We start from the raw sequence: 288,358 nt of genomic DNA on the forward strand, positions 1-288,358 counted from the left end.
CAGTCCTAAAAAGGCTGAATGACGTCGTGGTTCGGATTCGTAAGTCTTCGAACTCTAAATCTAAAGTCGTTCATTACGACAGGTTAGCTCATTACTATGGCCATAGTACGTAATGTAAATAATTGTAAATAGTATCAGACCATGGTCCTTTTTGTTTATAAATGTGTATTTGATTTGATTTGTATTTAGTATTTGATTTGCATTTAGTATTTGATTTGTATTTAGTATTTGATTTGTATTTAGTATTTGTCTTGTATTTAGTATTTGATAGCATTTGATTTGTTTAAGTTAGTTATTGCATTTATTGTTTTTATTGTTTGATATTGTAATGTAATGTTTATGCCTCAGTTGCATTTATGCCACAGTTGTAAGTTTAGCTTCCTGTCCAGGGATTGTACTGCCCGGGACGTGCAGTCCTTGGGAAGGGGGCAGTGTTACGAATTTGGTATTTAAAAAGCTAATGTTAGTTCAATTATAAATTAAATGGTTTTATTTCTCGCGCAGTGCAGCGCGTGACGAATATTAAAAGAAAGCTAAGCCGGAAAAATTAAAAATACAAGAGCGCGTTAATAAATAAATAAATATCTCTTTTTGATTTCGAGAAAGTGCTGGAAAATTCTAGCGCGTGATTTTAAAATCTTATAAAAGGAGGAAAACATCTCAGTTTGTAGTAGTTGCTTAGTTTGTTGTTGTTTAGAAAACTGCTCTTGTTGATTGTAGCGAATTCGCAGATTAGCGTTCTTTAGCTGTTTTGAATTACGTTCTATTGGATATTTGAGTAGTTAAAAGATAACTACTGTGAGATATTGTAATACTGCATGATAATTTGAGAAAATTTAAGCATTTTTGTTGTGATAATAATAAATTTTTGTTCATTTTTCATCGGACTTGTGCATTCATTTCATAACGAACCCGTACGCACGCAACAATAGTTTAGAAATTATCATTGGCTTTAACAGTAAGAAGTACTGGAAGAAGAATTATGATGTAGACATGTGCATTCCTCTTTGAAACCGTAATTTTTAGTTTATTGTAACAAGTTATTATTTTAAAATGGAATTCAAAATAATCAGGAAAAAAACTTAATTTGTTAAATAATTCCAAATTCTGTCGCGGTAGCATTACATAGCGCAGGTGCTGTGCATATTGCATTTAATGTACATATATTTTATCTCAGTATTTCAAGCCTAGGGCTATGAATGTACGATACAAGCTGTTGTTTTAATATTCCAGAAATACCCAAAGTATCTTCCCAGTGCCCAGATTTAAACTCTGTGGAACATATCTGAAAAGAAGTGGAACTCAAATTCGAAAGGAAATATTTCTTTAAGCAGCAATTTAATACAGTATGAGTGGAGAAAAATAAATTAGAAATAAAGGCAAAAATATTGAAGTTTGGTTTTGAAAGTTAATAGCAATGTAACAAATTATCAAAAAACGTTTAAGACATCGTTTTTGTGGAAGGAGAGATTTGATAAAGATTCCGATCTTATTTATGATATTCGTTTTCCACTCAAGAGAGAGAATATTAGTTTTTAAATTTAATACTTTATTCAGAAAACATTTAAAATAAAAAAACAGTGAGTCAATTTCACTGTTTTTTTATTCTAAATGTTCCTACTTCGCAGGAAATCATATTTTATAGTTTCGGTTTAACACATATTAATTTCAGCATTATTTTGAGAAATCGAGTCTTCGATCATTTATGTGTATATAAATGATCGATTTTTGTTTTATGTGCATACAAATGATCGAAGACCGAACTTTCAACGGAACAACTTTTAAGCCTGAATAAACTTTTCCTTTTCTTAGTAAGGTAAGTGGAATTTTGAATAAATGATTCCAACTGCGAAAAAATTATTAATTTTTTGTTATTTGAAACTTCTGTAAACCCCTTATTCAATGAACACGTTATCAACAATAGTATCATACATTTTCTCAAGAGATTGTTTAGATTTTAGCTAACGAGCATCATCTTTATACTTTTCTAAGTTTCATAAATATCTTGAATCAAAGACACAAAAGTATTAAAAACTCTTTATTAATTTATATTATGCTGAAATTTGTTACAGGCAGCACTTCATTTAATACATACGAAAGCTCAGAGAATCATAGCTCTTACAAACAAAGAACAACTTTTAATCATGAGCACACATTAAGTTTTCATAGTTTTAAATGATATCTTAATTGAATTTTTTAAAGATATTATGAAATAGTTATTAATTTTTGTTACATGAAAATCTGTAAAAAATAGATTTTATTTAATTAATACCAATTCACAGAATATAGCAGAATCTTCCAGCAAGCAAGCATCCTGAATGCAACGTAGAGTTATGTTTTCAAGAACTGCAAATGATAGCTTAGTCAAGACTTCAGCAGTAATAAAAGCATCTTTACTGATATTTTACTTGAAAAACTGTAAATAAAAGCATTTTACTTAATTAATACCAACACACAGAATACTGTAGAACTTTTTAACAAACAAACAATAACTTTTAATACTAAACGCGACACATTTTTATCTTCTCAGAACTTTCAAATGACAGTTTAAGTAGTGTTTTCTGTAATATTAAAATAAAATGTTATTAATTTGTGTTATCTAGATAGTATGACAGAACATAACAAATTTAAATTCTGAGTACGAAACTATAGTTTCAGAATTACATTTCGAATGAAAAGGTCGGAATAATTAAGAAACAACAAGAGAATTATATTTTTTCATTAATTTCTATAATGTCTAATCTTAAGAAAAAGCTTTCCATACTTGAGTGAAGAATATTGTCAAGTTTCCAACTTTATTGCACAGTATTATCATGATTTCACAGTTTATAAATAATATCTTGATTATATGACGCGAAAATTATTAAAATAACTTTATTTATTATTGTAGTATGAAAATACCATTGAATTAATATGAGCCCATAGAATATCGTAGAACTTTTCAACAAGCAAGAACTTTCATTTTTGAGCTCAATATGCTGTTACGTTTTCAGAGGAAAGTGACAGCTTAAATGAATGGTTTCATTATTAACAAATATATTTTTGATTTCCGTTGTGTGAAAACCTGTGAGTAAAATGACTTCACTTAATTTATACAAATACAGATAATGTAGAACGTTGCAACAGACTACAGTTTTAAATTCTGAGTATAATATACTACTCCTTCAGGGAATCCAGTTGATACTTTGAATGCAGAACCTTAACAATATTAAAAATAAATTTTATAAAGTTCTATTATGTGAAAAGAAAAAAAACTTCATTTAATTAATAAAACAAATATTCTAACATTCAGATACTCAATAACTTTTGTGTCTGAACGCATTAACGCAACACGTTGTTGTATTTTAAAGTTTGTGAGACCATCATAAAGGAAAGCCTTCAGTAGTATTCAAAAGATTTTTATTAAACTTTGTCGTATGTACATGAAAGATCATGAAATACACGAGTACATGTAAGATCATGAAATTTTCTGATAAACTCACAATGATTTTTAATCACAATAGCAAAACGTTTATACAGTTTGTAAGTGGTAGCTTGAATAAATGACTTTAATGATACGAAAAAGTTATGTAGAAATTTTTATTGTTTAAAAATACTTCAGAAAAATCACGTCATTCAATGAATATAAGTACACAAAATGTGATGGAACTTTCGACGAAGCTCGGAATTCTAAGCATATTTCGTATTCTAAGCAACGAACTCTAATTGAATGTAGCATATTGTTTCGTTTTCAAGTTTGTAAATGATATACACAAGGGACAGTCATATACACCAATGCTGTGCAATTGTTTAGCGAGACATTCATGTCCGGTCTCCAAATGAAAAGCCGCAGCTGCGATAGATCTTGGAGAGTTTGAGATATTACAAATCTAATCCTGTCAAGTTTTACTTCAGTCAAGTAATTTAGCTTCAAAATGTTTTCTTAGGATATTTTTTTACTATTCGTTTTATTTGTGTAAATGGTACCCCACTATTATTTGACTGCAAAATTTTAGTTTCTTTTTTAGCTAGTTTATCAGACCATTCATTACCAGTAATTCCAACATGAGCCAGGATTCAAACCTGGAGTAAATTGTCTCCGCAGCAGCTTTTAGTTCACTATCAATTGATGATAACTTTTTTAGCATACATCAAATAACATTAAATTCTAACAGATTCTAGGTGGGTTGCTTTTAATAGTTCTGTGAAAACATCCAGGAATGAGAAGTCTGAAGTTGAAGGTAAAATGTAAGCTTAAGAAGAACCGCCGTAAAAAGTAAAAAAATATATTTTTTGCTTCTTAAACTAACAATGCAGGTTATGATTAAAGATAAATGTACATTTTATAGAGTTAATATAACATATCTTAATGCGGTTTTAATATAATGTGCAAGTAAAAAGCATATAGTTAGGTTATGCTTCTTAATGCAATAAGCATTTATTATTGTAAATCATGGATATTAAAATATACATAATTATTATATTATATACTATTTTATCTAAATATGTTAATAATGAAGTAAACGTTGAGTTGTACTTCAGTATTTTAAAAAAGTTTCTTTCCCCGTTCTAAAGATTTAGTTTTATGGGAAAGTAGTATTGTGATATTTCAGCATAAAATGACTAATTATTATCTAACAACTAATCAGCCTTTATTTAATAAAAGTGTTAAAGTTTCGAACCTGAAATTATAAATCAAAAAACGATTACGTAGATTTTAAACAAAATAAACACAGCTTAAAAATAGTAGTTGGATAATTACGAGTTCATGCAGACGATCTTGCAGCGTATTCTTTTAACCCTGACGTTCCGTAATTTAGCAGCCATTTTTAAAGTGAAGCGTATCTTTCATAAAAAATATTAGATTTTTAAATTAAGAATTTCTGTGTAACGCACTTTTTTGCATTTAGAATGAATTGTAGAATGGAAAATAAAACTTACCAATAATATTAATAAATAAACTTACCAATATTTGTAATGAATAACCTTACCAATAATTGCAGAATAGAAAATAAATAACTTTAATTATCAAACATTCCAAGTAAATAATAATATTTAAGAATAACATGTAAAATAGCTATAATTTTATATAATTCTAAAAGAGAAAGCGAGATTTAAACGCAGAGCTCTGTATAAGATCTTAAACTTACATAAACCATCTCTTGTGAAAGATTCACGATTTCTTCAACGTGAATTCTAGTGTGTCTTTGCCTTTTAAATTAGAATAGAAAGTCGCTCTTTATGGAAATGGTTTTAATAGTTAATTTTTATGCATAAATGGAGTATTTCTTGCTGCGATTTCCTTCTATATGGTAACTTTGATTCTTTGTTATAGCTTTAGTTCTAATTTTCCGTAAAAATTAACTTTTTCTTAGCACTATCTATTTTTATTATAGTCACTAAATATACCCATGCCTCATCGAGCGTTGGCACAAGCTTTCATTTATCGGCATATACAGTGTCTCACAAAAGTGATGGGACACTTGTGCTTAACAAAAAGGAAAAGGTAATAAAATAAGTTAAAAGAACATGTAAACATTTTTTGTGGAAGTGTTTCATACTTAAATTTAATAACAATTATTACATAACATACATTTTCTCATAATATTAAAATATTAATTTAATAAAAATACAATTGTTTAGAACGGAGCAAAAAATGGCTCACATAAGTGATGGAACACCATTAGATACTACTACGTACTACAATAAAAATATTTTGGGGGTTTTTTATTTTTACTCAAAAGCAATTGGCTATAATTTATAAAATCGTCTGCAGTATTTCGCTCCAGTTTGTTTTGAAATTTTTCTGTTTTTTAGCTCTGTGTAGCCATGAATGCTAAACGAAAAAAAACTTTGCTCGAAATTCGAAAATTTTAATTAATTTAATAAAATTCGAAAATATTAATTTGCATATTGAACGGGGAAAATCTATTATAAAAACTGCTGAAACAGTTCACTTGAGTCATTCAACAGTTTGCAATATCATTAAACGATATAAAAAGAATCATATGATTCAGGATAAAAGAAGACCTGGCCGACCATCAAAACTATCCAATGGAGTAAAGCGAATTATCGTTCGAAATATTTAAAAAAATCCAAGAAGGAGTGCTCCTAAAGTTGCTGCTGATTTACAAGCATTATATGGAGTAATTGTTAATCCTGAGACTATTAGAAGAGTAATTCGATCTACTGGATATCACGGTAGAGCAGCCAGGAACAAATTCTTCGTAAGTGAAAAGAATAGAAAACTCAGACTGGCTTTCGCAAAATTCAACATAAATAAGAATTCTGATTACTGGAATGAAGTTATATTTGCTGATGAGAGTAAATTTAATATATTTGGTTCTGACGGTAGAATCTTGGTGTGGAGAAAACCCAGGTAAGAATTTCGCAAACAGAACTTGGAGCCAACAGTAAAGCATGGTGGAGGAGGAGTTATGGTATGGGGGTGTATGTCGTCCGCTGGAGTTGGTAATCTTGTTTTTATTGACACTATAATGGATCAGTACAAGTATATTGACATTTTAAATCAAAATTTGAAATCTTCAGCACGAAAATTGAGCCTTCATAACGATTTTAAATTCTACCAGGACAATGACCCCAACCACACTGCTTTGAACGTTAGACTCTAGCTGCTGTATAACTATCCTGAAATAATAAAAACACCACCACAATCTCCAGACTTAAATCTCATAGAGAATATTTGGCAAGAATTGGAATCAAGATTTCGCAAACACACCATTTCTTCAAAACAACAATTAAAATCGGAGCTTCAAGAAGAATGGGGTAAAAATCACTCCAGAAATCATAAAAAAATTTGTCGAAACCATCCCAAGAAGATTAAATCATGTTTTAAAAGTAAAAGGATATCCAACAAAATATTGAAACCTTTTAAAAAGTAAAATTTTTGGATAAATATTTGATGGAAAAGTAAGTGTCCCATCACTTGTGAGCCATTTTTTGTTCCGTTCTAAACAATTGTATTTTTATTAAATTATTATTTTAATATTTTGAGAAAATGTATATTAGGTAATAATTGTTACTAAATTTAAGTATGAAACACACCCACAAAAAATTTTACATGTTTTTTTAATTTATTTTACTACAGTTTCCTTTTGTAAAGCACAGGTGTCCCTCCCATCACTTTTGTGAGACACTGTAGATGTTTTCATATAAATTTCTACAAAGTAAGAAAATAAAATAACCTTTAAAGATTAGCTTTTTATAAGAAATCCTTGTAATTATTTATATAATTGAAATTTTGGAAAGTGTCCAACTAATCAAATTTTAACGATAAGCTAAGAAGTTCAAATGTTGCAAAACATTTTGGAATATGTTATGCATTTTTCAAAGAATGTTTCCATTGAATTCGGAATTTTAACTACTGAAAGCTTTATTCTGCAGCCCACGTTGTGACGTACTGATGAAAGCCTGTTTAAAGATAAAAGTTTCTTAAAGAAGAGTTCTTTTTAGAGCATCGATGCCGATTAGTAATTGAATGAACTGGAACGAATTCTAAATTTTCTCAAATTCGAATTCAAAATGGTTTCAAATCTTTAAAAATCTCAAACCTCTCGAGTTCTTCATTCAAGAATAATACAAAAAGAAGAAAAATTATGTCTTCTATTTAACGCTAAAGATTTTTAATTATTAATTCGAAATTTTGATTTATAATGAAAGACACGTTTAAAACCTCAATTTTCAAAATTCTCTCTCTCTTTTTATTCAAGAGATACAAATAAACTTAATAAAAGAAATACGTAATAAAACTCTTTAATTAGATGAAATTCCTTTTTTTCAGTATAATTTGACAAGATGTATTTAAATATCACTTCAGAATTTTGATTTTTCAGAATTTTCTTAACTTTTAGCAAGTTTAGAGGTAAGGAAGACCATTTTAAAAGATTAACATAAATAAATACTGAACACGGAATACTAGAGCTCTCCAGAAACAAAGAATGGACACTCAGGGCTGCAATTAGATGACATTGAGTAGGGTTCTAGTTATAATATGAACTTGAAGTCCTTCAGACCCTATTAGACTGATAAACAACAGAAGGCACCGTTTGTGCATACCGTCAAACCTCCGTCATATGCGGATAGTAAAGTAATATAAAGTTGAATTTATAAATTAAAAGTATTGCAGCCGAAGACTATGGAGGTAGGAAGCAAAGCTGCAAGCGTCGCTGCTATAAAGTCTACATCTAAAATAATCAAAAACTTAGCAATAAAAATATTCTTCAATCTCATTTGCATCCTGATAAGAGTTAACGGAAGGAGTAAATATCAAAATAATAAAAATTGGTTAATTAAGATAAAATATCTTATAACTGGTGATCTAGTTGAACTAAAACTGTAACAAAAGTAATTTTACATAAAAGCTTTTTATTGAGCGTTAATAAGTACATTTCTCGAAGGTTTTGCTGAAATGTCTTAATATGTTTTTAAGTTAGGATTCGAAAGATTCTAATGATGAAAATTCACGGTTTCGAGTTTTCAAATATCGAATTGTTTTTTTAATTCATAGTATTCATGGACTCGAATTTTTTAAAATTCACGAATATTAGTCATTTTGTTCGTGCTTTATTCATAGAAGATTGACCTAACTATAAAGCCATTTTTTTTGACATTTTATATCTGGACAACGTTAATACGAACCAATTACCTTAGCAGACTCCCTGGAGAGGAATTCTTCCTTAAAAGAAGTAGCGCCCGTGTTTGCTTCGGTCAAAACAAGTATGACAGGCATATATTGCCTATTTCTGCTGTTTACAGAATATAACTGATTTATTTTTAATAATACATTAAATTTGTTGAATTATTAAAAAATTAAATTTTACCTCACTAATTTAATCATCCATTAAATGCTAATCAATCTGTAAATATTGCAGTGAAAAGATATATTTTTCATAAGAAGTATGGACTGCAGTTGCAATTAAAGCTTTTTCATAGCAATTCCCTGAAGAATAGAGGATTTCAAATGTTTGGTCTTCGATTTCTTTTCTTCCTTCTTTCCGTTTAACATTGAGTTATATTCATTCGGAAAATTCGTGTTTTGAATAAGATTAAATAAGGATTATGATCTTATATTACAGCAGTATCTCATTTGGATTTCAAGAAAGATATATGAGTATGCCTCATCTTTCAGTGATGTTTTATAATGGATAATTTCGCTTATTCATTGCATTTCATATGCTTGAAACTTTATGAGTTTTATGTTTTAATTTTCATACTTTAATATATCATGTATATTTGTTAAAATTGAATCTTAAATTATTTTTCTCAAGCTAGAATTAATCGTTTATTTGCATGTTCTTTTGTTTATCTTATATAGCTTTAATTTTAGAGAAATGCGCAGATAATTTCTTTAAAATTAAATCAAATTTGAACTTTATAATTTTAAAATTTATATTTGCATTCATTCTTTGCATATATCAAACTACATCGTACAACTACATTTTTTTTATCTTAACATCTATTTAAAAAAAAAAAAAAAAAAATTACGAGAGCCAAAAGTTGATGCAATTGTTCTGTTTCCATGAAAATATCTAGAGAGACCAGAGCTTAAATTGAGCTTACCGAAACCTGTACCAGTATTTCTCAACATATGAATAAAATCGTATTTCTATTCAGAGCACACCGAAGCCCCAAATAAGACAAATAACGATGTTTTTGTACAAATGAAATCGTAATATGTTACTAATGGAATAGTACCTGCATGTCTGTGTCATTAGAGTGGCTACATTACTACTTGTGGCTTCATGGCATTAGATTACCGATTTTTTTCTTGCATCAATCTTTTTCAAAAGAATGGTTTTCTTTGTCACCCCCTTTATTTTTTCTAAAATATATAGCATACACGTAATCATAATACAAATAATTATATATATATAAAACTTATCAACCAGTTAAAAAATGGTTTATTAGATTTACATTTTATTACTTTTTGTGTTATTGTTATTATTTTTCATTTTTCAAAATTTCAGAAACATAGATTTTTAATTGCACAAAATTAAAAGTTCGGTTTTAATTACTGCGATGGTTACGCTAGATAGCCTGATGGAATTTTTTTTCAACATTTGATATAAATTGCCTGCTTGTATTGGTAAGAAGAGGAAAAAGTTAATAATGTTAAGAAAAAGTTAATAAAGTTAAATCGGTTTATAACAACTTTTACTTTATAACAACTTTTACTGGGCTATTTGACTTGAATGACTTTTAAATTCCCAAACGCAACTGAACCATGTGTTTTGAATAGAACCTTGCGCTGGAACATCCTCCTTCAATACAATGAAATATTCTTGTCTCATGATGTCAAAAAGACATTAAATCGCAATTGAGTGGTTTTATAGATAAGTTGAGTGGATAAATTAAAAATTTCAGTGTCTCGGAATAGAATATTAAAGTCTTTAAATTTAACAAGTAGCTTCTATATGTAACAATATATTTTCGGAAGATACTTAATCCTTTTCAGCATCGGACACTAGTTTCAAGTTATCAAAGTAATATGGAATTCATTTTGATTCTGTTTCGATATAAGCAAGTCAGTTTTAGAACGAAAACCGAAAATAAGCATTCTACCGTTAATAAGATTCAAACCACTTCTTTGCGGTTTGTTTCGTGTGGCGTTGAACAATGAATATTTATTAGCCAAGTAGAATGTATTCTTTCTGAATTTTATTAATTGTGTCGTCATAAGCTTGTCAACTTCAAGAAAAAATTTCCATCATGGTATTAAAAGCGTCTATAAAATGCTGCGAAGAGGGATCTTGTATATGCTGATCAATTACTAGTGTCTATTCGGCTATCGAGCCGTTGATTATCACTGACCCCCTTTAAAATTTCTTCTTTCTCCAGATGATCAATGCCGAGCTGTTGGGAACCCTCGTTTTAGCCTTAAACAGCGAAACTACTGTAAAATTAACTAAAATTTTCTAGATGCATGTCTGGTCCTCAAAGTCTAAAATAGCTCAAAAGTTGTTCTTTTATGTACATACGACAGTGCTTGTTAGTGTGCATTGTACTAATGGGTTTATTTGCAGATTAGATTAACCACCATAAAAATTTAATTACAAATATGCGCATCGAGTTTCATCAATTGCAAGGGGAAAGAATGGAAATAATTTGTTGTTAGGAAAGTTTTATCTAAATTAGGAAAGATTTAAAAAAATTTCTGCATGCAATTAAGAAAAGAATTTCTAAAGAGCAATTTAATATTCAATAAGAAGTTTGTAATAAAAATTTATTAGAATGTATTCTATAATGATAGTTTTGACGCATGGTGTTATAGTGAGACATATAATTTAAATCTTAGAAAAATATCGTATCAGAGTAAAATCACTGAACTTAAATCCAAATTTAAAAAATGAAATTGAAAAATAGAATAATACGAAGAATGAAAAAGAAATGTGTAATTTCCTGTAAAAATTCTTAAATTCATGAATTCCGAGACAGGTTTTTAATGTTGAAAACTTTATTTCTTTCATTAGTCAAATTAGTATTTATTTGGCATAAGAGAACTATTATTTAAATTTATTTTCTATTCAGGTGAGTTCTAAGAATTAATTTTCATAAGAAAAGGTTTAAATGTAGCGCAGCTGTATAAGCTAATCATAACGAGAAAGTTAATCGGAATTAAAAAAATACTATCTCTAGAAAACTAAATTGGGAATAAAGCGCAAAAATAAAAAGAAATATTTATTAAAAATTAACGCCTTATAAATTGCAAGTTTGGTTAAGGTTATTTGTGAACTAAAAGGAAAAATATCATCTAATTTCTTTGATAATATTCATTAGTGTATTTCTTGGGGCATAAAATAATTATCTGTTATATAAAACTTTCTCAGACGCATTAAAAATTATTGCAAACAAAATGTCGAATAGATGAAAGTCAACAGAAATAGCAAAGCCTTAAACATACAGAAAAGCAAGCAAAAACTGATAATGTACAATTATGTAAAAGTAATAGTAAAAAGTACTTTATGGAAAAAAGTCGTGGTGATGACGTTTGCTACCTCTGTATAATTCTGATGGATTAATTACATAATTATAGTCATTTTAATTTATCTATTGCGTTATTTCCCATATATTTACCAAAAGAAATTTTAGACGGCCCGAAAAATTTAATTCAACAAATTTGCTTCAGTTAATACGAGAATTTTCAAAGAAATTTTACTTTCATTTAATCGAAATTACTTTGAAAATAAAATGAAGCATACTAGTTACTAAAGGCAAATAGCAAGTTCTATAATTGAGCTACCTAAAGCATGGTATTATAGACATCTTATATTAGTTACACCAGTAGTAATTTAAACATTTATAAAAAATAATAGTTAGCTATGTTAAAAATTACACTGGTCAGCACGGTTTTCGATGTTTCTACATTTTACATTGTTTCTAGAAATAATTTTTATGCTGCTTTCAGGAATATAAATATTTCCCCCTATCATATAAGGTTTTATTTTTATTGAATGATTTATATGGAAAATATGCGTCTGCGGTTAATTTTCTTTCCATTATATGGCAGCACTTTATTTAGAATAGTTTAATCAGGTAACTATTTTAAAGCATCACTTTTTTCGTAGCCTTAAATTAATCGTTTGCTAAGTTTCAAGTAGTTATTTTCAGTGCTTTCAATTAGCATTTTATGAAGTATGGCTTCCCGTAAATGTGTGAATGTGTCCAATATATTCTGTTATATCTGTGGAAACTATGCACCAGTAAAACAAAGGCAAAATATCACACACTTTGTTAAAAATGCATACTTTGCGTATTTTGGAATTAAATTAGGCGATCAAGACAAGCCAGGGATCCACATAAAGTGTGTCGAACTTGTGTTGAAGCTTTGAGCCTTTGGAGTAAAAGTAAGAAAATTTCAATGCCTTTTGCGATTCCAATGCTATAAAGAGAACAAAAGAATCATTATGATGATTGTTATTTTGTGTAACAAATGTTACTGGTGATAATGCAAAAAGTAAAGGAGGTACTGTATATCCAAACTTACCTATCCTATCCTAATTTACCTACTGGTATAATGCAAAGCTTCTTGTTCCTAATATATAAGCTAATATAGAAAATATAAATGATAGAAATTTATTCAGATTTGCGAGTAGTTGAAGAAGAGGAGGACCTATATATATATATATATATATATGAAACAAATGAAACTATATGAATAATCTTTAATCAAACTGAGCTTAATAATTTAGTATTCTTGGTTCACATCTTAAAGGTAAAAATTGACTACTACCACAAATACACTTTTCATGGTATAGATACCGTAAAAAGGAGAAGGCTTATTTGTGTTCTTGCAATGATGTCAATGCAATAATGAATTTCTTTGGTATTAATCACAATTATTCTGACTGGACGCTATTTATAAATTCCACAAAAAGGAGTTTGAATTATGAAATCAATATGCATCAATTCCAGTGGCACACTCTGTTTATTTAAAAGGAACATATAAATATCGCATTTTTATTACACAAGGCGAATTATAACAAACATCAATGGCTTTTATGTGCTGACTTGAAGGTAATTGGAATGTTACTTGAACATCAATCTATTTACACTTAATTTCCATGTTTTCTATGCGCTTGGGAGTGTCGGGAAAAGAATCACTGGAAAAAGCGATTGGTATTCTCGAGAGTGTTTATTTACATGGTTTTAAAAATATTTTTCACAAACCACTAGTTGAATCCAAAAATATTTTGCTTCCCCCACTTTATATTAAATTAGGTATTTTGAAACAGTTTGTGAAAGCTTTAAATAAATAAAATGATAGCTTTAATATATTTGCGACAAATTTCTTTTTATTACTGATGCTAAACTTACGGAGGGAATTTTTATTGGACAGAAATTCGAAAAACTTATTTAAATTCCAAATTTGAAGCAACGATGAAGAATTGTGAAAAAGAAGCAGGTTGAGTTTTAAACAGGTGAATGAAAACTTTTTAGGGAACAGGAAACATTCAAATTGCAAAATTATTATAAAAGACATGCTACCAAATTTAAGATTACGCGGATACAACATGAGTATTAAATTACATTTTTTACCTGCACACATAGATTACTTTCCAGAGAATCTAGGAAAAGTCAGTGAAGAACAAGGTGAACGATTTCATCAGAAAAGACAAGGAAATACAGTAATAATTAATTTTTTATATTTTATTTTAATAGCTTATATTTATAAAGACAAGGAAATACACCAAGGGAAGTGGAATAAAAACATGACGGCAGACTATTGCTGGATGTTGAAAAGAGATGTATACCTAGGGAAGAAAGTACAAGCAGGCGAAAATCAATCAAAAGGGAAAATTCTTGCCTTGAAGCTATTGCTTAGCTTTGATTAAGCATTAAACACATTCAGCTAATTTTATAACATGCATTGTATAAGAGCAATATATGGAAGCATAATTTTATGTTCTTTCCATTCAATTATATGCTTTATATAATGTACTAAATCTACTAATATATTTATAAATCTATTTATATACTTTATAAAGGATATTAAATATATTTTTGTTATTACGCAATTTATTTATAACTTGTATCACTAAAATAAATGTATTAATATAAGGTAAAATAGAAGTATTTGTGAAAATATAAAAGCTCTCAGTTTTAAAAAATTCCTGACTTGATACAGAAATTCTTATTCCATTTTTGAAATCAACACTAAGAAAATATATGAAATTACCTATTAGATTTAAAACATCAAATTTTGTTTTTGAAATGAAGACCAGTGTTATATCAAATATAAAAGTTATTAAAATAAAATTTAAAAATTAATTATTAAAAGATATTAATAGTAAGTACATATACATTGCTTTTAAATCGCTCAGTAGATAAAGCTGATAAGCTTTATCTACTGAGCTTTATCTACTTCTAATTTGAAACTAATCTAAATTTTTATATTTGTTTTTCTAATAAGCTTTATCTACTTCTAATTTGAAACTAATTTTAATTATTACCCACTATAATTTGAAAAATAAATTAAAAAAATCTTCTGTGTCAAGATTGGCAACATGTCTTGCAACTGGACATATACAAGACCGCGTAACTGATTAATGACATGTTAACATAACATAATTTAATGTGAAGCGGAAAGTAGAGGTACTTAAGTACAGTCGTTTCTAATTTCGAAACCCTCACAACTGTCTATCTGCTGCTCTTGTCTGTTAAAGAAATTAGTGGACTAGTCATCTAGATAGACTATACGCTAATACAAAGCGTACAAGTAACAAGTTCCTCGGGAAGGCTTTACTTCCAGAGGACATTTCTAACTCATCTTCTTGTTGGAAACAAAAGCGAAAAGAATTAAAGATTAGAAAAGGAAATACATTACCAAGTCAGAGAAACGTCTAGAAAAGTTCAGGAATCCGTACTTCTGAAGAATCTGAAAAGATGGGAACGTGGCGCCTTAACACCTGGATATGTTCAAGCATTAGGTTGATGATTCACCAGCAAAAGTTCGTTTGCAGGATCTTATTAATATTCATAAAGAAACTGCATTCTGGTGTTGATCAAAGCAGGTGAATACTCCGTGTTTCATAAATCATTTGCATTTATGTCTCAAAAACAAGTTTTATGACTTCTAGAAGGAAAAACCATCCATCCATATTACCATATTTTATCATGGAATTCGTGAAATACAAAATCGATCATTCTGGAATCTATGAATAATAAAATACATGAATCTGGACAGAATTTCCCCCAAAATTTGCAGTACCAGTTATTGAGAGTGAAGATGATAATGTATAATTCACAAAAAGTATCCTAAATTTAGTACAGCATTGTTGCATAAATAAATACAAACTCTCTTTCAACGCAAAATTTAGGAATAAATAGTTGACAGATAAAGACAGATTAAAAGAAGAAGCTTTCAATCATTTTCAATATATTCAAAGTTTGTGGTTAGAAAGGCTTTTGTATATTTATTATTATAATGGGGCGCTCATGATCATGTATTGCAGAAAAGTGTTATATTAAATTGATTTAAAATTTATAAGAATACATAAACGTTAGAAGAAATTATTATATTTTCCGTGTCTTCTGTTTTCGGAAAAAAAGGGGAATTGTAATACTGTCATATTTATTTCAGTTTTTCTGCTTGCTTAATTCATTGATATAAAAATATACTAGAAAAAAATTAAGTATATATTAAATAAAAACGAAAATTTTGCATATAATGGTATTCAGAACAAAAGAAAATTTCGCATTTCTAGGAATTTATGTTATGGAAACCATTTCAAAAATACATCTTTTTCTTTTTTAAATAAAAAAACTCGTTCCCTCCCTTGAGCTTACAAAGCATTTAACATTGAGAATCCTATTGAGAATCTATTTTCTAGATCCATTTCACATTCAAAAAAATCTTTCTGTTCTAGTTAACGATCCTAATTCCAATCCATCTTTGCTTTCGGCCTTTAAAGAAATTATGTTTTAGTTCTGGTTTCATCAACAGATGGCGCCACTAGCTTATTTTCTGTCCAGGCTTTCTTATCTTATCTGATCATTATATCCTATCGTTCATTTGCGCTTTTGCAGCTGACGATGGTGGTTCGGTAAAACCATCGAAACTAGTCCTGTGAAAATATAACGCTGATTTTTGTTGTTTGACTTCTGAATTAGCATAAACAATAATTCCAATAGTAACTTAAAACAATTCAAATACTATCAAATACGCATTTAGAAACAAAAAGGACCATGGTCTTACACTATTTACAATTATATACACTACGTAATATGACCATAGTAATGAGCTAACCTGTTGTAATGAACGACTTTAGATTTAGAGTTCGATGACTTACAGATCCGAACCACGACGCCGTTCAGTCTGTTTAGAACTGTATAAGGACCATCCCAAGGTGACTGTAGTTTCGGGCAAAGTCCTTTTCGTCGAATCGAGTTCCACAACCACACCTTGTCTCCTTCGTGAAACTGTTGTCCCCGAAGTCCTTGTGTGTCTCCTGTATCCTTGTGTCGTATTGGGTCTTCACCTTTTCCGTCGACAAGTTGATTCGCTCTTGCATCACTTCAAACATTGCCTGGAGATCTTGGAGGTATTCTTCAGGCGAAAAAGGTGCATCCGGAGGGTGATCAAACAAGACATCACATGGAAGACGAGGGTCACGACCGATGAGCTTCTGGCTTGGAGAATAGCCAGTAGTCTGGTTTTTCTCATCTGTAATATCCGTGTGACAGTGGGCGGCACTTCCAAACGTGATGTTAACGTTTAACGTCCCATCTGTGGCGATTTTATCACCAGACGCATTCTGGAGGATAACACAGGATGCCTTCCAAATGAGTTCATCTTTAAATTGTTTAGCTAAATCTCTCCGAATGATGGTAACATTAGCTCCTGTGTCAATGATCATATTGCAAGCAACCCCACCGATATACCCATATATATCCATTGATGGACAGTCCGTTACTGTTGCCACTCACCGCAGAAATCTTGAGCGCTTTAAAACAGGGTATTTTGTATTCATTCAAACCCCGCTCTACGATATAATCATTAATTTGTTTCTTGCCTCGTTGCTGAGAAATGGTTTTAATTTCTCTGCTCTGATGTGTTCTGCAGTTTTTTCGTACGCGGTCTGCAGCTCCTAAGTTCCAGCACTTTTGTTTCCGGTCACTCTTCTGTCGTCTCAAGCCATTTAATTCTCTGTGCAATTCGTCTATCTTATTCTGGATGCTCTGGGGTGTTCTGCAGTTCCTTCGTATGTGGCCTTCAACACCGCAGTTCCAGCACTTTAGGACTGGTATCTTTTCACTCTTATTCCATCTCAAGGCACTGACTGGTCTTGTAAAATCATCTGTTTTATTTTCCATACCCTGGAGCGTTCGGCAATGCCGTCGTATGTGGTCTTCAGTACCACATTTGCAACACTTAAGAGCCAGTTTCTTCCCATTACTTTCCCGTATCAATGCATCGACTTGTCTTGTCAAATCATCTAAACGAGCCATGAATTGATCCACTGGGTCGTGGACTCGCACAGCTCTGATTGGGTAGTGATCTCTACGAGTTGCAGAGTTGCTTGCTGGGCTGCCTCGAATTTCATGGCGTACAGTAAAGCGCTTTTCAAATAGTTAACATCCCCATTCGTAGAACTTTCTGTATTTCAGAATCCCGGATGGCGTTGATAAAGTATTGTAGGGACAGAAGTTTTCTTGTTCCTGTCGGGCACTCCGAGAAGGCGAGATGGGACAGCCTTTCAACATCCGTGGCGAGTTCCTGGAGTGTTTCGGTTGACTTTTGTTGACAGGATTTTAATTGAAACATGCTGTAGTTTTTTTAACAGTTTTTCCCCAAAGCGCAGCACCAATTCGCCGGGCAGAGCTTAGAAATCTAGTCTTTGGTTTTCGGGAAGAGTCTGAAGAAGCGGCGAGATGACAGGCCATAGTTTGGGAATCCTATCCATTCGCATCCGCGACTATAGAAAACTATGTTTTATATACTTGCCAGGAGGTCTTACCATCGTATGTGGACAGCTTCAGAAAGGTACGAGTAGGCATGGGTAGAAATTTAAAGCCTTCGAATTGCTCCCTGCTGTCGCTACGAATTTCTTTAAATTATAACTTCTTTGGCATCTGCAGAAACACTGTCATCAATCTGTTGTTCGATATGTTCTTGGATGACAGATACTCTTCAATTTGTTGTTCGATTCGCTGTTGGACGGCCGAAACTCTTCCTTCGAATCGTTGCTCCACAGTAGAAACTCTCTCTTCTACTGTGGAGCTTCTACTCTTCTTCTTTCACAGAAGAAACTCTTTCTTGAATTTCTCCAACTTTATTTTCAACAGCGTCTATTCTGCCTTCCATAGAATCAAATTTGTTTTCTATTGTGCAGGTAATCTATTTTTTTTAACGGTTTTCATCTGCTCTTTAACTGATTCTTGATCGGCTTCCCTATTTCCTTGACCAGCTTGAACGGCTTTCATCACTTTTTAATGGATTCTTGACTAGCTTACATCTATGCTTGAAATGCAGCAAATGCAGTCATCAACTGCCTGATCTGTTCTTTCATCGCTCTTGTAATTGGCATTCAAAATCCCACTTCTGACACCAAAAATTGTTGCGTGTGTACGGGTTTGTAGTAAACTGCATAAGTCCGATGAAAAGTGAATAAGATTTATTATTATCACAGCAAATAAAACACAATTCTTAAATTTCCTCAGATATTCGTACAGTGTTGCAATATCTCACAGCAGTTATCTTTTAAACTACTCAAACATTCAACAGAACTTAATTCAAAACAAGGAAAAATAATCCGATTTCACCGCGAATTCGGTACAGGACAAGACAGGAAAAAGTGCAGGGGGCACCACAACATCGTCAAACAAAAATGGTATTGCGCCCCTGCACTAACCTTTTCTGGTATTTATTATAAAGACAAAGGATTACATATCAGATCATTACATTATCGGGTCATTACATTACACTTACTTACATTACACTGTTACATATCAGGTCATTACATTACTCTGTTGACATAATAAATTACGTTAAAGTAACAAGTAATTTAGATAAGAGCACACATACAGATAAATTGGGGTGCAGATACTTGAGGTATAGATATAACGGTATACAGGGTTCAAGGTGAAGATAACAATTAATTAGGTTATAAGGTATTTCTCCCACCTTTTTGGCGTGCCTTCGTGGTGTGGTGGTCTGCACACTGGGCCGATATTCCAGAGGTCGGCGGTTCGATTCCGGCGAAGGCGTTGCTAATTTTTCATCTCTCCGGCCTCCAAAAAATACCTAAGGTCTCTACAAGGTGTTGTTTCAGTTTTATTATTTATGAGTGGCATAGTTCTCTACCTTGTTGCTGTAGTTTGCCTATGAATAGTTTGCTTTTGTAGGTGTGTTGATGGTTAATTAGGAATCTTTTGAATTCTGTTCCCACTTGAGTAGGGTGTTTGACTTGTAGGTTGGCAGCAAGTGGGCATGAAAGATATAATGGTAAGGGTCGCCTGTTTCCCCACATACGCGAATTCGCTAGAGTAAACAGCAACCACTGAATTGAGAGGTTTTTCTTCCTTTTTATAAGCTTTTTAAATCAAGCACGAGCATGTTCTGACATTTTCTCGAAAAGCAAAAGCGTGCAATTACGAGATTTCTATTTATTAAAAGCGCGTGCTCCTGTATTTTTAATTTTTCTGGTTTAGCTTTCTCTTCAAATAAGTCGCGTGCAGCATTGCACGGGGAAATGAAACAATTTAATAACAATTCTATTAAAAATAGCAAACTAAAATAAATGAATACAAAAACCGTAACAATACAGCTGTCCGGAAGTTCTCATAACCTTCCATATTCTTACCATATGTATATACTGAGTTGAAAAAAAATCAAGTAAACATGATATTCTTCGAAACTTCTATTCAAGAAAAATTCTTATGGAGGAATGCAATATTCTTACTCGAAATAATTAGCTAAATTCATGCCAAAGTGCATGAAAAGTGTAAGTTCAGCTAAAGGTATCTGATGAAGTTTCACATTTTTATTAAATGCAAACTGTTTTTAAAATGTGGGAATATTGACGTGGGTTAATTTTCAGATCTTTTCGAATAAACCTTTTTTTTAAAAACAAAAAAAAGCTTCGAATAACATTTTAAAAATGTGACTAATAGTATATGTGAAAGAAAAAGTCATTTTGCTAGTATGTAGTAACTGATATTTACAAATAAAACTGAAGAGCACAAGTGAAGAAAGTTAGGCACTGTAAAACAGCCTTATCTAATAACAGAGAGCTAAGTACTTGCATATCTGGTTTTCCAAGTTAATAAATTTCGTCAGATTATGATTCGACTCTGAATAGCTTATCAGCAATTCTACGTAAAATACAAAAGTAATTTCATATCAAACACAAACTTACATTTCTGTTATTAAATAATGTAGAGTCTGTATGTAGGAATCTGTATGTTTCCTAGTAGTTCCCGCACTGTGGACAATTGGGGGTGCCTAGAGTCATCCAATTTTAATTAGGCATGGTCCTCAACCCGTACATGTGTGTCTGGAAGGCCGAAATTTGAAGCTCGCTATTCGAAATGTAACGTTTTCATCTCCTATGTGACAGACTGTTGCCGTTAGAAAAAGGGAAAGATATTTATCTTTTGCTTTTAAGCCACAAATTCGACGATTTTAATGCTATGTGTTTCTACTGTCTTAAATAAAATACGTTTATCTTCGCCTCACCAACGTGTTGTTATTCCACAGAACGTAATATCCTTAACTTTCGAATTTAATCTTAATTGTTACTGATTATCGATTCAAGCGATTTAAAAGCAATAAAACGCAGTTCCTAATTTTATTTTTCAGTTTTCAACCTGTTTGATTTAATTAACAATGCATTTAAATCGCGAGATATCTAATTAGAAATATTAAATAAAAATATATTTCTGATTAGATACCCAGCTAGTATTACTAGAAAATTTATTTTCACCTTTTTTTTTTTAATTAAAAAAACAATTCAGTTATTTAGCCATACATCAAAATGTATCCATGGTATTACGAAATTATCCATGTATATGGTCATTACCTAGCATTATTAAATTTTTCATAATAAGAAGCCTTCCATACCTAACATATTTATAAAATTAAGTCAAGAAATCATCTTATATTATAGGTGGAAAAGAAACGTACATTGCATTCAAAAAATATAAAGAAAAAAATTGTAGATAGTAAAAACGTTTCTAACTTATTGTTTAGTTACACTTTTCTTTCTTGTCCTTTCCGATTTTTAGAATAAAAAATGAAAAAATGTATGATACGTAAAAGAGAGAGAAAGGCTTAGAGATAGTTAGGTACATAAAATAGATAAATACATATAAATAAAATAAATTAAACATAAATAGTTGGTGAGACGGGTAAGTCATAGTTTCTACTTTCATTTAGAGGAAAATTTTTATATATTAATATGTAACATAATTGATTCAGAAGTCAAACAACAAAAATCAGCGTTGTTGTTTGACTTCTGAATCAGTATTTATTCGGCGTGTTATTGTGTCTTAATGTAACATAATGTTCAGAAAACTATTATTTGATCCAAAGCGATAGTGCGTAATTTTTAGTGTTTCAAATATATGTGTTGAATACACTTTTAAATTGTGGCTCAATTCAGCTGAATATATAGTACCACAATTTTGTTATTAAAAATATAACTATTTAAGGTATTTTCGAGCAGTATGCTACTGAAAATTGATCAGTATAGACAAAAGGTAAGAAATTTAGAACCCACTTTACACAAAGACACCAAAAAAAGTGAAATTCGATACCAATAATTTTCAAAATATCCTATAAATATACAAAATAAGAATAGCGAAATGTGAAACTAAGACCTAAATATTAAAAAAGAGTAAAAGATTTTTATCTTCATATTTCTATAAGGAGTTTGAATCTTCTAAACCGACAATGTTAAATTGCCCATTCTCGATGTATTTTTTCTCAAAATCTGATGCAGTTACACATTTGAAATTTATTTGTGTAATTAAACTACACCTATCTGATCATACTGAAATGAGTATTCGAAACATTTTGAGTTTTAGAATAATTTATAGAATATAGCATTAGGCATAGTAAAGTTCAGCTATTTTCTCCCCCCAAAAAATTTGGAAATTTTTTTTCCTTAGTTTACCACAAAAAGCTCATTCCAGTAAATATTAGAAAACATAATTAAACCATAAAAATTTACATACTTAAAAAAATTACATACCTGTGAATAGTAGTTCCTGAGAAAAGGTGCAATAAGTATAAAAAAATATATTTGGGGTTGAAACGCATATTTATGTAAAAATCCTCATTTATCAAGGCATTCGATTAAAACTAGAGTTTTTACAGTTCTAATTATCATAGAGATTAAAGTATGTTATTTTTAAAAAGCTAAAAGTATAGAGAATTTGAAACTGCAAAAATCCCAAATCACAATTTTTTGAAGATTTTTGGCTTCTTAATTCTTATTTTTTGTATATTTATGGGATAATTTGAAATTTATTGACATTGAATTTCCCTTTTCTTGGCTCTTTGTTCAAAAAATAGGTTCATTTTTTTTTTTTACTTTCTGCCTGCTTCTTTGTATATATATACGTAAGAACTTTTTGAATCTTCCGAGTTTGAGTAAAATTCGAAATTAAGCGATAGATACTTGAAAACTGGGACCTCAACTATTTTTCTTATCTCAGAGAAACGTGATCTTCCTTACGCACGGTAAGCACGGTAAGCAGGTGATCATGAATCATACCTATGTTTCGTCGCATCTGACGCAAACAAGTCGCAAAAAAATGCGTGATGAAATTGTTGAATTAGCTGCGCTGGGTCACGAATTTTCACGACCATCCCGATTTTTTAGAGTATAAAAGGACATTCTTTTGCTCCTCACAGCACACATTCGAAGAGCTGCAAGCGATATTCAATCATGCAGTGGTCAACTCGAATAGCGTTTTTTGTCGCAGTTTCCTGCGCTCATTTTCTTACGGTTTTCGGAGCTGGTGAAGCAATATGGGGAAATCCTGCAATTGCTGAAAGCCTTCTGCAATCATTTACTCTGTCCATAGCTCGTTCTGGAGCTTTTACATATGACCAAATGGATGACATATCGTCCATAAGTGACACAATTATGGACGCAATGGACAGAATGGCTCGATCCAAAAAAAGTTCCAAATCGAAACTCCAAGCTCTAAATATGGCTTTCGCATCGTCCGTTGCTGAAATAGCCGTCTCATCAGATGGAGGCCAACCACTGGGTGTTAAAACCAATGCAATAATGGATGCATTAGCTGATGCTTTCATGCAAACAACAGGAACAGTAGATCAGGTATTCCTGAGAGAGATGGGTGAGTTAATAACTATGTTTGCTCAAGCCAGCATAAATGAAATAGCCGGATCATCCGCAGGAGCAGCAGCCTCGTCAGGAGGAGGAATAGGTACAGGACAAGGTTACGGTCCCAGCGCAGTATCCGTAACAGCTACAGCCGCAGGTTTGTCCAGTCAAGGCTACGGTCAAGGTCCATTTACTGGAGCATCTGCAGCAAGTACAACTGCAACAGAAACAGGAGACATATCAACCCAAACTACATACTACACAACCGAAGAATACATCACGAGATCAAGTGCAGCTCAAGCTTCAGCAGCTGCTGCAGGAGCAGGAGGCTATGGTCAAGACCAGCAAGGATATGATAAAGGCGCCGCTGCTGGGGCAGCAACAGGAGCTGGTGGTGCTAGGGGACAAGGTTACGGAGTCCGACAAGGTGCAGGAGCAGCCTCAGCAGCCAGTGCTGCAGGAGCTGGAGGCTATGATCAAGGCCTGAGAGGATACGGTCTAGGTGCCGGAGCTGGTGCTGGAGCCTCTGCTGCAGCTGGCGCTGGAGGACGTGGAGGTTTTGGACAAGGCCAACAAGGATATGGTCAAGGAGTCGGTGCTGGGGCAGCGGCTGCTGCTGGTGCTGAAAGAGGTCGAGGCTACGATCAAGATGCAGGTGCTGGAGCAGCCGCAGCAGCTAGTGCTGCAGGTCTTGGCGGAAGAGACCAACAAGGATACGGTCAAGGTACAGGAGCTGGAGCAGCAGCCGCTACAGCAGCAGGAGCTGGTGGTGCTCGGGGACAAGGTTACGGAGCCGGACAAGGCGCAGGAGCAGACGCAGCAGCCAGTGCTGCAGGAGTTGGTGGCTATGATCAAGGCATGAGAGGATACGGTCAAGGTGCCGGAGCTGGTGCTGGAGCAGCTGCTGCAGCTGGAGCTGGAGGACGTGGAGGTTTTGGACAAGGCGAACAAGGATATGGTCAAGGAGCCGGTGCTGGGGCAGCTGCTGCAGCTGGTGCTGGAAGAGGTCGAGGCTACGATCAAGGTGCAGGTGCTGGAGCAGCCGCAGCAGCTAGTGCTGCAGGTCTTGGCGGAAGAGACCAACAAGGATACGGTCAAGGTGCAGGAGCTGCAGCAGCAGGAGCTGGTGGTGCTAGGGGACCAGGTTACGGAGCCGGACAAGGCGCAGGAGCAGCCGCAGCAGCCAGTGCTGCAGGAGCTGGAGGCTATGATCAAGGCATGAGAGGATACGGTCAAGGTGCCGCAGCTGGTGCTGGAGCAGCTGCTGCAGCTGGTGCTGGAGGACGTGGAGGTTTTGGAGAAGGCCAACAAGGATATGGTCAAGGAGCCGGTGCTGGGGCAGCTGCTGCTGCTGGTGCTGGAAGAGGTCGAGGCTACAATCAAGGTGCAGGTGCAGGAGCAGCCGCAGCAGCCAGTGCTGCAGGAGCTGGAGGCTATGATCAAGGCATGATAGGATACGGTCAAGGTGCCGGAGCTGGTGCTGGAGCAGCTGCTGCAGCTGGTGCTGGAGGACGTGGAGGTTTTGGAGAAGGCCAACAAGGATATGGTCAAGGAGCCGGTGCTGGGGCAGCTGCTGCAGCTGGTGCTGGAAGAGGTCGAGGCTACGATCAAGGTGCAGGTGCTGGAGCAGCCGCAGCAGCTAGTGCTGCAGGTCTTGGCGGAAGAGACCAACAAGGATACGGTCAAGGTGCAGGAGCTGGAGCAGCAGCCGCTGCAGCAGCAGGAGCTGGTGATGCTAGGGGACCAGGTTACGGAGCCGGACAAGGCGCAGGAGCAGCCGCAGCAGCCGGTGCTGCAGGAGCTGGAGGCTATGATCAAGGCATGAGAGGATACGGTCAAGGTGCCGGAGCTGGTGCTGGAGCAGCTGCTGCAGCTGGATCTGGAGGACGTGGAGGTTTTGGACAAGGCCAACAAGGATATGGTCAAGGAGCCGGTGCTGGGGCAGCTGCAGCTGCTGGTGCTGGAAGAGGTCGAGGCTACGATCAAGGTGCAGGTGCTGGAGCAGCCGCAGCAGCTAGTGCTGCAAGTCTTGGCGGAAGAGACCAACAAGGATACGGTCAAGTTGCAGGAGCTGGAGCAGCAGCCGCTTCAGCAGCAGGAGCTGGTGGTGCTCGGGGACCAGGTTACGGAGCCGGACAAGGCGCAGGAGCAGCCGCAGCAGCCAGTGCTGCAGGAGCTGGTGGCTATGATCAAAGCATGAGAGGATACGGTCAAGTTGCCGGAGCTGGTGCTGTAGCAGCTGCTGCAGCTGGAGCTAGAGGACGTGGAGGTTTTGGACAAGGCCAACAAGGATATGATCAAGGAGCCGGTGCTGGGGCAGCTGCTGCTGCTGGTGCTGGAAGAGGTCGAGGCTACGATCAAGGTGCAGGTGCTGGAGCAGCCGCAGCAGCCAGTGCTGCAGGAGCTGGAGGCTATGATCAAGGCATGAGAGGATACGGTCAAGGTGCCGGAGCTGGTGCTGGAGCAGCTGCTGCAGCTGGTGCTGGAGGACGTGAAGGTTTTGGACAACGCCAACAAGGATATGGTCAAGGAGCCGGTGCTGGGGCAGCTGCTGCTGCTGGTGCTGGAAGAGGTCGAGGCTACGATCAAGGTGCAGGTGCTGGAGCAGCCGCAGCAGCTAGTGCTGAAAGTCTTGGCGGAAGAGACCAACAAGGATACGGTCAAGGTGCAGGAGCTGGAGCAACAGCCGCTGCAGCAGCAGGAGCTGGTGGTGTTAGGGGACCAGGTTACGGAGCCGGACAAGGCGCAGGAGCAGCCGCAGCAGCCAGTGCTGCAGGAGCTGGAGGCTATGATCAAGGCATGATAGGATACGGTCAAGGTGCCGGAGCTGGTGCTGGAGCAGCTGCTGCAGCTGGATCTGGAGGACGTGGAGGTTTTGGAGAAGGCCAACAAGGATATGGTCAAGGAGCCGGTGCTGGGGCAGCTGCTGCTGCTGGTGCTGGAAGAGGTCGAGGCTACGATCAAGGTGCAGGTGCTGGAGCAGCCGCAGCAGCCAGTGCTGCAGGAGCTGGAGGCTATGATCAAGGCATGAGAGGATACGGTCAAGGTGCCGGAGCTGGTGCTGGAGCAGCTGGTGCTGGAGGACGTGGAGGTTTTGGAGAAGGCCAACAAGGCTATGGTCAAGGAGCCGGTGCTGGGGCAGCTGCTGCTGCTGGAAGAGGTCGAGGCTACAATCAAGGTGCAGGTGCAGGAGCAGCCGCAGCAGCCAGTGCTGCAGGAGCTGGAGGCTATGATCAAGGCATGAGAGGATACGGTCAAGGTGCCGGAGCTGGTGCTGGAGCAGCTGCTGCAGCTGGAGCTGGAGGACGTGGAGGTTTTGGACAAGGCGAACAAGGATATGGTCAAGGAGCCGGTGCTGGGGCAGCTGCTGCAGCTGGTGCTGGAAGAGGTCGAGGCTACGATCAAGGTGCAGGTGCTGGAGCAGCCGCAGCAGCTAGTGCTGCAGGTCTTGGCGGAAGAGACCAACAAGGATACGGTCAAGGTGCAGGAGCTGGAGCAGCAGCCGTTGCAGCAGCAGGAGCTGGTGGTGCTAGGGGACCAGGTTACGGAGCCGGACAAGGCGCAGGAGCAGCCGCAGCAGCCAGTGCTGCAGGAGCTGGAGGCTATGATCAAGGCATGACAGGATACGGTCAAGGTGCCGGAGCTGGTGCTGGAGCAGCTGCTGGAGCAGCTGCTGCAGCTGGATCTGGACGACGTGGAGGTTTTGGACAAGGCCAACAAGGATATGGTCAAGGAGCCGGTGCTGGGGCAGCTGCTGCTGCTGGTGCTGGAAGAGGTCGAGACTACGATCAAGGTGCAGGTGCTGGAGCAGCCGCAGCAGCCAGTGCTGCAGGAGCTGGAGGCTATGATCAAGGCATGAGAGGATACGGTCAAGGTGCCGGAGCTGGTGCTGGAGCAGCTGCTGCAGCTGGTGCTGGAGGACTTGGAGGTTTTGGAGAAGGTCAACAAGGATATGGTCAAGGAGCCGGTGCTGGGGCAGCTGCTGCTGCTGGTGCTGGAAGAGGTCGAGGCTACAGTCAAGGTGCAGGTGCAGGAGCAGCCGCAGCAGCCAGTGCTGCAGGAGCTGGAGGCTATGATCAAGGCATGAGAGGATACGGTCAAGGTGCCGGAGCTGGTGCTGGAGCAGCTGCTGCAGCTGGAGCTGGAGGACGTGGAGGTTTTGGACAAGACGAACAAGGATATGGTCAAGGAGCCGGTGCTGGGGCAGCTGCTGCAGCTGGTGCTGGAAGAGGTCGAGGCTACGATCAAGGTGCAGGTGCTGGAGCAGCCGCAGCAGCTAGTGCTGCAGGTCTTGGCGGAAGAGACCAACAAGGATACGGTCAAGGTGCAGGAGCTGGAGCAGCAGCCGCTGCAGCAGCAGGAGCTGGTGGTGCTAGGGGACCAGGTTACGGAGCCGGACAAGGCGCAGGAGCAGCCGCAGCAGCCAGTGCTGCAGGAGCTGGAGGGTATGATCAAGGCATGAGAGGATACGGTCAAGGTGCCGGAGCTGGTGCTGGAGCAGCTGCTGCAGCTGGTGCTGGAGGACGTGGAGGTTTTGGACAAGACGAACAAGGATATGGTCAAGGAGCCGGTGCTGGGGCAGCTGCTGCAGCTGGTGCTGGAAGAGGTCGAGGCTACGATCAAGGTGCAGGTGCTGGAGCAGCCGCAGCAGCTAGTGCTGCAGGTCTTGGCGGAAGAGACCAACAAGGATACGGTCAAGGTGCAGGAGCTGGAGCAGCAGCCGCTGCAGCAGCAGGAGCTGGTGGTGCTAGGGGACCAGGTTACGGAGCCGGACAAGGCGCAGGAGCAGCCGCAGCAGCCAGTGCTGCAGGAGCTGGAGGGTATGATCAAGGCATGAGAGGATACGGTCAAGGTGCCGGAGCTGGTGCTGGAGCAGCTGCTGCAGCTGGTGCTGGAGGACGTGGAGGTTTTGGAGAAGGCCAACAAGGATATGATCAAGGAGCCGGTGCTGGGGCAGCTGCTGCAGCTGGTGCTGGAAGAGGTCGAGGCTACGATCAAGGTGCAGGTGCTGGAGCAGCCGCAGCAGCTAGTGCTGCAGGTCTTGGCGGAAGAGACCAACAAGGATACGGTCAAGGTGCAGGAGCTGGAGCAGCAGCCGCTGCAGCAGCAGGAGCTGGTGGTGCTAGGGGACCAGGTTACGGAGCCGGACAAGGCGCAGGAGCAGCCGCAGCAGCCGGTGCTGTAGGAGCTGGAGGCTATGATCAAGGCATGAGAGGATACGGTCAAGGTGCCGGAGCTGGTGCTGGAGCAGCTGCTGCAGCTGGATCTGGAGGACGTGGAGGTTTTGGACAAGGCCAACAAGGATATGGTCAAGGAGCCGGTGCTGGGGCAGCTGCTGCTGCTGGTGCTGGAAGAGGTCGAGACTACGATCAAGGTGCAGGTGCTGGAGCAGCCGCAGCAGCTAGTGCTGCAGGAGCTGGAGGCTATGATCAAGGCGTGAGAGGTTACGCTCAAGGTGCCGGAGCTGGTGCTGGAGCAGCTGCTGCAGGTGGATCTGGAGGACGTGGAGGTTTTGGACAGGGCCAACAAGGATATGGTGAAGGAGCCGGTGCTGGGGCAGCTGCTGCTGCTGGTGCTGGAAGAGGTCGAGGCTACGATCAAGGTGCAGGTGCTGGAGCAGCTGCAGCAGCTAGTGCTGCAGGTCTTGGCGGCAGAGACCAACAAGGATACGGTCAAGGTGTAGGAGCTGGAGCAGCAGCCGCTGCAGCAGCAGGAGCTGGTGGTGCTGGGGGACCACGTTACGGAGCCGGGCAAGGCGCAGGAGCAGCCGCAGCAGCCAGTGCTTCAGGAGCTGGAGGTTATGATCAAGGCCTGAGAGGATACGATCAAGGTGCTGGAGCTGGTGCTGGAGCAGTTGCTGGAGCAGCTGCTGCAGCTGGTGCTGGAGGACGTAGAGGTTTTGGAGAAGGCCAACAAGGATATGGTCAAGGAGCCGGTGCTGGGGCAGCTAGTGCCGCTGGTGCTGGAAGAGGTCGAGGCTACGATCAAGGTGCAGGTGCTGGAGCAGCCGCAGCAGCTAGTGCTGCAGGTCTTGGCGGAAGAGACCAACAAGGATACGGTCAAGGTGCAGGAGCTGGAGCAGCAGCCGCTGCAGCAGCAGGAGCTGGTGGTGCTAGGGGACCAGGTTACGGAGCCGGACAAGGCGCAGGAGCAGCCGCAGCAGCCAGTGCTGCAGGAGCTGGAGGCTATGATCAAGGCATGAGAGGATACGGTCAAGGTGTCGGAGCTGGTGCTGGAGCAGCTGCTGCTGCTGGATCTGGAGGACGTGGAGGTTTTGGACAAGGCCAACAAGGATATGGTCAAGGAGCCGGTGCTGGGGCAGCTGTTGCTGGAAGATCTGGAGGCGACGATCAAGGTGCTGTAGCAGGTGGTGCATTTGCTAGCTCTAGTGCTGCCAGTGGTGTCGATGTTTCTACAATATATTCCACTACGTCACGCTTGTCATCTGCTTCTTCGTCTTCACGAATATCTTCTGCTGCATCTGCTTTAACTGATGGTGGATATGTAAATACATATGCTTTACCTTCAATTATTTCTGATTTGTCTTCTCAAGTTCGTGCTTCCTCAACAGATTTATCTGGCTGTGAAGTTCTCGTGCAAGTTCTATTGGAAATTGTATCCGCTCTTGTACATGTTCTCAACTATGCGAATATCGGAGAAATTGACTTTAATTCTCTAGGATCCACAGCTAATCTAGTTGGTCTGTCAGTGCAAGCTTTAGTGTAGTAATTGATATTTTTTAAATGCTTTCTTCTTGTTTCTTAAGTATTGCAGTCGTTGAGAAATAAATAAATTTAAAATGAGTTTTATTGTTTTGAATTTTATCTAGTATATTTGAGCCTCTTTCTGATATATCATTTGTGATTTTTATGACTTTTTTAAATCCCTTTTCTTGTAAACGTGTGTACGAAATTTTAGTAAGCTTTGATTTTATTTCGCATTGAGTGGTACTAGAAAAGCTGAAGTTCTTAATGCTTGGTTTGTACAAATAATTGACATAGGTCTTATAAATAAATTATTTTCTCGTTAGAATTTATCGAACTAATAACTTTTAAAAGAGACAAAGAAAAGCAGTTATTTTGATTTCTTTAAAAAATGAATTGCTTTGTTTTAATAAACAACGTATTTCGTTATTGTTTTTCATTATTATTATACATAAATTTAATTTAAAAACACATATAATATAGAATTTTTTAAAATTCTGAAATATATAGTCTTTTACCATTTGAACGAATGAAACATTATTTGAAGCAATGGAAATATTAAAGCAGGTATTATAAGAACAAAGTTTTGTTTAATTTTTCTGAAAGAAGATTAAGCAGTCTGTATAGTAGGAATTTTACTGTAATGCATAACATGTAGATACATGCATCAGTACATACATGTAAGAAAACCTTTGACAGGAATGATGTAGAAATTTCGCATGAAAGACATACTTAAAGTAATTATTATTTAATTTAGGTGGGTGTTTATTATTTAGATCTTCACTATAGCTTCTGATTTCTTATTTTTCTCAACAGAATGTAAAGGAGTTAGGTAGTATTAACCCGAGGTTTATGAATTTTACGCCAGAGTATGTTTTCTGGCTGCGCGCCCACTCTACGTTTAGTTCTTACTAGCTTTGCTATTTTTAAATTTTCAGTTCTGCATTAGTTGCTGTCGAAAAATTGATTTTGGCGCTGTGGTTAACATTATTGAGCCAGCTTAGAGTAAAACTGAATCGTATAGTCTGTGACTACTGTTCCAGGTTTAACTTAAATTTGAAGGTTTTTGTCTTTTTGCCTCACCACGCGTTGAGGCTGGTATTGAGAGGAAGAAAGTGGAACTACGTTGTAATTTCTGATGTGTACACCACATGACTTCCTTGTACGGAATATTAAATTGTACGCATTTTTTCTTACATTTCATTTAAACTTATTGGATTGAATTAAATCTACTTTGTAGATAGCGCATTAACCACAACAGAATAAATGCACTCTTTAAAATTCACTATATTTGTTTACCATAGCGACACTTTGGCGCTAGTTTCACTTAATAGCGTTATATTTCGTTCATATTGTAACTCAGAATGCAAAAAATTTATAGCATTTGAAGACTTATCTAATCGTTGCCACATGCTTTATTCAAATACTATAATAAATCTAGAACGATGTATTAAAGAAATTAAGCAAACAGAACAAAAAAGAAACAGTTTTTCACCGACGATTTAGTATTTCTTACTCAATGAATTTAGATCTCACTTCGCAAAAAGGCAAAAATATATAAAAACTCAAAATATCTGTATTAAAAATTACGAAGTAAATCTTAAACTCTTATTTCCTCGAAAAAATTCTAAAAAGGATTAAGCATGATTTAATTCGCAATAATAAATGTAGGCGCTATCTTTGTTGTTGCGAAGCTTAGTCTTCTCTCTATATTGCCAACAAATCTACTATTCTGCTGTTTAAAATGTAAACAAAGCATATCCGTCATGTTATTTAAAAATTACGCTTAACCGCACTTAAACAGCTTTTAAATTGTTGATAATTCTAAAAATATTGCTTGCAAATTTACTAAAGACATAAAAACGTTAACCGGAAGATAAGAACAACATAATTCAATCATTTCTAAAGTAAAAAATGCACAATTTACAAGCATAGTGGAAATATATTTATATATACGTTTGATGCGGCCGATTGCAACCAAAATACGAGGTGCACATCTACATGTTATAGCAGGCCCATATACACAATTTCAACGTTCCCAGGCTGCTTTTTGAGTTATGCGAGATACATACGTACATCGTACACCACGAAAAATTCTCTTCAGAATTCATTTTAAAGCAGTTTTATAATTTTTTTGGAGGAAAATAGTCTTTTATTCTGTCCAACAAATCCACTAGTCTGCTGTTTCAAGTGCAAACAAGCAATGGCCGCCATCAAAAAAATTATTAGGCATACCGGCACTTAAACAGCTTTAAAATTGTTGATAATTCTAAAAATATTGCATACAGATTTACTAAAGGCATAAAAACCTTAACCGGAAGATAAGAACAACATAATTCAATCATTTTTAAAGCAAAAAATACACAATTTACAAACATATGAGAGTAAAGAAACTGAGATCACTGAGCCGGGTAACAGACTGGATTATATAATAAATATATTTATATACGTTTGTTGCGGCCGATTGCAATCAAAATACAAGGTGCACATCTACATGTTATAGCAGTCTGATATATAAAATTTCAACGTTCTGAGACTACTCGTTTTTGAGTTATGCGAGATACGTACGTACATAAGTTCGTTCAGACGCCACGAAAAATTCTCTTCAGAATTCATTTTAAAGAAGTTTTATAATTTTTTTTTTTTTTTTTTTTTTGAGGAAAAGAGTCTTTTATTTTGTATTTACGTACAGATATCAAGCAAAAACATCGTTAAATTGCATTCGATAGCGGTCAAAATGGATATTTTCTTTGAAATATGTTCCCTGAAACTTTTCGCGATTACAATACTTCCTTTTTACTTCGTACAAGGAAGTAAAAAAGGTAATTAAACCTTTGCATGACGGTGTAGTTCATCCAGACGCAGCGATAATCCGCTTTACGTCTGTTAGGGTTATTGGACTAATTACCATTTCCTGATCAAGTAAGACCTGATAACGTCATAACCAATTTAATACTTCTTTTATTCTTGAATCTTATAGATGCAGATAACCTGGCACAAGACATATGCTGGATCTTCAGCAATCAATTTGCATTTTTCATATTTAAAATATATTTGAAGTAAAAAAGGGGAGCTGTGAGAAAGCATGCCAGCAGGGGTGAGATGCTGAGAAGTAATACTTAAATTGTAATATGAAATTTAGGTTAAGAGTAAGGCGATTACAGTTTTACTTTATTACTATTGGCCAATTAAAGTTTTAGCTCGTAAATATTAATGTTGTTATTGGTTTAAAGACCTTTTTTTTGTTATGTAAATACTAGCTGCTACGCGACCAGCCTTCGTCTGGCTTTTAAATGTACCGGAAAAATGCCTAAATAGGACACCAAACATTAAATTTAAAAACTGCACAGAAATTTTCTCTACAGAACAACTTTATATATATATATATATAAGTAACTATATTTTTCATGTTATAATAATTTGGTAATTATTTCTTATTTATTTCTGTCTTAGTTTCCTGATAATGTTTTAAAATTTTTGCATTTTTTAAAATTCTTGCGCTTTATTCTAAATTTTAGCTTACAACATCTGTTTTTAATACAAAACTTCTCTTAAAAAGTTTCTTTTAAGAAATCTAAATAGATTTTAGTGAATTAAACTAGCAATACCATTTAGATTCTCAGTTTTTTAAAGTTTCCTGTCCAAAAATTGAGTTAAGAATTTTTACTTTAAAAATTCACTGTATTGTAGGTTAGCTTCCTCTTTACTTTTACAATGGCTCGTTTCACTCACATACGAGAATATTAAAATTTCATGAATGTAAAATGAATTCATGAATTAAAATTTCATGAATGTTAAATTAGCAATACCATTTAGATTCTCAGTTTTTTAAAGTTTCCTGTCCAAAAATTGAGTTAAGAATTTTTACTTTAAAAATTCACTGTATTGTAGGTTAGCTTCCTCTTTACTTTTACAATGGCTCGTTTCAATCACATACGAGAATATTAAAATTTCATGAATGTAATTCATGAAATTTTACATCTCGTAAGATTTCATGAATGTCATTCTAGCAGATGACTTTCTTGTAAAGTTAACACAGCCACAGAATAACTACCCTTTTGAAAAACATATAATTGCATATGTCTTATACCATGTAGCACTGGCAACCTTAAATATTTAGGACAAACCCTGTAGGGTTTATATTTATTTTAACTAACATTTACTTTAAGTTTAAACTATCTTTCCTGTGAAGCCTTACTTTCCCCTGGAACTGCCAATGCTAGAGTATGTAAATTTTAGTAGAACGCGCAAGGATTCAAATTATCAGCGGAAGTATTCTGAGTTAAATAGAATGGCAACGAGTTCGAGATGTGCTGTTCTTACTTCACGAGCGCGGAGGTAGTTAGCCAGAAATTGAAGAACCCCGCGTTTCGGCCTGTGTGCTTGCCTCGGAGAATTGTTAATCGTTCAACGTGATATTCAAAGTTTGCTGAATTAGCAGCGGTATTGTAAAACGCGGTGAGGTTAGTTACGTTTAGAGAGCCTCGTAGTTAGAGTCTTGTTATTATTTCTTTTCAGGTTCTTATTTTTATTTTACCGCCGGGTCGGCGTAGTTTGTGAGCGTCAAGAGCACGCAATTGTAATTTCTTCAGTTGAATAAAAAGGGACTTAAACCTTTAGCAAGACTGTTTATTTTCCAGTTTCAACAGTCACCTCTTGGTTGCGTGCAGGTTGGAGGCGCGCAACTCTACAACCCAAAATAGCCTTAATATTAGAATTAACAAGCAGAGAGCACATATTAAAAATTTCGCTACCGCTAGTTTTGTCACACATAATACAGCAGCATTAGAATGTTTTCATGTACATGATTTCAGCAAGATTAGTATTCAAATTTCGGACATAGTTTCTGAATACAAATAAAGATTTTTTTTCAAGCGTCACTAAACACTTTACCCATGTGGAATTATGAAATTGCAACGTACAGCCATGTTAAATTATTCAGTAAAACATTTTTACGAGGAACTAGAGCAGTAAATAAACAGAAAAATAAATTAAATACCACAATAGATACTGCAGTGTTAAACGATAATATTAATTTCTTTCTAACCGCAAATTTCACCAATAATACCATTACTTGGTTGCATACTTGTAAGCAGAAATTCTTAATGAAACTTATTAATTTAGTTAAATTGCAATTTAAGGGACACAATATAATCGAAGACCTAATTTTTGATTTTTTTTTACAAATTTAAATTCTCTAACACTAAGAAGTGCAACAAATATTACTGCAAAATCAAAGTGTGACGTGCTTTCGTCACACCAGCTTTCAAGTATCAAAAACCTCTTGGGAAATTTCTTATTAACCGACATGATCTAGCTTCTACTACCCATTGATACTGCAAAGAACCTTAATATAAAGATTACATAGACGAGGATCATAAACATATTATTATTGCTGCCAATTTAACAATCGTTTAAGACCAGCAATTTAAGAAATTTAATGAAAAAGGGCACAAAATTTAGACCAATAGGGAAAATTGGCAAAAAACACAGTTTCACAATTTTCGAAAAAAATCCCTTCGAGTTCATAGTTAAAGCTAATTACAAATTAAATATTCCGAATTCTGCCTTTATGGCTTGGAAAGTTCAAATATAGAAAAAATTAAGCAAAAAATTTAATGGATTGAATTTAACAGCAATTTACCATGGGATTTTCTCAATCCTCTCATGCAAAATTTTAAACCAAAATTCGCAATCACTAAAATTGACAAAGCCAGTAATAATTTCAGCATTATTTTAAAAATTTCTATGTCTCACTAACTGAAACTGAACTGAATAATACCATTACTTACAAACATACTAAAACACAAGAATATATCATAGCAAAAAAGGTTAAAGCATTTCATAAGAAACTACAAATTACTCAACCATCTAACTACAATAGATTACCAAATCCTTATGCTTTTCCTAAATTCTATAAATCACCGCTCAAATTTAGATTCATTGCCAATGGTACAATTAATTATAAAAGTAATACAGATTACATCTTTGCAAATAAACAAAATCTGTAATTTAATTCATCAACTAGTTAACAAGCAGCACAACTGTTGTTAGATTATTTTATAACTGTCCATTCTCAATAAATTTAAAAGTTTAAAAACAAGAATATTAATTGATGACTTCGAAAACCTTTATACTTCTCTTTCATTTGATTAAATTTTCACTACTTTAATGCAACTACCACAACGTTTTCCTGACATGCTAAGCATCCTCTGAATTGACAGATGGAAAACATACTTGCATTGTGCATTATTTAATAACTACATTAATTTCATTAATAAGATCTTTCAGCATGTTAAAGGAATTCCAATGAGAGCAAACAGTTCTACACAGATATGTAATCTATTTCTTTTTGCTAAAGAATACAAATTCCAACTAGGTTTGAATAAAAATGAATTAAAGTTATTTGAAAATACTTTTAGATACATTGATGATATTATAACTTTCAACAATGATTCTGCTGTTGAACAATTCAAAATTACCCAGATTGTTTAACACTTAATAGTATTAACACGAATTAATATTTTATTGAATACCTTGACCTTCTAATAATTAAACACAGCAAAATTAAATTACATGCTAAAAGGAGGGATTTCCAATTTGAGACTATCAAACTAATTAATTGAAACTCTAATATTTATAAAAACGTAATAGGTAACACTTTTTATAGCCAAATCATTAGAATGAAAAATTTACGTACTGAAATAGAAGATTTGAAAGAAGAAATAATGAAATTAATTGATGTTCAAGTAAATAACCACGTCCCAACGCAATTTATTCATTTCTATACTAAAAAGACAGGCATTAGCTTTTCTATTTAATTTTTGACTCTTTATGGTATGATAACATTACCTCCTTAAACCTTAACTGGAGGATAAAGGGGGATAAGGAAGAACTAATGGATTAATTCTTGTAAATATGCATATTTTTCTGAATCAATACTGGACTCTTTCTCTTTATTAAATAAGGATGAGCTCTTTGCAAAAGTATCAATTGTAGCTCGAATTGCGTGAAAATTTTTATCTTTTTCAAATTTTCCTTACCTTTGACTAGTATTTAGTTAAAGTTTTAGTTTAACTATATTTTAATTATAGTTTAAATTCAGTTTTAATAAATTTAGATAATTAAAAAAAATCTTCGAAAATATTTAAAAAAAATTTTTAAATTTATTTAGTCTTTTCGAACTTTAATTCAAAATTTGGAAACATTTACTGGAACATTAAAATGTTTTACATATCTAAAAACTTTCACTCATTACTTACATATCTACAATTTTGCAGTTAGAAACAACTTTTTTTTTACTTCAAATAGAGCATACATTTTACATTACATTAGTTTGCAGCAGTATTTTCACAATAGGTAACACAAGTAGCAGCTTTACATAGTACATTTACATGCTAAACATAGTCATTTACATTTTAGCTATTTCCACAGTTAGCAGCAACAAACAACTCAACCTCACATTGTTTAGCAACTGCTTCACCACTTCTTCGCGTACAAAAATATATAGTTATAAGGTAAGTTAAATTGAAGCTTACTATTTACTTGCCTTTTTTATATTATTTTATAGATTGTATTTATTATATTTCATATTATTTTCCAATTTTTATAATGTTTAGATAGTTTATTTTTGTCTAATTCGTGTCGGGGAAGTACCAGAATAGGCTAGGGTTTCTAAATTACTTTGAATTTATACTCTTAATTACATTAGCAATGTACTTTTTTATTAATAATTTGTTTTATAAGTGGATTAATATTTACTAAATTTCTCGATATTCTTTTAAAGTTAAACTTCTCAATTAGGCAATTCACTACTTATGGTTTTACTTTTGGTTTTGTTTAATTCTTTACCCATGCCTATATGGTTGACGAAACACGAATTGAATAATTTAAGAGTTAGATTTGGAAAGATCTGTCATCTGCCTGCTCAACAATTATTCACTTTATGCAACATAATTTAGTTAAAAAAAATTCTTTAAAGTTTTTAGGATTAGTTTACGGATTATTAAATATTTCTTACATACATAAAGATGCTTGCACTTAATTTACTTATGCTTTCTGAATCTGAATGATATTGCAAATTAGTTCGCAGCAATAATTAATCTTTTATTTGTATTTGTTTACACTTGAGTTTTCATAATTTAAAATTTTAATTAGCTTTATCTGAATGAGATAATGACTTAGTATTCGTTATATATATTTAAAATGTTACGAGAAGGATTGCGCAGTTTTAATATTAAAAAAAAAATCTGAAAACTTTCAGATTTTACATTATGGCCCAAGAGGCATTTTTTTAACGTTTTGTGTGTTGCCTTTATTTATTAAATATCTTCTTCGCACTTAAACCATAAAATTCAATTCACCAGCAATATCGCAAAATAATTTCAAAATGAGCGTATCTCTAGAATTTCGGATACACAGTCTCGCGCGCTGGAGATAATTCCCCCCCCCCCTACAGTGTTGCCATTGCTCGCTTTGAAATAGTTGAGTTTGTTAATAAAAAAATTCGTTAAAGATTTACAAAATATAAACTAGATAATGAAACAAATTCTGCTTGCAGATGCCCTTATTCGGGAGGAAACGTATGTTATTCAAACGTTGATGGATCTAAATACCGTTGTTTTATCACAATGCGAGAAACATACATATATTTACGAAGATTTTTCATTATTTAATTTCTTTTAAATATAATGCAGGGATCTACTAATATTTGGTGACAATAATTTGAAAATGAGCTGACATTTATAGTGAACCAACGCAAAATGCGAAAACGAAATTAACAGTCCTTCTGAGCAAATTGCCCCCTTTGGACTAAAAAAAAAAAAAAAAAAAAACCTCACAAATTTCAGTAAAAATTTATTACATAAAAAGAAAATTACAATGAACTAAGCAATATTCCTTAATACAAATATTAATTGTCCTAGTAAATAAATTAACCAACTTCCCGTTGCCTTCTCTCGACAAACGTCCAGTATCCAAGAGAAACATTAAATTAAAAAAGCGCGCAGAATTATCGCCCTCATTTTTCCGAGTGGCAACAGTGCTCATATTAGAAAAATGGTAACGGTGATATATCAGCAACGATGGCTGCGTGCCATTGTTGCTGATATAATGAAAATTATCGATCTGAGGCGATTTCATAAAAAAACATAAAATAATAACAACAAAAAAATCATTCCAATTTTGAAAAAAAAAAAAAAAATCGCTTCGAGGTGCACTGGCTCTTATCTAGATGCACCCCGTATGCACCAAATTTCGTATCCCTGGGTCTATTAGCTTGCGTGGAGCACGAACCAAAGATACACACAAGAATTGCCTAGAAGGACTATTAATTTCGTTTTGGCATTCTGCGTCGATTGACTATAAGCGATTTTTCACTTTTCAAATGGTTGCTACCAAATATTATCTCCCTGTATTATATTTAAAGAAATTAAATAATGAAGACACTGCATAAATGTATGTATGTTTCTCGCATTGTGATGAAACAACGGTACCTAGAGCTATCCAATTTTGAACAAGGGTAATCGTCCTCCGAATATGGGCATCTGGAAGCCCAAATTTGAAATTTGGAATATGTTTTATTATCGATTTCATATTTTGTAAAACTTGTAAAACGAATTTTTGATTAACAAGCTCAAGGATTTCAAAGCCAACAATGGCAACTTTGTTTCGAAAAAACATTTTTATCTCCAGCGCGCGAGTCTCGGTATCAGAAATTCTAAACATATGTTCATTTTAAAGTTATTTCGCGACATTGCTCTTGAACTTAATTTTATGGTTTAAATGAGAAGAACATGATATTTAATAAATAAAGGTAACATAAATAATGTTAAAAAAACGCCCCTTTGGACGTAATTTAAAATCTGAAACCTTTCAGTTTTTTAAAAAAACATTTTCACTTTTAAAATTTCAATTCTACTTTAAAAATGTACATTGTACGTAGAAATCATTAACTCATCGTGTAATGATATAGTTACAACTCTTGTATAAATTATAGTATCTCTTATTTTTACCTCGTTGTACATAATTTTACATAAACTTTCTAAAGTTTTAACCTCTTTCTAAATTCAAAAATAAAAAGTATGATGTGGACAATACACGACTTCCTCGTATGGCATAATAAATTACACACATTTTTTGCTACACTGCATTTAAACTTATTTCCTCGAATTTCATTAGAGATATATTTCTCATTCAATTAATTGAGTTCTTACTTTTTAGAGACATTAAGATTTTTTTTTGGGAAGCCAGAGAGATGAAAAATTAGCAACCGCCTTCGCCGGGAATCGAACCACGGACCTCTGGAATACCGGCCAGCCACTACACCACGAAGGACGCTAGGAAAGTGGAAGAAATACCTTATATGCTTCCCTTTCTAAAGGACGACTAGGGTTTTAGGGGACCTAGTTGCCAAATCCTGGGTGCGGAGAATCATCATCCACAACCCTTTTAGTTCGGGCGCCACTTGTAGAGTCATTAGGTTTTTTGGAAGCAGAAAAGTTGAAAAATATGCAACCGCCTTCGCCGGGAATCGAACCACGGACCTCTGGAACACCGGCCCAGCGTGCAGAACCACTACACCACGAAGGACGCTAGGAAAGTGGGAGAAATACCTTACAACTTCACCTCAAAGCAAAGATACAGAAAATCTCAAAACATCTTCATTAAAAATTGTAAAATACAGAAAACATAAAACACCAAATACAATTAAAAGAGCTAAAAATAGTTTTTACAATTAAAATTAAACTTTCTACGCAAACACAAGCATTTCGGCCAGCGGGCAAGAAGGCAGATTTTTCGGTGCACAAAACTGAACGTTTACGTTTCGTCCCATTCGGCAAAAACACATGAAACTGACTCACTGTTCTGCCGAGTTTCAAATGTAAATGTTAACCACTTTTAAATTGTTGATAATTCCAGGACTATTGAATGCAGATTAAGTAAAGGCATAAAAAACCACATAATTCAATCACTTTTAAAACAAAAAATGCACAATTTAGCAGCATATAAGAATAAAAATCTGATGTGTGCGTAAATAGCATATAATGTGTAAACTTTGTATAAGCGTTGTGTAATTAATAGTGTCGTTAATTTATAATATGGTCTTTACCAGTATAATTTATAATATGGTCTTTACCAGTATAATTTATAATATAGTCCGTAGTAGTTCCTATTATACGCCTTAGTATATTAGTGGTATAGTCCTTAGTATAATGTAGTGCAATATATTGTTTATAGCATATTAGTTGTATAATCTTAGTGTAATTTGCAATATATTGTATAATATTATCCATATATAGTCCTTCATGTAATGAAATAGCAGCAATATCAACAATATAGTTTTTGGTATATCAGTTGAGTAATTCATAGAAAGTCTTTAGTTTTATGAATTTAATTATCTTATTTAGTCCATCATATAATATATTATGGAATATGGCTCGTCCATAGTATAGTGCAGTTCAAGTGCAAAATACTGGTCAAGTGCATAACATACGGTGGAGCTAAATTTACATACCTTTTACATTTACGCGTCGTTTCATCTTGGTTCCCATTCTGTCTTATCTATTTTAATAGTAAAATATTTTTTTATGCGTCGCATAACTTCAGTTATACGTCGCTTTTGTTTGATATACTGCATTGGTTTTAAATTTCGCAATCCTACCGTTCAAATATTTTCCGCAGAAATGGAGATAAGAAAAGGAAACAAAAGGCATGAGACATCACAGTTTGGTACAGAAAGCTGAAAATCAGTTCATGACTAGAGAGGATACTTGGAAGGAAAAATAGATACCTTTTTTTTCCCTCTTAACAGGATAGTGTTAAGTAAACTAAGTAGAGCAGAATTTCAAACATGTCAAACAAAAACAACATGAGCAGGATTACAGGCATATGTCACGAAAGCGAAAGGCACTCTCATTAAAATATAAAATTTTAAAAGAATTTGATGATAATACTGGTTTGACGAAAGTTGAGGTAGCAAAGAAACCGGATATTCCTGTGACAACACTAAAAAACTGTCATACATGATAGGAAAAAAGTTGAAGAAAGAGGAGAAATTTGTTGACAGTCCGCTGCAAAGAAGTTATGTGTTCAAGATGGAAATTGTCCCGAGGGCGAAACAATTTTGCTAAAATTTTTCATTCAGTATCGTGCATCCAAATCTCCAGTGAATGATTCCATGTTAATCGAGAAGTCAAAAGCATTAACACTTGGATTGAATCCGAAGAAAGCTTGATTTTCAACCGGACAATTGCATACATTTAAACTGCTTCATGGAATCTCGTCACATAAATTGAGAATAAAACGCGTTCCTGCTGAGTAGGCTGGAGAGTAGTTCAAGAATATATCCACCAAAACAGATGGATAGGCATTAAAATACATTTTTAATATCAATGGAACTTTTTTTTTCTTTAAATTTTTGCCTTTAAGAACACTAGCTTTCAAACGTGATCAGTGTAGTGAAGCTAAGCAAAATAAAGAACGTCTCAATTATACGTCAAAATAAATGATGGTACGGAAACAAATAACTTTTTTAGTTATAAACAAAGTCACAAAAATGAAGTTGCGTCACACATTTTAAAACTATGCCATTAGATTATAAAATAACTAAGAAAGCGTGGATGAATGCAGACATTTTTACAGAATGGCTCAAGAAAATAGAAAAAACTTCGAAGAAACAAAAAACCGCAAAATTTTTCTTTTTATGGATCAGTATACAGCCCATCCTGAAATTACAGATTTCTTGCAAAATGTGAAAGGTGTTTTCTTCCTGGAAAATTGAATTAGTGTAATAGTATTTCTTTCGAAAGAATACTTTATCACCTAATATTCATCACGATGCTTTTGAAAACTACGTTCTGCAATGAAAGAGAAAATACCCAAAGCACAGTTAATGCGTCTTTTTATACGTCCGTTCAGAAAAGATTTATAAATGAGAAAGTTATACTGTCTATACCTTAATTTAATGTGATATGCAAACAAATAATTAGTCATTGTTTTTTCAGTGTGCAATGGCTTTGCACACGTTTATCATCCAACATTTAGTTTGTTATCGATATATCCGAATAAGTTCAAATTTTTAAAGCGTAAAAATGAAATAGCATAACATAAAAAAGACTAAATTTTAAGCAAATAAATAAATAAAAATGTTTTTCTTTCTGAATGCCTTAAATTTTCCTTCTTAGTGGCTTATTGTCTCATGAGAACAATGCGTTAATAATAATTTTCTTGAGGCGTTTTTACAGATATATCTGCAATCATCTTCCCGTTTTTGGGCTATAAACCCTACTTACTTTTGTAACAGCTTATTTGCTGCGACTTTCTTATGAGTAAACGTGCCGCTTTCCGTTTCATCAGATATTGCTAATAGTAAAATAGCGAAGTGATTCCGTGTATAATACTAACGTCCTTAGAGGGGTGTTCGTCGAAAACATCGCGGAGAAAACAACGCAAGGCGAAAACTTCGTAATACGAAACATCGTGGGAGAAAAGAAAGAAAAGAGAAAACGTCGCAGTTCTAAAACAGCGTGGTACAAAATATCGTTGTCGAAAATAAAGCGGTTAAAAAACTTCGCAGTTTAAAAACATCGTCGTTGAAAGTACAGTTGTAAAAAATAAAGTACCTACAAATCATCGCATGACGATAACATCGCACATATGCGTTTTCAGGTTTTAAAAGTTGTAAACGCATGTTTGGTATAATGATTTGTGAGCACAAAAAGGAAAGAGGTATTCTTTTTACTTCTATATTTCATATTTTTGAAGGAACTAATAAATTTTTGCTGGAAAAATAAGAAAGAAATTTAAGCATTTAAAAATTGAAAATTAGTAGAAACCTAATGCAACTGACAGAACTTAATAGAATTTTAAATTCAAATGGTTAATTAACAATGGTCATTAATAAATTAACCTTTTTAATAAAGTTTTATTGATAATTTTTTATGAAATATACAGTATAAAATTTCTTAAAAAAAGGAAGATAAATAACTGCATGAGGTTATTTCTAAAAAATTTGCTTAGTTAATGATCAAATTATTTTCCTTCACATTTGTTAATTTGATATTGTTTTAGTGACAGTTATATGCTATTTTTTTCCCGTTTATTCTTAAATTGTCGTTAACATTTTCACGTATAGCGTGCGATCAGTTTTTTGGATGTCGATTTGTTAGTTATGACGAAAGTCAGTTACATAATATGTCAGTATAGGATTTCAAAAACGCATGTGTGCGATGATTAGTAGGTATTTTATTTTTAACACGATATTTTCGACTGCGATGTTTTTTAAATTGCGAAGTTTTAGAATAGCTTTATTTTCGATCACGATATTTTGTACCACGATGTTTTAGAACTGCGATGCTTTCTCTTTGCGATGTTTTCTCCCACGATGTTTTGCACCACAACATTTTTGCCTTGCATTGTTCCTTCAGCGACGTTTCGTCCGCGATATTTTTGCCGCGATGTTTATTGTTGTAACCCTTTAGAGATGTTTGTTTTCGGCTGTAATCCCTTAGAGGCTAGGCAATTTGAAGGCCTGAAATGACAGAAAAGACCAGTTTTATCAATAGGAAAAACGTGTTTAGATGATATCCACGCAGTGTTTTTGGACGCATTCGAGAATTCGGCTGAGACATCTTTAAATTTTTCAATTTAAAATATGACATGTCGTTAACTGGTCGAATTGAAATTTATACAGCTTGTCAGTGAAAAAAACAGTTGTACTTCGCTAGGTTATTACTCGTGTCTTTTTCGCTGGAATATACCCTGCAGGAATGAATATTTGACGCACTACACTGAGAAAAGATCTCAACAAAATTTGATTTAAATTCCCAAATATTTCTCTTTGAACACGCAGTTCATCTGAAGCAGTTTTCTGGAAACTGATGTTCTTTCTTCTAATTTCCTTCTGTCAGAAACATTTTTTTTTAGTGTTAATACAAGTTTTTTCGACAATCCTTAAATAAGCATGTGGTATGAAGTTTGGAAGTTACTGGATAAACAGTGTGTTAAAAATGATCACCATGGCAAATGTTTTCAAGTAAAAAATACGAGACACGTCAGCAGCCACTACAGTATTATAAGATGTTTATTTACAAGGTGACTATTATTCATTTATAACAGCAATATGTATTACATTTGTTTTTTTTTTTTATGTATGAAAGCCAAACCAAGTTTATTATTGGTGCCTTTAGTACAAGGTCACGCAAAAATAAACTTGATTTAGCAAATTATCTGTTTGTAGAAGTGACGAAATTAGTATGTAAAATTCAGAATTTTCCTTTCAGTCATTAAAAGTTGAGAGAAAAATTGCATATATTTTCACATTATTTAAATTTTCATATCTGAGATTTATGGCCCTTTATTATATGAATGCATACTGACTTGATATACAAAGCATTATCAATTCAAAAGAACAGTCTACCAAAGGGTTTGCTCATATATTCACATTGGCTGTTCTGTTTGTTCACCTATGTTCTGCTTGTGCACAATTTGACTGTTGCGTAAGGCAAGTCTCAAATTGACAGCGCACGGATCGCATGAGGCCCCCGAAGTAATTTTATGCTCCCCACAAAGGCATTTCAATTATGTATTTGTTGAAAATGTATCAAGATCTTAATTATTTAGAGTTTATTTTGATTTCCACTAAAATATAAAACACATGGAAAATCTATAAATGATGTTAATTAATTTACAATGTGATATAACTCTTATTCAAAGATTTGAAGGTACGGTGTTTATTAACTTTTATTCGTACTTGTGAAAAAATAAATAAGCTTAGTTACGAAATTTTGCACTTGTTTTATTTACGAATATGTGAACAGCACCTTTTTGTTTTTCAGAGTTGAAAACTGACAACAAAAGAAGCCGACTGATTAATGAGAATCTACAATCCGTGATGAAGATAATTTCTAGCAATTTTTCTTCAAAACTACAAAGTTTATCAAAAAGCCGCTAAGTGTGCAATTAGAATATGAAGTAAAGAAACTTATAATTATTTATATACAAACCTATGTATTTTTATTTATTCACCAAAGAAATATTTCTTAAACAAGAGAAAGGAACTTGTTGTCATTATTTACTCTCAAGTTTTGTCCCACTTGGGAAAGTTTCTCTGAAACTCAAGAAGTTGTCATAATTTGTTTATTTTTACTTTAAATTAAATTAAATTGTTGAATGATTGATTAAGCATGTTAGAATTATTTGAAAGAAACGTCAATCTAACAATTTAATGTTTAATAATTTCCAATACACTTAAATTACGAAGTGTAATTTATAAAAGTGTCTTCAGTTTCCGAACTTTAGATCTCAGACAGAAAATAAATATAAATTTGAGTTCCTTTCCTTTGTGATACTCTTATTTTTGTTTATGCTGTGTTTTGATAAATGTTTATTATGCGAAATTTACAATTTATTCTAAGTATTTTTTTACTTTGCTAATAAATTTTTTATAAAAAATATTCCGGCCCGTCAGTTGGTTTCAGATAGTGCACGAGCTTCGCATGCAATTTGAATCTGACGTAAGGCACTGCTAACAATAATTGCAAGCTTTCTGAACAGAGGTGTTTGATTACACAAATCTTTATCACTGTCAACCAAATACTGTACATCAAATGTGGCACTGGCAATTTTGCTTGATACTTTCGGATTATCTGCGCCACCAGGCTTTATCATTCAGTAGGCTGTCCTGTTTCTTGCTCATTTTTTGCATACACGAGACAACGGCCAACCTATGCATGTGCTACAGTATAGGCATTTTAAGTACATGTGGATTTTCACTCTTTATATTTAACCGTAAGTTTGCTGTGTGTCTAATACTTGAAAAGCGGTAACAACCGGGTTCAAGAAAAAAAGACATGTGAATTATAGAAAATAATTTGTAGAAGAATTGGGATGTGCTATGGGAAAACTCTATAAAAAGATAAGATTTTCTGCATAATTTAAAAATTACAGGTAATATAAAACCTTTCTCAAACATAGACGTTAATCAAATTATAAGCGACCAAGGAAGATTTCCCTATTATTTTAATAGGTTTGGGCTTCAAGGTGATAATGATAAATGCTTGTTATGCTATGTGATTGGAGATGCTAGTTATATTGGTGAAGAGTGTGCTCTTACTAGAGATATAGAACGAGCATTCAAGGACTTTAAAAACATTGATTTAAAATAGTGTAGAGTATAAGTAGTAAAAAGATTGCAAAGAAAATTATGGCAAGAATAGGAAAAGACAGAGAGAAAATATGCATATGTTAGCCTGTATGTAGACGTGTGTTTGTATTAGTGTTTTGAGTGTTTTAATTTTATATTAATTTGTTTCTCACTTTTTTTTTAAAGTTTTTTTTTCTTTTCTTGCTTTCTGTGATCAGTGCAGGAAATACACAGAAACCACAAGTGTATATGATAGTACTTTCTGGTTGTATTTCATGATTTCTCTTTTGTTATGCTTTACTAACCTTTTGCGTCGGGCCTGTTGGTCATGCATTCAGCCAGCATGCATTTGAGTCTGAAACCACTCATCTTCTGTTACCTTAAACATTTCTCTTTCTTTTTGTAGACAATTTTGTTTTATGTTGAAGGCTTGTGAGAGTAATTTTTCCAACGCCAAAGCAAACAAACTTGATCCACAACCCGGGTAATCGTCCCCGGTTAAATAAACAATGAAATCTAAACATTGCAAATTTGAATTTTATTTAACTAAGAAATAATGATTTTCTTTTCTTTTTGATGAAATGCGCTCTTATCAGAATTTGAAAACAAAGAAAATATTTTGTGGTTAATATTTGCATTAGTCATATGCTGTTTTTGGGAGAAAATTACATTTGTTCAAATTGCATAAACATAATATAGCTTAATAAAATACATAATAAAATTCAGAAATTCGTTTGTTGTAGAAATAAAACATTTACACGTGTGCTTGCAAATAAGAATTTCAGTTAGAATTTGTGCATTTAAATAAGTGAAAAAAGTTAATTAAATACAATTCAATGTTTTTGTTTTTATTTACTTGCCAGCAAACATTCATTTATACTTTCTAATAGACGTTTAAGAATGTTTTTGTTTCTATTTGAATATCGAATGCTAAAGGCTAGGTTCAGATATTTAGAGCTTGAAATATCATAAATTTATATTTTAATACTGCAGTGAAAAAGAAAATTTTCTAAGAGTAAACATGATATTAAGTAAATTTAATAACAGCAATCCGTATAATCATCCGCAGTGAAAATGGGCGGTATCCAGATTGTACTACTTAACATTCAATAAAAATAGATATTCTTGAAGTTGATCTTTGTTTGTTAAATTATTCATAAATAGTTTCAAACTAGTTTTCTAAATGGTCAGGAAATGGAAATCGCATATATGTAAAATATTTTGATATTAATACAATCATTTATTTATCTTAACAATAAAGTTTTTCACATTCACGTACATTTTCTTATTATACCAATAAAATACTTTACATTTACATGCACATTAACATTCAAATTACCGTTGTTATGAGAAAAAGTACTTATCTGTAAAGAAGAAAGTTTGTCCTCTAATAACTCAATCACTAATATAACTATCGTCGCCAAACTTTCTACGATTCTTTTCCGGGTCTTGAAAAAAAATTCAAAGTCCAATAATAATAATAATAATAATAATAATAATAATAATAATAATAAAAAAAAAAAAAAAAAAAATTTAAAACTCTTGAAAACGAAAATTTTTTACCTCATTTTCCCCAGTGGCAACAGTCTCGCAAGCTGGAGATGAAAATTCCCTCCCCCCACCCGAAAGTTGTTGCCACTACTCGCTTTCAAATCGTAGAGTTTGTTAATAAAAAAATTGTAAGTTTTACAAAATCTATATATATAAGGAAGAATATCTGTTTGTGTGTTTCTTTGCTTGTTCGAGTTATTGATTTTTGATTAATTTATCGAAATGTTTTATGTGGTTCCATATCGCATCAGACTGAAAAATGCATGACTATGAATCGTATTTTTTGCATCGTTATTAGTGAAGAATTACAGCGGTATCGTTTTCTCTGTTGTTAGATGCATTATTCTCAATCTAAATGTAATTGCCATCGGATACTTCTACTAGTATTAAATACTTGAGCAGTGAAATTTGGTTCATAATTCATAATTTTTCTAAAAGTAAAGCAAAATTTTAGTTAACCGAATTTTGGGAGATATTTAACATATACTAAAAATGAGAGGCAGAGGAGTTTTCGTAGCCGATAGAGAAGTATTACGAAAGGTTTCAGTTTTTGAAGCAATCAGTTTTAAAACTTATCATATTAAATAGGAAAGTGAATTTAAACCAAATTCCTTGAACTATATAATTAATAAATCATTTTTAATCGGCAGTAAGCTTAAGATAGCTTGAGGTGTTTTTTGTAAAGCAGATGCTTTTAAATTTGATTGTAATTTATTTGTCCAGCACATGTATAGAGTTATTATAGTCTTAATTTTTCATAAAATGTTACTGCTATTAACAATTGTTTTCATAAGGAAATGAGTGATAACAGCCCCTCTTTATATTCTGTGGCAAAATTTTTAAATACTTCCACATCTATCTATTAAATTTATTCTATCATCTATCCATTAGATTCATCTATCTATTAAATTCTACTAAACTAAAACTTTCTATAGAGAAAAACCGAATCAGAACTTTAGAAGTAGGAATGAATTCCAAATTTTCTGCGTTGGGTATCCTAAAAGATTGTTAAATGATTTAAGTTAACGAGGAAACGGAGAAAAAGAAAAAGAAATCTTTGTTTAGTATTAAACGCTTTTAATTAAGTAAAATTTCAGGTAGGTATAAGGAAAAATAGATTTAATATCGCACCTTTTAAAAGTATAGGACAGGACAGGAAACCACGATATAAATAGCTACACCGTCATGAAGACTTATCAGCTCAATTGCTTATTACGTGGGGCCATCCACTATCTGCTATTTATTATAAATTTTTCAATATTTACATAAATAAGGACAGTATTGCATAATTTAGTTGCATAATAATATCAATAACATAATAATATCAGTAATATATGAATAACGTAGCAATTGCATATAAGTAACATAAAAGTTGTTTTTGGTAACATTCTGGTAATATAACAATTAATTTTGATCAAGTAAATACATAATAATATTTTATTACATAATTATATGATAAAGTAATAGCATTTATGCTGCCTTCAAATTGTCGCAGTTTTTTATTGATAAATAGTTTATTAGATTTTGGAGCTTTAGTATAAGGATGTTACTTTTTAGTAGTTGTTTGAATCACAGTTTGGCCTTTTCTGATGTATATGGCTGAAAATGTAAATCTTTGGTTATATCACATTCAAACATATAATGATCGATTGTTCCCATAGTTCCGAATATGCATTTATCTGTGTGTGCAAACTAAAACGATGTAGATATGATGCAAAAGGATCATGGACTGCTAAAAAGAATTTTATGGCGCGGGTAGTTGAGATAAGGTGTTTTGTTAGGGAAGATATGAATTTGAAGGTTCTTCTACCCGTTTCTTCTTGCGCCCATTTTGCATTCCAGACGTTTTAAAAGTACAACTATATTTATCAATATCATAACAGTGAAATTTACTAGTATATAAAGTATAATATTAAATATATTTAAACTTTAGTTCATTTCCATCGCCCAGACGGTACAGAGGTTAGTTGAGCCCACTGTCGTACCGAAGGGCCTGGATTCGAATCCCGGAGAAGGCATGGATGTTTGTAAATGTATAATGTTTTTGCGGCATGGAGGCACTCTAAATATATTGTGAGCCGAAAGTCCTCTTGTGTGGATTGGTGGTAAGGGAGAGTGATGGGAGACCCTCAGATTCGTCCCCCACGGAGTGCTTGCTCTCTATCAAAATTGGAAGCTATCAAATTGTGGGTATAACTGAACTAAAAAAATGTGATGTGTACAGTGACTTCCTTGTACGGAATATTAAATTATACGCATTTTTTCTTGCATTTTATTTAAACTTATTAGATTGAATTAAACCTACTTCGCCGACAGCGCATAAACCATAATAGAATAAATGCATTCTTTAAAATTCACTTTTTGTTTACCATAGCGACACTCTGGCGCTAGGTTTACTTAACAGTATTATATTTCATTCATATTATAACTTAAAATGCACAAAATGTACATCATTTAAAGAATTATCTAATCGTTGCCACATGTTCTATTCAAATACTATAATAAAGCTAGAACTATGTATGTATAAAATAAATTAAGCAAACAAAACAAAAAAGACACAGTTTTTCACAGACGATTGAGTATTTCTCATTTAATTAATTCAGTTCTCACTTCGCGAGAAGGCAAAAATACATAAAAACTCAAAATATCTATATTAAAAATTACGAAGTAAATCTCAAACGCTTATTTCCTCGAAAAAATTCCAGAAAGAATTAAGCATGATTTAATTGGCAATAATAAATGAATGCGTTATCTTTGTTGTTGCGAAGCTAAGTTTCTCTAGATTGGCAACAAATCCACTAGTCACCTGTTTCAAATGTAAACATCAATGGCCGCCATTAAAAACAGGCTTAGCGGCATTTAAACAACTTTAAAATTGCTGATAATTCTAAAACTATTGCACACAGATTTACTAAAGGCATAAAATCCTTAACCGGAAGATAGAAACAATATAATTCAATCATTTTAAAGGAAAAAATGTACAATTTACAAACATATAAGAGTAAAGAAACTGAGATCACTGAGCCGGGTAATAGAGTGGATATATATATAAATATATTTATATACGTTTGGTGCGGCCGATTGCAACCAAAATAAGAGGTGCACATCTACATGTTATAGCAGTCCTATATACAAAATTTCAACGTTCTGATGCTACTCGTTTTCGAGTTATGCGAGATACGTACGTACGCACGTACGTACATACGTTCGTACAGACGCCACGAAAAATTCTCTTCAGAATTAATTTTAAAGCAGTTTTATAATTTTTTTTGAAGGAAAAGAGTATTTTATTCTGTCCTTACGTACAGATATCACGCAAAAACATCGTTAAATTGCATTTGATAGCGGTCAAAATGGATATTTTCGTTGAAATATGCTGCCTGAAACTTTTCCCGATTACAATACTTACTTTTTACTTCGTACAAGGAAGTAAAAAGTAGGTAGGAAATGTATCATTAAAAACAGTTTGGGGACCACAGCTAACGTTGCGGTTATTTAAAGGAAACTCTAAAGGAAGAAAAAAAATACTAAGATTCTTTTTTGAATATTACTACAAGACAAAATAAATATTCACCTACAGTTTTATTTCTTAAAATTTAGTAAGGAGGGTTTTATATTCGGGAAGAGTCTTATTTTCGAGCACATATGGAAGTCATAAGGAGGACGATGTCACTTCATAAATGCGCAAGATATGTTTGGAAAGAAATTATCTCTGTAATATTTTTATTTTCTCATCTAAAAAACCTCACTGAAAGAACAAAGCTTTCGCTTTTACTTTTGAGATTAGGTGGCACATCTAACAAGTACAAATGAAAGTTAAAAAAAAATTTTCATACTTTCATTTAAGTTTTACATTAGCCGCTAAAAATACTAGTCATCATGAAAGAGGGAAAATAAGTTATGATTTTAATAAGGCCAGTTAATGTAATTTAAAAATATTTAATATTTCTAATTAGCCATCTCAGGATTTAAATGTATTTTAGTCAATCAAATAAAAAAGTAGGAAAAGTATTATTTACTGCATTTTCTGCTTTTAAATTGCTTAGTTTGTTGCTCAGTAGCAGGTAAATTAAATTTGAAAGCTAAATATCTGATGCTTCAATGAATGGCAACTGGTAGCTTGTGTAATATAAAAAGTATTTTATCTCAGGTAGTGGCAATGCATTACCTTTAAATAGATGAGTTTGTTGATTAAATCCGTAGAATAAATGTCTTACATTCTGCCGAATGCCAATATTCGTACGAGTTGAAGATGAAATCTTTTTATTTTGAACGATGTTGCCACGCATTTAAATCGCCGAGTTTGTTAATAAAAAATTCATGTAAAATTTATTCAAAATATGAAATTAAAAAAAAATCTGAAATGTTTCAGATTTTAAATTACGTCCAAAGGGGCGTTTTTTAACATTTTGTGTGTTACCTTTCTTTATTAAATATCATGTTCCTCGCACTTAAACCATAAGATCCAGTGCAACAGCAATATCGCAAAATAGTTTTTAAACGAGCATATCTTTAGAATTTCCGATACAGAGACTCACGCGCTGGAGATAAAAATGTTTTTTCTGCACAACGTTGCCATTGCTCGCTTTGAAATCCTTGAGTTTGTTAATCAAAAATTCGTCAAAGTTTTAAAAAATAGGAAATCGATCATAAAACAAATTTCAAATTTCAAATTTGGTCTTCCACATGCTCATATTCGTTGGAGGATTACGTTATTCAAAATTCGATGACTCTATGTACCGTTGTTTTATCACAATACGAGAAATATACATACATTTATGCAGATTTTTCATTATTTAATTTCTTCAAATATAATGCAGGACTCTAACATTTTGTGGCAACAGTTTGAAAAGTGAACCGACATTTATGAGTCCGACGCAAAATGCCAAAACGAAACTAATAGTCCTTCGGGATTCAAATCCCTTTGGACTAAAAAAAAAAAGGGGGGAGGGGAAGAAAGAAAGAAAGAAAAAGAAAAAAAAAATCCGAAAGCTTTTAAATTTTACATTACTCCCAAAGGAGCGTTTTTTTTAACGTTTTGTGTGTTACCTTTATTTATTAAATATCACGTTCTTCGCACTTAAATCGTAAAATTCAGTTCAACGGCAATATCACAAAATGGTTTTAAAATGAGCATATCTTTAGAATTTCCGATACACAGTCTTGGGCGCCGAAAATAAAAATTTTTTATTTTCCGTACCAGTATTGCCATCCTCGTTTTGAAATCGCTGAATTTCTTAATAAAAAAACTCTAATGTCTGACAATGTCTGAAATAGCTAATAAATAGCTAATAACATATTCCAAATTAGGGCTTCCAGATACCCATATTCGCTGGAGGATTACGTTACTCAAAATTTGATAGCTCTATGTACCGTTGTTTTATCACAATGGGAGAAACATGCATGCATTTATGTAGATTCTTCGTTATTTAATTTCTTTGAATATAATACAGGGCTTTAATAGTTAGTGGCAACAGTTTGAAAAGTCAAAAGAAAGAAAGTGAAAAGTCAAAAGAAAGTGAATCGACGCAAAATGCCACAACGAAATTAATAGCCCTTCTGGACTAACGACCTTTGGGCTAGTAAAAAACATATCTGAAATCTAAAATCGGGTTTCGAGGTACATTTGTTTAGCTATATGTATTCAAAATGTGTTGGCCCTAGGTTCCGTCATTTTCCCCCAATGCAAGGAACGTACATGCATTGATTTGCAAAGAAGCAGGCAAGAGGAAAAGTGAGATAACGCCTTCACCGGGAATCGCACCACGGACCTCTGGAATACCGGCCCAGCTTACAAAACCACTACACCACGAAGACACGCTAGGAAAGCGAAAAAAGTACTTTATACATGAACAATTCATAGACATATTAATTTATTATCTGGAATTGAGCTTAAATCTCACCAAAAGAATCGTAATATAATAACTCCATTTCTAATGTGATGTACACGAAAAAGCAAAGCACATATATTAAAAATATCATCTGATGAAATTCTTCTTACTTTGAAATCCTTTCTTCACCTTTTAGTCTTCTACAGTGATAAACTTAATTCTCTCTGCAAACAGGATTTGCTGATAAGTAAGTTATATCTCTAACCAAACAGACTTTGTTTGCATATTCTTGGTGTAATCTATTGTAGAATAAACTTAAACATTTCAGTGGAAGATGTGTATAAAGAATACTGAAACATGTATTTTATAGATTTGTTTTATTATAGAATACTACCCAACGCGTAGCGTTAATTTAAGCTTTCATTTGTAATATGTAATTGCTTAAACCACCAATATTTATTTTATTTTTTAACTTTTAACCGAAAAATAAAAAATTTCAATAGAATGCTAAAACTTTTGTACATATTAAAGTGAGAGATATTGAATTAATAAAAAATTGAAAACTCTTTAGAGTTTGTAACTAAGCAAATTGAAGTATTTAATACATAACAATTTAAAATTAATTTTACTTCCATAAATTACGTCTCAGCCAGCTCACAGTTTGAAGCAATAGTTATTTATTAATAACTACTGAATTTTGGGTTTCCTACTGGTACGAATACAATTAGTTACTTACTTTTGTCAAAATATTTTGTCTTTTACGCATCATCTTTGCTTACATTAAAGTAATTTAGACTTAAATAGCTTATTTATTTATGACGAAGCTTAAAGTATCTGCTGAAAACTCTCATTATTCTTCATAAAATAATTTTAAGATTAGGAAATAACATAAAACAACAAGGGATTAAACATAAAACAAATTAGATTTGGTAAAGTTCTCAAAATTTGGCGATATTAATCTAAACAAAACTCAACTGTGTTCTACTGACAAATAAATGAAAAACTGAGTACAAAATTTCTATTTCAAATTTAAGTAAGGATCAAGTTCAAAATTAAGTAAGGATCGAGTTCAAAATTAAGTAAGGATCTTAATTGTGTAATAATAACTAAAATGTTCTTCAGACCCAATTCGATTAACAACCTAGTTAACGCTCAATCTAATGTAAATACGATAAAGTTCTTTGAATGCTTTAAATAAACCTTTTTATTAAATTTGAATTTCAACTGAAAATATCACTCGTGCGTATAAACAAAGCTTCGCTGATTGCGGTTAATAAAATAACATAAAGTTGAATTTAAAACTTGAAAAGTATCGTGACCGGAGACTACACAAATTTGACTTAACTAAGCTACTAAGCTGGCTCACCTTTAATGGAATGATTTAAAGTCGTCTGGTCAATGACCAATGCCGGAAGATTAACTGGCAGAGCTTGGCGATAGTAAGTAAGTTGCGGACAAAAGTTGCATATCTAAAACACTGAAAACCCTTTCCTTAAATACTCTATAATGTTCTAGCTGTAATAAATTTCTTTAATTGCCAGGACTTAGTAGTACTGAGCAGCGACTATTTGTCAAGTTTTTGTTGCGTAAGTAACAACTCCGAAGAAGTTGTTACTTACGCAACAAGAAGTATTTTATTTGAACTCAGGTGGATTCTCTTTGGCTTACAAGAAGCCAACACTTTTGGCTTAAATTATAAAATGCAAAATTAAACTAAAGTTGAGTAGACTAAACAGCCTAAGCTGCACAGAATTGTGACTGCGTTAGTTGGCTCTTATCTAAATCTCACCGGCGTAGACTAACAGGCACGTAATAAGCCTCGCCGTAAACTAGCAAATTTTACTTCGTAGCAACAACGTGGCTGAAAGGCAGAACTCGCTTTCTGTCTTTCCCTCTTACTGAAGTACCTCATACTTCACCTTAAATAGTAAGAGGAGAATTTTTAGCTTGAAACTAAAAAGCTCTCCTCTGTAGGAAAATAAGAACGTATAGGAAAGGCTGTCTTAAAATAAAAATAACTATTAGAAAAATATAGTAAACCCTTACAATTCTTTAACCTATATGCATCCTGGTGAGGGATTATTGAAACGAGAAGTTATAGTAAATATCCAATTCATAAAATTTGGTTAATTAATATTAAAAAAATTTTAAAAATATTCTATTCATATAAAAGTTACTGCATTTGTCTTTTTATTACTTCCTTGTATGAAGGAAAAAGGAAGTATTGTAATCGCGAAAAGTTTCAGGCAGCATATTTCAACGAAAATATTCATTTTGACCGCTATCGATTGCAATTTAACGATGTTTTTGCGTGATATCTGTACGTAACGACAGAATAAAAGACTCTTTTCCTAAAAAAAAAAAAAAAAAAAAAAAAAAAAAAAACTGAAATGTTTCAGATTTTAAATTACGTCCAAAGGGGCGTTTATGTGTTACCTTTCTTTATTAAATATCATGTTCCTCGCACTTAAACCATAAGATCCAGTGCAACAGCAATATCGCAAAATAGTTTTAAAACGAGCATATCTTTAGAATTTCCGATACAGAGACTCACGCGCTGGAGATAAAAATGTTTTTTCTGCACAACGTTGCCATTGCTCGCTTTGAAATCCTTGAGTTTGTTAATCAAAAATTCGTCAAAGTTTTAAAAAATAGGAAATCGATCATAAAACAAATTTCAAATTTCAAATTTGGTCTTCCACATGCTCATATTCGTTGGAGGATTACGTTATTCAAAATTCGATGACTCTATGTACCGTTATTTTTATGACAATGTGAGAAATATACATACATTTACGCAGATTTTCATTATTTAATTTCTTCAAATATAATGCAGGACTCTAACATTTTATGGCAACAGTATGAAAAGTGAACCGACATTTATCCGTCCGACGCAAAATGCCAAAACGAAAGTAATAGTCCTTCCGGACTCAAGTCCCTTTGGACTGAAAATTATAAAACTGCTTTAAAATGAATTCTGAAGAAAATTTTTCGTGGCGTCTAATATATGTACGTGCGTATCTCGCATAACTCAAAAACGAGTAGCCTCAGAACGTTGAAATTTTATATGTAGGACTGCTATAACATGTAAATGTGCACCTTGTATTTTGATTGCAATCGGCCGCAACAAACGTATATAAATATATTTATATATATATCCAGTCTGTTACCCGGCTCAGCGATCTCAGTTTCTTTACTCTTATATGTTTGTAAATTGTGTATTTTTTGCTTTAAAAATGATTGAATTATGTTGTTCTTTTCTTCCGGTTAAGGTTTTTATGGCTTTAGTAAATCTGTATGCAATATTTTTAGAATTATCAACAATTTTAAAGTTGTTTAAATGCCGCTAAGCCTTTTTTTTTTTTTTTTTTTTTTGATAGCGGCCATTGATTGTTTACATCGTAAACAGCAGACTAGTGGATTTGTTGCCAATCTAGAGAAACTTCGCTTCGCAACAACAAAGATAACGCCTTCATTTATTATTGAATATTAAATCATGCTTAATCCTTTCTGGAATTTTTTCGAGGAAATAAGTGTTTAATTTTTACTTCGCAATTTTTAATATAGATATTTTGAGTTTTTATGTATTTTTGCCTTCTCGCGAAGTGAGAACTGAATTAATTGAATGAGAAATACTCAATCGTCTGTGAAAAACTGTTTCTTTTTTGTTTTGTTTGCTTAATTTCTTTTATACGTCATTCTAGCTTTATTACAGTATTTGAATAGAACATGTGGCAACGATAAGATAATTCTATTCTTTAAATGATATAAATGTTGTGCATTCTGAGTTACAATATGAACGAAATATAATACTGTTAAGTGAATCTAGCGCCAGAGTGTCGCTATGGTAAACAAATACTGGAGTGAATTTTAAAGAATGCATTTATTCTATTGTGATTTATGCGCTGTCGGCGAAGTAGTTTTAATTCAATCCAATAAGTTTAAATGAAATGCAAGAAAAAATGCGTATAATTTAATATTCCGTACAAGGAAGTCATGTGGTGTACACATCAGATTTTTTATATTTATATTTATTTGTGCATAATATTATGTTTCCTTAAGTGAAATCTTAACTAATATTTCGTCAAAGAATTAATCATTTTATGTGCAACTCAAAAAAACAATGCTTTTTTAAAAGCTGTTAAAAAAGGCGTATGAAATATGTAATAGCACATATATTTAGAATTTATACCTCTGATTATACAGAGCAAAGTTAAGTATGTAATGCTAGTATCAATGAGAAAATTCTATTGCTTAGAGGTAAAAATTCTAAATCATATAACGTTTTGAAGTGTCACATGTAAATGTTTCCAAAAGCTTCATAAAATTTAACAGTTTTGCTACTTTAAACGAAGGAAATATCAAAATATGATTTTCGACTAAGATCTAAACTCAGATTTACAAAAAATTCCATCTTCTTTATTGAGATATTCTACAAAATTCGTACTTGTGAAGAAAACGTAAATGAAAATTGTAGCTTGTATTTTTGAAGGAAATAAACGAAAATTGTATCTTTGCATTTCCAAAATGAAAATGAATTACGATTCATGTTATTGGAAATGATACGATTAGATTAAAAAAAATCTGATTTTAAATTACGCCCGAAGAAGCGTTTTTTTAACGTTTTGTCTGTTACTTTTATTTATTAAATATCATGTTCTTTGAACTTAAATCATAAAATTCAGTTCAACAGCAATGTCGCAAAATAGTTTTAAAACGAGCATATCTTTAGAATTTCCGATACACAGTCTCTCGCGCTAGAGATAAAAATGTTTTTTCTGTACAACGTTGCCATTGCTAGCTTTGAAATCCTTGAGCTTGTTAATCAAAAATTCGTTTTACAAAATATGAAATTGATAAGAAAACATATTCCAAATTTCAAATTTGGGCTTCCAGACGCTCATATTCGCAGTAGGATTACGTCATTAAAAATTGGATGGCTCTAGGTACCGTTGTTTTATCACAATGCGAGGAACATACGTACTTTTATGCAGATTCTTCATTAATTAATTTCTTCAAATATAATGCAGGACTCTTAATTTGGTGCAACAATTTGAAAAGTGATACGCCGTCTATAGTGATTCGACGCAAGATCGCAAAACAAAAATAATAGTCCTTCAGGGACATTGGACTAAAAAGAAAGAAGGAGCAGTACATATTTTAAAAGATTTTTGAGTAAGTTACATTCTTTTTCTTAAGTAATGGAATCATCGAAGTCAGGGGTCTCCAAACGTTTTAGCCCGTGGCCATATTGCCTTTTTGTCGAAGCTTCGAGAGCCAAGAACTATTTAGTTCATCATACTATAGTGATATAATTATGATGAATAGAATGTACATGTTTATAAACAAGGCAGAAAGACTTTTGTAATTAGATCCATACTGGCTATGATAACTCGAAAAGACTTTTCTTAGACCTTCACGCACTTTCGCTTAACATAAATTTCTTAAAAAAATGTTTAAATATTTGCAAAAAATATTGTCCAAGTATATCAGAGATTTCTTCGATTTGCAATGTAGCTTTATTTTTAACTGGATTTACCTCCCTTTTGTAATAATTTATCAGTGCATTTTGTTTACATTTTGATTAGGGCCAAATTTTCATTCATAGGTATTTTATATTCTGGGAAAGTATTTTGTGTTGGGGAGGCAGGAATCTTAATTAAGAGTAATTAGGACATATACAGAACAAAATCACTGTCGAAAATTTCTATAAACAACCTGTAATCTTACTATTACTTACTTAATCTCTAATAGGTAAAGATAACACACGAAAGCTTTATTCTTGTTGTTAATTCCTATAACAAGAATAAGGTTTCTTCCTATAAAATAAACCTTTATTCTAAATTATTAATAGAGTGTTACTGAATTTCACTCCTTGTTAATTTAGAAACGGTTGTATAATTTTTAATATGCTTATATATTATGGTTTATAATATGCTTTATTAAGAATGTGCATGACAGGCAATGTATCTATAGATTGCCTGTTACATAATATAGTTAATATATATGTTACCTTGCTCATTTTAAATTTTATAAAATTATTTAAAAACCTTTGGCGGGCCGGATTGTTGCGGCTTGAGGGCCAGATTCCGTACGCGGGTCGTAGATTGGAGACAGCTAATCTAAGTTTTTGATTTTGTTTAAATCTAAGACTGGTTACGAAAGAAATAAATACCAGATTATTCAACAACATTATCAGAAATAAAAGTTATTTAATTTGCTGAGTATAATTTAACGATCGACTATAAAATAGAAAATCACAGTTTATTGCTTTGTTTGAAAAACATATAGGGAAAACCATAGTTATATATATTTTAGAATGATTATTTATTGGGATGGGTTATTGATATGTGCATTATAAAATCGTATTTAAAAACTAGTATTTCTGCTTAAATTATAACCATTTTGTACGCCTTCCTAATCAGAAGAAATTTCAAAGAACACGATGAACTTTCCATTCATAAGCAGAAAATAATAAAAGAAATTAATTATCTACCAGTGCTCAAATAATTTCATCACTGACACTTTTTTTTTTTTTTTTTTTTTTTTTTTTTTTTTTTTTTAACTTAGAACAAAATATCATAGAACTAAGAAGTTAAATTTCTTAATGTTCATGAAAAAAAGGAAATAGGGAAAAATATAATTCTCGAAAAGCAAGAAACAAAAATTCAAGAAGAACCATCAGTTGGACATTTGTGGCAGATCTTATAAAAGACTTTAGAATAAATTACATTTTATAAATGAATCAGACTTTTTATTTTGTATAGTTAAAAATTTATTGTTTAAGTTTAACACTATATTCAGTTCTGTTGATTTCTCGTTTTATTATTTATTCAAATGTGTTAATGTCAATGTAATACCTAAAACAAAACTTCAATATACGCAAAATGTCAGTAAAAATATTTGCAAATATTGTAGAATTAAATTCTGTAATATTCAATTCAAAATACCATAGAATTAAATTCTGTTATATTCATTTCAAAATATTGTAGAATTAAATTCTCAAAGACGATAAATTTCAAGTAAATCATGAAAGAAATAAAATTCGAAGATAAGAATTATAAAAGGTAGTCTGAAAGCAGAAGTACAAAATTGTGATTACTTTTAAGGTACAATAAATTATACAAAGTATTCGAAGCATTAAAGCCAAACGATATTATACATTTATTTATGTACTCAGAAATACAGTTCGCCTATGCAACGTAAAAATGTATAGCACGCAAATTACATAATTTTGAATTGAGAGGTTATCCATTATATAGTATTTGCTAATCGTGTGTTTTAAAAATCTCTGACATGGAACTGTGCCAAGAAAGCACAAATTTCCCAAAACTGCCGTGAGAAAAAAGCATATATACTTTTAAATGAATTTGATGCCAAAATGAGCTTGGTAACAGAGTGTTTTAATTAACTGGCCATTCTAGAATCAAAAAAGAGATTTTAAACCTTTTACTCCCTTGTACGAAGTAAATGAAGTATTGTAATTCCGAAACATTTCAGGTGTCATATTTCAACGAAGATATCCATTTCAACCACCCACGAAACCATTTGAACGGTAGTTTTGTGTGACATGTGTTCATACGGACAGAATAAAGGTCTGTTTTTGCCAAAATGGATTTAAAATTGATTCAGAAGAGATTTTTCTTGACATCTGTACTTACGTACCTATATATATCGCATAACTCAAGAGCGAGTAGCCGTAGAACGTTGAAATTTTGTTTATGGGACTGCTGTAGCATGTAGTTATGCATTTCCCTTTTTTGTTGATATCGACTGCACCAAATCGTATATATTCCCACTCTGTTATCTATCTCGCTTGCATTTTTGCTCTTATATGCTGCTAATTGTGCATTTTTTGTTTTAAAAAAACTGAATTATGTGGTTCCTATGTTCCGATTAAGGTTTTTATGCCCTTATGTAATCTGTATACAATAGTTGTAGGATTATCAACAATTTAAAATGGCGAGTTCAGCCTAACGAACCGCCATTTGTTTACATTTGAAACTCAGTAGAATAGTGAATTAAGCAAGTTTCTGCACCTTGAATATCTTTTTGCCGAGTGTGGCGAAAAGTAAACGTTCAATTTAGTGCACTGAGAAATCTGCCTTCTTGCCTGCTGGTCGAATTGCTTCCTTTTTCGTGAAAACTCTAATTTTAATTATAAAAATTGTTTTTTTAATTATTTTAACTGTATTTGGTATTTTATATTTTTCTGTATTTTACAATTTTTAATGAAAATGTTATGTATTTTTGCTTTGCCATGAAGTGAGAACTAAATTAATTAAAGGAGAAACATATTTCTAATGAAATTCCAGGAAATACGCTGAAATGAAATGCAGCAAAAAATGTGTATAATTTAATAGGCCATACGAGAAAGTCACGTGGTGTCCGCATCAGATTTTTTGTTTTTCTGAGTGTGTAAGTGACAAAGGGACGTACAACCTACAAAATATAGGTTACAGACAATAGCACTTTCTTATGAAGACTGGGTAATTTTTATAAATCTTTAATATTCTAATAAAGTGAGATCTAGTGTTTCTTCCTTTCGAGTAATTGCAATAATAATAATATGGAGGAGAAGCATATACTTAAGGATAACAATAAAATTCGAGAAAGTTGCAGCTAAGGAAAGGAACGAAGCTACTTATGCTACTTTTCCTTTCCCTAGCTCGAACTTTATCGAATGTTCTATTGCCATCCCGTGAGCCCTTGCCTCTCCTTCGTCATTTTCACTTCTGCAGCTGAAGATAAAATATTCATAAAGCATGTATGTAAAGTGCATTAGTGAAGCATAATAAAGTGAAATATTTGTAAAGCAAAATTTTGCTTCCTTCATACGATAGCAGGAACTGAGAAAATATTTCTCGCAATGACCATGAATAAGAATAAAATAAGAAGTTCTTTACAAATTCCCTTGAAGAATGAATACTGTTGACAGAGGAAAAATTCAAACATTCATCAGCGGCAATTTTAATATTTTATTAAAAGCTAATTTTAGCAAACTCTGCTAAGATTTGATGACTAAATATTTCCAGTGGTTTTCTTGAACTGGTATATACATTTAATACGTTAAATAACTAAAATATCTATATGTAAAAAGGAGCATTCAATAAATAAATATGTAAGTTTTGAAGATGGCTACTAGGAGATGAATTTTGACTTTGTTTCCTTTTCCTTTTCATATTCATAAGACATATGTTAATTTGTTCAACAATCAGGGCCTGATTACAGCCTAGCCAGATGTCTACTAGGCATTAGGTCCAGGGCTTAGAATCCATCTTTTAAGGGCCGCCTAAATCGTCTCGTGTCTCCTGATAACTCAGATTTCTAAAATAAAAACTACCAAAAACGTGTGAGCATTAGGAGTTCCAGAGAGAAAGTTCTCAGACTACTTATAGTGTCTCAATATCTGAATAAGGTTTTGAACAAAATAATATCGTAAAATGATCTGTGTTTCTTATTGTTTTTTTAACTAAAAAAAAAAAAGTTTCAGATTTTAAATGAAGTCCAAAGGGGCGTTTTTTTAACGTTTTGTGTGTTATCTTTTATTAAATACCATGCTTGCACTTAAACCATAAAATTCAGTTCAATAGCAATGTCACAAAATAATTTTAAAATGAGCATATTTTTAGAATTTCCGATATACAGTTCCGCGCGCTGGAGATAAAAAAGTCCCCATCTCCGTAAAATGTTGCCATTGCTCGCTTTTAAATCGTTGAGTTTGTTACTCAAAAATTCATTAAAGTTTTACAAAATATGAAATTGATCACAAAACAAATTCCGAATTTCAAATTTGGTCTTCCACATGCCCATATTCGTAGGAGGATTACGTCATTCAAAATTCGATGGCTCTATGTACCGTTGTTTTATCACACTGCGAGAAATAGACATACATTTATGCAGGATTTTCATTATTTAATTTCTTCAAATATAATCCAGGACTCTTAACATTTAGTGGCAACAGTTTGAAAAGTGAAACGGACATTTATATGGATTCAACGCAAAATCGCAAAACGAAAACAATAGTCCTTCAGGGACAAAGCCCCTTTGGAATAAAAAGTGTGTACATGCTTCAAGTATTTCATTAATAAATAATACAATAAGCTGTTGTCTATGTTAAGTAAAGAGTGAAATAGTTCCTGAAATATGGATGTGTCACTTACACACAATCTTCCTAGATTCCTATCAAAGGTTACTCAGTCTGCAAATGAATTTAAGAAGCAGAAAAAGTCAATATCAGAATTACACTAAATTAATAATGTGAGGAAATGTTAAAATGAGTAAAGGAATTTTTGAATTTGGATTTTTGTTTTAAATTGATTAAGATACTTTAAGTTTTGGTACACAGTACGACACATTGCTACTACTCTAAGGATTATAAGGCTTTTATGAAATCTTTCTCGTATCACTCAAAGTGATGGAAAAAAATCAACTACAAAGTGTTTTAATTTTTTCTCTAATACGTTTGATAATAACTGACATATTAGAATAATAAATGAAATCATAAAAGGAAGTAATAATTACATATTTACTAACATATAATATTACACTCTCATAGTTTTTCATGACTAATATTTTATTAGTGAATTAATATTTTCCAAATATTCAATTCCACATTATGTCTGTGGTTATATTATGTACAGCATGAACTTCATGCATAATATGAAAAAAAGGCTTTTTTTATCATCAATATTTTCTTGTCAGGGATGGTTGATGCTTTTGTTAATTTCGACCTAAAATTTTCAGTTTTTGCATAAATTTAGCAAAATAATGAATTTTAATCAATTAATTAATGATTATAAGCAAAATTGATCCGAAAATCAGAAAAGACATCAGAAAATCACGTAAGAAATAAAAGAACATAAGAAACATTTTGAGAAACGCCATTCGAAAGAAGTTGCTCGTTTGCTACGAGGAATTTCGTGGGCTCGGGTCAGACAAGTGAGCATTAGTAACAACAACAATTCATTTCCTCAAAATAATTATACAAATAAAAAAAAACTGAATAATACTCTGCATAATACTCCCACAAAAGCTCTGCAAGATTAATGACGCTATTCTTCAAGTTCGGAAATCTCGAAATATCGATTATTTTAATTGCTTTTACAGTTTTTGGTTATGTTTTACAGAGATCTTTTTCTTATCTTCCATGTTTTCATTTTGCTATAACCAAAATACTTTAAGTTAAGAGTTTCTTGCACCTTTCCAATACATTTCGCTTTTTTGGTTGCAGTATAAGGTATTTCTATCGCCTTCTTAACATGCCTTCGTAGTGTAGTGGTCAGCAAGCTGGGCGCGTATTCCAGAGATCCGTGGCTCGATACCCAGCGAGGGCGTTGCTCGTTTTTCACTTCTTGCTGTTTCAAAAGTAACCTAATGACTCTACAGCAGATTAAGAATAAATTTACGAGTCCCTTATACTTTTTTGAATAAGCCATCATAAGAAAAATGTGAAACAATGCAAAATTCTGAGAAAAATTTAGCAGTGTCCGGGAATTTTTGCGATATGGCTCTCTTGTTCTAAAGAACAGATGTTAATTTTAATGTTTGCTTGATCAATATTTTATTTTTGGAAAAGCATAATATAAAAAATACTGCTAGGTAAATGCAAATTAGAAGTGGTAAGTGACATTTGTTTTATTTGTTAAAGAACTTTCGTGGTAATATGCGTTTTACTTTAATTCACGTTTAAATATTACTACAGCAGTTTGCTAAGTAGAAAATGAAGTCATAGATCAGTACATTTCTATGAATTAAGCATTAAGCAAAGCATTTGCAATCGTTATATCGCCAGCACCTGAACTAACTATTAAAAAAAAATGAATTCTTACTCTTTGTTAGCTTCTCTTCAAGAAACCTGAAAAACAAATTCCACGTGCTGCACACGCCCAAGTATTGGGGGCATGATTCAGCAAGTGGCGTGATCTTATTACATATTCAAAAACTGATTTTACTGAAGCAGCTGAATCCCACTTCTTTACACGAATTTTTGGTGCATTTGCATTTGCATTTTATTGAGATCTCGCATGTTTCTTGTCCAGCTATCCAAATGAAAGTTCGATGACTATCGATGCAGGTGAATCATTTGTGACCACGAACCTGTGGCACATTTGCATTCCATTCGCGCCTCAAATGTGTCCACGTCCAGCTATTCAAATGAAAGTCGCATCCACGGGTATTTGACGAAAATAAGACAGGTTTCGTCACCAAACACAGGAGCAGAGAAATAAACATCCAAAGTCAAAAAAGTACGAAAGAAAATTCTGGTAATCCTACTAAATCCTAATTTATTCAAAATACTGAGCGATTGCGTTTTGCGCCAAATATTAATGCCAAGTTATCACAGATAAGTTACCATGTCCTTTAAGTTGAAATTTTATTAAAAATTATACTTAAAAGTAAGTTCATTTGCCACGGGATGCAGCAAAGAGAAGATCATTTCAATAATAAAGGCCTTTTTGATGTTGGTCCCAGATTTTGATTTTTTGGGTATGATAAAGCACATGAGTGCTATCTGCTTAAGAAAAGAGATGGCTTCATGGATAAAATTTTAAAGGAAACTGACTCATATCCACGTTACACATGGGTAAAATCGCAAAAACGTTCATGCAGCCAGCTCGTTTGCCTGGAATCGAAATCTTGTCGCGCTTGGCCACTGGTGAGCGAACATAGAATAGAAAATTCGCCATTTAACTTTTTCCCGGGGGTTGGGACATATATGTCCCGCACGTTGACTACTTTAAATGTGTCTCAAGAAATTTCAGTAAACTATGGAGATTTAAAATTTACTCCTTAATATGGATTAGAAAGTGCAATACTCTGTCGATTTGTTTTTCTGTTCCTTTCAGTTAAAATAGTGATTAAATGGCCAAAATAGGTTTCTGTTCCTTTCAGTTAAAATAGTGACTAAATGGCCAAAATAGATTCGAAATTGGACCCTATAGTCCACGGGAAAAGGTTACTCAGCTATAACAGAACGTATATTAGCTATCTGCCTAAAACTTTCATTAAACGTTTTCTGAAGGGAAATAACTTTAAAGCATGCGTTGCTAACCGTAGAGTACATTTTAGAATTTTTAATATCTTAGAATCATATCCAGAACTTCTTTGTGCTCAAACTTACAAGGACTGTTAAAAGGGTGATGATGTTTGTATTTTCCCTTTAGGAATTTCTGCATGGCCATATTAATAATTGATTAATAATATAATTGATCAGTTTTAAATAGCTACTAGTAAAAAAATAATCACATGTGAAATGTAGTTGTGTTTCTGATTGGCGCTGCAGTATAAAGTATAGCTATTGTTGTATGTTCTAGCAATAGGTAGAAGATGGTTTTAAAATGATTATGAAAGAAATTCGGAGAATTAAGAATATAATTGCGTAAAGATATCGATGATCTCAAGGAGGAAGTGTAACATCTTGATAAACAGAATATTGGATTAAAAGTTAGTGAAAATCTGAATAAGAGTAGTATAAAGCAGTGAAATTATTCTGAAACCGGAGTTTCCAGGTGTAGATGATTATGATCAAATTAAGAATAATCTTAATTCTGGCAATCTGGGTGTTTAGGTGGTACCCCGTTCTCCAAGAAATACGGTATATAATTGACAGATTAAAGGTTAAAAATGAAGCATGAATTTTGAAACGAGCAGTTTTGTAGGAAGAAAAGTTAAAAACTAGTACTAAAACCAAGAAACGCACATTTATCATACCGAAAACTATTATATATAATGTTGTAAATGTTATCCCAGACTCAGAAATTATTGAAAAGCTAAAAGAAGATTGTGCGTGTAATGAAGACTGTGTGAACCCACTTTTCCGTATGATAGCTAGTGAGCGTGAGGTCGTCTATCGTATTTTCTCAAATTCATCTGGGTGTCTAAGTATTATTTTGGAAGAAGAAAGACTGGCAATAGCGAGGAAATCTTTATCCAGACAAATTGTATTTGACACCTAAGAGGTGTATCAAATGTCGTAAATTTGGTCACACTTCGAAATTTCGTCAGTTTGAGTTAAAATATGGAAAATGTTCTTTCCAGCGCGAATGAAAAGATTTTAAAAGTGAGAAGTTTCAATGTTGTTATTGTATTGATATAAATAAACGATACAAATTGGGTTATGATGAATCTCATGATGCTTTTTCTCGGGACTGTCCATCTTGCATAGTTAAATTCAGTTTATTCGAGAGCATCTTAATATATAATAATTGTATATTTTATATGATCTACACTATAGTTGGGACTGTAACTTTTATTTTGTATTGATTTCTCGTAAATTTCTGGTTTTAGAAATTCATAAACTTTGATATTATATACTAAACTTTGAACTATTGTCTCTGCTTTATAGTGGAACTTTAACTGATTTTGCTTATATTGGATTTTAATTATAAATTGCCTTTACGATTAACACTTAGATTTTATTAGATTGGATTTTAGATTTTAACTTTGACGTTCTTAATGAAGATTTTATACATTAACAAAAATCACTATACGGTCGAGGCATGCCGGCTCTCTGCTATTGAAAATATTGCTAGTGACATTGACATCATAACAGTGTAGGAGCCGTATAATAATCCAAAAGAATGTTGCCTACGTCAATACAAAATGGAGAATGATAAATTCCGAATCGGGAAGAACGACGATATATATCATTAATGATAATCTGAATTTTATGGTGGACTTTGTAACAAATACTATTGTAGTCATCACGATGGAAGTTAATGGAAAGAGTATTGGGGGTCATTTCAGTCTACTTCTTACCGGCAGAAGACTTGAATGTGGATAGAATGGAACTAAAAGAGGTTTCTAAAAATTATACATATTTTTATATTTTAGGAGATTTCAATTCAAGGCATTTTAACTCGGGCGCAGGAAACATAGATGCCAAAGGACAATTAACTTATGATTTTATAGTACACAATCGTTTTATTTTGGTTAATGAAGAGGATTCCTTTGTGACATTCTCGTCACCGGGGGGAGGGGCGGACTAGACAGGTCTCGTGCTGGGCTCTCACTGACTTGATCTTGGAAATTTAAAGATGTAAATACTCAAGGAAGAGAGTGTCAGTGATCATAAATATATCCTGATGGCCACTGATTATGTTCAGAACGTAAAGTAAGATAAAATTACTTTTGCGAAAAATAAATACAGAATTCAAAATTTCTGTATAAAAGCGCGTAGGAATATCATAAAGATTAAGGACGAACTCAGTGTTACAAATCATGGTGAAAAATTAGATGAGATAATTGGTGGGAATCCGTTACACTCAGCCGACAACCACTTAACCGACACCAGTTAGCCGACAGGACATTTAGCCGACATGTACACTTAGCCGACGGGGATACCTATCTGACAGGTCATTTAGCCGACAGGTCATTTAGCCGACAAGGACACTTAGCCGAAATGGCATTTAGCCGACACACACAGTTAGCCGACAGGGCATTTAGCCAACAGGGACACTTAGCCGACAGGGCATTTAGCCGCCACAGAAAGTTAGCCATCAGGACATTTAGCTATGGGACATTTAACTGTCAAGACATTTAGTCAACAGGACATTAAGCCGACAGTGACTTTTAGCGGACACGTACCCAATAATTATTTAAACTTACTTTGAATTGCAAAATTTCTGAACTTCTCCATAAGTTCTATATTTAAGTCTTTTTTCCACCTATCAGTAAAATTCATTTTTCAATTCTTAAAGACCCAATATGTGCTTTTAATTCTTGTGTAATTTATCAAAAAGTGTTGAAAGTTCTCCTCAAGGAATATGAATTAATCTTCGAAAGGAAAAAGTAATTTTTTAGCTAAGTACGACGGTCACTTAGTTACATTTTAATATGGAATCTGCAAAAATTGTCCATAAAGCTTCTTTATTTAATCGACTGGGTTCCTTTGGACACTTTCACATCATTAATACTGTTTCTTCACATCATTAATGATATTAATTTTCCAATCTTCCTCGTCCTAATGCATTCAAATTTCTTATTTTCATTCATTCATTTTTCTTATTCTCTTCTAGCAGCGCATTTTAAAGGTCTAGTCTGGAAAAGCAATTTTCATTGGAAGCTACTGGTTATATATTAAGTAAAACGGTCACTCTATTTCTGTTAGTCCGAGCGGTAAAGTCGCTGAGCACTGGTAGTTCGATCGGAATTTCGAATCCCGCGAACGGACTGGCTGCATGGGTGGTTTTGTGGTTTTCCCCATGTGTAACGTGTATACGAGCCAGTTTTCCTCAGAACGTCTTCCACGAAGGTATCCTTCCCCTTAGCCATCTGGTTTTGCCGTAATTACATAAACCAAACGAAACCAAACCTACTTCTGTTAGGTGGTCGCAGACCACGCGGCACGAATTCCTGGGGCGGACCCCTATCCCAGATTAATAAATCTAGGATGCCTAACGTGTAAATAGCATTCTCAGGGTGTAATTAACGTTTTAGAAAAAAAAGGAGTTCCAGTATGGCGAGGAGTAGGGCGAATCACTCTACTTCCTGACAGGGAAAGGAAATTTCATTAGTGGGAGGAGCGAAACAACTTTATACGAGAATGAATATAGCATGGTGTGTTGAGCAAAGTAGTAATGAAGCGTGAAAGTATTAGAAATCTGAAAGCATTGTGAAGAGCGAGACTCATGGTCGGCTTAATGTCCAGTCGGCTAACTATTCGCTTTGGAAAAGTTATCAAATTATAAATACTGATGATGGTACGAGACATAACAGAAAGATTAGGTATAAGTGGGAACTCGCTGTTTGAAAAATAGAAGAGATCGAAAAACGAAAGCCAAATAGAAAGATTTTTAGCATCGTTGAGCATTACGACAGGAATCATCGGATGGCTACCAATAAGAGAAAGGAAAAGTTTCTTCTAGAGAAAACATTTGGGGAGAAGATATTTCAATGATAGGTAGTATAACATAGTAACTGATGAAATTTTAGGAACGGATGATATTACAGAACTACAAATTGATTTTAAAAAGGGTTAAAAATATGAGAAACACTTTTAATTATGAGGAAATATCGATGGTTATCAACAATATGAGAAGTGGAAATGCTCCCGGCCCGGACGGAATTGCAGTTGCTATTATCAAGAAATTGCTTCAACTATACCCGTCTCTCATTACGATATATTATATAATAAGTGCCTTGTTGTGATTAGTTTTCCGAAACCATGGAAAATAGACTCATTTTAATCCAAAGGATAATGGCTAATTAAGACTTATTAGTCTGTTGAAAATTTTTGGGAAAATTTTAAACACATTATTGATGAATGTGTTATAGCATCATTTATATAAGAATAAATATATTTCGAAACGGCAATATGCTTTTGTGAGAGTCTGGTGAACAGGCTTCATATGAGGTTAGGCACTTTATCAGACACAGGAAAAAATATTTTATGTTACTATGCTATTACAAAGGAGATGCCTCCAGCTTCCCCCGGCCGATGATTCAGCGACAAAGCTCTTAGACGCCAGCCCGACAAAACAAAAACGAACTGGAAAAAAGAAGAACAAACAGTTTAACATGCAATAAAGCGAAACATAAAGAAAAGAAATTAAATACGCATCATTCACGTATACTCCAGCCTAAGTATCTCTATGCTTTGATAATATTCGCTGGAATACAGTAGCATTATACTATAATCCTTAAGATCTCTTGGAAATTCTATTTTACTTTTATCTCTAATACTAGCAGTCAAGCCACAGGTTTCAACGAAGTGAACATTATCACCACTTACTCAACATAGCCGACAAAGATTGTTTTCCTACACGGCAAATATATTCAAGTACATGAGAAAACGTCTATGTCCCATTAAAACCTGAGTCAGATCTGTATCAATTTAGCACTTTCTTCCTTTATAAATCTGTATAGTACACATATAATATTTCGTTTATTTCCGCGGAATCCAATTGTTTTCCCACTTTTCACATATATACTATTGTTGCGGCCAGCGAACTATTAAAAATAACATTACCCTTTTTGTGAATGGCATCGCTTACGTTTTTGTATTCATAAATGTCTTTTGCTTGTTCTATACTTCATGTTTATGTTAGGAAATAAATAAGTATAAAATACGATCTCCTAATATCTGGTGCCGAAAAAAACCATTTACGGAACAGGACTTTGAACATATACTTCCTACTGTTGGATTATTCTTGCTGAATTATTTTACTTCCGACATTAAAACTTAGTTTTGTTTTTGTTCTTTTCTACTACTCGGGCAGCATATTTCACAAGTGCACATCTGTGTAGCCACCGAGGGAGTGGCTTCTAGGATGGACCAATGAGCATCCTGTGATATTTCTGTCATGTCACATGACCTTTCGCGTGCTTTAAGATTAAGCACGATGGTTGAAAATTTTCTGTCGCGCAATTTTCTGTACAAAACAATTAAAGCATCGTCGATTGCTTCTGAAACTTTTCATTGCGAAGTTAGTTCAAATATAGGCAATTATGAAGATTTCACTACATGGTTGAAATAAATACAAACACATGTTGGATACTTCGCAAAAAATATCGATGTGAAATATTACTTAAGTGGTAAATAAGATGAAGAAAGAAATATGTGATAAACATCTGAGCCCAAATGCAACTTTTACATAAAACTATGCGTATGAGAAAAATACTTATACCAGTTATATATGTAAATAGAAGTCAGCACTTTTTATTGCAGTCTATATGAAAAAGATGTTCTATAATAATAAGCAATGCAGAATTTTATTCAAAGTGAACTTTACTCATTTGCATTCATATACATTTAGTGTGTTAAATTTCTCATTTAATAACTGGCTCTTAAATGTACTGTCTACACAAGAAATAATACTCATCAAAGAGTGAATTTATCTTACTCACAACGAATATATTCAATTTATTTACATATGATTTTTAATGTTAGCAATGGATATAATCAGATTATATGTATTCTGAATCTTACACTTTAAAAATCAAAAGAATGCAAGCACTGAAACACTAAATTCATTGCAACCCTTTCAGTCATTCTCAGCTCAATTAAAAAATATACACTTGAATTCTCTTAACCCACATAATATGCAGTGAACATCAGTCCAAATATTAATGCGTGATAAAAATTGCGAAAGTGATAAAAATCGCGATTAATCAAACTCAGAAAACGAAAGCACTACGAGATTTTCTACTATTACGCCATATATTTATAACTGCGAAACAAATGCAAATTAAAACGTAAACAATATATGCTCACATGCACGAAGATTTAGCATCACAAGAGCAATAGCAGCTCATTGGTCCATTTTCGAAACTCCTCCCTCAGTAGCTACGCTGATGTGCACTTGTGAAATATGCACTCGGTCAATGGCGCCGACCGGTGAAGCTGTAGACAAAATGACTGAAACGAAAGCGGAAAGCCGTGCGAAGTAATGTTTCTCGCTTTTCTACTGAAATTGATACTTTGAACGATGATTTCTCAATTGAGAAAGTTGAATATATTTGTAATCGCTTAACAACTGCTTTAAATGATATGAAACTAATAGATAACGAAATTCACAACTTCCTTTCTGACGACGAATATAAAAGTGATATTTTCCAGTGTGAAAACTACATAGATACTGGTGAATCCGCGAATTTCAAAGCACGAAAAATTATTCAAAATAAATTATCGCCAACTGCAAATAATTTTACTGCTTCGAATATGGATACCAATGATTTAGCGATGACATTTGGCGACCCTTCTACTACAGCGCCTGTGACTCAATCATATGCAGTTAAATTGCCAACAATTAAACTACATTCATTTACAGGAGAAATTGAACAGTGGCAATGTTTTTGGGAACAGTTTAAATCTTCTATAGATGCCAATCCACATCTTTCTGTTATTGATAAACATGTTTTCCTCAGAGGTTATTTAGATGGTGAAGCTAAACGCCTTGTTGATGGAATTAGTGTAATAGGAGACACCTATGAAACAACAAAAAAATTGTTGGAGGAAAGATATGGAAATAAAGATCGAATTATCCAATCACACTTAGATTACTTAGAATATTTAAATATTATTCAAGACTCATCTCCTACGCATCTAAATTATCTTTACATAGAATGTAACAGAAGAATTCACGCTTTAACTGCTCTGGGTGAAAATATTGAAGCATACGGTAGAATCCTAGTGCCAAAAATTATTCGTGCATTCCCCAATTATATTTGTTGCCACTGGATTATCTATGCCCAAGCGTAAAAAAGTAAACGAAGGTAATATTACTAGATTGATGCAGTTCTTGCAGAAGAAGTGGAAGGCTTAGTTGCAGCACAAAGAGTTAAATTTACGTCTTTTTCTGATCACACCGTAAAGTGCACTGTATAAAATTTTAATATCAATTCCAAAACAGTAAACAAACGTAAGAAAATTTCACCATTTTGTTCATTTTGTGATACTAAAGGACATTGGCCTCAATATTGTGAAACTGTTACAGACAATGATACTCGTGTTCAGAAACTTAAAACTTCAAATCGCTGCTTTGGTCATAGAGTTTCAAACTGCCCAAGAAAAAACACTGCACGGTGCACTAAATCCAAGAAAAGGCATCATGTTTCTATTTGTCCTCCTGTTGAAAACAATCAACTTCGGATAACTAACAGTGCTGTAAATCACATAACCTTTCCTAAAACAATTTTCACACATTTGCAAACTGCTCGTGTGTATGTTACTGGCCCCACAGGCATTACTAAATTAACACGCTTCATTTTAGATGGTGGTAGCCAAGCAAGTTTTGTTCACACAAACCTCATTGAAAACCTTAAGCTTATAACGTTGCGCGCCTCTAACTAGCACGCAACCAAGAGGTGACTGTGAAAGCTTGTATAAACCACAGAGTCTTATAAAGGGTTTAAGTCCCTTTTTATTCAACGTACTAATTTACAATTGCGTTCTCTTGACGCTTACAAACGGTGCCAACTCGGCAGTCAAAATAAAAATAAAAACCTGAAAAGAAATTAAAGACAATATTCTAACTACGAGGCTCTCTCAAATAACTAACTCACCGCGTTTTACAATACGGCTGCTAATTCAGCAGACTTGAAGCTCACTGGAACAATTGCAACTACTTCCCGCCAAGCACATAGGCCGCAACGCGGGGTTTTTCAAATCTCTATAACTACCTCCGCGCTCGCTAAGTAAGAATAACTCTCTCTCACCGAACTTGTTTCCTTCTATTTAAATCATACTACTTCCGCTGATAATTTGAATGCTTGCGCGTTCTACTCAAATTTACATATTCTGGCATTGGCAGTTCCAGGGGAAAGTAAGGATTGACAGGAAAGATAGTTTAAACTTAAAATAAATGTTAGTTAAAATAAATATAAACCCTACATTTGCCGCTGCCAGAATTTGGAAAACTTGGAAGCAGGTCCTACAAACGACCTGTTGTAAGTTTATCTAATTCTGAACTAACTGGCGAAAGCCTCGTTTACACAAAAATAATCTTATGTAACAATTAAAATTCTGTTACTCTTTACAAAGGTTTCTTCTTACAGCAACTTTTCCTGGACTTCATCAATCAATCTTGGTCTTTCCTTCCAGCATCTGGAAGGAATAAGTATCAGTATCTTTCTACATACATTATAATTTACACTTTCTTGACACAATAAATTTTTGTTTTTAACGTTTCGTTTTTCTTAGTTATTGCTTACTTCACATTCATTCAATTTTTCAAGCATTAATTTAACTTTACCCTGGCTCTCCACCGTGTGTGGTGTCAAACGGGAATATTCGTGTTTTAGTCTTACAACACTTCCCCTAACCACCATGATTTGTTAGAATTCAACAACCAAATAGACACACCTTACTCGACGTTCTACAACTCAATGAGCTACTTTAATATTCTTAAAAATTCAAATGTAGGTGGAGAACCCTACAAAACACATTCATTCTAACTTCCCCCTCATTCATCTTTTAAACATGCAGGCTTTTGCTCTAAAGCATGACTTTACAGTTTAATACTTAAATTTTGACTTCATTGCTTTTAAGCATTCACTTTTAGCATCTACAATTTTATGCTTCTAGACTAAATTCTACTTTTACATAACATGCAAGTATTTACATACATTTACAAAAGTTTAATACATATGCTTTTTACAATTTACCATAAAATGAATAAGAGAAAATAAATTTTTACTTTACTCATCCTTCGCCAAGCTGGCGGCACTGAAACTAAAATTCTTATTAGTACATACAAGAATACGAAGTTATTTTTATCTCCGGCCAAATTTTGGCTTTAACATAACAGAATTAGTCTTCCGACCAACAGAAAATGCTTGTTTTTAGCTTTTACACTTAAAGAAAATAATACTTTTGCCTTAGCTAAATAAAGTAAAACAAAACTAAGTCTCAACCGAGACATATTGACTTTCGTCAAAACATAGAACTTCGTACTTATGCATAACATTTCGGAACAAAAGAGAAAAATATTTATAGAAGGTTTTAACTTATCTTTGAGCTTTCGATGCTTGAAACTCCGTCATCCGTTTTTGACAAAATTGATCCCAAGTTAGAGGTGTCATGGATGTCAATCTTCTCCTTGTTGATCTCCAATTGTCGTCCCCGTTGATCTTTCTTTTGCGTCCTCTACATGCTGGCCTCTTGACGGAGTAATCGTCTGGTTGTTGGCTTTTGCGTTTCTGCCTGGGACGGCTGGTCTTGACATCCTCCGGTCTGGAGTCCTTGAATTTCTTCTGTTCCTCGTACTTCTGTGCTTCCTGTTGGCGTTTCAGTTTCCGGAACGGCGGCCTTGCTGGCACCTGACTCTGTGGCCGTGTGCGCGTTCTTCTTGATGTGTAATTCCTCCTGCCATCCTTTGTAGGTGGTGTTTTTCTTTTTACCACGGTTTCTTTACCCGGTTCATCTGTACTTTTGTTTTTCTTAAACGCCGGAGTTTGATAATCATTTTTTCTTTTTGATACCGACGTCCGGGTTGTAGAAGTGCTAGGTCTCTCTTCAGTTCTCCGTTTCTTGGGTGGTGGAATAGTTGTTGCAGTCTCTGGCCCTTCTATTTCGTTTAGAGTTGAGTCCTGCAAGAAACTTTTAAGGATTTCAAAATCATTGGGATTATAGTATTTTTTCACCTGGTCGGGACTTGCTTTACAGATTTCCCCTCTCTCGTTTTTAAGATATAAAACTACTCCTTTGATTTCCTGAATTACATAGGGGCTTTCAAACTTTGGAGCTAGCTTTGCCATAAAATTGTCTGGGGCACTTGATAAAGAAAATTTCCGTTTCAATACTTTATCACAAACTTTAAAATCTGCTTCACGGCGTTTTTTATCGTAATAAATTTTCTGCCTATTTCTTGCCGTATCCGAGGTTTTAAGCGCCTGATCAATTAGTTTTTGCACGTCCTTTTGTTTGAATTCCTGCTCTCTTTGTTGCACAAAGAATAATTTATCTAAAGGCGTAATTAACTTTCTGCCTAAAAATAATTCTGCTGGAGTTTTTCCCGTAGTATCATGATGTGCCGTTCTTAAAGCATAAGCTAATTCATTTATGTAGCCATCCCAGCGCTTGTGATGTGTGCTAACGTAACTGCGAATTATTTTTACAATATTTTTATTAACTCTTTCTGCTATGTTAGCCTGTGGTCTATACGGAACCATTTTGATATGGCGTATATCAAGTCCATTGCATATGTTTTCAAATATTTGACTAATGAATTGTTTTCCGTTATCGCTAATGACTTTTATCGGTGCACCGTATTTTAAAATGTATCTGTGTAAGAATGCATCTGCGACTGTTTTGGCTGACGCGCGTTTAAGTGGAACAATTTCTATCCATTTTGAAAAATGATCTACTATTACTAAAAGAAAACGATTTTTATTTAACTCGCTCTGGGGGAAGGGACCAAGGAGATCTATGCCTAAAATTTCATTCGGAAATGTAGCGCGAATGCTATTTAAGTACCCGGCCGGGCTGTAATTAATATCATTTATTAACTGACATTGATTGCAGGACCTGACATACGCCGTTACTATTTTGTATAATTGCGGGAAATATACCGCCTCGCGTACCCTTTTTAAAGTCTTTCTGACCCCGAGGTGGCCCGCTGTTTTTTTTTCGTGCAACTCCCTCAAAATGCTTAATCGAAGCGAGGCTGGGATGACTGGCTTATACTCAAGATTTTTGTTCGTTGTTTTCGTATAGAATAATAAATTATCTATTATTTCATAGTTTTTTGCTCTATTTCTTATCGCATCGATATCTGTATGCTCAAAGCCTTCGGGGTCTTTCAAATAAGCATAGATATTTCCAAATTCAGGATCAGCTTTCAGTTCAGTAATAACCGTATCTCTAGAATCTAAAATTTTTGAAGTCAACACAGCGCATTTAAGTTCATTACCTTCCTCGTCCAGTTTTATACGAGAAAGTGCGTCAGCTACGTTGTTTTCCTTACCCGGTTTATATTTTATTGTGATATTATATTCTTGGAGTTTTAAAGCCCATCTTATTAACCTGGGCGTTAGGTTTTTTCCCGAGTAAAGTCTACCAACAGCCGCATGATCCGAAAAGACAGTTACTGGCGATTTGCCGAAATAAACTCGAAATTTGTGTACAGCCATTAATACGGCTAATGTTTCTCTTTCTGTAGCTGTATAATTCCTTTGTGTTTGATTCAATGTTTTACTAAAAAATGCCAGCGGATGGTTATTTTGCATAAGAACCGCACCCACCGCATAGTCTGATGCATCTGCCGCAATTTCCAGGTTTTCGTCCCCCTCAGGGAATTTTAAAACGGGGGCATTAATAAGCGCTTCTTTTAATCTTTCAAAAGCCGTGTTAGCTTCCGCTGTCTACGTAAATTTACTCTTTTTTCTTTTGATTACCAAGAGTGGTTCAACAATATTAGCGAAATCTTTTATGAAAGATCGATAGTAAGAACATAGTCCAAGGAAAGACGAAAGTTTCTTGGCGGTGTTGGGCGGTGGGAAATTCTTAATAGCTTTTATTTTTGAATCTTGCGTTTCTATACCCTTTTGCGAAATTTTATAACCGAGATATTTAAGTTCTTTAGTTGCGAACTTGCATTTTGAGGCGTTAATTGTAAGACCGGCCTCTTTTAATAATTTAAAAACTTGTTCGAGATCACTAATGTGTTGTTCCAACGTACTACTCGTTATAATTATATCATCTAGATAAATTAAAGTTGATTTTCCTAGGACAGGCTTTAGAACAATGTCCATAGCTCTCTGGAATGTTGACGGGGCCCCACACAACCCAAAAGGCATGCGTAAAAATGCATAAGTGCCCGATTTTGTTATAAACGCGGTTTTATGTATATCTTCGGGTCTCATAGCTATTTGATAGTAGCCAGACGTTAAGTCCAAAGTAGACATATATCTCGTCGATTTGATCTGTCTAATGATCTCGTCTATAACCGGTAAAGGGTAAACTGGGAATTTAGTTATGCTATTTAGTTTTCTATAATCGATAGCAAACCTCCAAGCCCTTTTATCCGAAGGAGGAAACTCGTTCTTTTTCCTACATAGTACGACTGGACTCGCGTATTCACTATTTATGGGCGTTATTATTTTATTCTTTAACATCTCCTGAATATGTTCTTCGATGATTACGTCTTTTTGTTTGTCATAGCGGTAAGGTTTAGTCCTACAAGGTTTTTCGGCATTTAATTGAATCTTGTGAGTTACAATCTGACAGTTTCCCGGCTTTTCTGAAAACAAATGAGAAAAATTACTCACCACTTGCTGTATTGCTTTACTTTCCTGGTCATTCAAATGGCTAAGGTCCAATTCAGGTGTCTCCACCGGTTCCACCACCCTCTGGTCCATCTCCAGCACCACGGAACTATCTTGAAAATTTAATTTGGCCCTCGCGGCCCTTAAAAAGTCCATACCTAAAATAAGAGAGTGTTGGAGGTGTTTCACCACAAAAATTAATACTTTGAGATTTTCCTCTTTTACCTGTACGTTTAATGCTACTTTCCCGATGCAGTGACATGTTTTTCCTTGCGCCGCTATAATTTCCGTATTTCTGGTTTTAAAGAGTCGTATCCTATAAAAATTCTTTTTGAAGAACTTTTCACTCATGAAATTGCCTTCTGCCCCTGTATCGATGAGGGCTTCTACTGGTACATCGCCAACCAGGACTTGTATAATTGGTAGCTGTGAGTTTTTTACGATGACTGTATTTAGATGTCTATTTGAGGGTTTTTCTAAAACTTCCGGGGTCTGGACCCTCCCTTTCACAGGCCCCTCTAGTCGTTTAAAGCTTTCCTTTCAATCTGTGTCTTCTGGGTACGCGGATGCTTATTTTCAAATTTTCTTTTTGGGCCTTGCCCTTCAAGTTTCGATGCGTTAGCTTGATAGTTCTTTCCCCCATATGAGCGATTTCCATTTCTTGTTTCCTCCTTCCTTCTGGTACTTTGAGAATATGTTTCCCCTCTCGCTCTTTCCGCGATTCTGCGATTTTGAAACTTCACCGCCAATTCGAAAAGTTCCTGCAATGTGGTTGGGTTTCTAATTTCAAAGTAGTCTTGGACAGCGGGTAACAATCTTGGTAATATTATTTCAATAATCTCCGCATCGGGTTTTTTCCCATACAACATATCCGTTAGCTTGATTTTTCGTAAAATAAAGTCCGTCAATTGTGCTGTATCCCGTTGATAGAAACTATATAGCTCGGCTTCCAGCCGTGCGCGATCTTTCACTATGGGGAAGGCCTTTACTAACGATTTTTTGAAATTTTCAAAAGTATACGTCGGGCTTCCAAATTCACCTAGAAGAAATTTGCCTATATTTTTCCACCATAGCGCGGCCTGTCCTCTTAGTGCTGATGTGGCGATAGCAACTTTTTGTCTTTCGGGCACAGGATAGAGCTGAAAGTGGTTTTCTATACCTTCTAAAAATACGGACACCGAATTTTTTCCGTCGAAATAGACGTTTGGCTTGATTGATGCTCTCAAAGTCTGGACCAGGTATCCAAATCCTTCTAACTGCGTTGTCATTTCTTGGTGTTGTCCAGCGGCTTCCATCCAGTTTTCGGCCATTTCAGTTCGATAAGTGTTCGGGCGCCAATATAACGTTGTGCGCCTCTAACTAGCACGCAACCAAGAGGTGACTGTGAAAGCTTGTATAAACCACAGAGTCTTATAAAGGGTTTAAGTCCCTTTTTATTCAACGTACTAATTTACAATTGCGTTCTCTTGACGCTTACAAACGGTGCCAACTCGGCAGTCAAAATAAAAATAAAAACCTGAAAAGAAATTAAAGACAATATTCTAACTACGAGGCTCTCTCAAATAACTAACTCACCGCGTTTTACAATACGGCTGCTAATTCAGCAGACTTGAAGCTCACTGGAACAATTGCAACTACTTCCCGCCAAGCACATAGGCCGCAACGCGGGGTTTTTCAAATCTCTATAACTACCTCCGCGCTCGCTAAGTAAGAATAACTCTCTCTCACCGAACTTGTTTCCTTCTATTTAAATCATACTACTTCCGCTGATAATTTGAATGCTTGCGCGTTCTACTCAAATTTACATATTCTGGCATTGGCAGTTCCAGGGGAAAGTAAGGATTGACAGGAAAGATAGTTTAAACTTAAAATAAATGTTAGTTAAAATAAATATAAACCCTACAAGCTTAAGGTTGTCAGTTCTGCCTCACTTTCAGTTCAAGCATTTGAATCTTTTACTTCACAAGAACAACGTATATGTGTTCAACTGTCACTTTCAAGTTTGTGGAGCAACCAAGCATTTTTGATCTACGCATTTGAAAGCTCCAATTCCTATATTACACATCCTACTGCTCCACCAGAAATAGTTCCCTTTGCTCAGAAGAAAAGATTGGGAATTGCTGATCCTCCTGATGATGCTTCACTGCTCATAGAAATACTTATTGGTGGTGATCATTATTGGCAAATTGTTTCCGCAGAAGCTCCAATCAAGCTTTCAGAATCTTTTGTTATGGTACCGTCAGTGTTTGGATGGGTTCTTAGTGGAACAAGAACACATACTACAATCGCTGAGAAGACTTCTGTCCATCAAGTTTGTGTGCAAGTTAAAACTGATTGTTTAAATGATCAGGTACGTCGCTTCTGGGAATAAGACTCCATAGGGATACAAGATGCGCAGAAACGAAGAATGACTACTCGAGATGAAGAAATTTTATCAGAATTTCACAAAACTTGCAGCACTGAAGACAATCGAAGAATTGTGTCTCTGCCTAGAAAACCATTGGTCACACCTTTGCCTACAAACAAAATTATAGCGGAAAACAGATTTCATTCTCTTCAAAAAAGACTTGCATCTAGTGATGTGTTAAAGACACAATATGACAAACGCATGCTGAATTACATTGAACAAAACCATGTTGAAGTTTGTTCCATAGATGAATGCAATGAGAAGCCAGTGTATTACCTTCCTCATCATGCTGTAAGAAAGAAAACACAATCTAAAACCAAGTGGAGAATTGTATTTGACGCTTCCTCGCATGCTCCAGGAATGATTTCACTGAACGATACCTTGGAAGCTGGCCCGAATCTTCTTCCTGAATCTATTGGTTGTCTACTAAGATTTCGATTGCATGAATTCGCTGTTACATATGATGGTAAGCAAGCTTTTTTACAGTTGTCACTACATAAAGAAGATAGGGACGTCACAAAATTTTTCTGGTACAAATTAAAATCTGATTCATCTCAACCTACTACTTTTACAGATGAAATAACTGTTTACAGATTTACTCGTTTACCATTTGGCCTTACTTGCAGTCCGTTTTTGCTCTGTGCTGCGACACGAGAATTGGCTGCAAAATATATCGCAGAATTTCCAGTTGCTTCACCAATGATAGATAAACATCTCTATATGGATGACTTTCTTGCTAGTATGGAAACTGAATCACGCATTATAATGCTATATCACGAGATCAAGAATTTAATGGCTCTAATAAAATTGCCTATGGAAAAATGGGCTACAAACTCTTTGAAACTCAAAGATGTACTACAAACACATGAAGAATCTCACAAAACGGAAACAACTGTCTTAGGTATTGGCTGGAATACAACTTCTGATATAGACTAGAAGAGAAACACGCTAATGTGACAATCAAAATCATAAAAACAACCTTGTATTTAGCGTAAGTATATTGAAACACTCAATTGATTTCGAGGGCAGCTAAAGGTCCCTCCTCATCAGGAGAAAGAAATACATAGTAAGAAGAAAAATAAAGGGGAAGGAGTCTCAGAAACACGTGGTCCTTATCAGCACTGCACGTGGTTATAACCGGATTTTTAATCAGAGTTACACTGGCCGCCTACTTTTACTGAGCCAGGCTATCTGATCAAACATGTGACACAAAGGACAAGAAAAATTAGCGAAGTTAAAAATAGGGAGCGAGGGGCAACTGAACCTTCACGCTCAAAATCTGTCGAAGTTCAGATTATAACCACGTGCAGTGCTGATAAGGACCACGTGTTTCTGAGACTCCTTCCCCTTTATTTTTCTTCTTACTATGTATTTCTTGCTTCTGATGAGGAGGGACCTTTAGCTGCCCTCGAAATCGATTGAGTGTTTCAATATACTTACTCTAAATACAAGGTTGTTTTTACGATTTTGACAACTTCTGATACTTTGAAGCATGCATTCAAGACTTGCCTCTGTGTTTCTACAGACAAACCACTTACAATGAGATGGTTACTCCGCTGCATTGCTAGTTTTTATGATCCGTTAGGCCTTTTTTCACCGTTTACTATTCTTGGGAAAATCTTATTCCAAGATACATGGATTCTTGGTATCAAGTGGGATGAATTACTACCTGCTAATTTATCAATTTTATGGTATGCAGCTGTGAAAGATCTTGATGACATTTGCTCCCTTCAAATTTCTCGATGCCATAGGCATTTCATCACATGTTCCTTTTGCTATCCATGTGTTTTGTGACACATCTGAACGTGCCTATGGTTCAGTTTTGTACATTGTTACCTTTAAAAGTGACCAATCGAATTTGAATTTAGTGTGTAGTCGCAACAAACTAGCTCCTATAAAGAAAGTTACCTTACCTCGTTTGGAGCTCTTGTCGGCCCTGATGGGAGCACGATTGTTGCAATATTTCTGTGCTGCAACAAACATCTGTTCGTCAAATGCAATATTGTGGAGTGATTCTCAAGTTGTCTTAGGGTGGATACGCAATGACCCCAACAAATGGAAAACTTTTGTTAGCAACAGAGTTACAGAAATTATTTCCTATATCAATCCTTCACAATGGAGACATTGCCCTGGCAAAGACAATCCAGCTGACAAATTTTCTCGAGGTGTTTCACCATCAACACTAAAAAACCTGGAAATTTGGTGGAACGGTTCTCCATGGTTAATCAAATCTCTAGAATATTAGCCTCATTCTGTTACTATTTCTAAAGATTACAGTCATAACTTCGAGGCAAAGAAAGAAAGAGTTCAGACCCTTCACATCGTATCTACTCAACCAATCATAAAGGATGGAAACTACAGTTCTTACGTTCGATTGTTACGTGTAACATCTTGGATTCTTCGCTTTATTCACAACTGTAGGAAACAAGAAAAGTTAGTGGGTGAATTACACGCCACAGAACTGAATCAAGCTCGTAGTTATTGGATACAGACCGTTCAGAAAGAATCCTTTCCTTCAGAATATGAAGCTCTGTTGACAAGAAAATCACTCCCTAAGAAATCAAGGATAAAACAACTTAACCCTTCAAGAACAATATTATACTTCTTGGTGGTCGACTAAAATTTTCTGATTTATCTTATGCTGAAAAACATCCCATATTATTGGAAGGTTCTCATCATTTTACAAGTCTACTGATACGCCAAACACATTTACGAATGCATCATCTTGGTGTTCGGATTGTACTTTCTCAGCTTCGTTCAGAATATTGGATATTAAGAGCAAAACAAGCCATTAAAAAGGTGATAAAGACTTGCCTTCCATGTAAAGTACTGAAACAAAAGAGAAGTGAACAGAGAAGCTCCATTACCAGCTGAGCGAATTCAAAAATCATTTCTTTCGAAACTAAAGGAATTGATTTTGTTGGACCACTCTACGTAAAAAATAATAACTCCGTTGCAAAAGCTTACATTGTCATCTTCACATGTGCTACAACTCGATCACTTAGAATTAGTTTCCGATCTGCGTACTGACGTCTTCCTACTTGCATTACAACGTTTTGTCTCTAGACGTTCACTTCCTCATACAGTGTACACTGATAATGCCACAACTTTCTGTGTTGCGGACAAAGAGCTGAAGTTATTGTGGGATACTATATCCTCTGCCAAGGCACAACAGTTTTATGCCCACCACAACATCAAATGGAAATTCATCGCCCCCAAAGCGGCTTGGTGGGGAGGATGGTCGGAAAGAATGATAGGCTCAATTAAGCGATGCCTTCGGAAAACATTAGGTAAGGCTCTTTTGGATGACGCTGGTTTGATCACTGTGTTATGTGATATTGAAGCCGCTCTTAACAGTAGACCGATTGTCCACGAATACGGAATAAAAGATGGCTCTGTGGAAGCTTTAACACCCTCGCACTTCCTCATAGGAAAGAAATTAACTACTATTCCTTCCAGCCCCACAAATCTTGAAACAAATTTAAATCGTATGTGGAAGAATCGTCAACATTTGATGGACTCCTTTTGGAAAAGATGGCAAAAGGAATATTTGATGGACTTGCGTACATTTCATCAAGTGCGGAATCCATCTGAAACAAATAAAATACGGAAAGGGGACATTGTCCTACTACAAGAAGATGTTAGACCTCGCCCCACCTGGAAAAGGGCCCGTGTTGAGGAGCTAATCCTTGGCCGCGACAAGAAAGTCCGTACTTGTGTTCTACGCACCAATGGACATACCATTACTAACACCTTCTTAAACAGAAGCCCAACTACGAGATCGTGACGTCACAAACTGGCGGCTGACAATCGCCGTTGGTCACCTACTATCTGCCTTTAAAGTATATATGTTTTTAAAGCTTTAGTAACAGGAGGGTATTTTCTAATGATGTAGATACATATTATTTTTCGTTTTTTATTTTATATATATTGAAAATATATATTTTCAATTCATTCGCGGATATGATATTGGAAACATTTTCCTATTTTTCTATGATATTATATTGTATGTTTACAGTTAAAATGGTGCTTTAAGGTACTGGTTGACGTTTGGTAAGTAACAGTAAGGTAATGTTGGAATCTCCCTCCATACTAATAATATTCAAGTCACTTAACTGCATAAAAATATATATAAGAAGGATGTGTGGAAAATATTTTTAAGGATATTAGAAGTTTTTAAATTTTAGCAGGGTAGATTATAAGCACACATATTACACGAAAAACCTAAATTTTCTAAATCTTTTATTATTTTCACAATTTATCCATGCAAAAATTGCGCTGATAATGATTTTACTGGGACAATACTTATAACATCCTTATATGAAGATCTAATACTCTGCAGCATAAAAACACAAGCAGAATTAGCAGCGTTTTCACAATTATATTTTGCTACATTCCTATTATATTTTCACCTTTGAAATCTAAGAATGGCTTAATGTGAATTTCATCAACCATTAAAGTGACATATTATCGTTTTCGTCTAAAAAGCGGATTTTTTCCTTAGCATAATTCAGAAAATTTTCAGGAGTTTGCTCCACTTTAGGATACACATTATATTCAGAACACAATCGTTTCAATGTAGAAGGATGTGGCAAAGTAACATATGCACTATTTCTTAAAAATTTGTAGCAATGTGGAGAAATTGAAAACATCAAACTTGATAATATTAACAGATCAGAACTATATCTATTATTATTTTTATGCAAAAAGAGTAATGTCAGCTGCTTAAATATAAACTGAACTACTTTCTTTTTATGTGCAGGGGCATTTTTTTTCTAATTCCCGAAGGCCTTGAGTTACGAATAATAAAATTTTAAAGCTGATTTCATTATTATCACCTTTAATTTTTGCAACTTCTTTAAGCAATGAACAGAGATTATACACATTATTAATTTTTAAAGGGAATTCATGGTTACTAATTTTTGTTAATGGAATATCTCTAAAATATGCTTCCACAGGCAGATCATTATGGATAACGACTGATACAGATATAAAAGGAGCAAATTCTGTGCTTATCTGGAGAAAAAATAGACTATTTTCTTTAATCACAACTGTTAAATCATCAGGTATCCTAACATTTTTTAGACATGATGAAAGCTCACTCAGATTACTGTAATTACCTAATTACTAATTTTAAAGTAATAAAAGTAGGATTTCTAGTAATTCAATTTATATTTTAACAAAACAGGTAATAGCATATATGTGTTTGTCTCCCACTCGAGAAGAAGGGGGAAAGGATTCTTAGTGACATAAGTTTTAATAATATTTGAATTTTCATGCATTAGAAATTTAAATTATTTCTTGTTTTACGCAAAACTGTGCGCTTTATATTACAATTTAAAAAACCATAAGCATATTTATTGCCTTCACAGTTTCTTTAGAAAAACTTTTAAAACCAAAATATATTAAATATTAAGCTAAATAATTTCATTTGCTGCCATATACGTATGAAGTTAAAAGTTCCAAGTTATAAAATTAATCAAAAAGTAAAAAATTGGACATTTTAAAAAGTAAGGGAATATTTAGCATGCAATTCGATACATAATTATTAACCATACAATTCGATACATAATTATACTAATCGATACGTAATTACGCAATATTATACACAATGTATTCTATAAAAATGAAATTCCTTAATATTAACGTATCCATTCTTTTAAATGTAGAAAGAAGCAAATACCTTAATAAATTTAAATTTCAAGTTACGCTTAACTTACCCGAAAATGCTTCGAAATGGTAAAATTTTCTCGCGGTATCGATTTTAATCATCTAGGTAATACATCTTGTTACTTAGGAAATCTATATACTCATACTTTACAACCGTCACAATAATTTTGTCGGAATAACGGCACACAGCACTTTAAAGGCATGATTGAAATCGAAAAAAATATATCAATATCAAATTAAGGCGACATGGTTCACGCGCCTTCTCACGACCAAGGACGAATTTCCCCTAACTTGCTAATGCCATTTAGATGGCCTTGGTTTAAGCAAAGAATGTACAATTCTTTGGTTTAGGGGCAATTTTTCGCACCCCATTGAGAAGGCCAACAGTTTGTAACGTCACTAAACTACGAGCTTTCAGTAGGGAGGCTTGTGTTTAAGAAGGTGTTTCCATTACCCGACCTGTGCAGCTGGTCATCCTTCTGGAAATTGACCAGGGTGGGGAGGATGTTGCGGCAAAGCCAGCGAACTATTAAAAATAACATTACCCTTTTTGTGAATGGCATCACTTACGTTTTTGTATTCATAAATGTCTTTTGCTTGTTCTATACTTCATATTTATGTTAGGAAATAAATAAGTATAAAATACTATCTCCTAATAACTATTGTATAAAATTCCAATAATCTTTCTTCTAGAGCCCTGTAGTTTAATTTCTTTACAGTTGCAAAGTGTGGCTTCTTTTGCCAGTGCGTCAGCCCTCTCATTACCATGGAAACCTAATGTATTTTAATATTATGTATTTTAATATTATAATCCAATGTATTTTAATATTAATAATGTATTAATCCAATGTATTTTAATATTATATTTAATCCAATGTATTTTAATATTATATTTAATCCAATGTATTTTAATATTATATTTTGTACGTAGATTTTCTATATTTCATTTTAATATCCACAGTAAGTTTATTATCTAACCCAAGTGTAGAAAGGGGTTGCAAGGCCGACAGTGCATCAGAAAATATGTGAACACATTAACCACCCTTATTTATTTTCGATCCAGGTCAAAGCTTCTAGTATTGCATATTATTCAGCCTAGTACACTGTATTCGTGAAATTTAATAAGAATGTTTGGTGATCAATCTCACTTCCGTAATAATATACTATAAATGCGCAACCAGTATTCCCTCCTAGCCCCGAACCATCAGTATAAATATCATATTCATTTACAGTACATAATAATCTCTACATATAATAAAACAAAGAGTTTGTCTGTGTGTGTGTGTCTTTCGTTCGCGCTGCGCGTAAGCTAATAGACCCACGGCTACGAAACGTGGTACATAGGTGCATCTAGACAAGAGCCAGTGCACCTCTAAGCCATTTTTTTGAAATTCGAATTCGAAATTTTTTTATTTTATGTTTTGTGACGAAATCGCGTCATTTTGAGACATAATGAACTATAGGAAAGCGAGATTTTACTCTACGCACTCCATTTTCACATCGTCATGAAATGTAGGCACTTAGCTATTTTACGAACTTAAAATAAATTTCGTGTTTCAATAAATCGATTAAATATGAATTTATTTAACAAAGTGAGCTTAACATCTTTTCAACGGGATTTTTTCTAAAAACGTTTATGTTTAAAAATGTACAGTTTATTTATTTATTTATTTTTTGATTTTTGGACACGTTAACCTTTCATCCTTGCGACTGCTTATACAAAAAGAATTTTGGAAAAATGATAATATTTTGTATTTTAAATTTTTTTTTTTTAAATGAAGCTTCCGAGTACACTTCTCACATCTCACATCTTTACAAATGTGATTTTGGCAACAATTTTCCTTTCTTATTGTAGTTGATAGATTTTTGATGAAATCCCATCATTTTTAATAGTTTCATTCTTTTAGAAATATGGGTTTGGCAACAATTTTCCATCGTATTTCTTATGTCACTGTTTTTAAGAGATTGGCATATTTCATTGCCATTTATATATATATATATATAATACATTTTTATTGATGATTTTTATAAAGTTGTTCTGCAGAGTGAAATTCTGCGCGGAATTTTTTGTTTTTTGAGTTTCTTTCATGTTATTTTTTGCTTATTTCACTGTTTGTAAGATATTGAAAAGTTTTGCACGATTTTTTACCTTCAACGGAAAGTTTTTTTTTTTAAAATTAGGATAATTAATATTTGTATTAAGGGATATAGCTTATTTCATTGTAATTTTGGTAGACGGATTTTGGTAATTTTTCTTTTGGCGAGTAATACGACTTATGGTAAACCCATTGCCGGATAAGTTATTTATGGTAACCGATATTTTGTTCTCATTTTATTTTAAAAATAATGCGTTTTATTATGCATAAATTACGTGTTTTAAATATTATTCTAAATATTAAACATCAATTTAATTTTGCATTTTTATTTGAAATAAAAATATCTATAAATTTAATCTAAATGTTTTAAACATTATTTATGGCTGTTATAAATATTAAAATACAATTTAATTTTTCATTTGTTTTAAAAATGATTTTATTATGAAAGAATATTTAAATAATTTTAATTCTATGCGTAATGTAATCAGCTCCCTTATTGGTTACTGAATATTTGTGCATTACCGCGCCATTTTAAAATTTTATTATTCATCTCTTCGAATTCCTCAGATTTCTAATGGAATGGATACGTCCGTTTCGAAGATGAATGTTGTTATTGGTAATTACCAAGAATTTTTGGTATCGGAATAAAAAAATTGGCCTTTGAGACCTTATTTTGGCCAACCTGGCTTTCCTAATAAAAGATATTTATAAATTGTTAATAGCGTCAGAGGAAATTTATTTTAAATTTTTGGAGAAAACCTCGCTAATTGCTTCTCCAATGAAGTGCAAAAATGTAAGTACATAATTTTCTTTTACTTTATAATTCTATACTTCAACTTTTATTAAAAAATTAATACAATGTTTTCCTGAGATATTTATTGCCACATTCCTGAGATATTTATTGCCACATATGTTTTAATGTTAAATAATTAAATCCTATAAAACTTATTTTAAAGTATTTAAGTAATATTTTAATTCTTTTAAACGTTGGTATGATGTTTTTAATTCGATACTCAATTTAAGCAATATTTTAATCCAATTAAATGTTGGCGCAATGTTTTTATAGCGGTGTTTTCATTCTATTATATGAAAGTAATAATTTAACCTTACTTTAGAATTTTATACTCTTAGTAAATGTATTTATTTACATTTGCCAGCCATCTTAAAAAACAACGTTTTCAACAAAAAAATTAATTCATTGTTTTTAAAGATATTTATTTTTTTAAAGTTTCTAATACTATATGCGTAAAATACGTAAAAACAGCCTTTTTCACGATGGCTGATGACTATAAAAACTGCGCCAACAATTGCGCCAATGTAAATCGCCAAAAATCCGTGCAACTGTCTACCAAAGTAGCAGCATCTAATTTTTTTTCTCTTGAAAATATAAGATAAAATATCATTAATTATACTTTGCTTTTCAGAATTTTTTTTGTATTCTTTTATGTTATTTATTGCTCATTTCACTGTTTTTAAGATATTGAAAAGTTTTGAGTGATTTTTTAGGAAACAAAGTTCTTAACCTCCTTTATACCATTTGAGTTCTTAAGATTTTGAAAAGGGAAGTTGGTTAATTTATTTATTAGGATAATTAACATTTGTATTAAGAGATATTGCTTATTTCATTGTAATTTTGTTATACGTAATAACTTTTTTTTATGAAGTTGTTCTGCAGAGTAAAATTCTATGCAGTTTTTAAATTTAACGTTTGGTGTTCCCTTTAGCCATTTTTCCGGTACATTTAAAAGCCAGACGAAGGCTTAGTCGATCATAATTTAGTCCTAATTTATCTGCAGGGTGAATCAATTCAAGGCATTCTTCAAAGGCATCACTTTTTAATTCTGTGTCAGAGATTTCCAATGATGTAATATATTTATTTTTCATTAAAAATGTTCTATAGAAAAAGCCATATTGATATGAGAGGGGGATATACCGGCAAGCACACAAGCCACCTCCGTTGAAACGGCCCGGAAAGCACGCGTAATCATTCGAAAAGAACAATGGCTACGTGAGAAATATTGAGATAATTCAGAAGTTGAGAATATGCAATAGTATGACGTAAATCAGATTTTTACTGGCCACAGACAATTCCCGGCTTATTTATTTAGATTTAAACTTCAAGAACATAAAAACTATAACATTTGTAATTAAAGACAATAATATCTAGTTCGTCGAGACCTTCGTAGCAACTAAGAATATTTTGTGGAATTACTAGTTCGACCTGGAAACTGATTTTAAAAACGGTGCAAAATTAAAGACAATGGCAGAGAAATTTATTAGGGGAATAAATAACAGTAAGATTGAATTTGCAATTTTAGTTTCAGTTTATTATTTTCGTTCTTTTTTGTGGATGTTAGATCTGATGAGTTTATATTCATCAGTCATCTGTAAACGTTTGTTCCGTTTCCTTTTAAATATTTTAAGTTTCGCTGTGGCTGTTGGCTGGGCAAGCTCATTTGAGGCTTAGGCTGAATGTAGTTTCGGCTAGGTGGTCTGGGGGATGTACCCGTTTCAGTTGGTGATTACCGGTTTATTATGCTAACCTATAATTTCAAACTACATTTTTTAAAACTTTTTAAGTATATTCGTTGTATAACGTGTACCCAATTCTTCACGAAGAAACTTAAATGGTACATGTGCAATGCTGTTATCTTTTGAGGTCAGTTATTCGAAAATTTGTCCTAGCCTTTCGAACAATGGTATACTGAATTGACAAGCCATAAGGGGAACAGTGTATATGTGGGTTATATGCTTGAGAGAGTAAAATTACTGCAAGGAGGAAGGATTGCATTCAATGCAGCTGTCCGAAAGAATGCTATTGCAGGGTTTCGAGAAAACAGGGATATAATTTGGAGTAAGAATGCACTTCCAACCTGAATGAAATAGTGGAATTAGGAGTTAGATGATTTCTCTTTCTATGTCGCGATTTTGAAATAAAAATCAAAGGCTTCAGTAAATCTCATTTACTTTAGCTGAAATGCAGTTTATATAGTGTTCTTTTAGTAGTAAATATGGCTCCCATGAAAATAAGCAAACAGAGGGCTGATTTCAAATTCAAAGTCATTCATTTTGCGAAAGAAAATGGAAATCTTGCTACAACAAGGATGTTTGGTGTTGGTGAAATCTCTATGCGTGAGGGGAAGAAAAATGTTACAGTAATTAACATGCCAAAGAATAAAAGAAGAGTCATTAGAACACATAGATACAGTGAGCGATGAGCAAGAAGAAAATACTTCATCACTAAGAAAACAATGAAAGCACGCCTTACGCTCGCAAAATCCATGATAAACAAAGATTTACCATACTGAAATATTTTAATTACATTTGAAAATGTCATAATTTAATACATTTCGGTCCGATGAGCGAACAGTTGCGAGGCGAAACCCAAATTTTAATAGCGATTTTAATTTAAATAACCAAGAGTGTAATTTCATCTAATGGTATCTGATAAAGTTTCAAATTTTTATTAAATATAAAGTCTTTTTTTAAAATGTACGAATATTTGCGAAAGTTCATTTTCAGAACTTTTTGACTAACCATTAAAAACGGGGAGGGGTCGAATAACTTTCTCAATAAAGAGTTGGTTTCAAAAATTGTATTGAATTGTATACCTGAAAGTCATTTCGTTAGTATTTAGTAACTGATATTTGCAAATAAAACTAATGAGTACAAGTTTCCGAAAAGAAATGTTAGCCACTGTAAAATAGCCTTACTTAATAACACAGCTGAGTACTTGCATATCTTTATTCTCCATTTAATATTTTTTTTTTTCATTAAAAAGATTATCACCTTGTCAGGTTCAGTGTTCCTCCGTACTTGCTTCGGAAACATTTACTATCCTGACTCGGAACAGGGAGCTTACTAAAGCTGTGTTCAATAAATTTGGGAAGTAGACAATACACACAAGAAGGGTATACGAAACCCTTTATTTTTCTCTCTTTACAATGATTTCCGGACTTCGGGATACAGAGACCAACCACTTGTGGTCTGAACGTAAGAATATAAAAATATTAACTAAACTCTAACTAAACTAACTTTGGATTAATCAAACAAGTGCCTAACTCCAAGATTGGCCGTAAATTAACAAGAAGCCGTATGTAGTACAGAGAACTGCTAAAACTACGATACGTTTAAAGTTATCAAGAGGATTAAACCTCTGGCCTTGAAGGCAACCAGCAACCGAGTAAAACTGCTATGGCAAGCGGCCTGCTTCTAATAGCTCCTTCCTCTCTCTTGCTTGGCAAAAAGCCACAACTTAAGTACTTGGCGTTCGCAAGACAAATTTGCATAAATAAGTTAAAACTTTTAATTCTGGCCGGAAGTAAAAAATAAGAAGTGATAGTAAAGATTTAAAATAAAATAAACGTTAGTAAAACTTAGGATCCTTACAACCTGAGGTTTATTAAATCCAGATTCGCCTGTGAACAATTAATCAGCAATTATGTGAAATACAAAAATAGTTTCACATGAACATAAACTTACTTTTCTATAATTAAATAACAAAGAATCTGCATGTAGGTATGTATATTTCTCACACTGTGGAAAATCAGGGTGCCCAATTTTGAACAGGCATTGTCCTCCACCTGTACATGTGTATCTCGAAGCTATAAATTTTAATTTCGATATTCGAAATGAAACCTTTCTATCGCATATGTGACATAACATTGCCATTTGGCAAAACGCAATGTGTTTCCACTGCGTAAAATTAAATACATTTATCTTCTCCTCGCCAACGTGCTATCATTCCACAGAATGTAATATCCTTAACGCCTAAATTTTATCTGTCTTTTACTGATTACCAAACCAAGTGATTTAAAAGCAATTAAGTGCAGTACATACGATTATATTTCCTAGCTTTCAATCTGTTTGATTTAAATAAAAGTACATTTAAATCTGAGATATCTAAATAGGAATATTAAATACCCAGCTAGTATTACTACAAACAATTCGCTCGACTTTCACTGAAAAGTGTTTTTATCCATTTTTTTTAATTTCAAATCAGTTATTTAGACATACATCAAATTGAAAATTAACGCAATATTATTAACGTTTTCATAATATGAAGCCCTCCTTACCTAAACTATTTATAAAATTAAGTCTGGAAATCATCTTGTATTATAGCTAGTCACGAAACGTATATTGCGTTCGAATAATAGTCCGGAAAATAATTGTAAACAGTAAAACGTTCTTACTTATTGCTAAATTATACGTTTCTCTTTTCACTATTTTTAGGTTAACAAGTGCAGTTTTACATGTAACTATGTTGCATAATGTTGAGAAAATTTTTATTTGATCCAAAGCAAATTTGCATTTAATATAGTGTTTCAAAAGCATGTGTTGAAAATGCATTTTAAATTCTGCCTGAATTCAGAAGAACATATATATTTGTAAACACTATATAGATATTAGTTTTTAGGAAGTTCTACATTTCAGTAAAATACGAAATTAAGCGATAGATATTTGAAAATTGGGACCTCACCTACTTTGTTTATCTGGAAGAGAAGTTACTTTCCTCACGCACGAAAAGCAGGTGGATATGAATCATACTTAAGTTACGTCGCTTCTGACGCAGAGAAGTTGCAAAAACGTACATGACGAAATTGTTGAACTAGCTGCACTGGGTCACGAATTTCCACGAGCAAACCGATTTTTTAGAGTATAAAAGGGCATTCTTTTGCTCCTCACAGCACACATTCGAAGACCTGCAAGCGATATTCAATTATGCAGTGGTCAACTCGAATAGCGTTTTTCGTCGCAGTTTCTTGCGCTCATTTTCTTACGGTTTTTGGAGCTGGTGAAGCAATATGGGGAAATCCTGCAATTGCTGAAAGCCTTCTGCAATCATTTACTCAGTCCATAGCTCGTTCTGGAGCTTTTACATATGACCAAATGGATGACATATCGTCCATAAGTGACACAATTATGGACGCAATGGACAGAATGGCTAGATCCAAAAAAAGTTCCAAATCGAAACTCCAAGCTCTAAATATGGCTTTCGCATCGTCCGTTGCTGAAATAGCCGTCTCATCAGATGGAGGCCAACCACTGGGTGTTAAAACCAATGCAATAATGGATGCATTAGCTGATGCTTTCATGCAAACAACAGGAACAGTAGATCAGGTATTCCTGAGAGAGATGGGTGAGTTAATAACTATGTTTGCTCAAGCCAGCATAAATGAAATAGCCGAATCATCCGCAGGAGCAGCAGCCTCGTCAGGAGGATTAGGTACAGGACAAAGTTACGGTCCCAGCGCAGTATCCGCAACAGCTACAGCCGCAGGTTTGTCCGGGAGAGGTTACGGTCAAGGTCCAATTACTGGAGCATCTGCAGCAAGTACAACTGCAACAGAAACAGGAGACATATCAACCCAAACTACATACTACACAACCGAAGAATACATCACGAGATCAAGTGCAGCTCAAGCTTCAGCAGCTGCTGCAACAGCAGGAGGCTATGGTCAAGATCAGCAAGGATATGGTCAAGGCGCAGGTGCTGGGGCAGCTGCTTCTGCAGCAACAGGAGTTGGTGGTCCTAGGGGACCAGGTTACGGAGTCGGACAAGGTACAGGAGCAGCCGCAGCAGCCACTGCTGCAGGAGCTGTAGGCTATGATCAAGGCCTGAGAGGATACGGTCAAGGTGCCGGGGCTGGCGCTGGAGCAGCTGCTGCAGCTGGTGCTGGAGGACGTGGGGGTTTTGGACAAGGCCAACAAGGATATGGTCAAGGCGCCGGTGCTGGGGCAGCTGCTGCAGCTGGTGCTGGAAGAGGTCGAGGCTACGATCAAGGTGCAGGTGTTGGAGCAGCCGCAGCAGGGGGTGCTGGCGGTCTTGGCGGCAGAGACCAACAAGGATACGGTCAAGGTGCAGGAGCTGGAGCAGCAGCCGCTGGAGCTGGTGGTGCTAGGGGACCAGGTTACGGAGCCGGACAAGGCGCAGCAGCCAGTGCTGCAGGAGCTGGAGGCTATGATAAGGGCCTGAGAGGATACGGTCAAGGTGCCGTAGCTGGTGCAGGAGCAGCCGCAGCAGCTAGTGCTGCAGGACTTGGCGGTCTCGGCAGAGGCCAGCAAGAATATGGACAAGGTCCAGGTGCCTCGGTAGCAGCCACTGCAGCAGCAGGAGCTGGTGGAGCACGGGGACAAGATTACGGAGCCGGACGTGGTGCAGGAGCAGGAGCAGCCGCAGCAGCCAGTGCAGCGGGAGCTGGAGGCTATGACCAAGGCCTGAGAGGATATGGCCAAGGTGGCGGAACTGGTGCTGGAGCAGCTGCTGCAGCTAGTGCTGGAGGACGTGGAGGTTTTGGACAAGGCCAACAAGGATATGGTCAAGGAGCCGGTGCTGGGGCAGCTGCTGCAGCTGGTGCTGGAAGAGGTCGAGGCTACGATCAAGGTGCAGGTGCTGGAGCAGCAGCAGCAGCTAGTGCTTTAGGTCTTGGCGGCAGAGACCAACAAGGATATGGACAAGGTGCAGGTGGCGGGGCAGATGCCGCTGCAGCAGCAGGAGCTGGTGGAGCACGGGGACAAGATTACGGAGCCGGACGTGGTGCAGGAGCAGGAGCAGCCGCAGCAGCCAGTGCAGCGGGAGCTGGAGGCTATGACCAAGGCCTGAGAGGATATGGCCAAGGTGCGGGAGCTGGTGCTGGAGCAGCTGCTGCAGCTGGATCTGGAGGACGTGGAGGTTTTGGACAAGGCCAACAAGGATATGGTCAAGGAGCCGGCGCTGGGGCAGCTGCTGCAGCTGGTGCTGGAAGAGGTCGAGGCTACGATCAAGGTGCAGGTGCTGGAGCAGTAGCAGCAGCTAGTGCTTCAGGTCTTGGCGGCAGAGACCAACAAGGATATGGACAAGGTGCAGGTGGCGGGGCAGCTGCCGCTGCAGCAGCAGGAGCTGGTGGAGCACGGGGACAAGATTACGGAGCCGGACGTGGTGCAGGAGCAGGAGCAGCCGCAGCAAGCAGTGCAGCGGGAGCTGGAGGCTATGACCAAGGCCTGAGAGGATATGGCCAAGGTGGCGGAGCTGGTGCTGGAGCAGCTGCTGCAGCTAGTGCTGGAGGACGTGGAGGTTTTGGACAAGGCCAACAAGGATATGGTCAAGGAGCCGGTGCTGGGGCAGCTGCTGCAGCTGGTGCTGGAAGAGGTCGAGGCTACGATCAAGGTGCAGGTGCTGGAGCAGCAGCAGCAGCTAGTACGTCAGGTCTTGGCGGCAGAGACCAACAAGGATATGGACAAGGTGCAGGTGCCGGGGCAGCAGCAGGAGCTGGTGGTGCTAGTGGACCAGGTTACGGAGCCGGACAAGGCGCAGGAGCAGCCGCAGCAGCCAGTGCTGCAGGAGCTGGTGGCTATGATCAAGGCTTGAGAGGATACGGTCAAGGTGCCGGAGCAGGTGCTGGAGCAGCTGCTGCAGCTGGATCTGGAGGACGTGGAGGTTTTGGAGAAGGCCAACAAGGATATGGTCAAGGAGCCGGTGCTGGGGCAGCTGCTGCAGCTGGTGCTGGAAGAGGTCGAGGCTACGATCAAGGTGCAGGTGCTGGAGCAGCAGCAGCAGCTATTGCTTCAGGTCTTGGCGGCAGAGACCAACAAGGATATGGACAAGGTGCAGGTGGTGGGGCAGCTGCCGCTGCAGCAGCAGGAGCTGGTGGAGCACGGGGACAAGATTACGGGGCCGGACGTGGTGCAGGAGCAGGGGCAGCCGCAGCAGCCAGTGCAGCGGGAGCTGGAGGCTATGACCAAGGACTGAGAGGATATGGTCAAGGTGCCGGAGCTAGTGCTGGAGCAGCTGCTGCAGCTAGTGCTGGAGGGCGTGGAGGTTTTGGACAAGGCCAACAAGGATATGGTCAAGGAGCCGGTGCTGGGGCAGCTGCTGCAGCTGGTGCTGGAAGAGGTCGAGGCTACGATCAAGGTGCAGGTGCTGGAGCAGCAGCAGCGGCTAGTGCTTCAGGTCTTGGCGGTAGAGACCAACAAGGATATGGACAAGGTACAGGTGCAGGTGCCGGGGCAGCTTCCGCTGCAGCAGCAGGAGCTGGTGGAGCACGGGGACAAGATTACCGAGCCGGACGTGGTGCAGGAGCAGGAGCAGCCGCAGCAGGCAGTGCAGCGGGAGCTGGAGTCTATGACCAAGGACTGAGAGGATATGGTCAAGGTGCCGGAGCTGGTGCTGGAGGACTTGGAGGTTATGGACAAGGCCAACAAGGATATGGTCAAGGAGCCGGTGCTGGGGCAGCTGGTGCTGGAAGAGGTCGAGGCTACGATCAAGGTGCAGGTGCTGGAGCAGCAGCAGCGGCTAGTGCTTCAGGTCTTGGCGGCAGAGACCAACAAGGATATGGACAAGGTACAGGTGCAGGTGCCGGGGCAGCTTCCGCTGCAGTAGCAGGAGCTGGTGAAGCACGGGGACAAGATTACCGAGCCGGACGTGGTGCAGGAGCAGGAGCAGCCGCAGCAGGCAGTGCAGCGGGAGCTGGAGTCTATGACCAAGGACTGAGAGGATATGGTCAAGGTGCCGGAGCTGGTGCTGGAGCAGCTGCTGCAGCTAGTGCCGGAGGACTTGGAGGTTATGGACAAGGACAACAAGGATATGGTCAAGGAGCCGGTGCTGGGGCAGCTGCTGCAGCTGGTGCTGGAGGAGGTCGAGGCTACGATCAAGGTGTAGGTGCTGGAGCAGCCGCAGCAGCTAGTGCTTCAGGTCTTGGCGGCAGAGACCAACAAGGATATGGACAAGGTGCAGGTGCCGGGACAGCTGCCGCTGCAGCAGCAGGATCAGCCGCAGCAGCCAGTGCAGCGGGAACTGGAGGTTATGACCAAGGACTGAGAGGATATGGTCAAGGTGCCGGAGCTGGTGCTGGAGCGGCTGCTGCAGATAGTGCTGGAGGACTTGGAGGTTATGAACAAGGCCAACAAGGATATGGTCAAGGAGCCGGTGCTGGGGCAGCTGCTGCAGCTGGTGCTGGAAGAGGTCGAGGCTACTATCAAGGTGCAGGTGCTGGAGCAGCAGTAGCAGCTAGTGCTTCAGGTCTTGGCGGCAGAGACCAACAAGGATATGGACAAGGTGCAGGTGCCGGCGCAGCTGCAGCAGCAGGAGCTGGTGGAGCACGGGGACAAGATTACGGAGCCGGACGTGGTGCAGGAGCAGGAGCAGCTGCAGCAGCCAGTGCAGCGGGAGCTGGAGGTTATGACCAAGGACTGAGAGGATATGGTCAAGGTGCCGGAGCTGGTGCTGGAGCAGCTGCTGCAGCTAGTGCTGGAGGACGTGCAGGTTTTGGACAAGGCCAACAAGGTTATGGTCAAGGAGCCGGTGCTGGAGCAGCTGCTGCAGCTGGTGCTGGAAGAGGTCGAGGCTACGATCAAGGTGCAGGTGCTGGAGCAGCAGCAGCAGCTAGTGCTTCAGGTGTTGGCGGCAGAGACCAACAATTATATGGACAAGGTGCAGGTGCCGGGGCAGCTGCCGCTGCTGTAGCAGGAGCTGGTGGAGCACGGGGACAAGATTACGGAGCCGGACGTGGTGCAGGAGCAGCAGCCAGTGCAGCGGGAGCTGGAGGCTATGACCAAGGACAGAGAGGATATGGTCAAGGTGCCGGAGCTGGTGCTGGAGGACGTGGAGGTTTTGGACAAGACCAACAAGGATATGGTCAAGGAGCCGGTGCTGGGGCAGCTGCTGCAGCTGGTGCTGGAAGAGGTCGAGGCTACGATCAAGGTGCAGGTGCTGGAGCAGCAGTAGCAGCTAGTGCTTCAGGTCTTGGCGGCAGAGACCAACAAGGATATGGACAAGGTGCAGGTGCCGGCGCAGCTGCAGCTGCAGCAGCAGGAGCTGGTGGAGCACGGGGACAAGATTACGGAGCCGGACGTGGTGCAGGAGCAGGAGCAGCCGCAGCAGCCAGTGCAGCGGGAGCTGGAGGCTATGACCAAGGACTGAGAGGATATGGTCAAGGTGCCGGAGTTGGTGCTGCAGCAGCAGCGGGAGCTGGTGCTGGAGGACGTGGAGGTTCTGGACAAAGCCAACAAGGATATGGTCAAGGAGCTGGTGCTGGGGCAGCTGTTGCTGGAAGAGCTGGAGGCTACGATCAAGGTGCTGCGGGAGGCGCCGCATTCGCTAGCTCTAGTGCTGCCAGTGGTGTCGATGTTTCTACAATATATTCCACTACGTCACGCTTGTCGTCTGCTTCTTCGTCTTCGCGAATATCTTCTGCTGCATCAGCTTTAACTGATGGTGGATATGTAAATACATATGCTTTACCTTCAATTATTTCTGATTTGTCTTCTCAAGTTCGTGCTTCTTCAGCAGATTTATCTGGCTGTGAAGTTCTCGTGCAAGTTCTATTGGAAATTGTATCCGCTCTTGTACATGTTCTAAACTATGCGGATATCGGGGAGATTGACTTTAATTCTCTAGGATCCACATCTAATCTGGTTGGTCAGTCGATTCAAGCTTTAGTGTAGTAACTGAAACTGTGAAATGCCTTCTTTGTATTTCTTATGTAATGCAGCTGTAGAGAAATAAATATGTTTAAAATTAGTTTTATTGCATTTAATTTTCTCACATGGTATATTTTAACCTCTTTCTGATATATAATTTATTTTCGTCAGGACTTTTCATGCCATTTGTTAAACGTGCGTAGGAAATTTCATTTACCTTTCATTTTATTTTGCATTGAGTGGTAATAGATATGCGAAAGTTGTTTATGCTTAATTTCTTCAAATAATTTAGGTAAGTCCTATAAATAAATTTTCTCGTAATAATTCATGGAAGTAATAACATTTAAAAGAAAAATAGGAAAGAATTATTTTTATTTGGCTAAAAAATAGATTCCTTATTTCTCTTAACGAATTTGCTTATTATTATATTGATATATAATACCAAACTAGTTAAAAATATAGAGAGAGATAAATAGATAGATAGATAAACAGATAGATAGATTACACATATGTATAATATACATTTTTTAAATTCAGAAATTTATAATTTTTACCATTTGAAGCAATGAAACGTTCTTTGAAGCAATGTAAATATTAAAGCACATATTATCGTAACAAAGTTTTGCTTAATATTCCTGAAAAAAGAACAGTCAATTTGTATAGTTGGAATCTATTGTAATGTACGGTATATTTAGATACAGGCACACGTACAGCACCACCCTTAGAGATATTTATTTAAATGTTATTAGGCCAAAGATTTTATATGGTATTGGCAGGTGTTGCTACCGGGCAGAGTAACTGATTAGATTGAGAACTAAACTGAATTCATTGCAAAGGAGCTGGCTGCTTGCAATCACAAGAGCTTTCCGTACTGTTTCTACAGAAGTTATTTGCTTACTTGCTGGTATTCCGCCACTCTCAATTTTTTATAACTTTCATTATGAAAAATGTTTACTCAGATATGGTTCAAAAAACATTTTGGCATGTAAAATGGTGATGTTTTAAATGGTAACGCCTTGACAGGAAAAGATTCTATTAATTTACATCCAAAATATTTTAAAGGTATACCGTACGATAAAGATTATATGAATACTAGCATGATTGATATATACACTGATGGCTCCGGATATGAAGGTGGAACTGGTTGCGCTTTTGTTATTTTTTATTACGGAGTCGAAATTTTTACTAGAAAAATACGATTAGAAGGAAATAAATCAGTGTATCAAGCTGAAGCGGTTGCAATTAGAGAGGCACTGCGGTGGCGTTATAAAAACTTAAAACAATATTTTACAATACATATTTATTCTGATGCTCTCTCGGCCTTACAAGGCTTGGCAAATCCGGAACCAAGCAATAGACTTCTTTTGGATATAAAAAACATTTATAACAAAATAAGAGAGGAAAATGCTATATATTTTCATTGGGTTAAGGCACATATTGGTGTTATCGGGAATGAAAGGGCGGATATGCTAGCTAAAGAGGCTGCCCTGGGAGAGGGTGATATATATTTTGGCTATTAATGATTCCAGAAGAATTACCTTGAGAAAAATGAAAGCAAGTATAATTGAGAAATGGGCTCGGGAATGGAATGGTTCAAATAAAAATAAGGGTTACTTGAGGATTTTGACCATAAAAAGAAAAATGGATCTATTTAATAATATAGATACTATTCAAATTATCACGAATCATGGTAGATTCCCGGCCTATTTAAAACGATTTAATCTCCAGGGCAATGATCAATGCTTGGCTTGTGGGAAGTACGGAAATGCAGATCATTTTATAGAAGAATGTAAACTGACGAGACTGTGAGGACGAGATTTGGAAAAATAAATGAACAGAATATAATTGAAAAAAAAAGGAAATTATTGAATAGCTATGCAACAGAAATTATGAGGCTTGTGAATGAAAACAAGACTTTCATAGGAATAGGACGTTAAATATTTTAGTTTTTCTTTCGTTTACGAGTTTTTATGTTTCTAACCGATTATGCTTATGATTTTGCTTATTTTGTATTGTGTGAGTGTATTTTTATAGATGCACAATCTGTGTTAATATGTTTAATCTGTATTTTAAAATTTGTTTTTATCTTTTAACTGTATTATTGTTTGTCTGAGTCGCGTGTACTGCGTTAATCATAAGTCCGATTATTATCGGCCAGGAGGGTTGCAGCATACTCGTAAACTAAACTAAACTAAACAGGCACACGTACATATATGTACCGAAAACTTGACATGAATGATGAGGAACTGGCGCATGAACACGTACTTAAAGTTGTATGGTTATTATTATTTAAATATTAAGCAGTTTTTTATGAGTTGGGTCTTTTACTAAAATGTTGGTTTTCCGTCTTTCTCTCTAGAATTTAAAGGAATTATGTAGTATTTAAACTGAGGGTTCCCGATTTATCGACAAAGCTCATTTCTGGCTGCGTGTGCACGCTACATTTAGTTCCTACTATCTTTCTTATTTTTAACTTTTCAGTTTTGCGTTGTTCTCTGTCGAGGAATTGATCTTGACGCTGTAGTTAACATCATTGAGCCAGTGTCCGCCGAAAACATCGCATAGGAAAGTGGGGGAGAATAAAACGCAAGGCGAAACCGTAAAGGTACATTGCATTTTGGGAGAAAAGAAAGCAAGGAGAAAACATCGTGGTACGAAATATCATCATCGAAAATACAGTTGTTCAATAACTTCCCAGTTTAAAAGCATCGTCGCCGAAAATATTATGGAAAAAAAATGAAGCTCTTATCATCGCATGATCATAATATCGCAGACGTGCGTTTTCCAGGCTTTAAAATTTGTAAATGCATATTCGCATAATGATTTGTGAGCGCAAGAAGGAAACAGGAATATATTAATTTTTATAATTCACAATTTTGAGTTAACTAATACATTTTTGCTTAAAAGGTGAGAAGGAAACCTGAGCACTTAACCACTGAAAATGAGTAGAAAATTAATGCAAATTTATAGCACTTAACAGAACTTTTAAAATTACATAATTAAGTATTAAATGTCATAAATAAATAAATCCTTTCTATAAAATTTTCTGATAATTTTACAATTTAAACACTTAATGAAAAGTTTATAAGGTATTTCTCCCGCTTTTCTAGCGTGCCTTCGTGGTGTAGTGGTTCTGCACATTGGGCCGGTTTTCCAGAGGTCCGTCGTTCGATTCCCGGCGAAGGCATTTTTCAATTCTCCTGCTTCCAAAAAAATGCCTAATGTCTCTACATATTACGAAAATCCCGAGAATCTCCTGCAGCCAGCTCGTTCACCGTGTCAAAGTACCACTGTTCCGCAACTCGACCGCTCGGGCACTTGTGCCAGTTCAGCAGGGAAATATAAACGGAAACTTGTTCTTTTTAGATCAGTCATTGAAAGATTCAAATTAAAAATTATACTCAGAAAATTTTAACGCAGATTATTATTATTATTAGAAATAATATGCTGAACCGTGATTACTTATTTAATTGTAATTTATATATATATATATATATATATATAATACATTTTTATTGATTTTTTTATAAAGTTTTTCTGCGGAGTAAAATTCTGTGCAATTTTTAAATTTAATGTTTCTTTTGGATACTGAACGTTTGTCGAGAGAAAAGTGATAAAATTGCACTAATTATTATTTAAGTTTTCAGATTTTTTTCTAGAAGATTCTTGAAAATATGCTTCAGCCACCAAGAAAAAAGAAATGTTTGCGTGCAAGACGAGCAAGTGATAGAGAACGTGGAGAATCATCCCGGGCAAATGAAACATCCGAAAAAAGAGAATCGAGACGAGAGAGGGATAGGTTTTTTAGAACAGCAGCAAGGGTAAGGGAAAGGCCTGAAGAAAGAAACATAAGGCAAGAAAATAATAGGAGGGCTGCCAGCAGCAGCAAGGTCAAAGGAAACGTCCGAAGAAAGAAGCATAAGGTAAAAAAATAATAGGAGTGCTACAGCAGCAGCGAGGGCAAGGGAAATGCCCGAAGAAGAGAAAGAAGACAAGAAAATAATAGGAATACTACAGCAGCAGCAAGGACAAGGGAAACATCTGAAGAAAGAGAAGGAAAACTAGAACAGGGTCGGTTTGCTACTGCTTTTGCTCGGTTACAGAAATAGAGAGAAAAAGAAAATACCTAGCAGTTGATTATGCTTCTGATTCAGCATGTGGCATTGGATCAATGTCAAAAAGATGCCAATACTGTGCGGCCATGAAGTGGGAAAGTAAAACTCAAGATATATGTTGCAATGCTGCAAAAGTTCATCTGCCTTTATTAATGGATCCTCTAGATATATTATGTAGGTTGCTGACCAAAGACTCCAGAGAAGCCAAACATTTTCAAGACAACATCGGACATTACAATTCCTGCTTGCAATAGAAATGTTCCACAAGCAAGAAGGGAACTAGCACTCCAACTACAAGAAATGCTGCATCTGGAAAATACTCATATCACGAGTTTCAAAACGGCTGTAGAAAAGATTATACCTGATTTAAAGTTGGTAACTGTGGCAGACAGAACCCCACCTGGTGAACAGCAGAGGAGATACAATTCTCTAGCAACGTCAAAAGTTGCAATTATCATGGCAGGGGAACAGCACGGAGTGAGAGATATAGTTTTCGAATTTCGAAACAGTAATGTTGTGAGAATTTCAGCTACAGACAGATCTTATGATACTCTACAGAACCCTTTAATATTTTAACAGGGAGCGGATGGATACCATTTCGAGCTCTATCAAATTAACCCAACTACTAGATTAGAATCACGAAAAAGGATGTCTGCGATGGAATTTTATGCTTTCAGGATTATGGTGCGGTCTTCAAATTTCAATATAATATTGCGATGCAAAACCCTTTTCCAACAATTTATAGTTGATATATATGCAAAACTAGAGTCGGAGAGGTTAAGATACATACGACTGAAAAAACGGCACTGAGAGTGGACCAGTATGTTCATCTTAGAGATGCTGTGATTACTGATGAAAACGTCACTGATATCGGTAAACTTATCATGTTGCCATCCACCTTCACTGGAAGTCCAAGATATATGCATAAAAGAACTCAAGATGCGTATTTATGGTCGACTTGATCTCTTTATTACCTCAACATGTAATCCATCTTGGGATGAAATCAAGAATGAACTCTTTCCAGGTCAAAAGCCACAAGACAGCCATGATTTACTTGCAAGGGGTTTTCACCAAACGCTAAAGACCATAATGAATCTCAATGTCAAGGCAAATATTTTTGGCAGCGTTCAGTGTCACATGTACACAATTGAATGGGGGAAACGAGGGCTTCCTCATGCCCACATTCTGGTATGGCTCAAAGAAAAAATGCATATTCAGAGAGTCGATTAATTCATTAGTGCAGAAATACTGAATCCAGATGAAGATACACATCTGTTTAAACGTATAACTTCATAGACGTTTCATGGCCCGTGTGGACTCATCAACACTCATTTTCCATGCATGACGGATGGAAAATTTACTAAAAAATACCCACGTAATTTTCTGAGAGAAACACAGACAGGACAAGATGGATATCCACTTTATCGTCGGAGACATCCAGAAGACAGAGGGTTTACATCAAACATCAATGTTCGAAGGTGTGAAGTGTTGGTGGACAATAGATGGCTTGTTCCCTACTGTCCTCTTCTCTCAAAAATTTGCAATGCTCATGTAAACGTCGAATACTGTAATTCTTTGAAATCCATAAAGTATGTCTCTAAATATGTAAATAAAGAATATGACAGGGCTGTTTTTGACATAATGACTTCTGGAAAATAAATGAATAATGAAGTTCACCAATATGAAATAAGAAGCTATATCAGTAGCAATGAGGCTGTGTGGAGAATTCTGAACTTTCCGATTCACGTTATCCTACTGTTATTCATTTAAGTGTCCACCTTCAGAATGGACAACGAGTATATTTCAGTTCTGCTAATGTAATTGAATGGTTACAGCTCCTTAAACAACTTTAACCTCTTTCTTTCGCCTTTGTATTGAAGATGAGTTTGCACGTACATTACTGTATTATCAAGTGCCAAAGTATTACACATGGAGCAATGCAAACAAGAAATGGAACAGGCGTAAAATTGGAACCAATGTACCTGATCATCCTGGAATCGAGTGGTGCCCTCGTTGAGTGTGTGCCGTACATCCAAACAACTCGGAATGTTTTCACCTGAGATTGTTGTTGCACGAAGTTCAAGGCCTTAAGTCATTTCAAGAATTGCGAACAATGGAAGGAAGAATATGCAAAACTTTTAAAGAAGCTTGTCAAATTAGAGGACTTTTGGAAAATGATGAACACTGGAATGCAACATTGGAAGAAGCTGCTGTGACCTTGCTCCCCAAGAATGCTACGAAATCTGTTTTTTGTTATGTTACAGACATGTGTCATGTCAAATCCTCATCAATAGTGGTCAAATCATAAGGAAAGCCTTTCTGAAGACTTACTGCATCAATTAAGACTTCAGCAGAATAATATGAATATCGCTTATAATGAAGACATCTTTAACAGAGCTCTTATCATGATTTTTTTTTCTTATTACGTGCTTCGCCCTTAGGCAGTACACGGAAAGTGAGGGATGCCTTGTGGAGGTCTTTTTAAGGAAAACTGGCTTATATCCATGTTATAAATGGGGAAACCACGAAAACGCCCATGCAGCCAGCACGTTCGCTGTAACTCGAACCCCTGACCGAACTACCAGTGTTCAGCGGCTTTTACCACTCGGCCGCTGGTGGGTCCTCTTATCATGATTGAGGACAAAATTCGCTTCTTAGGTGGACAAAACTTGCAGTCATTCGGTTTACCTGAACCAACAGGAAATGTTCAATCGGCAATGCACAGTGAACTTTCTCATGAAATGAGTTGCAATTTGCAAGAACTTACAACATACTTAGAACATGAAAAGAAACTGGTTCCAGATCAACAGGAAGCATTTGAAACAATTATGATTGCAGTTTCGAATCAAGTTGGTGGTACTTTTTTATTGATGCACTAGGTGGTACTTGGAAACCGTTCCTCATTAATCTTATACTGTCAAAAATACGAGCTAGGAAACACGTTGCGCTGGCTGTTGCATCATCCGGAATTGCTGCTACATTGCTAAAGGGAGGAAGAACTAATTTAAATTACCACTAAATTTGGAAAGTACAGAAACACCATCATTTAATATTTCTAGAAGTTCTGTCAAAGTTCTTGTAGAAGTTCTACAAGAGTGCAAGTTAATTGTGTTGGGATGAATGCACAATGTCTTACAAAGCTGAGTTCAAAGCCTTTGGTGTTACTCTGCAAGACCTGACATATAACAACAGAAGAATGGGAGACTTTGTGTTGGTACTTGCCAGAGATTTTCGACAGACACTACTCGTTGTTCTACGGAGTGACACAAGCTGACCAAATGCATGTATTCTTAAAATCATCATATATTTGGAATGAAAATCAGAGTCTTCATCTTAGAACTAATATGAGAGTTCATATTTATGAAGATACTACAGCTGAAGAATTTTCTGAAACTCGGAAATGGATTCTTCACACCAGATAAACAAGATGGATGTATCTCACTGGATCGTATCGGAAATATTGTGGAAAGCCACCAAGACCTCTTGCAGTATTTCTCAACTTAAGACAGCACTTTACCGATCGCAGCTCGCTATGGGAAAGATCCATTCTTGCACCAAAAAATGATACAGTGAGAGCCCCTAATAAACAACTTTTAGCACAGTTGGGCCTAGCAGTGTTCAAATTTACAAGTCAGTTGATACTAGTGTTCTACGGATGAGGCTGTAAATTATCTAACTGAATTTTTGAATTCTTTGGAACTGCCTGGAGTACCTTCGCATAATCTGGAGTTTAAAGTTGGTGCACCTATAGTGCTGTTAAGAAATTTAGATCCCCCTTCACTCTGCAGTGGTACAAAATTATCTGTCAAGAAGCTCATGAAAAATGTTATTGAAGCAGCTAGTTTGACTGATCATGAAAAAAAGGAAAAGATATATTCATCCCAAGAATTCCCATTATAACATCTGATGTACCATTTCATTTTAAACGGCTTTAATTCTCAATATCTTAAAGTTTTGCAATAAATATCAACAAGGCACAAAGACAGTCTTTAAAGGTTGTTGGACTTGACCTACAAAGTCCATGTTTTTCACACGGCCAGTTATATGTTGGTTGCTCTAGAGTAGGAAAAAAGGATAATCTTTACATCTTTTGTTCCCAATGGGAAACATTTAATATTGTGTATCCAGAACTCTTTCAAAAATAGCAATAAATTAACTAACTGTAACACTTTGCATGCTTAAAATCATCCTATGTGTGAAACGAAGCTCAAAGTTACAAGTTTGCAAATTACAAGCTGTGATATGACTGCAAGTTAAATGACTGTGATATGACTGCTGACACATTTTCTCAGAAGATTACCTAAAGTGTTATAACATTTTTAACTCATCGTCATATATTGGGCGTTATTAAAACGTAATGCTTTTTCTGTATATTTTTTTTTCATAATTCTAATTTGTAAAACTCAAAATTTCAGAAAAAGAATCATTCAAACTATCGAGTAAGAAAATGTTAAAAAAATTTGACTCATCAGAAATGGCATGGAGTTACTTATTTTATTGTAAAATTTTCATATAATTTTTATGTAGTTATGGTGGTGGTTAAGAAGGGTGAAATAAATTGTGTCTTAACAAATGTTTAATACACATCTCATGCAATCAATTTGCTAAAATTTCAAGATATATATGTTTTTCTGGTTTTCTTTATACATCAAGGAAGTATACAAGGGGGTTTGGAATCTTAACAAAGAAAAAAAGTTGGAAGAACTTACGGCACCATCGGTCCCAGGTGTTTCCTTTAGGCATTTTTCCGGTACATTTAAAAGCCAGATAAAGGCTGGCCGCATAGCGGCTAGTCTTCTCTACATATAATAAAGGAAGAGTCTGTCTGTGTGCGTGCCTTTCATTCGTGCTGCGAGTAAGCTAATAGACCCAGAGCTACAACATTTGGTACATAGGTGCACCTAGACAAGAGCCAGTGTACCTCGAAGCGATTTTTTCAAAATTAGAGTGAGTTTTTTTATTTTATGTTTTTTGATGAAATCGCGTCAAATTGATAATTCTCTCTCAGTATAGCATCAACAATGGCAAGCAGCCATTGTTGCTGCTATAACACTGTTGCCATTGTTGCTGATATGTCACTGTTGCCAATATCAGCACTGTTGCCACTCGGAAAAATGAGGGCGATAGTTCTGTGCAGTTTTTTAATTTAATCTTTCTCTTGGATTACTGGACGTTTTTCGAGAGTACTTGAATACGACGTTTGTCGAATTTGTCGAGAGAACGTTTTTTTTTTTTTTTTTTTTTTCCCCGTTGCATTGAAAAGCCAGACGAAGGCTCGCCGCGTAGCGGCTAGTAATATTATAAAATATCGCGAGGTCAGATGAAATTTACTACATTGTTAGCGAAACGAAGCGTTAACTCAGATGAGCTATTAGTTTCGAAACGGCATTTTGCGTCGAAAGACTTTTCAAATTGTTGCCACCATATATTATTGCCCTGTATTGCATTTAAAGAAATTAAATAATGAAGAATCTGCATGAATGGATGTATGTTTCTCGCATTGTGATTACCCTGTTTCTCGCATTGTGATTCCCCTTATTTTTCTAGGAGAGCATCCTCCACAAAATTCGTAACAACATTTACTAATAATATGGGATTTCTTTAATTACTAATAATGAGTAATATATTACAGTTTCGAAATGAGAATATTTTCATAAAGGCTGCTTATTTAAGCAAAGTAAATCAATGAGTTTCCAGTAATGGGTGAAACATTTGGCTACGATTAACATTTGGCTTCTACATTTCTTTTTCGCGTTTTCCTGCCCTTTTTACCATCCAAATTTCGTTACGTCTGTTATAAAAATCAAGTGGGGCGTCATATCCAACTAGGTAATATTTAGTTTTGATCACTGTATTATCGTTTTTAAGACTATCAGCTAATTTTCGGGCTTCTTCTTTCCAAGCTCCTTTCCTCCATACGTATCCAGGGAAAGACCTGAAAATGATCAAAATATGTATAATTAAATTCTGCAAAAACTGTATTAGATTTATATTTGGTTACATTTATACTGTAGCAAAAATTTTACTACAAGTTAATGATATCACTTTTACATTTATTTCAATTTTACTACAAGTCTTGTTATAAAGTTATTCAAGAGAAAAAGGGGAAATCGGCTTCAACGAGCAACGATATCTGAGTAGACTATGGAAGAAATTCAGCAGTTGTAAGGCTTCTATCGACTGTTCTTTTTAAATGTTTTACTAAGGCAGATGAAACACAAATGCTTTGATTCAGTTCATCACAGTCAGTTTGGATTATATTAGGATTAAGTCTCTAGGCTTTTAACCTAAACAAGAAAACGGAAATGTAAATAGACTAGCTTAAAAATTGAAATTAAACGTAGCGTATTTTAAGATCACGATGATCGTATTTTCTGCGCATAAACAAAGAATTTTTAACAAAATATCATTATAAATAATTTTATGTATAATATCATCTTCTGTTTCATCTGTATTGATAAGTAGAAGTGATACATTTTAATTTAAAAATCTCGAAGAATATGCATTTTTTTTTTGTTTTGTTTTTGTTTATTTATTTATGCATCTTCTGTGTATAGCGGAAAAAGGGAATCTACTGATTGCTTGAGATTATTTACTAAAATTTAGAACCAAATACAATTTGTCACTCTAATGCCAAAGCGCCACATGAGAGTCTTTCAGTCTTTTAGTTTCTTCAGTCAGAGATATCTTTAAATTTGAAGAATTGAGGAAGAGGAGCAATTGACGCCGAAATTGTTATATCATTCTTTAGTCCTTTCATTCTTATATTTCTAATGGAAGCTGAAGATAAACTGACACTCACTTTTAGCTGGTCTGATAAGTCTAGCTAAGTTAGACTATCAATTATTCGAACTTTTGGTGATATACTGTACCGCTGGATTTTAAGAGCGATTTTAAATTTAGTTTATATACGGGTTTCTAGGTATCGCTGATTTGGTTTGGTTTATTTAATTATGGCAAAGCCCGCAAGGGCTACCTGCCTAACTGAAGGGATGTCTTCGTAGCATTTCCTAGGGGAAACTGTTTCGTATACACGTTACACATGGGTAAAATCACGAAAACGCGCATACAACCAGTTGGTTGACGAACCCATTCAGTTTTGGCTGAATTTTTGGAGCAATATCTAATCTCTTGGCTTATGTACAAAGCAGCTTAAAAATATACAGTAATATTAGCAATTTATTTCCTTAAATTCCGAGATGAACAATCACAGTATTATTCATAGCATTTTATTTAATTTCGTACTCTCTGTACTACGATATTATGGATTTTTTGATAAGGCATGTATACTCTGTCGTTAAAAATGAGGATCACAGTAGTTACGATATTAACTGAATTAGGATTTAAATTTTATGCTAGTCTTTAAATTCTTTTTCTGATTCATAATACAACCAAAGCCATAAGATTTTAGGTTGTGTCTCTGATTTTTTAGCAAACAAATTAGACATCCTGGGGAATTTTTAAAACTAAGAGGAAAAAAGGATTCTTATTCAAGTAGACTCTCTTATTATTACTATTAGTGTCTTAATAAATATTCTGATTTTTCTAGCATCATTGCTGTACTTCCAGTGAGTCAAGAAAGCATTGGGGTAGAACAGGTATTCAGACATTTCTTGAAAAAATAATTAAATATTTCATTTAAACGAAATACTGTTATTACATGTGCCCTGGCTTAGAGCTGAACGAAATCGAAAAACCCTTAAAATTAATTAAAAGTAAAATGAAATAAATATTAAATTTCGCACTTGTCGAGTATAAACGAGAAATCAATGGTCAGAACTTTGTAGAGTCCAGTAGATAAACTTCTGTAATAAAACCTGGAGTAGCAGGAAACTACGTAAGAGAAGGCTTAAAGTACCCTTTATTAAATCTGTGAAAATTTACAATGCGTCAACTCGACTGTAACAAACTTCGCCTCTGCTTGGGCGGTAACTAAAAATCAAGTAACGAAACTAAAATTTAAAGATATTAACAAACGATAGAACTAGACTACAGCAAGATCCCCTAACTTAAACCCTCTTTGAAGCTAGTGGCAGCAAATAAATGCAATTTAAGCCACGTTGAACTAGCAATAAGCAAACGTATCTACGGCAGAGGTGGCGGCTAGAGCCTAACTCTCTCCTTTCTTCTACCGAAACTCGGCTTTAAATACTTCCTACAAGTAAACGATTGCATTCCTTCACGCGCGCTACAAAATTTAACTATTCTGGCACTGACAATTAGGGAATGAAGGCTTATAGGAAAGTTTTTTAAATTAAACTTGTTAGTTAAAATAAATATAAATCCCTACAACTTTTGGAGCGCACATACGTATATTAGAAACAAAATTCTACAAAAATTGCTCTAATAATGTACTGAGCCTCCTCTCTTTCCTTGAATTTACTTCGTCATCTAGGCAAGGATTTAATAAGATTTTCATTGAGATTTATTTCTACTTTTCCCGACTTCATGGTGAGATTTTTCGAAGTACATTTCTATTGGAAATTCTGACTTTATTAATTTTGCCATGCTAATGATATCAAGTATGCATGGGGATAGGTATATAAAGTCCACAGTTTGCAAGTATGAGTATTATGCTTCCGATTATCCTCTATATCTCTTGAAGCGACAATATGCCAGTTTTTCTCTAGTTTAGGATACCGCAAGCGCTCAAGATCATCTAGCTACTTCCACCACTAAGCTTTTCAGTATTTGGTCTTTCAGTCTTTCAGTAAGAAGTTCAGTATTTGGGTTCCACCACATCATTTGCTTTTAGTCTCTCCAAGAATATTAAACTTCTTTTCGTCTACAAATGTAGCCAAATCCCCAAAATCTTCAGGCCTTTTAATGCAAATCTTAGTGAACTGTAATCATGCCATTCAACTCGCTTTACTGTGAAATGTTTTTCTTCTAGCTATTCGACCGTAAAAGTTATATTTTCTGAAACTATTTTTAACAGTTTCTGCTTTACTAGATTTGCTAAATATTAAAATCAATCTGACTGTACTGGTTTAAGAGTTATAAATAATATTTCCAAAGATCCACTTCTTTTCGCCTTCAGTGAATCTTCTTGGATGCCTTGTTCATGGTATGTTTTCAAGCAAATTTGTTTTACAGTATTTCAAAATACAAACAGTTATTAATATATGTGTATAGAGTATGGAAAACCCCTAAGTAGTTGCTGAAGAATGTAGTAGTCAAAACAAGGAGATTCAAAATAGAAACCAACTTTACTTCACAACATAAAGAGCAGGTTCATTTCTAGCAACAGTAATTCCTGTGTCGTTAGGAACTGGAGGATTAATAGCATAGATAGATGGAACCATGAAGCTCATCTCGACCGTGCAGTGGAATTTATACTCTGTAGCTTGCACCCTCACTGGCACTGTCATGTTCATCGTCATTCCTAAGAACAAAAATATAAATAAGAACAAAATAAAAATCTTAGGAATTCTGTTTGCGAATAAACGCAACAAGTTAAAAATCGATATTCAATAAAATAACATATATTAGTCTCTCTCTCTCTCTCTCTTTTTTTTTCTTTGGTTTTAATAACAAAGAGTTTGAAACCTTTCAAAATTGGTTTGGCTTAGCTGTTTGTGGCAAAGCACACTAGGGCTATCTGCTTAAGAGGAGGAATTTCTAAGAACAACTGACTTGTATACACATAAAGAAAACCACACCCATGCAACCAACCTGTTCGCTTGGAATCCCACCCAGCTCGAAACTAACACCGTTCAGACATTTTATCGCTCGGCCGCTGGTGGGCACTTCCAAGGGTTTTGTTTTCCAAGAAAAGTTACGAGCAGCAAATACTATTTTATGCCGCCCTAGCTCGTACGTCATTCTGGGTGTTATTTTCAGGCGTCTAATGTCCATTCTTTGGGTGAATTCTATGTTTAATAATGTGAGGGCAACAGCATATACTTGAAAAAGAAAGTCTGTTAAACGTTTTGCATTACAATCTGTGTAAATTTGTTAGAAGCAGTAAGGAAATTTGAGGAGAACATATCGTATTATATTCTAGGTAAGGAGTTTCTTCATTTACTCAAGAGAATAATATTTCAATTTAAATTTTCAATTAAAATTTTCCAATTGCTTCAATTCCAGTTTTAAAATGATTTAATATGAACCTCCTTATTGTTCCTTTTTATAGAAAACTAAATAATGGAACTTCATTCCATCGTCTTTATGTTGAACTATTTGATACCCACCAGTAAATTTATTTAAAACAGACCCGCATTTTCTAACAAATTGCAGACTAATCTAAAATTGTAGGTTAACTGTAACGCGTTTGACAGACATTATTAAAATTCTGCCTTAAATATTGTTATTTAATACCATTTATGAATTTAGTTTCTTATTTTTAATATTATTCTTTCCTTATTTACAGTCTGTTCTTTTGGTTTCTGAATGCGTTATTATTTACGTAATCAAATGACATTATTCTCATTCGAAACTGCAGGTAAATTATTAGCAGTATTTTTCTTTCAATTATAATATGACATATTACTCTTTTATTTTTGATTTCTTTCGTAAAGTTAAACGCGGCCGTCGTTACCGGCACTACCATGGCACATAGAGAGTTGATAATATATATTAAGTTAAATTTTTTCATTAAAAAATTAGATATATTACGTAGTATTATTAGGATGTTAATTATAAAATAAAATTTTAAAAAGAATTCACCTTTCAGAGCACGGAAATTGAGCTATGTGTGTATTTTTATCTTGGAAAAACATCCAAGAACCTTTCCGTTTTCAAGAAATGGAAACGTTAATTTTAAATCAAAATTAATAACATATTCAAAACATGCTAAAATGCTTACTCGCCTTTATCGTTTTCGCCACTTATATATCTCAAAAGACGTTCGAAAGCTTTAATTTGAGCAATTCTGACAAGCATGCTTTCTTCTACAACAGTTGCCCAAGTCATCGCTTTATATGATCGAACTTCGTAATCCTGTAAAAATTATTATAATAAAAGCAAAAATGTCTTTTTTTTTTTTTTTTTTTTTTTTTCAGTTTCTGACAAAATTCATAAGCAGTCGCTAAAGGATTCTTTAGAATTATTTAAATTTAATTTTTTGATATCAATAATCATTAGTGATAAATATTTCAATACTTTATCTCTGATTAGACTAGTTTTCAAAAAGATAATAGTATCTCGAAATCTCAGAAAACGCAGTGTGACTGAGGAGCTAAAAAAAAATTAAGGTCTAGGTAATTACGTAAATGGATTTGTACCTAAATGTTATCTACATGTTAAAAAAGAGGAACAAGTTGAGCCTAATATATAAAGAATTATCACATTCCACTGCGCGCGCTCTCGTGATGCAAGTGATTAGCACTTGCAAATCTTCAAATCCAGCAAGCATTTGGAAATCCTCAATTCAAATTATCCCAGCGAAAGCAAACCGGTTTTTCATGTTTCCTGCCCTGAAAAATCTTAAAAAGTAGTCTTTACAAATATTTAATTACATGCTATTTTATTAAAAAGTAGTCTTTACAGATATTTAATTACGTAGTACGTATATTTTATTAAAAACAGTCATTACAAATATTTAATTACATGCTATTTTCTAGCAGAAAATCCTCCAATGCTTCTACATAATAAATTTGCCGCTCATATTTGTTGAGGTTAATAATGTTGAGGTTAATAATGTTGAAGTTCCTATAATGTTATTAAAAATAGTAAGAAAGTATTTTAAACAAATTCTTTCATGTTAAGTCTGCAAATGATTAAATTTTCAAGGCTAATGAATGTTAAGCCAAAGCGCGAGGTCATAGCACGTGTTTCTGCTGGGCAGTTATCAACTTGTTAAACAGGTAACAATTGCCGAAGTCTATCTTTTCTAGTTTTTAGCGTTGCAGTTCCCCGGAGATACAACTAATAATGCAGTTACGACGTTGTCGAAGACTTAATAAACAGTTGGATGACTTTGAACGTGGTCTCATAGTAAGGATGCGTGAAGCGGGCTGTTCGTACCAAGCAATAGGCTACCATCTGCACCATATGGACACGGCTGTGCAAAGGTGCTGGCAACAGTGGTTGCTGCAAGGAAATCATCGGAGGAATCAAGCCTCTGGAAGGCGAAGGTGCACCAATGCAAGGCAAGATTGGATGATTGTACATCAGGCCCAAATTGCCCCAATGACAACATTGCTCGCTATCCATACATGCTACAGCCCTTTCCATACGACGCTTAGTTCCTTCAACTATTTATGGCTGTTGGCTGAATCGGGGTTGCGCTCACAGCGGCCTTTAACACGTCTGTCTTTAAACCCACAACATAGACCGAGTTATCTGGAATGGTGTCGTAGACGATCATCATGGCTCCCAGTTGACCGGCACCGCAGAGTGTTCAGACACGAATTCCAGTTAAGTCCTCAGAGTAGATGACCACTCGACTTGTGTGTGGAGAGGCCAGGGCCAGCGATACCAATCAACCTTTATTTTACGGAGGCACACAACCATTACTCCTGGTGTGATGGTTGGGGGGGCAATCTCGTACGACAGCAGGTCGACCTTTGTCATTCTGCATGCAACTTTGATAGTTTAGCGATATATATTGTCTTTTTATGGATTGCGCCAGGGCAAGACAGAAATAATAATAGCAAACAGCCAACACGAAAGAATAATAAAAGAGGAATCATAAAATACAACCAGAAGGACCTCTGGTTTTTATATTTCACTCATTAAAAAAAGCGTTAGAAACTAAACTAAAATTAAAGAAAAACACTCAAAATACTAACAGAAACACGCACCCACATGTAATCTAACAGATGCCTATTTTTCTCTGTCCTAACCTACTCTTGCCATAATTTTCTCTACAATTATTTTCACTGCTACAGTTTTGTAATTCAATATTTTAAAGTCCTTGTCTGCTTCTTCTATATCTTTAGTGACAGAACGCTCTTCAGCAAAATAACGAGCATCTCTAGTCACATTGCATAACTTGCATTTATTATCTTGAAGCCAACATCTATTAAAATATTAGGTAAATCTTCTATGCCCGCTTATAATTTGATTAACGTCTGTGTTTCAGAAAGGTTTTGTATTTCTTGTATGCAGAAACAAGAAAGATTTTCAAAAGTATGCAGAAAATCTTTACTTTTTATAGAGTCTTCCCATAGCGCATCCTAGTTCTTCTATAAATTATTTACCATAATCCGGATGGCCTTTATTCATGAATCTGGTGTTTCAGCTTTTCAAATATTAAGCACTAAAGCCGCTTCTTTAGCAAGGGCATCCGCCCTCTCAATTGCCTAAATACACAACATGCGTTTTGGTTCAGCAAAATAAGGCTTAAATATAAAAAGTGCAAATCCACATCTACTTAAAATGCTTATACGGTAGCACATGCATAGGTTGGCTGTTGCCAGCTAACATGCACGCCACCTCTGTTGGAGCATTTCAAAATATCTTGTGATGGCCAGTAGACAGCTCTTTTTTTCTATTCCGCTACACCTTCGATGCACGAGTTCCTCAAGCACCAGTACCGTAGACTATAAATTGTAAAATCACAAAATCTCCTTATTAAAGAGCTTTTGTAATGTGGTACTGTTGTGAGCCAGAATCTCACCTGAGAAGCTCGTCTTATAAAGCTTCAGAATCAAATCATTTTACTATGCACGTAGTTATTAGAGTGTTCCAGAAAAGTCAGTGAATTATCCAAAAATACCCTAAAAATTTCAAATCCTTAATTAGTTAAATTTTGCTTTCATTATAAAAAAAGATGATGTTTCCTTACGTTTCTCCCCCTCTACTTTTGAAAAATAGACCCTTAATCTTCTCAAAATTGAGCTCTAATCTATTTTCTCCAACTGTCAATTATATTTATAGCATCTTTAAATTTTAAAGATATGTTGAAAGACCTCTTGCGTTACCTTTCATGGCACGCCATCCTTGAATCCTTTTCCAGCAGGATAGTGCTAGACCCCATTTTGTTCGCATATCTCTGAACTATCTCCGAGTTATTGTATTCTTTCTTGGCCAGCAAGGTCACCATTCGAATATGTATGGCATATGATAGGCCGCTAGCTTCAGGCATCCGTAAATGTCACAGATCTGAAGCAACAATTGAAGAATGCCTGGTAGAACGTATCGCAGGAGGAAATATGGAATCTTTATCATTCTTTACCTCAAACAAGCATGCATTGCCGTTAGGAGGGTTTCACCAGTTACTTATTTGAACATTGATTGTTCAGTTGTTAGCCACTGATGGGCTCTATAGCCTTGAATTTTTAATATTTTCATTACTTGTGAACTTTAGGCAAATATTTTCTATAAAAATAATGGTATCTTCATGGTGTTGTAAGATCGTACCTTTAAAACTATCATAATGTTGAAATGATGTTACGAGATAACCTGGCGACTTCTCGCGCAGGTGTAAAAAAATACTAGCTCAGAAGAAGGGTTAAAATAACCCTTTATTATTCTTCAAACTCTTAACATAAAACGAAATACCGATGATTTGTGGTGGAACTTCTTAAGAATATTTCGCAATAAATTCCAAGATAAGATTAGTACTGCACTAACAATTTAATTTAAGGCTAACGAGGCTGACTCAGCAACCTACCCGGCGATGTACTTATATTTAATAAATATTATTGTCCATAAGGCGTATCAGAAACTCTGCGTAACAGCAAGGATAAACTAGTAACGTACCCTGGCTAGAGAAATCACGCTCTGAATAAACTACAAGATTCGTCCGTTTAAATATCCGCTTAATATTAATTTGCATCCTGGCGAGGAAATGCGAGGGGAAGTTGAGGAGTTCAGAAAATATAACAAAAATTTGAATAATTGGTTAACTGAACTAAGGGAAACCCTACAGTGTTTTCTTTTGGGGGGAACAGTGAATATCATGCAAGCATATTTTATTATTTGGAGATTAAATTTTTCTCCATGCAAATGTCACAGAGGCTATTTTTCGAGTTAAATGTTAATTGCGATTTTTCATGTTCAACAGACCCCCCCCCCAAAAAAAAAGAAAAAGGCAGAAAAATGGGCAAATTTCCAAATAAATTCTTTTATATCGAACAAATCGGAAAAGCCAGATTTTGCTTAGTATTTCACTTAAAAATGGTCAGTTCAGCAACTTTTAGGATTCAGACTAATTCAATTAGATTATGCTTCTTAAACAGTTGATAATATGTTTATATGCTGTGTTTAAGTTATTTTAAACATAAATTTAAATACATAGGCAATAATATACTTTCAGAAAGTGAGTCAGATTTTATCACATATTTTTCTAGCAGAATTTAAAAAAAAAAGTAATCGGAACATTTAATTTTTATTCAGTCTTTCTACTTTAAAACCTTTTTATATTAAATCTCACTATAAAATACGTAGTCAGGATGGCTCTGTGATTTCCAGTTTCAAAACGGGCATGATGCTATTGCAGTAACCCTGAAAGGAACTTTAAAAGTAACTTTTGCAGTCTGTTTATAGCAATTGCTTAATTCAAAAGGATTGCCCTATTATACAAAATAACTACTAAAAATTAAGAACTTACAGTGTGTTGTTCGACGACAGCATAATCAGGACACTCTAAATTTTTGTATAAACATCCTTTCGCTACGTTGCTAATAACAGCAGTCTAAAAGAAGAGAAATAAACATATTAAAATATGTAACAATTTTCGAAATCTTTTATTTTCCCTTAGAAATAAATATTGTTACATTTTTTTTCTCTTTATGCACGTTACGGGTTCGTGGATTTGGAGTGAATAACGACGACACTTGATGAAGTATCGAAACATAATTTATTATCCAATATTATTCAAGACAGCTCTAATAGCACGGTTACAGTCATCGAAAAACTTCTATGAACACGCTGGAACAATCAGCAACACAGCCTTCAGACTGTCAGGCTATAACGGTGAACATAGCTTTACGGCGAAGCACCAGAGTACAGCTCCCGACTCTGCTCGGTGTTTCTCGGAACTCTACGTACTCTCGAGACTCTCCACGCTACAACTCGCGATGCACTCGACGATACACTAGAGTACAGCTTCCAACTCGGTTCGGTCGTTCTCGGAGCTCAACACACTCTAAGAATAAACCCCACGATGCACTAACTCGCAAAATTCTAAGAGACTCTCTCGATGCACTCGACGACCAACTCGGTATTAGACTACGAGACACTCGCTCACTGACTCTTAAATGACTAGACTAGGCACTTCCTGACTGACTATCAACTCGATGGATTCCGCGTACAAGCAGGGTTTATTTAGCTTTTGGCTTGTGTTCGAGAATATTCTGGACTAAACCAGTAAGAATTCGTTTCAGAAAGCTCTCATCCGTCTATGGCATATCGCCAATTGGTCGATTTCTCGCCAAATGCAGCAACCCTGCCTTCCCTTGCCATTTTCTGGCAACCTTAAACCTGCTTTGCGGAGAAGCTATCTTACCGCGGCTGGAAATTCGTAACAGTATTTTATCTTTAGATAGCGTACTTCTTCCCTAATTGAAAATAATTATTTCCTGTATTTAAAAGGAAGAATAACTAAATACAGTAAAGCTTCGAAAAGTTGAAATTCTGGAGAATTCGAATTAAATGTTTAAATATCGAATTCCTATCAATGTTAACTTTTTTCGATAAGTTTGAATTTCGATTGATAATTTTTTTACGTGTTAATATTTTTTCAACTTCTCCAAGTTTAATTATATTTTAATTTATTGAAACTCTCCAGCATCAGATCTTTGTTTGTGAATTTCTTATGTAAGCGACATTGCATTAAGGTGCCATTAATTCTTAGTGTCCATAAAAGTCTTTATGCGGACTTTATTTGGAACTTTTGGTCGTAGGCATGTATTTTCAATTATGAAAAATGCTCCAAATGACACAAAGTTTTCATATTACGACATTTTAGATTTAAAGGAATGAGTTCTATAAAAATTATGAAATACTGTAAAGAATTCTATAAAACCTTTTCATAATAATTATTTTTATGCGTCTGCATGGTTCCTAAAAAGGTTCCCAGTAAATAAATAAATAAAACGCCAAACGTTTGATTCCTGTAAGACATAAATACACCGATATTTGATTTTAAAAGTTTGAGGTCATGTTCATAGACCATGCATAATTAGAAGAGCAAAATATTTCCATTGGTGCGTAATTAAAAATGAAATATCATCTTAGAAAAGGGTTTTTGTTGTTAGTAGATTACATGACAAAAAATATTCTGAAATTTTTTTTTTCTTTTTCTTTTCTCCCAGACAGGGTATTTTATTCGGGAGAAAGAATCTTTCCGAATTTATGCTCCAGAAAACAGCAGTAGTCATCTTGGCACATAGCCAACTCGTTATGTTATTCGCGTAAAATAAAAATGATAATATTTTTAGTTTAATGAAAATTTTTGTGATTATTAGATTGTAAGTGTGAAGTGATGAAACTGCGTAGGAATACTAGTAATAAAGTATTAAATATTTTTAGCATTTGAAAATTTGTAAATTACTTGTGTGAAAATTCTTCCGGTACACTAATAATGCAATCTCTGTGATTTACTAGTGTATTCTTTATACTAGTAGTAATATAAAGTAGTTCTTTATTTTATAGTTTTTTGCATAAATTAAAGAATTGCTGTAATAAATTAAAGAATATTTCGCATTGGCAAATCACAAAAGAAATACCACTGAACGCTATTAAAGAAAAAAGGGAATCAGTTTTTGGAGTATTCTAATTTATTTTGAACCGATTTCTCAATCAAAGAAGAAAAATATTGCAAAAATACCAAGTTTTACTCTAACTTTTCAGGTTTACTTTTATAAAGATTTTAAACTTTTACTGAATATAACCATAAGAATCCTACAGAAAGTTACATTTCGTAATTTTATAAAACTGATATTTTAAATTTCAAAACGCAAAACTCGGAGTCATTTAAATTTTTTTGTGAATAAAAGTACATGTCTACAGCTGACGCTCGTAGAAATAAAGGCCGTTAAGGACTTTTATGGACACAGTGTAAGTCATGAAATTCATCTTACTATGAACTGAAAGTTCTGTATTCAATTTCTGTTTAATTTTTAAAAAACTTTTAACTTAAAAATCTGCTTGTTATCTGTTTTCAGATTCCTCCTTTTCAAATAAGAAAACATTTGGCACTTGCTTTATGTTAGGGGTAAGCAAAAGTCGGTCCGCGGGGCCGAATGTAGCCATTTTAAATGCTTAATCTAGCTCGTTATGAAATCCTGTGCGACTACATTTTCATCTCCTTCCTATCCGATTTTATATGCAAATTACCGAAATCAGCACCACATTGTGCGTATTTGTCTATTGTTACGATGCGTATGCATGAATACACTAGCGATCAGTCTAAACTAAGAACACTAGAATACGCTAGAAAACATGTAAATCTGTCGAAGAATATTGTCGAGAAATGCCAGCTGCGGTGAGATAGCTTACCGCCAAAACGGGGTTAGGGCTGCCAGAAAGTGGCAGAAAAAGTCAGGTTGACAGATTTGGCTCGAAACCGCCCGTTTGGCGACAAACTTGGTGATTGTTATAGACGGAGCGAGAACATTCTAGAACGCATTCTTAGCGATTTTCTCTGGAATATTCTCGAAGGTAGATTAAAGCTATATATACCCTGCTTTCACGCGGAGGAAGTAGTACTGCGGCTTGAATTTCAGAGATTAGCTAGAGAGCGATCGATCGAGTCAGGAGCTGTATTTTAATGCTTTGCCGTGAAACTGTCTTCACCGCTATAGCCTGAAGGCTGTGTTGTTGATTGTTTCAGCGTGTTTATCGTAGTTTTTATACGACTGTAAACGTGTCTTTGGAACTGTCCTGTGTAATACTGGTGAATAAATTGTGTTTTGATTCTTCATCAATTACTGGAAACTCATGAACCCTTATAACGCAACAATATAGTCCTACTATTTCCAGCAGCTTTAATTTAGAAATTAAACAAAAAATATGAATACTGTTGAGATATATTTATTATTACACATATTTAACACTATTTCTATAATTTCTGGATATAATATTTATTTATATCAAGCCATAGAAGAGAATGGTTTTTTTATAACAGCGTTTCATTTACAGAAATTTAAAACGCTTGTAATGCAGGCATGCTTTAAAAAAATGCATTTCTTATTCTCTTATAACGACGAGATACAAAACCAAATAGCAAATTCGAAAACACCAATTGCTTTACTTCTTACCGATCTCGGAACACGCGGTACTGACTATTTAGTTGCAATTCCAGAAATAGCAATGTTTACCCATACCTAAATATTGCGAGGATGTACGTGCAGATCACAGTGAGTTTTATATTTGTTGATACTATATAAATAAGCACTCAAGGAAACTAAATTATAGTATTCATTTCAAAGTATTTGCTTTAAATATAAATCTTAATGTTATTGAATTAAAAACCAATTAAGTTATATGTTACTCAACTGCCTAATAAAATACAAGTTTTCATAAAAGGGAGATAAAAGGACAAACACTTGATTATATTGATATTTATTAAAGAAAGTGGGTTTTTACACAAAGCCAATAATATCTAATAAAATACTAGGTATTTATAAAGTCTCTGTACATTTTTTAGAAATGTATTATAATTCCAATTTCTTTGGAGGCGATCTGAAAGAATGCTGTCAACAGAAGGAAGAATAACCATTGTTTGTGCCCATATACATGAATGAACATATCAACAGGTGCAGGAGGAATTCGCCCGCAAATTCAGAAAACAAGTTCCTACCAGAGCAGCCATTAAAACCTTGGTATACAAATTCAAGCGAACGAGTAGTATTACAGATGAAGACCGTTCTGGGAGACCTTCGATAACGCCACAGGTTGAGAAAAAAGCGTACAAGAAGCGATTATGCGTAGCCCTGAGGTATTTACACGAAGACTCAGCTGGGAACTCGGGATTTCGCATACTAAATTTTCATAAACTATACGCGGCCAGTTTGAATGCCTACCACATTCAAACTGTACATAAGCTTGAAGTCGAGGACTATGCAGCTCAGAAAGCCATGTGTTATGATTTCTTGGAAGCTGTGGAGAATGAGAACTTTATGGAAAATGTTCTCATTAGCGACGAAGCCACTGTCATGTTAATAGGCATAATTACTGATTCTGGGGTAATGAACAACCAAACGTATTACACGAATCTCAACGAGACAGCCCTAAAGTTAATGTATGATTGGAGTAACGAAGTCTAAACTCTATTATCGACCTTTCATTTTTGCAGAAAGGACCATAACTGCAGAAATTTATCTCGACATATTTCAACAGTATCTTAAGCCACAGCTAGTATCAGATGGCATGATTGACACTGTTATCTACCAACAGGTTGGGACACCTCCTCGTTTTGCCATTACTGTGCGTAATTATCTTAATGAAATTTTTCCTGATGGGTGTATTGGTCGTGGCTCTCAACGGCTTTGGGCTGCACGATCACCAGATTTTTTTCGTATGGGGTTTTATCAGATCCAAACTGCACCGAGTAAAGATTGGCAGCATTGAGCACTTAAAACAGCGAATTATGGCTGCAGAAGCTGAAAATACACCAAGAATTTTACATAAGGTGTTCCGGAGTGTAGTGGAACAGTGGCAATCGTGCCTAGAAACTCTAAACGGCCACACTGAATTGTATTAATTTAGTGTTCCTTGTGTTGCGTTTTCATGTAAATGACTTATATTTGAGAATAAAGCATGTTTAAGCAAAAATGTATAGACCCTGTATAATCCAAAATTTCTTATTATAGACCTTTATATTTATTGAGAAGTTACATTTCGTTTACAAACGATCAACCAGAAATGATATTTTACTTAAAAATCGTTCCTATTTTAAGCATGGAATTACCTAGAGGTCATCTGCTGACCATATCAAATTTTTCCATTCATATGTCTATTCATCCTCTAAAACTTCAAGCCGGGATAGGTCTATTTGAAGTTAGAAGCAGTGGAACAGAAATCTCTTTTAATTTTACTACTTGTCATTGACTTTCACTTTGTATTTTGCTTGCTGCTTTTGCAGCGAGGATAAAAACTGGTGTGATTAATTCTATATACATTGTGTCATGCGAAAGCGAAGTTGTGGAAGAAAAATTAGATTGGAATTACGGTTCGTAGAATTTACTTCGAAACTCTGTCTTGTTTTGCTTCAGTACTATTCTCATGCTGTTATTACGCTGGTTAATCTAATTAAAATATATAAATGGCCTTACTTAATAGTGCACTGAAGATTTTCAGATTACAGGTAGCCCTCCTACAACACGGCATCCTGTAACACGGTTCCGCTATAATAGGATTCATAAATTGCGAGAACCCTCCTACAACACGGTTTTCTTATAACACGGTTTCTCTCTAACACGATCAGAAAATTGCCCAAGCAATCCGAAGAAATTTAACGAACTCCGCGCGAAGATTTTCCATATTGAGCAAAGCACCCATATAGTAATTTAACACATAAGAATCCTTGGCCAGTTGTCTTCCAAGATTCGGTACCTGTATGGTGTCTCTCTTCATGAGTCATAAATTCAAAGATCGTTTCGTTTCAGGAGTCAAGGTTGGGAGAGCATTAGAATTTCAAATCAAAACTTCAAATTTCACAGAACATAGAAATAACATTTATTAACGATAAACTTATATTACTTACGCCTATAGCGGCCATCAAACATAATCAAGCATCAAATAAATATTCTTCATGTTCAAGCGTCAAGTGGAATATTTTTCATCGGCGCGCATCAAGAGCGCCACCTATCTACCAAAAAGACGGAACATACTCCGCCCGATGAACATTGGTTCATTACAACATTATTATAAAGATCTTCAATTTTAGATTTAAACAAGTTTTCCAAAAGTTCAACAGTATATCATATAAAATAAAAATGCATAATGACAAATTTAAATTGAATAACAACATTAAATTTAGCACAAAATTTTACAAATAAAACATACTTACAATCTCTAGAAGGAAAACAATATAATGAAACTGCTAAATTACCATAATCCACAATTGTGGTCCATTCTCTGAATCTGAAACATAATTGAATTAATAACAGTAAAGACACAAATTATGAATATACAGTTAATGGTTTTTTTTAGAGTCTTATTCACTCAATAGTAAGCAGGAAAGTTTATGTATAGGACGCTTCATTTCGCCCAATAAAGTTTTTAGTTTCACAACACGAACTTTTCCATCAGCACCAGGATATAGTTCAATTACTCGTCCAAGTCGCCACTTTAATGGAGGCAAATTTTCGTCCTTTATCAAGACTAAGTCATTGAGGGCTAAATTTGGTTTATCCCTGAACCATTTGGTACGCCCTTGTAATTGTGAAAGATAATCTCTAGACCAACGTTTCCAAAAGCTCTGGAAATTTTGCTGTGTCAATTTCCATCTTTCAGCAGGGGTTAGCTTATTATTTGTAAGATCAGGTTCAGGAATTGCTGTTAATGTAGTTCCAATCAGGAAATGTCCAGGTGTTAAAGGATTAAAATCTTCAGGGTCAGATGAGATGGAAACTATTGGCCTGGAATTCAAACACGCCTCGATCTGTGTAATTAAGGTGTGAAATTCTTCGTATGTCAGAACCTGGGTCCCAATAGTCCGCTTTAAGTGAATCTTCATTTGTTTCACTCCAGCCTCCCAAAGGCCTCCAAAGTGAGGGGCAGCAGGAGGATTGAAGATCCATTGAATATTTTCACCGCTCGGGTAGTTTTGAAATGCTTCGTCAGAGGAAAGTGTAGCTATGTATCTTCTTAATTCTCGATCAGCCCCAACAAGGTTGGTGCCTCTATCGGAAAAGATTTTCTTGGGTTTTCCTCTGCGTGACACAAATCTTTTCAGAGATGCTAGGAATGCTTCAGTTGTTAGATCACTGACCACTTCTAGGTGAATGGCCTTTGTGGTGAAGCATATATAAAGGCAAACGTAACATTTATATCTCGTTCCTCCTCTTCCTTTCCTAGCTTTAATTAAAAAGGGGCCTGCAAAATCTAGTCCTGTATTCGAGAATGTTCTATCCGACAATACGCGAGAAGCAGGTAGGTCGCCCATTATCTGATTGGATGTGCTTGTTCGATTTTTAAAACATTTTATACATTTCCAAATTATTTTTCTTACAATTTCTCGGCCATTAACGATCCAATATTTCTGTCGTAAAGCAGATAATGTTAATGTGGCTCCTCCGTGAAGGTTCACTTCGTGAAAGTGTTTGACTATCAATTCAGTAACTTGGTGACTTTTGGGAAGAATGATTGGATACTTTGTGTTTTCTGAAAGATTCGAGTTACAGAGTCTACCACCGACTCTAAGGATTTCTTCTCTATCAAGAAAAGGATTTAATTTCAGGATTTTACTGCTGAGATTCAATTTCTTCCCTGCTTTCAAAAGTCTAATTTCTTCTCTAAATTCGGAATTTTGCATGATTTTAAAAATCAAATTGCTTGCCTTATCCAATTCTTGAACTGTTAAAAATCCCTTGAGTTTTAAATATGTAGGTTTAATATTGTGGCAGAATCTTAAACACCATGCAGTTACGCGTTTCAATTTTTTCCAGGATGAAAACCTGGATGTCAATTCAAATTCAGCCTCTTGGCTGATAACAGAACATACAGTAGTTTGACGCTGTTCTACCTGTACCTCTTCCACCATAGGCTCGATCAAAGGATCAAAAGATGATGAAGGTAAAATTTTCTCTTTTAACCACACTGGTCCATTGAACCAAAGTTTATTTTCCACTAGATCAGAAGCTCTTAATCCACGTGAAACTATGTCAGCCGGATTGTCATTTCCCTTACAGTATTTCCATTGCGAAGGTGATACAACATCTTGTATTTCCCGTACACGATTAGCAACAAAGGGTTTCCATTTATCAGCGGTACCCCTGATCCAGTGAAGAACAATTTTAGAGTCACTAAAACAAAATACATTATCTTCTTGGATATTAAATAATTCCCTTAAATATTTAACTATTCTTGCGGCAATAATTGCTCCCATAAGTTCTAAACGAGGCAAGGTTAATTTTTTAAGTGGGGATACACGGCTCTTTGAAAGAACAAAAAACGTACAGCAAGAATCAGGATCACGAAAATATGCAACAGCTCCATATCCCTTGAGGCTGGCGTCACAAAAGACAAAAAGCTCTATTTTATCGAAATTTACACATTCATCATTTAATATGTATTTTCTAGGAATACACAAGTTGAGAATAACTTCAATTTCAAAGTACCAAGTTTTAAATTTTTCACTCAAATAACTGGGCAAAACTGTGTCCCAATCAATACCCAATTCCCATAACTCTTGTAATAAGAATTTTATTCTGATATCAAAGGGTGCAATGAATCCAACTGGGTCATAAATTTTTGCCACAATCTGTAATACCTTTCGCTTTGTAAAGTGTTTCCAGTCAACTGGTTGTAAAAGTTCTTGTACATCTAATTTCAATGTGTCCTCATCCAAATCCCAAATTATTCCCAGCACCTTTAACGTTTTCTTATCCAAATTATCTTCCTTATTAATTAAACCAATATCTTGCCAATGATTTTTTAAAGATACGGAATTTGATTCGAATTTTCTTAAGTTCATACCAGCGTCTTGAAGAATTTTAACTGCATCAGTTGATAATGAGAAAACTTCTTCAACGGAGTCTGCTCCATGGATAAGGTCATCAACATATAGGGACTTATTTAACATGTCAACAGCTTTGCTATATTTCTTTTCATAACCCTTAATATGATGTTTGATAGTGGCGGATAAAATAAACGGACTTGTTGTCATTCCAAACGGCACTCGGCACATTCGGAAAACCTTAAAGCCTAAACTATTGTCACTATTGTCGTAAGAATGATCAAACCATAAGAACCTTAAAAAATTTCTATCTTCACTATCAATTTGAATTTGGTGAAAAGCCTTCTCTATGTCTGCACAAAATGCAACTTTATGTACGCGAAATTTTAAAATTATATCCAACAAGTTAGGATTTAAATTAGGGCTTGATATCAAACATTCATTTAACGATTTAGTTCCTTCAGACTTAGAAGAGGCATCATAAACTATTCTTATTCTTGTTGTTACTTTTCCTTCACGTATAACGGGCCTATGAGGCATATAATAACAGTTAGGTTCATTTTCAACAAACTTACATTGTTCAACAATCCCCCTTTCAACTTGTTCTCTAATTATATTATCATATTCATTATATAGGAAATCATTTCCCTTTAATTTATGCTTAAGTCCTAGAAATCGTTGTTTAGCAACGAAAAAATTATCAGCGAGTTGTGATTTATTGTCCTTCCAAAAGATTTTTGTTTCGTATCTGCCGTTATTAAATTTTAAACTGTCGTTAAAATGCTTATCCAAATCAAATAGTATCCAAATCAGTTTCCGAAAATGTTTTGTTTTCATTTTCAATTCCTATCGAATCCAATTTCCAAAATGACTGCAAATCAAATGTGTTTCCTTCAACGGCAGATAAAAACAACGCATTAATTCGAGTATTATTATTTTTTACTTTATCCATCACTGTGTATCCAAATATGGTCGGTACTATAAACAAACCATCATTTATCATTGAATTACTTCCTGTTTGTATATACCAGAAATGCTCCGCGCCAAGCAGAATATTTATGTTCTCATTAACGGGACTTGTATCCGAAAGTTCCAAGCCCTTTTTAGTCATAAATTCTTTAATGTTTTGACATGTTGATGGCGGCTGGAATTCTATTAATGATATTAATTCTATCCCTATAGCTTCTACAACAAGGCAGCGATCATCGTTTTTATTTTTTATTTTTAGACTATATACATCAAATTCTTGCGAGTTACCGCGCTGATTTCCAAACGAATAAATTGTTAGAAATTCTTTTCTAATGACTTGCAATTCTAAATCGCGCGCTAACTTGTGGGTGATGAAGTTTCGTTCACTACCTGAATCAATTAATAATCTTATGATTCTCGATTTATTTTTGCTTTGAGCAATAACAGAACATGTCTGTAAAAGCACACTATATTCAGGTTTTAGAGTGTTACAGTGGGAAGTAGATACTAAAGTTTTATTTTGCGTATCTGCGGATTTAACATCTTCCATTTCTTTCGATTTCAAACGGCAGAAAATTTTATTATGATTTTTCTTGTTACAATTTTCGCATGGTTGTATATTTGACCGACAAAACGACCGCAAATGTGATCTCAGAAAGCATCTGTAACAGCGACCTTCATGTTTCAATTTCTTTCGTTTTTGTTCGTCGGAAAATTTCAAACATCCGGCAGATGTATGTTCGTTTGATTTGCAGAATATGCAAAACATTTTTACCGATGTGTTAAAAGCAGAAGCTTGTGATTTGACTTTATAATTTTTTAACCCTTGTTTAGGATTAACCCCTGTGTATTTATTACCTTTTGAGCTATTAATCAAAATACTTGCTTCTCGGCATTCAGTTTCTATTTTAATGAACTCTATTAATTCACTTACTTCTATATTTTGGTTAGATGTTCTTTTTCTATGGAATTCAAGAGCTAAATCTTCAGGTAACAATTTAAGAATTATTGGGTTCAATAACTGTCCGTATGAACCGCTAGTAACATCTAAACTACTTAAATTTCTAACGCAGATTTGTAACTGATCATAGAGCTTTCTTAACCCAAAAACATTTGAAGAACTTTTAACTGGTTCTAACTGTAACAACATCTGCATGAATTTTGATATAATAACATCTTTACGACCAAACCTCTCTTCTAAACTTTTAATGCATAGATCATAATTTTCTTCAGATAAAGCATAACCAGAAACACAATTATATGCTGAACCAGATAATAAACTTTTCAAATATGTAAACTTATCTATTTTAGATAAACTTGGATTAGAATGAATAGCATTATCATACGAATTAAAGAATTCGAGCCATTTACTGGGATCACCAGCAAATTTTTCAATATTTAATTTAGGTAACTTTACTGAAGCACTACTTGTAACAACATTATTACCATTCAGAGTACTACTAATACCATTACTAGTTGTAATTATACTTCTTTCAACAACTTCATTACTGCTAATTTTCTTTACTTTACTAACAATCTTAGCTTTAAACGTTATAATTTTTTCATCATACTCTTCACATACAAGTAGTTCGTTATCATATTCTTTTTCATCAATTATGAGAGCATCGATCTTTGAGTCATGAGTTTTAAGTTTCTCATGGTATTCAATTAACAATTCATATGATGAATTTAGATCTTCTACATGTTCTTTACTTAATTCTTCCGATAATAATTTCTCAATTTTATTTAGAAGTGTAGTAACTTTACTACGTACAATAGCACGTTTCTTTTTCTCTTTTGCTAAATCATCCATTATGTTTCGTTTTCAAAGATCGATACCAAGAACAAATGAATCAAAAGTCTTACCTTTCAAAAGGTAATTTCCCTTGTCGCGGGTTTCAGACACCAAAAAAATGTATGGTGTCTCTCTTCATGAGTCATAAATTCAAAGATCGTTTCGTTTCAGGAGTCAAGGTTGGGAGAGCATTAGAATTTCAAATCAAAACTTCAAATTTCACAGAACATAGAAATAACATTTATTAACGATAAACTTATATTACTTACGCCTATAGCGGCCATCAAACATAATCAAGCATCAAATAAATATGGCATGCGTCATTCTTCATATTCAAGCGTCAAGTGGAATATTTTTCATCGGCGCGCATCAAGAGCGCCACCTATCTACCAAAAAGACGGAACAGTACCTGTAAGAACAAATGTCGTCAGGGAGACAAGCCACGTAGTGGAGAGCGACCGTTGAATTCTTAACCTGTAATGGAGGAAAATCGTTTCCTTCCATGACATTCAAAGCCCAATAGCACAACAAAAACAATACCCATGTCTCAAGAGAACGCAATCACCAGATAACAATGAAGAAAGCTCACTATCGCAGAAGGTGAACAACATGAGGTCACAATAAGTGCTCTAAAACGCACAACCTGTACATTTGGCTTCCACAATTCGAATACTCATCTCCGTGGCCTGAAAACAAAAGTATCTCACGCTGCTGATCGGCAGTCTGCGTCTAGCCACGGTGTGTTAAAGAATAACCTTTTTCATTTTTAAGACATTAAGTTTCAGTCCCAAAATATGTTCGATGAATGTAAAGAAACAACGTTTAAGAAGAAATTCATTTCTTTAGAAGTAAAGATACAAATTTTGGACCATCTTTTAAAAGGAGAAAAGGCATCTCACATTGAAAAAAGTTTTAATTTGAATGAAGCAACAATCCGGACTATTAAGAAAAATGAAAAAGAAATAAAAAATGCAATTGCTACAGGATCTTCGATATCCGCAAAATGTATAGTTCGTACCCGAGCGCCAATAATTGAGAAGATGGAAAAAGCACTCAGTATTTGGATTTGATGATAGCTGTCAAAAAATAATTCTGTTAGGTGTGAATATTATTAAACGAAAAGTACTCAAAGTTTTCAGGCACCTCAAAGAACATGGATAATCCTCTGTCAACCCAGATTTTGTGGCAAGTAAAGGTTGATTCGTAAATTTCAAAAAGCGTTTTGCAGTTCATAGTATCAAGGAGAATCTGCATCGGTTGATTGTGAAGGACGTTGATTATGAAGCTAAAGATTGGCTTTTAAATTGTTTTGTGCCAGACGCTGAACCTTATTTAAAGCAGAAAAATTTGAGCTTCAAAGCGTTTTTATATTTAATGTTCCATGTCACCCACAAGATTTGAATCATCCCAACGTCAAAATACTGTTCCTGCCACCTACTTCGTTACTCTAACCATTGGATCAAGGTATTATTTATACCTTTGAAACATATTATATAAGAAGAACATTACAGTGGATTTTAGACGTAACCGATTCAAAATCAATTAATGTAATGGAAGCTTGGAAGACATGCAGGACTGCACTGTATCGATGTGGTATCTTTGTCTCTAAAAGAACCGAAAACATCAACGTTAAATGCATGTTAGAAGAAGATGTGACCCTCTTCAGTTGAAATAGAAAACGTGCGGTAATCGTCAAAAAAACGAAATTGGTGGTATCTTTAGCGAGTTCTAATAATAGAATTGCTAAATCAATCAGAGACGAAGGTTTTGTCAGCATGGCTGTTGAAGACGGTCACGATTTAATAACGGAAAGAGAAATTGATGAAGCAGATTTCATGGAAATGGCTTCCGAAGCCGTAAATCAAATCGATTCTGAGGACGCTAGCACAGATGAAGATTATGCAGTTAATAATTTAACATTAAAAAAATTAAAAGAAGATCTAAGCTTTGTTGAAAATCTCGAATCATTTTTCTAGACTGCACACCCTTCCGCTGAAATAAGCCGAAATCTCAAAAGGGAGTTGCAAAACTGTCTAGCTCCATATCGAGAAATTTACATCGGCCCGGTCAGAACTAAGTAAAATTACAAATTTTTTAAAGAGGGAAGAAAATACCAGAACTTTAAATGAAGAAAGAAATTCTGACAGTGAAAGCGATCTCATTCCACCTAAAAAATGTTCTCGTTAGATTATACTGACAGCGAAGAAATTTGTTAAACTAAAGTTGCGTTAATTTAAAATATGTAATATTTTTTGTTTTGTGTTGTACATACATATATATGTTTAATAAAAATTAAGTTGGTTATGTAGAACTTAAAAAAATATTTGTTTTTAACCCCCCTTTTTATACTGGTTCCGGGTCTCATACAACACGGTTTCACACAACACGACCTTTTCTAGGAATTTATCTACTGTCTTATACGAGGGTTACCTGTACTTAAAAACAGGCCTTCCATATCATTAAAGGGGAAATAACCGTTATTTGCGGTTTATTCCACAACTTCACATCCATTTCGGACCACGATTTTGAACATTTGAACTATTTATTTTTATAGCTTGTGTATATTTGTGTAATCTTCGTTCAGAGACGGATGTACATTATTCGAACGATAAAAATGGGCATTCCAAAGTGATTTTTTCAAAATTCGGTTTACTTTTTTTAATTTAATGTTGACAATGTTTTTCCGATTTTCGCATATCTTCGTTTAACTGACAAACTTAAAATATTATAATTTCACCGTTTGCTCAATCGAACGGAACGGATCGCAATCTTTTAAAATAAAGTTTATGTCAAAGTTTTCACATAAATTATTGATTTTCTATAATTTTTCAAATACTGCTCGATTTTCACTGATTCTTTCATGCTTATTACTTCAAAATTCCAACACCCAGACATGTTTCTGTTATAAAGTTTTGAAATACTCACAAATTATAAAACAAACTCTTTGTTCTTAATAATAATAATAATGATGATAATAATGAATATTCATTATTATTACTCTTAATAATAATAATGAATATTAATTAGGTGATTTTCTGGAAATTTTTAAAACTTGCGCCAGCTATAAACTCAAATTTGTTTAAAACGCACTAGTTTAAATAATATATATTAGAAAATTCTAGAAACAGAATACATACCAAAAGCACCATCTTCCACATTTTGAGAAACGTTCTAGTACACTCTTGAATACAAAATAAAGTGTCGTCTTTTCCTTAAAAGCAATACACTATCAGCTGATTATTGGTACATAACAAAACACATTTATCCTCAGAGAGCAAGCCTGACTTAAATCAGCGATTGCCACCTTTTTTTCTCAAATTTAAATGGAAAATCAACAGCTGATGAGGACGGTTAGCGGTGTTATATAAAAGTATTTATAAAATTTGTCCTTCAAAGCTGTCTCATAGATTATTTCTTCCAGTTATCTTTGCTGCCTATAAAATAAAAATCGGAGAATAATGCCATATATTACTCTAGTTATAAAGATATTGTAAGTAGTTATAAGTGATTGTTTATACGAGACAAGAATTGAGGTACTCAGGGAAGGTGGTACTGGCAGAACTCACAAAAGTGTCCGTATTATTTCTCAGTCCTGTTGATTTTATTTAAATTTCGCCATTAGGTATTTGTAAGATATCACTTTTAGTTTCTGCAGTGATATGCGAATTTCAGTATCCAAAGTCAAGAAAACAGAGGAAAGTCACTGCCTTTTTCTTGTGTTATCTCTCGAAATTTTGATAAGAGGCTTAAAATAGTTTTCAAACCAATGCAGTATCTTGCCGTTTCAAAAAATTTTCTTCCGCCTTGATGTGAAGATTTGTTTTTCCTTTTTGAAATACAAATATATTATCTTTCTTGTTCACTCTATTTAATAGTGAAAACATTCAAAAGTTTCGGGTTTGATGATTTGATGGAAATTACAAAGCTGTTTATACATTTTTAAAAAGAATTTCATGGAATACAATTTTAAAAAACGAGTCTGAAATATTCTAATACAATTCCTAAGAATTTTTTTCAAAAATCTCCTGACGTTGTTAAAATTTTCTTCTTTAAAAATGGTGCTCCTAAATGCGGTTTAGATCAAAGATTACTTATTTTTTCTCTTTTCAAAGAAGAAATATTCTTATTCCATTGTTGAAAAACATTGTGAATCCTGTAATTAATGAAATGAATCCCGTAACTAATATTTCTATGTACATATGTACAAGTATTCCAGTATTATCTCTAATGAACCAGGATGTACTAACCTTACCGAACATGATATAGAATTAGAAGCAGAGAGACCGATATGCGCAAAACCTTATCGGATGTCTGCCAGACAAAACAAGCAGTGCTGTCAAGTAATACTTCTCTGTTAATAGTAAGCAAAATAATAGCCATTGAATAATAAGCATTGAATGAATTAAATCTTAATAGCAGCATATACAAAAAAATTCAGTTGCATGATTTCATAACTTTTGGCATGTTTGCAATTATTCAATAGTGACTAAACTTTTGGAACTATCGCCAAGTCTAAAAGAATTAGGTAGGTCCTGGAAAAATAGTTCAACAATTATCAGGGACAAATTATGTAGTCGAGATTCCTGAGAAAAAAAAAAAAAAACTCAGGTACCACATTAATATGCTGAAACCGTATTTTCAACGAACAGAAAATATAACTTGCTTATGTTTAGAAGACAGGATAAACGGCTATGAAGATGAAATACCGAGTTTAAATTATAGCGCAGATACTGAAATGTCTGAAGTTATGCAAGGCATCCAGTTGATTTCACTATTATCTGAAGACCAACGAAAAGATTTAAAGCAGTTGATGTACAAGTATTCCTGCATTATCTCTAATGAACCATGATGTACTGACCTTATCGAACATGATATAGAATTAGAAGCAGAAAGACCGATATGCGCAAAACCTTATCAGATGTCTGCCAGACAAACCAACATTTTAAAAACTGAAGTAGGAAAGATGATAAAATTCAATGTAATAGAACCAGGTGAATCGGATTTTATCTCTCCATTCATACTGGTTGAAGTTCCTGGAAAAGAGGCAAGACCATGCATTGATTACCTTCGCTTGAACAAGGCAACTAGGACACAGTATTTTCCCTTGCCAAATATTAAAAGTTTATTGGAAAAAGTGTTTTCTGCTAGATATATAACTGTTCTAGATCTTACTCGAGGTTACTAGCAGATCCCATTAACTAAAAGAGCCCAGCGTTACGCTGCTTTTGTTACAAGTTTTGAAACATTTAAACCCTTAAGGTTACCTTTCGGGCTAAAAAATGCATCATATGATTTTAGACGCATGATGCAGAAACTTTGAAGGATTTGCTGTACCCTATATTGACGATGCTGCAGTATTCTCGCAAACCTGGGAAGAACATTTGGAGCACTTCGAAATTATTTTGGAGAAGATGAAAATTGCTGAACTGCATATTAAGCCTTCGAAATGTCAGTTTGCTCATACGACCGTCAAATATCTAGGTCATGTAGTAAGACAAGGTCAAAGAAGACCAGCAGAAATAAAAATCCATGCCATAAAATAATTCCCTAAACCTACCAACGAAAACACAGGTTTCGTCATTTTTAGGACTTTCGGGGTATTATCGAAGGTATATTTCTGAATTTTCTGTGATTTCTGCACCACTGACAGATTTTTTAAAAGACAAATGTTGCAAATCAACCATAAATTGGACTGATGATTGCCAAAACGTTTCTGATGAACTCAAGAAACGGTTAACACAAAATCCAGTCTTATACAGTCCGACGCTTCGAATATTGGTATTGGCGTTGTATTATCACAGATAAATGCTAAAGGCGAAGAAAATCCAATAATATTTCTTAACAAAAAGTGTTCGCCTACTGAACAGAAGTACAGTACAATCTAAAATTTGCGTGACAAAATGATGAAATTAAGAGACAAATTATTAAAAGTTATGTTTAAAATTTACTCAGCCTAAATATTTAAGTAATTGTGTGCAATATTTTATTTATTGTTAAAAATATGTTAGAAAGGGTGTGTTGTATAATATAATACTTTGAGGTAAGCTTTATTTTTTATACATTAAAAATTTTCCATGTAAAAATTATTGGATGTTTGACAATTTTGAATTTAGTGAATATACTAGATTTTTATGCTGTATAATAGTGCACTTTGTTTTATAGAGTTCCTCACTTTTATCCTGTTAAATGAAATGGGAATCATCGCTTAGTTCCAAAGAACAGAAAGTATAAGCCCAAGAAGGGTTAATTCCCCTTTATTTACTCAAAATAAAATTAACAGTCGGCCCCATCCTTCGGGCGTTCAGCAGAGCCTCCACTTAGGCTTATACTCAAAAGTCAGTAATAAGAGCTTTACTAACGATTAACTAAGAGATGTAGCGGAAGCTAACACAATTCTAAAGTAGTTGACCCGTAATCTTAAACCACGGAGTATCATTATACTCCGTGTCTTAAACTAACCGGCGAACAATCAAAAGGAATGTAATACGGCCGAGCGTGACAACAGCTTAGAGAGACGTAGAACAAAGGCAAACGCGCACTACTCTGAATTCCTAGCTCTATCTGTCGAAATCAGTTGAACTTGACTTAAATCCTATTCCCCTCCACATTTGCATTCAACGCAATTCTAAAAACTCATTCTGGTAGGAAGTTGTAAGTTGAAGCAAGATAAGGCAGGAAAGGTTCACTAAATTTAAATAACTATTATAAAATGAAAATATACCTTACAGCTTAATATTACAAAACTTTTATACAGTTTTTTTAATAAATTTGTGTTACATTATTTTGAAAATCATTCAGTTGTGAAAAATATTTCATAAGTACTAGTAAACTTTCAAAATAAAATTATTGGTTATAATAATTTATGTAGCAGTCTGATCATTCTGCAGAAAATATAATATTAAAAGGGATCCAATTAGAGTCACTTGACCCGGACACCAAAAATTAAGAAAGTTATATTTATAAAAGTTCTGCTTCATATGTCTATGGAATTATTTTTTAAAGTGGAGAAATATTTATGAATGCATAATTTTCTTTATAACTGTTTTTATTTAAATTCTAAATCATGTATGAAATTTTCTCTCATTTTACCTATTTTTTCATTTGTTCTGCTTTATTTACATCTCTTTCTACTTTTAATGCATGTGAAAAATTTTATAAATTTGCGTAATTTTAATTCTATTTCTAAACGGCGCATATCGCAATACTTCTGTTTACATATAATGGAAAATTTTTCATTATGAATTATATAATTACAAATTAGGAAAATATTATTTCGCTTTTTGAAGAATTATCGATGACGGATGTGCAGCAAACGAAATATGAATTTTCACTAGCGTTATAAGTGTGATAAGTGTAAAATAAGTAAACAGCATACTTTTGGCATTATTTCCACTCAAAAGATATAGGATTCCTGTTTTTATATTCGTCTTGCATATTCTTCATTAGCTAATATTTTCCTTAGAAACCCTTTATCGTATTTTATACGTTCATCATAATCACTGTATGAATGTTTGAAATTCACTTTTAAGTTGGAAAAGTTTTTCAGTATTGCACAGTTGTAATCGAACTTTTTCTGAAGCCCAAATATTGTTCATAGTTGAAAAAAGTCCTTTCTATTAGAACTTACTCATTTAACGGAGAAACTGATTAATTTCAAGCATTTCTCAGGCATGAACAAAAGCCTGATGCAATTATAAATCCCGGACATCTAAAAATCCTATTTCTTCAATGTGGTTCGAAAAAGAAAAGAAAGAAAGCACGCAGAGTGTATTTTTCATTCTTTTAAGTGTACAGATGATCAAAACTTGGTCCTTTACAAATCATAGATGAAAACAACGTTATAAGGTATTTCTCCTGCCGAGGACATTGCTCATTTTTCATGTCTTCTGCTTTGAAATAACTTAATGTCTCTACATTATGATTAACTATAATAAATGAATTAATAAAACACGCTATGTATCACACAAAACCAAAACGACCTTTGGAACAAAAAAAAAATAAAGGCCAGTGAAGAGTCAAATTAAATACCCAAGTCATTCTTAAATGAATGTGGAAGATGGTGCCTTCACAATGCTGGGGCAGACCATTATGGGCAGTTAGAGCAATGATTATGAAATATGATGTAAGTACTTCGAGTGGCATCGTTCTTATAATTATTCTTACTTCTACTAATTGTCAATTTTGAGTTAAATAAATTCTATCCTATTCTGCTACGTTCATCACAAAACTCGCTCAGTCTTGAAAGCTTACGCAAGTTAAATGGCAAGTAGCATAGCTTAAAAGTAGAATGTTAATCTTAACTGTGAAAGTCTGAGCAAGCCTGAATAAGTTTTGATTCGATAACCGTTAAAGAGGTACTATCGCATTCAATCTAGGTGTTGAGATTTAGGCTACTGCTACAAGAAATCTAAATCTTAGAACCAGGGCAAACTGCTTAAAATTATAAATTTTAGGATGTCATTTATAATTTTAAGTCAAGCAAGATGCCACTTTATTTTGTTAGCGAAAACAAATGTTAGCGTTATCAGTTTTAATTTTTGAAACTCTCTAGCATTGGCTAATTAAGTTTTGCATTAGTTTTACATTTGAGTTTGTATTTTGTATCAACATTTAAACAGTATCAGAGGCAAAAACTCGCGAAGTGTGTCAGGAATCTGTGCATTACAGTTAGATGGTAAGTTCACACCATAAAAATTATAACCTTCGCATACTCCCTTTTGGATGGTCTCCGGAGGTTGGTTGTTAACTCCTGAAAGGCACAGATCCAGGTTTGGCGTTCATGCCACATTTATCCAAGTCAAAACTTGAGCTTTACATGCAGTATAACGGTTTTCTTATTAATGCTCTTGGACATTATATTTGCTGAACATCGCATACACTAATTTAATTTAATAACTTCTTAAGAAGAGTAGGCTATGTAATTTAGTAGACTAATTACAAGTAGACTATGTAATTTTTATGGTTTTAAAATCAACCGAAAAAATCACAAATCTTGTGAGTACTTAAGCTTGATTTTGCTTGGCTTAAGAAACTCAACAAGCGATTCGAATTACTGGAAATGCGAGTATTTGAAGTCCAGGTAACTGGACTCCTAATGCATTTCATTATAAAATGAGTAATTTTCCATTTGCAATTACCTTCTGCTTGTAAATTTCAAAGAGTAGTATTGATAGAAGTATTGGCATTTTGGGATTATCCACATCGTCACAGTATTTTGTCAATTGTGACAATAGAAAATACGTCAAAAACGCGGTAGTTTTAGTATATGTTAAAACTGAATTTACATACAATTACAAAGCACCGAAGTGTTTTTACGTAACTTGAAAAACCGATTTCAAATTGTACTAATAATAATTCTATAGACCATCGCGAAGTCGATTGATATTTATTACACTGCTATTATTTTATGTTGTTGCGTGCGTGCGAGATCGTAATAGACTGAGTGCACACAGGTCCTATGATAGATTGATAAAATTTATTTTATTAAAAGAAACACTTCAGACTTCAGGGACTTTCCACAAAAAACTCGTACTAGTATTCCCAGTAACACACAAGTACAATCAGTAGTTACACTTCAAACTAATAGGAACGGTATACACAACACAAGCAAAACACATCTAAAAGGCGAAGCTTTCAATACTCTGACCTTTAAATACTCAAAACAACAACAATTGACGGGAGATGCTATCTTTAGCCTTATATAGTTTTCACCCGGCCACCGAGATATGTCTAGTACTTTCTGCTTCTCAAAATTACTGGAAGGCATATGAGGGCCAGCTGATATACAACAATGCTATGTGGTTACAGCTAATATAGTGACCAATTACGTGTATTCAGTTACAATACCTATTACAGAGATACAAAGCCCGGAACAAAATGTGGGCGAATTTATCGATTTCTCGCTAAATTTGGCGACAAAAATTATTTGCCAAAACAGTTGTCAGCTCTGCGATATCTCGCCAGTTGAGCGAGATAGACATTAACTCAATGTTAAATACACTTTTCCTGTATTTGTATTTTTCCGGCAGAGCATCTTTCCTCTAGATTTTCATGCTACATTATATAAAAAAATAAACAATCTGGCATATAATTTCACGAAAATTGCTATATATGTAGACTGCGGGGGGAAAAAAAGACAGTTCTATATCTCCCGTTCTACTGGGCCGATTGACGAAATTCAACTTGCGTTTTTCATGTCTCAAAGCGCGGCATAGGATATATATTAGATTTATACATATCGTTTTTCTAATATAGGTATTTCGATATAAAATCGGACTTTTCTGAAATGGCATGCCAATTTGTTTCCATATTTCGATTCTATGACTCAAATTATGCCAAACTGCCAAGTTTTGTAAAAATCGCACGAACAGTTTTTAAAAAAATTAGCTCCCAAAATTTTAGCTCCTCAATATATTAAATATTGAATTAGACCCGCAATATAATTGGATTTGATATATATTTATAAATATATTTTTTATTATTAAACTCACTTGATTCCTTCTTCCAGAATTCGAAATTTAGATTCATTCCAATTCAAATTCCAATCCAAATTAAATTCAATTTTGTGTCAAATAAAATTGGTCCATTTATATGATTTTTTTTAAAAATTTGTATTTTTAAATACTTTTTATAAGTTTTTCGAAAAAATTGGGTCAATTATAACCTATGAAATTTTACCATCATCTTAAAGTAGATAAATTTCTAAGCATACCTGCAAAAATTAAATTTTTTTATTAAAAATTTCCAAAGATATACCTGAATTTACATATTGGCACGTTTTGAAATTTGGCATATTTATTATAAGCCATAATAATGCCAAATGTTGTTTTCGTACTTTGTTAAAATTATTCGAAAGTATGAACGATGACCCTTTTTTCCGCTCGTGTGCAATGAAAAAAAGGAAAGGAAAATATGTTGCTATAAATTAAGAAATTCGCCAAGTGAATAATATTCTTGGCGCAAACTGAAAAAAATGCGCAAAGATAAATTTTTAAATTTCGTCACAAATTTCAAAAACTTTAATAATTTGAGTCGGAGAATCAAAATACAGAAAAAAAAAATTTTCATGTGTGATGTAGCCGTTCCTCAATAGACACTAATGCCGGCTAGCTTTAAAAGGATTTATTAACAGAGCACACAGGGACGGTTACAAACAAAAGAAATATACATAAAAATGAAACATATACCAAATGGAACATCAAACATTGAGAATAACATAACATAGTAAGCTATCATCATGGCGGCTGGAGGTCGACTGACGTTATTTCATATCGCCACGAGATGGCGTTTAAATAAAATAGTTCGGTTACAGTTCATGAGTTCATGGCGTGAATAAAATAGTTCAATTACACTTAAATAGGTCTGTTACACATGTCATTTCAGAAAAGTCCAATTTTGTGTCAAAATACCTATATTAGAATAATGCTATATATAAATATAATATATATATCTTAAGTCGCGCTTTCCAGATATGAAAAACATAATTTGAATTTCATCAATCGGCTCAGTAGAACGGGAGATCTAGAACTGTCTCATTTTTTTCCCGCAGAATACAAAATGTTCAACATTGCTCTCTTCCCAAGGACCGCTCTTCCCGGCTAGTATAATAACTGGATTGGAAGCCATACTTACAATTACGGAAAATTCAATACTTAAACCATAATTTCAATAAATGACTTGAAACAAATCAAATGTTAAAGCAATAAATAAATTTACAAATTCATATAGAAATAGGACCATGATCTTAGTATACTATTTACATTACATACACTATGAGGACCACGTACTATGGCCATACCAAGGGGCTAGTCTGTTGTAGTGAACGACTTGTAAGGATCTTAAGTTTTACTAACGTTTATTTTATTTTAAATCTTTACTATCACTTCTTATTTTCTACTTCCGGCCAGAATTATAAGCGTGAAGGAGTTTATGCAAAGTTGTCTGGCGAACGCCAAGTATTTAAGTGTGGCCTTTTTGCCAAGCAGAAGAGAGGAAGCCGTGAGTTCGAAGCAGGCCGCTTACCTTAGAAGTTACGCAGTTGCTACTTTGCCTTCCAGGCCAGAGGTTTTAATCCTCTTGATAAATTAAACGTATTGTAGTGTTCACAGTCTCTGTGCTACATACGCTTCCTGTTATTATAAGGCCAATCTTATTCTAAAGTTAAATTAGAGTTTAGTTTTATTTTGATATCTTTTAAGTTAGACCCCGAGTGGAGGGTCATTGTATTCCGAAGTACGGAAGTCATTGTATATAAAGAAAAAAATAAAGGGTTTTGTATACCCTTCGTCTGTATCCTGTCTACTTACTACAATTAGTGAACATAGCTTTAGTAAGCTCTCTGTTCTAGTCAGGTCATTGTATGTTTCCGAAGAAGGTTAGAAGAAACATTGAACCTGATAGACTTAGAATTCGATTACTTACGGATCCGAACTACGACGTCGTTCAGCCTGTTCAGGACTGTGTAAAGACCATGCCGACGATAAAGGAGCATTCGGAGGGCGATCAAGCAAGAGATCACAAGGCAGACGAAGGTTACTACCGAAGATCATCTGGGAAGGGAAATACCCGGTAGCCTTGTTGACAGTAGTGCGATAAGCCAGTAAAAACATAGATAACTTCTTGTCCCAGTCTTGTTGGTTTCTGGAAACCACCAGCGAGAGGTTATTAGGGATGATTCGGTTAAACTTCTTTACTATGCCATCTGATTGGGGATGTAAAGGTGTCTTTTGGGTTTTTTCGATGCCGAGTAGCTTGCAGGGTTCTTTGATTACAGCCGATATAAAATTCCTTCCTTGATAGGAATGCAACTGAAGAGGCACTCCGAACCTGGAAATCCAATGCTGTATCACTACATCTGCTACCGTGGTAGGCTCTTTAGGAATAGGATGCGCTTCATTCCACTTTGTGAAGTAATCAATGATAACGAGTATGTATTTTATGCCATCAGCAAGTCGTGGCAGAAGTCCCAAAATGTCAAAGGCGATACGTTCAAAAGGCGCTCCTACATTATTACGTTGTAGCTTACTTCGGTTGCTTTTCTTCGGTCCTTTCCGACCCACAAAAGCATCACATAATTGGCACCACTTTTGCATGTCAGCCCTTGCATTACTCCAGTAGAAACGCTCTCACTTTCAACGCAAAGTTTTCATTCCGAAGTCGCCTCCTGTAGGGTTGTTATGTAGTTCTTTATAAACGTCCGGATTCGGAATCTTGAAAGTGCAAGCTGCCATCGGAATACCTTTCCATCATTCGAAACGAACTTCCTGTACAAGACATCATATCTAATACGGAATGAGTTCCCCCGAGAGTCCAATATTGTTTTGCAGTAGGAACGAAATATCCTGCCAGTTATGTTTTTTATTCGGAGACTATTTTATCACTACAGTTGGATGGTAATATGGGGCAGTCTATCTTTTATCTATTGAAGCGAATATTTCGGCATGGTGGTAACATTGTATCCAGTATCGCTGGTCATGTTGCAATGAACTCCATTGATTTGTCCCATGATGCAAAATCCATTACTGCAGCCACTCACTGCAGAAATCCGAAGAGCTTTACTAAAACAGCGTTTCTCATTATTTGGCTCAGTGAAATGGGCACTAATTTGTTTCCTGCGTCCTTACTGGAGAGTAGTCTTATTTTCTGTGGCTTGGGGGTTTTTGCAGTTCTTTTGTATGTGGTCTTCATCACAGAATTTCCACTTTAGGTTAGATTTTTCGCCAGTCCTATTCCGTCTCAAGGCATTCATTTGTCTGGTTAAATCGTCTGTCTTATTTTCCTTGCGCTGAAGTGCTCTGCAGTTCCTTCTTATATACCTTCAGCACTCCAATTTCAACCCTTTAGAGTCGGTTTGTTGACACTCCTGTTTCGTGTCAAAGTATTGACTTGCTTGGTTAAATCATCTAGACGAACAGTCAGCTGATCCACTGGCTCCTGGACTTGAAGAGCTCTGATTGGGTATCGGTCTCTGCGAGCTGCCTCGAATTTCATGGAGTACACTAATTGCGTTTTTTAATCCTTGACATCTGCCATTCGCAGAGCTTTCTGTATTTCAGGATCCCGGATGCGTCGATGAAGTACTTCAGGGAGAGGATTTTCCAGCTCCAACACTCCGGATGGAACTCCGAAATCTAATCTCTGGTTTTTCGGTAGAGTTTGAAGGATATGCGCTTTTCCGAGAAGCGGTGAGATGGCAGGTTTTACCTTGAGAATCCCATTCATTCGCGTCCACCATCTTAGAAAATTGTATCTTATGCACTTGGTCAGGAGGTCTTACCATCATATGTGAATAGCTTCAGAGAGGGATGAGAAGAGGCGGGTAAAAATTAAAACAATCAAAATTGCTTCTGCTGTCGCTATGAATTTCTTTAAGGTGTCAACTTCTTTGGTGATAGCAAAATTCTGTAATCTATTTTTCTTTGGCAGAAACTCTCTCTTCATTTTTTTCTTTGATAGAAGAAGCTCTTCCTTCAATTGGTACAACTTTTTTTAATCACGTCTATTCTGCCTTCCAGAGGCTGAAATTTGTTTTCAACTATGCAGGTAACTTCTCTTTTCATTCCTTCTTCACCTGCTTCAATCTTTCTTGAATAGCTTACATATCATCTTTAACGGATTTCCGGACAGCTTCCATCTTTTCTTGAAGAGCTTTCATCTCTACTTTGAATTCAGAAAAGGCTGCCGGCAAATGTCTTGCTCCTCCATCACTCTTGTCACTGACATTTAATCCCATTTCCTAGACAAAAATACTGAGTACAATCAGTAATTACACCTCAAACTACTAGGAACGTTAAACACAAAGCAAGCAAAGCGCATCTAAAACAGGAAACTTTTAACACTCCGAAGACGCTCTGAACTAACAACTCACAAGAACAACAACAGCTAAGTTCAGATACTCTGTCCGGCCTTATACAGTTTTCACTTGGCCATTGAGATATTTTTAATACTTTCTGCTTTTCGAAATTACGGGGGGGGGGCATATGAAAGCCAGATAAAGTTGTAGCTAATATAGTAACCAATTACATTTACTCGATTTCAGTACTAATTACGAAGATACAACTCTGCTGGCGGGGTGGCCCTCCGTTCTAAGGAATAAACTGCCAATCGTTGGATTACGAAAATACAGGAGACAGGAGACCACTGGGTGAGCAGCTGTGCCGCCAATAAGACTTTCAACTTATTGCTCATTCAATGGGACCATGTTTATTTAAAATTTATAACAATGAAATTTGGAAATATACATTAAATCATTATACATAAAAATATAGATTAAATAAAGTTATAAGAAATATTTTGAAAAATATACATAAATATTAATTAATTCTAATATGAAAGTTCTGTAACAGCTAATGAGATGAAATATCTTGAAATATGAAATATATTGAAGCATGAAATATCTTGAATTTTGGATTGACTTTATGTTCCTTTTAAATGTTCACAGTTTTCTATTAGATTATTTGATTAAGTTATGCAGTTTATTTCGAAGGAAATTACTTTTAAGAAGTTGTTTCAACAAAATTTGTGCGTTGACAGCTGTGAAGGGGCGAAAGTGGAGATCTTTGGTTTAATTGAGCATTCGAACATATAATGATATATTGTTCCTATTGAGCCCCAGATGCAGTTGTCAGTATGATGGAAGCCAAAATGATGAAGATATGAAATAAAAGGTCCATGTGAGATAATGAAATAAGTTATTACATTATTTGAAGTTATTAAATTCCTTGATGGTTTTGGTAAGAATAAGTATGTTCGTCTGCCTGTATTGTCTCTTGACCAATTTGCATTCCATTGTGTTATTAAATCTTTTTCCAGTCTTGATTTTAATAATGAAATAGGATTTGGAAGTGGATAAGACATTGGAATAGTAGCATTGTTTGCTACCCTCTTGTTAATGTATCTGCTAATTCGTTTCCAAATGTTCCTATGTGAGCTCTTGTCCAGTGGAGTTTTGGTATGTACTATTTATGAAAATTAGCAAAGAGTTGTATGTCTTGGACCAGAGGTGATTTACTTTTACCTGTTATTGCTTGTATGCTTGAGGCACTGTCAGAAATAATGATGCTGGCTATTGAAAGTTGCTTTGCATATACTATGGCTTCCTTATTGCTAGTAATTCAGCTTGGAATATTGAATTAGTTTGAATCATTTTTGACTTCCAGGTATGTATGATTTTTTGTTATAAAATACACAGTAGGCGCTACCAACTCCTATTTCCGTTTTTGATCCGTCTGTATAAATTTTGATTTAAAAACTATTTATGTTGAATTTAATATTATATTTTCTGATTGAAATTGATTGGATAAAGTTTTATTTTGTTTAAGTTCCTCATAATCTTCTGGAAGTTAGGTATTGGAATTGTAGGTACTTTTCAATCTTAGACGTGAGACTTGTATTTTAGTTGCTTCTTTTTGTAGAGTTAAAATTATTGGAGAAATGCCTGAGATAATCTGTAGAGCACTGCTGAGTATATTTCTATATTAGATAGAACTAATTGTAAGTAGATAATTGTAAGTAGAAAAAGGCGTTGAACTGAAGTTAACTGTCTTATTGCGTGTACATTGAGTTTTGAGCCCCAAGCAGACGCGCCATGAAGAAGAATCTTTTCTATGACAGTTGTAGACCATATTTTTTGAAATTGTGAAGATACTCCCCAAGTTTTTGCATTTGTTATTTTGATTGCGTTTGATAGTGTGAGAAGTTTGTTTTTAATATATTTGATATGAGGATGCCATGAGAGTCTATTATCGAGCATGATATCAAGATATAGTAAATGAGTTCTTTGTTTCTATTTTTTGTTGTGCTAATTTAATAATTCGGTTTCGGAGATTTCTATGGTTGGTACCCGGTTTTGGTATGTAGAGAGATTTGCTTTTGAGGATTGAGATTTTTAACTGAAAGTTGTCTGTCCAGTTCTTAAAAATTTGTAGAGAGTGCTTCGAATTTTCTTCTATTTCTTTGCGACTTTTGCCTCGGACTATTAGTAAGAAATCGTCAGCGTAGACTTGTACGTGGGTGTGAGGGATATTGTTCGAAGGTTCTTAAGATTTCATTTGCTATTAAGTTCCAGATTGTTGGTCCCAAGCAAGATCCTCTTGTGATATTATTGGGAGTATCCTCTTGTGATATTAAATGTATTGATTCCAGAATTTGAAGTAAATTGAAGAGTTCTACTATTATGGAAGTAGTCCTTCAGTAATAGAAATAATTGGTTTGGACAATGAATAGATTTGAGTATATTTAATGCATCTGCCCGGGACGGGACCAAAAAGTCGCAAATGGTCGCCAAATCCGGCTACTTTTGGCTATTTCTCACCAAATTTGGCGACAAAATTTAGTCGCTAAAACTGCTGCCAGCTTGACTATATCTCGCCAATTTAATGTTAAACATTCATTCAGTGTTCAATATACATGCCGCTGTATTCTAAATTTTCTGGCAGAGAATCCTCCCTCTAGATATCAGACAATATTATTCAAAAAATACAACAATTGGACATATTATTTGACTAAAATTATACGTATATGTACAAAATTCGTAACAATGTTTACTGATAATGTGGATTACTTTAACTACTAATAGTGGGTAATATATCAAAAGTTTCGAGATGAGAAGATTTTCATAAAAGCTGTTTTATTTAAGTAATGTAAATAAATGAGTTTCAAGCAATGAAAAAAAATATTTAGCTATTATTAAGGCTTCTATATTTCTTTTTCGCGTTCTCCTGCTCTTTTTACCATCCAAATTTCGTTACGTCTGTCAAAAAAGTCAAATGGGGCGTCATATCCAACTTGGTAATATTTAGTTTTGATCACTGTATCATCATTTTTGAGACTATCAGCTAATTTTTGGGCTTCTTCCTTCCAAGTTCCTCTTCTCCATACATATCCAGGGAAAGACCTGAAAATAATCAAAGTGTATGTAATTAAATTCTGCTAACATTGTACTGTATTTATTTCCAGTTACATTATACTTTAGCAAAACAAAATTTTACTAGAGGTCTAATAATGCTGTAGAGACATTAGGTAATTTTGGAAGCAGGAAAGAGGAAAACTTAGCAACGTCTTCGCCGGGAATCGAACAACGGTCCTCTGTAATATGCGCCCAGCTTGCAGACCAATACACCACGAGGGCAAGCTAAGAAGGCGAGATAAATACCTTACATACTCCCCCTTTTAAAGGGCGACTGAGCTTTTAGGGGATCCAATCGCCAAATCCTAGGTGGGGAGAATCATCATCCACCACTCTTTTAGTTCGGTCGTGACTGTAGAGACATTAAGTTAAAAAACATGCATCAGTACATCAAGCAGAGCCATCACACTAATTAAAATCGAAATTTTTGGCATTTGAAATCTGATTTTGTTTAAGAAAATTTATTTGTATTTCTAAAATTACCCCCTTCCCCCAAAAAAACCTTAAAGGTTTCAGATTTTAAATTACGTCCAAAATGGCGTTTTTTAACATTTTGTGTGTTACCTTTCTTTATTAAATATCATGTTCTTCGCCCTCAAGCAATAAAATTCAATTCAACACCAATACCTCAAAATAATTTTAAATTGAGCATATCTTTAGAATTTCCGATACACAGTCTCGCGCACTGAAGATAAAAAATGTTTTTTTTTTTTTTTTTTTTTTTTTGTACAACGTTACCATTGCTCGCTTTGAAAGCCTTAAGTTTGTTAATCAAAAATTCGTTAAAGTTTTACAAAATATGAAATGGACAATAAAACAAATTCCATATTTCAAATTTGGGGTTTCAGATGCCGATATTCGCAGTAGGATTACGTCATTCAAAATTGGATGGCTGTAGGTACCATTATTTTATCACGATGCGAGAAACATGCATACATTTATGCAGATTCTTCATTATTTAATTTCTTCAAATATAATACGGGGCGATAATATTTGGTGGCAACAGTTTGAAAAGTGAAACGGACATTCCGAGTGATTCGACGCAAAATCGCAAAACGAAAACAATAATCCCTCAGGGACAAAGCTCCTTTGGACTAAATAGAGCATAAATCTAATAAACCAGTTTTTTTCTCAAAACTTGTGATCTTATTTTTAGTCCAATTGTTATTTCCAAGCTATTTATGTGAAATTAATTGCATTATGATTATGTTGCACGCTGTATGTTAGAGGTCGATGAGAAAAACCATTCTTTGAAAAGGGATTGGTGCAAGAAAATGATGGGAATCCCTGTACATAGTAAGCAAAACCACTGATCAGTTGTTGAAGAATGTAAAAGGAAGGAGATTCAAGATAGAAAGTCACTTTACCTCACAGCATAAAGAGTAGGTTCTTCTTTCTCGACAGTAATCCCTGTGTCGTTGGGAGCTGGAGGATTGTTAGCATGGATAGATGGAACCATGAAGCTCATCTCGACTGCGGTATAGCTTTCATGATCCGTAACTTGCATCCTCACCGGTACGGTCATGTTAATTGTTATGCCTAAGAATAAAAACAAAATATATAACTACCAGCAATTTCATTTATGCAATAAATGCCACAACTTAAAATTGATCCCCAATAAAACGGAAAAATTTCATCTCCTTTTTAGCTTTAATTTTAGTCACAAAATTTTGAACACCTGTAAAGGTTTGCTTTTGTTTTTCGTTAAGAAAGCTACGAGTAACACATACTACTGAACGCCATCCGAATTCGTAGGATATTCTAGATATTAGCTGTAGGCGTTGTGATGTCAGTTCATTCGTGTTTAATGAAGTGTGAAGACTTTAACATACACGTCTGACAAATAATACAACAAGATCATAAAGTGATTTGCATAATGGAAGATTTTACACTACCATGAGCAAACATTAGAACAACACAAAATCAAAACAAACATAAAATGAATGTAGTGCTATTGCAGGTATTCAAGGCAATATACTGTTTTACGAAGAATACATGAGCATAAGAATTAAAATGAAACAAAATCAAATAACACACATGACCATAATATTTTGACAGTGATATTTGATCAGTGGTAAGTTATGAAAATTTTAAAGAACAGCGTGCATAATATATTATTAAAAATATCGGATTCTTAATTAATATTTCAGTTTTTATGAAAACAGAAAATGAAAAAAAAAAATGTGCATGAAAAAGAAAGCATTACAAAATAAGAAAGGAGTTTAGATTAGAAGGCAAAATTCGAAGCCAAAATTTTAAAAATAACAGTATAGCATAGAACTTACATAAAATAACAAGTAAATTTAACGATGCGGCACAATTTAAACCAGAAGCTTGCCAGACATCATGTTTTCTTTCTTCACGTCAGTGAGCACAATTTAAGCCCAAAACCTGACACACATTATGTTTTCTTTCTTCACGTTAGTTAATCTCTCTAGTACAGCAATTCTTAACCGTTTTCCTTTCACGTTCCCCTTAATAAAATGTTGTAATTATACAGCATCCCTATTCTCCCTGTTCAGAACTTATGATTTTCAGATTTTAAATTACGTCCAAAGGGGCGTTTTTTAACATTTTGTGTGTTACCTTAATTTATTAAATATCATGTTTCTTCGCACTTAAACCATAAAATTCAGTTCAAGAGCAATATCGCAAAATAATTTTTAATTGAGCATATCTTTGGAATTTCCGATACACAGTCTCACGCGCTGGAGATAAAAATGTTTTTTTCTGTACAACGTTGCCATTGCTCGTTTTGAAATCCTTGAGTTTGTAAATCAAAAATTCGTTACAGTTTTAGAAAATATGAAATCGATAATAAAACAAATTCCAAATTTAAAATTTGGGGTTCCAGATGCCCATATTTGCAATAGGATTACGTCATTCAAAATTGGATGGCTGTAGGTACCGTTGTTTTATCACAGTGCGAGAAACATACATACATTTATGCAGATTCTTCAAACGTAATACAGGGTGATAATATTTGGTGGCAACAGTTTGATAAGTGAAACGGACATTCAGAGTGATTCGACGCAAAATCGAAAAACGAAAACAATACTCCCTCAGGAACAAAGCCCCTTTGGACTAAAAATATATTCAAACAAAAGCTGATAACAGCATTATTTACGTCATACAACCACAATAATTAACACTCATTTTTAAACCAGAAGATTACATTTTAATATATGTAATGTTATTTTTTTAATATCCCCTTATGTAAAAAGGGAATGAATTCATAAAGTCATTGACGATTGATGATGTCTAGGCCTTTCTGAATATTTTGCGTTTTTTTACCTCGTTTTGTTATGATATTTTTTGTTACTGGTAATTTCTTCATGCACGTTATCTTGTATTATAAAGCGTTGCGTACCCCACAGGTATACGTGCATCATAGGTTGGGTATACGATTATCTTTTATCAGTTTTCTAAATTCACTTTTTCATATCTTAACGGATATAAAATTGGATACTGCATCACAACACTAAAACAAAATCAACCTTACATTTTTCTATGTTAGAATAAATTAAGTTATTAATAAATAATTCGAATAAAACGGATTCAAATAAAAATAGTATTTCAATTTAAATAAATATCAACAGGAGATATATTTACTGTAATAAATTTTAAAAAAATATGCTGTTTTCTTATTTCCACTGGAAACGAATCCTATATTCAGAAATATTATGATGGTTTTATAATCCAGAATATAAAATAAGAAACAAAAGTTCTAATAGAGCTTTTTATACGAGTTTGAAGTCAATAATACTAATAATGTTTTGATGTAAATACTATTTTTAATGCCATTTATAAACTTACTTTCTTCATTTCAAAAGTGTTCTTCCACCATTATTTTCAGTCTGTTCTTTTAGTTTTGAATCCAGTTTAATTTAGGCAACTTTTTCTCAAGATTTAACTGCTTGAAAATGCAGATAAATCGTTAAAAGTATTTTTCTGTCAGTTACAGAATATGAATTATTCTTCTTTTTAGTACTTTTAATTACTCTCGAATTAATCATGATTATCAGTTAACCGTGGGTGTCATAATAGTTATTACCCTGATGTAGCGAAAGTTGATTGTATGGGTTATTCGATTAACATTTTTCACTTAAGGAGATGAGAACTAATATTATTAAGGTTTTAACCAAAAATTTCAAAGAAGCTCACCGTTTAACGAAATTTAATTAAGCTAGTATGTATTTTTAATTAGAAAAACATCCAAGAGCTGCTTAATAGCCTATTAAAAATGTGCAAAAATGGTCACTTGCCTTTATCATTTTTGCCACTAATATATTTAAAAAGGCGTCTGAAAGCTTTCATTTGAGCAATTCTGGAAAACATGCTTTCTTCTTCAACAGTGGCCCAAGTCAGTGCTGGATATGATCGCACTTCGTAATCCTGTAAAATTTTTTATAAATAAACAAAAATTCATGAAAAATCACTGAATGTTGTTCCTGGTGTGGTGTGGTGTATTTAATTATGGCAAAGCACACGAGGGCTATCTGCCTAAAGGGAGGGATGCCTTTCGTGGAGGACTTTCTAAGGGAAACTGGCTCGTATACACGTTACACATGGGGAAAACCACGAAAACGCCCATGCAGCCAGCCCGTTCGCGGGATTCGAACCTCAGACCGAACTACCAGTGTTCAGCGTCTTTACCGCTCGGCCGCTGGTGGGCGAATGTTGTTCCTGAAGAATAAGTACTTATGTTTGAGACTAGTAGGAAACTTCTTTTCCTTTGATGTGAAGTTAAAGACTTCTTTTGTTATGTTATGGAATGTTTAAAATTTAAAACAATCTCATTTTATTTGTCGTTTATGCTACAGACAGAACTACGCTCTGCCATAATTTTATTTTAAGTGAAGGTGCAAGAAGGAATATCTTCTTGACTGTATTAGTTATTAAATGAGGTTATAAAAAAAAGAAGTTTGTAGGTTGTGAAAAGTATCTTTCATGATTCTTGTGATTCGCCATTAATCGTTAGAAATCACATCTAGATATTTCGAAAATTATGGATGCACTGGATATGAATTTTTATTTTGTTGTTGTACTATGATTCTAAACTAATGAGTGGACTGTATAGCAAAAGAAACTAACTAATTTATTGACAGTAATTAACTACATTTAGTTCTAATACATGCTCTGTTCGTTTCTCAGCCGAATCCAGATGGCCAAGTGAGAGTTTCTCTCCCTATCCAATAGGTGGCGCTGTATTCTAATTTAACAGTTGTCATTGTGTGTGTCATGGTAAAACTCATTAATATCTCAATAATAATACGCTGAAAGAAAGTTTTATGATAAAGATTAAAATATTTTCTCCGCAATTAACCAAAATGTAATTTTTTGAGTTAAAAATTATATATTATTTTTCATTTTTAGCGAATCAGAATGGCAAGAAAATGGTAAAAGTTCAAATATTTTTTGACATCGACCAAAATGTAAAAAATCCAGATTTTCGATATTTCGCTTTAAAATAGTGAACGAAGTAATGCTATACTTGAATTCAAAATATTGTCTAAAGATTATGCTTCATAATCAATTGAGAGTATGTTGTGTTTAGGTTACCTCAAAGAGAAATTTAAATGCACATAAAATGATGTGATTTCAGAAAATGAATCGTATTATATTATTTGCTGACAAAAGAAAAAGGGAAAAAAAATAAAGAAACGAGAAACTTAATGAAACCTTTTTATTTCTATTCTGTCTTTTTAGTTTCAATACTTTTTACTTTAAATCCACTATAACATACAATGCAAGATCTGTCTGTGAGTTCCAGTTTTAAAAGAAATATGATGCTATTACAATACACTGGAATGAAATTTTAAAAGTAATTTTATCACTTTATTTTCAGTAATAGTTTAATAGAAAATGATTGTGCTATTATGCAAAATAACTAATAAAAATTAAGAACTTACAGGGTGCTGCTCCACGACAACATAATCAGGACATTCTAAATTTTTGTATAAACATCCTTCCGCTGCGCTGCCAATAACAGCAATCTAAAAGAAAAGAAACAAACATATTAAAATATGTAAAGGTTTCCAAAAGCATTTCGTTTTCAAACATTTTACCTTTTAAATGTCGTAATTTCTTATTAATTCATTAATTTTTGTTTGAAAGGAAGAATAAATAAATACAGCAGAACTTGGAAAAATCGAAATTTCCAATAATTCAAATTAAATGTCCAAATGTAGAATTTGCTACTAATATCAACTTTCCTCGATAAATGTAATTTTCGGTTTAATGATTTTTTATCTGCTAGCTTTGGTTTCAACTTCTCGAAGTTCAATTGTTTTAATTTATTAGAACTCACAAGCATAAGTGAACTTCTTATAAAAAAAAAGGTCATTGCATTAGAATGTCATTAATGATTCTTGTCCATAAAAGTCTTTATGAGGCCCTTACGTTCGCAATTATTGGTCGTAGATATGTACTTTCATGCATAAAATGCTTTGAACGATGCAAATATTCATATTATAACATTTAAAATTTTTAAAAACAAATTTTATAGAAAGGAGAAAATATCTGTGCTATAGCGGTGAATGGAAATTGGTTTAATTGCAAATAACTCTGTCTTTATGTAGAGACGATATCTTTGCATAAATGTCTTTATGTAAAGAGAAGCTGCATTTTGCATGAAGGAAGACATGAAGGATGGTTTTATTTAGCAGTCGCTTAAACAGTTTAGCAGTGGAATGAATGAGAAATGTGACAGTTAAATTGTCTGTCCTTTTATCTGGAAGGATTAGGTGATTTGAAGAGATTGAAGTATCCTTGAATGGAAGTTGGAAGTGATCAATTTTATACTTATCTTGCAAAGTGGCACATAAATAATACTCAAGAGCAGTTTTCCTCAATGACAGAAAGTTTATGCTCCGTCATATAAATAAACAAATCCTCTTTAACCCCCAAAAATGTTTTAAAAACTAGAATTTATTTAAAATATGTAAAAAAAAGAGAAAATATACAAAAAAAAAAAAAAAAAAAAAAAAAGGTATAATTAGAAAAGGAAAAATATAGGAAGGATTTTTCGAAAAAGGTAGGTATTTTACTTTTTCATCTATCTTTTTATATAGCATATAATCCCTATTTTTAATAAGTAAAATTTGTATTTTAAATTGCTCGTGTTATTTAAGAGTGTTTTGTTTTGATGTGTTCATAATATTTGGAAATTACATAAACTAAACAAAACTCAGTGGCGTAACAGCTCTAATGGGCCAAGGCCTGCAGAGCCCGAAAATCTGCTTTCTTGACCGTATCCCCGGGGTGCGTAAGCATATGTCCGGAACAAGTGGTCAACTTGGGGTCGCAGTGTTTAGTCCCCAAACGAACTTGGTACTCATTTTATCGACTCAAGTGATTAGGATGTCTTTAAATGCATCCTAATGATGAAACTCCAATGGTGCTAAATCCGGACTTTTTTTTTTTTTTTTCTCGTTATTCGTAATACTGATTTTTCAAGGAGAACAACAATTAGTGTGGGTAATTTTAGATACAATGTGTCATACAAAAGTCGAGTTGAAAAGCTGGAATTATAAAATCTAGGATTACCTTAAAACGATAAGTTTGGTTTTGCTTTAGTGCTATTCTTACCGTATTATAACGCTGGATATCTAATTAAGACCTAAAAATATCCTTACTTAACGATATGTTAAATGCTTCCAGATCTTTTAAAACAGAACTCACATATAAATAAGGAGCAAGTACTCTTTATTTGCTATTCATTCCAGAACTTAAATACATGTCATCCCGGATCACACAAACTTAGCTGTTTAAAATAATTATTTTTATACTCCGTATATAACTTTTCTTAATCTGTATTATTATACACACGTTATCCAACGAAAATCGATTCAATTTTGTTTTCAATTGATGTTGAAAGGAATTTTTCAATTTTCAAAATTATCTTCGTTTAATTCAGCGATTCCCAACCTTTCCGAAGCTGTCGCCTCCCTAAGGAGCGAAAAAATTTTCGACGGCCCCTTTTGTGAAAATCCTGTAATTTGGGTATGAGAAAGGGGGTTCCTCAATTATAAAAAGCAAAAATTCTAAGCTCTTTTTTTTTTTTTTTTTTTTTTTTTCTCCATTTACACATCAAATTTGTTTGATTTGACTCGATAGTTTTTCCTGGAATTTAATTACATTCCTTTGTTAAAACTAAAATGACTAATGCCAGAAAAAATTGCTTAAGCGATGTTTTGTGTTTAAAAATTATTTATTCTTAATTAAATAATTAAAAAAGAACAGAAAAAACATACTAAAAGAGTAATATCAATGAAACAATCAAGTATGATCAGTGGGATGTCCATGCTTTATGGTTCAGAGCCAGTTTCTGAACGTTCGGTTCAATCTTTGTTAGAGAGATGAAAGCGCAAGTCCCCTCTTTCCGCGACTTCGAGTCGACTTCTCTTTTTATGTATTAAGTCTTCCCCATGGTATGAACTTTCCCCTATTTAGCAATAAATTTTGATATATTATAAGAGGCTATCAAAACATCATCACATATTTTTGATGAGGCTTCCAGTAACACTCAGACAGACGGTGACATCAGAAAATTGGCTCTGATATTCTGTAAAAACGACAAATCTTTATTTTGTTTGTCAGGATGAATTTTTTACAGATTCGTCTCACCATTCTAAGAACTGATGAGGGAAGCCGTCGCGTAAGTTCGTTCATTGCTGGTGCAAATCGGATAATCTATTTAATACAGTTTTTGGGGAGATTTTTTAAATTAAGTTCGAATGCCAAAGCATACTTATCGCCCCCTACCACTCAAAACATGGAGGTAAGAAAGGAAGGAGTGGCCAAACTTACATTAGAAGTGGAGCACTGCTCCGAAGCTTCGGTCACTAGATGGGGTGTTTTTTGTTTACATTCAGAAGCTTGCTTGACAGAGGTCTGATAGTATTTCGACGCACGACAGTTCCATACAAATGGAAGAAATGGGACACTTCCGCATAAAAGAAACATTCCCTAGTGTGATGGATAATAGCAATTTGTATAGTTTAGTGACATTTACGCAAAAGTCACATCTTGGTTATTTTTCGATAACTAACAACAGCAATTTTCATTATGAATTTGTTTCATAAAATTCTAAGCTGTTGAACCTCAAAAGTATAGATTTTAGCAAAAATGTTATGCTTAAAGAATGAAAAATACCTCACCTTTAAAACTGTATACATCTTTCGATACCCTTGATAGAGTATTCGCTACTTTTGTTTTAAGTTCGAAACGCCAAAATGTTTTAAATAAAATAATTTTTTTTCACATCCATATATTACTGTAACATGTACTTTTTAAAATTAGTGTGAATTACTTTACTCGAAAAATATAGTGAATGCAGAGAAATTAAAGATTTCCACATGCCGGAAATGAAAAATATGAAATATGTATGGGTATTTATGCATGTGCTTGCAAAAAGTCTTTAACAAAATACGTAAATATTTATTAAATTATTTATAAATGTATTTGAAATGAAGGATTTATTCATTCATAAACAACTGTGAAAGTTACTGTGAAGAAATATAATTATTAAATGTATCTAAATTTATAAAGATTATAAATATTATCGTGTATCTAAATTTATAAAGATTATAAATATTATCTAAATATATAATAAAACTTAATATTGAATTGTAAACATAAATTGACATCCTGTTGACAAATACGTTATAAAACTATTTAAGCAAGAATTGTTCGTACTGGAAAGCAATCTGTTAAAAGGTATTGTAAAGCAATTTCTATGAGATGCGTACTTAAGAAAGAAATAAAGAGTTTTGGAATATATATTGTTGAAATTAAGGGTAAAAAAATCTAATAAATATAATTAAAAGAATTATTCCCCTTACATTTTATAATAACTCAGTTACAAGTTTTAAATAATATTTAGAAAATAATCCTTATCTTATTTCTTTTCAGAAATATTCAGAGAAAGTTAAATACTATTTAAAGTATTTCGCTATTAAAATAAAAGATACTCTAATTTATATTAATAATACAATAAGCTTTGATCTTAATTTTTGTAATCCTTAACCCAATAAAATCGAATTACCTTAAAATTTCTTTCTAATGTAATTAACGTAAACTTGTGAAAATATTTCATTCAAATGAAACCATTCTGAGCAAACTGTTCTGTGAAAAGTACAGCATTTAATTCCGTTCAGATTGAAATGTTGTTTAAAAATGCATTCTTTCCATATACTTGGAACTCTGAAGTATTATAGAAAAAGAAAATATGTACATTTATATGCATATTTACGACGTAATTACAAAATATTTACATCCGATCGTGTCAAAACCCATTGAACTTAATGGTAAATAACCTAATGTTTTGGTGACCAACGAAGGGATCACCAGTGCTTCAAAGCAGTATGGAGCAAAGATTGTTTGTTCTTTGGACATTCGTTCATAGACGTTCTTTGGTATGGGGGAAACCGGTTTAGAGCCACTCCATCCAAAGAATTTCTTTGGCTCCAACTTCCTACTTCCATGACCCAACCTACCTCCATGCCCAAAACATTCTCTCCGCCCCCAAAACAAGTTCATCGCCCCTCAGCATACTTCCGTTGCCCCTAGGTGGGGGGGGGGCGGTACCGCCCCCGTTGAAAACCAATAATTTAATTAATAAACTCAAAATTTCAGAATTTTGCTGTTTGTGTTATCGAATAGAGCGAAATACAATTTTTAAACATAAAATTATATCCAAATTTTAATATAATTTACTGATTTTCTGCAATTTTTAATATTTTCTAGATTTTTTTGCCGATCATTTCATGTTCATTATTTTAAAATTTCATCATCCAGACATGTTTCTTTTATAAAGTTTTGAAATTTTCACAAATTATAAAACAAAATGTTAGCCTTTCTTCAGAACAAGAATAAATATTAATTAGGTGATTCTCTAGAAACTTTTTAAAAATATGCTTAGTTATAAAGCTAAATTAAAATTGGTTTTAGTTTAAGTAAAATATGTAAAAAAATTCTAGAAACAGAATACATACCAAAAGCGCTATCTTCCACATTTTGAGGAACATTCTAGTACTCTCTTGAATAGAAAATGAAGTGTCGGCTTTTCCTTATAAGCCAAACATTATCAGCTCGTTATCGGTATGTATCAAACCATATTATACTCACACAGGGCAAGGTTGACTTAAGTCATGGATTGCCACCGACTTGCCACAAATTTCAACGGAAAATCAACAGCTGATGATGACGGCTAGACTCGTTATATAAAAGCATTTCTAAACTTCGTCCTTCAAAGATGTCTCATAGATTATTCCTTCCAGTTATCTTTCTGGCCTATAAAAATAAAAGTGGAAAAAAATACCGCATGCTTTTCTGGATATAAAGATAATAATGAGTGGATTATTTACATACATAAAGAACTGCGGTCCTCAAAGAAGGCGATATTGACATAAAAGTATCCATGTTATTTCCCAGTGCTGATGATTTAAAAAAAAAATTAGTATTAGATATATGAAAATATCACCTTTAGTTTCTGCAATGATGTTCAACTATCAGTATCCACAGTTAAAGAAAATAAGGGAATACACTACATTATTCTTGTACTATCTAATGTTTTGATAAAAGTCTTTAAATAGTTTTTAAACAGATGTAGCAAATGCCGTTTCAGAAAAAATTTTTTTGTCTTGATATGAAGACTTGTTTTTCTTTTTACAATGCAAATAAACAGATTTTTTTTTTTACTCTATTTAATTGGATCAACGTGAAATATTTTCGTTTTGATGATGTGATGGAACCGCCCTTGCTTTTTATACATTTTTAAAAGGAGTTTGATGGGAAGAATGAAAATAAGAAAAGAAGTCTGCAACTTTCTAAAAACATTTCATATGAAATTATCATTTCAAAATTAAATTATCGTCTGACGTCATTAAATATCCTCTGCTTTAAAAATGGTGTATGTACAGATGATTTTAGATCGAAATTTATTTATTTTCTCTTTTTCCAAAAAAGAAATATTCTTACTTCCGCTTTTGAAAAACGTTATGAACCCTGTAAATAACGAAATGAATCATGTAACTAAAATTTCTAAATGCAAACAAAGCAATATTACTAAAAAATAAACTTTACTTTTATATAAAATGAAAAGAATAACCGAATAAAAGTAATTCCCAGAAATAATCCAAAAACTTGCATTCATCTGCAACTACTCCTGCATAATGTCTGCGATCTCTAAAAAAAACTCACTAATTGAAAGAATATTTTTCTTGCCTTTCAATACCTCTCTTTCATAATAAACAAAATAATATGTATAAAAATACTGTAAGTTGAATGATTTAATTAAATTCATTGCCGTCCTAATGGCATGGTAGTAGAGAGCTGGCTGCCATAGCCTTGGGCTGGAGTTTGAAAGAAAGAGAAAACGTGGATGTTCGTAACTATAAAGTGTCTATATGGGTACTTTAAATACTGTCGTGCAGAAGTTCCTCTGGTGAGGTTGCTAGCAGGAGAGAAGGGGCATTCTCTGGTTTGTTCCCCGAGGGATCTCGTATTTATCGATCTTTCTTGTGTTATATTTGTATGGCCTTTTCTTAGCATCATCTTCTAACGTTTTTCAACTTCTTAACGTAACGTCATTGTAAACATGTTTTAATATGAATATGATAGCATCCTGCCTGTTCTTGAGTAGCTTCACAATATATACGAACAAGTACAATTGATATGTAATTGCCATTTGCTTCAGTTTCAAACCGTACGGCACAGTTAATGTAACGGATGTCATCCTTAATATTATTTTCTTCTAAGCGCTGCATGTTTGACTGATATTCTGCAAATTTGCGTTACCTGGTTTATGTTATATTATTCATCATAAATTTTTACCGTACATTTTATTTTTTTATACTTTTTTATTTTCCAACATTTATTGCTCCTTTTTAGATTGTTTTGTACCTATCACAATACTATGTCTTGATTCTACATATATACTGTATATGAAGTACTACATACGTATATATACTGTATAGTAGTACTGTTTTGATCTACATATATGCTGTATATATAGCAGAATAGTACATATACATATTCTGTAAATACAGATATAGTTATGCACGACGTTATGAGAAACGTGTTTCTTCCAACATAAGTTTGAACGGGAAATTTATAGCCAAAACAGTTTCGCTCGGTGATCTGCTACGTGTACAAGCCAGAGAAATTTACGAGGCTAGATAAAGACTCTCGTCTGCAGCTCTCTCTCGCGTAGAAGAGAAAAGAGAGAATATACTTTTAGATCTTTGGGTAAATCACAATCAGATTTTTTTTGGAAGCAAAATTCCCAGAAAATTTTGTTTCGACTTGCAACTGAAACGAACTAGCAGGTCTTATAAAGGTTCAAGTCATTGGCCAACGTCTTCGGCATATTAGAAGATTCTGCTACTGGTGGGTTACGCTGGGTGTACTCAGACTTTGGTAAGCTTTCTGCCTGTGAAATAGAAAGGGAGATTCCCCTTCAGAATTGCGAAAGAGCTGGACGAATTCGTACCTTTAAAATGCTTTAGCCGACGATAGTGCACAGCGTTTGCGTTTTGGTCACGATACAATTCGCGGCCTGATCTAGAGATATCTAAAGGCCCATAGATTCGGATTAGGAGGATCAACAGCAACAACCACTATATAAATTAATAAGTAAAAAATAATTGCTTAGACTTTTTTTACACTACCACAACATTCTTGCTTATATATGTGACTGAAATTAAGATAAAGAAATCAGCTCTCGGACAAAATTTAGATGGATCTTGAAAAGCAGAAGTCTCTTTTTTCATAAGTAATTAACTTCCTTTTTGCCTCCCACAACACGTTTTCGTTATTTTTACAATGATGTCTGTCTGTGTATACGTCTGGGCGTATATGTGTGAGGATTTTTTTCATTCATGATAACTCTTACAGTTATCAGAGCTTAAATGCGGAAACTATATTTTCCGTATTAAATATTTTCCGTATAAAATCCTAATGACTCTACAATGTTAGTTCCAACAATTTTAAGTGACCAGAAAAGGCTAATTAAAGAATTGCGACAGGAAACAAAATTAAACTACAAGTCCCCTTTTGAGTTAACTTTCTAAAAACTAAATCTTTAATTTTTATTTGAAGAAAATTCGCTTATTTTTTAACAAAACCCTCTTTTAATCCTATAATATTTCGAACTACCGTCTTTTCTTTTACGCTAATCTTTTTGTATATGTTAAGCAAGTGTGAAGATAAAAAATATCGGGTATAGAAACCTGACTATGTAATGGGACATGATTCAACCTAAAATTTAAAAATACATTTAGGTAGGTTAACTGATGAAGGCAAAGTAACTCAGTGGTTATCTTCCTATACAGAGGAATGCCTTCGTGGAGGACTTTTTAAGGAAACTGGCTCGTATCCATTTGAAAGTACGTTTATAGCTTTCACTTTTATTACCAGTTTTTTAATGAATATTCAACCTATTCTTAATAGTAATCATTTTACATGACCTCATATGTGTAGAGGCACTCCAAAATAACATCATGTGAATAACATTTTTTGAACTGGGGAAATTCGCACATGCATAAATGAGTAAGTAAATACGTAAAAATTACATTTCGGCAACAGAAAGCACAGCTCCCTCGAACATAGAAAAACTTATTATTGGTCATTGGCCAATCTTAAACGTTTGCCAATACTACAACAGCAATGCTAAAAACATTCGGAATAATATAAATAATAAATAATGAGTTGTGAGTGTTAACATTAAATTAATGATAAATAGAGAATTTGTAAATTAAAATACCACATAAATTAAATGAAATAAAAACAAATAAAAGGTAAGTCAAAAAAAATCTGAAAGCTTTCAGATTTTCTATTACACCCAAAGCCCCCCCCCCCCCATTTACACACATATTCATTTTTCGAGAGTATTTGGGCAAAAAGTATTTAAAAACAGTATATCTTTAGAATTTCGGATAGTCTCGTGCGCTGGATATAAAAACATTCATTCTTCCAAATTCCAGATTTGGGCTTCCGGGTGCCCATATTCAGGCGGAGGACTATGCTATTCAAAATTTGATGGCTCTAGGTATCATTGTTTTTTCACAATGCGAGACACACACTTACATTCATGCAGATTCTCCATTATTTAATTTCTTTAAATGCAATACAGGGCGATAATATTTTGTGGCAACAATTGGAAAAGTGATAACAACGCTTTTGGGGATTCAACCATGAAGGTTAGAATACTGGTAGATGGAGTAAGCATGACGTCACAAAACTGAAGCCAAGGAAATGTTAGCAACATGACGTAAGTCTTATCATGGCCGCCGTACAGCTTACGGTTACGACTACAAAACACATCGTTAAATAAATTTATACTGAATTTGGAAAAAATATCAGTGTCCGCAGGCTCAGAAAAGTGATCCCATTGAAACTTCCTGTCATCTTGCAAATTTTACCATGTATAGATTGGTGTTTACACATTTACTCATTAGATTTTAATAAATTTGAAAACATTGTTTGCAATCCTTGTGATTATACTAAGTAGAAAAGCTTTTATGTTAAGTTTTAAAATTAGAAAGGGAGACTGATAAATGCTCAAAGATGAATAGTTAACATGCGAACAATGCCAATTAGAATGTAAACAAAGCCCGCTTATGGCAGAGGCCATGCTAAGACAGTGATGTTTCATGATTTCATTTTCGTTGCACGGCACATACGGAGAAGGCTTACTCCATCTGTTCTAACCTCCACGGATTGAAAGTAGAATGCCGTTTTGAGACTAATAGCCCTTCTGAGATAACGCACCTTTGGGCTAAAAATGTCATAAAGTTAAAAGTAACAAAATTTTATACAAAGGATAAAAGAAAAACAAGTATTTTCTCTGAGCAGCGTTTAAGATTAGATAAAACTAGATTCTTATTTTGGCTTAGCATTTCATTTTTTAGCTTAGCTTTCTATTACTTAACACTGACTTAGAACAAAGTACAACTCAAACCTTCTGGATCAGATTTTTAAATTAAATTCCTAGAGGGATCGTATTTCGACTAAGATTTCTTATTCACCTATTCAAATTTCCTCACTTATTTTGCTTTTCCGACAGAAATTAAGGGATGCATCAGTTTCACTACCTGTTAAATAAAATATTGCATTGATAACAGGATTTTCTACCATTTCTACGTGTCACTCGGTTATACAGCAAAGTGCTGGTGTTCCTCTTACATGGGATTCTGGTGTTCTCGGGTAGATTTAAATTTCACTTGAAAACTGTAAAGTACCAAAGCTGGGCTTCAATACAATTCAAGCCCTGATCAATGAAGTGGACATTCCATATATCCCAATGTAAAATTAGTGATGAGTCATTTTTTCTTACAGGATTCACTCGACACGGCAGCTAAAATATGAGGCTCTTCAACCCAGGTGCAACGGACTTCGGACATCATTCACTGCCAAAGAGGGCCCTTTGGAATGGGGAAATATAAATGAAGATATAAAACTGTTGCGTTTTAAATAGCAAAAAAATTCTAGAGTCATTAAATTTGTCCCCCTGTGTTCTTCGAAATTAACAGTGCGATGCATCACTAAATCAGAAATTTTAGGTTGTACATACATATATATTCTGTCACTGGAAAGCAATGAAATTAAATATTGGTAAATTTGTAGGGTAAATTGCTCTTAAATTTTAAATAGGCCATATTTTATAATCATTGTTATAAAACATGATTAAGAAACCCTTTGCAAATGAGAGTGATACCAATTTTTAATTAACAATATTTTAGTGCCTCCATCACTTTGTATAGCTATTAAGTATTTTTGAAGCAAGAGAGATGAAAAATAAGCAATGCCTTCGCCGGGACTCGAACCACTGACCTCTCGAATACGCGCCGAGTGTTCTGGCCATTACACCACGAAGGCATAAGAAGGCGGGAGAAATACCCCATATACTCCCCCATTTAAAGGGCGATTGGGGATTAGGAGATCCAGTCGTCAAATCCTGGTGGTTAAGAATCATCATTCACCACACTTTTAGTTCAGACTTTTAGTTCTCTACAGTAGTAGAGATATTAGGTGTTTTTTGAAGCAAGAAAGATGAAAAATGAGCAATGCCCTCGCCGAGACACCAAACATGGACCTCTCGAATACGCGAACAGTGTGCTGGCCATTTCACCACGAAGGAATGCTAAGAATGCGGGAGAAATACCTTATAACTTCATATATTGTAATTTTATTTTCCAATTTATGAAGAACATCAAATTCTATGAAATTTGAATGACAGCATTAGACATGCGTTAGCTATTGCTATTTACATATTGCCTTTCTTACAGAATGTGCTGTTTTTGACTGAGAATTATTATTGACCATAATGGAACACCCATTAAAAAACGACATTAAAAAAAAAGTTACTATGCTTTATGCACAGCCGGTATGAGAGAAATACAAAACCACTTTTCAAAAGTCGTTCACATCTTTTATCTAAATTTTATCTCAAATAGTTCTGAATTTATCTAGATGACGACGTTAGATTTTGCCTTACGATGACTATGCCAATTTCATTTAACCTATTGCTTTGTTTTGAGTAAAAATACCGCCCTTGAATGACTTTGTTATCATTTTAATAAGTTATATAAGTAGTCATTTAAGGAGTTTACGTAAGTTCTCGAGTGATAAATTTATGTAAGTTATCGCGAAACATTCTAGAACTCTAATAATATTTAAACTATACAGACTAATTACGGTATTTGTAACTGCGTTATATAATCACCAGTCAGCGATTTTCCTATCAGCTATAAGTAATATGAAACCTAAAGTCAAATCAATATAAAAAGACTAGGTTTTCCGAAATCAGTAGAGGGCAAGACAATTTCGACGACAATGAATGTTATTTGATTTGTTTAATCTTAATATCTGAAATAGTTAATAGTCTCAGTTAAGATTTTTTTCTATCCATTTCCTCACATGCTATAATGAAATGATATAATCAGGCGTATGGACGCTTTGTACTGTATTGTTTGATTACTGTAAAGAATACTAGACTTTCGTCCTGTGGAAAGGGATGCCTCCATAAAGGACTTTCTAAAGTAAAATGACTTTTAAAATAAATGACTTTCTAAAGTAAATTTGCATTACATAATATAAATATAATATATACATACATAATATAAAAATAAAATAAAAAAAAATAAAAAAAAAAAAACATCCGCATAGTGTGCCCTCTGCGTGATTTGAGCCACGTGTCGAACTACGAACGTTCTGCTGTTTTATCCGCTGGTAAGCTAACGCGATCGCCTTAAAACTGCGTTTCTCGATCTCTCGCAGGCGGACCACAAGTGGTTCTCGAAGTTTATCTTTGTGATCCTCTTAAATTTCCAAAAAAGACAAAATGTAAATTAAAATAACTGCGTATACTAAAATAACTGCGTATAGCTAAAAATAACTGCGTATAGCTGAAAGTCTCAAACTTTAAAAGTTGTACATGGCAATCGTCTATCTTTTTCCTCTCAAGACAGACATTTTATGAAGTTTATTACCGATTGCCACACTGACAGAGTTCCCGCTTTAATCTTCACAAAAAAAGAGGAATTTCTTGCACTACGACTGTAGAATTTAGGCTCATCCATTTTATAAATGTAAGAACCACCACTTATTTGGTTTTTCAGTTAATAAATAACATTATCCAAACTCTAATAGCTTTGATAAAAACAAATATAAATTTTCTTCTATTAACTTTGCAGAGACAATTAGGTTATTTGGAAGCGGGAGACATGAAAAATGAGCAACGCCTTCGCCGGGAATCGAACCACGGGCCTCTGGAATACACACCCAGCGTGCAGACCACTGCACCACGAAAGCACACTAAGAAAACGGGAGAAATACCTTATATACTTCCCCTTTTAAAGAGTGACTGGGGTTTTGAGGGGATCCATTCGCCAAATCTTGGGTGTGGAGAATCACCATCCACCACCTTTTTAGTTCGGGTGCCACTGTAGAGTCATTAGGTATTTGGAAGCAGGAGTCACGAAAAACGAGCAACGACTTGGCCGGGAATCGAACCACGGACGTCTGGAAATACGCGCCCAGCATACAGACCACCACACCACGGAAGCACGCTAAGAAGGCGGGAGAAATACCTTATAGCTTAATAACGATATACTTAATATTATTATTAAATTTTATGAATTTTAATTAATTGCATTTTAAAAATATAAGTATACTAGTAGTAGCATAGGCTAAAAAATTGCTTTCGAAGAGGACAAGAGTAAATGTGGTACTAAGAACATTCTAATTTGTAAAAGTGGTCCCCACGTGAAAATAGTTTTAAAACACTTTCCGTTCTTAATAGTGGAGGAGGAAAAGCACTTTCCAACCTTGGTCTCTAACAGTGTGGCCCATTTTTTGTGGCTTGCGAATATATTTCCCATAAATTATAATTAGCATTGTTATGGTATTATTCATTAAGGAAAGAATTTGAATAAAAGTCTAAGATTTTAATAATTTTAAGTTCAGTTATACAACATTTTCATTACCATTCAAAGTGAACGTGAGTAACGCCATAAAAAATCTAAAAATGGAACTAAATTATTTATGCTGCGATATAAATCATAAGATTTGAAGATATAGATTTGATTAACAATTTTTCAAACATGTCAAACGATTTTAGGAATACATTTATATTTAAACACAATTTTCCCACAATTGAAAATTTTTACATTAAAAAAAATCTCGAAGATATCTCATAACTAAAATAAAAAAAAAAAAAGAACCAGGCTGATCAGAGCATCTGTAATTCGTGATATAAAGATATTTTCTAGTAATTTTGCTCCAAGTTTACAAACGTTATCGGAATAGATGTTTTAGATAATGAGATGTTTTAGCTGAAAGCTGTTGCAAGAAATAAAAAAACCTGATGTTGACACCACATGACTTCCGCGAATGATCTATTAAGTTGTGCACATTTTTTTGCAGCATTTCATTTAAACTTATTTCCTCCAATTTAATTAGAGATATATTTCTCATTCAATTAATTTAGTTCTCACTTTGGGCCAAAGCAAAAATGCATAAAACCTCAAAACATCTTCATTAAAAATTGTAAAATATAGAAAAACATAAAACACCAAGTACAGTTAAAACAGTTTAAAAAAAATAAAATTTACAATTAATAGAGTTTCTACACAAACACAAGCAATGCGGCCAGCGGGGAAGAAATCAGATTTTCTGGTGCACAAAACTCAAATTTTAAGTTTGGTCCCACTCGGCAAAAAGACATTGAAGGTGCAGAAACTGACTTAATACACTATTCTACTGAGTTTCAAATGTAAACAAATGCCGAGCAGTCATTTGAACGTTTTACGGCTACTCGTTTTTGAATTATGCGAGATACATACATACGTACGTACAGACATCAAGAACAAATTCTCTTCTGAATCTAGTTTGCAATCCTTTTTGCTAAAAACAGTCCTTTATTTTGTCCGTATGTACAGATGTCATGCAAAAAACATCGTTCAAATGGTTTGGAGAGCGGTTAAAATTGATATTTTCTTTGAAATATGATACCCGAAAAGTTTCGCGATTACAATACTTCCTTTACTACGTACAAAGAAGCCAAAATGACAATTCAAAATTTATTTAATATACATGCATAGAAAACGTAAGATTATTACACATTGTACATTATGTAAAATGTTATATTACGAATCATTCATTAATATTAAACATGGCATTAAAGGTTTATTCCTGTTTAAAAGGCCGAATACAGAATGATTCCCCCTTATAAAAATAAACACAAAACTCGGAATTTTACTACGAATTTAATAACATTTTATTCGCATATTTGATTTTTTAAATATAAAATTTGGGTACCGCAACTATATAGGATTTGTGTAGGTCTGAAGTAAGAAAACATTTTTTAATAATCAAGACTATTATCGCCATTCTTCGAACCAAACTCTTTCAAATAAAGCGTAAAATGTTGACACGGGAAAAAAAAAAAAAAAAAAAAAAAAAAACTGATTTTTAAACTTTTTTTTTTTTTTTTTTTAATTTTTGTTGATTAATGGAAAGTAGATAATGAGCATGTTTTTGTTCTAGTTGTAGTAGAGAATAATTACCAACCAATCATAAGGAAAGAGGATGTAATGCTTTCTGGAACTACTGAAGGTAATTAATCAGTACAACTTTAATTTTCAACGCAAAATTCAATGCATATTTGAAATCAGAGCACAGTTTCTAAAAATAGTGTAGGGTTTCACTCAATTAGCCAATTCAAATGTTTGTTATCTTTTCTGGACTCAACTTTCCCTCGCGTTTCCTCGCCAGGATGCTAAGTGAAGTGAGTATTTAAACTGGTGAATCTTGGAGTTTTTATTCACAGTGTCTTTTCGCTAGCCAGAGGACGTTACGAATCTGTCCTTGCTGTTACGCGGAGTTGCTGATACTCCTTTTGGCCATTAAAATAATTATCACGTCGGGTAGGTTGTCGAGTCAACCCAATTAGCTTTAACTTAAAGTGCTAGTCCAGCACTGCTCTTTAGATTTGAATTGATTTGGGTAACAACTCTTAAGTTCCACCGCAAGACGTTGGTGTTATTGTAAAGCATGAAGTGCGTGCTTTTCTGTTCGTAGTTGATAATAATAAAGGGTTATTTTCACCTTTCTTAAATGCTGGTATTATTTCACGCCTGTGCGAGAAGTCGCCAAGTTCCTTAGTAGGATCTATCAGAGTTTATATGACCAAAGAGAGTAAGATCCTATACTAATATATCTGGTAAGTAAATTCATAATCTATAGATTATAATCTTTCATAGAATTAACACCTCAAATAAATTAATATTTTAGAACGAAGATTAAAAATGATAACCGTATGTTTCCAAATACGAACCGATCTGCGCATAAGCCGAAAGATAAGATTTTATCGCAAAACTTCAACCAAAATTGAAAACCCGTACAGCCGAATTTAAAATCGCGCGATAAATCCTACTATTGAGTGTTGCTAAACAATAATTCTCAGATAGGAAAAAAAAAAAAAAAAATCGTATCCTGCTATTTTTAAACTAAAATTTATCAGTTTAGCTGAGCAGTATTATGGATGGAATATTTTTTCAATTATTTTAACATCATTTTGTGATTAAATTATTTGTAAATTTGTCTCAACTCCTATAAGACAACACACAATCTCCGATAATAGAAAATTAGTTAAAAATTCTCGCCTTATAAGTACTAAAACATCTTTTACGAATTCTGCAATTTAATGACATATTGCTTCTTTAATAAATCAACGCTTAATAAGCAACAAAGAAGTTTAAAAAAATGTAATGGTGCTTTTATGCATTAAAACATATATATATATATATATATATACATAAATTTTCTTCTTTATACTGCATATTCTTCAAAAAAAAAAGGATGATTCGGCATTGAAATTGTTTACTGGCATTAATAAGCGGGGAAGAACGAGTTTAACTTCGTGAGTCCAATTTTCTTATATTTCAGAAATACCGCAGACATAGAATAATCCAAAACATTCTCGATTTCAGAATTACTTTATAATGAGTTTTTGAGGAATTTCTGACGGAAAATATTCTAAAAATAAATTGGCAATTGTAAAAGAAATAAAAAAAAGTAAAACGATAAAAATTCCGAAATTTGCAGATTTATTCGAAATTTACAAAAATGTTAATATTTACGAAACTTCTAAAATTCGAGGAAATAATAATAAGATATTCGCGCAGCACAGATGTTATAACTTCAGTGATAAATATTATTTTAAGCATTCTGTAACGATAAAAAAAAACTGCAAAACCTGTCTCTCTGTTTATTTATAATAACTGTTCCAAAAATTCTTTATGCAAGTGTGCTTATAGCATTACTTGCTTAAGAAATTTTTGATAAAAATATTAATAAAGAAGTTGACCTTATTTGGAGGAGTTCAAATTATCATCAAGATATCTTTCTTATCTGCCCTTTTTTTGGAGAGAGGAATACTTAAAATACTTTTGTATTACGAACTTATCAGACGGCCAAATAATGTAATGAGTTGAAATTGTAAATAAGAAGGTGAAGATTGAAATACTCGATTACAGGATTGAAATACTACTTGCCATTGTCTTTAACAAAAAGCGAGAGAAACTTTTTTGGATTAGTTATAGAAAGCAAATTCGTGAAAATTACACTTAAGTTTTACAAACAATTAAATTTTGAGTTAAACTTTATCCTATCTTTCTTGGTTAATGTCACAAGTTTCGCTCAGGCCAGAAAATTAAAGAAATTTTAAGGCGCGCAGCATAGTTTAAAAGTAAGAATTTAATTTTAATTGTGACGTGATGAAACGTTCGTGTTTCTGTTACTGAGAAATCGTGGAAGGCTAAAAAGTGGATAACAGCTATGCTCCTGGTAAATCATCTGTATATTTAGAAATGTAGACAGACCATGTGTTTAGCTTTGAATTAGAGCTTTGTTTTATGAACATCGGAAAGTTAGCTACAGAGCAGATCCATTTTTGTAATACTTTTAGTTTGGCGAGTCACGATTTCAGCTTGTATCATAATTTAAATGGCAATACATCAGACGTAGCTTCGTAATTTTATTTGGATTTCAGTTTGACTTGTTCAGTTTAATACTTGTTAAAAGTGATATATCGCCATCAGATAAAGATAACGATAGGTCAAGAGTTCAGATTAAGTCAATTTCGCATCCTTAGTCATAAAGTGATTAACTAAAAGACAAAAGAAGTAAACGACTATAACAAGTATGTGAATAAAGTTAAAAGCTTTTATTTTCAAAGTATGATATACATGTAAAAATACATATAAAAAATAAAAATATTTTAAATGCTTATATGTATATACTTCCCCTTTCCATCCTAAAACAACAATAACTACTCAGGACCAATCTAACTAATCATGACGCTCTAAACTGCGTCATTTCAAAATGAATTCATATAATATAATTTCTACATAACGCAGAAACATATACAAGGCTGCAGGCAATTATAAATTTAGAAAGTTATTATTACCCAATCAAAACAAAGTTAAACTGAAGCCAAATAATTCTGAATGGGGGTTTTATCTTGAGCACGTCACACTCATTCTCTCACTTCCGTCCTGCTAACTTACTAACGCCTGCTATTGCTGCTTCAAATTATTTTAGAATTCTTTACGGCACCAATGTAGTTCTTCAAGAACAGCCGCTTACTGCGCCATTTTATCTATGTTGGGTTGAAAATGTTTGTCAACGACAATAAAGCAATATTAAAATTGATACCACTGCTAATATTTTATTGCAGTTATACCTTTATGCGTATATTCGCCAACAGCATCCAAATCAGTTCATGTATATATATAATTACGATAACTAGCATACGCTTTTCTAAGCAATTATAAAGAACTTTTCAAAATTAAATAAAATTAACATAATGTACATTTTAACTAATCAAATTTTTTAATTTCCAACAAAAATTTTGAAAATACCCTTAATGCTAACTTTACTCTCTCGTTATTCTGTTTAAGAATCATATTTTGAAAGTAAATAAAAATTATTATTATTATTATTATTATTAGCCCAAAGGGGCAATTTGTCCAGAAGGCCTATTAATTTCGTTCTGGCATTTTGCGCTGGTTCGTTATAAACGGTGTTTCACTTTTCACATTGTTGCCGCCAAAGCCCTGCATTATATTTAACGAAATTAAATAATGATGAATCGGCATGAATGTATGCATGTTTCTTGCACTGTGAAAAAAACAACAATTCCTAGAGACATCAAATTTTTAATAACATAGTACTCCACTCGAATATGGGCATCTGGAAGCCCAAATTTGGAATTTGTTTTATTATCGATTTCATATTTTGTAAAACTTTAACGAATTTTTAATTAACAAACTCAACGATTTCAAAGCGAGCAATGGCAACACTGTACGGAAAAGAAAAAAAAAATTATCTCCAGCGCCCGAGACTGTGTATTGGAATTCTAAAGATATGCTCTTGTTAAATTATTTGGTGATATTGCTGTTGAATTGAATTTTATGGTTTAAGTGCGAAGAAATTTATATTTAATAAATAAATGTAACACACTAAACGTTAAAAAAGTCCCTTTGGGCATGTATAAAAATCTGAAAAATTTCAGCTTTTATTATTATTATTGTTATTATTATTATGAGCAATTTAGAGCAAAGATGTAAGCTGATTGTTTTTCCTTCAGGAAATAATATTTTAGATGAATATACATTTCTTTCAAAGTAAATTTAATTCAGAAGTCAAATTCTTATAAATGTAATTTCTATATAAAGTACTCAAAACAATTCATATCCCTACGTTTAAACTCATGCAAAAATCGACTTAGATTGTAGTTTAGTTTATAGATTATCGTTTCGCATGAGGAAGACAGATTGTTATTAGCTTTTAACAAATTTGTTCATCTTCAGGATTCTTAAAAATTTGGCAATGTAACAAATCTTCTAAATAGTATACAAAGTAATGATATAATTACATGCATTCACTTTTTCCACAGAAGTATGCATATTGAAAAAATAACAAAAGATTTATGATATATGTACATTTAAAATTCTTTTTCGTACATTTCATACAACCGAGAAAATTACTTTACATTTCCAACGGAAGAAAAAGTTTTCAAAAAGGTTATTTGAGTTTGGAATAACTTGTAATGTTTTAACTGGAAACAAAATAATACTTTATGTTAGAAAAAGCGAAGAGAAAACAAACTGAGTCTGAATAGGATGCATTCAGTTGAGCAAAGTTTACGCTTACAGTGCATAAAGTGTTGCCATACTTTTTTATATTCACTGCACAATTTATATTTGGGATGCAAATCAAATCACCTTCCCCTGTAAAAAATGTTACTACTTGTTTATTCATAAAGTTTATACGAACTTTTAACATACATAAATAAGAATTCACTATTTGAAAACATTGAAAGATATCAAAATGTTTAATTTCATTATTCTTTGTTTTGAAGCTGAGGATGGCAATGATTTGTAAAGCAATTTAAAATGGAATCCAAAGTTTTAAGACTTTAATCTTGGAAAACAGGTAAGATGTTATCTATCTATATATATATATAAAATTGGCAATTTTAAGATTCCAGCAATACACTCCATAGGTTGTTATAAGCCTTTTGAATAAGATCTAATTTTTTAATTTTTATTCTGAACTGTTTTGAAGTTATTTTTAAGACATTAGGAGATGGATGAGCTTTAAGGCATGAATTGCCTACTTTATTTAGTGGTTACTTAAATTATTATCTATTGTTTAGCTATTATTTCCAGAGTTAGCATTGATATCAGCATTTTGATCAATATTATTCAGTAAGGCAAAGAGAAAAAAAATGTGTGTGGTGATGTGGGAGCACTCAGTTGATCAATGTTTATGTTTACTAATAATGTCTCCGGAAATGAGAGTAATCAAAAACAGGTGATTGTGGGAACACTCAGTTGATCAATGTTTATGTTTACAAGTAGTGTCTCCAAATGAGAATAATCAAAAACAATCTAAAAAGATCACTGAACAGTAAAAAACGTTTAGTTCTTTCCGTGCATTTTTGAGAGTTTACATTAATATTAACACATCAAAAAGATTATTCGAGACATATCCCAGACCCTGGTCATTAAATCAAAGGCTGAACGTTGGACAGGACACAGGTACGTTAGTTGGCCATTTTGATTTAAAGCATCTGTCGATTCGTTAGAGAATAGGGGGCTTACTAGTTAGGTTAGAATAGAAATAGTTTAGGATAAAATAAACGACGAAGCTAAGGGAGAAATTTCAAAACTTAATTTTTTTTTTCAATTTTTCCTCCGATATTTTCTTAACAAAAATATAGAGAATTCAGTTTAGAAATCATTCTTCTTAAACCAGACTTCATTAAGGCGTTCTGTTTCACGCCATGGACTGTCGTACACATTAATATAATAGAAGGTAGTGTTGAGTGCTCCATTTATTGAAGCTGAAGCTTTCAAGGCGTCGGCTTCATTGTCCCATATGCTGTCTGAGCGAGCCTGTCCACCAAATGATCTGTAGAAAAGAAAGAAAGAGCGTTATTAGCAAATTCTATTTCAGAGGAATACCAAATCAACTAATTTCATGAAGAATATGATGCAAACTAATTTCTTATAGCCACATATATTTTATAAACTAAACGCTTAGGCGGCCAGAATTTGGTCTGGCGAGTTACGCATGCCAATAAAAAGGCTGGCGTCGGAAGCAGTTTCTTTACAAAATTCTGGAAAATCGCCTAATTAATATTTTTTTGTCCTTTTCGTTACAAAATGTAGTAAAAAGTTTGATATATAACCTATGAAAATTTCAGAACTTAATGACTGATACAATTTAGAATTTAAGTCCTAATAAAGAATATAACACAGTACAAAGTCCGATATTCGGAATCGTCGGGACTTTGGCATTTTCAGATTTTGGAAATTCCTGTATTTTAGACCATCAGTTTAAATCCAGTAAGATGACATGTAAAAATTATAAAATTAAAAATTTGAAATTGTTGTGACCTTAAAGGAATCAAAATTTACAAAACAGAGCTCAATACTTATTGTTGCAAAGAGCTAAACTTTTCTTTCAAATTAAAATGTTCAGGCTGTTTCGTTTTTTGTGCTAATGTTTTCACTTTATAAACAGACATCATTTCATATTCAGTAACAAAGTTCGATTGTTCAAACCCTGTAACTGCCGCATTGAGAATTCTCACTTCGAGGACTGTCATCCACCAACGTCAATCAGTGTACCGTCTCTGGTCAAAGTGCGATTCTCTAAATCAGCGGTGCCCAACCTTGTGCTCGCCGATCGTTTTGTATGTGCTCACCAGCCCGATTAGGTACTGTGAACAAAAAATATTTTAAAAATAACCATTCATTTATATTTAATTGTTAAAAATATGATACGCATTATATAGTCATTAGAGATATCTTGCAAGACGTTATAAAATAATTGATTGCTGACTGATGAACTTGATAGCGAACATAGAATCTTATTGCTTCATTCCGATGTTAGATGGCTCAGCAGGGGAAACGTACTTCAACGATTTGTAGAACTTCTTTCGCCAATAAAGCAGTTTTGGGAATCCAGAAACGAAAGTTATTAAAAATTGGATGATAATAATTGGTTATACGATCTGTATTTTCTCATGGATATAACAGCTAAACTGAAAAAACTGAACGAAGATCTCCAGGGAAAAGAAAAATCCCTTTTTCAATTGACTAAGACTGTAACTGCTTTTCAGATAAAGTTAAATTTGTGGATAAATCAAATGAAAGGAAACAATTTCACCCATTTTCAGAATATATCAAGCCATATTAATAACCACAAGGCAATTGAAATAGAGAAATACTCGGAAAACCTAAATGCACTGAAAAATAATTTTGAACTCCGCTTCTCTGATTTCCATAAAGTTCAACCAATTATTATCTCAACCAATTATTTCAATTATTCATCTCAAACACATTTGCCGAAATTAATATTTCAGATATATCACATAAATATGTTTAACAAAAATGCTGATATTTTGGAAATGTGCTCACGATAGGCCAAAATGTTATCTCGAGAGAGGCCAAAGGTTGGGCACCACTGCTTTAAGTAGCAGGTGTTTTAAAGTGACATGCAGGAAAAACGCTTTTACAAAAAATCTGCTTTTTCTTATGTATTATATTCTCAATTTCTAGCTTTTGTAAAAGAAAATAAAAAATAAAGATTCCAAATTTTTTTAAAAATTGCTGGCGTTCTGGAGGTCTGGGTACTGAATGTCCGGATTTGCGGACTTTGTACTGTATTATGCATTACAACGAAATTAAGAAAATCAAATTTTGAAATAAAGGTTAAGGACAATGTATATAAACGAATAAAACGGAAGAAAATACAAATGGCACAGTGCAAATAATTTTAAAAGCAAGTAACCTCTTGAACTCTCCTGTTTTACACAGTAAATCGGATAAAAAGTGCGATTAATGAAATGACATTGTATTAAATATGTGTTTGATAGAAATTTTATGGATAATATTATCTTCTTTTAAATAAAGAATATGTTTTTCAAAAAACATTTTCGTTATTTATTGCTGTAACAGAGATGAACTCACCTAGCAACATAAGTCGTTTCAGGCTCTCTCACAACCGTGACAAGAGGATTAGTTGGAACAGGTGGATTTTCACTTTGCTCTGGCAGTAAAGCTATTGACATGGTGTACGTGTTGTACCCATCATTCACCTTTTTTGCAGTTCTCACAGGCACCATCATTTCCAGATTCTCTCCTGTCAAAAAATAATGAATAAATACAAAGTTTTACTGATCTGAAACTGGATCATGATTTCGTAAATAAAATCAGAATTTTTTAATGTGTTCCAAGAGTTCAAAATTCAAGCATCCTCCATGTTCAAAATACCAGTACCCAATTCTTTTTAATTATCTTTTGAACATTCACAACTATTTCGAAGTAACTATTATCTTAAATTTATTTAGCATTGTTGATTATTTTGAAAATTAATTTTAAAAAAAAGTCAAATATTTTTAAAGACATCATTTACAAGCAAGTCGTATAAAGACATATCACTTCTCGTTCCCAAAAACTTTTCGAAGCCATTGTCACGGAACTCTTTCGACTATTTATCTATATTATTAGGGCACTATGCCGGTATAACAATTGATAATCTTAAGGATGAATATCAGGACGTAGTAATTAAACGGGAAAGACTAAAAAATTAAATTGAAAATCATTATTTTGAATCTGATACCGAGTCAGAAGGAGAAAGTGATCTGTCTATTAAGGAGCATTCATCCGAAGCCATATGCAGTGTTTGAAAAAATTGCATCTTGTCTGTATATAAATTACTCTCGAAATATAATTTATATAATAATGCATACGCCAATGTCTTTTTTGCTTATAAGTTTGTACTCACTCTATCTATAACGCAAGTCGAATGCGAAATAGCTTTTTCAAAGTGAAATATTATAAAACGTAGATTAAGGAATACTATGAAGCAAGCTATTTTGGAAACATTGCTATTGATGAGCATAAAGAAGGATATTTTAGCTAAAGCAAAAGTTGAAGATATAATGAAGGAAATATTTGCCCAGGCAACCTGGAATTAAAAAATATTTAAATAGCTAATTATGAATTAATCGTTGTTTAGTGTATATAATTGTTTAGTCGCTGTTACTTATTGTTATATATATATTATATATATGAAATAAAGTGTTACTTCTCTGGAAAGGTATATTTTTATTTTATAAGATTATTTTTTATGATGATGATGATGACAGTGATAACTGATGTGTATAATGACATCCTATATGGGGGCCTTAGAGCCGACATATTTTTTTCTTGCCAGGGCCGATTTCTTTGGCCCATCCGCCACTGTTTACAAACATCAGAGAGTTTAAGGTTTCGCATTTAAATCAACATACTAAAATCTGAGAAGTATTGAGTAGGCTCAAATTTGTTTTAGTAGGAAAAAATACAATATAGCCAGCCACACATGGTCAACTTTCTGGCCAATTTTGCTATGCAACTAGAGTCGCAGTTCCCTGAAAGTTTCATACTTCATATACTATGCTGATTGATAAAATTTAAGGCTGATTTTTTTAGTCAAAATTAGATGATTTTTAAGGCACCATACTTCCCTTTTGCAAAGTAAATTCCTGTATATTTTAAATACATTTTTACCCCACTTGATAAACGATATAAAAACATGAACTAGATTTTTTGTGACATGTTATTCTCTTTAAACATTGGCATTTTTCTTCTTCACCTCTGTCTCTGCAACTGTCTTTTCAAGTGTTGACAATGCCTAGAAATTATGTGACTTTAAACACAGACTATATGGTAGGTATTCTTAAGTTGTTGCTTCAATTTTCGACAATATTGCTAATGCAACAACTGCAACCTGTCCTGGAGGGGGGGAAAGAACAAAAACCACTCGCTTTTGAGCAAAATCGGTCTTTCTTCTTCACAATTCTACGAAGATGCGTTATCAGGATATTTATAGATATTAACCATCGTTCATTGTCTGCACATGGGTTAGTAGTGTTGATGGCCGCAAGAACCTGCTTTGTTCATCAGTTGCACTTGTTATCGTTATATAGTGCACCTTTGTCATCGGCATATTGAAATAAGAATAAGTATTTCGTCATAATATTCGAATATTTCTATAAACATCTTACTTCGACAAAACGTTATAAGGTTATTATTTAAATTAACCAGTTATTTATAATTTCAGCCTTTACAATAATTTCTCCTTTCCGTTTCCTCACCAAATGTAAATGAATTAAATAGTATCTTAACCGATATTTTTGGATTGTAAGACAGAGCATGTTAGTGGCCAGCGAGTGTACGCTGCATTTAGTTTCTGCTAGCTCTGATAAGTTGTAATTATTCGGCTTTGCATTATATCGCTGCCGACATTTTAATCTGATACGCCGGTAGAGTTACTGAACCAGCTTAAAGTAGGTATAAATTGTGTACTTTTTACTACTCTTCCACGTTTAACTCGAAGATGACTATTTCTGTTTAGTTCACCACGAATTGTAGCTCATTTGGTTTGCACCAGAAAATGCATTTATATTTTAATTTCTATTTAATAAAACAACGTTATTAAAATCTGTTCATGGCTTGGAGTTACTTTAGATATAGCGATGATTCTTTCACGTCTGGTTAGGTTAATAGCTCCAGATCAAGTAATAGGTGTTTTCAATGGTTGTGACTACAAATACTGACTATGGCTGTCAAGCTGCAAGTTCGGACACGGACATGTATGATCTTTACAAAACCCAGTACAGAGTTGCCACGCTTAATTAAGGGAAAAAGAAATATAGACCACATTAAAATGTTTCAAGAACTCTGATACGTTATACAGAGAGTTTAGGAAAGTATTAATGTTTTCGGAGATGACATAAAAACAGCAGGACAGATGTGAGTAACAGGGTTGTTGAAAAAATTTTAATAATGAGGTTGAATATGATTTTCAGATCCTAAGATAATAGGATCTTAAAGTATTCAAGTTTCAGATATTAAATATGTTATATACATGAATGGTCAATTGTCAGTTTTAAAAAATAATGCTAGCACAAATTCTGTGACTATCGGCACTAAGCATTTCGCAACAGAAAGAAAGTTTATCATCACAAAAACATGTAATCTTTTATATAGAGAGATAGATAGATAGGTTTTTGTGTGTGTCCCCATCATCTTAATTTTGGAAAGCTGATTTCTCGAGTATTTCGTATAGGCAGCTGCTTAATGCAATTCTCATTTTTATTTTAGTCTTAATTTCATTTAAAGAAGAACAATATTTGGAAAACCTAACATGCTTTCCCATTTCTCTTCATATACATATGCACATAGAAGATTATTTTTGACGGGCAAATTGAACATTTTAGCTATAGCATTCAGCTAGTCAATAGAACAAAGAACAGTATTTTAAATTTAAGTGCATAGCTAAGTCAGCACTCTGCAATCTTTCCTCAAAGAATGACTTACGGATTAGAGTTAAAAATTTAATTCATAAAAATAAAGATTTTCACAAAGAATATAAAATTGAATCTTCAGCACTTTTCTAAGAGAGATATGGAACCAAGTAATTATCTGCTCCTCAGTTGTAATTCAAGCAACCAGCATAAGCGTTTGCTTATTAAGTAAACCAACAATTGAAATTGTGGCTTAAATTTCATTGCCTGTGGAATAATAGTCCCCATTACCCTTTAGAAGGCCTCTTTAAGTTTCAAAGCATTTAGCTGGACGGTTCAGGTAAGCCCATAACATTCCTAACTAGATAATAGTATTTGGATTTATAAACCATCTTCTATGATCACCAAAGATTGTCTGATTTAATTTGCAGCTCCAGAGCTAACAATAACTGAAAAGCCGAGCCAAAACATTAAATAGCCATATAAGCCGGAATAGCAATTATTTGATTCTCTGGTAACATGAACTCGGCAGGCATAAATCTCTTTGCAGGGAAACTAGCTTTGGAGAGCCTTGTTATGTAGACAGAATGTAAAAATTTCAGAAGTGTATATGGATCTGACTTTTTATTTATGGACAACAATGCTCGTTCACAACCAGCAAACCTCGTTGATGAATTTCTTTTGAAGTTGATGACATTGAGCCAAATGTTTCGTCTTAACCTGATATGGAACTTACTGGTCTACCTTAGAAATGGGGTTGCTTGGAAACATCCCCTTCCTAGAGATGTAATGTCCTGAAAACCGCATTGCTGGGAGAAAGGAACTTAATTCTCCAAACTGTGATGAACTGCGTTATTTCCAGCAGAAAAACACGTTGCGATATATGTATGCAAGTCTCACTTAGTAACATATTATTTGCATTTTTAGTGTTTTACTCTACAGTTTAATATCATATGAAGTGTTCTTAACTTTTTTCTTTTATATTTATCTATTATGATACTATGCATCCTTCCACACAAATTCATAAAATTATAGTATATGGTTTCTGAGAAATCTTTGATTTAATGCGTGTAGAGATAATTCTGGACATGAGTGTTGATAGTTTGTATCTTCATATTAAACCTGTTGTACATTTTAATTAATGAATACATAATAACGTTACTGATTTTAAGTGATATTTACAAAATATACTCACCTCTATCATTTGCACCTCCAAGATAAGCATACAGCAGCTTTATAAGTGGCCTGGAAACATCGGCCTTGCTTTTCCCATTTTTGCTGGCACTAACCCAAACTATCGATGGATAAGATCTTTCTTCATAACCCTATTTAAACACAATTACAATTACATATTATATAAAAAGTCCAAACTATATACACGGAGTTCAAAAGAAAATCTATGGGGCCCCTCTTTGTTTCGAAACCCCAAACTGTATGCAATAATTTTACGATAAATTGAATATATTTCATCGAATAAAAACAACTGGATGGCTTAATATAATAGCTGAAAATTACGGAAATTATGAGATTTCTAACTTTGCAACAAAGCGAGAAAATAATCGATAGCGTTTTTCATTAGTTTTTCATCATCATTTAATTCGTGTAAATCGATATCTGAAAATGCAATAACGCCGGATACCTACCAGCTATACAATATTGGATAAAACTCGATTACGAAATTCATTGCTTTGACGTAATAATGATTGTACACAAACATCTGTCGTATCTTATAATGTTTCAATAAAATGCGACGAATACCAAGCTTGTTCAACAAATAATCAGGTATTAATCGAAGTGCTTTGTTTTTGTTTGTGTTTGTGTTTATGTTTGTGTTTATGCCTGAATTAGCAAATGTAATGAATGCCAAGCTAGTTCAAAAAGCATTCAAGTGCTAATCGAATTACCTCTTTCTTCATCTTACTTCTCGTATTTATATGTAGAATGGAATAGGTATATCCCAAAACAAATTTTCTGGAGCCATTCGAATACCCGAGCATTTGAAGTCTAGCCTCTGAGTTTTTTTTAATATTCACGTAACTTTTCACTTTCTTAAAACGGCCAAAAAGCGAACTTCCGAAAATTTAAAAAAAAATGGATGCGTCCACGTAGTGTTTGGTTTCGTCTTATTAATACTCGAGGATTTGGCGTGCATGAGCTCTGACTGATAAAGAAATAGTGAAAAGCTTCTGGAAGACAGGGATATGTAATACTCATGCTTCTGAAAATAATTGCTAGAGGTAAAACACACTGAAATGTGATGAAAACGATGACAACGGTAACTATGGCTATTTGCAAACTGTAACAGACGACACAATTCCAGCAGCACTTTTGAATTTAAGCCTAGCGACAACAACAAAGGGCGGACGAGACTCAAGATACAGAGAATTGAAAATTAAAATAGCTTACAAGATATTGTAATATTACTAATACTACGCATTCTTATTGGAATGTAGGTTTCTTTTAAAAAACTAATACTGTGAAAGTTACCGGTAGTTTATCCACGAATACTTTTCATTTGTTATGTTCTTCCCGCTTTATAGTCTTACCAAATACTTTTCATTTATTATGTAACCGCGTCCTTCGGAAAATAAATTTTCCTCACAAATTTCTCCTCGAGATTTTCATATGATAAAATTAGTAAAAAAAAGGAGGAGAAATATATGAGTAAATATTATAAGGTATTTCTCCCGCCTTAGCATGCCTTCGCGGTGTAGTGGTCAGCACGCTCGGCGCGTACTCGAGAGGTCCGTGATTCAAGTCCCGGCGAGGGCATTGCTCACTTTTTATCTCTCCTGCTTCCTAATATATTTACAATATGGTATCAATAAAATTCGTTTTATCGAAAACATTTCAATGAAGTCCCATAACTATTCTTGTCAAAATTCAATTACTATGTCCCTATTTTTTAAAGTTCTTTTGTTGTTACCTCATGCTCTTGATCAGGCATGGAAAATGTTTTGACACTGCTATGCTCGTTATATTTAAACGAGATTATGTTGGGCTGAGAAGTTAACCAGGGCAAAATTATAGAGACAGAGAGGTAGAGATAGGAATTTTATATGCATAAATAATTAGACGCTAAAGTTATATCAGCGAATAAAATGCTAATTTTTATTTGAGTTAAACAGTAAAAGGAAAAAACTGCTGTCCTTGACGTCCGCTTTGCAGTTCTAAAATCTCACGTTTCTGATCATAGGACTAATAATTATCTAAGTTAACAACTTATATTATAGCTTTAGTGCAACGATGTAGATTTTTAAATTAACTACAAGCTATTTTATAAATATTATTATAATTTAAAACTGCTTAATTAACTTTTACTCTTAATTTGTTTTAGCTTAACTTCATCTGGAATCATCGTCATGTAACTGTAGCTGGAATTATCATCATGTAACTTTTTATATTGCACGAAACACGTTAGCATATTAAATTAATAAAAAGTCACTTCCTTTTAAGTTTTTGGCTTTTAACAAGCCGGACGTTCTCAAAAGATATAACAAGTATTTCGTTACTTTCTCATTATCCGCATTCCCAAGAAAATCGCCAATTTACTGTCTACGTTATAAAAATGTGTGTTTGTTTATCTTTACTACTCATAGGTAATCTTATGCTCATAACTAATAACAAAAAGAAGTATTTTATAAGAAACAAAGAATTTTATGAGATAAGATTTAAATCTATATTGTTGATTAAAAAAACACTAATCAGCAAAATGACAATTAAATATAAAGCGTATAAATCCATGTATAGTCAAAGACATATGTGGTACGCTCATGCGTGGGTTTATTATTGCTTGTAATACTCGAAAATACACAAGTAAAAAGTCATATGCCGAATATTGAAACCCTGGTCAAATAATCAGAAAGTATTGCATTTCTTTTTTAAATTAGATATCGGCTGCAAATCTCTTGTAAAAACTAACTTTATACTCCCTAATTGTCTTCGCCCCCCATGCAGTTCTCTGTGCTCTTTCCATCTACCTCAAATTTAAAACGAAATTTTGTACAAAAGAAGCTCACTTTTCTTAAAATAATTTCTTATTTTTAACAACGTTCTTTAACATTCTTCCGTGCATTTGTTTACAAACTTTAAGTAGACAGATTTCTCCACTCTGTTCACCTTTCAAAGTAATCAAGAAATCACAATCTAATCTTTGGAGTAGCAATTCAAGTTTCTAGCCAATAATCTAATCTTGCAAAGGCGGCTCTTATACTGAGTCTTCCTTCCATGAGGAATTAGAATACATTTTGTCATCTCTTTAAAATACGCGGGTGCGAATAATCGAAAACACAGGATATGCGCAAAAGATTGTTTTAGTTTCCAAAGTTAATAAACAATTTATTTCTCATTTGGGCGAACAATATACACCATCAGTAGTAACAACTGCTCAAGTTTCTCATATGTTGTCTTGAAGGAATAGACAAGAAAAGTAAAAACCAAACGGATTTTCAGGTCTCATCTCGACTGAGGATACTTGCGTTTTTTGTAAAATTTATCACGAAGTATTCCGCCAGAATAAAATTAATGGTACCATTCGATACAGAAGAGTATATGAATTCCATAATAGTTTCGAGATCTAGTTTGGCTACAGCATTTCTGGAGAAATAATCTTGAGAAGAAAAAAAAATTCTCAAATGTCAGGTATACGAAAAATACTTTTGTTAAATTTCTCAAGAAGTATTCAAACTAGAATAAAATTTATGGATCTATTTAACGCAGAAGTGCCTGTAAAATGTAAACCTCGTCAGAATCTAGTATAACTGCAAAAGTTCCGAAGATTTCAGGTATCGAGATCTAGAAAATAAAGAGATTTATAGATATAAGTATTACTAGGAATAGAATACCTAAAATTATTCTTAGCTCTCACGATAGATCTTACGATGAACATCAGCGTGGTAATTAAATTCATCATAAGCTTGGTCTTTCATGTGTCATCTGAAGACCTGCAGTACATCCGTTATCTGTGTCTAGGGGAAGAAACATACAGTGGATGGACAAAAATATGGAAACACCTTGTGAAATGCATGTTTGAAAAGAAAGACTGATTTTAATGAAATATGTAGGTGGCGCTGGCGTTTTTGACTACTGACGCCACCTATACAACTTCGTAAATGTGCTAACAAGGTAGCCGAGGTATTTAGTGTTTCAAGAGGTACTGTATCAAAGATTTATTCCGCATATTTGAAAAGCGGAAAAACAACATCTGCTAAATCACAGCGCGGACGAAAGTGTGTCCTGAGTGATCGTGACAGAAGATTATTAAGGGCAATTGTGACGAAAAATAAGAAGACCACAGCTGCAAAAGTTACTGCTGAAATGAATGTTGTGTTACCGAACCCTGTGAGTACCAAAACAATTAGAAGGGAGCTTCATAAACAGGGAATTGCTGGCCGTGCTGCAATTGAGAAGCCACTCATCAGTGATGCTAATGCCCGTAACAGGAAAAGGTGGTGTTTAAGTCATGAAGCCTGGACTATAGAGCAGTGGAAGCGAGTAATATGGTCTGACGAGTCTTCTTTCACATTGTTTCCCACTTCTGGCCGAGTTTACGTTTGGAGAACGCCATCTCAAGCCTATAATACAGACTGCTTGTTCCAAGAGTGAAACATGGCGGGGGTTCTGTTATGGTTTGGGCAGCCATATCGTGGTTCTCTTCTAGCCCCATGATAACTGTGTCAGGGCACATGACTGCCAAGACTTATGTGAACATTTTGGCTGATCAAGTTCATCCCATGGTACAAACTTTGTTCCCCGATGGTGATGGTGTCTTCCAAGACGACAATGCCCCTGTTCACACAGCTCACATTGTCCAGGACTGGTTTAAGCACGAGGATGAGTTGTCCCATCTCCCCTGGCCACCACAGTCACCAGATCTGAATATTATCGAACCTTTGTGATCTACATTGGAACGGAAAGTGCGTTCTCGTTATCCACTGCCAACATCGTTATCTGAACTTGAAACCGTTTTGCAGGCAGAATGGTATAATATTCCCTTGGCAAACATACAGGAACTGTATTTATCCATTCCGAGAAGACTGCAAGCTGTTTTGGATGCCAACGGGTTTCCTACACCCTATTAAGCAAAGAAACATGTTTTTTTAAAGGTGTTTCCATATTTTTGTCCAACCCCTGTAGCTGAAGCTACTTTTAATAAAATTTTAAGGCGAGGAAAAGCACGGTGTCAAATGTGGCAAATGGGATGGTTAAGGGAAAAAGGACTTTCAATCGAGCATTGTGAATAACACAAATCAAAAAGTACTTGCACATTCTTGTGAAAATAGAACTCTGCCCATTTGTAACGGTAAAAGACAGAGTTGCATTGAATTGGGGTAACAACTAGTTTTCTTACATATTCAAAAATGAATTGCTCACATTTGCTTCAGAACGGGAAGCAGAATGCAATTCCTCGTGGTACAGAAAGCGTTGACTTCTAGGACAGTCACGCTTCTGCGTCATTTTATAACCATGCACGATAATAAGGCTGGTAATGAAAATCCGGGCACCTCACAATGGAGCTCATAGAAATCCTCCTGGACGCCAAATCATGGAAACTAACTTTGCGGTCTCTCAGTAAGAATAAGAAGCGAGCTGCTAACAGCACATGAACAGGTTAAGAGTTACCTTTACTGATGACAATGACGTATGCGAGATAAGAAAGACATTTACTATTAATTTCTGAAACTGCAGCATTCTTTTGTAAGCACTCTGTGTGAATTACACTTTCTAGCTTCTTCTGTACTTTTATGTAAAGACATTTGTTTTAAAATTTCCTTATCTCTTTTATCTAAATGTTCTTATCAAAACGTAGACAGATATATTATTACTTGGAGTGAATTCAAATGATATTCTCCAAAAACATTTCCTGTATCGATTTGCAAATATATTCCTTAAAATAAGAATTTCAACACTTTTAATGCAAATCCGCTTTTAAAAAGAATGAAAGAAAGAAAAATAGTCTGAAATGGTTTAGATTTTAACGTAACTCAAAAGTCCTCTTTTCTCCGGCAATATCAGCTGTTCTTCTGGAAATGGACATACAAATTAGTTATTTTTTAGGTCGTTTGGGTCTTTTAACTTATATTCTTCGACGATGTTTGACTTTTTTTTTTTTTGGAGGGGGGGGGTTGCTGTTATTGTTGTTGTCACGTAACTTTCTCAATCGTTTTTTACGTGATAAAAGCTTTTACTCTTCGATTAACCTACGCCGTAATTTCTTTTATTTGAAAAGTGATACGGGCATCAAAATTCATACACGTAGAATCATTAGAATTTTTGAATGTGAGGAAACCGAAAAAATGCTCATTGCCCTCGTCCGGATTCAAACTCCGAACCTAAGGAATATGCCTCGAGTGGGCTTTTCAGGTACACCGCTAAAGTATGCGGAGAGAAGAGGTTTGGTTTGGTTTATTAAGGCAAAGCACTCGAGGGCTATCTGCCTGAGCGGAGAGAAGAGAGAAAATATCTTATAAGTAATTAGATGAAAAACTGAGGTTTGAGACTAATACCTCTTTCAGGCTGAAAAAAACTGTCCAAGGTATAAAACACCACCAACGTACCATAGCCAGTTTTGATCTTATTAAACCTACAGCGTTATCTTACTATGCACATTAATGTGCACATACGTTGCTAATGTTTGTACTTATACAGAAAAGTAATTACGATCATCTGCTTAATATAGCATTAGAATATACGTGCTGCCAAAACATACGATACTTTATAAGCATCTGATAAACTAGGTGTATGTCTTTACGAGACATCTTTTGTGCCCAACACGTTACCAACTGATCTTTTACCTTCCTTAACGCATTTGGCTGGAACTGCTCATAAATGGTTTTATTTCACACATCCCGCGGTTGTTCCGACGAAATACCCTCATATGCGGTCAGGTCGTAAATTTAGAACCCCTTTTTTCACAGGGGGGCTGAAAAGTAGGGGGATAATCTTGCTCGTGGTTTTGGGGGTCGTTTAAACATCTAACTTCTATACATTAAGTTTTATACAGAAGAAAATACAAATTGAATTCTTCGAATGAATGCAATTTTGTACAATGAAAATGTATTACTTAATGATAAACTGTAAGATAAATAACATCTTTTTTTAAAGCCATAGGTGTATAAAGACAGATATTTGTTACACGAATGAATTTGTAGTAAATATTGAGTTTTTCATTTCGAATGCTATGTTCCATGTATGCGAAGTAGCTGAGTATGTGAGATAATAGTCATAACCGAATGGCTTTCAACCTTTTCACGGCTAAGGACTGTTTCTCAATTACATTGTGGTCGCTGCTTTTTGGTCAATTTTCTAATGGCATATAAAGAATAGTTGTTTTTATTTGAGACTTATGAAAGAATAACGCAAACTAGACTTCAGAAAATTCCTAAGAATGAAGTTAGATAATACTGAAAAATACATTATTGATGCACTTTTGTGTTTTATATGTAGTAGTATTAAATACTACTATAATTCTTAAATGGAATCCTTAAATTATATATATCTATGTATAGGTATATATAAATGGAACCAAATATAGAACAAGGTATAAAATATCTTTATTATACAATGTTCATTACCATACGTATATTTACGTAATATCAATATAAATAGTTAGTTAGGTTTCGTACATATATAATTTATTTTTATATTTTGTATTTTTTGTATTAGATTCGGTATTGTATACGTATCTGAAGTTTAATTTGTTCTCTTTTTGGGTTACCACTTTAAGTGAGAAAGAATTGTTAGGGCCTTCATAGGGATTACATTATATACAATCAGTTAGGATCCGACTTTTTCTTTCTTTTAATCATTATATATATTGAAATACTACTTGATAAGTATACGTAAAATATAGCAGTTTTTTAAGCTACTTATTTATATATCTGTTGTTTGGTCTGGTTTGTTTGATTATAGCAAAGCATTCGACGGTTATTTGCCTAAGGGTAAGGGTTCCTTGTGGAGAACTTTCTAAGCAAAACTGACTCTTATACACGTTACACGTTTGGAAAACCTCGAAAACGCCAATACAGCCATCCCCGTCGATCCGGATTCGAACCCCGGATCGACCTGCCAGAGTTCAACGACTTTACAGCTCAGCCGCTAATGAGCCACACACACACACATCCACACACATACATTAAATAGTATTTACATGTCGTTTATAAAGTATAATTGAATGCAATTTAATCATAAAGAGTTAGAAAATATTCTACGGAATTACTTCACTTCGTAGACTTTTTGTTAAGCTTTACCATATTTCTTAAAGAGAATCACAACGCTGATTCCATTTCCTAGCCCTTTATGTATCTTATTTTTTTCTACACTGAATTATATTTAGAAAATTACTTCACTTGGTTATAGCTGAAAATGCAGGTTTTTATTGAAGAATTTAAGGGTAAGAAAAGGATTATGCCCTTTTCTAATTATTTTTGAAGCATTTAATTTTTTTTAAAAAAAGCGCACATTAATACGGATCACTGAACTAAAGTGCTCGATACACGACAGATTAATTAGCTACTAAATTTTGATTTTCGTTGAGTAAAAATGAATTCATCTGCATTCTATAAGAAAGTAAATATTCAAGAAATGTTTTTTTCTTCCTATTCTCGCAGTCATAATATTTTTCTTAAATATTCAGCTAATTCATATTCAAATATTCCAATCCATTACAATAAGTAATAAATCGATACAGTAAATAAATAATTTAAATTTAAATTGATTTTAATTGCCATTTTCCCTCTGATAAACCCCTCTTTAGAGTTCAATAGCAGTCGATCAGCTTTTGTTGGGGGTTCATTTTCTTTATGGCATGCTTACGTTATATATGTATGTATTATGCATTGCTCATACTCGTCAATTGCACCTTTTAATATTTTTTGGAAAAAAATCAATATGAGAATCCAGAAAATGATTCTTAGCGACGCTAAAACTATTATTACTAGGCACTCTCATGCCACAGTGTTTAAAAAAAATCCCATTGTTTAAAGGTAGATTCTATGCTCATATTTTAGTCGAAAATTAAAAGCTGAAAGTCAAAATTAGAAAGCCTCAATTAGAAGTAGTTATAGGAAATGTTAATCAATACTTATAATTTTACGGATTAAACACTTATTCCCTATTTGATCACGTGTATGGCAAACAGATATTCGTCATTTATAAAGAAAAGAAAGGTGAATCAAAATGAGTTATATTCTTGTTTTTCCAGCTGCAAAAACATCTTAAGATACTATCGGATTTAATCTTTAAATTATTCCAGTAATAATCAGAACAATGGGGGCCATTATTCTTAACTATAATTTACTAATGCAAATCCTATTTTGGTTTCAAATAGCTTTCATTAATTACGTTAATGATATACTGATATACTGATACTGAATGAGACCTAAAAACACTTTTTTTTTTTAAATATATCTCCTCTTATGATCCCCGACACAGCCGTTTTCTTTCCCCTTCCGTAATTAACGTCAGTCTCCTGCTCTTGATCGCATTTGCCAAGACACAGTTCCGACGACTGAATTCAAATCATAAACATTTGTGACTCTTACTGCGAATGTTCCAGACAGTGTAGCATATAATAAAATCTTACAGGAAGTCGACACTTCCAGAAAACAGGAACACCATAATCGTGTAAATGTGCACTGAAGTTAAGCAACGTTTTTAAGTTGCAGGCAAATATCAGTTTTTCGTCACATGAATGATTAAAATCTTACGTCAGAACGCTGTATGAATCACTGCATTTCATACACGATTTTTTTTTTCTTTCTTGCTACATCCTAATTACAATGTGAACAACCACATACATATGACCAGATGACGTAGAACATATTTGTAACCGGTTCCATGATGCAAAAGAAAGCTATATTAATCGGATGAGGAATTCTGCTGATACTTTCAACAGTTGATTGAAGTTAACATGAGTGCTTTAGAGGCGTGCAGCTTTGCAATTCTACATTTAGCTGTTTTTAGTGTATATATTACATACTTACAGAGTTCATTTGTATTTGATTATATATTGTAAGGATCTTAAGTTTTACTAACGTTTATTTTATTTTAAATCTTTACTATCACTTCTTATTTTCTACTTCCGGCCAGAATTAAAAGCTTTAACTTATTTATGCAAATTTGTCTTGCGAACGCCAAATACTTAAGTTGTGGCTTTTTGCCAAGCAAGAGAGAGGAAGAAGTGATTAGGAGCAGGCCGCTTGCCATAGCAGTTTTACTCGGTTGCTGGTTGCCTTCAAAGCCAGAGGTTTAATCCTCTTGATAATTTTAAACGTATCGTAGTGTTAACAGTTCTCTGTACTACATACGGCCTTTCTGTTAATATACGGCCAATCTTCAAGTAGATACTTGTTTATTAATCCAAAGTTAGTTTAGTTAGAATTTAGTTAATATTTTTATATTCTTACGTTCAGACCACAAGTGGTTGGTCTCTGTATTCCGAAGTCCGGAAATCATTGTAAAGAGAGAAAAATAAAGGGAATATACCCTTCCTGTGTATCTTGTCTACTTCCCACATTTATTGAACATAGCTTTAGTAAGTTCCCTGTTCCGAGTCAGGTCATTTAATGCTCCCAAAGCAAGTAAGGAGGAGGACTGAACCTGATAGTATGAGTTGCACCACTCTATTCCTTCTCAAATAAAATGGTATAAATTTCAATAAACTTTATCATCGGTAAGTCACGATCCTAAGCTTAGTCCAAAGCTTAGTGTTCAGTTATAGAATTTCTCTCTTCGTATGACATTCCGAAGGTACTAACTGGGATTAACTATGATAACTTTGCAGGGATTTATACTTATTTTAACTAACAAGTTAAGTTTAATTTTAAGCTTTCCTATAAGCCTTCATTCTCTAATTGTCAATGCCATAAATTTGGTAGCGCGCGTGAGGGAATGCAAATTCTACCTTGAAAACGTTAGAAACTTTAGAAGGGAAGTTAGAGTGTTCAGGCTATTCCCGTCACCTCTGGTAGCATGAGCTTCTATTTCTGCATTTCTTGCTGGTTCACGTGGCATAACAGCATTTACTTTGCTGCCAGTAGTTTCGACGCGGTTTTAAGTCACAGGAGTTTTCTGAGCCCTGTAACGTGATTTCTACTACTTGTTAAGATCTTCGACTTTTTATTTTAGTTCTTGTGATTTGAGTTACCGCCCAAGTGAGGCGTAGTGTGTTGCGCCAAGTCGACGCAATATGAATTTTAAGGAGTTTAATAAAGGGTACTTAACCCTTCTCCTGTGTAGTTCCTACAAGTACTTACTAAACGTACAGTTGTCGTTTAGAAGATAAGCAAGTGGTTCCTACAATTCTACAAGCTTTTACCTCTCCGAAACAGTATGACCCACTTTTTTGGCTGCGCTGATCTCTCATTTGTCAAATACGCTCATACATTTCCTCTCAACCGCCCATCAATTAGAACACCCATTAGCATATAAGGTATTTCTCCCGCCTTCGTGGTATAGTGGTTCTGCACGCTGGGCCGGTATTCCAGAGGTCCGTGGTTTGATTCTCGGCAAAGGCGTTGTTAATTTTTCATCTCTCAGCTTTTCCAAAAATATCTAATGTCTCTACAAGCATTTCAGATCTTATTAATATTATATCATACACTGGTTACCATAAATTAAGGAAAAATCACAAAAATCACGATTACTGAAAAAGTTACATGTAGAATTTAATGAAACTTACCCACAATATACATCATATAGTAAAATATCAAATAACACAAAAAGAAATTACCAGACAAATATGGTAGTATAGAAATTAGCACATGTATAAAATGAACAAATCGAAGATGTTAGTTTGCTATAGGAAAAGTACCTTCAGTATGGAATATTATCGACTCTAGAAGCGATACAGCACATACAGCGATGTGTGATGCTTTTAATTATGCGGTCTATCAATTCCATAGGAAGCGAGAGCCATTGTTCTTGCAAAGTAGTTGCAAGCGCGACAAGGGTCTGAGGGGGCGGATTGAGAACAGCTAGACGTCTTCCTAAAGCATCCCAAACGTGCTCGGTGCTACTTTGGTAGACGGTTGCACGGATTTTGGCGATTTTTTTGGCGATTTCTTTTTGGAGAGGGATACGACTTATGGTAAACCCATTGCTAGATAAGTTATTTATGGTAACCGATACTTTGTTGTCATTTTATTTAAAAAATAATGCGTTTTATTATGCATAAATTCCGTGTTTTAAATATTATTTATGACTTCTAAATAATAAAAATGAATTTAATTTTGCATTTTTATTTGAAATAAAAATTTTATTGTTTATGATATTTTATGGAATTTTATGTTGTGAGTGATGTAATGAATGACGTCACATTATTTTAAAAGTAATTGGTTTTAATATCTATAAATTTAATCTAATGTTTTAAACATTATTTATGGCTGTTAAATATTAAAACACAATTTAATTTTGCATTTTTTAAATATGATTTTATTATGAATGATTATTTAAATAATTTTAATTCTAGGCGTGATGTAATCAGCTCCCTGATTGGTTACTGAATATTTGTGCATTACCGCGCCATTTTAAAATTTTATTATTCATCTCTTCGAATTCCTCAGATTTCAAAGCAAATGGATGTCTCCGTTTCGAAGATGAATGTTGTTAGTGGTAATTACCAAGAATTATTGGTATCGGCATAAAAAAATTGCCATTTGAGACCTTATTTTGGCCAACCTGGATTTCCTAATCAAAGATTTATTTATTGTGACAAGGGTCAGAGGAAATTTATTTAAAATATTTGAAGGAAACCTCGCTAATTGCTTCTTCAATGAAGTGCGAGAAATGTGGATAACAGATGAAGATTTTTTTTTTTTTTTTTTTCTTTTTTTTTTTTTTTTTTCCTGGTGTTTATCAATATGCGTATAGTAAAATGCTTAAAAAAATGTAAGTACATATTTTTCTTTTACTTTATTATTGTATACTTCAATTTTTATTAAAAATTTAATACATATTTTTTTAATTTCCTGAGATATTTATTGCCACATGTTTTAATGTTAAATAATTATATCCTATAAAACTTATTTTAAAGGATTTGAATTTAAGTAATTGAAAAATTTTAATTCTTTTAAACGTTGGTATGATGTTTTCAATTCAATATTCAATTTAAGTAATATTTTATTCCAATTAAATGTTTTTTTTTTTTTTTTTATTGAAAATTTTAAATCCTTGTGCACCACATAGTATAGCCTTGTGCACCACAAGGCTTACAGAGGTAAGTAAAAAAAAAAAAAAACAAACAAATACAACAACACAACACAAAATAAAATAAACTTACAAATTCACAGATGATACGTAAGAGATAAATTTACAGAAAAAAGAGAAAGCCATTTTATGTTCAACAAAAACATGAAGAGGGGGAGGAAATGAAATATTCACAGAGTTTAACTTAGAAATGAGTTCCTTTCGTCCTTCCTTGAGCTTTGAACAATAGAACAACAAATGTTCGACATTTTGCACTCCCCCGAAACTGCATGAACACAAGTCTGTACTAGATAATCTAAATCTCTTCAGATATGAATTGAATTTACCATGTCCAGTTAGAAATTGAGTAACTTCAAAATTGCAGAAAAAGTGTTTATTATTCAGTCTGTGAGGAATGGAAGGAAAATATAGTTTAGTCAAAGAGGCAGTAGTAGAATTCCTGTATAGTTTATTCCACTCGAGTATTGTATCATCCCTACTTTTGTTCTTGTAAAATGACTTAGGAAGTATCATTGGAGTAATTACTTGAAGATCTGTAGCTTGTTTTGCCAACCAATCAGCCCGTTCATTTCCTAGATGTTAATTAAATGTTGGCGCAATGTTTTTATTCTATTATATGAAAGTAATAATTTAACCTTACTTTAGCATTTTATACTCTTAGTAAATGTATTTATTTACATTTGTCAGCCATCTTAATGAAAATAACGTTTTCAACAAAAAATTAATCCATTATTTTTAACGATATTTATTTTTTTAAAGTTTCGAATACTTTACTATGCGTGAAATACGTAAAAACAGCATTTTTCGAGATGGCTGACGACTGTAAAAACCGCGCCAACAATTGCGCCAATGTAAATTGCCAAAAATCCGTGCAACCGTCTACCAAAGTAGCACCACGTGCTCGATAGGATTCAAATCCGGTGACCAAGCTGGCTACTCCATTCGCATAGTTTCCTGGGTCCTACTTTGGTAGACGGTTGAATGGATTTTGGCGATATTTTGGCGATTTTTCTTTTGGCGAGTAATACGACTTATGGTAAACCCACTGCTGGATAAGTTATTTATGGTAGCCAATACTTTGTTGTCATTTTATTAAAAAATAATGCGTTTTATTATGCATAAATTCCGTGTTTTAAATATCATTAATGGCTTCTAAATATTAAAAATCAATTTAATTTTACACTTTTATTTGAAATAAAAATTTTATTGTTTATGATATTTTATGAAATTTTATATTGTGGATGATGACGTCACCTTAATTTAAAAGTAATTAGTTTTAATATCTATAAATTTAATCTAATGTTTTAAACATTATTTATGGCTGTTACATATTAAAGTACAGTTTAATTTTGCATTTTTTAAAAAAAAATGATTTTATTATGTATGATTATTTAAATAAATTTAATTCTAGGCGTGATGTAATCAGCTCTCTGATTGGTTATAAAATATTTGTGCATTAACGAGCTGCTGTAATCAGCTCCCTGATTGGTTACTGAAAATTTGTGCATTACCGCGGCATTTTAAAATTTAATTCATATCTTCGAATTCCTTCAAAGATGTCTGTTTCAAAGATGAATGTTGTTATTGGTAAGTACCAAGAATTATTGGTATCGGAATAAAAAAATTGTCCTCTGTACTTCAGGGAGGGGCGGTTAAAGGATCTTCGAAATCTTAAAAACAATACCTATTATTGGAGAGGCTTTTTTTTTTTTTTCAAATTTTTTTGTTATTTTTAATTTTTTTGATCCATTAATTTGGCTCTAAATTGCTTTATCTATTTATAATTTTTTTTCATTTTTTTATTCCTGCCTTTGATATTACATTTTTCAAATTTTTTTCATTGATATCTAAATTATGATTCCGATTTTTTTTGTGGTACTTATCAATAAACAACAGGTTAAATGACTCAAAAAAGTGTAAATACATATTTTTCTTTTACTTCATAATTGTATACTTCAATTTTTGTTAAAAAAAATTAATACACTATTTTCAAAAATTGCTGAGATAATTATTGTCACATATGTTTTAATGTTAATTATATTCTATATAACGTATTTTAAAGTATTTGAATTTAGTAATATTTTAATTCTTTTAAATGTTGGTATAAGGTTTTTAATTCGATATTCAATTTAAGTAATATTTTAATCTAATTAAACGTTGGCACAATGTTTTTATAGCGGTGCTTTTATTCTCTTCTTTGCTGTATGAAAGTAATCATAACCTTACTTTAGTATTTTATACTTATAGTAAATGTATTTATTTACACTTGCCTGCCATCTTAACATTTTCAACAAAAAATTAATCCATTACTTTTAACGATATTCATTTATTTATTTATTTATTTATTTTTAAGTTTCGAATATTTTACTATGCGTAAAAACAGCGTTTTTCAAGATGGCTGACGATTGTAAAAACCGCGCCAACAATTGCGCCAACGTAAATCGCCAAAAATCCGTGCAACCGTCTACCAAAGTAGCACCGTTTCCTGTTGAAGATAATCACCTACGATGCGAGCCCTGTGTGGTCTTGCGTTGTCGTCCTGCAACAGGAAAGCATTCCATATAGCCCCGGCATATGGGCGCACATAAACATCAAGGATGTCATCTCTGCAAACTTCAACATTCACGGTTACCCTTGGAAAAACATGGAGGTCTGTGCGTCCAGCCAAAGAGATGCCACCCCAAACACAGACACTGCCTCTTCCGTATGCATCTCTTTCACGGATGTTTGACGGATGATAACGGGTTGCAGATTCTCTCCATATCAAATAACGCTTGCTATCGCTTTCTCGACTAAACCTGGACTCATCCGTAAAGAGAACAGCCCTCCATAAATCAGGTGTCCAGCGGACATGTTGTCTTGCCCACTGCAAACGGTCCCTCCTATGGCGTGACGTGAAAGGCACGCAAATGGCTGGTCGCCTCGCATACAAACCACCTTCGTGAAGCCTTCTACGCACAGTTGACGTTGACACCAAACTTCCGGTGGCTGCATGAAGGGAGACTCTAAGAAGAATCGGATTAACGGTTCTATTCCTACGTGCACATAATGTTAAATATCGGTCATCGACGCTCGTCGTAGCAGTTGGCCGCCCTTGTCTGAACCTCCTGATACCGAATCTGTGGTTTGAAATTACCTCCAAAGTCTATGAACCACAGAACGACTTTCACATTTAGCCATCTGGCCACCTCTGTTTGACTTTGTGCTGCCTCAAGTCTTCCAATGGCTCTCCATCGTAGTTCTGCAGGCAAATGATGCCTGGAGGTCTTTGTAACGAATTGGCTATCTCAGATTTCTGATGTCACTATCACAGTGAAATATGTGGGCTTGCTCTCAAACATGGACTTTTATGCTCCTCGCATTCCGAGACGTATTCCGAGTGCAGTGACATTAATTTGCATATTGCAGTTTTACTCAGCTAGTCTTACTTGGCAACATATTCAAATTTTACACGGTTTGGCGTATTTTTAAGGGAGTTATCGCTATTTTTGTGATTATTTCTTAATTTATGATAACCAGTGTATATCTGAGCATAAAGTTTGCCTTCAATTGCTTCTTTGCCCACCGAAAAGATGACGTAATATTTTAGCTATATTTGTCCGTTTGGGCATTTATTCAGACTGTCATCTCTTCCTTTTTAAATAGAACTGATTAATTTAACTGCTGCATATAAAATTTGTGACTACGAACATCTACTGGTTAAATACTTAAGCCGCTTTTTTCTTATATTAAGACTTATTATTAGATTAATAATTCGTGTAAAATATCAATGAATTTTAAAATCAGTTAAAATTATGAAACGTTAGGGTGCTACTTTGGTAGACGGTTGCACGGATTTTGGCGATTTTTTGGCGATTTTTCTTTCGGCGAGTAATACAACTTATGGTAAACCCATAGCTGGATAAGTTATTTATGGTAACGGATACTTTGTTGTCATTTTATTAAAAAAATAATGCGTTTTATTATGCATAACTTCCGTGTTTTAAATATTATTTATGGCTTCTAAATATTAAAAATCAATTTAATTTTACATTTTTATTTGAAATAAAAATTTTGTTGTTTATAATATTTTATGTTGTGGATGATGTAATCAATGACGTCACCTTACTTAAAAAGTAATTGGTTTTATTAATATCTATAAATTTAATCTAATGTTTTAAACATTATTTATGGCTGTTAAATATTAAAATAAAATTTAATTTTGCATTTGTTTTAAAATGATTTTATTATGAATGATTATTTAAATAATTTTAATTCTATGCGTGATGTAATCAGCTCCTTGATTGGTTACTGAATATTTGTGCATTACCGCGCCATTTTAAAATTTTATTATTCATCTCTTCGAATTCGTCAGATTTCAAATGGAATGGATATCTCTGTTTCGAAGATAAATGTTGTTATTGGTAATTACCAAGAATTATTGGTATTGGAATAAAAAAATTGCCCTTTGAGACCTTATTTTGGCCAACCTGTCTTTCCTAATCAAAGATTTATTTATAAATTTTTAATAGCGTCAGAGGAATTTTATTTTAAATTTTTGGAGGAAACCTAGCTAACAGATGAAGATGGTTAAAAGAGCTGATTCAATTATGTTTTCGATTTTTTGTGGTACTTATCAATAAACAAGAGATTAAGTTACTCAAAAAAATGTAAGTACATATTTTTCTTTTATTTTATAATTGTATACTTCAATTTTTGTTAAAAAAATTAATACACTATTTTCAAAAATTGCTGAGATAATTATTGTCACATATGTTTTAATGTTAATTATATTTTATATAACGTATTTTAACGTATTTGAATTTAATAATATTCTAATTCTTTTAAATGTTGGTAGGACGATTTTTAATTCGATATTCAATTTCAGTAATATTTTTATCTAATTAAACGTTAGCACAATGTTTTTATAACGGTGTTTTTATTCTCTTTTTTGCCATATGAAAGTAATAAAAGCCTTACTTTAGTACTTTATACTCATAGTAAATGTATTTATTTACACTTGCCTGCCATCTTAAAAAACATTTTCAGCAAAAAATTAATCCATTACTTTTAACGACATTTATTTTTTTTTAAGTTTCGAATACTTTACTATGCGTAAAAACAACGTTTATCAAGATGGCTGACGATCGTAGAAATCGCGCCAACAATTGCGCCAACGTAAATCGCTAAAAATCCGTGCAATCGTCTACCAAAGTAGCACCAACGTTAGCATCGTGATAAATATTTTTATAGAATAAAACAATCAAAATTATTTAAATCTTCGGATTTAAACTATTTTTTCATAAGAAATCATCTTTAAACATAATACACTGACTACCAATAAGTATTTGCACACCTATGCAAATGACGATATCTGCGGTCCTAAGGTACGTCACGGACTCCGCCGGTATATATCGTGTAGAAAACAGCATCGGCTTTAGTCGCATGCAAGATGCCTCGCAGTTCGGAGCTCTCTGATTTCTAGAAAGGTATAATTATCGGGTATCACAAATGTGGCCGATCCTTAAGGGACATATCTCTAGCCATCTGAAGTACCCAAAATAGACAGTGGCCTATGTGATTAAGAGGTGGAATGTGAGAGGTGATTGTCGGAATGTGCCCCGAGTCGGCAGACCAACGAAACTGGGAGATAGAGACCGACGAGTGCTGTCCAGAGAAATTCGGAAGAACCGCACCCAACCGATGGCCCTCATCCGCGAGGAGTTTCAACAGGCATCCGGGAGTATTATTTGAAAGAATACCATCCGTAAGGAAGCATACCTGCTTGGGTTTCATGGTCGTGCTGCTGCCCATAAGCCTTTGATCACAAAGTCCAACCGCGCTGCTCGGTTAATGTGGTGCAAAGCACATCGAAATTGGACCGTAGATCAGTGGAAACGGGTTCTTTGGAGTGACGAATCAAGGTTCACCCTTTACCGTTCGGATGGCAGGGTCTGGGTCTGGCGTCTACCTGGAGAACGTCTCCTGCCAGAATGCATTGTGACAACAGTCAAGTTCGGCGGAGGTGGAATTATGGTCTGGGGATGTTTCTCCTGGTATGGGCTGGGACCCTTGGTCCCAATTCATGGTAAGCTCAACTCCGATGCCTAATGCACTATTTTGGATGACAATGTGCTTCCTACGTTGTGGCAGTTTTACGGGTTGGACCCCTGTTTTTTTTAGGACAACAATGCCAGTTGTCATGTTTGGACGTTAACCAAGGCTTGGTACGATGCCAACGGAGTTCATCGAATGGACTGGCCTGTCCAGAGTCCAGACCTGAACCCTATCGAGAATCTCTGGGACGAGTTGCATCGCCGAATTCAGGGATGCTCTACCCGTGCAAAATCGGTGAAGGAACTTCTATGTCTTCTCCAAGCCGAGTGGAAGAAAATACCGCTAGCTGTCATACAAAGACTTGTGGAAAGTATGCCCTGGAGAGTCCACGCTGTAATTACCTCTCGTGGAGGCTCTACCAACTATTGATTTTGAATAAAGTTAGTTTTTCTTTTCTATCACAGGTGTCCAAATACTTATTGGTAGTCAGAGTACTTTTAATCAGTTTCTAACCAACATACTCATCCAATCATTTCTAATCAACATATTTTATTTTTCTTACCTCATGAGTCTGCAGTACTGTGTAATCCAGACATCTAGCTCCATTTCTTTCGCAGTTCTCAGCTGACACGTTCAGTAAACACAAAGCCTACCAATGCAAACATTTATTTCAGAAAATAAATTTTAAAAAAATTGAAAGCTTTCAGATTCAGTGTTTTATTTTTGTTCATAAAATATCGTGTTCTTTGCACATAAACCATAAAATTCAATTCAACAGCAATATCGCAAAATAATTTTAAAAGAACATATCTTTAGAATCTCCCATACACAGTTCGCGCGCTGGAGATAATTTTTTTTTTTCGTACAATGTTGCCATTGTTCGCTTTGAAATCCCTGAGTTTCTTAATCAAAAAACTCATAAATGCTTTACAAAATATGAAATAGATAATAAAACAAATTCCAAATTTGGGCTTCCAGATGCCCATATTCGGGTGGAGATAGATGTACGTTATTCAAAATTGGATGGCTCTAGGTACCGTTGTTTTATCACAATGCGAGAAGCATATATACATTTATGAAGATCCTTTATTATTTAATTTCTTTAACACAGGGAGATAATATTTGGTGGCAACAATCTGAAAAGTGATTTTTACCAAGTTTTAGACGCAAAATGCCAAAACGAAATTAATAGCCCTTCTGGGATAAAATAAAGCTGTATTAAAATCAAGACAAAATGTTGTAAACATAAATATAAACAATACGGTTTCGTAAATAAATAAGTTATTTAGTTATATATTTTATACATTCAAAAACACAGAAACAAACGCAGTTCATGAAGTAAGTTGATTGACATTGAGGTGAACTTTTTGTGAAATGACATAAAAATTCAAATAAATAATCTGTAGGACGTTAAAGTACTAGTGAGGACAGACAGCCAGCATCATAGTAAGTATAAGATGCATTTAATCAAACGCAAACTGTAGCATGATAGAACACATAAGCAATATTGCCAAACAAATCACATGTAAAACGATGAAAACTTAAATGTTTCATCTTTATAAAATAAGTTGCATAGCACAGCATTTTTCTTATGAGACCTATATCAGATTGAGAAATATTTCGAGCAATGCAGCATTAAATATAGTTTTTTTTATTTTCGAGCCCTAGATGTTGCTGTCGGCAACGATTGGTATGTATCCGCTTTATAGTTGGAGAAGGAATCATTTAAATTTGGGGCAGGGTTTGAATGGCTCAGACTGCTCTGTACTGATACATCCTCTATGTCTATGGTTATGTTCTTGACAAACTGTTTTATGCACGTGCTTATAATTGGAAATTGGGTGCGCTTTTTATATATCTATTTCTCAAGTTTAAAATAACCAAGACATATAACTTTAATTTTCGTGATAACGTATGATGAAAATGCATAAACCAATCTAAATAATGTGCGCATTTGAAACACAGATGATGATTCTGAATTCTGATTTAAACATTCATTTCATTGCATAAATAATACAGGTACATATCTTCACAAGAATCAAAGCATGTCAGAAGATTCGTCTCATAAATTAATTCAAGCTAAGTGTAGTTTCATTTCTTTATTCCAAGGAGTCGAAATTTAAAATTATCAATCGTCTATTCAAAAATCATAATCACAAATTCGTACTTATAAGTGATATCCGGAGAGCCTTAGAGCATGTTCTTTCAGTATGATGTTGACTGTGCATGTTTTGTAAGTTCGCTACTATAGCTATTTTGAGATATCTTTAACCGTTACCATACTGTTTCCTTATTGCTGAGGGAGTTTTATTCATAATTTGAGGCGGTACAAATATAATAAATTTGCAAAAGTTTTTATGCGCTTTCAGTTAGTGTTTAGAGTTTACATTTAGAATTCATCTTACATATTGCTGCAAGAGTACAGGGCAATGAACAAAGTAAAACACGAAAAAGAGACAATGAGTCAAACTAGGTTATGAAACCCTGCTGTAATTAAAGGCGAACTTTTTTACCAGGTTTTAAAAATTGCATATGATGCTGGACTTAAAAAAACCCTATTATACACGAGTCTTCCGCCTTTTTTCCATCTTATAAACAATTTTTCAATGAAACATTCTGCTGAAGAAGCTATCAATGACAAAGAATAAAAGACAACTGTTAATCCAATTTATAAAATAAAGTTATTGAGCTATTTTGTGAAATACTTAAATTACAATTACATTGGTGTTTTAAAATACCGATATTATCCTCTAAACGCAGGAAGAACGACTGTACAAATAGCTTGTTATCGTAGTATCTGGAAAAATATAACTCAAGCATAAGATCACATCTCAGTAGTCTGTGACTAAAAGGTGTTACGAAATCTAAACACAGTACTAACTCTAACATACTACGCTAAGAAATTCAAACATTACTTGCTTATAACATTATAAAATTACAAAATAATTTTAAAGACATTTAAAAGAGCTTTTATGGTTAAACGAATAAAATTATTCAGGAAATGATGTGTACAATATTATGCTCCATCTAATCTTGACAGTTTAATAAGTACTATGCATGAATATTTATCTCGTGGAGCAAGTTGAGTATATTTTAAACTTACGGATTAGATTAGATCTAAGAGTGAAGCCCCGATCCACAGGGCGAAATCAATGTTTAGCCATAAAGATTATATTAGAATCTACAGTCGACTCTCATAAAGAGAAAATTTTATCAGCCATTTGCTGTTCACTATACTACATTTGACAGCGCAAATGTGATGCCAGCAAAAATTGAAATTTTCATCTAAAGCAAGTAAAAATTAAAATCTTCTTCTTCAAGGTTTTCCATTTTTAAGTACAATATGCTAAAACATTAAAACCATTAAGATCCAGAAAATTTTGAAAGTCAAATTAGCAAACTGATTATTTGCAAATTGCATTTTAAAATAATTTTAAAGAATATGTTAATGTTTTTGGAATTAAAAAAAGAGTCTTAAACTCTAAAATTCTTCGTGAAATATTTGAAAACCTGGAAGGATATCTATAAATTATTTCTCTCATATTAAATCCTTAGATAATTTGAATCCTAATTCAATCCATAATTTATGAAACTTTTATCTAATTTAATTTTAGAGCAAAAAATGACATTTTCAAATTTTGATTTGAAGAATATAATCACGTGATCCTATTCACAGCAGTTAAGGTATTACAGCAAGATTTCAATTAATTAATGATAAGTAGGAAAGTTACTAATTTCAATAAAGAATGGGAGCTATCCTACTTTTAGAAGTTGCCATAGTAAAGGATTAATATTTAAGAGAAAGTGGATCGAACGCAAATTCAATATAAATCCTCATTATATCAATTACAGTGGGTGTTTACACATTTTTAGAATGATTTCGATAAAGATTTTCTAGCAGTATCTTATTATTTGAAATAAGAAATATCGTCTGCTAATGTTAAAGTTATTCTTCTTTCAAAATGTCGCATGTAAACAAGCTGTGGATTGAAGGATATGTTTTTGAGCTTTCCAAAAGTATTCCTACTCCATAATTCTAAAACCTTGTGAAATGCATGGTATTAAATTTTGAAGTACAAAATAAGCAATATTTTATTGATCAGAAAGAGAAAAGCCTTCAGTCATTACTTCTATATAGAAATAAAAAATAAAAACGAATACCCGAAAAAGGTACGTACTGTTTTTATGTTTATTAAGTGAAATCGTTGGTAACAAGAGAAAATTCGCCAACGCAACAATTGCAAAGTCTTTAAATACATATGTAGCAAAAATAAATAAAATAATAAACTACGATTTACAACTTTAAAAAGCTAAAAAACATAATTTTCACCAGCTTTTGCCACGGCATGTGACTCACATGACTGCAAACTATCTAGCAGGATATAAATGAAAATACTTCGTGACCTTTGTTAAAGCATTGGTTTACGTAAAGTGACTGAAACAAAAAGAGGTCTATTTACTATCAAAAAGATGAAAAAAATGTACAACCCTGCTTCAGAAAACCCAAAAAAAAGCTTTGGTAGAGGACTTATGATTGTCGAAGTATTCTCTCACAATGGGAAATTAGAAATAAGAAGATTGTAAAAAATGTTAAAGTTAACTTGATATAGTTCTACTTCATCACGACAAAGCAACAAGTCACACTTCAAAAATTAGCACTGCGTTCCTTGGAGAAATGAAGACTCAAACAAGTATTGCATTATACCCTATCCAAGTACTCCTGTGAAGTCCCCTGACATTTCAGCATCGGACTCTCTTGAAAAGAACTCTTTCTAAACGCAAATCACCACGACTGATGGACTCCGGAAAGTCGTGGAAGAGGAATGGAAATCAATAAACCTGGAAATTTTGCGGAAAACCCTTCTATCATGGAAATCGCGATGCAGACTTATAGTTCAGAATAAATGCTATCAGATTGAACGCTTAAAAAAGTGTTGTTTGCATTTTAAATACTAATTAAAAGGCTTCAAAATCGTTCTAAAATTGTCTAAATACCATCTGTACAGTGAAATTTTTGTTGTATATATATCGTAATTTTTAAGATGCACCAATAAACTCTGCTACAACGCCTTTGCACATAAGTTGTTAATAACAACTTGCGAATATTATAAGAAATAAATTTTTATTCGAATTTTATTCTAATACTGCCTCACAAACGGAAGAATATGCATATCAGAAAGCAAAAATCGTATAAAATTAAAGCACTTGAGGACGCAAGATTTGTAGATGATAAAATCAGGAGTTACTTCTTCAAACACAATAAAAAATAGCTCTGTATGATTTTTTTTTCATTTCAGTACCTGCAACATACTAATTAAAAAGCATGGTAATGGAAGAATAATATTCCATGTTTCAAATTAAATTTTAAAAAAATTTGGTCGATTTTTTACTTGGTATTATTGTGTACTTAATTTATGCCTACATCTTTCCTACCTTTAAATTATAATAGCTCAAGTCGTATGTTACGCTGATGATATCAACCAGTAGTTCTCAAATGCACAATTCTCCATTTCTCGACTTCAAGTCAAAGTTATTTCACATTTCAACTTAAATAAAAGAAGTTCTGCTGAATAATATTTTAGTTACTTCCTTTAGTTCTTAATTAAATCAAAAAGTATTAAATAATACACACAACACAATACAATAAAATACACTTACGATTAAAGCAGTCACGAGCAAAATATTCATACCGGAAATTTAAAATCACGTCTTCTGAGTAAGCTAGCGTTGATTTTTTTGAAGCGCAGTTGGAAGATCTTTTCGATAAGTTTTGATCAAGCTGAAGGTCAGTTTTTACAACGATAACTAGAGTTCAAAAGATCGCTTGAGATTCCACTTGAGATTTTTCGAAGAGTTATTATATAGCTCACACGCGGACATTACACCAAACTTTGTGTGTAAACAAAGTACGAGTACATGAAAGTTACAACTCAACGGCTGCAACAGCCCAAACCGGATTATTGGGGAAAACAAAATATAATAAGGAATTTATTACCTAACTTCCCTATAACTTCCGAGATGATAAATCGTTCTGGAAAGAAGACGAGACTTTTCTCGGAATTCGTAAGAATAGCAATTTTGCGAAATAAAATATTCAAATGCGTATTTTTTATGCCTTTGTATCTCGCAATATGCACAGAAAATATATTTATGAGCGGTTATTTTTGTATTTGAAATACAAGTATCATACTAAATCTCATAAATTGTAAGTACATTATTTTTATTGTTTTTTTTTAACCAATGGCGGGCCCTCAGCCGACTTCGGCTTGTCCACTACTAAGGCCAGAATTGTGGTCACTTTATTATGGAAACACTTAATAGGTGAGCCACTTTTGCCTCCTGATCAGGCACTATTCCGTTTGTTAATCATTTAGGTTATTATTATTGTTGCCGAAATTATTTAATAAGGAATTTTGTGTGACCTAAAATTGTCTTACTATTTTGACAATATCATTCAGTTTATTGCTCTGGAATCCGAATCTTCTCTATCTTAGATACTAATTATTTTAACTCTAATTTAACTGTTTTCATTTTTCATTATGTAGCCTTATTTTCTCTAGCGGTCATTCCTTATATTTCCCTAAAGTTGTATCTGTGACTTAGTTAGAAATCTTAACATAGCTACCAACGTTGAAATACGAAAAATTGGGATGTGTCATCATGCTGCTTGATAACATGACTTCAAAAGACTCTTCAAATCAGTCGTAACACAGTTTTGTGGTAAAATATATTAAATTAATATATAATTAATTATTCTAAGTTTGTTTATTTTATTTTACACTTTTCGACTAATTTCATTTCGTTTTGCAATTTCTTAAAATTTTGTATTGATGAAAATCCAAGCAGAAATGCTTTATATGCGATAGGAATAAAATTATAATTAATGTGTCGATCATTTGGATAAGCTTAGTAATATAGCATTTAAGGATTTAAAGCAAAATTAAATACTGAAATTTACCGATTAAGCATTAGTTAATTTTCAGAAAATCCTTTACAAATTTCTACAGTGACTTAAAAGCAGATTCAGGTCGAATAAAAATTGGTCAAAACCAGGTCTGGAACCAGAGCCACTGCAACCACTGCGGCCCCACCGGGCAATAGAATTTAGGGACGGCGAAATTATTAAAATTTAGGAATTGGTGGCAAAATCTGAGAGATGCAGAATTTGCAACCAGCAGCAAATAGCTTAACGCCGGCGTTGATCAAAATGCACTGAAAAATTACTCAAAAAAATGGAATTCAACGCCTTTCCGTAGATGTGTTTCAACAGAACAATATTCGTCCACATAACAAATGTTTAAAACTTCTCAACGTGCCAAAGACTGATTTTTCTTGGCCTGCCCATTCATTAGATGTGCTGCCATTTGAGCATGTCTAAGATTTCATGCACAAGCAACTCGCCTGTGACATTTGCACCACAGCTAACAAGAATCAACTTTGCCTTGGTTAGAAGTAATACGGAATGCTAATCCTCAGATACAGATTCAAAATCTATTTGACTCAATGGCACGACGACGCCCACCAACGGCAGAGTAGTAAAGTCGCTGAACACTGGTAGTTGCAAATAAAATAATTATAAACATTGTTTAAAAACACAAGTCAACAGCTTTTTAATCTCCGAAGCGATATTAGATTTTCTTTTAGTTAATTGAATATAAAGTCGTAAGAGTAGGTTTACCATACGTCCTGGTTTTTTAGCGTTGACCGAAGGGTGTTTTTTTTTTTTTTTTTTTTTGAGACCTATATGTTCGATATCGAACTTTTAAAATTCGCTCAACCGGCCTTGGACCAAGCACTGACTTCGATTATGACGGAAGCATAGCTACCAGTATCACCACAACGTTTTACTTAAGTCATTTGGGCAACACAACAGGGGCAATGTAAAACGTTATATTGTTTACGTGTATGAAGTAAACTCACTAACACGGTTTTGATCATTTTATCTCTATTCTTTTTCATTCTTTTTTTTTTTTTTTTTTTTTTTGTCTCATTATAGCAATGGGCAAAAAAAAAAAATGTGTGTTTAATGTTAACCTCCAACAGGAATACAAAGTTTTGAAATAATGTAATGACAGTAACAATGAACGTGTTTATTGCACACTATGTACTGGAGAATTTTCTGTTGCACGTAAAGGAAATAGTGATATTGAAGACCATGTGAAAACAGCTAAACATAGGATTATTGCTGTTAATGCTACTGCTTCACATAAGAGATTATTTTTTTTTTTATAAAGCCAAAGATAGTAATAGCAATAACAGTGATCTGGAGTGTGCTGCTAAAGAAGCTACATTTTCATACCACACTGCTAGACGCGAAATCGGTTTCAAAACATCAGACTACGCATCTAAATTGGTTAAAAAAGTTATATGACCAAAAATTTTCATCTACTAGAACAAAAACCTATGCAATTATTGTTAAAGTTATTTCGCCATTTATATTTGATAATATATTGCGTTCATTGGAAAATATTAATTATGTAACAGTAACGATGGATAGCTCAAACAGAACTGAAGTAAAACGTGTTCCAGTTGTTGTAAGATATTTCAACTTGCAGGAGGGAATTCAAGTTAAGCTTTCAAATTTCGATGAAGTCTCAGGTAAAACTGCTCAGATTTTGACTCAGTACCTTTTGCAGCTCTTGAAAAAAATACAAGCTTGAAGAAACGTTAGTTTGTTATACTACCGATAACACTAACAATAATTTTGGGGGTGTAAAACGAAAAGGAAATGAAAATGCGTTCAGAAAAGCTCAAAATGATTTAGATAAACTTATTTTAGGAATTGGTTGTTCAGCCCATATTGTACATAATTCAATAAAAACATTTCAATAAACTCTACCGCTGGACATAGTTATCGTCATAAAATTTTATAAATATATTCACATATATGCAATAAGAGTAACGAAACTTAAAGAGTTTTGTGAATTTGTGGAAACAGATTACAAAAACGTATTATAACAGCACAAGTTTCTTAGTTTGTTAAAATTCATTTCATTTTTGATGGCCTAAAATCATGCTTTCTATCTTGTGACAAATGCCCAAAATTATTATTGAATTTTTTAAAAATCCAGAAATTGAACTGTTTTTGAAATTTTTATATGGTACTCTACAGTTATTTAATAATGTAGTTCTGCAGACATATTCTGAATTAATTTGTTAACTTCAGGGGAAAAAAACACAAATTTATATCATCTTCTGCCAAAGAATAGCTATGCGCTCTAAAAGAAAATACTGATTTTCAAGAATAAAAGTTCTGAAGCGTAGACCATTTTTTTAATTCCAGTACTCAATACTTAGAGTTGTGGAGAACTAGTTTTAATAAAGTTTGTAAGTTTCAATGGATAAATTTACGAACTGAAATTGCCTGGCGTCTTACGGTAAGAGCAGCGTTATCTTTCTCTAGGTTATTATGTGTTCCTTAGAATGAAATATGGAATCCAGACTGAATCCAACTATTTGATACTGTTACATTAAGAAACTGTACGATAGAAAATAATAATGTCGGAGTCAATCCTCTGACTGAATTGGTATATCCAAAAGATGACGAAACACATTTCTGCTGGTATTAGACTTGATTCTTCATTTTGAGGCACTATAATTCCTTTTTAGTTATTGCAGCTTGAAGTTTGATTGTAGTATTTTTGAGCAGTTAAGGAAAATTAATAAATATAAGTATCATCCGCATAGATACGGACTGTTACAACTGCAATAGATAAAGACTAAAAAGTGTCAACTCAGTAAAGTCATTATGGGACATCAACTCAAAATTATAGTGAATAAAAAATTGTCACCGCTTTTCAATCTGAAATTTCAGACTACACTTAATAAACAGTTTTCTAATCATAGAAGTGGGTAATTTAACGCTTTAACCACAAGAACAGCCTGGACCAAAAATAAAGGAAATAAAATTACTTAGCAAACATTAGCGAGCTTACAAAATGCCTATCATGTCAAACTTTCTCGACTACAAAAATGCTTGAACTTTTTTTTTTTTTAAATTTTATACCCGTTTTTCCCTGACCCCATAACTGGCATGATGAGAAGACCTCGTTTAACGCTATTTCGTGATTGATCAGAAAACGTGATTCGTCGGACCAGGCGACTTCTTCTATTGTCCAATGCCCCTGTTCCTTAGTCTACCGCTGGCACTGTTGGCTATGATGTGCCATCAGTACAGAGACGCGATTCGGGTGCCGTCTGCATAAACCCATGCGCAGAATGTACGTACGCTGGTCACCATGTTGAGACACATCGTCTGTCTTGCCACTGTTGCAGCCATTCGGTCATAGCGAACCATGGTCATAGTCTCCGCTTTCCTCTGGAATCAATGCGTCGTGGCCAACGAGCCGCTCACCGGTAACTCGTTCTTTCACTATTCATACACTACTTACAATTACTACTACTCTCAATGGCTGCACGTGAGCAGCCCACCAAATGCGTCCGCTTCTGAAGTCGATGTTCCCAGTCACTGACCCATAACGGTTTGATTTTTATCGCGATCTGATAAATCAGATGCTTTTAACTTATTCAAGCGCGACGTTATCAGTTTGGATGAAATACTGCCGTTGACGGCGCATGACTTTGTAGAATCGTAGCATGTTGGATCCGAAGAACAGCAGCAATGAGAAGACGAAGAAAAAAGAGGGTAACCGTTTGTTACCATAAAAGGATACTGCAGCAATACTGAAGCGACAGTCGATCTTGAATGAAGGTGTCAATGAGAATTATTCTGGAGCATGCAGAGTAGCAAGTCAGTGAGGACGGCACACGGAGAAAGCTTAGCTATTGGGCATTAGATGATCTTAAGGCTATCATTCGAGCACGTTCGGACAGTGTCATGTGAATTTGCGAGTCAGTGAATAGGCTTTATTCAGGGAGCCTAATGAATGGTTATCACTAGTCATGTGAACGTGATGATATAATCTCTTCTCGGAATCATCTTCACGTTCATTTTCTAAGATTTTCAAAACAAATTTGGATAAAACCTAAAATGTAGTTAAGATAAAATAAAATGAGATATGTACACTATTTACATATTTCCATTTGAAACACTAAAATTCCATTCTCACTTCAGAGACTTTAAATAGTCTAGTAAAATCTAGGTGATAAACTTATCCTCTCCCAATAAGTGAGCCTCAAAGTCTTAATAGCTTGTCGTTTTCTAAATCATCTACTAAAAGGTTTCAGAGTGGTTAACTGTGGGACAGTTCCCAGCTCCCAGGAAGAAATTATCATTGAGATGTCTAAGTGTCTGTTTTATTCTGGGGATTCTGAGGTTCCAATGAAGAATGTCCGTGTTGACGAGATAATAATGGAAGTTTGTAATTATTCATAACGTTCGGCTCTGAAGTATTTTTAAAGTGTTTATATTACCAGGGGTAATTGCTGCCCATGCTGGAGAGGCTGGTAACCGAGACATAGATATACCTCTTACATTTTAGACTGAAGCTGAAGTAACTTCAAGCAGCGGATTACAGACTGTGAATTATTTAATTCACCTTGCTGCAGATATACAAAGTACAATCAGTCCAGATGAGTCTTTGATTGAGTATTACACCAAGATAATTAACTGCGCACACTTTTGGGACGTTTCCGTTGAATATCTTCAAATTCAGCTGCCTACAGATTCAGTGTCTACAGTCTTGCTTTGTAATTTTCGAGATGCGTATTTTGGGATCGCAGACTTAACTGTAGTTGTGATTTCGTCTGCATAGCATGCAAAGAAAGAATTAATATCAGCTCTTGGTTTCGGGAAATCGTGAACATAAAACAGATACAGGATCGGTCTTGTAACTTTTTCATGTTCATTATTTCCCGATGCAGGTCATCGATAGATACCGATACAAGTCGTCAATCGAGAGATACAGGTCGTTCATAAAGAAGGAGGCAGGACTGCAATCATTGTTTAAATGAAGATTTTAATTTTATAGCTGATTGGATTGAAGATACGTTGGTGGCTATTTCTTTTAAATTGAGTGAGGATATATTGGGACTGGTCTCGGTTTATTTCTCGCCCTACGAAAATTTAAATGGTGATCTTTTTGAATTAGAAAAATCTATTAAGAGATACAAAAGACATGTAATTGTCGGAGATTTTTAATTCAGAACATTTTAATTGGGGAGGGGTCTCATTTTAATTGGGATCGCGGTTACATTTTAAATGATTTTATAACATTTTAAATGATTTTATTGCATACAATAACTTAGTTTTATGTTATTAATTCTCCTCCGACGCTTTCCTCATATAATGTTGACGGTTTCAAGGATGTGGCACTTGCTTCCACGAAAATTGACATAAAAGATTATCTATTTAATGTTTTAAACTGCGAGACTCTTAGTGATGACAAATGCATTTTATTGAGAGGAAATAATGGTAATGAAGTAATCGTTCAGAGATATGGATAGTCTAGAAATAAAAATAGATTGGATCGCTTTTGTAAAAAGATGAGAAAGGATATTCAAATGTTGAGATTACTTATAAAGAAAAAGGAAATACACAATGTGGCTCTGGAGTTGGAAAAAGTGAAGACTGAATTTACAGATAAAAATTTGAAAATTAAGAAGACAAAAAGCAGGAAAATTTCTTGCAACTTTCTTCTTCCCTCAACTGGAAAAAAGGAAAAGGATAGTAAGATCCCTTATAAAAAGCCCCTAGATAGATAATATTCAAATAGAGAATAAAGTACAGAGAGAGATATTAAGGTAACTATATATAAAAGATTGAATAAAAAAGCGAAGAAAGAAAGAAAATATAGATGTTTCCTCGGGAGCGCAGTATATTACGATAAATTTTTTAAATTATCATCTGGAAAGCTAAAGAAAAGAATTTTTCATAAAAGGTCCAGAAGCGAAGAAGAAGAAGATTTGGAAAAATCTCGGAACGGTTTAATAAAGGATGTTTTCTACATAAATGATGATAATGATTACTTTGACATGACTGATATAAAAGATGTAAAATTAGAAGATTATTATTGCGCTTCGGGAAGACAATTCTCGAAGCAAGAGCTCCAGAAAAACTAGAAGTGCGCCAGGTACAGATGAAATTACAGCCGCTATCGTGAAAAGTCTGTTTGATTTTCATTTTGATTTCATGATTCTTTTACGAAATAAAAGTTTTAAATGTCATATTTTTACTAAAAGTTGGGAGACTGGGGAAGTGGCCCTAATTTCGAAAGGAGATGAAAAGTATAGACCTATTCGTTTGTTAAAAGTTCTTGCCAAAGGTTCTAGACAAGGTATGTACAAAAACACTTTTCCGTTATGTATTGACCTCAGAAATTATGTCAAAAAGGCAATATGGATTTGCATCGGACAGCTCCGTTAATGATACATCATATGATTTTGTAAATTATATTCGAGGAAAGACAAAATTATTTCATGTGGCAGCTGTTTCCTTTGACATTAAAAAAGCTTTTGATTCAATGAACTGGAGTATAGTTTTAAAAATTTCATTAAAATTGAGGGTCCCTACTGACATTTTTAAACTTTTACAAAACTATTTTGCAAAAAAGAAAAGTGTCGTTCTCTAAAGAAGGTAAGGCAGGTGCTAAATCCTATGAGCGGTTGCCTATGAGCGGTGCGAATAGCTAAGAGGCTATTCACACCACCTACGTTCACGCATGCGCACAACCAGCCCCGGTACCAGCATTTTACGCCAATTTCCGGAAGGCAGGCGGTAGCGAAAGCGAAGGTTGTTAACCCTAACTCAGTAATAGAAAGGGTTGTTAATAGTTCACGAGCAAGAGAATAATTTGCAAGTAATAATTATCAGTTACAAAAACGAGGTCAATCTATATGCATGATAATGTTATAATGTTCAGGAAACGATTAGATAAAATAGGGATTTAATGATGGTTCCAATTGCAGGCGAGGACGTGTAATTAGTTAAAAATATCTTTAATGTATTGACAAAAAGGTTACAGAACTTCTTTTATTTAACAGAGGAATTTTTATGCAAACTTAGACCCTAGTCATATAGCATAGTACTGTCAGAATTTATTATTCAATAAGAGATATTTATTATTATAAGAAAACTTACTGAAAATTATAATATTCTTATATATTCATCACTTTTTCAGTATCCACACATGTTTATAGGGTTGAAATGCCATATTTCAAAATCAAAGTTATTTATGAAATAAAATCTTATAAATCATTAAATCATTTAAGTGTGCAAATTTTTAAATCTAAATCTCTTCCGTCTTTCAAATTACATCCCACTATTTATTTAAATTTAATTTATTAATGTGTTTGTACTAATAGTTCTTTGAAATACTTTGTGTCCTGAAAATGCCAAGTATTTCCATAAAAAAATGAACAGGCATACAAAATTTTTAATAACCAGTATTATATGGTTAATTAATTGTTCATTAATCGCTTTTAAATTATTTCATGCCTAAATTTTCTATACAGAAATCCTCTGTCTGATTAATATTGTCTTTTCTCAGACAAAAATTTTTAAAGAGGAATGAATTATAGTCTTGATTGTGCAAAACACACCTTTGAAGCTAAATGTATTCTAAGTACAAAAAATGTAAACAAGATTTTGTCCCTCCCCCAATCAGTCATTTAAACTATTCCAACCGTTCAGGAAAACGATAAACATTGTGAACATAAAAATCTGCTCTTTTTTTTTTATATGTACTTTAATAAAAGGAAATGTGTTTCTTCTTTTTATATATATAAGAAAAGGAACCCATTTTCCTTTCTAATCTTTTGAAAGTCGCCAACGCTTAAGAGATGATAAACTACGCCAAGAGAGTAACCCTTTTTTTTTTTAAAAAAGGAGGCCGATTGGGTTCAAATGACGGATCCTCCAACTCAATGCGCATGCGTGGTTAATGTTGGTGCGAATAGCTCAAGCGGCTAATCGTACCACTGGTGCGAATAGCATCGGCCGAATCCATTACGGATCTCACAATTCAATGCGCATGCGTGGTAAATGGTGGTGCGAATAGCATCGGCCGTTATCCTCAAGTATCATGCAGCGCTCCGCTGTTTTGCAGTTTTGTTATCGATGAATATTACTTAGTAAGCAGCTCCCCTACCTTAAAGAAATGTGCTTTTATGACGACTACTTAATGCTTGTTGTGTCAGAATGCTCTGTGGGGAAGCTGGAGAAGAAATTTAAAGATGCTGTAAATAAACTGATAGTTAGAGAAAGGAACAGAGATAAGAATTCAAGTTTAAAAAGATCAAGTTTTTATTTTTCCCCAATGGTGGTAAAAACGTAAAGAAAACCCCGTTTTTTTATAATGAAAATAAAATTGAACAAATTTAAGGAATTTGAAATTTTGGGGTTATTTTTCAATAATATACTACCTTTTGCTGAACATTTTAGATGTGTACATAGAAAAAGTGATTCTGCAATTCTATAAGAGAAGCTTCTTAAGTGAGATTCTAACTCGCAAGAGCACCACATTACGGAAGATCTTTAATAATGTGATTCTGCAAATTATATTCTACGGTACTGGTGCTCTAGGAACTCGAGCATCGGAAGTGCGATGGGTTAGAACAAAATTAGATTCCATCCAAAGACGCTAACTGCTGACCATTTTATAATTGCTCCAACGGAGGTGGCATGCGTGTTAACTAGCATCCCCCCTCTCACTATGGTACGGTTTTTACTACAAAAAAAAAAAAAAAAAAAAAAAAAAAATTCATGATTGGAAGATTGAATATATACATGATTAAGAACTATGTCATTACTAGCTGCGCTTTTAAAATACTAGATGTGAATTTAATTCAGCCCAAGAATAAAATCTCAGTGGAATATTATTAGACTGAGCCAAAACAGAACGAGCTTGACATTTACACTGATGGGTCTGGGACTGGAGAGAAATTAGGAGTTGCTCTTATAGTCTATTATCATGATATTGAAATAGACAATGAAAACTTTTAATTGAAAGGGTGTAACTGTATTTTTCAAGTGGAAACCAAATTGTAATTCTATTTTTCATTTTTAATGCATTGCAGTGGGTACATAGATAACCTATGATAGGAAAATTATTATATATTCTGATTATCTCTTGGTTTTACAAAGCCTCTTCACCCGGACCAACCAATAATTCAAACAACCAAAGAACTATAAACAAGCCTTCTTAAGACTTAATTAGACTTAACTGGATTAGAGCACATGTTGGGTACTTAGGCAATGAGAGGGCGGATGGTCCTTGCTAAAAGCGGCTTTGGAGACTAATTCTTCAAAAGCGGAAATACCGGGTTCAAGAAGAAAGACCATACAAATTATGTTAAATAATGTATATAAGAATTGGGATATGCTATGGCTCTATAAAAAGAAAACACTTTCTGCATAATTTTAATATGACCTACTGAGAGCCAAAACACTTAAGTAAAATAAATACTAAACCTATCTCAGGCATGGATGTTAATCAAATTATAATCAGCCATGGAAGATTTCCCCATTATTTAATAAGTTTGGGCTTCAAGTTAATGGTAAATGCAAGTTAGGCAATGTGATTGGAGATGCTTGTTATTTTGTCGAAGAGTGTGCTATCACTTGAGGTACAAAGGAGCAGAGAAGGACTTTAAAACATTAAATTGCAATTGACCAAGTTGTGTTTACTAGGAAGCCAAACCCTTCCATTAGGTTTGCCAGTAGGGTCTGCGACGTCGATGGAGCCAGCGAGAAAGTTGGATGATTTTCGGTCATTGGTCTGGATCTATTCGGACGCCAAATGGTAGATCTAGTGTGTTTTGCACGTATAATATGATTATTAGATCTACTTAAAGTTCGTACCTGGTGACTTCTCGCACAAACGTGAAGATGAACACAACAGGGAAAGAGTGTAAACGAGCCTTTATTTATCACAAATTGTACAACAGAAGGCACGGACGTAAGTGCTTACACAAAACACCGACCACTTGCGGTGAGAACAATAAATTTAAATATAGAGATGTAGTGCTAGACTACACAATTCAATTTAATCTAACAGGTTGATTCAGAAATCTACACCGGTGATGTTCTAACTAGATGTCCAGAACGCGTAGCCGCTACTAAGATTGAAATCTGGAGAACAAAATAATAAACATGTGCTTCACTAACGAAATCACGCTTTGTCTAATCTTTTCGTTTCAATAGTTTAAATACTCTCGTTCATCTACTTTATTTACCATCTGCCGAGGGTTGGTTGGCGTTTTTCGGCACAAAACCCATAGGGGTTATATTGCGCCTAAACAAAAGGTTGTGTAATTTGAAAACTTAAAATAATAAAGACAAGAAATACATATACCATTCAGTACATATTCACAAATAGAAATTTAAGACAAAGTTACATAATAAAGTTTAATGAAACCTGCAATAAAATCGTTGTGAAAACTAAGATATGAAAGACCATGAAATACAAATAGAAAACTCTATAGTAAAAGGATAAATTTTGATAATGCTAGAGTTCATTGGTTGGCGTTTTTTGGCACAAAACCCATAAGGTTTATATTGCTCCTAAACAAAAGGTTGTGTATTTTGAAAACTTATAATAAAGACAAAATATACATGTACCATTCAGTACATACTCACAAATAGAAATTTAAGACAAAGTTACATATAGGTATAATATACATTTTTATATTTTTAAAAGTTTTACGACGTTATTTGAATGCCCTGAATTCAATTTGTGTTTCCGAAGGTCTAACTGGAATCTAGTATGTGTTGAATGTGCCAATTGATGAGGCTGTAAAAGCTGTCACTGATACTCTTGTTCAAGCAGCTATAATCTCTGTTTCCATATCATCAGGCAGCGCGTCATTTTTGGATTACGCGTCCGACAGTGGATGCAAGAGCATGACTTAAAAATACATTCAACGCATACTGGTTCAGTTTCACCCATCAATAGGTACCTGTGTGTTAGCCTTCTATGATCGATCTTTAGTCAGGTCAGAAGAACCTGCTTCTTTCGGTTTAGGACACATTTCCAATGTTCTATTTTAGGTTTTATATTTCGTAATTTATTGGTTAACTGCGCATCCCAAAGCTTCTGCCATTTCATCAAAATTTTCCTCCCAATCAGAGTGTTAATTCTGAATAGGGAACGGGTCGACTGGATGTACTACTGGCGTATTTTGCAGCGATATTCGCCAATTCGTTCCCTTTTATAGCAAAATGACTTGGTACCCAGCAGTAAAGGATACGGTAACCTTTGGCCTTGAAGCTAATATTGAGCTTCAACATGTCTACGATTAACGGATTTCTGTTATTCACATACGATTCGAGAGCTTTTAGCACAGTGAGTATGTGTAAATAAGGAATTTTTCCCTGTGTTGTTTACCTATGAAAGATAGAGCTAAGAGTAAAGCAACGATCTCCGCAGTAAAGATGGTAAAAGCGAGATGAAGTTTTCTTCCCTCAGTAGTATTCTCGCAAACGAAGGCAGAGCCGACGTGATCCTGGGACTTAGATCCATTTGTATATACTGCAACATAGTCATGGAAAGCCTGTCTGTGAGTATGTTCATAAAAAATCTGCTTGTACACATCATCACTGGTGTTATCTTTAGCTGAGTTGGAAAATGTGTTGAGGACCTCAATGTATGCATCTTTCCAAGGAGATATTTCCAAACACTTTACCGCTTGGGCTTTCACCTCTTCCAAGTCATGCACTTGCATCCACTGTCGAACGCGTAATCCAAAAGTAGGAATACAAAAATGACGCGCTGTCTGACGGTATGGGAACAGAGATTTTAGCTGCCTGAACAAGAGTATCAGTGACAGCTTTTACAGCTTCATCAATTGGCACATTCTTTGTCATGTTATTAGTGAGCATAGCCAAATGAGAAAACATTTCCCAGTCTGCTTGTTCGTAAATAAAGCGTAGTGATCTGGAACTGGGCCATGCTGTAACTCGATTAAGTCAAGAAAACAAAGAAATGATCACTATTAAAAGTGTCGTTCCCAACGCTTAATAAACAAAACGGGAGAAGTGATGGTGAACAAATGGCCCGATCAATACTGTGAAATGTCCTCGTGGGCTGGCGGAAATATAGCACAAGCAATGATCACTAATGAGGTCTTTTATTTGTTTTGCTCTAAAATTTATATCACCACTACCCCAGAGATGATTAGGGCCATTGAAATCTCCAAATACAATGAAAGGAGCACGAAACTGTTCTACCAAATCATCTAATTCCTTTTTATCAATCACTTCATTAGGAGGTAAGTAGATGATTCAGACAGTGACAAGCATTCTGATATTGATCCGCACCGCAACAGCTTGGAGACATGTGTTCAAAGGAAAGACACTCGAAGGAAAGACATGGGGGGTGAGGACAGCAACACCTTCGCTTATGCGCTAACCACATAAAAAGTTTTTCCTGACAGTTGAGTATTTCCACAACTTAGCAGTGCTATCTTGCTTGAGAAATATCTTCTGCACTCCTAAACAGGCAGGGTGATAAATATCTATCAAGCTTTTGATGATCACTAGATCTTGATAAAATCCGCGACAGTTCCAAGAAATTAAGGTAGCCATCATGAATGTTTATTTTTCCTATGCTGTTTCTTTGTTAGGCGTGGTAGAAGATTTTTCGGCAGAGCTAATCTTTCTTCTAATTCCATTTCAGAATCAGATGTATCTGATAGCATACTCTCTAATGAGGTATGACAAGAATTTACTATTTTTTAGTTTAAGTTATTTGAAGAGGACGTTGTTTGTTTTTAATATTAATTACTTTTAAGTTTTTTATGAATTGGTGTACCTTTAGTACTGACAGATAAATTGTGATTTGGCATTTTTTGTGGTACTTCAGTTTTAGTCTTTGTTTGAATAGTAAGAGATGTCTGAATGGCTATTGAACGAACTAATTTTGTTGCATCGGCAAAATTGAGATTTGGACGAAGTTGAGTGCTTTCAAACAATCTGCTATCATCTGTAAATGATATTTTTTTGGCTGCTCTTATAGTTAGGATTTCCTTTTCGGATTTCAATTTGGGACAGGAGCGACAGAAAGATGAATGACTTCCTTTACAATTAACACAAAAAGGCTCGGCAGTGCCCTCACATTCATGATCCACAACAGCACAGGGAGCGCATGTAATGTTACCGCGACATGCAGCCTCTGACGGCCCATATCACTGGCTCTGATAACAACGCATAGGGTTTGGCACATAGAGTCGCATTGGGCAATGCAAATAGCCTGCTGTAATGTGATTTAGAAGTTGAGGAGAGTTAAAGGTCAAAATAACATGTTTAGTATCAATTAACTGACCATCCCGTCTTATTTTAATACAACATGCATCGCGAACATTTTACTCAATAAGTTTGTCAATGAATTCTTCGTTCGACATTGTTAATTGGTTGACATCTGATATCACGCCATGACTGGGATTTAGCATTTTGTGTGCAGAAACCGTAATAGCAACTGTCCCATTTTTGACATATTAGGAAGGGTTTTCGATTGATTAACAGAGACAATTTCTATTAATAAGTCACCAGACCGCAAGGCTTTAATTTATTTTGGTTCTTCAGCAAAGGCTTTTATATATTTTTGAACAAGGAAGGGTGACATTTATGTAATTCAGCAGATCCTGTCATAACTAAAAATCGGGGAACTTTAGTGTTTTCTGTAATTTCCGTAGTCTGAAGTCTTTTACTTGATAATTCCTTGGCAGTTTCATGAGATATAATAAAAATTTGTGAAACCACATTTGAAGGAAATTAAAATCCGTTCCCGGCGTCCCCATCCACCACGGAATCCAACAAGGAGACGCAGAATCCTACGCCAGGGATAACCGGGTCTATACGCAAACTGAAGCCCCGCAGTCGGCTTTCCCGAAAGCAGGTACTCCCGAGAGCATTTCTCCAAGCCACTAACACAAAGACTAGTGACCATCCACGAGGACGACAAGATGCCTCCCGTTTAGCAGAAGCAGAGGCCAAAGCAGTGTGTTGGGAACAGTACCTCGCCCCTCAACTACCAAGATCCTCCTTTCCAGCGACACGGGTCTCCACGCACGGAAAACACGTGAGCAGTTTTTCTCGCCATTGGAAAACTAAAGACATAGGCTGTTCCAGTTTCTCATGACGTGCCCCAACCTCCCAAGAGGAGAAAAGAAGGAAAAAGTTTCAGCTAAAAGGAGAGAAGACAGAAAACAGGATAGATCACCGAGGCTCCAGGATTGTGACACCCTTCTTTCTCACCAAGATGATCGCCTGAAGGGTTAGGGTACCTTGGGACTGCCACAATCCGTACTCGCAAAAAGTGAGCCCCTGAGGGGGGAAATGCGAGGGGAAGTAAGAGAAATCAGGAAAGGCTCAAAGTTTTGCTCCTTAGTAGTATTTGCTCCTTAGATTTCGAAATTAACATAAATATTTCCACAGACAAAACAAAAGGTGAGATTGATTTTTCTCCCTAAAAAAATAATAAAATTTTTTACAACTAAAAAAAAATTCAAATGGATTTTTTCCCCTTAGTCCAAAGGGGCCGGAAACGGCATTTTCCGTGGAATCATTAAAAGCGTTGAATCACTTTATAAATTGTGGCCACCAAATATTATCGCCCTGTCTTAAAGAAATTAAATAATGAAAAATTTGCATGAATGTATGTATGTTTTTCGCACTGTGAACAAACAACAGTACCTAAAGCCATCGAATTTTGAATAACATCCTCCACCTGAATATAGGCACCTGGAAGCTCGAATTTTGAATTTCGGATTTGTTTTACTATCCATTTCATATTTCGTAAAACTTTTACAAATTTTTGTTTAAACACTTAATGATTTCAAAGCGAACAGTAGCAACACTGCACGGAGCAAAACATTTTTATCTCCAATGCGCCAGACTGTCTATCGAAAATTCTAAATATATGCTGTTTTTAAATATTTTATTTTGTATTTCATATTTCGTAAAACGTTAACGAATCTTTGATAATCAAACTCGACAATTTCAAAGCGAGCAATGGCAACACTGTACAGAAAAGAAAAAAAAAACATTTTTATCTCCAGCGCATGAAACTGCCAGTCGGAAATTCTAAGATATGCTGTTTTTAAATATTTTTAGCCCAAAGGGACATTAGCCCAAATGCTCTCGAAACGTGTATGTGTATGTAAATGGAAAAGCGTCCCTTTGGGCATAATATAAAATCTGAAAGCTTCAAATTTTTATTATTTTTTTCCGATTTTGTTCTTAATATTATACTAAGAAAATTGTTCCAAGACATATTCAGTACTAAGGCTGTATGTAATGTAGGAAAATTTGATTGAATTAGATAGTCTTTGGAGTTTTCGTCTTGGAAAATGGTAGCATTTAGCAATATTAATTTAATTTCAATCCTCAAAAATATGTGATATATAATTTAATCTGCCTTTTCCCATTATTTGAAACACTCTACTGCCAAGCTTTATGGGAAGGTTCATTTGCAAATCCTCATACTTCTATTCATTACTTTGTTATTTTGAACCTAATATCAATTAGTGCTTTTAAATAAGCTTGATACTTTTAAACGAGCATGATAGCTTACATACCATTTTTTTAAAATTTCTATTTAGCACTTTTTTAATAATGCTATATTTGCTTTGAACTTAAATATTTTATATATGCAACTCATTTTACATCAAACTGAAAACTTTATGAATTTAAGTCATTAAAGAAATTTGACTTATATAATTTCTATTCAGTTTGTTAAATTCAACATCCTTTTTTGCTTTAGTACTCCATTTTTAACCTACTACCCAAAGAAAATTCAAAAATATTAGTACTTCACTTATCAGTAAGAGGTTATACCATAGAATTTTTATTAAACATTGCACACATACAAAAATAATATCAACTCGGTTAAAAATAGAAAAAATTCTCAACTTATAAAATAATTTCCTATAAGACACTGATTTTGGCAGCTAGTTTTTTGAAAGCATAGTTATTACAATAAAATTTTACATATAACACTAAAATTTTATTATATTATTTTTCTTTTAATGGGGAAAAAGTAAAACTTGTATAATTAGTGAATTCAGAAAGGGGGAAGAAAGAAAAAAAAACATAATTTGCATAAAACCCCATTTATTCCGTTTACAACAATTACAAAATATATATATATATATATATATTTGTATATACAATAAACATCTACAAAACTGAATAAAAATTTTCAGATCTTATATTTCCCACACAAAAAAATCAAATGTCATCTTCATTTTAAGTTTATATGTTAATCTAAAAAGTAGCACCTTACAACCTGTGATTATATGTTTTCAGACACTGCTAATGTTATATTTATCAAAAATCACTTATACAATTTGTTTTAGAAAAAATACCTTTTCAATTTTGAAACCTACAAAAATTCTTACAATACCCAATGTAGCACAATTACATTGCTCTGGATAGCACATTTGATTTGCAGCATATGATGAGAAAGATTACCACAGAATATTAAAATCAACATACCTCACTTCACTTCATGCCTCTTACAGCAAAAATAAAAGTATCACATAAATAAATTACAATACCTATGAAAATTATAAAAGTTAAAATTTATCATGCAAAAATGAAGCTCCTTGCCTTTTTTATCAAAAATATTGCTTGACAAAAATCAGGCTTTAAAAATTTTTTTAAATTTTTTGCATTTTATATTTTCTTTGATAAATTGCCAATCAAATATAAAAAACTAATATGTGCATTCTAAAAAGTAAAAAAAATACATAAATAATAAAATAATGAGATAATTTTTTTTAATTTCTAAATAAAAGGAAAATCACTAAAGTCATTTCAAAGAGAAATAGTGAATACAAATTACACAAACTGGCTGAAAGATTGGGAAATTTCTATTTGCTATCAAATTGATACTAAGATGGAATAAAATATTCACAGAACACACAATTTTAAATTTTTTGTTAGTTAAATTTTCTCTCTTAAATAAGAAATCCCAACATGCAATTTCAGTTCAATTATTTATGACAGGCATATTACTCTAACTATGCCAATAATATGCTATGAAAAGAATGCCTATATAAGTAGTATTATAAAACAGAAAGTCGCCTAACAATAGATCTCACTGCCGATGTAACTCAATAAATTAAAATACCTAATAACTGAAGAAAGGGCAAACATAAAATGTTAAGTGAAGTATGTCTACAGTATAAATTTAATATCTAAAATATTTGAATCAATATCTACTTGCTAACATTTTATACTTTGTTATTAATACAGCTCAATTGACAAACTAAAATTAATAGAATACTAAAAATAAAAACATCACAAATATATGGACGGCTGTTAACTAAAATATTCACAATGCATTGCACAGCTGACAAAAAACAGCACCATGCACAGATTTCTACTAAATTTATTAGATCACAAATGAGAAATATATCACTTGATTTAATACAGTATAAAAATGCATATAAGGCAGAGAAAAATGAGAGCTTCTTTTAACTGATCTGAAAAATATGTTCAACTTTTCAATACATACTTTTTTTTAAATTAAATATGCCCAACATTCTGCTCTTTCATATATAAAAATAGATTGATGATTTTATACTGAACCACAGCACATAATATTTCAATCAGTAAAGGAGAAGTGTAATAATTAAAGCATTTAGTTTTTAATTTGAGTATAATAGTTAATATAAAATGCTTTAACATTAATGAAATGTGCAGTAAGAAAATCCAAATTCTCATACATTACAAGCACATCCAACATGAATTCAATGCATATGATTGTTTATACTAGTAGTATGCTGTCAGATTATACAGTTGGCACATTCTTTTTTATTTGAAATACTTACAAGAAGAGAAACCAATTAAAGATTTGCTGATGATTTACAAATTTAAAGAAAATTATAATTAAAATGCCTTTAAATCATTCAAGTACCAATTAGTAAAAAGTAGAAATGAAGGGCATAAATGGTCATGCAAATGAATTGCATAAGTTTTCTTATTTGGGTTTTAATGGATGTAACAACTGAAAAGAATGCTTGGAGCTGCATTGTAAATTTACCAAAAATAATAGCTCATACAAAAGATGTAATCTATTTGGCAAAGAACGAATTTTTTTTAGGAAACAGTAAACAAAATTTTGGAAACAGTACAAGAAAATGAATTTTTTTTGGGGGGGGGGAAGAATAAATGCATTTAAAAAAAGAACAAACTTATTAAAAATAAAAATTACTCAAAAAAAAAGGGGGTGGACTATTGTAGCACATTCTTAGCTTTAGCACACAAGTCTTATTTATCAACAAATATAATTTATCAATAAGTTAAATGTTCTGATAATTTATCAACAAGTTATAATGTTCCATTCTTATGAATATACAGTGTGATCCAATAATGGCACACATCAAATATTAAATATAAATTAACTTTCAAATGCTGTCTAAATTCCAAAATGGATTTTAATGGTAAAAATGTTTCAATGAATGACATCCCATTTCAGTTAAAAGTAATATATGAACATTTGCAGTTTAAACTGTTAGTGTTAAAAACTGTTTGGTGACATAGAGATCAGTTTTCCCCAAGTAGAAGAAATTTATATGATTGAGCGCATTCATTAACTTTGCAACACATTCTTACAGAAGCACATACAGAAATTTTTCCATATGTCTGTGAACCTAATTAGACAATGATTTTTCTCTTGGTAACCTGATTTCAAGAAATTGAAAGAGTTCACCATAAGAAAGAAAATGGCCACTCACCTTTTCTAAGTACACACAAAATAAATGCTGTCAATATAAAATGTTGCAATTACCAACAAAAAGGCTGAGAAAGATGGTATCACACTCAAATTTATGCATTCCTCAGTTATAAAAATTTGCTGTGCTTCGAGAAAACTCATATACCATCTTACATTTACACATATATACACACACACACACAAAAAAAAAAAGGGGGGGATGGGTCGTATATAACAGTATAAAACTCACTCCGCATTTTCCATTGAGATAATCTGCCATACATTCATTTTGAAATTTCCAAAATTTTTTTGTTTTATCAATTTTTTTTAAATTTTGGATGCAACATACGAGTTACTCTGTGTATTAGTATATAGTAATTCAAAAGTCAAGAGTTAGTACAAAAGGATAAAATTTATGAACCACACACAATTTGTTTGATGGATGTAGCCCATCATTCCCCCAATACTGCTTGAAACATTCTAATATTTCTACTAGCGATGTATCAATTGATATTACAAACATCTCAAGAGCAATATTTCCTTCCTATCAAAATAACATTTTACATAAGCCAAATGTAATAACAATTCTGATAATATGAACAGTTTCTAATAACAATGCCACTAGCCCTGACAGCATAATGGTTAACCCAGGCTAATGGATTCCATGCTCCTGAATTCACGTTCAAATTCTAGCAGAGCTTTGTTTGATGTTAGTAAGTACAGTACCTTTGCAGCATGGGGGCACTTATAATCTGCTGACTGAAAGCCTTAATAAGATCTTAATAGTAGGAGAAGAATCATAGAAGACTCTCAGACTGTATCTCCTCAGTTAAAACCTCAAGAATAGTTGGTTCATTGTAAATCAAAGCAGGAGTGAAAAAGATTAAAACTTGAAAATCGTCAACAAAAATATTAAAACAGTAAAATGCTCTTTGCATGTTATAGGTTTTCGCTTTTTTTTTGGAAGGAACTTGATACTTGATAAATATAAAATAGGTTTTCTGTGATAAAAAAGAGAAAATTCATGCATTATATTTTAAAGTACAATATAACCAATCATATTACAATTTGATTAAACACATTCTTTTCTAAAAATAAACTTGTTTAACAAATGTATGCCACTGTCAATCAATTTTGGCAAAGAATATCAGGTTGCTCACAGGAAAGATGTCTATGTGAAGGGCCTATCAAAAGGGCTATTCCTGTTACATATGGTAAAACTATAAAGGCCACAATGGAATCCACCTATTTACCAGAATTAAAAGATGTAAGAAATATAGATGTGAATTCTAATGAGCGGCAAAATTCAACTTGTGACTAATTTTGAGAACAACAAATAAATTTTTTATCAAAATTTCTAAAAATATCATAAATAATTTTCATTTGACACAACAATGTATTTTTCACTGGTTTCATACTATCAGGTAAAAATACATAAATTTCCATTCATCATCTAATTTTTTAGACATAGGTTTTGGCTTAATTTTATAATTAATGTGCTAATGCTAAGATTTTCTAACAGCCTGGCAGATACATACACAAATCTATATCTATAATTTAACAGCTATTTTTCTAACAAACTCAAGTTTTTCTGATGAAATCAATATTATTATTGTTTATCAATCAAGATTAGAGATATTTTTAGGTGGAAGGAATAAGGATATTGTGTCAGTCAAAAAAACAACAGAATGCATCACATTTAAATACATCACATTAAATATAATGTGCATGTGATGAATTTTGAGATTTACCTCATGTATTAAAATTTGTCAGCATGGCTCTACTATTACAAAATCCAATCACAAAGTTAATCAAACCACAAAAATACAGCAAAAAAAGCATAAACTAATCAAAGATTTTTACAAACTACTGTTGCTCACGAAATAAAATCATAAAAAATACATAAATATAATAAAGAAATCCCTGAAAATTGACACAACCAAAAATCCACTGTTAAAAACAAATGAGCAATAATAATACTTGAAGAAATGCTAGCATGAATGCCACATAAGGTAAAATATATTTTTAGTTTCATAAAATGCAGAGAAAAGAATGTTACACTATATGTTACTAGTTTTGTTTATGCTTTTTTTTTAATCACATTTATATTAAATAAAATTCTCCAACATATTTACTATAAGAAGAAATCCATGGTATTTCAGATTATGCTCTTTCCAAGCACATAAATAAGAAGAAAAAATAAAAAAATTCCTCAAATGAAAGACATCTTTATAAAGTAATTTAGAGTAGCTTTGAAACCTCTCATGATGATAACCTTTGAACATGACCTGCATTTTTTAGAACATAAAACAAATATCAGTAATGAACATCACTATTCCACAAAAGCATTCGCCACTTCTAACAAAATTAAAATAATTTGGAATTGTGAATGGTCATCTTCAAGAACACAAGATTCATTGTAATCAAATTATCGATAAAAAAAATGAAATAAATATTCAGATTTTATAAATTTATCTCAAAATGCATATACTTATTTCATATTTGTTCAGATTGTAAAATTGACAAAATATATGAAGATATTAAAATACAAAATGCATATATAAGAACATAGTCAAATAGGAATTATACAATATAACAGACTAATTCCTGCTTAAAAAAATTTTTTAATTCAATTCTAGAATTAGATTATCATTTTAAAAATTCTGCTTTTTAATAACAATCATAAATACTATTAAATACTATTAAATATCAGTTATTTATAGATTACAACTACACAAAAATGTTTTTGAATTTTTGAATTTATCACAGTTTTATAAAATTTCAAGAGACTCAACTGCAATTATTAACTACAATTAGAACAGAAAACAAAAAACATCCTCACATAAAAACAAAATATGTACATTTAAATAAATGTATAACTAGCTAAGACCTGAATTAGCTCCAATCAATGGCAACAAATATAAAAAGTAAAACAAACCACCGGGAAACATACACTGGACATATATATTTATAATCTAATATCACATAAGAAGCAATTTAAGACACATTTCCAAAATGTGCTAAGTAAATGAAAAAGCAGAAAAATAAATTTTAAAAATCAAGATGCAATACTGCAAATTTAAAAAAACAACTTATAACAGAAAAATAAATTTTAAAAATCAAGATGCAATACCACAAATTTAAAAATAAAACTTATGGCCTGTGTTTAAATTACACAACAAATATAGCATAGACGAGCATGTCAGAAAATACTTCTATTACATCTTTCTCTCAAACTTTTATATAAAAGTAGAATACATAAAATTCTGTTGAACTGAAACTTTGATGTAACTTATTATTTCAAATTACAGATACAATGTCAAAAAACTGTTCACAAATACACCCTGTGAATAAAGAAACATTAAAAAATGGAACATTATTAATTCAACTTTCAAATTGAGTACAACACCATTTAATCAGAACTTTTATAACAATATTCAATGAACAACAGAAAAGTCACCTCGTTCAGAATCCAATCAATGGATATATATTCCTTCATATGAGTAGCAAATATTTTGCTATTCTGATCATTCCAAACGGATCCATTTTCAAAATCTCGATATATATACAATATTACACTTTCAATTATAATTCTTCATTAATTTTTATACATATTACACCTTCTACATTCATTTTTATACAGAATATATGCCTCAGAAGCAATATACTTGTACAATATCACTTTCTCTTTTATACAGAACACACATTTCAGAAAAACTTATTTCTAGATATTCAAGATTTTCTACAAACACAGCTATATGAATGAATAGCATTTTTATCCTTTATTTACTTCAATTGACATATTTATCCTTTTCTTTTTTACCCTAATTGGGAGGAAATCAGCATAACTTCTTTTTATACTTAAAGGAAAACATTTACCATGCATGGAAAATGCCTTTTGCTGATTAATATATTCAGTCAAAGGTAAGAAAACTATCACTTACCCTTGAGGGGGCATATCATAACATTCCTTTTATGAGGTACATGGTATAAAAATGGGATTACATATTTAATAAAACACATTAAGGCAATTTAATGATAAATGTTATGACATTAGTATATGTAGTCTTTAAAAAAATAGGCATCTTCAATGTAAATATTATCATATTTGCATAAATCTCTTTTTATTAGGCTTAATTGTTTAATAAAAACAATATATGTAAAGTGAACATTTTTAAATAAACTATTTTTTTATTTATTATTATCTATTTAAGGCACAATTTTAGTTCCAGCTAAAAATGTTAGCCTTACTTGGAATAAAAGGAAAATTAAAATCATCATTCAGATCTTTGTGCTTTCAAATTTGGTTCTCTGTAACTATGCTTAACTAAGAAAATCTTCGGTTATCAAAAGATATACTGACTGCACCATGCAACTTTTCCTGCATCAAAAATATTTTGTATCATTACTTTCTGTAACAAAAGCACTGGATATCACGATAATTTTTTCCCTTCAGTAGCAAAATGTATTAAAAGGTACTGCTGTAAGTATAAAAACTTTCCTAAAAGCAAAAAAGATAATTTCAGATTACAAATAATGGAAGATTTATTTACAGACACGAGAATAAAATAACTGCAACTAGCAGTTTTCGAAAAGAATTCAAATAAGTATTTTTTGCCACACTGGAAGTAGTTGTCCATGTTCTTATTTGCTTTCTGTGTTCCTGCTGCATATTACATTCTGCAGAAAACTAGTTGATATCATTTTTGGCTGAATGGCACCTTAATTTAAAATGGACTTTTTTTTATAATAAAACCTGTTGCAGTAGCAGTAATGATAGGCCATTTACATTACTGCAGTGAATCAGTAATAAAAGCACCTTTTTTAGAAGTACTTTTCTGGGCTATCTGTAGCATATAAAATACATTTTCCTGAAATTTTTCTTTATGCAAAGCAAAGTATTTTTAGAAATTCAAAATTTTAAATACAAACACAGCAGGAAAGAACAGCATTTTTTACTAGTTTACCTGTTTTTCTACACAGAACTATAATCTTTGAATCTATGTTTCTTAACTGTGCAATTCAAGATTCACATTGTGATTATTTTTATTATTATTAAGGCTTCCCATATAGTAAGTGCTAAGTGTTTCAGAATTCATTTTATGAAACTGGTTCTGATCTGATTCATATATAACAAACCAAAACAACAAACTGCAATAAAATTCATTATATAACAAACCAAAACAATCTCAAAATTCAAATTTCCCAGCTACCTAGTTATTTTTGGTGCTAAGTGTTTCAGAATTCATTTTATGAAACTGGTTCTGATCTGATTCATATATAACAAACCAAAACAACAAACTGCAATAAAATTCATTATATAACAAACCAAAACAATCTCAAAATTCAAATTTCCCAGCTACCTAGTTATTTTTGAAAAAATTATAACAAATTGCAAAAGTCTCATATTAGAATTGTAAATAAGACTAACTGCTATTAATTCTATACAAAAGATATTCAGTCAACTAAGCAGGTTGTTTGAATACAGCAAAGACACGACGTCTGTCTGCTTAAGATAAAGGATGCCTTCATGGAGGATTTCTCAGGGCAGTTGCCTCATATTTATGCTACATATTCAGAACTATCCAAACAAGTATTAAGCATGCAAGCTCAAAAGTTTCAAACTGCAATATTTATAAAAATTACTGAATATGCTATATTTCAAATGCTATGCAAATATTCTACTGTAAATCCAAGAGCTGCCTTTTCTATCATTAATAAAAGTTTTAATTTATCTAAAACTTGAAAAGTGAATAATTCTACTTAATTACAGACAAAGTCAGCTCATAATCATTTTTATCATGAAATGATTCTAAAGTAGACATTAGTCTATTACTTTTATGTTACCCTAAACAATGTTATACTGAAATAAATAACGCATCAATATGCCCGTTAGTATATTTAAAAATTAGTCATATTCTTGTTGAAGGATATTCAAGGAAGGTTTAATATATGGTGACACATGAAACAAATAATATGCTATAATACTCAACACCTCCAATGACCATGAGCTATTTCCTCAGTCTGTTCTAAGAATACTTAAGTGCTGACTATTGACAAGGCCACATTTATCTGCACTTAGTCACTGCAGATTGGCAGCAATGCTTTACAATACATGTTACACGTACAATTCACGCACAATGCAATACACGTTACAGTGTTCCCCATGTGTAACATGTATAATTTTTTAAAAAAAAAGAAGAATGAACTTATATTTGTATACAAAAAATTATGTTTTTATTGTTTCCTTTGAGTGCAATTAATGCTGCTTAAACCTCCCTTTCTGATACTATACATAGGTAATGCTCATCAGTACTGATTAACTGCTACTATATTTAAAGTATTTCCTTTCATATTTGAGGCCTACCAGCAGAGCGGTAAAGTCGCTGAACACTGGTAGTTCGGTCAAAGGTTCAAATCCTGTAAACGGGCTAGCTGCACATGCATTTTTGTGGTTTTCCCCATGTGTAATGTGTATGCCAGCCAGTTTCCCTTAGACAGTCCTCCATAAAGGCATCCCTCCCCTTAAGCAGATAGGCCTCAAGTGCTCTGCCATAATTAAATAAACATAACTTTCATATTTGAAAACTATCCTATATTTTTTGTTTTTTGTTAAATTCAAAGAGCTGCTCAAGAATAATGTAACTAGCTGCATATTTCTGTCAGAAACAATATAAAAAACTGTGTTCTGTGATGTCCCGATCAGATTGATGCAATCAGATCTTTCTTCTCAAAATTCAAAAGTTCTCTCATTTTTTTTTATTATTTGGAAGACCTCAAGGGGGGGAGAATAATTTGAAATTTCAACAGCAACAGGTTATAATTAAAATATTCTACAAATTCAGTGTTTACCAAAAAAGAACAAATGTGCATAAGTTTACTCCCAGGTACAGAATGTTGTCTGAGCTTGCACGATGATTCAGCAGCCCACAACACAATTTCTCTTATCACTAGAAATCAAGGCATATAAACTAAATATTACAAATTACAAATTAAAATCGTATTATATATATTAAATATGTGGCATCATATAGCCCAGGAAATACTTCCTGCAATGCTTCTGTGCATTGTAATTTAAATACTGTAGTTAAAATTGGAATTCCAGTGGCCTATGATGGGAAATTATGCCATATATACAATTAAAACATTCGTAATATAGGGGCATATTAAAGAATTCCAAATCCTTAGAGTGGCTCTTATGAAAATAGCTCCCTAATATTACATTTGGAATTGGGTTTGAAGCGCAAGTGTTCTTCAATAAACTGGCATGGACATCTTGCACTTGCACAATGGCGTGGAGGAGCAGGAGGCCCAGTTTCAAGTGTACCATCGGGATGCAAAGGTAACCTCAAATCCAAACGCTTTCGAACAAATTCTTTTACCCATCGTTGGCTGTATCGTAAGAACAGCTTTTCTGCATATTTCTACATATAAAACAAAATTATTGTTAGAATTTCACTCAAATATAAATTTTTGTACAGGGAAATTATTTTCATTTTATTTTTTTTTTTAATTCAAAACATTTTCTAATATGTTTAATAAAAAAATAAACAAAGAATTCAAATGACTCTCAAAACGATTATAACAAACATTTTTAATATTTTTGTAAATCAATAATAACTTAATATAATTAACTAAAAAATTATATAATTTTTATTTTACATTTACCATGCTCCATAAAAACTGCTAGACATGTCAAGTTTTTATAGATGATTTAGTTACAGCAATTAAATAGTTATAATATATATTTCATAAAAGAAAAGGAACTTGGCAAATGTTTCTGATAGGATATGAAAAGAAATTCAAGTTCATAGCATAAAAACATGCAGTGAAAATATCAAAATATCACTCGCTGTATATATAAATAATAAGACAATAAGCACACTTTTCTTTCATGCTTCAAGTTTCTTAGAAGTCGATAAGTCTTAAAAGTTTTGTAAAAGTTATGAAAGTTTTTAACAGAAGTTTAACAAAATAATAACACTTATAGCTAATAATTAGTTATTAATATAATAGTTTGACAAGTGTGGCCGGGGACTTTCCCCAGAGCGATTGAGTCACGCGGACCCGTTCGTAGCTCCGAAAGCAAGCCTAAAGCGAATCTATGGTTATTAATATAATATTAAAATATATTATTATTTCATTATGACATTTCTATTTTTTTTTTCCTACAGCAACTACATAAATGGCAGAGAAAATAAATCAGATTGAATTTTATCATGGCAGACATTTCTTTAAGAAAACAATCTCAGAAAGTGACCAATTTTCCTGCAAATACATTTAAATGACAATGCGAAATATCATGATAGCCTATTTCCTGGTATGTTTTCTAAGGCCAGTTTTCTAAGAACTATCTTTACAAAAGAAACAAAATACTCTGAAACTGAGCAGTCTTTGAAGAAAGTTTTATAGTATATGCATGTTAACCATGCTAAATTGCAACTAAGAGGCTATTTTTTAATTAAGTTGCAAAGAATTTGTAAATAAAAAGAAAAATTTTAGATATACAAAGTTAGATACATATTACTGTTATTTTTCCATGGAGTTGCCTTCACAATTAAAGCATTTGTCATAAATCATCAACAACTGTTGTATGTTTTTATCAAAGCATTCCACATTTAAGGGAAACCATCAGTTGCACAGAATTTCTTTTCTAACCTTTTTCATCGCCAATACTTGACCACTCTTAAAATTTCTGATGCCATTTATGCATAGGATTACACTCACAGATTCCCCCCCAAAATGGCAGATTGTAAAAAATTACAAATGTAATCCAGTCCATTAATATATATAAGGCCGGATGTGGTGGTCTCTTTATTATGGAGGCACCTAATAGGTCGGCCACCATCACCTTTACTAGGAAGAGACGGACAGTTACAACCATGCCTTCTCCTGGATTCGAACCCAGGCCCTTCGGCATAGTAGTCAGCTTCCCTGACCACCATACCGACTGGGTGGCACACTCACAGATATTATATAATGATTTGGCCGATACATTTTGCATTCACATTGAAGATATCTAACAACAGAATAGATCTTACACTTGGAAAAGAGCAGCAGTTTGATCAGACATCTTTTAAAATGTATACAAATATAAATGGCCAGAGTAAAGAATCACAGGATAACTAGCATAAGGTAATATGCAACCAGCTTTCGTATATGTTAAAAAACTTTTTTAACTTTATTGCAATTTTTAAAATGTTATTATTGAGAACTTAACAAATTAGTATTTTAAGCTTTAGTTTTAGAATTTCTAATCACTTATTGCATAAAATCAAGTGGAATGCAGCATAATATAGTGTTGTTCAATAAAGAAAGTCTGTAATTCATTATTTTCTAAACAAATTACCTCTTTCTGGCATACTCGAGTATTGCTGCTGCCAGTGATGATAATATCAGATGTATCAATATCCATTCTGGACTGATCAATAGTTGACTGAGTGCTTTTCGGCTCAGTAGGAGCATTCTGAAAATACAATAATTGATGAGATTTTTTACAAATCATTTAAAACACAGAATTCACTTTACACTACCATGATCGCAATGTAAAACTAGGAAAATTCACTTTTATGTCATTAGTGGTTTAATTTAAAAAAAAAAAAAAATCTAATAAAAAATACAAATCTAAGGTTGAGTCTGCCATGTTTTGTATTTGATATTGGTGAACTTAAACATTAACTAGTGCTAAGTTACTTTTTAATTTAAAACAAATTCATTATTAAACAATTTAATTCAATTCCAGAATAATATATATTTGCAGATATTGCTTACCTCTTGTAAGGTAAGTCGTTCTTCATTTTCAAGCATGTCTTTCAAATATTTCTAGAAAAAAAATGAAATATTAAATAATTTCCTACAAAAACTTCAATGATGTTTATCATATTATCTAACAGATATATATCAACTGGTCAAATTATTAAAATATTATGACACCATATTTCTCTAAAATTTATATCTAAACAAAACACAAGTACCTAACTACTCAGATGGTGATGCAGGTAACCAAAAATTTGATGATACCCAAAATCTGTATAGCCTATCAGAATAAAATTCACAATCACAAAACTTTCCAATTAAAAATTTTGGCCAACATCAAGTGACTAATGATGAAATCAGTGAGTGTTTAAAATCCAACACAACAAGATTGGTCAAGATGACTATGCAGAAAAAATGTCTACGAATTTTAATGCTTGATGAAGTTCGGAATTGAGGAGCATATTTGATATGTTTAGAGCAATAAAGGAAATCTCACTTATCAGGAAGAAATGACTGAATATAATTTGCAAAGAGGTGAGGAAGCTCTAATAAGAGCATTTTAAAGTTTCAAAATAAATTATTACGAATTATCTTAGAAAAACGGGGAAAAAAATTATTTCTATGCTTTTGTACTTGTTTTCTTTCCAAATACATTATAAAAAGTGTCAAACCAAATTCATTGCCTTTATAATTCTTCTTTAATTTGTGTCCATTTATTCTGCTTTTCTTTAAGTCGTAATCTAAATACTTTTCTTTCAAGGCTAAAAACCCACATACAACTTTTGGTCCCAAGACAACCAGATTTTTAGTCTTCTCATGTACTTTTCTTATATTTATTTTCTAACATATTCTACTTTTTTTTTTACTAATCATTTTGTACAAGAAAAGTGCAAATTTTTCTCAATTTCCAACATAATTTAGTTTACAAGAAATATGCAATGAAAATTATCTACTTTTCACTACAAATTAGAAATGTTATGGATACATTTTGACAGCTCTTTTTAATTTATTATAAAATATTTTGACACATTACGGTGCAAAATCATAGATTTTTTTAAAACAGTTTACATAATTAAATAATAACTGTTCATAAGTAATCAAACATATATTACCAACTTGTCTAGATAACTTGTGAAAAAGTCTAAAGGTATGAAAGTGTTCTTACACATTTAGACTACCATGTTATTTCCCATGCACATTACACTTTTATAATAGACTAACATGAAATATTATTTAGATTAGTGGTCTCAAACTGCGTGGCCTGCATGCCGCATGCAGTTCCTAAAGCAATTTTATTTAGGCCCTCAAGTGCATTTCAATTAAGTACTTGCTGCAAAGATTTCAAGATTTCAGTTACTTCAAGTTTACAGTACTTTCTCATTACCATTAAAGGAGTAAAACACCAGAAAATCTACAAATGAAGCTAACTGATTTACAATGTAATATATTCAAAGATTTCAATTTGTGACTATTCAAAGATTTGAAGATGCAGGTTTTATTAACTTTTATCTATAGTTGTCAAAAAATAAATAAGCTTGGTTATGAATTTTTGCACTAAGAATAATCACTTTGTTTGGGTATACATTTATATGTGAACAGCCTTCTTTTACAATTGAAATTAATAAGGAAAAAACCCCACTGACCAATAAGCTCCCTGATGAAGATAATTTTTAGTAATTTCTCTCCAAAGTTACAGATATTATGAATCAAAACTCATCAATGTGTTAAGATGTAATAAGAAAGAGTGAGTTTAATTATTTACATACAAACATATGTATTTTTATTTATGCTTTGGAGAAAATTTTAGAAATAAAGAAAATGTAACAGGTTGTCATTATTTATTCTTACATTTTGTCCCACTTAGAAAGTTTTCATAATTTATTTATTTTTAATTTAAATTGTTATTTAAGTTAGTTAGTTGATGATCAAATTAATCAGACTACAATTATTTAAAATGTCAGGCTGAAAATTTAATATATATCTATCAGTATATATCCATTACAAAATTAATTACAACAAAAATGTCTTGTAGATACTTAACTTGAGATTTTCCATAGAAAATAAATGTAAATTTGAATTTTTTCTTTTTTCGATATTATTATTATTATTTATGTGTATTTTAACAAAATTTAGTAGATAAAATTTTTAATTTGTTGGGAGTAATTTTTATTTTGTGAATAAATATTTTTCATTTTGTTTAAAAAGAATTAAATTCTAGCTCATTGACTACTTACAGATTGTGCATGCAGTCAGCATAAAATTTGAGTTTTATAACACTGATTTAGATCACTACCAGGTATCACCAAAAATAGCATTTTAATACCACTGTCTAGACACGCAGCTCCTAATACTAAAGGCAGAAAAATAATAGGAATCAAACCAGATTAGCTGTATATTTCAAGTAAATATTTGGACTGACGAGATTAAAAACAGCATGAGTCATCATCATCATCTTAAAATCAAGGTTTTTCCTACAGCTGGACAATGATAAAAAACAAGGTAATAATGTGAAAAAAATATGAGTATTTTGTTGAAAAACTATATGGATAAAATAATGAAAAGAAAATTCTAGTGATAAATTCTCCTCTTTCTTTTTTGCTCTGTAATTTTCAAAAAAATAAAAAAAACGACTCATGCTCTTTCCTTATCTTGATGAAATATTTACTACAAATTTCCATTAACATATGTATAATTACTATATTTTGTTCCACTTCAGAAAAATTTACATGGTTTACAACAGTTTTTTAAATATTAACTAAACAAATTCATTATACTTAGGATATTGTCCATAATAAATAGCTGCATTTCATAAATACAATATACAAAATTTATTTCTGCATATTTTGCAAAAAGTTTACATTTCCAATGCACTCAAATGACAAGCCAACAGTTTTTTATACCTAATTGTACATATTATGTTCTAGAAACAGAAAAAAATAGCCTCTACACAAATGAAGAATTAGTATAGTCAATATGTATTCACCACAATGGCAAGCAGTTGAGATGAATAGTATTTTGTAACCATATATTCAGATATGGTATTTTGTATGAATAGTATTTTTGATGAGCAGATATGGTATTTTGATGATATGGATTTGATGATGGATTTTGGGATTTTGATGAATAGTATTTTATAACCATATATTCAGATGTTGTATTTCAGATAGTCTAATTCTACATTGGGCTTACAAAGAATGATGTTGATTTCATTCCAATTTACAATACCGTCCAAATTTAATAAAACTTCAAATATCATCCAAACAGTAATAATTTCTCAGAAAAGTCTTTTCACTTGCTAGCCACCCCTGAAACATCCTGAATTCTGTTTAAATGAATAAAATAAACTTACAGCTGGTGTTTACATCAAATTAATTATATTACCTTAAATATTTACATCAAAATACAGACTATGTTTTATGCATTTAAAAAATACTAATCATCTTGTATAAAGACACTATAGCAATAATAAACTATTTCCTTTTTGTTTTTCTCACAGATTATCTTTATGAGGGGGGAAAAGTACACATGCCAGATAAATAGTAAAAAAGTAATACAAACAAATCACAAATGCAAAATTTACTTACTATGCAGTAGGTAACATCAAAGTACACAAAAATTAGCTAAACATTGGTCAAGTATTTCATAAACAATAATTTGCTACTGAAAATTAATTAAAACTCTTTTTTAATTATTAAGTCATAAAAGCAAAACAGGAATAACATATAAGTTAAAAAATATTCTAAAATCAACCAAGAGCACTAACCAAATCTACATTTACAAAGCATATATTTTCAGCATATTAATATTTTACTCTCAGCTGGAAAATCACAACTTTAACTATAGCAATGAATATATATATATATATCAATGAAATGCATTCTGCTACTGCATCTGTATATTTATTTAAACAATACTAAATTATTCCAATTTTATAAACATTAAAAAATAAACTAATATATGATTCACAAAACTGAAGCTGATGATCATATGAAATCTGTTAATTTTTCATACCATATACTAGATTTAATAAGTTTGAAACATTTATATTTTTGACCAAAATTGCTAAAGTTAAATTTAATATTTTATGCAAATTTCTTCTGCAGCTTTTGAATAAAGCTTTAAGAATAATTTTGACTTATTTATCTTATTCAGAACGAATTAAAAAATAGCAACAATAATAAGTCTTGCCTATTCCATTCTGAAAAGCTTTTTCTCCGATGTTCTGATAATATATTGAGTGGCCACAAAATAATCTTTAATTTTTTCTAAAATTTAAAAGTGCTGCAGATTATAATCTCAATTAAAAAAAAAAAAAAAGAGAGAGAGAGAGAGAGCTTACACTCACTTCGTAAAATGGCTAGAAAGAGTGCTTATAGAGTTATTAAATTATATAAGCAAAAAATTAAGAGTTTTTTCCAAATCCTATTTCTTAAAGCAGGTTGAAATTTTTTAGATATGTGCAAATGATGAGTGGCAGAAGAAAATTAATGATTATATTTCAAAATATGAAATATTCTAGGCTAGTAGACAATTTTTTATTAGCCAATTGCAGGTACCTTACTGTAGAATAAACTTTACACAGAAGGAAAAACAGCGCTGAATTATTGTACAATTACAGTGATTATTGCTGTATAATTTTCTATGATTTTAAAGTAGAATTAAATCAAGAAGAATGCATTCAAGTCTACAATTAGCATTTTGAAATGAAAGTACATTTCAAACTACTGTATTAATATAGTTTACAGAATTTTTCAGAGGTCACAACTCTCTTCAGAACAAAGAACATACAGGAAGGCCATTGTCAGCAGTAATCCCGGACAGTATGTCTGCCATACAGGAACTGTTAATTGATGATAATTGCTGAACCTATTAAATGATACAGAAGGAACTTAACATTGGATGCACCCCCATACATAAAATTATTCATGAAGAACTGCATATGAGAAAATTACCCTGATGTTGTGTTCTCCATAATCTAACTAAGAAAAAAGAGGAGATTTCAGAATCAGTAAAGAAATCCTTAAATTACTTATGGATGGTGGCCACCACATTATTTCTAAAATCAGAACTGATGACGAAACTTACATACCCCCCCCTTTCTTTTCTTTTTTTTTTTTTTTTTTTTTTTTTTTTTTTTTTTTTTTTATGTTCTAGTACGTCAAGAAAGTAAAGTATGGATCTTTGAAGATGATTCCACAGCCAAAGATAACGTGCCATGAAAAAAGTAATGTATTCCATTTTCTTCAGAAGTACAGAACTACTCAAAGCCATCAAGCTGCAAGGACAGAAGATAGTCACAGCTAACTAGTACACCATTAAATGTCTTCTAGAAATTCTTCAAGAAGTGAATATTAGAGGACTCATGCTCCACTGTGACAATGCATCTTCTCATTCAGTAAAATTGACAGTTTGGTTTCTTGAACAAAAGCACATCAAAGTGATAGAACATTAACCCTATTTACCCGATCTAGCTATATGTGACTTTTGACTATTTTTTAATCTAAAAAAGAACTTAAGTGGATCTTGTTTTCATTCCGAAAATGAGATTGATGAGACAAAGAATGCAATTTTTTCATCGATTCCAAGAAATGAATGGCTTGAGGCATTTAATATTTGGAAAATTCACCTACAGAAATGCATTGATGCTGGAGGAGACTACTTTGCGTACTCCTAAAATTTCATAACTTTAAGAACCTACACATATCTCAAAAATTTCAGCGTGATCCTTGTAAAAGATGCCTGATAACATAGTTTCAACTAAATGAAGTCATACTTTTGAGTGTATTTGATGCCCCGAACAATTTCAAAACAATATAATTACTTTCTAAACATAAAACAGCACACACAGTTAAAAAATATTGAATTTCATATACTAAGCATTAAATTTTATCACTTTTTGCTAAACACTGTTCTCTTTTAGCATATATTCAACTTAGATTAAATAATTTTAGGTACTTAATTACTAACATAACTACACTGACACAGTTTGGCAATTGTTAACATAGAGGGGGGCGAAAAAGAAGAAAGTTGACTTATCAATGGAATAAATAATTTATAACACACATATTTTACATTTCAATTATGTATTTGAATAATATATAATTGAATACATCAATAAAGATACATCAATAAAGATACTTAGAAGTGGGCTTTGTTAGTTCTGGTGGAAATTTCTTGGAAATTGCTTTACGAACAGATTCAAAGCAATTGTTCTCTTGAATAATTTTGTATAAAAATATTATAGTTCTGCAAAATTTTACTCTGTTTTCTTCCATAGCAGACAAATTTCCCAAGTGTATATTTTAAAACTCAACTTAAGATGAATAATGCCACAGTATTTTTACGAAAACCATTGGAATTTAGAATACAATAAAAAAAATTGCACATGAAATGCTGTTGTTTCAAACTGGGAAACTGTTTTATCGATGGATACCAAAATTTAGTGTACTCTGAAAATTTGGCAACTTCTGTTAAGGTGACTGGGCTAATACATAAGTGCCTAATTTTTAACAGAAGGAGTAAAGCACTATAACTTTAAAATTATTTATTACTTCAATAGATCTTCTGATTGCAGATTCAAACTCATTACATACGTTTAATAGATTTTTAATTAAATGAGAAACTCAACTAGAAGTTTTTGCTGATTGCAGTTTGACTAAAAACAATGCAAAATTAAATTCACTTCAGATCATGAAAGAATTCCTGCATGCTATCTAAACAGGTTAACAAAACCAAAATTTGATCAAAGTTAAATTTCAGATTAAATAGCAAGAAAGATTAAGACTCATCTATATCTACGAACACATGTACAAAATCTCAGATTTATAAAAGCTTTATCGAATTATAACATGAAAACTCATACAAAGTATTAAACAAAGCAAAATAAAAATAAAAGGATACATTCACTTTGTGACACGATATTTTACCTCTGTCATCTAAACCAAGTAAAATCCGATGTTTGTACATAAGAGCATTTACACTAGCCATGCACTGTTCTAACATACGATAAAGCTGGAAGACAAAGTCATTTTAATTAATAATGATATAAAACTATGTATATAAAAAGGTACAATTATAACAGATAAATAACAAACAGGCAACTATATAATAAACAGTTAATTCAAATTTGACAACCTAAATATGCAGAGAACCAAAGCTTTAGGTTAGGTTAGGTTAGGTTATTAAATTACAGCAAGGCCTGGAGGGCTATCTGCCTAAGGGGGTGGATGCCTTCGTGGAGGACTTTCTATGGGAAATTGGCTCGTATACACGTTACACATGGGGAAAACCACAAAAACGCCCATGCAGTCAGCCCGCTCGCGGGATTCAAACCTCGGACCGAACTACCAGTGTTCAGCGACTTTACCGCTCGGCCGCTGGTGGGAACCCCCAAAGCTTTAGAGGCTACCCTTTAATCTATAACCACTGAACTTGAATAACTTGAAAACTTCCCAAACTCCAAATCACTTTCTGTTCATCATTATCCTCCACTAAAACTGATTTCAAATAACTGTCAAAGTCCTGGCTCAAAAATTGTAATATTTACCAGAGTAATTAATTTTTTATCAACAATAACAACTACAAATAACTATTTATCAACAATAACTATCTAAACAGTTTGATATATGTAATACCTTGAATCTTAGAGATTCTGCAACAATATACCGTAGTTTCCCTCTTTTTTACTACTTTTATTGTTTGAAAATTGCGAGGGGAAAATCAAACAAATAATTTCATTTCTGAACAATGTTACATTAAGACTATAACAAATGAAAAGTAATCATAGATGAACTACTAGTAACTATCACAATAGTATTTCTTTAAAATAAATCTACATTCCAATAATAATGCATAATATAATATCTGGTTGTCATAAAAGTTTTTCACCAAAAAGCGTTCTTAAAAAAGCTAGGAAAAAAAAAAAAAAAAAAAAAAAAAACTTGAAAGCAGTACCTTCAGTGTGAGTAGTAATCACAACCCAAAATCTAAGATTTTCTGCCAATGTTTGGGTAGTTTTTTCAAAGCCTTCAGTCCAGAAACTTGGTGGCCATGAGTCCAAAATCAGATCAACCTCATTTCTGAAGCCCTGTGTAGAATGGGAGATAGTACCAGCAAGATGTAGCTGCAAGTGTGAAAAAAGGTACGAGTCCAAAGGAGTGATGTCATCAGCATGGAGAATGTGGCAAAAGATCCCATTTAAGTCTACTGAGCCCAGCCGGTGAATGCAGACACATGTGGTCTTGCATTATCTTAATGAACATTACCTTCTTGCACCAGAACACAGTTCGGAGTTTTTCCTTGATAGCAGCATCAATAAGGACTAGCATCTCGCTGCACACCTTACTGTTGAGGGTTTTACCTTTTTCCAGATATTCTTTTTGGATAATACCATGACAGTTGCACCAGATATAAAGCATGATATTTTGTTAGTCAAATTCCTATTTAAGGTGCTGCCAACAGGCTCACAGGATACAGCCTTTTCCTTTTCAGCCTGTATTGTTGAAGCAAATCCATTTTTCATCACAAGTGACAATCCAGTCTAGAATTTTATCCTTGTATTGACACTTGACAGGATCAATGCAGACCCAAACATGTCTGTCCTTATCTGCTTGAGTCAGCTCATGCCGCACCCAATGTTTGAACTTGTACATCAAATTTATGTAATGCATAGCACAACTAATAGACATGGCACTAAAGTCTAACTCCTTAGCAAGGTCTCGAATGGCTGCATACTGATCTTCTTCCACGAGTTCTCGCAGGCAGCAGTATTTAATTTTCTTTTTTAAAGAATTTATTCTTCAAATTTTGGGGAGTTTTAGAAGGAGTGTGTTAAATTATTTTGGTTATTCATATTTGCACATATATATTGTGCACTTTTTAAAAATTAATATGAACCAATTTGCCTGTGATATAAACAGATTTCAAGCAATATTTGTTTAAAGATGAATCCCATTAAGATTTGAAATATATTAATTACTTTTTACTAAAATTAATGCTAAATAAATAAATAAGAGGTACTTATCCATCATCCCATCAACTGTGAAACTGTTGCCAAGAAGCACTATTTAGCGCCATTTATGGAAAAGCATATCATAACACACGCATATCATCTTAGCTTTCATTTGATATAACCCTGACTGATTCTCAATATGCAAACTTCTAGTTTTATGAATAAGGATATAAATTAATTGCCACAACTGCATTTTTCTCTTGCATTTTGAAAAAACTGTAAAAATTTGGGATCAGCCTTCTACAGAACAAAAAGCAGTGGATTATTTTCAAAGTTAGGTGATTGTACCATCAAAAAAAGGATGTATTAATGAACATGATATTGTCAGCTGAATAAAGCTGACAAAACAATAATAGTATTTTAACAATTACTGCAGGAAGCTTATACTCATAGCATTTCTAAATACAGCTTCCAATAAAATCAGAAGGCCTAACAAAATAGCAGAAATCAAAAAGGCATAAAAAGGTATTTACTGATTATTTGCACTCCCACTGAAAAGTTGCGAACTCGTTAGCAACTAATTTTTTGCCGATTTTGTTATCTGTGAACAGCAACAGTTATTTTCAAAGTTTCAGTATACTAAGAATTCCATACAAAAGCAGTCAATCAATAAAATTTAATAAGCAAGAAAATGCCTAAGAAACACTTTTTTTCTTGCACTATTATTTTCTCCTTGTGATCTGTTTCTGCTTTAAAAAAAAAAAAAAAAAAAAAAAAAAAAAAGCAGAATTGCACGAACTTTGGGATAGCATACCAAACAAAAGAGACATGTTACATGCATACTTTGGTTGCCACATAACTATTTTGGCAGCATACAGCTCTGCCTCATGAACACTTTTTTTGCGGCACTTCAAAGGGAATGCGGATAGTACCCATAAAAAGTACTAAGTAGATAATTCTGCAATTAATGCAGAATAGTGAGAAAAAGTATTAAAATTTTTAAGATTTTCATGAGTTTCAGAGAAAAGATGAATGAAACATTGAACTTCAACACCAATAGCAAAACCATGTTTATACTCATGATGGTATCAGAAAAAGCTACAAATAGTTAGCAAACTTTATATGCTAAACATTATATCTTTTGAGCAGATGATTGATTTTGCATTAACTTGCTGTATAAACACCATAAAAAATGCTTAGCTATTGAATATTTATAGTAAGATGCTTTAAGTTGCTTTTTAGATAACAAATAATATTTGCTATTATTACTATAGCATTAGAAGTGAAAATAAATTAGAATTTTAGAAACAATTATTAAAAAAATTTCATACATACTTTTATCTTTAACCACATACAGACGAATATCCCAACAGCATTTACGATGAGCCAAACAATGCCTCCACCAAATAATGCCAAACCACGAACACCAGAAAATAAGAGTGACAGTAGTATGACAAAACCAAGCATTATCCATAAAATAAGAACCCTTTTGTAGCATACATTATATAAATTAAAACGGACATCATTTACTAGTACTTGCATAGCCATTACATAGTCTTCAACAGTTAACTGAAAAAGAAAATATATACATGTTTATCTCTCTCTCTTTCTATATATATATATATGAACTCTCATGTAAAATATAAAGTAAGTAGAATAAAATGAATTAACTATATATTTTAAAATATAATATATAAAAATTATCTTTCAACACATCTCTACCAACTTCAGTTCTGCTCATATTATTTATGGATACTGATTAGGTCTCAGAGTAGAAACAGATAAAATGTAGGAGGATCTGGTGTTGGATTGACAGAGCAAAGAACCAACAATCTCTCTGTCTGTACAGGATTAATAAAATGGTTTAAAAACAGGGTTTGACTCCACACCAGTGTCAACTGTATGTTGGTATCAATCATATACAGGAAACTTAAAAGATAATTTAATCAAATTCTTTTTCTCTTGATTAAATGGTGTTTTAATTATAATCCTTGGCTACACTATGTAATGCCCCTGCAAGCCGGTGTCATTTCTGCATTCTGCTAATGTTATGCTGGTGTCAACGATATGCAGTATTAATTGTATGAACTCTGTGAAGATGAAAAACAGGCAATAATCCTCTTGGTCATTATTAATCTTTACCAGCTGGCAAGTAGTCTCAGCCAGTGTCAGTCTTGTGCACTGGCAGAAGTTCCTAGGCAGTATTATTAGTATGTTTGTTCTGTGCAGTATCAATCCTATGCAGCCTTGACTCTGTGCAATGTTACTCCTACGAAAGTAATCTAAATGGGATGCAATACAAAGTCTTTTTTATTCAGCATTTATAGATATTTAATCTTTGGTAATTAATGGTTGTTAGTTAATTAAGAAAATGGGGGCAAACGACAATTCACTACATTTATCAGTAAATAAAATACAATTAAATAGTAAACTAAAGCAATCAATAACAGAAGCTTCATTAGGGAACTGATTCTATGTAAAGTGAAGTTCTATGCAATTCTATGTAATGTGAGTTGGCTGCAATCAGTTTCTCACTTTTTTTTAATGTAATGTAAAAATAAGAACTATAAAGCTCAGTACAAGTATCATTCCTCAAAGTATATGACCCTCAATGTTTAAAATAAGTAACCTAATAGTAATAAATACTATGATCATGAAAAACTAAGCATGTATGCTTATCTTCTAAAATAATTATGATATTACACCAAAAGCGAATATAAATATTAGCATGTGGTAAGTCCAGATTTGAAAAAGCAAATCTGAAATTTTTATTCCCCAAGCTGTTAATTTAGACACATTTTGTTGAATATTTCGTGAACTTTTCTTAAACTGTTATTTTCATTATCAAGAACTACAAAGTATTATTTCTGATGCAGTATTTTTTATTCAAGTTATCTTTATTTATTTTCCATTATTTAAACATTTCATAACTTAACATCTAGTTTTAAAACTATGTTATTACAGTGCACACTTTTTGATACTTTTGATCATCTGCATCCCAACCAAAAAGTCACAAACTTGTTTTCAACTTTGGAGAGAAATGGCACTTTGGGTATCTTTACATCTCTTTTAACATGGAAAGACGCACATGGGGTGTTCTGGCACCCCACGCTAAAAAATATTTGCTGCCAATCTCTCCCTATAACCCGAAATGGTTAGGTCTATCAGTAGCTGCCTCCAAGGTCATGTTCTATACGTCTCGAGAGGAAAATGCAAATTCTAAGCATTTATTTTGGTTTAAATAATAGTTTGGGGTGTGCCGACACCCAACACGCGCTTTCATATTTACTATTTTTCAGTCTGAGTCATGGTGTGTGAAAGTCGCTCTGCTTGGTCTTTTCATCATTTGACGTTTGATCAAGAAATGAAAAGACTTCAAAAATTATTAGAGGAGGTTTCGTCGGATGACGATTCTAGAGAAGAAGAATTAGAAGATTCAGAAAATGAAGATATATTTAGTGATCATGAGTCTGAATCAGAAGAAGAGTGTGACTCTTCAGAAGACATTCCTTGTGATGAAATTGACTATTTTATAGGAAAGGATAAAACAACAGAATAGCAGAAAGAACCCTTGAGTTCAAAGACACATGGCATCCTATAATATCATAAAAAAATTGCCTGGCAATTACACATATTTCTAAAGATGTGACTTCACCTATCAATACATGGAACCTAATATTTGATGATACAATGATTCAAATTATTGTGAAATGCACTATTATCTATGTAAAAAAGTATTTCGGGAAATTTTAAAAGAGAAAGAGACGCAAAACCTATAGAGAAAGAAGAATTTCTTGCCTTTTTAGGACTCTTATACATAGCTGGATTGCACAAATCCTCCTATGTAAATATTAGAGATTTATGGGCGAATGATGGCACAGGATTGGATATTTTTCGCAAAACTATAAAGCGTTTTCTTTTCATTCTTCTGCCTTATAATTTGATAATGTCGGAACACAGGATGACAGAAGATAGAGTGAAAAATTAGCTCCAATAAGAGATTTATTTGAAAATTTTGTCAAGAACTGACAGAAATTATATCATGTAGGGGAATACGTGACTTTGAACGAAAAGTTAGAACCTTTTCGAGTATGATGCTCCTTTCGGCAGTACATACCTAAGAAACCTGCAAGATATGGTATAAAGATATTTGCTATGGTTGATTCTAGAACCTTCTATACTTTCAACATGGAAATTTACGCATGCCAGCAGCCAGATGGGCCGTACAAGATAGACAACAGTTCTAGTGAAATAGCAAAGTGCATCCTAGCTCCATTATACAAATCTGGAAGAAACTTTACTACGGGTAATTGGTATACCAATTATGTATTGGCCAATTTCTTACAGAAAATGATTTGATGAACCACAGACAAAGAATACCAGTTATACCAATTGGTACACCAGTTATTTCTTACAGAAAATGATTTGATGAAACACAGACAAAGAAAAAAATTATAATAACGGAAATGTTACATGTGTCCAAGGGAAAAAGAAAATCAAAAACTATATGTGTGAAAAAAAGTGTATATATTGCATTATTATTATTATTGAAAAAAAAGTGTATCTTCATGTATATATTGCAAAATATCTAATGCTTCTTGGGCTTAATTGATTTCAATATTAATTATATAACTCGTTGTTCAAGTCATACTTCTGCATAATTTGGATTATAATTGCATTCAAAAATAAAAAACAAAAATTTCTCATAGAAATAAAATGATTCATAGACATCTGAAAAAAAAATTATTTAATTTTAAAATTAACATTATTTTAAGCTATTTTATACAATAAATGTTGCAATTAATATAGAATGCATTCTTTTACTGAAATGTAATGATATGTTTAATTTGTACGTCATGTAATTGCTTGTTGTGTATTACATAATACAGCGCGCATCCTCCTGGGTTGATGATACAATTTAAGCCATCTATTATTTTACATTCTTCATTTTTTCCCACATAAGACTGGTACACTTTTTAGTTTTTTGCACTGTTCTTCTCTACATATACACAGCAATTTGCTTTTGCTAACAAAACAAAAAAACAAAAAAAAAAAGAGAGAGAGAGAGAATGACACAGCCTTAGCACCAAAATCCTACAAAAGGAAAAAAAAAAAAACTTTGAAAGATGCCTTTAAGTGAGCCCGCTATGCTCTGTGTATATTAAAAGCTATGTCTTAGATTTTCCTGAAGAGGTCAAAAACTGCAAGATGCAATCTGCCGCTGTGCTAAAATGATGAAATTCTCGTAGGAAGAATCATAATCTACAATCACATCAGCGGAACTTCCAGAAGAAAAAGCCATCTGAAGGATGATATAATCAAAGCAACACATAGTGAGAAATTAATTATTTTCTCATTTTCGCATATCATTGACCAAACCAAGCACACAACTGACAATGTTTCCCTGGACAAAAAAAAAAAAAAAAAAAAAAAAAGTGTACCAGAAATTCCTTTTTATACAAAAGAAAGCGTGGAATTTGAAAAATGTGTATTTTGAATGATTATAGTCCAAAAGTTTAGAACAAGGTATCACAAGAATCAGCAAAACAAGACAAGCATAAGTTTCTAAATATTTTCCAAATCAGCTAATTGTAAGTCTAATTAATAACTTATCAAATAATTTATTTTGGATCCAATGCAAGAACTAAATATTCAAAAAGTAAACCAGCCATTACTCTCATATCTTTTCTTCTGAAAACAGAGACAATCCCTCCTGGGAACCCCAGCACAGAGCAACACTAGAAAAGAACAGGAACTAGCAAAAACTCTAATGACTGTTATCTCAGGACCTAATTAAAGGATCACGACAATTCTTCTACCATTGTCATCAGCAATAAAAGGAATAACAGAGATATTAATTTTTTAAGAAAATCGGCCTACATTTTCAAGAGTTAGTCCCCCCCCTCCCAGAATTTCAAACTTCATCAATTTAACTTATTACTTTTAAGTAGAAACTTAAGAACCACTGCAATTATTACCAGAAGCATTTTGAAGAGAGAAGAGAAGCATTTTGAAGGTAAACAAACTTGAAAGACGGAGAAATAACAGGGACATCAAGTTGAAGACTGCAAATGGTAACACTTCCATTTATTTCCTCATGCTCCTTATTACAGAAAAATTCATTTTCATAGTTTATTATAATAATACTGCACTTTATTTCTAACTTTATCAACATTATTATATTTTAAATAGAAGTATTTGTTTAAATCTCATGCATTCAGATTAACAATCATCAACCTGATTATCTACTAATTTAAATTTAAATTAATTATTAATTTAAATTTTAAATCGTTTTTCATAGTGTTATTCTCGTGAATTTTTCATGATCAAGAATAAAATAAAATCAATGATTTTTGTTGTATTTAATGCCTAAAATAGTATACTTTGTGTTATCTGTGTGTTACCGTTACATGATTCAGAACAAGTGTTAGAACTGCAAAAATTTATCGAATACTGTCAAATTATTCAGTTCACTAGTATCTGATTCTTTTAGAACTTAACAGCAAGTTTTGGCTTTAAACTGATAGCTGTAATTAAGTGCATTTATGGAAATTTGTGCAAGCAGGAATGATATGCATCACTTTTCAAAACATATAATTTACAGTCTCCCATAACCTATCTGAATGGAAATTACCAAGTATTTCACAAAAGGAAGTAACTTTTATCATTTGTACTTTATTTTTTCAAAAGGTTACGGCAGCAATGCACAGAAGCAATCATTGATATCACATTCTGAAGTCTAACATAAAGAACTGAGCATTCATCATTGTTATAGTTTTTTTTTTCTTTGAGTTTTGTGGTTCCTCTTCAACTTAATACGTTCAAAAATGGCATAAATTCTTACAGCTCTTTCTAGGCTACCAACAAAATAATATACCTTGCATTACTTCAAAAAGAATATATTTCCCTCAGTAATAGTGGGTAATCATTTTAACATAAATACACAGAATCAAGAAACAACAATATCTCTTCTGAGTGTTTCCAAGAAATTTAAGCAGAACGGTATCCATAGGTCAACATTTCTGAATACATGATGTCACAATCGAACTAAATGTTAGTCTCACAAACAAAAGACAGTGAATTAAGCACTCCAAAAGCTATGCAAACCAGAAAGTTCCCATAGAAATTACTTCAAAAGAGATCAATGAGTTTGTAAAATATGTGAATGATGCTTATAATTCAATAATCAAAATCATAAATCCCTGAGGAGAAGGAAGATCAATTTCTCAACCTAATGTTTCACAGGAAAAACTGATAGAGAGTGTCAGGAAACTAAAAAAATGCAGCTCTGAAGAAATCACTGCATTCCTCTTCAAACATTATTAATACAGTGTGGGTGAAAATTTCCATCTCACCTCATAGTCTCATAATGGTATACTACAGCTACAGGAGTTAGTAATGCAAGAATTGATACTTAGGAGCCTATAACACACAACCCAGTAGGTAAGATACATCATGATTTTTTAATATATCAAATCAATACATACGCAAAAGCTGTAAAACACAACAAAAAAGATCTAGCAATTTTAATGTTTTCAAAAACAGCAGACATTTTGAAGAATCTTCCAGAAACCCAGAGACAGCAATTCCTTTAAAAAAGCACTTGAAGTAATTGTAAATAAATTCATTAAATTCCAGAAAGGAGGTACTGCAACCACTTGCAAAAGAAGTAACAATCAGAAAATTACAGAGTTCATCGACAAATCATATGACGCCAAAAAATAAGCTGACATAAGAATCCCTAAAAGTAGAATGTCAAAATATACAATATACAATGTACCAAAAGTGTATAATCAAGAAGATGTAAATTGCATATAGTCCAAGAGTATAAATATAACCAAAATCCCTTCTTTTCAAACTGCCTTAAACAAAAACCTCTTTTTAAACAAGGAAGCTTAAAGATGTAGTATGATGGGTGGCTGCATGTAAGCCAATGGCATTTAAGTTACTAATCAACAAAAAGTTTTTCAGTTGTGGATGGTGCACCTTTAAAATCAAATTTAGGTTCTAGGACTATGAACATTCACAACACAACTGTAAATGTCATGCATAATGCAGCTATTGCAGTAGCAACCAGGAAATCAGACACTGCAGGTCTTAACTTCCATCACGCATTAGCTGCAAGTTATACAGCAGCATCAACAATACCAAATCAGATATCAATCACCCAGCATATGCACTAAACTGTACAATGTACCAAAAACAAGTTAGCGAAATAAAAGCAAGAATAAACTGTGGGCTCAGTTAATGTCAGTAAGAATCAATTAACAACAGAAACTATAAATAAATAAAAATATGCATATTTTTTAAATTATAATTAAAAATAACAGCTACAATGAATACAGATTTATTTTATACTAGCTATGGCTTTAACACCGTAAAATTTCTACATGCAAATAAATTTAAAAAGAGCTAAAATTGCATCAGATCAACTCACAGTATATTTACCAAACAATTTCATATATGTTATATCACTGCAGAAACCACACTGCATTGACAACAAGGTTGCAACATTACTACTGACAAGGAATATAATCAAATATACACCATAAAATAAAGCACTCCAACCAAGAGTGGTTGTTGTATGTTATAACAAGGCAATAGTGATGTCAAAAATAGATTTAGTTGCCATTAATATCAACAAATCAAATTCACAGCTTCTGGTCTCCAGCCTTATTGCTTTCCCAATAGAAAATATTACTCATATACTTGAGGACCTAGATAAAATTTCAAGTGCAGTTCCTTCCCCTCGCATGATATCTGGTGATTTATAGGGATATGCAACGTAAAGTCTGAAAAGGCATTTACTGAAAGAATTTATTAATTCTCATGACCTAATTTTACATAACCAATGCTCTGATTTACCTTTATTCCAAACTCAGAATGGCAAGGAATGGTTCAACCTAATTTTGACCTCCCATCATCTTATTAATGAAACTGATAACAAATTCATACCAGACAATGTTTCACAGTCCAGTCATTATATATACTTTGATTCTTCAGGCAAACAAACCTAAAATTTGGCTTTACTGCATGATGCACAAAAAGCTGATGAAGATATAGTACTAGAACATTCAAGAGCTAGTTATACAAGAATCAGACAAGAAAATTTTCAAAAACATCATATTCAATATTGAAGCCAATAGAATCAGAACAGTTAAAACAATAAAATATCTTGGTATTATTATAGACCTGAAATTATCTTGGATTCATAAACTCTAGAACATTAAATTATGCACTGCAGCAATATGATTCACATTACATTGGATGCAAGGTTAGAGCTGGGGACTTAACTCTTAATACATTAAAAATTTTATTGAAAACACTAATAATCAAAATGATAACATATGGTGCAGCAATATGGGTGTTACCAACAAATACATGGGAAGTTATGGATAGTCTCAGAACAATCTTAAATAATAAAAAGGGGAAATCTTAAAATTTTTAATATAACAAAATAATTATAGCCTTTCCCTGCTTAAATCATGGCCCCTTTCAATTAGGATGCAAAATTTGGTAAAACAATACAAGAACTGTAATAGTAAATACACTAATGTTAAAATTACTTTTAAAAGGCAATATGAAATTCAATTCCAAATAAACATAATGAAATTAAAAATTTTATTTACATTGCTTATATTTTAATTTGCAGACTTATATTTTTATCTGTAAACTCAACAAAAAATCAGAAGGTAATTTGTAATTCTATAAATGAAATGAAAGACAAACATATTTCCAAATGCTTTACAAATGCAACTTCATTATCAAAAAAAAAAAAAAAAAAAAAAAAAAAAAAAAAAAAAAAAAGAGGTAAATGTTTAAATTCATTTAAAAAAATTATGTTGGATGAAATACAAACATAAAGGATACTTTTATAAATTCATATCTATGATTCAAAGAAATAAAATTAATTTATAAGCATTTCTTAACACTTTTTTGATAAATGATATTTCAACTATATTGCAAATATTTAACGCACCGTTAGACCTTGGGCCATTAATTCTTCAGGAACAAGTTCTGGTTTAAATTGTGCTTTAGTTATCCATGGACATCGGTTATTCACTGGAAGTAAAGTCACTATGGCATCACCATTATCTGAAATAATTAAATATCTCTGCTTCAAAAAATATTTCAAATGCATGAAAAAATGTTAAAAACTTTTGTAATTAATTTCAGATGAATAAGATAGACAAAGATTCATTTTGCTAAATAATATATTCCGTATTTGTATAGATTTTTCACAACTAAAATAGGTACTTATTAACAGATCCCCCTAGTGTAATTTTAAAATTTGCTACAAATGAAAAAGAATGACGACATAAGTCATCATTCAGTTCAATAGTGAAAATTTACTTAAACCCGGGAATGCACACCCTGGGTCCAAAAGACCCGGCTTGTGGTTTTCGAAGAAAAAACTGTTACTCTTCAGGTAAAAGTGTTAGATTTATGTCAAAATTTTACGATCAAACTTTAAAAATATGCAAACTATAAAAATTAAAATTTTAATTTCAATTTCAATAATATTTTTATGAAATAAATGTTTTAAAGGAATAGAAAAATGTATTATATTAATATGAAATTTATTAGGAATTCATATTATTATTCAGGAATTATTATTCAGATTTATCAAGCATATACTGCCTGAAAGAACATCTTCCTCGGAAGGTTTCAAGTTTTTCCTTAATCGTCATGAACTCACCAACAGTGTAATATTTGTGGCAATTATTAACAAAATCCTCAAAAACCTCTCTTATAGGTGGAAGTTTATCTGATTCTTTCTTGATGACGCGAGTTCCTATATCATCGAAACACAAACATCTTGATAAAAAAAAAAAAAAAATGTAGGACATAGTTTTGCGGAAAATTTCCAAGCCGGTTCCGTCTGTTGCCTGCAGATTCCGCACATTTATATGAGATGACTTATGTCACAAAAATATAAAAGACCTATAAAAGGGTGAATTTCAGTTAGAGTTGTGTTATGAGCATCTCTCTCTCTCTTTGAAAGCTGTCAGAAATAGATGCAATATAAATATTTGCATAACTGACGACTTTCAGCAACATTTATTTACTCAGTAAAAGTTCCCACGATTCATTTGGAGTCTACACATAGTCTGCCTTACCGATGTTTCCAGGCAATTTAGTAATAATATTATGAGGAGTTTTAAATCAGCGTTAGGCTTTTTTTTTTTTTTTTTTAAACCATTGGGCATTTTGTCTTTTACGATAAAGCAGTAAATGTCATTCTCATTTTCGTTTTCAAAATGCATTTTGATTTCTGAATCAGTATCATGAGAACTAAAAAATTATATAATATATTCCGTCATCAGTTTCTTCAATGAAGTCTTCAATTGATACATCTAATAATGATACATCTAATAATCTTCAATTGATACATCTAACAATTTTTGCAAACGTAACATTTCTTCCTTATAGGATAAATTACGTGACATGTTTGCAGGTCTCTGTGCTACCACAAATGAACTACCTTACAGCAATGCGAATAGGCACACTGGGTCTGAAAGACTCGATCTGATTAAAACAAAACTTCGAATAAAATTTCAGGCGAAAAACTACAGAAACATAAAATGGATGGCTTTGGAGGAGACTACACTGAACGACAACCACTTGGGAAAATAGGGGTGTTTTCAGAAAGGTTCCTTTAATCGGACGAGTCCATTGGATCCAGCACACGCACTCGCGGGATTAAAAAATACATAAAAATTATTACACATATGTTTTGCATTCTAGTTAGATACTTATCCTGAAAATCAATAAATAAATCTACTTACAAGCTGGTTTTTATTTCTTTTGTTCTAATGGAAATATAGTGGTGTAGGAAAAAAGAGATAGAGGGCACTGTGCCGCTCGTATGTGTAGTGAATTAAAAGTTTTCACGAGAGAGAGTTGAGAGTTTGATGAGAGTGGTATAAACAAGATATCCTGTAATCTGTATATAATACTTGTACATAGTCTTTGATTCATAAATAGCTTTAGTTAAAGGAAAGTGTCTTTATTTGATATCATAACATATCAATATCCACATATCAATATCCACCGATGCCACGTATGGAATATTAAGTTATTACATACAAGTTTTTGGTGCATCGGCTGGAAAGGTTATCTGCATGCAATTTATCTTTGAAAATGAGTTTTGAAGAAAGTATCCAGAGAAAAAGAAAAATTAGAGGTTTGGTTCATACCAGTGTAACAAAATTAATAAGGAAATTGGAAGAGGAATTGCAAAGCGAAAATCCGACCCTAAAAGTGTTGCAGGAATCGCTTTCAATGTTAATCGAGAGAGAAACTAGCTTGCTAAAATATGATGAAGTTATTAATGCTCAAAGCACTGTTAAGGAATTAGAGACAGAGGTAGAACATTGTTTAGAATACAGCGAATCCATCATTAGATGTATATCGAAAGACAATAGATATATTCAAAACGTGGGTAAAACCGGAATAGCTTCACAAGTTTCGGAAATCAAAACTAATTATAATACTAAATTACCTCTCATTACTTTAGAAACTTTCAGCAGCGATTTATGTAAATTTACTGAATTTTGGGCTCAGTATAAAGCTGCCATTCATGAAAACAATACGCTTCAAGATGTTGAGAAATTTAACTATTTAAGATCTTTAGTCACCGGTTCAGCTGCAAAAGCTATAAGCGGATTGCCATTAATAGGACAAAACTATAAAAAGGCCATTAAAATCTTAACTGACAGATTTGGGAAAAAAGAAATATTAGTTAGCGAGCATATGAACGTTCTGCTAGCTTTGGAGCCAGTACGTCGTTCAAGTGAAGTATGCAGTTTAAGAAAACTATATGATGAAATAACGGTTCAAACAGGAAGTTTAGAGACATTAGACATTAATTTTAATTCTTATGGCAAATTATTACTTCCCATTTCATATAAGTGTATACCACAAGATTTAGTGTTACATTTTAGTAGGGTACAAAAGGTCGGCACAAAGTCAACAGTGTCAGATTTATTGTTGTTTCTAAAGAGAGTAGAAACGCGTGAAAAGTCATTAATTCTGGGTCTTAATCAACAAACACTTTCGATATCAAGTGAAAGAAATAGTGACAACTATCGTAAGAGTGTTACTCTAATTAAAAAGAAAATGGTATCAGCGGCGACGCCTAATACATCAGTTGAAAATTATATGTGCGACTTTTGTCTTAAATCTCACCTCTCAAAAAGACTGCGACTTAAGTATTTCAGAGAAACATAAAGCGTTATACAATCAATTTAAACGCAAGCACTATTTAAAAAAAGGTCACAAAAAAACATTTTGTAAGGCGAAGTGGGTTAAATGTAATATTTGCAAATCTATGTCGCATTTAGAGAGCCTGTGTGATGCAAATGTGCAAGAAAATAAATCCACAAAAAATGATGCAGGTTCCGTAAAATACACAAGCATCAGTTCACTATTCCTTGAAACACTGAATAAGTAAATTCCTAATGATGTGATTTATTATCAAACATTGAGAGGCCAACTACTCAGAAATAATTCCACATTTAATGTTATGTTGTTATGCGCAGTCTATTTCTAGGAAAGCAAGTTTACCAACTATTGGTAAAGAAAGATTTAAGAATTCATACATTTGCATCTTCAAATCCGGCAGTACGAGAGTTTAAAAGTAAAAAATCTGATGTGTACACCACATGACTTCCTTGTACGGAATATTAAATTATATGCATTTTTTCTTGGATTTCATTTAAACTTACTGGATTGAAATAAATCTACTTCACCGACAGCGGATAAACCATAATAGAATAAATGCATTCTTTAAAATTCACTCTATTTGGTTACCATAGCGACACTCTGGCGCTAGGTTCACTTACCAGTATTATATTTCGTTCATATTATAACTCAGAATGCCCCAAATTTATATCATTAAAGAATTATCTAATCGTTGCCACATGTTCTGTTCAAATACTAAAATAAAGCTAGAATTATGTATAAAAGAAATTAAGCAAACAAAACAAAAAAGAAACAGTTTTTCACAGACGATTGAGTATTTCTCATTCAATTAATTCAGTTACAGCTTGGGTAAAGCGGTTTGTCACCAAGCTAAGAAAATGTACCTGTGAAGAAGGTCCTCTTACTGTACTATCCATAAAACAAGTCCAGAGCGGGAATTATTTTTCGGATATTCAACAACTATAATCTAATAACACTAGATTTTAAGCTTTACAGTTTAGCACCATATCTGGACCGTAGAGGTATTTTGCGTGTCAGAGGTCGTTTGGAACAAGCAGAATTAATTGGTGACGAAAAGCATCCCATTATTCTGCCGAAAACGAAGTTCACCGAACTAGTGATATTTAGTGAACACATAAAAGTATTCCATTCAGGAGTCATTGCAACATTATCCAAAGTCAGGAATAAATGTTGGATACCTAAAGGAAGACAAGTAGTAAAGAAAGTTATTATCACTTGCCTCGTATGTAAAAAGTTCGCAGTGAACCCGCCAAACAGTTAACGGTCAATTACCAAGAGATCGTAGTCCAAAGTAATCCTTTCACAGTTGTAGGCATTGACTTAATGGAAGCGGTTACTATTAGAGATAAAGCGGATATCCACAAAAAAAAATGTACATAGCCTTATTTACATGCGCCATTACTCGTGCTGTACACATTGAAGTGGTTTCAGAAATGTCAGCAAAAAGTTTTATTTTTTCATTACGACGTTTTTTAGCAAGAAGAAGGAGCTGCAAAGTGATTTATTCAGATAATGCCAAGAATTTCCGCAGCACATGCAAAATAATTAAAGGATTTAAAAGAATCAGAGCAGAGCCAAGTGTAAGAGATTTCTTGACATCCAAAGAGATAACATGGAAATTCATACCTGAGCTTTTCCCATGATGGGGAGGGTTCTGGAAGAGTTTGATGAGAAGCATTAAGGAACCTCTGAAGAAAATTTTAGGGAGAGCATTACTGATTTTTGAAGAGCTCTCTACAATATTAATAGAATTCGAGTGTGTGCTAAATAATATACCTTTAATGTATAAGAGTAACGAGCTGGGTGAACCTCCCCTTCACAGTTTTTATTGCCAGGACATGGTACATTTAACTTTTCCGAGCATTTCTTGGAAATTTTTAACAAGGTGTCAGACAAAGAGACTTTAACTAGGAGGAATCTTTACCAATCTAGGCTCTTAAAATTAACATGGATCAAGTGGAATGAACAATATTTACTCCATCTTAGAAATGCACATAACTTTGCTAATCCTAAAACTGAGCGGAACCTTAAGACTGGAGATGTTGTGTTGGTAGAAGGACCAAAACAATCCAAACTACTTTGGGGCATGGGTGTAATTGAAAATGTGATCATAGGAAGAGATGGACATGTTCAAGCGTGCATCGTTCGCACGCCCAAAGGACAATTCAGAAGATCGATCCAAATGTTATATCCTTTCGAGATTTAATTTAGAACTTTTGATATTATTTGAGTTTTTATTATTATTATATTAATTATTATGTTCATTTGTGGCTTTGATATATACTAGTATAGACTATTCTTTTATATTATTCATTTATATATGTCGTACTATTTAGTATTAATCCATTATTAATTAATGCTAATATTGTTATGTAAGTAAGTTTGTGTACTCTTATTAAAGAGTACAGGTGGAGAGTGATGTAGAAGAAAGAGATAGAGGGCACTGCGCCGCCCGTATGTGTAGCTAATTAAAAGTTTTCACGAGAGAGAGTTCAGAGTTTGATGAGAGTGGTATAAACTAGATATCCTGTAATCTGTATATAACACTTAGTCTTTGATTCATAAATAGCTTTAATTAAGGAATACATAGTCTTTGATTCATAAATAGCTTTAATTAAGGAAAGTGTCTTTATTTGATATCATAACATATCAAGATCCACCGATGCCGCGTATGGAATATTGAGTAAGTTATTACAGTGGCAATTACTTTAACTGACAAATAATTATTTCCTTCAATGCTTTTGAAACAAAATACTGCATTCTTACAGAAATGTTACTGCAATTCCTTCCATTGCTGGCAAATTCCATAAGTGCATATTTTAAAATCAAGTTTAAGACAAAAATTATCATGACTTGTCTATAAAAAACCAAACAGCAACATTTCTTGACAGAAGAAATGTTATGAATATGAGTATGATTACCTAAAGATAGGATTGTCAGAATACTGTGACTTTTACTAAATTGGTTGTGCTAACATGTTAAGTATCCCAAAATATACATTCAAAACAAAAATATCAAGAATTGTGTAAAATAAACAGAACATCAATTTTAGAACTTTTTCCAAGTTCAAGAAGGAAAAACACAAATTACAAACAATACACAAATAAAACTGTATACAGTGAATTTAGACAAACATAAGCCTAAAACAGAGAAGGGAAACTTTCTTATAACTGCATGACAAAATTGACAAACCTCTTTATGTACTATTTGTTCACAAGCCAAATATATTAAGAATATTGAGTCACTGAATATATCTGCACAGTTTTTCCATGTTTTTTTCATATGATTAGACAAACTGATCAAAATATCAAACATTTCACCTCTCGATGTGTTATCGTTAGTGGTCTCTAAAGAAGAAGGTTTTCTTGAAAGTTTTGTAAATAAGTGTAACAAACAAACACTGCTGAACACCAAATCAACAATGTTCAGTCTGTTCACCCATTTATACTTTAAAATTTGGTATACCTGATGCAACTGATAAATATCTTTTAAGTCAAAAGCCATATCTTTGGTTTGTCTGGGAAGGAAGTTATTTCAAGGAAAGTCCTTTGATTTGTCTATATTTCAAGAGATGTCAGATACTAACTTAGAGTCTTCTTTTATCAAGCAAACGCTTGACAATATTAATTATGAAATGTTTAATAAAAATCTCTGAAATGTATGAGCATCAGCAATTCAAGTTGCACCTTAACTGGCAACGAACCTTTGTACTTTTTCATTAAGGGTTTTAACAAATACTGCTATGACTTTGAAACAATTTTCAAAGTAAAATTTCATTGTACCTCCTCTTGAAAAAAATTAGTTTTTTATTTCAATTAGGGATGGTTTCCCTTGAAATGTCATCATACTTCAATAGGACAAATGCAACTGTTAAAATTAAAATCTAGAAATTACACAGATGCTAACTATCATTTGTTTCTTTGAATACCATACTCTAGTAGCTTTCTCTATACTTTCACTGTTTATACGGAAATTTCCCTTGTTGCCCCACTTCCATTGCAGTTTGCAAATAACTTGCACTGCTGACTCATGAAACGTTTTAGGAGGGCGAGCTAATTACACATACAAAATATAGCAAAAAAAAATTTTCTGACAAAATAAAAATACTTAGCTATTTGAAATTTAAGAAAAAGCACTTAAGTTAATAACTACTGTAACATTTTTCTACCAGTAATGTACTGCCATTTTGGGGGGTTCAGACCAATCCCTAGCACAAAACAGTTTATTAATAAACATCTACTAACCCTACAACTACTTAAAGAGGTCAACTGTACAAAAAACTGTTGGAAGAATCACTACTAAAATTCACTGTGAAATACACTGGTGTGCAAAAATTAAGGATGAAGTCGAAAAATTAGCATATCAGCTGAACGAAGAGGCAGAGCGGACAGAAAGACCAATCAGGAGATTAAGTAAGGTGATGTACGGTAGCACGTGCGCAGATATGCAGGTAGACGTAATGGGGGAGTGTCTGAGTAGTATAAAGCATGTTGTCGGTGTAAGATCAGTATTTATGGCAAAGAGATTGCATGCCGTACAGCAGTTAAAATCACGTGGAGTTGCTGCCTCAGCGAGAAATGGCGAATAATCAATCTGTTAGACGACATCTGGATGCTTTTACCCGAGGTCGAATCATTGGGAAGTTGGAGGAAGGCCGCAGTGTGACAAGTGTGGCTGCAGAGTTCAGAATTGCTCACAGCATCGTTTGACGACTTTGGAGACAATTTCAAACTACAAGAACAGCTCTGGGGGTTTAGTAGTGGTCGTCCACGAGAAACCACACCCGCAGATGACCGGTATATTGCCATACAGGCTAGAAGAAACAAGCGGGAGAAATCGCTAGACACACGACACAGGCGACTGGACGACCAATATCACGTTTTACCGTGGCCAGAAGACTGCACGGTGGTGGTTTGTTTGCACGACACCCTGTACGGTGTGTACCTTTAACCCCTGCCCATCGGAGAAGGCGTTCTCTGTGGTGCCGGAACACCGGATTATAGAGACAATGAATGGGGACGAGTACTCTTTACAGATGAGAGCAGATTCAGTCTGAGTAGCGATGTTCTCGTTTGGGGAGGCATCATGCTTAGTTAGTCATACAGACCTTCACATCTTCGACGCAGGTTCAGTCAACGGGACCCGTTATTGTAACGAGATTCTTCTTCCATATGTGCGTCTTTTTAGAGGCGCTATGGGTCCGCAGTTCCTTTTCATGGACGACAATGCACCATGTCATTGCACAGTAGCTGCCGAACAGCTCTTAGAGAGTGAGGATATTGAACGTATGGATTGGCCGGCACGATCTCCGGATCTCAATCCCATCGAGCATGTATGGGATTTTCTAGGCAGACGCTTGGCAGCTCGCACCTTACCAGTAGTAACGATTCCGGAGCTTCGCTTGGCGCTGCAAGACGAATGGGCAGCAATGCCTCAACAACTCATTGACACTCTCATTCTCAGCATGGGCAGATGCTGTGAAACCTGCCTAGCAGTCAGGGGAGATCATATCCCCTATTAAAGACCGGATGTTTCTTGCTGGACACCCATCACATGGATGTTTCGGCCTTCAGTCGCATTGCGCTCCATGCTACTTTTTCAATAAAGCTTCTTTTTATCCCTTTGATTTCTCTTTTAGTAAATGTTGCTTACATTACTCATGTCCTTACGTATTGGGGATCTTACGGTATTAAATGTGTTGATTTGGAAAGCTTTTGTACAAAGTTATATTGAAAAAACCATCTCGTCCTTAATTTTTGCACACCAGTGTAACTCAAAACAGACTAGCTAGCATCTTTTTAATGCAGTTAAATTTCATAAATCTTCTTAAGTGGCTTAAAGAAATTTTAAAAACACCAAGAATAAGACAAAAACCTTCTCAGATGTGCCACTTTAACATTCAATTCATTCTTTTCAAATGTTCCATTCAGATATTCAATTCTAGGAGGGGCCATTAAAACGCAATATGTGACAGAAAATGCGCATGACAGGCCAAAGCACTTATTATTTGTACACTGCTCAAAAAAAAAATGGGACAGTCCTATATCTCCCGATCTACTGGGCCGATTGACAAAATTCAAATTGCGTTCTTCATGTCTCGAAAGCGCGACTTAGGATATATATTAGATTTATATATAGCACTATTCTAACATAGGTATTTTGACAAAAAATCGGACTTTTTCTGAAATAACATACCAATTTTTTTACATATTTCGATTCTACGACTCAAATTACGCCTAAATATGAAATTTTGTAAAATTTTGAGCGAAATTTACGGAGAAATTTACAAATTTATGTTGGCACATTTTTGTCAGTTTGCGCCAAGAATACTTTACTTGGCGAATTTCTTAATATATGGCAACCTAGTTTCCTTTCCCTTGAGAGGAAAGAAAGTCACCATCGTTCCTTTTTTCCAAATAATATTCTTTATATTATATTTTTAATTATAACTTATTATTTTAAGTAATTTTTTCTTTTTCGAATTTCATTTTAATTGTTTAAGTTGCACGTTTTTTTTTTTTTTTTTTTTTTCTTCCCCCCGAATAACTGTTTTAAAAATTTCTATTTACCTATTCGAACTGCGTAAATAAAGGTGCAGCGTTTATTTTTATTTATTTATTTTTTTTTTCAAATAGTTTTCTTTATATACATTTTTCGTCATAGTTATTATTTTAGGTCATTTTTAAATTTTTATACTTTTATTTTAATTGTTTGTGTTGCATTGTCTCTTCAGATAATTGTTTTAAAATTTTCTATTTATTCCTTCGAACTGAGCATTTTAAATATATTTATTAATATCAATTTTCCAGAATTTGATTTTATTTATTTGAAATGCGTTTCTTTCGGAAGAATACTTTGTAACCCAGACTACGATGCGTTTGAAAACTGCATACTATATTAAAAGAGAAAATACAGTAAAGCACAGTTTTACACGCCTTTCAATGTTCCGTTCAGAAAAATATATATAAATAAGAGAGATGTATAACCGATATTTTAACTTACGATGACTTGCATACACTGCTTTAAACAGTTTTATCATTGTGCCCATTGCTTTACACAATTTTATCCTACGTTTGGTTTCTTAAAATGTTATTCATATTTTAGTCAAATATTTTATTTTTGAAATCGCAAGAATCAAATATCATAAGATTGAAAAGTTTTAAATTTAAAAAAAAATACGAATACTAAATTTTATGAAAAAATTTATTTTTCTTCTCTTTTTCTTTAAGCATTCTGAAAGTATATTGAAAAGTATACAACTTTTGAAAACATTTTGGTATTTCTGACAATCATTTTAAATAAAGTTATCGCCTTCCATTTCATAAAGGCCCACAAATGGCCGAGCGGTAAAGTTACTGAACACTGGTAGTTCACTCCGGGGTTCGAACACCGGTAAACAGGCTGGTTGCATGGGCGTTTTCGTGGATTTTCTCATGTGTACCACGTATGACAGCTAGTTTCCCTTAGAAAGTTCTTCACGAAGTATTTCGTCAGAACCTTTATCAGTCTTTAGAGGCTAAACGTTTTGAAGGTATGAGATGAAAGGAAAGACTGGTTTTATCCAAAGGTTTTGGTTTATTTTATTATGACAAAGCACACTACGGCTATCTGCCTAAGGGGAGGGATGCCTTCCTGGAGGACTTTCTAAGGGAAACTGGCTAGCATACACGTTACACATGGGGAAAACCACGAAAACGCCCATGCAGCCAGCCCGTTCGCGGGATTCGAACCTCGGACCGAACTACCGGTGTTCAGCGACTTTACCACTCGGTCGCTGTTTCATCAGGAAGGGAAAAAAAACATCTTTAGGTGACATCCACATACATCACTGGATAAACTCCTGAATCTTCAAATAATTCGACTGAGAAAATCATGGGATTCACCATTTATGATACGATATGATGTTCTATAACGTAATTTACACAACCATATAGTTTAAAACGAGTCGCTCTTCACTTTAATCTGCAATGATACACGTCCAAGTGTTTTCTCTTTGAACACCTAAATTCTTTGAAGTATTCTGAAAGTATATTCGAAAGCGTCCAACTTTTTGAACATCTTGGTATGTCTGATAGCCAAATTTCCCTGCAAATTTTTGCTTACTTTTCTCCCTAATTTTCTTCTTTCCTTCTACAGTTATTTTCAGTGCTCACACAAGAAAATTAAGATTTTTCGACTGCTAGACTTTCATACATTTTGCATTCCTGTCAATTTTTTAAAATATCAATTATATGAATTGCTAATTCAGAAGTCAAACAACAAAAATCAGCGTTAATTTACAAAATTTTCACAGGACTAGTTTCGATTGTTTTACCGAACCATCATCTTCAGCTGCAAAACCGCAAATGAACAAGATAGGAAATAATGTTTAGATAAGATAAGAAAGCCTGGACAAGAATAAGCAAGTGGCGCCATCTGTTGGCGAAACCAGAACTAAAACATAATTTCTCTAAAAGCCGAAGGCAAATTTGGATTGGAATTAGGATCGTTAACTAGAACAGAAAGATTTTTATGAATGTGAAATTCCTCTAGAAAATCCAGTTCTCCAATGGAAGATGTTTTTTGAATAATTTTGGCAGCAGAAAAATTGAAAGTGTGATTTTCGGACCAACAATGTTGAGCAACAGAAGACTTCTGTGTTTCCTTTTTTCTAACATATGCCTCATGTTCTTTGACGCGAAATTTTAAGGCTCTCTTAGTTTGGCCAATGTAAATTAAACCACACTGGCAAGGAATCCTATAAATACCCCAGGAATTCATATCCGGAATGGGGTCCTTGAGTATAGAAGTTGGAATTTTATTGATGGGAGAGTAAACAACCCGAAAGTTAAATTTCTGCAAAATATGTGCAACTTTATAGCTAATTGATGGAAAGAAGGGAATGACAACAGAATTTTTATAATCTCCTAAAATAAGAGTGTGGCTTTTAGTGTGTTGAGATGAGAATTTTTTAACTGCTTGATTAATAATGTTGGGTGAAAAGCCCCTGTCAATAGCTATTGCTTTTAAATAATTTAGTTCTTCATCAAGGGCTAGTTTGGAGGAGCAAACTTGAAGAGCACGGAAAACATAGGAATAAAATGAAGCTAACTTTTGTTTAGTCGGATGACATGATTTAAAGTGTGGTGGAAGGCAAACCGATGAAGGTTTACGGTAAACTGTAGTACTGAAGTTGGATGTGTTACGTGTGACCAGAATGTCGAGAAACGGAAGAGAATTGCAAGTCTCAAGTTCAAAAGTGAACTGAATAGCAGGATCAATAGAATTCATTGTTGAAAGAACTCTATTTAAATCATCTTTATTACCTTCAAACAGGGTAAAAGTATCGTCTACGTAGCGGAACCATGCCGGGAAGTTTAAAGTTTCAAATAATTTTGATTCATAATAATGCATGTAGATATCAGCCAGGATGGGACTGAGGGGGCTTCCCATGGCTAATCCCTCAGTTTGCTTGTAATATTTATTTTGGAAAACAAAATGTGTTTGTTTCAAACAGAGTTGAGTGAGAGAAATTAGCTCATCAATTTCGATGCAAGAGAAATGAAATTCGCGAAGTCTGGTTTCTAGACATCTTAATGCACCCTCCACTGGGACATTGGTGAATAATGATTTTACATCAAAAGAAACCATGAGTAAATTACGAGGAGAAATGTTTTTAACCTTTTTTACAAACTCTATTGAATTTTTTATGGTGTAAATGTTATTGTCTAATAGAGTGGAAAATCTAGAAACTAAATATTTAGCTAATGGATACGAGGCAGTACCTAAATTTGATACAATAGGGCGGAAAGGAATACCACTTTTATGAATTTTGGGAAGAGCATATAATCTGGCACAATTCGCAACAGATGGGATAAGCGAATGTTTTAAGTTGCTTGAAATGATTTGCGAAGATTTGATCGCAGTTTTTATTTTGGATAAGTCCGAAGGTGAAGGATCTTTAGGGATCGGATTATATGGTCCTTCGTTTAAGAGTTTAGTGACACCATCGATGTAAGTGTTCTTATCCATGACGACTATTTGGCCACCTTTGTCGGCCTTTGAAATGACAATATCCGGGTTAGAATGAATCTCGCGCATTGTAGCTCTTTCTCTCGCAGTTAGATTTGGTTTCAAAGGTTTATTATTGAATTTCACATTATGAGCGATAAGATGCCTAATCATTTCTTTCTGTGAATCTGAAACTTTACTGAACTTGAAAGCTTTTTCGATAGGAGCCAAAATCTTTGGAATCGAGGGTTTACAGGTTTGTGAGAAGTTAAAATTATATTTTAGAATTCTCTCTTGTTCTTCTGAAAGACTAACATTAGAAATATTAACTATTGGCTTGATGTTTACAATGGGAAGATTTTTTGAACTACTTGGACTGGAAGACTGTAAAAGAAGTTTTTCGAATTTAACTGCAAGGGTGTTTTTATGACGGTTAACTGCATTCTCCGTTCTAGACCAAGACTTTTGTTCAAGGGCAGTGAATTTTGGATATGTTATAGAAGCCCCAAACAGGCTTACATTTTGCTTTCTTTTTTGCACGTGGTGTGGCCGCCATTTTGTGATTGTAGGAGTTTCGGTGAGTACATTTTTGCAATTTTCAAGTTATGTTTATGTTCTGTACATTTGGATATTGTGCTTTGCTTGTCTGATTTCATGCATTTTGCTTACAAACATTTTGTTTTCTATTCATTTCAGTGAGGGATTTTTCTGCTATTTTGTGTGTACTTTATTATTGCTCAGTTAATTTAGTTTGATTTTCTGCATTGTTTATCATGCCTTCATCCGTTAATCGTTTCACTAAATTACGCCTGAAACGGCAAAAATTCCTGAATCATCTTGACTTTTTACTTATATGTAAATGTAAAAAATTGATCCCCAATTTTATTCAAATCAAATCTAATCAAAAACCTTCGAGTCGCGTTTCAAGAATTCTGTTAAATTGCAAACTTGCCTTACTTCGGTCCGTGATAAGGGATACACGTCAACAATTGTCCAAAATTGAACATGAACTCTATAAGCTTCATCTGGAACTCGCTAAAACATATCCAAAATTCACTGCCCTTGAACAAAAGTCTTGGTCTAGAACGGAGAATGCAGTTAACCGTCATAAAAACACCCTTGCAGTTAAATTCGAAAAACTTCTTTTACAGTCTTCCAGTCCAAGTAGTTCAAAAAATCTTCCCATTGTAAACATCAAGCCAATAGTTAATATTTCTAATGTTAGTCTTTCAGAAGAACAAGAGAGAATTCTAAAATATAATTTTAACTTCTCACAAACCTGTAAACCCTCGATTCCAAAGATTTTGGCTCCTATCGAAAAAGCTTTCAAGTTCAGTAAAGTTTCAGATTCACAGAAAGAAATGATTAGGCATCTTATCGCTCATAATGTGAAATTCAATAATAAACCTTTGAAACCAAATCTAACTGCGAGAGAAAGAGCTACAATGCGCGAGATTCATTCTAACCCGGATATTGTCATTTCAAAGGCCGACAAAGGTGGCCAGATAGTCGTCATGGATAAGAACACTTACATCGATGGTGTCACTAAACTCTTAAACGAAGGACCATATAATCCGATCCCTAAAGATCCTTCACCTTCGGACTTATCCAAAATAAAAACTGCGATCAAATCTTCGCAAATCATTTCAAGCAACTTAAAACATTCGCTTATCCCATCTGTTGCGAATTGTGCCAGATTATATGCTCTTCCCAAAATTCATAAAAGTGGTATTCCTTTCCGCCCTATTGTATCAAATTTAGGTACTGCCTCGTATCCATTAGCTAAATATTTAGTTTCTAGATTTTCCACTCTATTAGACAATAACATTTACACCATAAAAAATTCAATAGAGTTTGTAAAAAAGGTTAAAAACATTTCTCCTCGTAATTTACTCATGGTTTCTTTTGATGTAAAATCATTATTCACCAATGTCCCAGTGGAGGGTGCATTAAGATGTCTAGAAACCAGACTTCGCGAATTTCATTTCTCTTGCATCGAAATTGATGAGCTAATTTCTCTCACTCAACTCTGTTTGAAACAAACACATTTTGTTTTCCAAAATAAATATTACAAGCAAACTGAGGGATTAGCCATGGGAAGCCCCCTCAGTCCCATCCTGGCTGATATCTACATGCATTATTATGAATCAAAATTATTTGAAACTTTAAACTTCCCGGCATGGTTCCGCTACGTAGACGATACTTTTACCCTGTTTGAAGGTAATAAAGATGATTTAAATAGAGTTCTTTCAACAATGAATTCTATTGATCCTGCTATTCAGTTCACTTTTGAACTTGAGACTTGCAATTCTCTTCCGTTTCTCGACATTCTGGTCACACGTAACACATCCAACTTCAGTACTACAGTTTACCGTAAACCTTCATCGGTTTGCCTTCCACCACACTTTAAATCATGTCATCCGACTAAACAAAAGTTAGCTTCATTTTATTCCTATGTTTTCCGTGCTCTTCAAGTTTGCTCCTCCAAACTAGCCCTTGATGAAGAACTAAATTATTTAAAAGCAATAGCTATTGACAGGGGCTTTTCACCCAACATTATTAATCAAGCAGTTAAAAAATTCTCATCTCAACACACTAAAAGCCACACTCTTATTTTAGGAGATTATAAAAATTCTGTTGTCATTCCCTTCTTTCCATCAATTAGCTATAAAGTTGCACATATTTTGCAGAAATTTAACTTTCGGGTTGTTTACTCTCCCATCAATAAAATTCCAACTTCTATACTCAAGGACCCCATTCCGGATATGAATTCCTGGGGTATTTATAGGATTCCTTGCCAGTGCGGTTTAATTTACATTGGCCAAACTAAGAGAGCCTTAAAATTTCGCGTCAAAGAACATGAGGCATATGTTAGAAAAAAGGAAACACAGAAGTCTTCTGTTGCTCAACATTGTTGGTCCGAAAATCACACTTTCAATTTTTCTGCTGCCAAAATTATTCAAAAAACATCTTCCATTGGAGAACTGGATTTTCTAGAGGCATTTCACATTCATAAAAATCTTTCTGTTCTAGTTACGATCCTAATTCCAATCCAAATTTGCCTTCGGCTTTTAGAGAAATTATGTTTTAGTTCTGGTTTCGCCAACAGATGGCGCCACTTGCTTATTCTTGTCCAGGCTTTCTTATCTTATCTAAACATTATTTCCTATCTTGTTCATTTGCGGTTTTGCAGCTGAAGATGATGGTTCGGTAAAACCATCGAAACTAGTCCTGTGAAAATTTTGTAAATTAACGCTGATTTTTGTTGTTTGATTCCTGAATTAGTATTTATTCGGCGTGTTATTGTGTCTTATTATATGAATTGCGTTTCAGCTAAAGACAGCTTTTCATTTTCTAGTCATTTTAGCTATAAATAAAGTTTAAAGCGAAGTCCAAAGGATAAATATTTTAATTAAAAGATTTTTGCTAAATGACAAAGAAATAAAACAGTCCAGCAGGGTTTATTCTGTACCACCGAGTGACCCGATTCTTATATCGGCTGAAGCAATCTAAATCATACTAAAGATCATGTTTTTTTTTACAGTCTATAACGCGAGAGAAAAATTAGCTTCTTAAAACATTCTTTCTAAGAGAATTAATATAAAAGATTATATTTATATACATATTTTTAAAGCTGGGACTTGAACCAAACTGTGAAACTTTTTAAAGTTTAATTTACATGGTGGTTATAATTAAAGTTTCAATTTGAAATGATCATAAAAGGAAAACTACCGGACCAAATGTTATCAAACTTGGGAATCGTGTAAAGGAGGTTATGAGAATTTATTTTCGGAGGAAAAAGAAAGAGTTCAAAAACTCACCATCAGGGGATAAATGGCGCTGTATACAATATTGTTAAATGAAATAAGAAACGAAAACATCTTTTTAAATGTGTTTAATATTTTCCGAAATGTGTTACAAAGCATGTTCAATGTAGCGTCCGGCATTTTCCGAAAGCAAGTTAAATCATGTTACTGCATTCTCAACAGCAGCTCTTAGCATATCAGGTTTGGTTTTGGTTTGGTTTATTAGATTACGGCAAAGCACTCGAGGGCTATCTGCCTTAAGGAAGGGATGCTTTCGTGGAGGACTTTTTAAGGGAAACTGGCTCGTATACACGTTACACATAGCATATCAGGAGGAATGTTATCAGTGTATCATATTTTTCATTTCTGCCAAATTGTTTAGATTATCACCATAAACAGTGCTTTTGAGATAACCTCATAGACAAAAGTCACAGAGGTTGAGGTCTGGTGGGAAGAGGGGAAGTGTTGGCTTATAAGACGTTCATTCGTGAAATGTTGCCTAAGTAACTATGCGACACTCTTGAGGTGGTGCCCAGCCCTGCATAAAAATCGTAGTATCTAAAATGCCACATTACTGCAGTTCATGTATCACAAAACATTTTAATATTGACTCTAAGTGAGCTGCAATCGCAGTGGTCCAGCTGTCGATTGCTCTTCAGAAAAAAATGGTTCTGTTATAAAACTAGCTGTCATTCAACAGTAAACGGTGTGAAATGACTGTTATGCAATCGAATGCAATGGAACTAGATAGATAACATGAGAGATTTCTTTGGCCCAAATCGATTAAAAGCGTTTTGAATCAGTATCTTCATGTTTTAGTGCCGAATTCAGGCTTAAAAAATTACAAATTAGCGATCTGTAAGAAAACGATTTCCAGATTGTACGCACTTGTGAGAGTGATTTGCGATCTCACATTTTCTAATCGCTAATTCGTGGTTTTCACGCACGAAATTCTCACTTACAGGGATGGCGCACTCGACATTTATTGAATTTAACGTCTTTAAATGGTAATTTGCCTACTTCAAAGTTTCTTAAGGGTATACAACATATTAAACCCGTTTAACAAAAGGTTAAGTTAGATTCCGACCCATATTTCGTTTAACAATATTGCATACAGCGCCATTTCCCCCCCTGGTGTTGAGGTTTCGAACTTCCTTTTTTTCGCGGAAAATAAATTCCCATGACCTCCTTTACATGACTTCCAAGTTTGATAACATTTGATCCAGTAGTTTTCCTTTTATGACCGTTTCAATGTGGAACTTTAATTACAACCACTCTGTATATTATTAAATTTTAATTTGAAGCTATGCGTTATATGTATACCATGCGTAAAATTTTCGCTTTTATGGAAAAATAAAAAATCGAAGCAAATATACTTAGAATAATGGACCAAAACTGAAAACATTTCCCCTCCCTCCGAAAATAAAATATTGAAATTTCGAACTTGAATTTATTGGGTTATCGAAATATTTAATTTGACTTATCTTCTAAGTCCTAGTTCCGACAACAATTTCGTCAAAAATTCCGAATTACTTAAGCTAAACTAAAAGATTTAGTATATATTCACTATATGTTAATAAAGTAATCAGAGTGTAATAAAAATAAATTATAGAATTTACGCTGATGTAACGTTTTGTCTGACTGCACAACATGTAATGGAAAAGAAGGTTTGTAGAGATCTCTTTTTGACATGCCTCTAAAAGTAGATGTCATATTAATTTTGTCTCTTCAATGTCAAAAAACTTTCCTTTGAGAGGCAACATTAGTTTTTGGGAAAGAAAAAAAATCACAAGAAGACAAATTTGAAGAACATGCAGGACGATTGAGTACACATACTTATTTTCGGAACACAAGCGGTTCTCCGACTGGTTATTGAAAAATGAAAAGATGCATTGTCATGGAATACAAAACATTTGGAATACGTTTTCTGGCTGAATAACGTAAGATTAAAAGTCATCTGCTTAATTCACATCCATTTACAAGTCAACTACTCGGGCAATTGCAGAATCGTTTTGATCCTGAGCTTGTAAGACAAACCTAATATCACTGGATTTAAACACTTCTTTAATCTTCCAAGAACGTTCCTTCTTTAGCTCATATTCCAAGAATATTAAGTGAATACAATTATTGCCAAAGAAATTGAATATTCATTTGCACTACGGCTTGGTAGTTTACTAACGAGTTAACAAAAATTCTGCTTTTTGTGTCTAAGAATACAACAATACTTTAAATATTTACAAATAAAATATTAAATTGGAGATTTAATTGGAGCCTCATCAGTTGCCTAGCATTTGAAAAAAAAAAGATTGTTAAATACTAATTGTTTGATGCTCAGTCTAACCCAGGCTGCATGGTTGGTTTTCGTAGTTTTTTAGGTTCTCTTTACAAAGATGCTCTATGAAAGCATCTTAATCAAATAGCTCCCATGTTCTTCCTATGTTCAAATAACCAACTAACCTAGTTTAAGTGCGATTTCCAAGTGAAGTTACTAGTAAAATCCGAATACTCATTAAAAATCATGTAGCTAGCCAATCGGGAGTAACATGAAAGATACGGCGCCAATAATTGAAATGTTGTTACGGTACGCTGTTTCTTAACTTAGATGGTCATTCCTTAATTAAATAGCCCACCAACGGCCGAGCGGTAAAGACGCTGAACACTGGTAGTTCAGTCCGAAGTTCGAATCCCGTGAACGGGCTGGCTGCATGGGCGGTTTCGTGTTTTCCCCATGTGTAACGTGTATACGAGCCAGTTTCCCTTAGAAAGTCCTCCACGAAGTTATCTCTCGCTTTAGGCAGATAGCCCTCGTGTGCTTTGCCATAATTAAATAATCCAATCCAATCCTTAATTAAATATAATTGATTTGTAAATTCTACTAGAATTGACGGTAAGAATTGAAGTGGAAATAAGTAATATGGTGTGCAATCTTGATTAATATAAAATTAAAAATATTTGCATAGAAAAATGTTTGCATTCAGACAGAAAGTTTTTTGAAATATTTGCAATTACTTTATAAGAAGGATTTATTAATAACCGTAATAATTACTTATTATATTACTGATGATCAGGATTCAGTTCTTGACAATTGCATTCTAAATTAGAATTTTAAATGAAAATACGCTACGCAAAAAAAATACATTTTAGGAAAAAAAAAATGAGTTGATTTTTTATGTTTTAAAACTTCTTAAATTCATTTAGTAAACATCGTATCCTCATTGTTTATTGAATCCAGAATGTTGGTGTCGTTTATATAATTATTCTTACTTGTTCACAGAATCTGCTGACTTATCCAGCCATTAAGTAGCTGCAGATCATTTCTACATAACCATTGAAATTCCATTAATTCAGTCTCTAGAGGGTTGTATGTTTATATCATAATTTGACTTTTATAAAAAATGATTATTCTAAATATTATGTTTCTATAAAAGTATATTGTGCTTTAAAAATATGGATGATAGTATCAGCCGCTCTTTCAGCCACTTTAAAAGCAACAGTTTGTTTAGAAATAAATTGTGCAGTTAATGTCATAAAATTCAAATAAATATCAAACGAAAATTCTCAGTTTTAGACAATTCGATTTAAACGAAGTAAAGTAGCAGACGATAAAACGCCGAAGATAAAAATTTACTCTTACAAAAACTTACTCTTAAATTTAAAAAAAAAGAAAAGAAAAGATACGAGAGAAATTAAAAAAAAATAGTTAAAAATTTGAATATCATCTATAATTTAAAAAATAGCCTTTCATATAGTATTAATAAATATTTATTATGCATCATTGAGGGAAAAAATGTCATATACTTAATTCTCCGTAAAATTTTACTTGAAGTTTGAGGTTAAAAATAGCTGTGGCAATTCACTGTAACAAAAATCCATAGACCACATTTGGCGTTATTATCGCTCAAAAAAAGGTGCCAAATTTCAAAACGCGAAATTATGTAAATTCGTGTATATCTTAGAAAATTTTGAATAAAAAAGTCTAATTTTTTGCAGATATGCTTAAAAATACACGTACTTTAAGACGATGGTAAAAATTTTATAGGTTATAATTCAAAATTTTTTTCAAAAAATCTATAGAAATTATTTAAAAATAGAAATTTAAAAAATAAAACGCAAAAAATGGGTAAATTTTATTTGGAATGAACCAAAATTTCGAAATGTGAGAGAAAAAATCAAAAAAGTTTAATAAAAAAAGAGATATTAATAAATATTTGCCAAATTCAATTAACATTGAGGAGCTAAAATTTTGAGAGCTAATATTTTAAAAACTATTCGTACGATTTTTACAAAACTTGGTATTCTGGCATAATTTGAGTCGTAGAATCGAAATATGTAAAAAAATCGGTATGTTATTTCAGAAAAAGTCCGATTTTGTGTCAAAATACCTATGTTAGAATAGTGCTATATATAAATCTAATATATATCCTAAGTCGCGCTTTCGAGACATGAAAAACGCAGTTTGAATTTTGTCAATCAGCCCAGTAGAACGGGAGATATAGCACTGTCCCATTTTTTTTTTTTTTTTTTTTTTTTTTTTTGAGCAGTGTACATCTTCTGTTACAATAGTTTTCGAGCTAATGCCAGCAAGGTAACCAAGCATCATCTGTTACATGAGATACAAAACTCAGATTAGCAAAGTCAGAATGTAATATCTAATTTTCTTATTTTCATTCAACTTTTTGTTTCTTATTTAATTATCTATCATTCTCCCCTACCCCTCCCCTAAGTAATCACAAATACTTAGGGAAGTCCTTAAACACTGGCTCAGACAAAAAGAGACCAAATTCATATTTTTCACCGATTGGGGGGGGGAGGAATACAAAATCAGAGAAAAATGTGAGAACAGTGAAATGACTGAATCTTAACATTGTAGAAAATTTGTCTGCAAAATTGCTACAATTTTACATGCTCTCAATTCCACAACAAATGAAATCACAGTAAAATAGAAAAGTGCACGTGTTTAGAGTATGCTGCCATGTTTTACTGGCTAGCTATTCTGCTATTTAAAAAGCAAAGAGTACTGAAAAAGATTCTGAAACAGAGTCACATGAAATAGGGCAATAACACTGTGGTGAATTCCAAATGACTTGATACTTTTCTATTTACATTTAAGAAATTAAGGTGTTACTTACAAATAACAGCATCTTAATTACAGTTGTTACAATTATCTTCTTATTGCAAGAAATTCTCCAACAACGTTCATACAAAATAAACCACAAGTTTCAATTGCAAAGTGACAAGGCAAACACTCAATTTCTCTTCACTTCTATTATTTTTAACACATCCAATTTTGTCCTTCATCATTTAATCAAATAATGCAGTACTTTTACACGTTTGAAAAGACCTTACTTCTTAACAGGTATGCATTTAAAAGAACATATCTACATTTTTTTTAAAGCATTTACTACTCTGTTTTTTAGTCAATCTCAACACAATAGGGTGTATTTCCCACAGATTATTATTATTATACATAAAATAAATGCATACTATATTATATTTACTTGCAAATAAGAGCTTTTACTTTTTTTACATTGTTTGCTCTAATATTTGATATGATGGAGATATAAAAATAGGTAAGAAATTTGGTAGGATGTAATTACTATAAACTACATAACTATCACTAACTATAATAGCCACATCTAGTTCACTAATTTTTATTTAAACAAGCAGCCACTGATATGTTTGAAAACAAACAGATAATAATGTCCATTAATTTTCCTAATTTTTTATTCTACACCACAGTAAAATATTGCATTTGATTAAGTAGCTTGCCTTCCATTCTAATCTCAGAAATAAATTAATTATAGTCAGAATCATGGCCTCATCAAACACCTATGCTTCTATTTCTTGAAATTTATCCTAAAATGTAAGAAGGGAGTCTTACATTTGAGTAAAATATGAAAATTTATTTTTTGTACACGTGTCAGAAATATTAAACTTACGGAAGTATAAAAATACAATGAATAAAAAGTTAAAAAATGTATTAATTCATACACTCTCCCAATTTTTAACACATATATATTTTTTTATTTTTACTATTTTAATAGGGAAACACTTCCAATTAAATTGAAATTTTTTTTAGATATGAAATTTATAATAAACACAATTTTTTTTTTAAATTTTTATTTTGAAAAACAGCATGTATGCAAACAATGAATTTTAAAAGTAACTGATTGAAATCTTCAGTTTCAATACAGAATATTGGTACAAATAGTTATTTTTATACGTTATATAAGGGTACCTGAATTCATAAATTCAACTTGTGAATTTTTTGATAAACTTTTTTTTTTTTTTTTTTTTAAATTTTATTTTACATCCCATGCTGACTTCTGGATATAAACCTTTTCCATATCCCATTCTGAAGTCTAGATTCATTCTTGAGATGTGAACCTAATATTAAAATATGTAAACTGGAAAAGAAACTAAATGAATATAAAATTTAAACAAAACAGCAACTTTTCAGCAGAGATTATAAATAAAGCTCTATTGATTTTAAGGACTCTTCTTCAGGAAGGGGAAAAATACATCATTTAGTTTTGTTGGTTACCTTCTTCCCAAGAAGAGGGACCAGAGTCTGACTGTCCTCAAAATCAATAGTTTTATTCAAAATCAAAACCAAAATAAGGCTGTTGTTTTGCTTAGTTTTAAAAAAGTTGGCCTTTGGAGGTACGCAACTGCCTACGGCGGCTAAACTAACTAAAGTAAAAAAAAAAAAAAAAAACATTCCAATTGCCTGAATCTAGAAAATAAAGGAACAGTAAAATAAAATTAAAAACAACAGGAATTGACAGGCTTCTGGTCATTCCTATATTTTGAAAGCATACAAGAATAAACAAGCTTCTAAGTTCTGGTATTGGGTATCTGTATACATAACCATGGAACGCGAAGTAAGAAATGCACGCCCGCCACTTGCAAGTTTTAACAAGCCTTTTTTTTTTTTTTTTTTTTTTACCCTCTCATTTAAAAAAAAAAGAGTCAGATTTAAAAACAATGTCTTATTTATAAAATAATGTCCGCCAGATCCATTTGGATTCTGGTAGTGATACAGTTTATGTAACATTTACAGTGCACTAGATATGAAAAGTGCTTTTTAGATGTTTTAAGATAGTACCGTTTCTTGTAAATGCATCTTCAGCATTCTAAGTTTTCTCAACAATTTTTTCAACCACATTTGCTTTTTATGTATTTATGTTAAAACTGTGATTTTCTGGAGCTGCTAAACCAATTTCAATACAACTTTTTGTTATTATCTCTGAAATTTTAAATAAAACTTTCTAGATAGTTGCTCCATAATGTATCCAAAATGTACATACAGTCAAAAGTCGTTAATCCGGACTTGTCGGGACTTCGGCGATTCCGGATTATCAATTTTTCCAGATTATAGATCATCAGTTTAAATCTTGTAAGATGGCATGCAGAAATTCTAAAATTAAAAATATGAAACCGTAATTTATGAAATAAAGAACAATTATGATCTAAAGGGTATCAAAATTTACAAAAAAAAAAAAGGCTTAATATTTATTTGTTTACTTTATTAAACATTTCTTTCAATGTAAGTTGTTTAAGTTGCTTTGTTTTTTTATGTGATAATACATTCTCTTTAATTCTATAAGCAGACATAATTTCTTGTTCAGTTACAAAGTTCCACTGTTTAAGTCCCGTAATTGCTGTGCCGAGAATACCGACTAACTTGTCAATTGAAATTATTCCTTTTTCACTAACCTCTTTGTCACCTTCTTCATGTCTTTATCCATTTTTTGCAGCAATTCCACTTTTTGTTTGATGGACATCGAAACATACTTTCGTTTTGTAGATCCTTTGGGAGCTCCAGCATTGGAAATTCTATTTGACATAATCGAAAGTTCAAGTTTACTTTTATAAAATTGCTCTTACAGTCTGAAAAAAGTAATAAGCCAGATCTAGTTCAAAGATTAAGGAACAACGCAATAATCAACATTAACTGAAATAGATAATTAGATAATTTTAGCTTATACCATCCGTTATACATTAAACGCGCAAGCAAAAACGTATTCTGCACTTGCGCACACGCATATGTGCAGTCGTAAAGGTCTTAAGCGCACGCGCATGTGTCAACGCTCTGCATGCGCAGAAAGGTTTTTGCTTTGAGGTCCGGATTATAGATCATTCTGGATTATGGGTGTCCGAATTAACGACTTTTGACTGTATTTTGATCCAAGGTATCTAAGGTTATTTTTTACCCTTCTTTAGAAGATACTCCGTATATTCGATTCAGAAAAATACTATTTGATAGTCAACACAAAAAGAAGAAGTTGGAGAAGAAATCAGGAGCGTTGCATATCTTATTAAGAGATGCAAGTTGTTCCAAACAAAGCAAAGAACTATGCGATTGTCGAGATCCAGACATTACTACCAATTCTGATTTGGATTATCAAGATAGCAGCAACATTAGTTACAAAACTGTGAGTTGTTTCACACAGGAATAGAGCTCAACAGGTTTTAAGGCAATAGATACTACCACTGACAATGAAGGAAGCTTCAATGAAACTCTGTCATTAAACCCAGGATTATAGGCCAATAGTATAAGCAACTCAGATAAAATATTTTTCAATAGAAAAGGTCTATTACCTCCTTTATTCGTGTATGATTTATCATTTGATAATCAAATTCCAAATGGAAGATTTAGAGCAAAGTACTATAACAGAATTTTAAAAAATGGAGAATATATGTCAAAAGATTGGCTCGTATATTTAGTGTCAAAAGATTCTGTCTTCTATTTTTGTTGCAGGCATTTTGGTTATTTCAAAATTGAATATGTTTTTAAACAAGAGTTTTAGAAACCAGAAAAATATTTTTGAGATATTAAGAAAACATGAAAACTTGAAAACCGATGTAAATAATTTTAAATCATGGATAGATCTGAAAGGAAGTTTGAAAACTTGTTAAACAGTAGATTTAGCTGTACAAAGATTAATTAATTCTGAAATTAAATACTGGCATGAAGTAATTTTATGCATAATATCAGTTATAAAATTGCTTAGTGACAGTTCTCTAGCCTTTCAGTTTGGTTTATTTAATTATGGCAAAGCACACTAGGGATATCTGCCTAAGGGGAGGGATACCTTCGTGGAGGACTTTCAAAGGGAAACTGGCTCATATACACGTTACACATGAGAAAAACCACGAAAACGCCCATGCAGCCAGACCGTTCACGGGATTTGAGCCTCGGAGTGAACTATCAGTGTTCAGCAACTTTACCGCACGCTTAATGATGTATATCGGACGGTATAAGCTATGCTAAAATTATCTATTTCAGTTAATGTTGCAAATTGTGTTGTTCCTTAATCTTCTAATTGGATCCGGCTTATTATATTTTGCAGACTGTTAGAGCAATTTTATAAAAAGTAAGCTTGAACTTTCGATTATGTCAAAAAGAGTTTCCGATTCTGGAGCTGCCAAAGGATCTACAAAGCGAAAGCATGTTTTGATGTCCACCAAATAAAAAACGGAATTCCTGCAAAAAATGGATAAAGGCATATCCTTTGTTTCTCTAACCATTCCGAAATCTGTTTATCAATTTCCCGCTGCTCTGTGGGAGGGGGGGGGGAAGTCACGGCGCACAGTGAACTGGAAGTTGATCTGTCAGCACTATCCTCATCTTCAGGGCAGATGTTTTTATTTTATTCGGCTTACTAAATGTAGTATTTCATCTCGATGTACTCCATCTTTGATATGATTTAAATCAAATTTCTCGTCATTATAAATATCACGAATACACATCAAATAGTTTTCTGGTTGCAATTTTCTAATTTCGATTATGCGTTATGTATGCTTTACACATGTGCGCATTGAAAGAAATGTTTAATAAAGTAAACAAATAAATATTAAGCTTTTTTTTTTTTTTTGTAAATTTTGATACCATTGATCATAACTGCTCTTTATTTCATAAATTACGGTTTCATATTTTTAATTTTATAATTTCTGCATGCCATCTTACCAGATTTAAATTGATGATCTATAATCCAGAAAAAACCCTAATTCGGAATCGAAGAAGTCCCGACGAGTACGGATTAAAGACTTTGTACTGTAATGGAAATTTTCTGAATTCAGTTGCTAGATGAATAGCCAAATAATGGAGATATGTGTTCAGAGAAGCCTCAATAATGAAGAGAAGGCAGCAATTATTCAGTAGTAAACATTAAGAACAAAATTATTGTACTCTTACATGATAACATAAAGTCATATTATAAAACAAGTTTAAAAGGCGAAATGTTACTGGGTTACCTTTGATTGTACTCGTGATGTGAATAAGGGTGAACAAATTATATTTGTAGTAAGATATGTTTCCACTGATCAAATAGAAGCAGGATTTGAATGTAACATTAATGAATATTTTTTGGGTTTCCTTCTTATTGAAAGATCTACTGGTAAGGAATCACAAGTTTAATGAGAAGAACTGGAAAAAATATATTAATGTTAGAAAATATGAGAGGTCAAGGTTATGACAATGGTTCAGATATGAGCGATAACGAATTGGGAATACAGACAAGAATAAAAACTTTAAATCCCAAGCATTTTATGTAACCTGTAGAAGCCATTTATTAAACACAGTAGTTAATAATATGGCAAAATCTTCTTTGGAGGCAGTGAATTTCTTTAATAGGGTTTAGGAGCTATATCTATTTTTTGCATCATTGACTTTTCAGTGGGCCATATGAAGAACACACCTTAAAACTCTTTGGGAAAGTTGTACAGATTCCCCATTCACAATGTTTTACTAGGTATTTGTGAAAATGCAGAAAGAGCTAATATGATTCGAAATGAGACCAGTGATTTATTCATCACAATCATACAATTTAAATTTTTATATTTGATCATCATTTGGTACAAAAGGTACTACTCTTATATGCACCCTCAGATAGCCAAATGCAGCGATATGTGTTGTGCTGGTTTTTGGCGCGATTGTGTGTTCAGCAATGGTTTTAGGGACGATGTTGGTTTCTATGGCAACACTTTTTACACAGAAACTTGGATTTCAGTTAGTTTCAGTTGCTAGTTGGTTCACGTGGTGTGTGGTATTTAAGTGATTTATGTATGCTGGACTTTGTATGCTCTGTGTCTCAGAAGATAGGAGGGAAAAATAAAGTGGTGGAATTTGATGAGTCAAAGTTCGGCAAAAGGAAATATAATCGTGGCCATCCTGCTGAGTGCAGTGGGTATTTGGAGGTGTGGAAAGAGGGTCTGGGATATTATTTATGGTGGCTGTGCATGATAGAAGTAAGGAAACTCTGATGCAGTGTATTAAAGAGTGGATTGAGCCTGGTACAACTATTTTTTCGGATGGCTGGATATCCTACAAGGATTTATGAAAAGAAGGTTTTGAACATTTATTTGTGAAAGATAGTAGCAATTTTGTGGATAGTGAGTCTGGCTGTCATATAAATACGATCGTGATTATGTGGCGGCATGAAATTGGTATTTCTGCTGTTCGAAGAAGCATTCATTCATCGTAAGTGCATTTTATTTTATTCTTTTTCTTATTTTGTAGAATGTTATGTTAATTGTTTTTCATAGATTCCTTCGCTGCATAGATTGTGCTGTGAACATGGATTCTTCGGAAATATTTTTAGTTGGAAACTTTAAGTTTTTGCTATCTAAATTGTTTGTTTTTGTTTCGGATTTTTAGCTTTAATTGTGTGTTCAAAATGTGGTTTTTTCACATGCAAAAATCGCATTTCTGCAGACATTTTAGCCTTTAAGTTCGAAAAGGTGACAAAAAATTTAGGTAGTAATACGGAGGCGTGGAGTTTCTTGTCAAAAACGTTTGGTGAGAAATCTGTTGCCAACTGAGGGCATATATAACAGTAGTTCTGCACAAAATTTTGAATCATATTAATCCAATAAGTAAGCTACTTCAATCAAAAGATTTTGATTTTTCCCAAACCACTGATTTATTAAAGAGCTCATTCACTTTTTTTTAAAAGAATTAAGATCAGATGAATCTTTGAAAACATTATGTTAGAAGCTGAAAAATTAGCTAACAAAATAGACACAGAAAAAAACTTTAAAGTGACTACACTTTCTTCATTGTGTTCAATCTAAAAATTGACATTTTTCATATGAAAGTATAGACAAACCTATATGAGATTCAAAAGAAAAATGTAAAATAATTTTTTTTCTTTGCTATAGATCAGATGATCAGTGCACTGGAGCTGAGATGCAACCTATTGAATAGTCATAACGAATCCTATGAGGTTTTATATGATGCCCACAAACTTAAAGAAATGTAAAAATAAACTACAGGTACATTCTAAAGATCTGGAAAACATCTTAACAGATGTTGATTCCTCCAATCTTAGTGCTTTAAAATTGGCAGATGAAATAGACCTTGTTTCTTCACTTTTAATAAAGAAAGAAGTTCAAGCTGACGTTCTTAAATTCCTCACCACCCTTAACATTGAGTCAAATTTAAGCATTACTTTAAGAATTTTGCTAACCCTGCCTATAACTGTTGCTACAGGATAATCTTTTTCTCAACTAAAAATAATAAAACATTACTTAAGAACCCTCAAAATTGTCTTAATAGGTTAGCAGTATTAGGCCACTGAACACAAATTGAGTAATAAATTAAATCTGAAAGAAGTTATTCACGATTCTGCAGAAAAAAATAGTTCAAAAGAGATTATTTTAATTTAGGTTTAAATTTAGCATATTGTGCTAGTATTCTTATTGTTTATTGTATAAGGTATTTTCTCCCTCCTTCCAGCATGCCTCGTGGTTAACGGTAGCACACTCGACGCAAATTCGAGAAGTCGAGGTTCGA

General features: G+C 33.6%; 5 protein-coding genes and 1 long non-coding RNA gene across 9 annotated transcripts in view; 1 reads left to right on the forward strand and 5 right to left on the reverse strand.

Annotated features, from left to right (window-relative positions):
- Positions 1-2,024: 2,024 nt before the first annotated feature.
- LOC118201040 (uncharacterized) lies at positions 2,025-15,476 on the reverse strand. Its single transcript, XR_004760186.1, has 3 exons — positions 15,323-15,476; positions 12,744-12,877; positions 2,025-2,416 (listed from the first exon to the last, which is right to left on the reverse strand). It is a non-coding gene; the product is annotated as an uncharacterized LOC118201040 (long non-coding RNA).
- Positions 15,477-23,357: 7,881 nt separating this feature from the next.
- LOC118198290 (uncharacterized) lies at positions 23,358-102,401 on the forward strand. Its single transcript, XM_085821443.1, has 7 exons — positions 23,358-30,520; positions 67,066-67,199; positions 74,797-74,939; positions 82,638-83,081; positions 83,130-84,039; positions 86,225-86,778; positions 96,560-102,401. Exons 1-7 carry the CDS (start codon positions 23,391-23,393, stop codon positions 102,323-102,325), a joined length of 15,081 nt encoding a protein of 5,026 aa, XP_085677569.1. The 5' UTR covers positions 23,358-23,390; the 3' UTR covers positions 102,326-102,401.
- Positions 102,402-111,994: 9,593 nt separating this feature from the next.
- Positions 111,995-137,357, reverse strand: LOC118198295 (heme-binding protein 1-like). The gene is made up of 5 exons (XM_035369938.2): positions 136,832-137,357; positions 121,916-121,999; positions 117,228-117,357; positions 115,630-115,801; positions 111,995-112,351 (listed from the first exon to the last, which is right to left on the reverse strand). Exons 1-5 carry the CDS (start codon positions 136,850-136,852, stop codon positions 112,153-112,155), a joined length of 606 nt encoding a protein of 201 aa, XP_035225829.1. The 5' UTR covers positions 136,853-137,357; the 3' UTR covers positions 111,995-112,152.
- A 13,946-nt stretch (positions 137,358-151,303) lies between these two features.
- On the reverse strand, positions 151,304-162,737 carry LOC118198294 (heme-binding protein 1-like). Of its 2 annotated transcripts, none has more exons than XM_035369937.2 (5): positions 162,597-162,737; positions 157,512-157,595; positions 155,865-155,994; positions 152,967-153,138; positions 151,304-151,587 (listed from the first exon to the last, which is right to left on the reverse strand). In XM_035369937.2, the coding sequence occupies exons 1-5, from the start codon at positions 162,627-162,629 to the stop codon at positions 151,389-151,391; spliced, it is 618 nt and encodes a 205-aa protein (XP_035225828.1). In that variant the 5' UTR covers positions 162,630-162,737; the 3' UTR covers positions 151,304-151,388. The 2 variants fall into 2 exon arrangements, with proteins under 2 accessions (XP_035225828.1, XP_035225827.1); XM_035369936.1 differs by lacking the exon at positions 162,597-162,737 and adding an exon at positions 159,855-159,920.
- A 12,574-nt stretch (positions 162,738-175,311) lies between these two features.
- Positions 175,312-210,133, reverse strand: LOC118198293 (heme-binding protein 1-like). The gene is made up of 5 exons (XM_035369935.2): positions 209,873-210,133; positions 204,777-204,863; positions 185,169-185,298; positions 180,651-180,822; positions 175,312-178,584 (listed from the first exon to the last, which is right to left on the reverse strand). Exons 1-5 carry the CDS (start codon positions 209,900-209,902, stop codon positions 178,404-178,406), a joined length of 600 nt encoding a protein of 199 aa, XP_035225826.1. The 5' UTR covers positions 209,903-210,133; the 3' UTR covers positions 175,312-178,403.
- Positions 210,134-227,205: 17,072 nt separating this feature from the next.
- LOC118198287 (uncharacterized) overlaps positions 227,206-288,358 on the reverse strand; it is a 70,963-nt gene continuing 9,810 nt past the window's right edge. For all 3 annotated transcript variants that reach the window (XM_035369930.2, XM_035369929.2, XM_035369931.2), the window contains exons 3-9: positions 258,516-258,631; positions 249,872-250,105; positions 246,487-246,597; positions 243,171-243,206; positions 239,602-239,652; positions 239,180-239,296; positions 227,206-237,254 (exon numbers count right to left, since the gene is read on the reverse strand). In XM_035369930.2, coding sequence (XP_035225821.1) covers positions 237,027-237,254; positions 239,180-239,296; positions 239,602-239,652; positions 243,171-243,206; positions 246,487-246,597; positions 249,872-250,105; positions 258,516-258,631 — 893 coding nt within the window. In that variant the 3' untranslated portion in view covers positions 227,206-237,026. The remainder of the gene's footprint in view (positions 237,255-239,179; positions 239,297-239,601; positions 239,653-243,170; positions 243,207-246,486; positions 246,598-249,871; positions 250,106-258,515; positions 258,632-288,358) is intronic.

The sequence above is a fragment of the Stegodyphus dumicola genome, chromosome 7 (assembly GCF_044657685.1).
Source record: "Stegodyphus dumicola isolate Sdum_Otavi_A_Nest chromosome 7, ASM4465768v1".
NCBI lineage: Eukaryota > Metazoa > Arthropoda > Arachnida > Araneae > Eresidae > Stegodyphus > Stegodyphus dumicola.

Coding starts and splice junctions, on each gene's coding strand:
- LOC118198290 (XM_085821443.1), top strand. CDS start 23,391: ATGCAGTGGTCAACTCGAATAGCGTTTTTTGTCGCAGTTTCCTGCGCT. Junction 30,521..67,065: donor TCAGTGCAAGCTTTAGTGTA/GTAATTGATATT, acceptor TTTCTTGTCCAG/CTATCCAAATGAAAGTTCGA. Junction 67,200..74,796: donor AATGAAAGTCGCATCCACGG/GTATTTGACGAA, acceptor ATTCATTTACAG/GAGAAATTGAACAGTGGCAA.
- LOC118198295 (XM_035369938.2), bottom strand. CDS start 136,852: ATGTGGAAGATGGTGCTTTTG. Junction 122,000..136,831: donor TGTGGAAGATGGTGCTTTTG/GTATGTATTCTG, acceptor CTCTTCTTTTAG/ACTGCTGTTATTAGCAACGT. Junction 117,358..121,915: donor CTGTCGTCGAACAACACACT/GTAAGTTCTTAA, acceptor TAATTTTTACAG/GATTACGAAGTTCGATCATA.
- LOC118198294 (XM_035369936.1), bottom strand. CDS start 159,905: ATGGACATCCCACTGATCATACTTGATTGTTTCATTGATATTACTCTT. Junction 157,596..159,854: donor TCATTGATATTACTCTTTTA/GTATGTTTTTTC, acceptor CTTTTCTTTTAG/ATTGCTGTTATTGGCAGCGC. Junction 151,588..152,966: donor CCTACTCTTTATGCTGTGAG/GTAAAGTGACTT, acceptor GATTATTTTCAG/GTCTTTCCCTGGATATGTAT.
- LOC118198293 (XM_035369935.2), bottom strand. CDS start 209,902: ATGAATATTTTGCTCGTGACTGCTTTAATC. Junction 185,299..204,776: donor CAGTACTGCAGACTCATGAG/GTAAGAAAAATA, acceptor GTGTTTAAATAG/GGTTATGAAGAAAGATCTTA. Junction 178,585..180,650: donor GAAACGACTTATGTTGCTAG/GTGAGTTCATCT, acceptor TCTTTTCTACAG/ATCATTTGGTGGACAGGCTC.